The sequence below is a fragment of the Phalacrocorax aristotelis genome, chromosome 1 (assembly GCF_949628215.1).
Source record: "Phalacrocorax aristotelis chromosome 1, bGulAri2.1, whole genome shotgun sequence".
In the NCBI taxonomy this organism is placed as follows: domain Eukaryota; kingdom Metazoa; phylum Chordata; class Aves; order Suliformes; family Phalacrocoracidae; genus Phalacrocorax; species Phalacrocorax aristotelis.
In genome coordinates, this window is record NC_134276.1 from 181,156,135 (window position 1) to 181,387,400 (window position 231,266).

Sequence of the window (231,266 nt, forward strand, 5' to 3'; positions counted from 1 at the left end):
CATCAGTCTCATTTTTCTGATGCATTCTGACATCTTCTTGCGTCTGTGCCATACCTGTGCATGATCCTGACTGCTCTCCCTCCTTCCACAACATGCAGAGCTCAGCTACAATGTTAATGTAATAAGACGACCATCGTTAGCACAATTTATCTATTCCTATTTATTATGGAAAAAGTCTGATAGCTAAACATAGCTCAAAAGTTTGAAGGACAACTTTTTTGCCAATACAGAGGACTGTAAATACATGAACAAAGAACAGGATAGAATATGTGATCACAAAACTTAATTCTAAAAAAGTTTATTGCTCTTGCTTGAGTTTCTAGGTGACCAGCGGCTTGAAGAGTACATGTTGTAACATTTAGAAAACACACACTGGGGATGGAGAAGGTTTTTCATTTTTTTGTTCTGTCTGTTAAAATTATACTGTGGTTTCTGAATTATAAATCAAGGACTGGAGCTGGAGCTGTATTAGCTGTACTACACAACCTCCCTTCTGCACATAAATTCCCTTTAATCCATTTGTACCCTATGGTGGAGTTAATACGTCCACCTCTGTATTCTCCAGTCAGTAAACACAGAACAGGTGAAATCAGGAGGAAATTTAAATGAGATCAAAAGATATGTTCAAAAGAAGGGCTTAAGCCATCTGGAATCCCTCAGAGCTGCCAGTCACATGAACGAGACCCGCTGGCACCCTAAGCGCAATTTCTTGTTTCCATTTCTTTTGGAGCTGGAGGAGATTCAGATGAACACGGGGCTAACAGCTGGCACTTTCTTTGTGAGGATGCTCATTGTTCAGAGAGGTGAGTCCAGGCACAGATTTCAAGGATGCCCAGATTCAGATCCTGAATGTTGCTGCTTTTGTTTAGGGAGCTCTTCAACACAAAAGAAGTAGTGGATTACTCCCTGGTTTTCCATTGTACTTAATACACTTTGACTTGTCCTACATCTTTCTTTAACTGAAGCAGAACAAATCTAGGAAGGCCACAGGAAAATTTGTTTGGTTTTTTGTTTGGAAAGTCTCTTTATTTAAAAGAAGCAAAACAAACAAAGTAAGTCCCAAGCCTTTGATTTCAGAGAAACTGGTCTGGCTACATGGTAAGTAAAGAAACTGTGGACTGCCCTGCTATGATTGCAATAATGTGTGCAATTCCATGACAGAATGAACAGGATTAGAAATCTAAAGTAAACAAATAGGCATCTTTAGTCCTAAAGTCAAAACTGCAATTACAGGAAGCCACGTACTTCAAACAAACATCCAACATTTACATATTGGGAAGGAACACTGTGCTCCTCTCCTCTCTCCCCAGGCTTTCAAAACTGGGTTGGCAAAGGGATACTTAATGCTACATATTTAACAAATTAAAAAACGGCTTAGCTCTGTCCTTTAGGTGAACTGAGTATCTCAAACTTTGTCCCAAATGCTGCATTTGGAAAGATGGACTCCTGGGAAACAGGGACACTTCATTACAGAAGCTACTGGGAATGTATTCCATGGGGATGTTTTCTGGGGGGAAGGAGCGGGACAGTTTGTAGAAGCCTTGGCTAGAAGGAGAGTTGGCTGTTCCTAATGGACTACCAGAGGATGGCAAGGGGATTTTCAAGCGTGTTTGTCTTCTTATCTGGCTGCTGAGACACCCCAGTTCTAAGATAGATCTTCATAGGCACTTCTATGTTGAATTTCAACTGTATCTGAATGGGCCTGCATTTGCCCTAAAATTTACACCTCTTTTATGCTGCCTGGAAGTGAGACACACCCCCTCCACGTGCATCTCTTAAACATAACCCAAGCTGGTATATCCTTAGGCTATGGCCTGGAGAGGCATAGCCGGGTCTGTATCTGTTCAGCCAGTGCCTACAAGACCTACCACAGTGCCTGGTGGTGGTGGTATGTGGCTAACGCTGAATCCAACATTGTGCTCCAAAAAGCAACACAGAGGCATCATGATGGTGTGGGCATGCAGAACAGGGTCTGGAAATACAGGCCTCCAGCCTGCGCCTGAGGAGCGTGTAGATATAGTCTTTAGTCTGTATTTATTTTGGCCTCAGTATATAAAGGCTGATATTTGCATGGGAAATTAGAAAATATTTCATTATAACTGTGTCTCTGAAGTAGAGACCACATTTAGGAAGAGCTCATAAAGCAAAGCAAAGTAAAAAAACTCTTTCATGTCTCCAGGAGAGACTTAAGTACAAACATTTCTATCATAACTGAAGCCCACAATAACCTGTGTGTGCTGAGCAGTGTTTCATAGTCTAGGAAGCGATAGTTTCAGTCTTAGAAACTCAGGAAGACTGTACCAACCACACACATTCCTAGAAAACAGATACCTTCCTCTTCAGAATGCATGTTATAAATCCAGATAGACTTTTACTAGAATACACAAACATAGCCTTCAGCAGCAGACTGAATTTAAAAAAACCCTTGCTGCTTTAAAATGCCTCCTATTCTGCATGACTCTTTTGGTTTTAAATAGAAAAGCTATATGCACTGGTGGCATTCAGCTGGCAGTTCAGAAATTGTCTTGCTGGAAACAAAGAACTTGCTAGAAAAGCAAGTCCTTCAGCAAGTTCTTTAGTTCCCACTACTAAAAACATGGGTATCTACAAGTAATTTTAAAAAGAATGGACTACATCCTCTGATGTTCTATAAAAGATAAAATAGTAAAAATCTGAGTTAAAGGGGGAATAAACAATATTTGGGTTAGTAAACAAGGAGCCTGTGAAGCAGTGGAGCACTTGCAGCAGGAGCAATCAGCTACAGCTGGGTGGAAACTCTAACAGGTAAAATGCATTTGAGCAAGGCCAAGGCCAGATGCTGTGGGTGGAACCCAAACACTGGCATCAGATCGTGCATCAATTCTTCAATGCTCTCTTGCTCATTCACACATAAGTCCTTTCTTTTCTGGGCCTTTAATATTTTTAAAAATATTTTTAACTTCAGTGTTTAATGTTAAGAAGGTTACACATTTTTTGTCCTCTACTTTTTGCTATGAGTGGAGGAGGTCCATTGATTGCAGCTCAGGTTTCACTGCCACATGAGAGACTTGCCCTTCCTCCAGTCTGAGGTGTGCAGGAAGGGAACAAGAGAAAGAGGTCAGGGAAGTAGAGAAGATACAAGCCTGAGAAGCACTAGGTAGTCTTAAGATCCCACCTGAGTAAAAGGTGCTCTTAGGGTCTTTAGGGGGCATGGACTCTATGGAAAACACCCTACACAAAAGCCAGAAGAGTGGGATGCCAGCTCAAGGGAGACAGGAGGTTATTTTGTGATTGTTTGGACACTGACACCTTGGACAGGGCAGGTTTTACCTTGAATGTGCAAATAATCCCCACACTTTTCTGAAGTGGCTATATAGAAAGCTTGGGTTTTGAAAACCCAAAAGAGAAAATTAACTCAGACACTCTGCCAAAGATCACTTAGACTGGCTTTCCCCACCCTATGGGCCCACAGCCAAACAGCTGAGTGTTTCAGAAAAAGAAGCAGCTCTTCCCTGTTTTTTCCCCACTCTTCTGCTGTCCCCAAGCAGGTGCTGCACTTCCCAGTTCTCACTAGGTTTGGTGCTTGTTGCACTGACCTGTGATCTTAGTTAACTTACTAACGCAGCTGAAACCCAGTGTGTTTGCTGGGTTAATGAGTTGTTGCAATTCCCAGATGTGTCTGTCTGATTCCAGTGTGTTTGTGTTAAAGGGGGTAAACAGGCAGACAAGAAAAGAATGAGACAGACTCACAGAATCACAGAAGGTCTGAGGTTGGAAGGGACCTCTGGCGGTCATCTGGTCCAGCCTCCCTGCTCAAGCAGGGCCACCTACAGCTGGTTGTCCAGGACCATGTCCAAATGGCTTCGGCTTGTCTCTAAGGATGGAGACTCCACAACTTCTCTATACAACCTGTGCCAGTGGTTGGTTACCCTTGCAGTAAAATCGTGTTTCCTGATGTTCAGATAGAGACTTCTGTGGTTTAGCTTGTGCCTATTACCACTTGTCCTGTCATTGGGCAACACTGAAAAGAGCCTAGCTCTGTCCAATACGCACCCTCCCTTCAAGTATTTATATACATTGCTGTGATCCCCCATGAGCCTTCTCTTCTCCAGGCTAATGTGTTGGGTTGACCCCAGCCAGCAGCCAAGCAGCCACTTGCTTACTCCTCTCTCCCAAGGGATGGGGGGAAAATAGAAGAAAGACAAGAAATCTTGTGGATCAAGGTAAAGAGTTTAATAAGTGAAGCACAAGCTGCTCACCCAAGCAAAGCAAAATAAGGACTTACTCATTACATCCTGTCAGCCTCCTCCTAGTAAGCAGGGCCTCAGCGTGCATGATGGTTACTTGGGAAGACAAACACCATAACCATGAATGTCCCTGCTTCCTCCTCCTTTCCCTGACCTCTTATTGCTGAGCACGACATCGTATGGTAGGGAATATCCATGTGGCCAGTTTGGGGATTTGGGGACAGTCCCTGCTGTCCTGTCCCAACTGTGTCCCAGTGTTTTGTGCACCCCCAGCCTACTGGCTCTGGGGACAGAGTGGGAAAAAAAAGAAAGCCTTGACACTGTGCAAGCACTGCTCAGCAGTAGCCAAAACACTGCTGTGTTGCCAACACTGATTTAGTCACAATTCCAAAACACAGCACCATACAGGCTGCTGTGAAGAAAATTAACTTAATCCCAGCCAGACCCAGTACGGCTAAACAGTCTCAGCTCTCTCAACCTTTCCTCATAGAAGAGATGTTCCAAATACTTCATGCCCCTTCCCTGGACTCTCTTCAGCAGGTCCGTGTCTCTCCTGCACTGGGGAGCCCAGGACTGGACCCAGCACGCCAGGTGTGTCTCACCAGGGCTGAGCAGAGGGGAAGGATCACCTCCCTGGACCTGCTGGCAACGCTCTGCCTGATGCAGCCCAGGAGGCTGTTGGTCGTCTTTGCCACAAGGGCACATTGCTGGTTCACGGTCAATTTGGTGCCCACCAGGACCATCAGCTCCTTCTTTGCAAAGCTGCTTTCCAGCTGGTCAGCCCCCAGCATAAACCAGTGCCTGGGGTCTGTGAAACAGCTACCCAAAGTGGCCTAACAAGAGACATGGTACTGCAGTTATTTCTCTAGTGGGAGTGGGAGGGCTCATAATTTTCAAACAGAAGAAGAAACAACAACTGTCCCAGATACCTTGCTGGATACTTGCTGCATAGGAGGAGATGGATGGTGACTGTGTGTAAACCTGGAAACTTATTCACAGTTTCTGTTAAGGATGTAGAGAGCAGAAACTACAGTGCCTTACTTAGTTAGTTAGACTTACTTACTTAGTTAGACACTGTATCCACAGAGGATTCAGTCTACCAGAAGCAATAACGTTCTCTCTCTTTCAATAACTTCAGAGGATTTCTACCAGTTGGAGATTCTGAAAGTCAACCTCTCCGTGTCTAGCACATTTTGCTTTGTACAAGCTAATCCAGACACCTACAAAAGTATATCAGGCTTTGCTGGCTATTGAAAAATTTCATGTCTGATTTTCATGAGGTGTGGATGGTTACAAAATGTTTTATATTGTGGCTAATTGATACTATGTCCATGGCAAAAGAATTCAAGTTTTGGTGAGGCCAGAAGTTTAAATGATGATTGACTCCTACAGGACCTATCTGCAATACTCAGGAAGGGGAAAAGTAAGGGTTTCAGGGATCTCATGCTGCAAATATGAGGTTTTCCTTCATTTCTGAGAATCATCTGAGCTCAAGTATTATATCCAACATGGGAAGGATTTATATTTAGCCCTCCTGTTGACACAGAGGCCATTCACGGAAGTAGGAGGTAGTGGTAGTTTAGGAGCCAGTGATCATGATTTCATTACCTTTGTTCTGTGTAAAAAGAACAGCGTCCAAGCCAGTAAACTATATACATCCTTGGGGCTTGAAAGGGGCCAAGTTTCAACCAAGCTGAAAACAATTGACTGAAGTCAGTTGGGAGATGACTCTAAAAAGAAAAATGTTAATTAGGAGATATTTAAGAATATTTCACTACATGCTAAGAAAGCCACAATACCACAACTGGGAAAGAAGCCTGTGCTGGTTACAAAATAATCTGACTTAGAAAAAGAACAAAATAAGCTTAAATTATTTTTTTGAAGAAGAAATGAATGAAAGGATGAATTGATAACAATGAATACAGATTAGAAACTATGAACTGTAAAAAGCTAATACGAGAAACAAAGACACACAGGTAGAATTTTATGGCTGGTGTGTCTAAGAACAAAAAAAGGTCTTTCCTTAATAGACTAAAACAGAGAAGAAGCCTAACCATGGTGCTGGTTTATTACTGAAGAGAAGTAGTGGCATTGCTGCTGTAAAGGACAGTGATTTATTGTGTATTTGGGACGAGACCATGAGGAAAGCAACTGTTTCCCAACTCCTTCACAAACGCATTTGATCTTGAAGACTTAAATCCTACCATATCTAGACTTTAATCCTCTCATATCTTTTCCTGTCTCTGTTTTCCCTTTCTACACTTAACCAGTCATGCTCAGTTCTTTCCCACTTTCTACCTCAGTCTCATGTCTTTTGAAAGAAAGCTAAGCCCTCAGCAAGTGTCTGCTGACACCATTTCTTGTCCACCTTCAAGTGATGCCAGGAGAGCCACTAGAGCTCCCCAGACCCATTTGTTCTTTCCCTGTCCACGTGGGATATATATCCCCCTTTGGAGAAGGTACTGTAATTAATGCTGATCCACACAGGCTAGCAGGAAACAGATCCTGCTGCAATTTTTTAGGCCTCAAAGCTGCAAGGCCACTATATTGCTTTATATTACTAATGACTGGTTAAGATGTCACATCAGTGCCAAGAGAACATGGCAGTGCATAAGTGAATTAGAAATTGGATAAATTAGATATAGACAAAGGTGGAAGGACCATTCTCAAATGACTCTCCAGGACTGCAAGGTCCTGTACTCAACTCTACTCTAGTTAACATTTTTTCAGCAATGACTAAAAGAAAGAAAACCAGAGACGGAGAGTCTCAGGAGCCACACAGACACCAAGAGGCATTATCTGAGTCCCACAGGCGGTAGCTATATCTTATCTCCTCTGCCAGTCAGTGTTGTGGGTCCTGTTCCTTCCCACAAAATCCTGTAGGAATCTGAGTTTCCAAATCTCCTAAACCCTGAGTTCCTCCTTTATGTGGCACAGGACAATTCACAGGGCAGATGAGGGCAAAAAAGCCTGTTTGGCTGCTGGGACAGGACCTCCCCAGGACACATCTACAGGGCTGGACCTCACACAGAGCCCAGCCGCAGGGCTTCTCATGCTCCCTTGGCAGAGAGCACAGGTTTGAACCCAGTTTCTTGCACCTTATAATATTGCACCCTTCAGCTGGGGCACAGGCTGCTCTGAAGTGGGTTTGTCTTAGCCTCTCCTGTTGAAACAGGATCTATTTGGTTAAATTGATTACGTATTTGTTTGGACAGGAGTAAAAGTATGGAGATTCAGAGATGAGCTGTGAGAATAACTAAAGGCTATCTGTGAGAATAACTAAAGGCAGATTAAGGCAGGGAAAGCTGAAGCTGTATGTACATACCTACATAGGTACATCTGCTATTGGAAGGTGTTTCTCCTCTGAGATGATGTTAAGAATTTCCATTGAAATAAACTCAGAAAATAAGGCCCACCATCCTGTTAGCATGACTGCTAACAGAGATTGTCCATCCCTGGAAATCAAGCTTTGCAGAAGAACAGGGCTGGCTGGATTTCCCCCCGTGGTCTGCTGTAGTTCAAAGGGAGAAGCCTTATGACTCTGTTAGACAGGGAATCAGACAAGATTATCAGTGGTCTATTCTAGTCTTATCACATATAGTGGAGGATAATGAACAATTCACCTAGTGTTACTTCTCACTGAAGTAATCCCCCCACATTTGTTTTTCAATTTTATAGATTTGCAGGCTCCTACATAGTTTACATACGCTACATAGTTACATACGCTCAGAAATATTCCCAGCTATTCTTAGCATCCCTTCTCTTCTCTCTCTGGCTTCCCCACTTGCTCTTCCAAGGGAAATGTCCTTCATCCTTTTTTCTTTTTTTTTTTTTAAAATCTTTGAGATTCAGAAAGAGCAGATAAAAGGAAAAATATCCTTGAGTTTGGACTAAACCAACTAGAAAACTGAACAGAGCTTTGCCATGAGCATTGAACAATTTAAATAGATGACCTAGCTGGAGGTTCAGGGTGCCAAGAAAGGTAAATAACATGGCTTCCCGTCTCATTTCTGTTCTCTAAATTGGATTTGTAAATCACCAAATTATAAAGAAAACATTTCTGAAATTTTGGAGGGAAGAAGGAAAGGAGAACTATCAAGACAAGCTAATTATTTACACTTTCACAACAGCAAAGGGGTTCAAAGCAGTTAACCTGGATTAAAACCAAAAAAGAGTCATTGTTTTAAACTCACAAAACTACTGCCCACAGAAATGACCCAAATCAGCCACGCTATGAACAGAATGGCAAAATCTCAGAGAATGGTAAGCACCATCCCAGAAATACATGGACCATATAAACTCTGCTGACACGTAGCAGGGACGCAGTAAAAACCTTTCTTTGAAAAGGGTGGGGGAGAAAGATTTTTAATGGCATCCTACAGCTGGTACATTTACACCCATTGTTTGCTGCATCTGAAGAATGAAAAATTGGCTTTTTTTTAACACCTTATAGCTGGAGTGTAACAGAAGTCAGTCAATAAACCGCATGACTAAGCCTGACTTCTCCCTTTTCAGTTACAGATGGACTTAGTAATGTGGAAACGTCATGACTACCTAACAGCCACAATGCTCTTTAACATTTAACAAGGAGTAATGAATACTTCATTTATGCTATTGGTATCATTTCCATAGTCTCAAGGACATTGAAAGCATGAAGCAAAATTCTCTTATTAATTTCTTGTGATGATCCCTACTCAAGAACTCTCCTTTTCTACTGTGCCTGAAACTCCCCTTGAAATCAGCAGGGAACATCTGCCTCATTAGAGACATAGTCAAAATCTCAAGCCCAAATCTGTGCCCTCTGGTAGATAATTCACCAGAGACAAGTTTGCCCTTAAGACCTCAAATATCCCAGTCTTCCTATGACTACAACAGTTTATGACAAGTAAGTATCTTCATTTGTTCTGGTGAAGAACTTCCAACTGAATTTTAAAGAAAAAGTGGAAACGTTGCAAAAAAAGCAATACGGGGATGAGAAACTGTCTAACCCGACGGAAATGAGTTAAAGCTAGAAAAGAAATAAACCTGAAACATTCAATTTTTAGAAAATTGCACACATTGTACATGTCAAAGGGCAGGGATTAGAACAATAGATTTGTGCTGAGACACGGTCAGGAGAAGGTTATTCACATAAGATACAGAACCATCCAGATACTGTGAAATGGCAGAAGATAGTAACTAACATGCCAGAAGCATGACTGAACGCAGAACTCTCAGACATAGGACACATCTTACCATAAACTAAATTATGTGTTTTTCAAAAGTAAATAAACATATATAAAATTGATAGTTCCAGCTTTAGAACCCGAGCAACAAAATGTATAATTAATCAGACACTGGAAGGAACAAAATCCCACAGTTATTACAAAATTGTACAAGTCTCTAAAAGACAGTGCCACTTATGAATACTAGAGGTTACCAGCTTGTACCCAAGAGGAATCTTTTTTGTTTTGAATTGGTTGTTTTTGAAGAAAACAAACAATTTTTATGGCTGTATGTAAGCCTGGGGATGACGGTGGCTGGGTTCATCTTCTTGTCGGCTTTGGCTTACTGTGCCGTACTAAGCAAGTCAATTAAGTTCACTATGCATGTGTCTCTCAAATGATAAAACATCAGTAACTTCCAGCTGTGCAACCTTCTGACTGTGCTGCAAATTCTTTGGTTGTCATTTCCTATCAACATCAGGCTTGCTATAATGAAATGCCAGTTTTGTTGATCCTTCTTGATGCCATAGCATACTACAGCTAGAGAAATAACAGTAAGTATAGCAATCATGGTATACAGAGATCTACACAGTCTCCAGCTGGGCAAATTCATTCCTTAACAAAACAAACAAAAACATGACTGTTTATTATTATTTTTTTTAATCTTTAGAGTAGCTGAGGTAATACCAATAACCATGAGTAACCCACTCAGTGAGGACCGCTGGTGATTAAAAAGACCCTGAAACAACCTTTCTAGCAGATAACCCTCCAGGAATATCTGTCTCTACAAGAAGCATGGACTAAAATACAACAGCCCATAAAACATTGTGGTAAAAACTAGTCACAGCAGCTGGTTAATGACTGACTAAGTAATAGTGTTAACAGGGTGAGTGGCCTTCCTCCATCTGCCAGGAGCTATTTCCTTCACTGTTTTTATCCTATCTATTGTTCTGTTATACACTCATTATGCAACATTTAATTAGGTATTTAACTATAGATTTCTACCTACAGCTACCATTAATGATAGTGCCAAGGAACGACCCAAGGTGTTGGAGGAGCTGAGATGGTGATGGAAGAGAAGAGCTAGAAACGGAGAACTGGGAGAAAAGCTCATGGGTAGAAAACATGAAAGCGTTCCAGAGAAAGTGGAGTTTGCTGCAAACGCAGTGGACACCTTTAGGGGTTCAACCAAGAATGAGAGCTCCACCCCTGCCAGGAGGCAACAGGAGAAGCAGGAAAAGAAAGGAGTGGAAAATAGCTAATATTTTAATGATTCAGGGTCAAAGGGAAGAGATTTAAGGATACAATATAATTTCATTAGAACAGCCAGCCCTACTGGGTTAACCCAGGGTTTCCCCAGGCCCAGACTATGACACTGGCCAGAGATACCAAGGGAAGAGTTTAAGAACAGGGTAAAGACAGTGATATTTTCCTGGTGTATTCTCCTACTGACCAGCATCCCTGGAGACAAAGGTGATGTCTTCCAGCTAAGTTAGCTAGAGAAAGTGAGCCTACCTACAGCCTCTGCTGTAGAGATTTAAATATCATTGTGCTCCTAGAAAAAAAAAAACAACTTTCAAAAGATACCTGTTTTGTAAGGGATAGAAACATTAAGTTTTCATCTGAATCTGGGATTTTGAATCAAATGTGCATGACAGGAATTACAATGAAAATCAAAGAACAACACACACACCCCCCAAAGAAAAAAGGATTTGCTCAGGAAGTCTGACTTAACCTTGGGAGAAGCCATTTGCTATTGCTGTGCTTGGAGGTTAAGACCGGCTTGAAAATTTTGGAAAGGAAACTAGACACTGCTGCAGTGCACTGAACCAGCAAGCCACAGATTCATAGACACACACAGAGGCAAAATAAAACTTTAAAAAATGCAAGGATTAGTTTGCAAGGAAAAGGGACAGATTGCACAGAGTAAGGGAATAAATGTGCCCCTAAGCAATACCCAGCCTTTGGCTATTGCTATTTTTTCCAAGAAACGAAATCAGTTTTCATATATACATATACCTAAAAGTGCAAAATTATTCTCTGCACATTGCATTATCTGTAGAGATGGTTCAGAAGACAATTGCTTCCAGTAACTAGGCAGTGCGCTAGAATATCAGCGAGGCCCAATCTGGGGGAAAATGACAGTTTATCCTTAGAAGCAGGGCCCAGGAGGAGGGCTGTCATTCACCCCGTGCCCCTTGTCACCACAAAGTGCCTCAGTTACTGTTGGGGATGGACAAGAAATCCCATGAACTCAGCAGTAGGGCAGCTACTCTCTGGATCTGCATGTCCAAGGGAGTCTGGAGGAAGGTCAAGCCTCTCTTATGACTGAGGTAAGGATCTAGATATCCACAGAAGGGAGGAGTAAACAAGCAAGGGTATTTGAAAGATGAAGTGAAGTAAGCCCAGTCTTCTTCAACAGAGAAAACCTGCAGGGGTGCTCAAATCTATCGACAGGCCAAGTGTGAACACCTATCAGTTAGGTACATCATACAGAGTGGAACGCGCCTTTGTATCTAATCCAAGCAGTAATCAGACATGCATGGTTTTCTCTTACTTTTCCTCCATCTGTGCTGTTTGTATTTGGTACTTCTGTTTCTTATTCTCCACTTCCCTTAACCTGGCTGGTGCCAGTGTGACTTTGGAATATGGTAAACACCAAGACTACTCCACCTACAGACATAGGTGTGGTGAGGCAATTCTACAGCGCTCAGCACAACCACTTAATTTTTACAGAACCATATAGGAAACAAAACGCTCCTCCACTTCTCCACGTGAACAGTTGTGCCTTAGTAACTCCGAGGGAGAGAGCGGGACAGGTGTCTTTTGGGGACAAATATTATAGAGGTAAGCATCCTGGGAAAGTGATAGCAAAGAGAGGACCTGAATTCAGAAGGTGCTATGAGAACATGCAACACTAAAATTCAGTAGGAAATTTTCCGAATAGAACAGTAGTTTCCCGCCCTTGTAATTGGATCAAATTTCTTTAAAGCTGATCTCCAAAGGATGCTCCTTGAGCTTACAAGCCTGTTGCACCTGTCTACCCAGCGTGGCTCCCATGTGCAGCAGCAACATGTGAACGATGCAGAACACATCAGGAACTGCTTTCCTGACCACCAAGAAAAATCAGCTGCTAAATCCGCTGCTCTGTATCAGTTTCCTCACTGTATGAAACATGAGCCCCTTTGATGTAAAGTTAAGGGAGCCTTTAGCATCTTAGAAGATTAATCTAACAGAAAATATATGAATATTATGCTCATTTGTTAGTGTGTAGATCCTTCTCTCCTGAGAGATGTAGATATCATTCCTGATAAAAGAGTCAAGTGCAAATCCTACACTGATAAGAAATGTTCTTGACGTTTTGTCCTACAGTCTTTCTGCTCATAGTTTTGGCACAGTTTTATGTGAACATCAGAAAGCATAACATCTTTCTAGGAAATAGGACAGCATCTATAAATCCCTCAGAAAACCCCTCCACTTTTAGTCCTGTGTGACCAAGTCACTGGAGCTACAGAGTAGAAGTTACTTAGAGAAAATCCAAGAACTTTCAAACTTATGTGAACTAGTGCTCCGAAAGAGAAGAGTGGAAAGGAGAGCTGTGCTGGTTTCTCTTCCAGCCATGGCTTGACACCGGAAGAGATATGTGATGCAATGCAAAGGCTTTTTTGGAGGCAGCTCAAAGCAGCATAAGATAAGCCTTGCTGCTCACTGTGTGATCTGCCAGCTTTTCTTGGACCACAGGGTGGAACAGATCTAGCTCTTTACAGAGGCTCCTTACAGTTCATTTCCCAGAACATATTATCTGAAACAAGTGGGGATCTAAGTCTGCTTTGTGGAGTAGGTCTCATCATTTGTTGTTTTGGGGTGCTCAGGAGCAAGGTACCCATTCTAGAGAGGGGGGAGAGAGAGAAGCTTTGCAGAGGTTCCAAGCCTCCATGCAGCAGGGAGCTACCACTGCCCTGACAATGGTCACGGGGCATATTTGTCCTCAAGCATCTCCAGATACACGTCCCTGTCAAACAACTCCAAGCAAAAAAAGGAAGACACGTTTAGGTAACAAAGATGGTTTAGCCATCTCTGAGACGAGGTGCCTGACAGGGTTCAAAAAGCAAGAAAACAGAGGAATGTGTGGAAGAAAACTGAAAAATTTTGGTTTATTTTTTTCTACTGTTCTTCAGATTTATTCTTTCCTTTTCATTTCTTCTACTGCCATGTTGCAGGACACCTCCTCCCTGGCATAATCTTTCCTTACCTCCCCTACTCGAATTCCAGCCATGCCTTGCAATGGCCTTTCTCCTCTCCTGTCCCGGGGGTGTTCCTGGCAGCTTGTTAATTAAGTAGAATCCCTGTGCTGATACATTTCCTGTTGGTGCCATTGTGAAATACTGAATAACGTCAAAAACTTCCACTAAACTGAGCAAATAGTTTAATCCAAGTCAGAAAGCTTTCTCTTGAATCCAAGACGCCTGTGAGCAAGAAAAAACAGAATGGGGAGATTGTTTTCTGCTTAAGTCACAGCAAAAAGTTGATTGACTTACAGTGTGTTGCAGAAAGGAAGGGTAAAATTTAATGTAAAATGAGAGCTTATATACCTATTCTTCCTCAAACTAAAAGCCACTCCATACCTTAAGGGCTTCTCTGCCCCTTAACGACTTCCTTATTTACTTAATCTGTGTATTGTAGTCTCACCAGTCACATCTTATATTGCACATCTCTGAGCACCCTAATTTGGGAGATCAGTTCAATTCCGTCTTTGTAAGAAACAACAACAAACACCAGAGAAGCAGAGTATTTTCTAAGAAGGACCAAAATCTGCCTTAGGTTTCAGATTAATCTGAATAGCTATTCTGTGGGCAACTCAAGTTTTTATTGCGCTGAGCCCTCAGGCCCCAGCAGTTAGCAAAACTCAGGAGGCCGCCTGTTCTGTGGGTAACCTAGTGCTCAGATGAACCTGCTGTTTACATAAAGGCAGTCATATATTGTGTGCCAAATGGAGGGAAGGACAAACGCCTCCTCCCTTCTCTAACAGTCAAGTTGGGGGAGCAAAAATACCTCACGCTCCTCCCAAAAGTAAAATGCCAGAGGACTGGGACATTCCAAGTCAATTGAGGGGTTTTTTTAATGATACAGGCCATATGATATGCATTAGGTCACATAATGTAAACATTGTAAAAATAGAAGCTCAAAATCACAATGTTTCATTAAAAATGTGAGTGTGAGGTATTGTCAACACTGCTAGATTTTTTTCTTTTGCTTCATTTTATTTTCACTAAATCTAGCAAAGTCCACCAAGAATGTTTCAACCCCCTTCCTTGCAAAATATTAGTCCACTTTTCCTGTCAGCTCTATGCTCCACTCTTTGGGACCAAATCAGCCTCGTTTCATTCAGTGCTTTACTTTTATACACGAGTAAACTGTTAGTGATTAATGTACCAGTAGGCGGTGCTCAAAATCATTCTGCCAGCTTCCCACTTTTTCTACAAGTATTAGAGCGCTGTGCAGCCCTACAGAAACCTTCCCCTGTGTAGTTCTTCAGCTTTCCTACACAGAGCTCTGTGACTGCCAGATAAAGGGATTTTGCTCATCAGCTTGGTTACGTTTTTTCATTTAGCTCTCAACAGCAGCAAATGATAGTCCAAATTCTGCTAAACTTTCTGCTTTTTAGCTCTCTGGTCACAGACTAAAACCCAATGTGGTAAATCAGGGTGGCACAATGGCAGCTGCCACTGGGGCTGGATGCCAGTTTTGGGACACCCCCTCCCCACAGGCTATGTTATTGATGGTGGCAGTTCCTGGCTGGCTGGCTGCCGATGGGATGCTCCTTCCCCACAAATCCTCTTCCTTTCCCTGTTGTCCTGCTCAGCCTCCCACAGCCACTGCTGTGCTGTCTAGGTCACGGGTCTAAGCCACTACAGGATGTTATGAGGATAAAGCCAAGGAGGCAGAATTCCTGTACTTCAGCCTTAAAATCATACTCTTGTGAGAACATACAGAAAATGCAGGGAAAGGCGACGCTTGGCTGCTAGGGCAGTGTTCCTAGCCTCATGAGCAGTTCCCCTTCTCCTCCAAAGAAAACAGCCACAGCGTAGATGGAGGCATCCCACAGAGCAGTTGTCATAGCTGAAGAGCTGGGCTGAACCCACAGATCAAGCTGGAAACACGGCTTGATTTAGAGGTACACTATGCCCAAGGAAGGTGGGCAAGGGGCACCTTGCTCTCACGTCTCAGCTGCCTTCAATAGGCCCAAGAATCTTTCAAACACTAAGGGAAGGAGGAATCCATCCTTCCTCAGCTGAGACCACCATCTGAAGGCAGCTAAGGCCCTAAGATGACATCTTCTTCTCATCCCGAGGTGGCCTTAACTTGAAACAAGAGCCTGTGGTACAAGCAAACTAAAAATCTGCATCACGGCAACATTGCATATGATTTCAAAAGCCAAAAGAGGGCCTGGCAATACACCCCAGACAACATACTCATATTGCAACACTTATTCTGAGAGTAATAACTTCAGGATTAGAGCATCCATCTCTGCATGGGAGTAGTGAGCAAAACAACATGAAGAATACATTTAATCTGTAACGATCTGCATATGTGAATGGCAGAGCTTGAAAATCATGTGGGCACATGTTCTGCCTGACAGAAAAGCAAGCAGGACTTACTCTCTCTTCTGTGATCCTGGATGGAGTTTAAAAGCTGGTGAATAATCAAGATGCAACTTAGAAGTCCCATTTCCAATTAGTCAGTCCATTGTGCGAGAAAATGAGAAGATAAAAGAAGGAATTCCTTTTTATTTCTACACATATGTGATGGCTCTTTTCATCATCATCAAAGTACCTTCATCAAAGCTTTCCATATTCTTCAACAGCACCTCTGAGCAGAACACACCTTCGAAATAAAAATAACTGTATTTCGCTCACTCACTATTGACGTAGTCAGTTTTGACTGCAGCAAAGTCCCAGCGTCTCCATCTTCCCTGAGCAGCAGTGAAATAGTAGCAGTGAAATACGCTGACAGTGAGCGATTTTAACCTGCAACTCGTCCTGCAGCAGTGTTAGCTGTGTAGTAATTCCCTCATATTACTTGTATTTTACTGAAGTGATTCCAGCAAGTGCCAAAATGTAGTCTCAGATATGGACTTTACCTGTTTTCTAAGAAAGGAAGGCAGAGCACAGGTTTCTGTACAGCAAGAGAAGAGAAAAGCCATGCCCACCCCGAGCCTCCCCAGGCTGGAGCCTTGCTCCCACCTTGCTTTAAGCTTCTGCATTTTCTGGCTCATCATACTCTAAGAAAAGGTGCCTTCATGAGGCAGGTTATTTATTTGCTGCTGTGAATTTGAATAACGACTAGTCTCTTTATTTTGAAGGACAGCACCATTTGTTCATGTCAAAATGCTAAGAAATCACACATGGAACCTCTAAAAGCATCCAGATTCAAAAGAGAGATAATAACTTTGGGAGAACTTTTTCCCTTCTCATGTCCAAATTTTTGGCAAAAACCTTCTTGAACCTAAGAAAGCTAGAAACACAGTGTTCCCCTTTCAGTTTTGTAAAGAAAACTGAGGAAGAGTTTTGGGGTTTTTTGGGGGTATAGCCTGATATTAGCAGCTAAGCCTCCAAAAAAGAAAAAAAAAAGACTAAAGAAATCCACCTCTGACTCAATATCTAACTGGGAGAGCTTGTAACACAGGAGGAAGACCAAAAAAAAATTTGATGAGGACAGAGTAGACATGAAGAAAACCAGGAAAGTGGTGCCTGGTTCATAACAGGAACGTAGGTGTCAAAAATGGCTTTGTTCATCACCAGATGGTGCACACAGGTCCCTGCAGTGTAGTGGAACAGAGATAAATCATTCCACAATTTTCCCTGGAAGCCTGGACACACATCACAGATCTTGTGCAAGAGTAAGGAGAAATAAATATGAAACGGAAAGCTGGATAAATGAAACATCACATCCAGGCCAGGTACCACTGTGCAGCTTTTTTACCACCTCTAGAAAATGCTCTTGTTCTATTTGGGGATGAAAGAAGGAGGGAAAAAGGCAGGCAGGAAGGGAGACAAGATGAGGCAGGCAGGCAAGAAGGAAGGAAGGAAAGATGGAAGGAAGGAAAGATGGAAGGAAGGAAAGAAGGAATAGAAAATTTTCAGTTTGCCAGCTTTAACAGTGGTGGCACCAAACTGTTTGCCATGGAGGCAATGTGGGAAGGCATAAGTCAAACCCAGAACCTTTCTGACTCCTTTACCTGGAGTCCAACAACAGCTTATGGAAGCACGAGTCAGTATTAACACCAGTGACACTGCATGATAACCTGCTAGTAGGTGAGCACGGTAAAAATATATCACCTGTCCATACAAACTGTGGAGCTACAGCTTCATTATGGTAAGGAAGTTTCCTGTTCACTTTTCTCCTGTATTGAATTCAGCAAATACCAACCTTGCATGTGTTTGTAGTGCTCTGGTCCTTCTAACATATCATCAAGGGCTGAACAGGGCTCCAGAGACCAGATACCATCACCTTTTCTGCAGGCTGCTGCTTCAGGTGTCTTCACACTTCATACACTGAGAGAGGAATGGTTAGAGCAAGTTATCATTCAAATATTATTATTCAAATAGCAGTCAACGCTCACCATACAGATTGGTAATACCTGTAAGGTAACAAATATAACAGCTAAATGCCAGATGCTCTGTGTGTCCTTGAAAGAAAAAGGTATACTGACATCTGTATGTTCAAAATACAGATTAGAAAAAAAATAATCTCTTCTTGTACTCCCTCTCTTATCTATCCATGCTATCCTTCCCAAGTGCCATCTCGGAGTCAGTACCCACTTCAGCTTAAAGTACAGTTGGTCTTCCCCATAGCCAAAGGTGCCCACGTCTCATTTCTGTACTCACCAGCAAATAGAAACGGAGAAGAAAGCTGGGAATGACACAGGAGATTTATTATCGGTTATCCTTAATATAGATTGTATATTTAAATTATGTCACTGGTATCTTTCAATCCTTTTTCATTAATCTAAAGAAAAGTGCCCCAGGTTGAGATTATTCCCTGCACAGGGCTCCATCCTCTTTTTACATAATTATGCATAATGTAAAATCTAACCACATTTGGGTGCTAGGGTCTAGGTCTCCCTCATCCATATGAGTGGCCAGATCTCTGAGACAGAGTTTTTCCACTCTTCATGATTTGCAGCCTTTCCAGTAGATGCACGGATGCACCTATAGCTATTTTTTTAAACAAGACATTTTTACAAGACTTTAGAAAAGGTCAATGCCTTCCTCCCCTTTCACCCTCATGAATCCACAGCCCACTGGATGAAACTGTCCATCGTGTGTAGGCAGCACAGAACCATGTCCCTGTGTTCTGGAACTTGAGTTTGCCTCTGCAGTGTCACCACCTCAACAGGTGGCACAGAGAATGCCCCTACGTATGCGGTACTCAACAGTGAAGACAGTTGTTCTGTTCTCCTGAACAGTTGTTCAGGAAGGGAACTGTTGGTTGGGACTGTTCGGGCTTAAGGACCCTGGTCATCGACATCACTGGCCGTAAAAGGAAAAGACAAATTCTGAGGATAAAAGTAATGCCTTTCTTTGAAGTATATCTTGAAATAGAAATTAAAAGCGACTAAATGCTGAATTTCCCCAGATATTGTTGGACTAATCACATTTGGTCAGAGCTAGAAATGACCACACTCTCTTTAGGCATGGCTTGGTTTAATGACCAAAACCAGTCCATTTCTGGCTCTGCCCAGGCACATCAAGATATGTCCTGTGCTGAAATTCATTATTGAATGGCAAGCTCTAGCTGTGCCAGCCAAATCTCAGAGTTAGTCAGAGTCATTTTTTCAGTTTGGTTTGACTATGTTTTTGCTCGCATGTGGATTAGCCAAGGGATGCAGAGGTGACCTAAGCAAAGGCAGCGCTCTATGTGCTCTGTGAGTGCTGAAGCCAACCAGGGAAATTTTACAGAGCACCAAGGGCCTCTGCTGCTGTGCAGTAGCTGAGCAAGGGTTGTGTTTCTTTTTAAGCATCTTAATAACATCTTGGTCCTGTTTTAAGAGCCTGAGTCCTTAAATGGATCTAAGGTGTTTGTTTTTCAAGTGACGTGCATTGAACAGGTGCTTTTTTCCTGGCAGTAAAGCAGCTAGTGCACATTCAGTCAGGCTGTGTCAAGTCTGTGTGTGAGTCTGGTCACAAAGATTTGCAGAGCATGCTCCTGAAAAATTGAACTGTAAATCCAAGGCTCATCTCATGCAGCTAGGATGCTGGCAATGGCTGTGTCTGGGGCAGACGTGGACCTGAGAAGTCAGTACTGATTGCTGAGGACAGGCAGATGGACTGCAAATTCCAGCTCTCGGTGGAGGAAACTCCAGAAGCTTGAAACACTCATGGGTTCAATAGTAAGGTCCACAGGGCAGGCCAGCGAGCTGGCAAGTACCTGAGATGAGGTACTCATTAGTTTAGCTATGTTTTGTGTTTACAGAAGTTTGACAGAAAGATTTTTTTTTCTTTCAGCCTCCAGCATGGAACAGCTCAGCTCCAGTATTTGGGAGAGAAATATCTCAGCTGATTCATGACCAGCAGCATCTTCTTGTCATTGCTGACCCACTCTTAAGACAAACCAAGTCTCTACAAGGCACCCAGTGAAACTAGCAAGCTTCCTTCACATGCCTGCCACCTGAACAGTGTTTGCCAGCTCATCCTCCAGAGAAAATTTATTATACCACTAACTAAGAAAGAGCCTCTAAACTCTCAAGAGTGTTTCAGTGTACTGCTATGGGCACTGTTTCCAACGATACACTGTTAGGCTCTCTCCATACTTTGGGATCACTGCTTAAGGTTAGCAAGCTTATTAAGAGGAGTCAAACAGAGCAGAGAGGCTGCAATGTGAAAATCAAGGGTGAGTGGCCTGGAAACTGCTCCACATCTGATCGAAAATGAAAGAAAAATTGGAAACACTAAGCTACACCTGTGTATCCTTTCACATGAACCACAGCATGGCTGTGTTTGCATGGAGCACCAGTGGCATCTAGTGACCGCTCCTAGATCACCACAAATTGATACGAACACAGAAAGGCATGGTGCGGGCTGAGGCCAGGGGATGCGTCACTGACCTGCTGGTGGTATTGGCTGCAAAACTGGTCTAACCTCTAGTAGTTAGCAATATTGCATCTTCGTGGTCAGATATTTTGGCACTTTCACAGAAGATGCTCTCATATCTTGCAGACTGCAACAGTGACATCCCCCACCAACCCTCTCCTCTGTCCGTCACACCGGCCTGGAGGTTCAGCAGCGGTGTGTGACAGCTTGCTTCTCACATGATGGCAGAAGAAGCATCTCTTTGGCATGAGTGGAACAAACACTTTCCAGTCTGGATGGAAACCGGTGACTCAGCGCTGGCTAGTGGGGACAGAGAACGTGTCAGGCAACACCAAGTCATCTGTCCCTCTGCCAAGTGGACAACAGCCCTTCTGTTCCCTCTGAAGAAAGGCCTCTTCCCCAAGAGTGCTAGAGGCCAGGCAGTGAGTGGTATTTTTCCAGCTGGGGGATAAGTTTACTAGTGCAGGGGAAACAGTGTAAAAAAATTATCATATACAGTAATCTGGAGTTCAGAAGGGCATGATGTCTAATGCAAGTGACTGGTAGTGTGAGAAGGGGCAGAAGACAATCAGGTTTACAGCTGTATTTTGGTGCAGATAAAACAGAGCAATAGACCTACATTTATTTAAAAAAATATAGAAAGAAAACTGGTTTTGTGAAAAGCCGTAATTAGAAAAGTATGGAAAGCTGCAATTGTAAGTCCCAGTTGTGAAAAAATTTTAAGTTTTCTGACACCACTTTTGGTGCCTGGAACTACAAGTTCACACCTCGCAAGGCTTCGCTCACTCTCCTCTCCCTGAGCATAAGTGACTGATGCAGGCGAGCTATTCAAAGTTCTAACATTGGACTCCTATACCTATGCTGGACAGTTGCTAGAGACCTTACCCACTTTGCCTAAGAATAAACTTGCTTTCTTCTTGCTGGCCAAACCCCTTCCATCCACAGGTGGCCTTCTGGTATACCTGCACCGACTGGCTCCTGCCCTGGACTCAGGGGCCAGTGTTTGTACCTGTGTGTCATTTGGAGAAGCCACTGGAGCCATTAGGAAGGGAGAGCAAGGTACGTGCACGCATGCAGCAGAGGAGCTATTATGGGCAGTGAGCAGAGGAGCAGAGCAACACCATTGGGTGTGTGCGAAAAGGGCTGAAAAACCAGTTTGGGAACTACTGCCTGTGTGTCCTCCATCACCGCATGGGCTGTGTGAAGTGCTGGTCCCGGGTTTTCAGCCATGTCTGACTTTCTGAGGGTCTGTGAGACTTTCCAGCCTGCTCCCACCACCTGCCCCTTCAGAGGATGCCTCACACCAGTCCTGTAGCATCTCCCAAAGCAAGGGGAGGCTGGTCAGCCTGGAGGGGAGGAACCTCCATGCGCTCGAAGTGCAAGCGGAGCCTGCAGAGGCAAACTGGCACACAGCAGGAATCACAGCGACAGTTACTGTTTCAGGCTCATATTTTCTGGTGTTTGTTATTCTTTTCATTCCTGCCTATGTCTCGCTTATTATTCTTTTCATGTGGAGGAGGAAACTTTGCTACTGAACTACTGTTTGTGGTCCCCACTGTACATGCAGCTGCCTAGATTAGGATGCCGCTGGTTTGCTGTGGATGAGCTGCTGGCCTGGCCAGCCACTTCACCTCTGTGTGATGTGCATAACCCAGACAAAATTGGATGACTGCCCTAAGGGAAGGCTGTCTCTGGAATCACCGTGTTCCTACAAGACTCCTTTCTGAGGTGTTTCCAACCATTAGTGGTCAGAGAAAAGATGCTGGGCTAAGCTGGCCAGCATGGCTATCCTTATCTCCCTGAAAGCTGTTATCAAACACGCAGATAATGAACACAAACAAGGGTTGGGAGTTCACAAAGAAAAAGAACAAGCCAAACGCGCATAGCAACGGTTGCAAAAATTATTGAGTGCTGCAATGCAGAAAGCACCTGTCTCTCCTGCTCCAGTATTCAAAAAAAATGAGGGACTGCTCAAAAAATTTCCTGGCATCACCAGTATAAAATATTAGAAAACCAACAAGTGATAATGAAAAATTGTACACACCCTTGAGAGAAGGAAAGAGCGTACAAGGTATCACGTAGCAGTCCCTTCTACCAGACCGGCAGGGTGACTGCTGACAAACCAGACGTGGAGGATTACATCCCAAGTGCTAATGTGAGTTGAGCAGTGCATAAATCCACCAGACCCCCTGCAAACTGGTGCAAGCCGTGCTCTGAGCACGCACAGGTCTGCAAAGCATTGCAGAGCTGCAGATAGCATGGCAAGCTTCACCCAGCGTTGCACGGCCACATCCATCCAGCGATGGCCTGGCACACCTGTCAGTTAGCAACACTTACTAGCCTGGTTTTGGGGCAGTGTCATTATAGCTACACCCTCCCTGCAGAGCTGGCTCAGGGCACAGGCCACGAGAAGTCTGGTGTGCCAGCAATGACAGAACATGTTTTACACTGGCTGGGATTCGAGCGTTTGCTCCCTTTGACAACTCACTGTGCGAACCGAGCTGCAGTGAACCGCATCGGAGGGCTCTCTGCTGGCGTCTCCCTCCTGCCCGGGCAGGCTGGGAGCAAGCACTGGGGCTACCAAGCAGGTGGACAACAACGACACGTGATGTGGCTCCTCACTGGCATCAGTCAAGTCCATGAACACTTTTGAATGCATGAAGGAGGGGCAGGGAGTGGTATGCCATGGATCTGATCCTTTGATTTGTTGTTTATAAACAAACGACCTAAAAAGACACATAGGCACCAAGGAGTTTGCTTTCCCTCAAAACTTTTTGCACCTTGCCTGGATGGGTTGCTCCTTCCCTCCTCCCAACATCTCCACCCAATGCATCGCCTCCCATGCCACCACTATGCCTGCCCGCTTATTTGTGGTAAGCCAGTGTGGTTTGATATGGTTTTATCAGAAAAAGACTTTGGAAACATTTGTGGTTCTTTTTAAACCTGCGGTGAGCCAGTAAGTGCTGTATGCTTCTTGTAGGATGAAGCGCAGCTGAAATGGCATCCTGCAGGCTGGGGGAGGCTGGGCCTGAGCATCAGGTAGCCTGACATGGTCTTACACCGCAAAACACTTCTGTGTCCTAAATCATGTTAAATACCTCATGACAAAGATAGCTTGTGCAAGCCCTGAAGGGTCTCCGGGCTCTCCAGTGAGGAAGGATGTGCAGAAGATATCGTTCACACCTGCACTTCCCTGCAGTGCGCTGGATCCACCCTTCCCACCCATGACCCTCCCAGAGGTGTACACCCTTGCAAGAATGCCGTCACCAATGCAGAGGTGTCCAAACACAGCAGTTTCTGGCTGCTTGAGAAACCAGTCACCCGACCAGTCCCTGCTGGCTGATGACATACAGGCTGAATGTGCTCGTCTGGGATGACTGCGTGTCTCAAATCACCATGGGGCTCCACGACAACCCCTTGCCTTGAACGAATCTTCTGCCAACAAAAAGGAAGTAGAACTGGAGCAAGCAAAGGATTGACAAGGACAGGGATCCATTCGGATGAATTTTTGCCTCTTCATGCTTCAGTGGAGCTGGTGTCAGATGATGCCGTTGGCTCCCTGCCACTCGGCCAGGTGTGACTGCTGCCTGTGGACAGGCACCGGGTAACTCATCGCAAGAAGGTCAAGGAAAAACACGGAACGGTGAAATCACCCACCTTATTTCTATATGAACAATTTCATGTTGTTTATCCCTGCAGCAAACATCACCAAACTAATGCACTGAGTTGCCATGGTTCCTTTGCCTCAATCCTAACGGTCCAAGTAGACCCTCAGAGCACGCCCGTTGATTATTGATTAGGTCTGATACACTAGAATTACTATTCTATTGGAATTTCTTTCTTCCAACCAACATCCCTGCAATGATTGCTAATTTTCCATTGCTTAATCACACCTTAACACACTGAAAATTCATTCATGTACTTGCAACATTTCATCAGGTTTTGCAGAATGACAGTCCTTTTATTTTTACTGGTTCAGTATACAGCTGCATGATACACCGAAGCTAAGAAAAACTGGGGCAAATGATTCACAGTAAAATTTTGAGAAGTCCATTTCTTCTAAATCAAGGCAGAAACAATTCTCGTACAGTCCATGATCAGCAACTAAATTCTACATTACTTTAAATTTACTTAGCGCTATAAATAATCATTAGTGACAATACTACTATGATCTGAAAATAAGGCAGGGGCAAGATCTGAACTACATGTGTTTTATATTTATAGTGTTCATACTTGTATATTATTTTATATGCATACACTTGTATAAAACAACAACAAAATAAAACTGTCCCCACAACAATAAACAGGGTATATTGTACAGCTTATAAATCATGGTATAGAGTAAAACTGGTATCACATCCTATCAGTTATGGGATACATTAATAAATAGACAATGATATATTTATTCACAAATTTAACAAAGAATTTTAAAGAAGGAGGAAAGGTATTACATACAGTGATTCATCATTAGTGCTTTTACTCCGGTTTAAAGTAATTGCACTTTCACGTCATGGGAAAGGTGGAAGCAATAAGGTAATGGAGCACAGTCGATACGTACAATTCACAGCAGAGCTGTAACATTTTTATGAGCAACCTGTAATTTTTAGAGTGCCTAACTGTGCATCCCTGAAGTTGAGTTGTTCACATTTAGTTTCTCTGCTTGCCTATTTAGTGTATAGAGAAAAAAAAGTACTTGTCTTATGGTATTCACCAGCTTTGCTTTTTGATTTTGAAGTAAATACTCAAGCTTATCGCTTTGCCATTGCTCTTTCCCACCAAATGAGAACCAAGCCCTGGAAGCCCACAGCAGTCCCATGGGCCCACCCCACGTACATAGTGGCTGATGAGTTGGCTTTTAACGATAAGTGGCACCCTAGGTATCTAATCACTCTACTTCTAGTATTTAAAACCCTAAACTACTTTGGAAGATTCATATATTTTACCTACTGCTAAACTAGAAAATATAATTTAATTACAAGCCTGTAATCTAGATTACAGTCAAGATGTACCGTAATACTCATACAGCTACACATACAGTTGTACCTAATTTTGCAGTGCTGCAACTCTCCAGCAGTAGCTAACAGAAAAGTACGTATGTACACATGCAACACAAAAGGAGCAAACCAGAGCTGTGGATGGACTTAGGTCTGCTATTCTCATGCATTATATTTATATTAAAAATTATTTTTACATTACATTTGTATTAAAACCAGTATCAGCAGAGGACTGCTGTGGGAAGAGAACCACAAAATGCTTCTCAAGAACGTCTGAAGCCAGGTGGGCGGGTAGATTAGTGGGAATGTTGAACACAAAGTGATACTTTCGAGTGCTAGGGCTGCTTGTGCTTCTGTTAGTCATGGCTCCTCCAGCTACCCATGATGATGAGGTCTAACAGAGAAGCTGCATAAGAGTCATAAAAACTGTTATACCTGCCTGCTGCACCAGACAATTTGTCCTTCGAGCTTTGAAAGAGACAGGGGGCAGCCATGGGGACTGACGGGTTGAAGGCAGCCAGTGATTTTATGCCTGAGTTAAATTTAAAGAAACGGTATGCCTCACACTGCAAATCAATGTTTAGTTTACCACAGAACCATCAGAATCGTCAATAGGGTGCCAGAGTCCATCTTCACTAATCTATCCCATAACAACACGGGAGCACAATTTTCAAAGACACATATTTATACTTCTGGTAACCACTTTTGTCCCCATTACCTACCTAAAGATTAGAAACGCTCTGGGACACACATACACACACACATTTAAAAAAAGCATACAAATTTTTTGTTGCTGTCAGAAATACGAAGTGCCGGTAGTACATCATCGTTTCCTGGTCCCACTGTTGCCACTGGCAGACTTACTGAAACTTCTGCTCATTTGTGGGAAGTGTACAGTCGGGGTTCTTTCCGTGGGGCCATACAGCCCCAAATTCCTGGCTGTAGCTGACTTTCGAAGAGGCTTGACACTGGGAAAAGGATTGAAGACTTGCGGCTTTGAGTTCCCAGGCTGGGGAGATTTAGCCAGGTTTCCATTGTCGCTGGATGAACTGGAGGACTCTGATAAACGTGGCTGCCCGCACTGATGGGATGTTGATTCAGCATCGGTTTTGTTATCTGTGGTGAGCTCCAATGCTTCCAGTTTTAGCTGAACCACTGACATGTTTGTACTACTGTCTGTAGAGACTGGCTCAGACGACTGCTGGTCAGCTTTTCGAGCAGTCCTGTCATCCAAACCGCCACCTCTTCCTTCTCCAAAGTCAGAATGTTTGGAAGTCTCCTCCTTTGCACCAGGACTATTTGTTTTACTGCTCTCGCTCTGCTCATCTATTAGTCCTATGGTATCCCCATAGCCCAGCTGGCCTTTGGCCCTAGCAATATTCTTTCGATGGACGCGTATGTGAGTGCGCCACGGAGAGTTCAGTTTTGTTTTAAGATCATCTTGGGGAATGGGAGACATCTTCCCGGTAGCATGACTCGGGATGTGAATAACAGCATTTTTGAGAGACCTGTTACTCAATTTCATCTTCTTTCCTAAAAGGAGGTGGTTTATCACTGGGGAATGGTTTACCTGAGAAGGGAGGAGGCTGGTAACTGGCCCTTTGTCTGAAAGAAAGTGTTTAAAAGAAACACAGTATTGTTAAAGAGCAAATTAATGTTCTAAGGATCCACCACCAAATCTGATGCCTTTTTTGAGGTATAGCAAAGGTTTGTAGGACTGACTGCTATTAAACAAAAAAACCAAATACACCCACCACCAAAAAAATCCCAACACTGAATTTATCTTATATCTTGGAGTCAAACAAAAAGCTGTACCATCTATAATAAAGATTTCCTGTCCTCCCTCCCTGCTTCTTACCTATGGGTAAGTCCTGAGCTAAGAATACCATGAAAATAAATCATAACAAAAAATGCTTCTCGATTTTTGGAATTGTACTGTAACTGACAGTTTAACATTAATATTGGCTTCTGATCTTTACCCTCTTCTTCATTTCTCTTCCAACTGTGAGAGGCAATTCAGTCGCTGTATGAGGTCAGTCACACAAGCCTCATGGAAAGGAGAATGAGCCAATGTGTTTTTAATGGATAAATCACACCAACTCTTTTCTATTAGGTCCTTTTATTAAACCAGACTAGTAGACCCAGAATTAGGTAATCAGACGACAGTTTGATTAAACCAGAAACCCAGCCCTGCATCATGATTAGTAAGATTAGAAAGGTTTGTGTTTGGGGGCAATCCTTGGGAATCAACATCTTACTGTTTGCACTGTTTCTGCTCGCTACAGCCTTTGTTCAAAGCAAATACTTTGCCAATATTTTTAAAAATCATTTCCTTATAAATTAGGTTAATGAACAATTGCAGCTGTACGCATTCAAATGCTCCTACTAGGACAAGTTCAGGCAATCTAGAAGAAGAATAAAAGTTGTTCAGAGACCCATCTGCATGGCTCAATGCTGACTTTGAAAGATGAAATCTAAGTGGGAAGGAACAAGCCGGTTGGGCTGTGTTGTGTTCAGCTTGCACACCCACTAAACCCTTCAGCCGCGCTGTTCACACTAACCCCTGCTTTGCTGAGTTTGCAGAAATAGACACCAAAACACTGATCGCTAAATAATGACCTGATGTCCTGCTCAATCCTCACAGCAGTATCATTATGGCTAGGTAAACTGTCTGCCATAATGGAACATCTGAGCTAGTTCTTCAGCTGTGTAATTTGCCATGCCCGGATGAACTCAGAGGACTTCGGATAATACGGACCAGCTAGGAATCTGCCTGCCACTTGGTCTGAAGTGTACTCATCTCCTCATTTCACTTTTCCAGTGCATCAGCATGTCAACTCCAAGAATGCCAAAAGATTGAAAGTTTTTAATCAGAGAGATCAACACAATGCACCCAGATAGAAAAGACACCTTTAAATACCATTGTTCAGCTGGTCCCTGGGACCTAAAAAAATCCCAGGGTCATCATCTTCAGATCCTGACAAAAGAAGAAGAAACATCACCTTCTCATTTACAATCCATCTCTGTGTGTTACATATTTCATCAGTCCCTCTTGTCTATTTGGTTAAATGTAAAAGAATGTTTTTTGACTTGTCTCCTATGACAAACTTAACTTGTAATAAATCACTGAATTAAGCACGTTTTGATACTTTACCTGCTCTGATATACACATGGTGAACCTGCTGTTGCTGCTTCTTCTTTATCCTGGAATATTGCTTTTTGAGTGCGTTAATATCAGTAGTCATGCGTTCCATCATCATGCTGTTAAAAGCAGCATGATACTCGCTTCGGCAAGAGTCTATTGCTCCTGGACTTAATTCTGCAATGTTACTGGAACCCAGACTTTGCTCTTCATTCTGATCTGCACAGAGCGGGAATAAAGTGGAGATGAGGACTAAGTTGACATACTCAAGAGTTCCACAGATTATCTACAAGGGAAGTCAATGTCTCATTCCTATCATCTTATTAAACTGTAATGTATTACAATTTTTTTTTTAATTAAAAGACATCTTTAATGAAGCTGCACTATTTATAATAAGTACTGCACTTCTAGACGTGCTGCTTAAGAATAGCAATGTTTTGAGGAGAGTTTAAAGAGTACAAAAGTCAGTTAACATGGCAATGCAAAGCTATAAGCAGAGTTCTTATCCAAAAGTAGAATCACAGAATCATTAATGTGGGAAAAGACCTCTAGGATCATCAAGTCCAACCACCAAGCCAACACTACCATGTCTCCTAAACTATGCCCTGAAGTGCCACGTCTACACTTCTTTTAAATACCTCCAGGGACGGTGACTCCACCACCTCTCTGGGCAGCCTGTTTCAATGCCTGACCACTTGTTCAGTGGAAATTTTTCCTAATATCCAATCTAAACCTCCCCTTATGCAGCCTGAAGCTGTTTCCTCTTGTTCTATCGCTAGCAATTTGGGAGAAGAGACCAACACCCACCTTGCTACAACCTCATTTCAGGTAGTTGCAGAAAGCGATAAGGTCTCCCCTCAGCCTCCTCTTCTCTAGACTAAACAACCCCAGCTCCCTCAGCTGCTCCTCATCAGACTTGCTCTCCAGACCCTTCACCAGCTTCGTTGCCCTTCTCTGGACATGCTCCAGCACCTCGATGTCCTTCTTGTACTGAGGGGCTCAAAACTCAACACAGTATTCAAGGTGCGGCCTCACCAGTGCCGAGTACAGGGGCACGATCACTTCCCTGCTGGCCACACTATTCCTGATACAAGCCAGGATGCTGTTGGCCTTCTTGGCCTGGGCACACTGCTGGCTCATGCTTAGCCAGCTGTCAACCAGCATCCCCAGGTCCTTCTCTGCCAGGCAGCTCTCCAGCCACTCCTCCCCAAGCCTGTAGCGTTGCATGGGGTTGTTGTGACTGAAGTGCAGGACCCGGCACCTGGCCTTGCACATCAAACTATCACTAAAGTAATTCAGAAACTGATCATCAAAGACACTCAGCTGGTCAGAGAGGAGGCTAACAATGCAAGTTATAAAATACACTACAGTCAAGCAGGCATAAGATTAAACAACTGACCTAGTAATTACCAGCAAGAAGCATCAAGAAACAGTTATAGCACCACAGGGAGAAAGCTGCTAGTAGCAACAAAAGGGGTAGGCGCAGAGCAGCTGAGAATCAGGCAACTTTAGAGTGTCTCTGACCAACAGCTGCAGAGCAACAGCAGCAATGCAATTTATTTTCACAGCTGTTTCTGCACCACCAAACTGGCACTCCAGGGTCAAGGGGATAATTCTTTTTCAAGCGATGTTTGTTTGTCTTTGGCTTAGTTTGCACCAGCAGTTTGATGTTCTGACTAAGTGCTAGCTTGAAGCAGCAGGTAGAGACTTACAGTCCCTCAGGAAGAGAAAAACAAAACACCACAGCAATCAAGAGGAAAATTGCAGCTTATAGGTCTCAGCAAAACCAAGCCACAAGAACGATTATGCATAATCAGATAACAGCTACTGCTGCATGAGTCTGGGTTTTCTTGGAGGGGAAGGTAGAGGGGGTGGGTTGGGGATAAATAACTACAGCCTCTTCCAGGATATCACAAAATGACTGCTGATCCAGTACCATTTTGTAAAGGTTGCTGCAAGGTAACAAATTATCTGCTTTTCTTGCATGGATCAGAATTTTGTTCTGCTTGTAGAGCTTGCACAGGTGAACATGAAATTCTGTCAGGAAATTTTATTTCAACGTAGGGGGATTTGAAAAATAGTGGCATTTTGTCAGAACACCCTAAATCATACACAATTTTATAAAAACGTGAATATACCCAAAACATACAACAGTCTGAACGTTTGGCCAAAAGGGCGGTGAAATGACCCGCAGAATTCACTCGCTGCTGACAGCTTCCAATATTAGCCATGCATATGCTAATAAAGGTCAAGATTAGTTATTACATGTACACTCTTCAGACAATGCCAATTACCTAACAGCTGCCTTGGAAACAAGCATGGATTTAGGGTGGACTTTTTTCCTCACGTGTCTTTTTTTGTGGGTGGGCAATACTATGGTGTTGGATTTTTTTAAACCATTACTGTAGTCAAATCCTTAACCCACACTGTCATTTACTGCATCCATACAGCCTTCAAACTTGACTTTGAAGACATCTTCATGGATCACAGAGCAAGTCATCTGGTACCTGCTGTAATCTCTACATGAATATAAAAAACAATTTTCATAGCAGCTTTCACAGAGGAAGCTACAGACGATTTCTACAAGGTCGTGCACATTTAATTACATTTTCCAAAATGAACAAAAGCACTTTTACCTTTCATCTGCTTTTGGTATTTTTGGAGCTCTGGTGCCAAAAATCCACTTAACGGTCCAAGACAGCCAATTGCATTGGCAATTGAGTCTTCGTCATCTAGGTCATTCTCCTCATCACTGTCTCTGGTTCTGCCTAGCTTTCTGTCAAATCAGAACGTAAGAGAAATAAGAAAGAGACATTCTTAAATATGATCATTACCCAACATCTTTTGCTTCTTTAGGAGCGTACAGAGAGGATGCTACCTGCCTTTTCATTATCTGTGTAGGGTAAACAATAACTCTATATGCCATGAGCAGTGCATTTCAAACTTACCCCGAGAGTGAAGTTGATTTTACTGCTGCAGGGAAAGGAGTAATGTTGTATGTGTATTTCTCCCTTAATTCCGCCAGCTGTGGGAAGGGAAACTGAGCCATGGTATAAACAGTCTAGGGGAAAAAAAAATTGCAGCTTTTAAAATTGTCACTTTAACTAACAGCTCCACAAAAGATTTCTCTGTGAACAGACTTTCACGGTCTTGTTGGATTAAAGGCTGCACATTCTCATGTGCTGTAAGAAAACGGAAATGGTCTAGTTTTATGATTCAGTCAGTATTTCCTGTAAGAAAAATAAAGACTGACTCACTAGAAAAATACATGGTTCAGAGGGAAAAAAAAAAATATAACAGACAACACAAGATGTAAGGTTCTTTTCAACTCCTGTACTTATTCAATAATGATTGTCAATCCTCTCCTTGCCAGCACACTGGAAGTCTTCCTCCTCCAATTATGATTTCACTTACATGAATGCATCATTGATGTTTTCAGGATCTTCCAGAAGACCTACGTTTCTGCTCAAGTATTCAATGAGGTATTGACAGTAGCATAGATAGGAATGAGTAGATGCTCACTTGATGTGGACTGTTAACAGATCCAGTACTTCACCTGAGCAGCCTCAAGAGCTGTGTGAAGGAAATCACTTCAGTACAAAAATTATGGCCAAAGAGGAAGGACCCAACATTATCCAACTAACATTTCTCCTCTCAGTTTCTGGTTTTGATTGTTGTTTTGTGGTTGGGGTTTTTTCTGGGGTGGTGGTTGTATTTTTTAAAATAGTCGTTCTATGGTGAACAAAGAAACCTCTCTGCAACTCTCTGAACTCAATATGTAGTCCCTAGGACTTAAAACAAGGCCATAAAAAACTCCAATACATTTTATTTGCTTCAATACTCAGAGTTAAATAGTTGCAAATGCATTTGCTTTCAGCATTATTTTTGCTTTAAGTCATTTTTTTAATGACAGAACATGTGTCACCAGCCAACCTGTCAGAAAGACACATCATATTCATTGCAACATCACTGCTGATTTGTTCCTACCTACTTTAGTTGCCTTCCCCCCCCCGCTTTTGTACACTTACAAGTATTCAGGACTTCCAAATAACTGACACACAATTCATTGGGAGTCTCCATGTCAGAAGTAAAATGCAAAAAACAGTCGAAATATAATTTCTCACAGTTTCTCTGAAAAATCACAACTTTTCCCCATCTTGAGTATTAAATGTCTTGTGAAAGACAGTAACATAAAAATTTCTCATTAGCTATGACAGAAAATATTCAAATATATTTTTTTTCCTGTGCTATTAAGTCAGTGACATTTTCATCTGAAGGCAAAATGGCCTCAATTAAGATGAAAGGAAATTTTGAACAATTTCTACATAATCCATTCTTGAACCATGCCTTGTCTGTGCTAAATATGCTAAGGAAAATTGCAAACATTAATTCAGTAATAGACCCGTCAGACTTTCCCAACAGAAAAAACCCCCATGTTTCACCAACAGCAATGATGTAAGCAGTGAGGAGCAGGAAGGACACTCCTGGCTGGATCAGGCACAGGGCAATCGTGCAGCTCAGCGGGTTTCTGTGTGAAAATGCTTTTATGGTTCAAGCCACGCACAGTCTCTAAAGCAAGGAGAATGCCTACAAAAACCCAGAGCATGAACTGAAGGCTTTGCCACTCCATGAAACTACAATGTTACCGTGAAAGACAAATATTCCCTAGGGCCTGGACAGCAATATCCCGGCAGTCTACCAGACAAAGGAATTTTATGATCTGGAGAAAGACCCACCTCCGGCCCAACATGTCTGCCTGTTTGTTTGATCTCCACCACACTTTCTTGTTTTTTTTCCCCCATATGTCTCAACTCTCTCCGTTCGCAGAGAAGGAGGTGTGTCTGGAATTTATTTCTACTCTGTGTCAACAGCCTTTTCAGGTAACTTGTTCCATATGCTAGTCGCCCTTTAAGTGAAACTGTCGACTCAGAGTCCTCCATTTACTCCTTGCACCTACTGTTTTAGATTATACTTTTAGCTTTTACCTGCCTCCAATCTGTGTCTCTTCCAGATCCTGTGCAATTTCTTCCATTTAGCATACATGTTTTAAACTTAATTACTTGTTATCAGATTATAACTGGAGGCCTCGCTTGCCATCTGGCTAAGAGATCCACAAACAAATTTTATGCTGATGCAAGTTCCACTGGAAATTCGAAAAATATTGTCAATCAACACCTGTGATATCCTCACAGCAATGCTTCAGAGTCAAAGCATCCTGTTCCTAATTTGTACACAGCCTTGGATGCCATTTTGTTAATTCTGGTGCAACTGTGCCAGAGGGAAAAGCCTACACATACGAAGCATGATGCAGCCAAACTTATCTTATTTATAGCCATAAGGGACAGATTCCGGGAACAAGAAAAAAAAGACAAGGAAAAACCCTATCTTCTCACCTTAAATAATTGCATTTATCAATCCTTTGCCTTCCCCTAAAAATGCAAAGCCATCTACACCCTCAGCAGAATACCGTACAAAAGGTTTTAGACTGTGGCTTCCAAAAAAGGGTAAGCAGCTTTGCCTTTGCAGACAGCTCACGCACACTTATCTCAAGAGCCACCCCACACTGGTTTAAGGTTCCTCTCTCTTTTCACTTTCACTAAGAAAACAAAACAAAAAGCAAAACTAAAAACAAACCCAAAAGAAAACAGACAGTGCTACTCCAGTAGAAAGTTAATAGTGAATACCATCAAATCAGGGTAGCTCTCTATAGGAGATCATCCAAAATGCTAGGGTACTACAGTGGGATTAATCCCTGTTCCCCTCTGCCACAGCAAACACAGAGGGATGCCTCTCCTTTTCCTGCTTGCTTCTTATGTCCTCTACCCTGAAATGCTTCTAGGCATACAAACTGAATTAGTATAACTGCTTATAAAAATGGTTGCTTTCTGAGAAGACGTGAAAGCGTGTAGCTGGGGTTCTTTAGTCTGAAGAAGAGAAGGCTGAGGGCAGACCGTATCACTCTCTGCAACTACCTGAAAGGGGGTCGTAGTGAGGTGGGTGTTGGTCTCTTCTCCCAAGTTACTAGTGATAGAACTTCAAGCTATAGATAGATAGAACTTCAAGAAACAGATTCAAGCTGCATCAAGGGAGGTTTAGATTGGATATTAGGAAAATTTTCTTCACTGAACAAGTAGTCAGGCATTGGAATAGGCTGCACAGAGAGGTGATGGAGTCACCATCCCTATGGGCATTCAAAAAAACATGTAGATATGGCACTTCGGGACACAGTTTAGGAGGCATGGTGGTGTTGGGTTGATGGTTGGACTTGATCCTAGAGGTCTTTTCCCACATTAATGATTCTGTATCTGCAGACACCAGATGTACAGCCTTCTGTCTCCATGTTAGAAACAAAGTTTATTAATAGGCCAATAAAATGACATTACTGAATACTGTATTTGTTTAACTTCTAGCCCTGAATACATACCTGGTCTAGCATCTGATGTGTACAGCAGTTACCCTGTATTCACCTGAATTGTTCAATGTGAAAAAGGAGGAAGCTGTAGGCTTGCTTGCTCCTCCAATCCCTCCATCCTCTCCTCAGCACAACACTGTAAGAACTCTTGCCATATAAAGGCCAAATCTGCAGAAGCTTTAAGCCCTTAATCCTACGTATATGTACTGTCTCCATGGGAGGGAGGAAGGTAGGCATTTTGAATTATAAACTTGCACCAACTATACGTTCTGGTGGACAGAATGAGGACAAGAGTCCTCTGACCTACTTTGGACATCTGCTTGCCAACACTTACCCCTGAAGCCCTACCTCCCTCCTCCTCCAATTCCCAAAGGAAACAGACCTTTTAGAACACGATTTGTTTTCTAGTGGTGAAGTGCCTGTTACTCTTCACTGGCTTAAGTGAGCCTGGACAGGTAGTTCAGGTGCAAATGTGTCATGCAAGTCTAAAGAAAAGTTAGACAAGCCTAAAGAAAAGTGAGATTATTGCCACCAGCAACCTTTACAGAAATGTGTAGGGGAGGCAAGGCAGGATATTAATCCTTTCCCACAGTAGGATATAATCCTTGAGCCACCTTGTAAAAAGTATTAGATGTAAATTCACCATTCTGATTGTGATTAGGGAAAAAAAGAAGGAATAAAAGGAACTTTATGAAAACAAAGCAGCCTCAACATTCATCTCTGACTCCTCTGAAAAAGCCTAAAGCAATTTAAGAAACAGTCTTCAAGCAGCCTGGATCCTGTCATTGACCCAGTGGTTCATGTTTCTTTATTTTCTTTGCCAACACAGAGAGAATTGTTCAAATGCAGCAGCCAGGCACATGGTGGCATTCATATCCTGTAATGGTAAACACCTGTAGTGCCTAATTCTCTCCACTCTGAGCGAACACCTCAGATGGAGACAGCTACGCTGCTGGTGCCTGCCTTTGACTTGAAGAATGCTATCTAAACTATGGAGTGGTTTCTTCATCTGAGATGACACACATAGAACAGACACACTGCTTCTCTATGCAGAAAACTTAAACCTGCCACATTCCCCATTGTCAATGGCAATGCTATCCTACCTTAACACTGTCAGGGTCACAAAATACACATGTACACTATGAATACACATATGCTTTGCACCAAGTGCTTATTTTTGTGCTAAAGCACAAAGAGACTGCTAGTTTAGTATACTTGTTATTGTAACAGTTAAAAATCCAAAAAGATACTTCCATCCCTCCAACCAGTAAGTTACCTATGCCTTATCTTCTATTACACACAATGGCAAAGAAGGAAATCCACACTGAGTCACTAAAGCCCAATTCAGCTTTCCCAGTACTATTTGTTGTCACAGGTGCCATATCTTAATTTTGTACTGCACTTGAGACCAGGAACTGAAACATAATGAATATGAGAAGGCGTCAGCTTGGGCCACTCTCCCTCATGCATCCTCAATATCTGAATGGCCTTGTGAGAAACTTGAACACATATTTAAAAAGCACATGAGCACTGCTGACCCACTGCATTTCCATTTTTGAAGCAAAACAAAGCCACAGTGCTCACCCCTCTCATCCCTAGAGCTCCCTCATTAAACAAAATATCAATAACAAAAGCCAAAAATCTGAAAGTGACCCTTTATTTCAGAGCAGTATGTCACCTGACAATGGAAGTGTGTATTCCCAGACAGGTGATAAGTTTTTCTTCCAGTAATGGGTAACAGAAGTCACCTGTTAACTACTGTAATAAACTCATCCAAGTTCATACACTGACTGACTTTATTTTCCTTCCTCTAAGTCAGGTAAAAAATGTCAGATTAATTATGTGCTCTGTATTTGCTATTTGCACCCGTTTAATCACCATATCCTAACTCATCAAAAGCAAAGTTCCGGAACTGTAGCACGAAGTCTTTATAAAACATATAAGTAGACAACACCTCAAGGATATCAGAAAAAACAGCTGAAGCGCAAATCAATACAATCACAACAACTAAAGGCCCTTTCCTTTTCCAGAACAATGCGCATCTTTGTTCTTATATGTATGTATACATACAGATGTATACTTTAAGAATTCAGGGACTGCAATTATCTACAAATGTCTTTGTTTATAGTTCACTGACAAGTGTTCATGGCTTTTTTTTTTTAATCATGAAAGATATTTTCGTTCCCTTCTCGTTTCATAAACTCTTGTCTCCCACAGTGTCTGCAGAATGAAAAGGACACAATGTAATAAATAACTGGCTAAAGTATAAAACACCCTAAAAATGATGACTACTAAAAGGTTCTACATCTTACTTGCATAAATCCGACTGGATGTCGTATCACAAAACACAACCAATTTTTATCAAATGAAGCCTAGTGGTTCTCTATACTTAACGTATAAGATAAGATTTTAGCTTTAACTGCAAGTCATCTGTTTGTTTCATTGACATGCTAGCTCAGCTCAGTTACCTTATTAAGCTTTTACTCTCAGTTTAGGTTTCTACAGAATCTGAACAAAAATGTGATTTGTTAGAAATCAGCACCTAAAGAACACACAGAAAACACAAACAATAATTATGTCACAATTACTCACCTGCATGAGTTCATTGCTGTCAATCAGACTGTCTTCCAGCATCTCCTGGGTCAGCTTGCCCATGGTACTGTAAAACTCATCTGCAGTTTCACAACACTCTATTTGCCTACATCAAAATACGTTGTTTTTTTATTTTACTTTTACATATGATTACACACCTCCAAACCAAAACTGAAATTTCCCTCATCATAAAACACGCGCTTCCATTAGTCACCTTAATTAAGTTAATTGCAATAATCCTCCCTATGCTTCCAAGTAATAAAATTGTGCACATCACATTGGAAATACTGGTGCAGTAAAACGATGTACTGAGCACAGCTCACTGTCCTGACTGCTCATGATAAAGGATTCATGCATGTCCGGACAGGTTACTCCCTCTGCCTCTTTCACTTCTACATCATCAGAATCAATAACTCCTGCCTCCTACTAGCACACGGGAGCTCTCCCATCAGCTCAGAAAGGGAGAATAAAGATTCCTGACTGCCTCATCACCCTTTCTTCACTGTGCAATAAACGGCTGAATTCACTGGTTGAAATATCTTTTTGTCAGACAGGAACATATTCACTGGCCAGAAAACATTCTGGTGGAGTAAATTAAGTATAGGTGTATTTATATATGTCATTGTATTCAAAAAAGCTGAGTTCACATAATTCAGAATGAAGGAAAATTCACTCATATCCTGCATACTTGTGACAGTTCTAAATTAGAGATGCAGACCTTTTTTTGTTTGTTGTTTGGGTTTTTTGTTGTTGTTGGGTTTTGGGTGGGCGGTCTTTTTTGGGGGTGGTGGTGGTGGTGTTTTTTTCCCCACGCTTTCTTTAGATTTCTGAAAACACAGATTGATTGGCCCACAGGGTGTCAGCTAGAGGAAGATAAACACAAGTAATATGCTTTTGTGAGTTGCTGTTCTACATACATTAGGGTCAGCTGCTAAACATCCTCTCCCATCAAGTGGAAAATTTGTTTTACTTCTACCCCAGACAAATGCATTGCTGGCTACATATTGTAGCCTCCCCTGTAAAATACAGCTGCTGGAATGATCAAAAAAGTACATGGCTTTTTTTCTTAAGGATTAGAAGAGGAAGCTTCCGTTGATCTTCAGTGTCTACCAAGAACCACCATTGAACTGTGAAACCCCTACTGAAATATTCATCATTCTTTTAGCTAAACTGTGTTAAGTAGTAAAAAAAGAGTGTAGAAACAGTGGGTATGTAGCCAATTATCACAAACTTACTTCTTACTTTCCCTGCTATCAGTCTCTCACGACCTCCACATACTGCTTTCTCTACTGCACCTATTTTTAACCTCCCCATTCCTGCAGTCTCCCTCAAAACAGAAGTATGATTGAACTGCCCACATTTTAGGAAAAGCACTTCTCACACCATTTTCATGCATAGAAAGATAGTCTTGAGAAGTATGAAGACCGTAAGACTATAATCACTGTTTCAGGTCCCAGTTCTTTAAATCCCTCCATTCTATTTCTAGCGAAGAGGAACAAAATCACAATCTTTGCTGGGAAAAGACATAGTGCCTGATCTTTTACTTCCTCATCTCATTTGATATCATTAATGACAAGCTTACTGAATTTCAATTCTTGTTCAGTTTTAGTGACTCATTGTCTTCTGGATCTCTAGTTATCACATCAGTGTCCCTTTCTGTCAATTGCCCCAAATCTGCCAGACTTTCTCCCATTCCCCACAAACAATAGTTGCAAGCTGTGCAGTGTGATCAGCTTACCATTTTGGACATATTCTTAGAGATTTCTTCATTCTGTTCATTCTATTTTTTTATAAAACACATTTCATTTTTGCCTTAAGTTTTACAGTAAAACTTTCCAAGCAGTGACTTTCTTTTTTATCATGTTATGAGTTGGAACATTTTTAATTACAGCTATTAAGTGCACAGAGACCCACTGCAACAGGACCTTTTATCCAAAGGTATGGTACAAAGCAATAAAGCGCAATGGGACCACATATAGCTTAATCCTAATATAAATGATTCATGGAAGCTTCATTCATGAACTGAACAAATAAAGCTCTTAGCAAATTATTATTCTAATTTTTATTCTTCAGATTAAAAATTAAATATACTAAACAGTCTCTTACAATGCTATTGGCCTGCAGTGCTAATTTTTTCAGAAAGAAAAAAAGAAATTAAAACTTTCAAGGACAGAGCTGAACATAAATCCCAGTGATTGAGTTTCAGGCAAAAAAAGGAAGGTGAGTGTTGATAGGCAGCACAAGAAAAATTTGATGCAGCTGCTGACGCCAGCTGAACTAACATCTGCTGGACCTGTCAGAGCTCACACCTCCCACTGAAGTCAGTGAGAAAACTCATTTCTCCAGGAGCACTGTACTCTCTTTGGAATGCAAATATTTGCTGTGACAACAGAGGAGTTTAGAACTAACCACCTCTTGCGTTTTGTCCTATGTGTTGAGTTTCCAAGGCCATAAAGGACTATATAGAAGCTTGGCTAGAATGTACTTAAAAGCAGAGAAATCCAGGAAAATTTGTTTGCAGGCCTTAAAAGAAGAAAAATGTGTAACACTAAATCATTCTCTTAGTAACACCGAACTCTTTTCTTGGGTATAGCCAATGGGCTCAAATCCTTAAGTCTGCTCAAGTGAAAATAAGGGAGTTAACATCCCCAGCTTCAGGTACCTAACTAAATTAGCTAGTCAAGTCTCTCTGTATGTCTTTCCACAGAGTATTTACCAGCTCCCTCAGAGGTCTATGTTCTAGAAAGTCCAACCAACCTTTTAACACAGCATGAAGACATTATACACTGATAAGGCAAACAACTGGAGACATTTCCTGCAGCAAGGGTCAATTAATCATCATGCCCATTCTGACACGATGTCAGAAGCACATGTTTTTGGGGAAGCCATAGAGGCAATTTGTGCAGCTTTTTCAAAGCAGAATCATTCTCCTGAAAGATTGCATCTTGTTTAGAACTGAGAACACGCTCTTCAGAACAACATACGTTACACATATTGCTTATACTGAAAAGAAGAATCAGATAAAAATGACCACTTACTCTCCTAACTTTGCCCAGATAGCCAAAGCTACTCTCAGTATAATTTCAGAGCCTTCAAAGAATACTGAATCCCAGATCTTCAGAACTGTATGATTAGGCAGGCAAGTGGCAAAGAGGGTCAGAAACCACTGCATTGTGAAGACATTTGTAAGTGGGGGTTCGTAGCCTCCTGGAAAAAAAAAAATTCTTAAAGTCATTGTAATTTACTCTTATTTTACAGGGAGTATAAACCGCATATTGAAATCCACCAGACACTCTAGTACCTCTGTGATTGCTCAAAACTTGCTTAGCCTGCAGCTGTCCAAAGATAAGCTGAGAAAGAGAGTGATGGCAAAATGCCATACCTAGTCACCTTTCATTCTGCTGCACTGCAAAAAGCTCTAAGCAGCAGCATTGGTTTTGGACTGCAAACCTTGGAAAACACCCCCACAAACTTTTTTCTTATATCTGAAAGATTGTATTTCCCTCCCCAGAGCTATATGAGCTAAAAGCTTTTATTAAAAAACCAAACCAAAACAAAAACACTACCAAAAACACAAAACCCAAACCCATACCAAAAAAACCCCAAACCACTGCATTTCTTCAGAAACGAATAGAATAAGAGGTCTTTATCTACATGAAGGTGAGAGTGACTGTCTCTGTAAAGCCTTATCTATTGTTTTTATCTCCTGATGCACTGCCAGCTTAGCATAAGCAACTGTAACACACTCCTCCAGTTTTCCTTTTGGCTTCTTAAGTTTCCAGCAAGATTTAGTATCTCAGCCTGAAACTCTGAAGTTTTACTTTCTTGTTATGCTCAGAGAACACTTTGTGCATCCTAGTATAAACTGATGCACTGAAGATCATGACCATGGAGGCTGCTGCCTGCGAAACACTTTCAAACAAGAAATACTTCCTTGATACCTTTTCTTTGTTTTTATACAATTTGGGGACAGTCACAGTTTATCTACGTGCAACATGGCAGATCTTTTGTAAGATGGAACTCAGGGTGCATTTAGCTTCCAGACTGGAAAAAACCCCAACCAACCAACAACAAAAACCCCACCCTCCCCAAAACACTCCCAAATAAAAGAGCCGTATCTTGTATTGAGGGGGAAAAAAAAAGTCTGGAGGCAATGCTATACCAGGAAAGAAAAAAAACAAACCACAGTGCAAAGCCAGTTTTCAGGTAGCAACCCAAGAAGTACTTCTGAGTTTTGCACTGGTGTATTGCTAAACATCCAGGTGAAGAAATACTAACCAGCCACCACTGGCTCTCACGTAACTCTTCCCAGAACAGCTATGTAAGGTAGCAACTACAAGGAGCAATAGCAGGACGGGTATCTTGTGCTAAAATAGGAAACAACCTTTTCAAGATAGCCATTGCATTAAGCTGTGAGTTACAGTGTTGTCACTCCACGCATTTTATATCCTTGTCAACACAATTCTGTTTGCAGTTAGTGGTGGGACCAAATTATTTCCCCTTTGCTTTTTTCTGAGAGCGCCACCTATGTTAAAGCTATCAATAATGGAAACGACCATCTTTCATCTTAACAATTTAAAATATATATTCTAAGCAATAAACTCATGTAAACATTTAAAAGATTGTATTTTTAGACCAGTGCTCAGATGAAACAATAGCAAAAAGGAATTTAATATCATTTTCCATTGAACCTACCTCCACTCTCTCTGTTAGCAGCTCTTTGCAGGGTGTCTAAGTGCTGGGACAGTTCAGGAAGCTTCATTCGTAAAAGATCTCGGAAAACAGCCATATCGACAGAGAGAGCGCGGAGATTATTGACAAAATAACTATCAGGAAGCACCTTATCAATTAGGTAAATCATGATCTGTGGGGAAAATGAAACGTAAACACATAGGACTTATGGAGGCAGTTATTTTGTAGGAATAACAGAAAAAAAGGTATAGAATGGCTTGGAGCTAGTGGCAACACATGCCTCTGGTTTTCTCCCCATATAAATGGGGATACACTACCATTTTAAGCATCCACATGTACTCTAGGTATCCACAAGCAATCAAGGTGCAAAGGCCTCTTGACACTGTCCAAAATTTATGAACCATTAATGACTGAAATCAATGTCACAGTAAGCTATGCCCAAATTGGAAGCATTACTCAAACCAAAGGCAACTTTCAGCACTTCTGATGCTGTATGTGTTTATGAGATTCTCCACGCTGTTGGAAAGTTCCACTGTCCCTTCTCTGGTTGTTAAGTGCCACGACTAGAAGACTGATCTTCCAAATCCTCTTTCTTCCCTCCTCCAAAATGCAAGATACTGTTCTTGAAAAACATTCTCCACACGTTTTACTGTGATGTGTTACCATGTGCTGCACTTCATCTTGTCACTTTAAAAGGTGCTAAATTAAGCAGAATGAGACATTTTAAACAGACATCTGTTCCAAGTGAGATAGCCCAACTACATGGGTGGTAATGTACTAACTGGATACTGTCAAAGTTTTGAGAATGAACAAACGTAACAAAGAAATATGCAGAAGTTGATGTATATCATCAGACCAATAGAAAATGCTGACCCTCACCTCAGGATCTTTTACAATCTCTATGGCCACTGTACAAACCATATCCAGAGAGCCTGCATGCGGTCATCCTGTCTGCTTCAAATCTCCATTACTACTTTGTTAAAATTTCAAACAAGCATCCTTATAATCTGTTTTATTCAGCCCCTTGTGCTTGGGAGGAGCAAGGCACCTTCCTACACAGGACACAACCCTCCTTCCAGTCCATCTCTCTTCCTAAGATGACTGGAAAAATAGCTTTGTGGACACTGGACTTCCAAGAGCGCCACCTTACATAATCTTAGTGCTTCCTTTTCTCTCCCAATTGCTTGGTCACCGCATACTACCACTTGCGCTTGCAAGATTTTGGTGTTGGGGGGGGGGGGGGGCGGGGGGCGCCAATAAGTCTTCTGTTCCATATTTTAAAGCATGTAGATCAGGAGTTGATACCGGCAAATCAGTAGCTTTTACATGTTTTAATAGTTTTTTTGTTTTATTTTGTTAAGCCTTAAGGATTGAAAAGAATAGGTGATCAAAACATGGCATGCAAGGAAGCTGGAGTCTTCTTTTGCCAGATACTTTCCCTAGTCTTTGCTGAATATTGGGACACCTCATTGTCTTTTAAAAACATGCTTTATTTTGTTTGGAAATATTTCAACCAATGGACGAATAATTTAAGATAACGACATTAACTCACAACTATGCTATCTGTGTTTTCATTAATTTCTTATGACATAAGCCATAAATCCCTACCTTAAAGAAACCATTTTGTAAGGGCTATTGCTCCCTTCCCACTGTGTGGTGGGAGCAAGAAAACAAAGAAATCTCAGATATGTGACAGCACGGGAAAGAACAGAAATCTTTTTCCAACACTGAAGTCCATTCTATTTCACTGGCATGTGAATTGTTTTGAGAATGCTTTTTTGAAAAAGCAGCTTCACACATTTACCAGTTTGCAACAGATACTTTCTTCATGACATTTCTTTTTATTATTTGACTTTGTAATATTTTCCCCACAATAATGTGCACGAAAAAACAGTTTTTATGTTTCAGTATCTGAGACTTTTATGCATACTTCGATAGCTTCCATACATGCAAGATGTTATTCTATTGCTTACCATAACTTCAGTATGCTAATCTGGAGGTGTCTTAAGGTATTTAACTTGAGCATGCTTACCCTAATTAGTGAAAACTCAAGCATCCCTGGCTGGGCATTCACTGAAGCTACCATGTTGGGCCCTGCACTGTTAAAGCCCCATCATGTCTGGAGTACCAGCTGTTTCCCAGCCTCTGGGAGACACTTCCCAGACACAGAGCTTTTGTTTATAACATCCTTCCCAGAAATGGGACCTGACTGGTGAGCCCTGAGAATCCCCTTGCTCCCTTAACTCCTAGGCTCTGCAATAATATCCACACAGTTTCCCCATAGCTCCAATCTTGGGGGCAACTTTACAGGCAACAACAGCCTCTGCAGCTGTTCTGAAGTCACTCATCACTTGCTTTAGGCAGCACAGTGGCTACAACAACAAAACAGCTACATGCTAACTCCCAATTCCCATTTTTCCCCCTGCCTGTTCCCTTTTTTTCTCCCCTTTCCCTTTTCCCTCTCTCTTCTGGGAATGTTCCAACCCTGCAAACTTGATGCACTAAGCCTGAAGAAGAAATGACTGTATTTCCCATTCTTATTTTCGCCAGGTGAGGCCCATTTTGGTGCTATGGTCCTTCAGTGCTTTACCTCCCCAGGGCAGTCTGGCACCATTTCATTGCCTCCTTAGCACAAGGAGCCCGACACCACTCACAGTAAAAGACAATCCAGATCTGGGGTTATGGAATGAGATATTCTAAAGTCAGTAGCAGTGTTCCCATTTATTTTTATTATGGCCAAGCCCTCATTTGTTTCTGCTTGAAAAAAACTTTAGCAGTGATAACATCCAAGCTGTTCATTTTAGTTCAGACAGGATAACAAACAATCTGCAGATATCAACTGGTTAACTCCTTTGAGTACTGCTCTTTTAGGCTGTCTAGAATAAACCAGTACGTGAATTTTGTAAAGTTCACTAACTAAAGCCATCTTCAACACTGAAAAAAAAAAAATTTTACTCACTTTCAGGGCATCTCCTTCATTGCCCTCCATTACTTCTAGAATAAGTGCAGCTAGTATGTTAAATCCTTGACAATAGCCAACAGATTTATTCCACCTGGCATAAGCCAGCAAAACGCGTTTTAGTACCACTCGATCTTGCTCTGCCTCCTGGCCACAGTAAGAACTGCAACCAGTTCGGTGAAGGTCCTTTAAAGAAAAAGAGGAAAAGAAAAAAGACAAGAACAGACAGAAAAGACACTCATCTTCCTTGCCCCAGTACCTACTACCAAAGCTGATGACAACGTTTCTTTTTTTAATCTGTAAATCTTTAGCTTACTGTAAAGAAATAGGTTCAGCAAGCTCTTAAGTAAACAAGTTACCTAGAAGATGTTCATATGAAGTTGCCACAGAATATATTAACAAATATGTAGGTTGCAAAGAGGCAAGACATTAACAGCTGCTTAACTGAACAAAAAAGAGAGACTGTTTTTACTGAACAATAAAAGAATTATTACACCACTAAGTTTTCAAAACATAAAAACCTAGAAACAGTGCCATTGAGATTTAAGCGATTTATAAGTGAAAGGCAAAACATGTAATACAAAGTTTAATATTTCATAAGTAATAACTTATTTTGTAAGTAATATCTATAAGCTTCATAAGTAATATCTATAACCAAGTACAGATGACAACTGTAATAATCAGGGATACAAAGTATTTTGCTCTGTGTACTCTAATTAAGGTGACCATAGAACACAATCTCTCCTAAATAGAAAAATACCGCCTAAATAGGCAAACAGACTAATATTTAAATCACCACAGCAATACTAATCCATTAAGCTCTTCTCTAAAACTGCCCACTGCTTTAAATAGTAAACATTAATTAGCTGAGAAACAAAGATGTTTCACTCCTGTAAAATAACTGAAAAATGTTCAATTTCTATAAAACATACTTTTTAATCCCAGCAAACATTTGTGTCTATTTATAGAAGAGGGAAAAATCCTACTTATATTCCTTTGTCTCCATTAAACTCCAGTATTTCTTTTAAAATAAAGAAGTAGAAATCGAAAAAAAATTTTAAGAAAATCAGTAATAACATTTTTTCCCAGCTAACACTAACAAACCAGTGCAAAAGGAGGACAAAAGAAGCCAAAGAAATAATTCTGGTGAGCCAAAGGGCTTAAGATGTAAATTTTGCCAAAGCAGCTGCAGAGAACAAAATAAATCCAAATTCCATTTATTTAAAAAAAAAAATTCAACTTTTCATTACAAAATTAAAATAACAAATTAGCTGGCTACCTTTACTATCTGGATGCCCATAGAGTCATCATCAGGATTACTTCTTTCATTGAACGTGAAACGCATGGTTTTATCCCAGTCAATGGCTATACTGTGTAAGTACTGATCAGCTAAGGTCAGCCAAACCTAGAAATACACAGAACAAGTCAACAAAATTAATTATTTCGCAGATAAAATATGAGCAGTTTTGATATATACCATTAGATGAACCTCACCAGCTTCACCCATATATGATCTGCTGTTAGATGTAAAATATGCGGAAGAGGACTATATCTAAAACGATTTTTGCACAATTAAAGTAATACCTTGCTCCCTAAAACAGACAGGAAGGAAACAGCATTAAGCATCCAGATCTGTGAACTGCTTCCAAAGATGCAAGTCCATTGTCAGAAATTGAATCCACAGAGGCCTTCCAAGATGCAAGCACGCCCTCCTGCAAGGACCCTCGTCAGTTCAGCCCTTCTAACCTCATAACCAGCAAGGAATTTTATTAAAAGGTAACACTGCTGCAGGCTTTCCTCAAACTCAACCATGGGTCGACCTCCTGGAAACCCCACAAAAGAAATCGAGCAGTGCTTCTCTTTACCAGAGGTCTCTTCTGATCAACTCCGCAGAAGAAATAATGTCTAGTATTAACAATTTAGGATTGATCTGAAAGTATCACCTGGATCAGAGTAACTTAGTCTTACAAGAGGGCTTTCTGAACTATTGGTGCTAAAGGGTGTTCATAAACCAAACATTTTTACTATTTTTAAAGCCTAATAATTACTAGAACAGATTTATGCACATGTATCTCAGACAAAGCCTCACCTTTATTAAACATTTGAAAAGTTTCTGAACCATGAAAGACACATGACAGATCATACAATGACAACAAGTAACAGTAAAGGAATTCTTTCTCTTCAGGAAACTGGAAGAAATCATGAAAGCAAATTGGTCGAGTTTTATATCAGCCATTAACTCACTCAAGTGAGAAAAGCAATTCAGACACTTCCCACAGATTTAAACACTTAGATAGCTGCATGATGAAGGAATTTATAGACAGCTCCCAGAATCTCATGTTTTCTGCATTTAAATGTCCCTTCCCACACTTTTGCAAAGCCACCCATGTGAAAGAACACCACTGTTCTGCGTCCCAGCAGCCTTTGGCACTGCTGACATCCTACTGATGTTGTTTGACTGGATTCTTTATCTCTGCCAGCCCCGGAAAACAAATGTCACATGCCACAGCAATAATGCAGATGTCACCCTGCTCCTTCTGCAGCCAGCAAGGAAAGCTATCAACATGCTGTCAACACAAAATACCTCCTTTATTTCAGTATCTATCTCAAAATCATTTGGAAACTAGGGAATGGCAGTGAAAAGACCACATCCCTTTTCTTAACTCTACTTCTTTGGTTAGCATCATGTGGTCATATGTGAGCAAACACAGAGAGCTGGGCAGCATGAGACAGAAAAGAAATAGATCTGAATTGAATGATGCGGCAGGGCATACATACCCTCAGCAAGTCTGCTGATGACACAAAGCTGGGAGGAGTGGCTGACAAGCCCAAGGGCACCTTGGCAAGCTGGAGAAATGGGCTGACAACAACCTCATGAAGTTCAACAAGGAGAAGCACAAAGCCCTGCACCTGGGGAGGAACAACCCCACGCACTAGTATATGCTGGGGGCTGACCAGCTGGAAAGCAGCTTTGCAAAGAAGGAGCTGATGGTCCTGGTGGGCACCAAGCTGACCACGAGGCAGCAATGTGCCCTTGTGGCAAAGACGACCAACAGCCTCCTGGGATACATCAGACAGAGAGTTGCCAGCAGGTCCAGGGAGGTGATCCTTCCCCTCTGCTCAGCCCTAGTGAGACACACCTGGCGTGCTGGGTCCAGTCCTGGGCTCCCCAGTGCAGGAGACACATGGACATACTGGAGCAGCTCCAGCAAAGAGCCACCAAGATGATTATGGACTTGGGACACCTGACACACAGAGGGTAAGAGAGCTGGGGCTGTTCAGCCTGGAGAAGAGAAGGCTCAGGGGGGATCTTACCAACTTATATAAATACCTGAAGGGAAAGTACAAAGAGGATGGAGCCAGGCTCTTCTCAATGGTGCCCAGTGACAGGACCAGAGACAATGGGCACAAATCAAAACAGAGGAGGTTCCATCCAAACATCAAGAAACACTTTTTTACTGTAAGGGTGACAGAGCACTGGCACAGATGGCACAGAGAGGTTTTGCAGTCTCCTTCCTTCCATTGAGATATTAAAAAGCTATCTGGATGCAGTCCTGTGCACCCACTCAAGCAGGGGAGTTGGACCAGATGACCTCCAGAGGTCTCTTCCAACCTCAATCCTTTTGTGATTCTGTGACCTTTGCCACTCATGTACCACAGAAAAGCATCTGAGAGACTAAGAACATTTCAGGAAAGAAAAAAGGCTATTAAATGAATATAATAATTCACTGGAATTGTAGATTAAAATCAAAATCATGGTGGTGTGAGGAAAACAATACCACTGTAAGTCTTACATCTCCTTTCCCTCTGATTTGTGAAGAGGAACAGTTCGGTTTGGCAAGATAGCAAAGAGAAAACAGGAAACGAAAAGTAGTCTGATGCATCGGAAATATATGGAACGACATATATTTTTAAAGCTTTATAAAATACTTTCTTAATTAAAATTCCATTTTAAAAGCTGAGATTGTATGACTCAGTTTTATAGAAAAGATGAGTTGACGTGCCTTTTTTTAGGCTAGGGAACTTCAAAAGTTGTTGAAGAAAGCAGTAAAGTAAGTTTAGCAAAATCCCACTGGACCCTTTCCTACAACACTAACTCAGTGCAATTTGCCATTAATGGTGCACTCTACCATTCTACATCACTCCTGACTCCGAACTTCCCTAATTTAAGCAATCTGCCTTTCCCTCACCAAATGTTTCTGTAAGTATTCTTGTCAGCACTAGCATCTATCAACTTCACCTTCCTAAGTATGACAGCCTACACTGGAGATTTGCTCTCCTTTCAGCTGATCTTCAGCTGCGGGGGCAGCTTCACCAATGCAATTCCTGGAGACTGATGGAACGAAGCAATAACATGTGCACCAGAATAAGTTACCTAAGCCTCAAGCAGAAAGAGCCCGACTATTGAAAACACCATCTTTACTTGCCTCCTCAGCCTCTCCAGCTGCCCTGTGAGGTTATCACTGAGGAATGTAAACTTAATACAACTTAAACTTAAAACTTCCAAATATTTGTTAAAAATCAGTGATAACATTGACATCACTCAACTCCTGAGAAACCCACAGGCAATATGTCCCACAAAGCGTACAGGTCTACCTACCTTTCTCCGCCATTCTTTCGGTATGCCTGTTGGCAATCTGGCCACTGCCTTGAGTGCATCATGCCACTAAAAGCAAAAGCATCCAAAAATGTACAAAATCCACCATTAGTTTGATGTAACAGTATAGCAACATTTACAACATTGCAGACATGCACATTCATTTGATTTTACTGCACACATTTCAGAGTTCAACTGCTTAATCCTCTCACAGGGAAAATACAGATTAATTACCTAATCAGATAACAGAAATATAATATTCTAGGACACAGAGACTTATGAGAGATCTGAGTAAACAATTAAAGCCTTTTGCATTTTCCAAATACTAATGGGACAGCTCCTGATGCAATTGCAAATTATATGTTGACATTATGATGACAGACGCACTTTTGAACTAGGGCAAGTACCTTGATTGAAGAGAACCCAGTCCTTCATAAACTCAAGAGAAAAATTAATTGAATTACCTGCTGAAAACCATTTTGACCTAAAGATGGTTCAAGAGTGAATTTCAATTTCGTATCAACCCCTAGAAGCAAAAAGGAAAAAAAAAAGGTCATGGCCACTATTTTCATTTAGCTCAGAAGGGAACACGCCCACAATTCAAGTAAGAACACAAGATTTTAGCTACATGTTTCAACTACATTTCAACCTGTTTCTGTGAATTCTTGTCTTCACAGTGGATTCAAGGAACACGTTAAGAAGTACACGAACAAAATGTTTTAAAAGGCAGTAATACCTTCTTTACCCCAATAATGTATTACAGCATAACTCACTTCACTAAAAGTCATGTCTTTCACTATTCTACAAAACCATATTTCTACACTGCAAACTATCACATGCATCCACAGAAAAAAACAGAGAGAGACAAAGAGTTTCTTTCCATTTATTTCAACTTCTTGACACTAAATCAATCAAAACTAATTTCTAAGTTTGGGGTGCTAAAATTATTTCATTGCTCAGAATATCCATTTTTTATAATTCCTCAGAACAAAGCACATTTGGTCAGCATTCTGAGTTAAGTTTAGATTTTATTTTGGCCATCTGAGCAAATTATTTTAATTTGTTATAAAGCATGCCTGCTAACAGTCTGTAAAATGCAATATTACATAAAATACTAGGGTCTCACGTTTGGCCTAGCCTGGATCCTGATTGCAGCACTGGAGTTTGCCATAACAGGAAGAACAGTAACACTTTTATTTGCTTTATGTCCCACATTTTGCATGTACAATTCTTTGGTCCTTCAAATGCCGCTGTCCGGAGCTCAGGTGCTGAACACGCCTCCCCTCGCTTCCCCTCCCCTCCCTCAAGTCTTCCAGCATAAAGAGTAAAGCGTTTCTTTATTTTTCCTCCACCATTTAATACGATGTGTTGCTCCATATTTAAAATTATGCATTTTAATATATATTTAATCATCATATTTATTTTAAGAAGGAAAAAAACACCAACAGATTTTAATCCTGCAAGATTGTAAGTATATAAAACCCGTGCTAATCAACTCTCCAGTAATACTCAGTGCTTTGGAAGACTAAGCCTGCGAGTCTGACAGAAACCCATACTGTAGTGGCATTTGCTAGTTATGGAATGTAAAATGCCTTTCAGCATTTGCATACTGAAGAGGTGATAAGTAATTTTAAAACCTCACTGCTTGATAAACACATGTTTAAAGACAAAACCTTCCCCTTCAAGGTTTTTTTTTTTTTCCTTTGGCAGGGGAGAGGGATTAGAAAGAAAGAAAATTCACACAAAAAAACCCCAGCATTGTTTAGAATTTTAGCATTTTAGAATTGCATCACTGAAATGTGGGGATTGGTGCTTTTATTTCCCTGCTTCGGATTTAAAAGACATGCTTGGCAGATCTAGAAAAATAAAAGCTTTAAACTCTAATAGAAATATCTTGAAAAACATTAAAGGATTAACAGTTATTCCTGGAAGTAACTGTTTATTAGTATTCTTCCCCATAACTCCATGGCACTCAGCAGGGACTCCTAATAGATAAATCTTTTCATAATAATTCAAAGCAATGTAACAATGCCAGTAACTGACTGAGATGAAATCGTATCACGTTTGCTATAAATGCAAAAAGTGAGTCTCATTCCCAAGCAATCTAGTGGTAAGTGCTGGAAAACCCTAATACATACAAAAAGATATCATGACCAAGAACTCCTTTTGTTAAGGTAATAGATGTTGACATGTTATCTAACACTGCCTTGTGGCAAAGAAGCAATAGCCTTCCAAAATAATCATGTATTAATTTCCAACTCAGCAGCTAAATATTAAATCACATCACAATTTTGTAAGACTTAGATCCCAGTAACAACTTCACTCTTTGTCTTTTAAATTTCATAAGAAAGATGCAAGCAGAGACAGACAAATCTGCAAAAGATCAGGCACAATAAGATATAACCTCAGAACAAGGTAAAACGTATCTGTCATTTACATGAATATCAAGACCATGGAGCTCACATAGCTGTCTTGATTAAATGAGACTGAAATAAGACCCTTCAATCTCCATCTACAAAAGTTTATTAAATCACGGCAGACAATTAAGACAGGTGTGAAAATTACTAGAAATGAGGATTACATCGTGTGGTAACACCAGACTACATGGCACACCCTCTTCAGTATGGTGAGGAACCTCTCAGTCAGGCCATGCCCTGTAACCTCTAGAAGAAGCCACGGAATCTGCATCCCCTTATTTGTTCCCAGTTAGAAATGGTCCCAAAAACAAATTATGTGATGGTTTTGTAACAGTGGAGGGGAAGAGCCATTGGGAGTGAGCCACAGACCATACAGGAATGGTTCCTCATTCCTATCTATTTTAAAGAATTTACCTTTCCCAAGGGAAAAAAAATTACAACCTTGTTCAATAAAAATATAGCAATTAAGCAAGGGAAAAAAAGAAGCTGCAACATGAGCAGTACGGACAGAGCAAGGAAGGTTATACCCACCAAGGAACTTCCCGGGGCACCTGCAGGAAGGCAACCAGCAAGCTAGGAGCAGCACCCCATTGCCTGTTACTTATTTCTGGCACAAGAACCATCTTGCTACGTGCAGTTTCTACACTCTTCACTGAACTAATCTTTGGACTTTAGAGCTTCAAGGGAATTAATGCCTATCCCCATTCCAACCTCTCTTGGTTTCCCAAACCCTCCTCCATTGTTCCCCTTTTCCTAATAAATACCACTTTTTTAACTTTTTTTCGTTTTCACTCAGTCCTGCCATTTTCATCCTGACCCCTTTTGCTTATATTACCACCAGCCTTTCCCCAGGGCCTCCTTCCACATACCATCTTTTCTCCCTTATACTTCCATTGTCTGCTACACCTTACCAGCAACTCCCTTTAATTCCGCATTCAGTTGTTGTCTCCCGACAAACTAACTTAGATTCCCTGATACCTTCTTCCCCACCTCAGTACCCCACACCTATCCAACCCTACCACACACCTTCTGCACCCATTTTCACTGGATTTTCCCCTTTTTGCTACTCCTCCATCTCTGGGTCACGTAGTACCTCTCGGTTACATAAACACAGAAAAGACCCCTTGGGGCCTTATGGGAACTTTTCTTCCCAGCTCCTCTGCATGGACAGCCTGGCAGAAATGCACCATACACACAGCAATAGTTCCGGCTCTCGGGGACTGTAAGCGCTGTCAGTACAACTCAGCCCTTTTTCATCAAGCCAGCCAGGCTATAGTGTCACTTGACATATTAAGTATCACCTCCAGTTCATACACTTTCAACTGATGCTTCATACCTTAAAAATACGTTAACTCATGTAAGCAGGAATGTGTTGGGAACACATATGAATTATCAGCTCCACAAATACAAGCACACGCAACAGTACATATGTTTGGCACCAGTCAAATTTCTGAAGGGTAGGAGAATGCCAAAATAAGGCCTGCTCAATGCTCTTGCAATGAGGTCACCAGAAACCACTGCAGAAAAGCTATTTCAAAAAGAAAAGGAGAAAAAAAAAAAAAAAGACAAAAACCCACAAACCGTAGTCCTGTTAGCTTTTCCACATAAAATACACGACAACTCCTGACAACAAAAAGGCTGTAAGAGGGAAGAATATACCCCTAGGATTCCCAAACCAAAGCAGTCTTCTACTGCATGACCAAAATGTAGCACAGGACCATGTAAGGAGCCACAAGAGGGGAGAAAAATGTTGTGGTCAGCCAAGTACCTGTGTGAACAAATCAAATCCCCACTCCTCAGCAGCATTAAACAAAAGGACAGGACCAATTCTGGGAATTTTTCAGAAATACTAAACCAGAAAAAGCACAGGAAGATGATCTTTTCTGATGCATGTACATGAGCCATGGCTTGAAACTTAAAAAGCACATCACTCTAAATTCTTGGCTGTACTTAAAAGCAGCTGTTGAAACCTCTCCCATGGAAAACCACTAAATATTTTACCAAAAACAAATGAGGAAAAAAAGGCCTAAAGCAGCTTCATGTGCAGTGGGAGTCCAAACTTGGGGAAAAAAACCAGCAACATAAACTACCACCTTATTGTCGCTTGTGGTTTCAGGAAGATTCTTAGCCTTGCCCTCTCATTTATCTCTAAATATAGGGTTTCATTTGCAAAATGAGAAATAAAAGTAACATTCCGAGTAGCTCTACATGAAATCACTTTTGTCGGGAGCCAGAGCTCACTGGGATGTATCAAAGCACATCTAAAATCTGCTGTCTACAGAACCTTTAATACAAACAGACAGCTGATACCGACACCAAGAAAATCTGAAAGAAACTTTATTCAGCTTATTTTTCAAGGGCTTACTAGGTGCCCTGTCTCCATCACTCTATGAAAGCCTACATCATGAATGACGCTACTGTATTTATTTACATATGAACAACATGGGAACCCCAACTGGTGGCATCTCCCAGCTTTAAGACTATGGCATTCATGGTTACACCTCCAACTGTCTCCCCTGGTCTTTGTGGGAGCGTAAGTAAAAGAATGTCATTATCCAGATAACATCATTACCTTGGATATTAGAAGACTACTGTAGGAGCAGGGGTCTGTGAGAATTACGAATCAGGAAATCTCCTTGATAACAGCAACCCCATAAACCTATACCAGAATATATCTGAGACCTTATTAATAATAGCATCCAAAACCTATCTCAAACACAGAAGCAGTCTGCATTGTGTGCTTGATGCACACATGCTAGCACAATGGGAAATGGAATCTTATGTATTCCTATGCACCGCTGTGTGTTTCAGTAGACCTCAGGCTTGCATATTTCATAAACGCCCAGGATTAGGCAACAGATCAACAACATTTTAGCTACAAGTGACAGCTCTAACACTGTAAATTGAATTTAAGTTTCCAATATTTAATTTTTTAAAAAATCCAAAATTTTTATGACAGGCAACTAGAATCTAGCACTCATGATGACCCATCAGTGTTGCTGAGAGCCTGCTTCCCTGGAGCGAGCACCCGTTGTTGGCTGACCACCTGCTCCTTAAAAGACTTCGGTACTGAAGCAGGATCTAGGAAAAAACAGCCGCAGAGCCGACGCCTTCCCCCTTCGGAAAGGCAGGGCTGCGAATTTAGACAACACCCTACCGCAGACAAAGGCTGGGCGGGAGGAGGGGGCTCCGGCAAGCCAAGAGCGAGCAGGTTTAGCGGGAACGGGCTGGGCTAGGCGAGGCTGTGGGGAGGCGGCCGGGCCCCGGCCGGCTGCCGGGGGGGGGGGAGAGGGACGGGGCAGGAGGCACCGGGCACGGCCACACGGCACAGAAGCGCTGCGAGGCGGCGGCGGCAGGCGAGAGGAGCGGGGAGACAAGCCGGGACCCGCCAGGCAGGGACGACAGGAGCCCCCCCGGAGGAAAGGGGCAGCGCGCTGCCTCCCCACCAGGCCTGGCTCCCCCGCGGAGCTGCCTCTGCCCACTCCCCGGCCCGGGGTGACCTCGCCGGCCCTGCTCCCCGCCGCCCCAGCCCGACCAGGACCGCCGCCGCCGCCCCGGCCGCCCCGCTCCGCACACCCCCACCCGCACCGCGCCTCAGGCCGCGGCGCCTCACGCAGCCCGGGCCCCACCGAGGCTGCCCGCGCCGTAGCCCACAAGGCGCGGCCATTTGCCTCGGGCCGCGACCGCCCGCCGCTGCCACCGGGGCGCAGCCCCCCGCGTCCCTCCTCCCGCCTACCCGCGGCCCTCATGGCCCTCCGGCCGCGTCCTCCTAGCCGAGCGGCTCCGGCCGCTCCCCCGCCCCGCTCCCCGCTAAGCCGCTTACGGGGCTGCAGCCGCCGCCCGGGGGGGGAGCGGGTTACCTGGCTCCAAGGTGCAGAGCAGGCGTGGCGCCGTCCGGGAGATGCAGCTGCGCTTCTTGAGGACGTTGCTGAGGATGGTGCCCACGCCGCCGCCGCCGCCGCCACCCCCCGAGCTCTGCCGCTTCAGGCATCGCCCCCCGCGTCTGAGCGAGCTCGTCAGTCTGTCCTGCCGCATGGCAGCCCCGGCCCGCCGCCCCGCCGGGGCCTCGCTGCCAGCCGTAGCCGAAGGGTGGCCCTCAGGGCGGCGGGGCGGGGGGCATGGCCGGGCCGGGCGGGTTGGGGGCCCCGGCTCTCCTCCCGGCGAGCGGGGATCTGCAGTGCAGAGACGGCAAAGGCGAAGTGCGGGAGAGAAGAGGGAGGACAAGGAGAGGAGAAAGGGAGGAAAAAAAAAAAAGGAGAGGAGAGGGAGAAAAAAAAAAAAAAAAGAGGAGTTGCTCCCGCCCACAACCCTAGCATCACTGCCTGACTAAACCAGCAGCCTCTCCTCCTCCAGCACCGCCCGGGATGCAGCAGGCGAAGGGGAGCAGCAGCAGCAGCTCCGGTTGGCCATCAAGGGAGCGCAGGCGGCCGCGGTGGGGCCCGGCGGTGGCGGGGGGCTGCCGGCCACCTGCACGCGGGTCGCCCAGCACGTGCCATGCTGACACCTCTCGCTTGACGCCTTTTAATGGGTGCAATACTGAAGTTTCTGCCGAGAATGAAGTGAGCTAAACATCCAGCAAAGAGACTTCTCACGTGGGATTCTGGCCTACAGCTGGACGTGGGTAAATAGTCCTGCTGCCCCTGTCAAAAAGCTGTCCTGGGAAGCAGTCCCGCAAGTACCACCAGACCATGGAGCAAGGGGAGAGCAATGGATGTAACAGCATCCCAATGCTGCGGTGGGCTGGGGTCAGGGCCTGCGGCCAGGGCTGCTCAGGGACGGCCCCAGCAGCAGCAAGAGCAAGCGGGCTGCAGAGTTTCTGTTTTTCCAGCACAGAGACTTCAAACATACTCAACTAAAATAACAGCCTTTTCTATGAATCTAAATTGCAACTGCACTTACCACTAATGACGTGCCATGCACTAAATAGTTAAAAGAAGCTATTCAACAGCATTTTATTAGATGCATTTTCCAGTGCCATTTGACCTAACAGCATCTTAAAAGGGTTTGATAGAGAATTTCAGACTAGTGGTTTGACTGACAAGAAGGAAAAGTATTTGAAATAATGATAGCTTTTACGATCTAAGCCACTCAGCATTTCTTTGGAAGGAGAGCAGATTTATCACACCACATTAGTCAGGCTCACAGACCAAGCTACCAGAAGCCTGAGTCTACCTGCCAACATCCGTAGCTTTGAAACAGTAATTTTCTCCTTCATTAAAAAGATGTTTTTCTCAGCCACATTACAGAGAGGAGAAAACTGGCAACAGATAAGGAGCGAAGCCAATTATATAAAAGATACACAATATAAAACACAGAAGCAAGCCTTTTAAGATCAGTTACAGCTATCTTTAGAATTTACTGTGAAGTTTTCAAAGAAGCATGATTTTGATCATGCCTCTTTAAATATCTGGTTTGGTTTTGGAGAAAAGTCACTACATTTCAGCTGCTAGCTTGCATTCTGAATAGATAATTAAGTCTGTGTGTCGGTGGTTCTTTTTTTAACAAAGGTGACACTTCTCTGCTGATGTAGATGATGAAAATCACTTTATTTCAGTGCCAGCTGGAGATGATGATTTAGTGGTTAAAGCATCAAATTCAAAATGAATTAATCTCCCTAGATGTACAGATTGTACCAATGGGACTGTAACAGAAACATTTAAATACAGAAATAACCATGTAATCTTTCTAATATTATTTTCCTTTTCCTTGAGAGCCATGTGCAAATAGCACCACATTGTTCTTGGATCATTTCAAGACTGGCTAACCCAACACCACGTGCCGTTGCCCGAAGTCTCAGGAGCCATAGCCGAAGTTTCAGGAACCACTCATTATCCATACAGTGAAAATCAGTCATCCCACGAAACTGAAGATAACCTTACATTACCTTCGATTTTTAAACAATTACAAATGAGTTCTAAAAAACAACAAAAAAAGACATCAGTATTTAACTGATGAGGATAACCAGCTCTCCAAGTGAGAATTCCGTGTCCTCATTTACTGCTGTTTCTCCTACTTGTCACCTTGTCACTTTATAAGAGAACTGGGAGCAATAAGGACAATCATTCTGTTACTTGGGACATGGCCACTTCTAAGGACCAGCATACCATTAAGGAGCTTTCCCCAAATCCTGGCCAATTAATGCAACATTACTCTTAAAAAAAGGCAAAAAATGAACTTCAGGAGACAAAATGAAGAAGCCGAGCCATACAAATGGGTTCGATGACTCACTGGATCGTTAGCACAAATGGATTTTTTGAGACACAAATAAGCCTCCCATTAAGCACACATATACATATCTTAAGGGCAAAGGCCTAGCTTCTAGAGAAGTAGATGGCATTGGGTGTTAATCACTGATCAGGCAAAGCCTCTAATTTGTCTGTGGCAAGACATGTTCTGGACTCTCTGGACTTGCAGACATCTAAGCATGACACTGCATGTCAGCAGCTTGTATAAATTTCCCATATTCACCACTGTTAGCTCTAAGTAGTCTTCAATGACAGGGACATTTCAGACAAATCACCATAGTTCCAAGTTGGTGAAAACACAAAAAATTTTAACTCAAAGTGTCACCAGCCATCATCAATCTAGTTTGATCACCAGTGAAGAGAGGTCTGGCCATGTCCATAAGTCCGTGCCTGCGATTTCTGACAAGACAGAGGATGCTCAGAAAGGATTTGGGGAGGAGGGGAATCAAAGTATTTTGGCTAGCCCAGATATTTCTGCTCCAGATATTTTGTAATAATCAGCCTGAGACTTTGTTTTTCCCACCTGTAGTTCATTTACTCTCCCCCACAACAGAGTTACTTTCTGAAAAACCCTACCAGCCTCATTTGGTATTTCTCTACACTCACCACCACCTGCTAACCATGCCTTTTTAAGTCCAGAGCATACTTCATAAGAAATTCTAGTTCACACGTGTAACTTGCTCAGTTGTTACAATCTGCCTTATGGTGATCGGTCCTATGATCACTGCCAGGTTTTGACATAGGAAAACAAACTCCATTTACCTTAAACCTCCCCGTTCATCAGCCCGATTCTCTTCTGTCTGCACTGGGACAATGAGGTAAAAGACAGGCAACCAGAAAGGGAGAATGAGCATAAGCAGATGGAGCAGCAACAGGAACAGCAGCACAAACTGGGCCACAGACTGATCTCGCTTTTAAAGAAAAGGACACATTTGTTTGCATGGAGCTTTAACTACCCAATCCCAGGATTACTGGAAGGCACAGTTCACTGGTTCGCTTCTGAGGTGTGCAAAAACCACTGAATGTAGTCAAAAGACTAAAAATGTCAGGACATCTTCAGCTGGGTCACTGTACTTCATGAACTCCATGTCCTCCCCTTTATTTCACAGAAAAGTATGTGGACCTCCTGTCATTCTGATTTGCATGACAACATCCCAGTGAAACGGTGAAAGTTGTGGGAGAAAGCTTGTTTGTAAAGCTTCTGGACACTTGTGTTGGCAAAAATACTTAAAGCAACACATACCCGTGAAAAAATATCTTGCAATAAATATTTTGTATGATAATACTGTAATATGTTTCATCCCAAAGCATTTTAGAAATTTCATTTAGGCAACATCACTACACCAGCTGCTGATATAGCAAATGTCATAAAGAAATATATATCAGTAGGATGAGGGGGGAAAAAATGTATTGCAACCACAAGGCAAAAACTATTCCATTGACCACATCATAGTGCCATTGTCTGCTGAACCCCAGAGTTCCGTATACTACCTTTAAGACCCCACAAAATGTAACCAGAAAACGTAAACCCATTACCACTTGGCTTCAAATACTTTACAGCAGTTAGTAAATCAAGAGATTTTAAATTTGTACCAACACATATTCTGATGCGCACTCTAGTTCCTCATGAGCTTCAAAAAGAGAAAAGATCTCACTTTTAAAACTGTAGTGTATAAGAGAAAAATATATGGAATGAAACATGTCCACTTTGGAAGGAAAAGATAAGGCAGTTTGAGATTCTCCCAGAGAGAAAAACTATTTTAAATACATTTAGCCCATTAAAGCATCTTCACCACTGGAGCACAAAATTCCTGTCCTACCCAGTTCTATGTGTGTTCTATTATTAAAAACCTCACTGCCAAAAACAGCCCCACTTCCTTCTGCTTGATCCTAAAAGCCTGAAAACAAACATGACCCACCTGGAGTTTCACGCTCCTCCAACGCACAAGATGGAGCCACCTCTGACAGCTTGAAAAGAGGCCTCTGGCTTGTTGGGTCCTTGACACTGAAGGGGCACAGGTGCTACAGGGGTGCTGCAGTGCGTGACTTCGAACATGAAAGCTTGCAAGGTGGCACAGCCCAGCACTCCTCCCACCTCAGCCTACAAGTAGAGCATCCCAGCCAGCGTTGCCAGTACTGCTCTGCAGGCTCTGTTACTGACTCGCTACCTCAGACACTGCAGGTGAGCTCTGATCTACCAGCCAGCTGTAACTACTGTGTGGACCACCAAGCACAGAGCCTGTAGCACTGTTTCACGTATCCACAGTTGCATGAGCACATGACGAGTCTATGGGTAAGAGTGGACAGACCTTTGTTATACCGAAGTAAAAAACATGATTTTGGACTAACAGATTCAGTTCTGCCACCAAGCTTGCCTCTGCTCTCAAGCAAGTAGTCCAGGGTTGTCTTTACTGGAAAAGGGATGGTTCCCGAACCAATACAAAAATGAAGTTTTGCTACTGTATTTGTGCGTAGATGAAGTTCATTTTACACACTTCCAACAAGCAGGGCTCAGGAAAATGGTGCAGTATGTTGACACACCAGCAAGTCTCATCAACACAGCATGAATATTTAAAACTTGCATTACATTAGTCATCATTTGTATCACTTTGCACGTAAATGTCACAAAACAGGTCAGGACCTCACTGCGTCCTATATTAGCTATGACAGACAAAAAGAGCAGAGCCAATCCTTGCCTACGAAGGTATTCACTGCAAATTTAAACTATACAATGGACAGGAAATAACATCTATGATTTTCAGAAACAGAGAGCCAAGATTTAAATGATTATTCTCAGGAAGCATGCAGCAGAGCTGGGAAACTAATCCAAACAAGCTCACTTCTAGTCCAATGTTTCCTCCTCCTTTAGACTTCAGACACATAGCCTTCTTTCTTATTTCCCCCTTTAAAAAATGACACCACAGTAAGTACTCTGTAACAGAAACTTCTCTTGAAGGATGCCCTAAAACAGCCCACTTGTTCTTGGAGGGTTTAAGACAGACAGAGGATCTGGGGATTTCTCTTACGAGAGAGTGCTCTCTGGCCATGGGGCTTTGTTTATAGTTAAGATGTCTGAAAGAGAATATTGCCTGCACATTGTTTAGCCATATCTATTGAGGACTGATCTAGATAACATCATTAAAATAGCACTGCTTGGTGTAGTGTGTAGACTAGTTTCCTGTTGAAAGATACAAGACTAACTCCTGTAAGAAGCTCACAACTGTATATACACTACATGATCCTTCAGCTTATCACAATCACAAGGGTTCATCTAGGAGAGAACTTCAGACTCAAGATTCTTCATTATGATCTTTAGGGTTTTCTTTTTTTTGTCATTCTCCCCCTTCTCTCCCATACACACTATCCACTCCTGCCTTCTGTACTTCACACGTGCATACACTAGGACAGGACTGATGAGAAAAGAGAAGGTCTTTTCAGTAGAGCCAGGTCTCCTTGACCTCAACGTCACTTTCCCACAAACGTGTTGTAATTTACCTTTTGGGAGTGATGGACAGATAACCTAGTAAATGTATTTGCAAGTTGAATAATATTCATAATCGTATTGCATCTTGAAATTTTTGGCAGATACTATACATTGAGAAGTATGCCAAACTTTTCCAGCATCAATGAAAACACTTGATATATCATACATCTGTAATGAAGGCATCTGTAAATCAGTTGTGAAAGCAGATTCTAGCAGTTTACAGCACAATGGGGTGGAGCTGTGATAACCAGTTTCCCATCTGGGGAGGCACCACATTGGTAGGGAGTGAATCAGCACAGGTGAGGCTGACTGCAGTCCCTCAATTCTTAGGTTGTTCTCAGAGCAGCACAAGATGTTTATGCAATCAGATCGTGTAGGTAAGAATATGAAAGCCCTCAAAAGCACCACAGGTTGCTAAAACAGAAGTACGGACATGCCTGTAACCCCCTTGAACCTGCCTATGACCTCTCTCCATTTGTACATACCTATTTCCATGAGTGAGGGAGGTGCAGAAAGACTTGACATCCGTAGAGTACCAAGGCTAAGGTTGGCAACAGCAGAAGTGCATACACCTGTCTCCCAGAACTATGCTCAATCCAGAAAGGCATGAAGCCCCTATTCTCCTGACTTCTTTAGGAAACCACTCAGCAGTAAGCTACAAGCTTTTCTTAAACCTGTCTCTACAACAGAAACACACTGAAAGCTAGGAATATGTTAATATTCAAACGCTTTTCATCATAAATTATTAACTCTCCTATGTCACCAACTCTCACCATTGTACCATTAAAAAGCAGCATTTGGAGTTCCTAGGTCAAACTGGTTTTGAGGATAGAAGAATTAAATTTGCTGATAATTCAGCAACCCTGAGCACACAAGTGACAGTAACCAGTGCCAACAGGCTGGGTACAAAGGGTGGCCTATTTCACTCCAGGCTCATCACTGGAAAATGACTGTTCCCAGAGCTTAACAGGAAAGAATTTAAAGAATTCCTGAAAAGTAGAAACCTACTTATGGTTTTTTAAACATCATGCACCACAGATCAGAGGCACTGCAAATATTTCAGAAGAAAAAAAATCTATGCTGACATTACAAAATAGATGCGATGTGGAAACTTTTATCTTAACATAGGGTTCAATGGCTGCAGTGAAAGGACAAGGCAGAGATTTAACTCTGAACTATCCATGTGGGAAACAAAAAGGGACTTAAATAGAATATTTCTTGATCACATGACAGAAGTCAGTCAGTTCCCCTTATTATGCCAGTAACAGAGGACAAAAAACTTGCACAACTGAGTACCCTTCATATTCTGTTAAAGCTATTTGTATTCACTGCAGTGCCCATAAATCTAATTCTGGGCTGCAGCATTATTGCAGTAGGTATTGTACAAGCATAGCAAAAAAACAGACTTCCTGCTTTAGAAGAAAGAAATATGAGAGAAGAAGACACATTGGCATACGAAGGAGCACAGGGAGACAGTGAGGTTATATTGGAAAGCTTGGCGGACAGTAGTCATACATAAGGGCTGGTATTGTGTTTCTGTGGCTTCATGGCAAAGATGAGTACCAAGGGACACACATGAAGGCATAAGGTCAATAAGAGGGCTGACGGATTAGGTTTTAATCATCAGCTCAAGTGCAACATGGCTAAACATCCACAAGGAAACACCAACATGGGGGGAAATTGAGAAGGTGCTTGTTTTAAAATAAGTGTGGGATGGAGGCAGGAGGCATGAGCTAACCTTGAATACTGACTAAGAAATGGCAAGGATGTGACAACAGAGAAGAGTAGATTGTGAAGAGCTTTGGATATTAAAGCAATGAAAGCAAGACATTGACTAGATCTACAGTGACCATAAGGGAAACACAGGCACCTACCACTCATGTGAGCACCCATGTACAAACACTAAAATGTAGGTGTGCTAATCACAAGCTGAAGTCCACCGCTACATTTAATTTTTTGTACATATATGTATGTTGTCTTCTGAAAGGACAAAAGTACACACAGCAAAAAAAGAGTTTGCAGAAGCTTTCTATGTCCCAAATGCTTCCAACAAGCTCTTAATCACAGAAAAATGAGAGATAAGTAAGTCGATGGATCTTCTCATGCTGTGAAATTGGGGGTAGGGTGTGGAATTCAACAACAGCATCCAGGTTTATTATGTTTATTCTAATATGGTTCAACTGTATAAATAAACTCTAAAGTTATAATTGCCATTTGAGGACCACAGTGATCTGCGTTGTCCTGATAAAGAAAATAAAATAAAAATTTATTTTACTTATCGCCTTCATGTGCCAACTCTAATGGTAAAGCAGGTCATATACAGTTACATTAAGCCAATAGTTGCACCTCATGAGCAAGGTAAAAGGACCACTGAGGTAACAATATATTTTAACTGCTGTAGTAACAAGTAGCAAAAAGTCTAGAGTTAACAACTGGAATAAAAGTCATAGCAATGCTTACATGCTTGATAAAATATATAGAGAGAACCTTTTAAATTAAATAGTAATGAAGTGAGGTCTCAGAAGGCAAATGCCTTTTTGTGTCAGAGAAATTAACTGTCTCTACTGAAGCATAGAATTAAAAATATTATTTTGGTAAGGAACATATTAAGAAGAAAAATTGTTGAAGATGCCTACATAAAAATATTGCTGAAAAGCATGATCATAATAATAAAGAAATGTTCCCTAACCTTGCTAAACAATATGAAGTAAATGCATATCTTGGCCACTATTCACACCCCAGAATCCCACTTAAATGCTACACGGTCATTTTAAAAAACAAATCACCAAGTCAGCAAAAAACCTAATGCAATATATGTTAAAAAAAAAACAACCTGACAGGTATGATTTGTAGGCATGCTTAAGATAATATTTGCAGAAGAATGGAGGTCATAGCGGATTGCAGGCTCCCAGCACTAAGACTGAGCTGCTCTTCCTTTATTAGAATCTGATTATTTCCTTAGCATCTAGCATAGAAATTGAATTTTACAGCGTGGATCGCCAACTTCATTGGTCTGAGCTGCTGTTTCAGAAACAGCAAGATTTTAATCCTCCCCAACATAACTAACAAAGGAAAAACCACCCTATGTCCCCAAGACAAGATTTATCCACAGACAGAACGCTTTCAAAGATCCTAGACTAAAAAGTAATTGCCAAAGTTAAAAAAATTCTAACTGCAAAACGCCTATGCTTTGGGCCATGAACCGCTATGGGAATGCGACCATGTTTATACATCGAAGTTTTTAATATATTGTTTGGTACTTTAGTGCAGTAATGCTAAGGACATCCATCACAGACCAGGCTCAGGCTGCGCAAGGCTTTCATTAGACAGGTAGCAAAGAGCCATGTTGTTCTGTCACTGCCCAAGGATAGGAGAGTCCTGCTTCCAGCACGGACCTTCCCTCTTCCCGTACACATGGCCTCTGTGGACAGAGCTCAGGAACGGAAACAAAACCTTTTCTGGGGTTGGGAAAGAGAATAGCGTTCACTCCAAGAGAACCTAATATAAGCCCCATAAAGCTCTTGGAATCACAAATCTTGATCAGTCAATACAGAAGTCCTCCACCACCACTCAAGTTCTTTGATCACATATATATTGGTTCCCAACTGCAGATGCCACTAGTTCTGTAAAGTTCTGTAAACTTTCCCATGAAGTTTTGTGTGTACGTGAACCTACTGCAACTCCAAGTCATCCAGATCACAATTCCCTTCATCTCCCATGTGGGCCATAGCTTCACAGAGCACATTCTGCAAGTGTTGGAAAAGGAAGCAGCTAACAAAGCAAACGGACCTTGAACTACCACCTCCCCTTCCTGAAAAGTGCGCACGTTAGTCATCTAAGCAAGTCTGACACAGTTTTTTCACTGAAGTTCGTGAGTAAGGTGGAGAAAATAGTTATCAGTCACGACAATGTTACTATTCTAAGCTTTTTTAGTCAACAGTTAAATGACAAAATTTCAGTTCATAACCCACTCTCCCAGGACAAGTTTATTGAACTGAATGTGTTTAGGATTAATCAAAGGCTCATTTAGTACTGAAGCCTTGAAATTGATTTTGAACATGTTCAGCACCACACAAGCATGAGTTTTGGCAACAGCACAGCTCTGTTTATTACTACTGCACAGCTTGAGACAACTCACTTCACTCCTCTGAACATGTGCTGCTTCTACCAGCCCTCAAGTGGTCTTGTCTCATTAAAAGTTTGTTTTTCAGAAAGCCTTGTACCACGTGTTTGTCCAGTGACCAACTCATTAGGTTCCTGATTTCACTGGGCCTCTCTAGGCATTGCTATAGATGTTAGTAATATTTAATTCCTCAAATCTGTATTCTTTTTAAAAAGAGATCAGCTATGTACATTGACTACTTCACCATTCTGACCTCCTTTAAGTCTCAGTGGATAATTATTTTTCATTCAGGATCTAAGGCCCCACAGCTACTGCTGGCCACGACCACTGAATGAGATAAGAAATTAGGAGTAACACACGGAGAGAAAAAAAAAAAAACCAAACCCCCATATTAAACTGTTAGCTATCAGTGATGCCTAATCCAACCCAAGAACCAAAAACTGTCCATGCTCTGTATTTTGGCCATATGTATTGTATGGATGGCAGACAAAATATATTGATCAACACCAGGCTGCTGTGATTTTAGGGAGGTAACTATAGTTATAGGGAACTAAATTTAGAAGCTGTTTCACTGCTGGCAAAACATATCAAGAGGTTTCCAATTTTTACTAAGAAAGAGATATAAATGATAGGTTTGTGTCACTTTCTAAAAAGAAAATGTTCTAGTAAGATGATGTAACGTGGAGATGGAATATGGACTTGACTTCCTTGGCAAGTTTCAAGGGTATGTGAGGAGCACTCACTTACTGCTGACCAAGTCAAATTCAAGTTATGAACAGCTTCAAGGAGAAAGCATTTTAAAATCTGAAGTTCTTGTTTAACTTTTCCTCTGGAGCTGCTCCAGCATAGAATTATAAGCAGGACTATTGATCCAAACAGACTAAGTTCACAGTTCACTTTTCTAGCACCTTGTTTTTAAATGTCAAGCTTATCTCACAAAGCTGCAGAAACATAGCTGCTAGCACTGCCTGATGCTCCATAAATCAGTCTATTTCTAGCACTAATTATCCCAAGAAGCTGTTATCTTCCATTTGATCTTCAGTATCAAGAAAGTATTTTCTTCAAAGGCTAACTTAACCGAAGAGTGTTCAGTGGGTGCCATATTTGGAGATAAAATGCATCTGTGTTACTTAAAGGCCACGTACCCTATTGGGCATTTTCAGTGAAGCCCCATTAACTCTCCTACAAGTTCACAGTGCTGTAAAAAAAGAAAAAAAGGAAAAAAAAACCCACCACAGTTACTTGTACTGAAGTGTAATCCCCAGAACAATAAAAGAGGAGGTAGCACTAAGCTAGACAAGTGTGAAAGGCTATGCATACAACCTAGTTACAAAACTTTCTCAGGCTGTTTCCACATCCAAAAGCTTGTCAGAGAAAGATCGAAGATTGCAATGACATGGTATTATAGTTATGCAGCTCACACAGCCACCCCTGCTGTGACCTGAAATGCACAAATAAACCCTTACGTCTTGATTGTCCAACATTTGCCATAGATGCCGTGGCTTGTCACTACCTGCAGGAATCAGAGCAGGATCTGCAATCGATTCAGAAGTGTCTAAAAGGATTTGTGAAATACAAATACACTCATGGGCGCTCCTCGCACATCACTCCTTCACCTGTGGACTTTGGCAGCACCGGCTATACAGCCAGCTTCCTCGCAAATTCCCACTTAACACAATGGGTTTCTAGGTTATAGCCTGGACACTGACAATGCCTTGCAGCAGAGCACATGACTACTTTTCCACACAGACCTGCAGGCTGAGCCCTTTGCTCTGCTGGGCCATGCACCCCACACCTCCCTTCCTGATCAACACTCAACCTGTCCCAGGCAGAAGCACTGGGCTGGAGCAGGATGAGCTTAGTTTCACACTCTTCCTGAACCTATGCAGAAATCAGCACCTTGCCTCGTTTAACCACAATAATCCCAGGTTGACTAAATAAAAATCTCACTTTCCTGGTTTTTCAGAGAATAACATGTTAGACTAATCAAACTTTACTGCTCAACAGGTATCCATCTGAATCACTGCAAAGAAGCAGAGGGAACAGTGGTGTCTGACAGTTATTTCTGATGTCATGACTGACTGACAGGGATTGTAGATGGAGAACAGGCTGTTCTGACTGCTGTTGCCAGCAGCAAACAGCAGCGTCCTTCCTTTAGGTGCCTGCATGCCTCCTCAGTTCGAGCTCATCAAATCCCACCTTCCAAAGTTACTGCAGTACTAGGGAAATAAGGTTATCACTGGTTTGAGAACCACTTTGCTCAGGAAAATTAGTAGGTAAGTAGTACTTGATAAGTAATCCAAAAAAACCACACACAGTAATCTATCACATTAATCCCTATTTCTCATACTTGGGAAGTATTTTATGTAACAAGTACTATCCAATACATCAACTTTTCATGGCACAGCTGTTGGGAAAAGTGCAATTCGGTGCACTCAAAACTGTACATACATCACAAAACTAATCCTGCAAGGTCAGCTACTACTTTGCAACAGCAACAGGATCACAGTTACATGGAAGAATACGGAAAAGGCGGCAACAGTCAACCTCCAAGTTGTATGCATACCCAAAATAAACGTAATCTCAGGTATAGGACTAACTCATCCTTTTCACTGTTGTCACAGCTGCTAGCACATTGACAATATTTATAACACCCTATACCAAATGTTGCAGGACAAGAATTTGGTAGCAATTCTGCAATCTCTACATTCATATACTGAACAACCTGCATTTTTTGTTGCAAACTGGGCCTAGAATCAGCAGGCAGATTATCACTTACAAAAGGATCTACTGAATTTACTGTTCAAATCCATGATAAGCAATGAAGTATTTATTCTGCAAGAGTAGTTTTTTATGTTGTAACCACATTCAGCTGTTACTATCCCACTGAACTTCTATGTAACACAAAAAAATATTGCACGACTATGGGGGGTGGGGACAAGTAAACTAGTTATAGTTAGATAATCAGTGGCTGATGCTCTGGCCACCTCAGATGGCCATTACAGGGTGCCCCTTTCACCTCAGCAGCAGCAATCAGCTACAGAACATGCCTACATGACATACATTAGAAAGGTCAGTTTAGCCCCACTTCGCCCTCACCCCAGATGTCTGCCATTTTCCATGACAAGCAATCAAAGCGGGGAGGGAAGGAAGGATGTAAGGGCTCTGAATTTTGCAGGGCCCACAGTTTATAGAAGTTGGACACCACAGCTAGTTGACCAGGGTCTCCCAGGTCTCACTACACTCCTTTGGGTGAAGGCCTGGTATCTCCCAAATGGTAAGTTGCTGCACTTGGCAGTCACCTGCCTGGCACAACATGCCATCAATCAGCTGATCCACAGCTCTTTCATGATGCGTGAGGCACATTTGGGGCTCAACAGGCAGAAGGCAACAGGCCTTCTCCCACCTGGCTCTGAACCCCTGGCATCTCCCTTTCCCTGGAAGATCCCACCCCTCCAGAGACAGCAGCTCACTGAACTGGGAAATGAGCAACAGCGGTGTGCCAGGAGGTAGTACCTCCCTCAAGGAGGTAATCATCATCTGGTCAGCAGGCTTCACGCTGTCCCCAGGAACTTACCAGCAGCAGTGATACCAACTCTGAATGCAGCCAATCTCCAAAAGTAGCAGTGGGAAAATATCTAAAAGAAAAACGTGGCAGTTGGGTACATTCTTATACCACCTGCTGATACTGAGCACTGCCCAGTCTCGCTTGAAACTCTTAAGTACCTAGATCCTGACCAGGCTTGTAACAAAAGCAATCGTACCTCTGGATCCTGCCACTAGTCAAAGCAGCCACCGCGACAGTTTGCTTAGCTAAATCCTGACGAATGTAGCTGAAGGAGTCCATGATAAAAGCCATTTTTGAGAACTGTGCAAGTCTTAGCCAATGATCAGCATGAGATGGCGTTTGTTCAGATGGGGCAGGGAGGTATCTTCAATGAAGGTAAGACATTTCAGTGGTGAGAGTTAGGGACAAAGAAGCACAGTATGAAGTACATGACATGAAAAAGTAAGGATTCATATATCCCTAAGGAAGCAGAAGGAAAACATACGGTTCAGGAATGTACGCCGGCTCCTCAGCTCCCTAAACCAGTCTGGCAATCCCAGCATTGAGCAGCCAGGGAGTGAGCTGCAGAGATGGCTGCATGTTCCCAGGAAGATCTCCAGTAACAAAATTAGCTGGAACCACTTTAATGGAAAGGTCTGTCATAAAATACCAGCTTGTGGAGAGCAAAGCCCTTCACAGCAGAATGGTATCTTTGATGAAAGCATATTTCCAAATGCTAAAAAGCACAATTTAAAAACTGTAAACAAACCTAAACTCTTTTTAGTATTAAACATTCTAACATCTCTCTTGAAAATGGCTCATTACATAACAGGAAATGAAAAAGGGTGAGGTATCAAAATCTGAACAAAACATTTTAGTTCAAAATGTAAGCTTTCAGAATTTTGCTTCATAAGCAATTGACTTTTGTGAGTGGGTGTTTATTTCATGCTGGAACAAGATATTTTTGTTGCTGTATTCTTAAAGCAGAATTTCCCTCAAAGTGAGGATTCCACGTTCTGTACTGCTCTAAGCTCTAGTTCTTGCTATCTTTTGAATTTGATATTCTGCAATGGCACAGACCACAAGAGAATATCAGTAAAAGAAGATGGCAGTCAGCTGAAGTATTTTTAATAAGCCAGCCAAGGTCTTCTATAGACTCACACACCAGCCAGCTTTCTGGGGCTAGCACAGATCATCCTGAAGAGCTGGCTGGAGACAATGAAGTGGGGTGGTCCCTCCTGTAGGGCTTTCCAATGTTACTTCTCATCAAGTGATGAAAGATGTCAAAATTCCTTACCTACAAGATCCATACTCGGTGTGCACATCCCATCAGCAGCACAACTACACTTTAAGCCTAGGAACTTACTTGGTAGCTCTCTAGAACAACATCCCATGAGGGGCAATGGACCAGCACAGTGCTGTACCAGAATTTTACTGACTTGCCGATCTGTTAGACCACTTCCTCTCACACTGCTTCCCTGAGTCTCAGCATCCTGGCTGCACCACTCAAAGACCAGTTCCAATATAATATTCTCATCAAAAGAAAGCACCCATGGAACTCACTACCTGACAACACCCCAGGATTATTCAGATAGTGATTAGCTGTCAGCCTTTAACAAAGAGGTGACACTTTTCATGTGGGTCACTTCCAAAGCTGTGTAAAATACTATGACAGCAAACTCCAAGGCATTTAAAAACAAGAATCATTGCCCTTGCAAAGCTTCACCATCTTGATCAGTGTTCCACACTGCTGGTATTATGCCTGATAACAGTCGCTTTTCTTTCTCCTAAACTCACTAAGAAATATCCAGAATACACAAACTAATTTACATTAGCAAGTGCTAAACATGCATGACACACACCTACTCATTGAAACATTTCTCCATGACTTGGCACACAGCAATGAATGATGCTGTTTACAGTCCTTCTCCTCCAAACATAGTGTTAAAAGCAATTAGTCCTTCTCAGCTCATGGTCCCAGTGCAATGGAATAAGCTTTCAGATTTCCCAGAATCTTGGCTGGCTGAAGCAAAATGAAATATGATCAAACAGCATTTAATTTTGTATTCACCGCTATAGGTGGCTCTTTCAAAGAGTTCTCCAGTAATCTTTTTAAGCATCACACAATTTATTAATAATGCTGGATAACAACAAACAAGTCAGTTAAGAATACACTTACATCTAGAGTCATTTTTCCCACTGAACCAAGCTCTGGCATCCCTAAATACAGTTCTCTCCTTTCCTAACGTCCCATTACTTCACTCCTTACAAACCAGCACATGACATAAAACAAATTATAAAATCCTTGCTAACCAATCCTCAGCCCACCTCCACATCTTGAGTCATAAGTAACAGAGGAAGCCTTCACTCTATGCAGCATAACTAACAGTTTGATGAAAATAGCAATAATTAAAAATCAATAGCAATATTGTATTTATTTACACATGTATTACTACAAGTTGCGCAGGAGTGTCAATCTGCTTGAGGGTAGGAAGGCTCTGCAGAGAGATCTGGACAGGCTGAAAAAAATGGGCCAAGGTCAGTTGTACAAGGTTTAACAAGGCCAAGTGCCCAGTCCTGCACTTTGGCCACAACCACCCCATGCAACACTATCGGCTTGGGGAAGAGTGGCTGGAGAGCTGCCTGGCAGAGAAGGATCTGGGGGTGCTGGTTGACAGCTGGCTGAGCATGAGCCAGCAGACTGCCCAGGTGGCCAAGAAGGCCAACAGCATCTGGGCTTGTATCAGCAATAGTGTGGCCAGCAGGAGCAGGGAAGTGATTGTGCCCCTGTACCCGGCCCTGGTGAGGCCGCACATTGAATACTGGTTTGGGTTTTGAGCCCCTCAGAAGGACATTGAGGTGCTGGAGCGTGTCCAAAGAAGGTCAACAAAGCTGGTGAAGGGTCTGGAGAACAAGTCTTATGAGGAGCAGCTGAGGGAACTGGAGAAAAGGAGGCTGAGGGGAGACCTTATCACTCTCTACAGTTACCTCAAAGGGGGTTGTAGTGAGGTGGATGTTGGTCTCTTCTCCCAAGTAATAAGCAACAGAACAAGAGGAAACTGCTTCAAGCTGCATCAGGGGAGGTTTAGATTGGATATTAGGAAAAATTTCTTCACTGAACAAGTGGTCAGGCATTGGAACAGCTTGCCCAGAGAGGTGGTGGAGTCACCATCCCTGGAGGTATTTCAAAGACGTGTAGACATGGCACTTCAGGGCATGGTTTAGGAGGCATGGTGGTGTTGGGTTGATGGTTGGACTTGACGATCCTAGAGGTCTTTCCAACATTAATGATTCTATGATTCTAAAGAAAATTGAGCCTACCTTTGGCAACAGTTTAAACAAACTTATGATGACTATCCCATTTTCAAGCTCATTATCCTGTTTCCTCCATTTCCCCACCAAAAGGCTTCAAAGGACAAAAGATCAGGTAGAAGTAAATTAAGAACAATTGCTTAGGAAAAACAAGAAGTAGCCACAAGTGACGTTTCTTAGTTATGCATTTCAAAAAGCCACAGCATCAATTTAAAGGATCAAATTCATTAGCACCCACAAAGAGTAGAGACTAGTAATGTAACCAAGCACACAAATACAGATAACAGGAAAGCTACTGAACTGAAACATGCAGCCAATTGAGTCATTTGGGGATGACTCACATGAAATCAGATTCCATAAGAAGTAAACCTCCTATTTTCACGTCAAAGGAGGAATGCACTTTTGATAGATCAATTAAATAGTTACTGCTATAAAAAGTTACTGAAGCAGATTCATCTGGCTTCAAACATCAGAGCTACTGAGTTAAACTTAAAATGTATTACCCAAACACCCTGAAAAATGAGACATGGTTTTCTAAATGAATGACCTGTTTCACATCCACTTGGAAATCTACATTAGGGTTGGAGATGAACGCAGCAAGTGTATGACAGTCTCTCTTTTAATTGCAAATACAACACTGGAAATTGCACAGACATCAATATTTTAATTTTTAATATAAAACATCCTCCTCTTTAACATATATTTCAGATATTAAAGTGAGGAACATGAAAAGCAAGTACAAGCTTAAAACTTGGCCCCTAATTTGTAACAGTGGAGATTTGGGTGGGGCAGGAGGCTGTAGAGCAAAATTGCCACAGTAGCAGCATTCGCTGAGCAACTCAATTCTTCATAGAGAAATAAAAAAATTAAACCAGAGCAATTGAGGTGTTCCAGGTTAAAGCGTATTTATACAACTGCAAAAGTACATCAAACTACTGGGATGCGAGTGGAAAAAGACAGATAAGCCACATGCTTAATTTGACCTGCATGAATTATTCCACATGTATACAAGTGTTTGCCCAATGTTGTGAGACATCTGATCCAGAGTGACAATCAAATCGGTATTAGCTGTGTTAGCAGTACACAGCATATTGTATTAAAGCTGTTCTTACACCTTTAATCAAAGTTTCATCCTATGAACTAAAATTTGTGAATGTCTGCCTTGGCTTTACAATAAATGTTGAGGGAAGAGGAGGGATGGAGAAGACAGGTGCGCAGGTATGTGCAGGAAAAAGACAATGAAGAACATATGAAAGAGACCAAGGAACAATGCGAGGAAAACTAAAAGATGGAGAGCAGTCTGACTGAGAGCCAGTGGTAGACACTGCAGGGCAGACAAAACATAGGAAGGGGAAAAATGGAACAGGGCTGAAAAGTCTGATATTTAAAGACTGGGATCAAGTGAGAAAAGCTAATAAAGAGTTAGGAAGGGGGGGGGGGAAGTGGAAGATGGGACAGGACACACAGATGCAGCAGGACTGGAGGGAAGGAATGAGGAAAGAGGAAGCAGAGGTTTAGTCTAGATGCATGAGTACTTTTGCCTACGTAAGTTGCACTTATCCAGAGACACCTGATGATGGTGATCTTGCCCAGTTCTCTCCTACCCAACTCATAAAACGACATCATCAAGCAGGGCTTTCCCAGTTTCCTCTGGGTGAGTTCCATACCCTGTGAGGAGAGTTGATGCTACACAGTAACGCGTTCTCAGAAGCTGAGGAGACTTCATAGCCCAGTCTTCTACCAGGAAACTCTGTCCATCCCCTGGGAACACACATGGTACCTCTCTGTGCCCAGATCATGCCAGTTTGTGTTGAGTGCATCCTAACTGGATAGAAAGCCAAAGAGATCACAAGTATTGCTAATAAGTCTATACATAAACTTCTGAATTTCTGTAGGTAGATTCCAAAGCATTCAGCTCAGTCAGGAGCTTCTGATTAACCTCCACAGCCATGTAGGAATAAATGATCCCAGTTATAATTAAGAAGCCACTTGTCACCATTTTTCAACTGCTTCACACAGGGAACCTAATACTTCCTTTGTGAACAACATTTGTTTGACAGCCTGTATCTGACTTTAAATCTTTTAATCCAATTACTACCTGACCACATTTGTAAAGCGCTTCCCTTCACGTTTAAGGAAAGGATATGAAAGCCACCAACCTGTGAAAAATCAGATATACTCTACCTCTGCACAAAATAAAATATTCTGTCTCCCTCTACTGGCTCTGCATTAAATCAAACCAGGAAGAGAAAAACTAGAAAGCTAATGTTTATTGTCATCCTAGAGAATTCTATATAGGAGTCAGTGCTGAAATAGCAGAATACTTATCTTTAATCTTAGTTTCTAAACAAGTATTACAACAGAGAATACTAAGGCCTTTCTGAACACAGCATGAGACTCATTTAAAGTCATTATAGGTACATAGCACCATAGCTACACAGCAGCAAATTAACAATCTTTGTGATATTTTCTACTTAAATTATTTCTATTAAAAATACAAGACAATATTAATGAACTTTCTCTTAATATAGCTTCATCTTATTTTATATTGAATCAAATTTAAGCTTGCTTCCAGCCAGACTGTTACAACTGAGCTGCATGATTTTACTTATAAATAATTTATAGATAATACATATTTTTAAAAAAAATTAAAATGCAAGCAATCAAAATTTCTGATTCAAGGAACTTCTTGTTTGCAATTTGATCAGGCAAAATATATTTAGTAATATAAGGAAGCTGTCACTATATAAAATACAGACAGAGAGAAAAGAATGAGATGTCTTGCATATTATTTAGATAAGAGCTGCAAAACCTTGATTTATTTTTTTCCTGAATTCTGCTTTTCTCAAATGATATAATTAAGCGCATAAACCACTCTGCTTTCTAAGGTGGATCTGAAATAGTTCACAATGCTACAGAACACACTTATAATCTTGTTGCTCCAAATAAGTTAAAATCACAAGAGTAAGAGAAATGTGTGCCTAGAAGCCGTGTTTGCTATCAGGCCATCACTGTGATGTCTCTCTTACTGTTTTTCTTCATTGGAGTATTGTATTTAAATTTAGCTAAAAAAGCGTTACTAAAATGAAACTGGCCAGTCATATAGCTTAAAGTACAGCGCAGTGTACTGCTTTTAGCATGTATCCGACAGAACAATTTATCCTCTCTCAGCAGAGCCGTAGCCATTCATGCTTCTGACAAAAACCCATTTCACTCTGCAGTGAATTTTGTTTTCTATGGTAATACCTATTTGTATGCAAAACATGCACCACCTACCAGGGATAAGGGTCAACAGCATAATGAAAAACACGGTAAGTTACAAAGTCGTCCCTGGCATCTGTTTGTTCCTCCACATTTACTCTATCCATTCAGCATTTCAAATGCTGCAGGTGCTGTGCTGGGTATTGAAGCACAAGGAAGCCAGACACGAGCTTCCAAAGCTGCCAGAGGGCCCTGCCTCTTCTGTGCGCTGCGCAGAGACCAAGAACCAGCGAAGGTCAAAAACTGATCCATACACAGCTCTCTGTGTGGTCTGCAAAACTTGCAGATGCTGAACACACACAGTTTTAAGCATACAGTTTTTTAAACAGTGCCTGGTTTAGTCTGCTTCGACAGAGGAAAACATGATAGACGCTTCATCAGAAAATAAGGGATCAATTAATCAGCCCTGTAATTTCCTAACTGCAGTTACCACTAGGGGTGAATTTGTCAGACAGTATGCAAAAAGGGTCTGACAAAGCCAGAATTATCCATCAAGACAGAATTTCCATCTTTTCCTGAAACAGTTGTTTGCAATTGGTCTGTAAAGATGGCTTAAAGGTAGCATTCAAACATCGGAATGTGAACTTAACGTTAATTTGAAACTAGAGTTCTGCCTCTACATAGAGATTTCATTATATATGGGGGGAAAAAACTACCAGTGTGACAATAGTATAAACATACCATGAAACACTATACAGATCAGTTGAAGAATCACTTATATTTTGAAATATTAGAATGATAACACAAATCCAAGAAATCCAAGAAATTTGCCACTAAAAAAACCCCCCATACTTTAAAAGGAAAATATTTTAACAACTTCTCCATACTTACTTGATAAAGATTTTAGTACTACAGGGTATCATAATATTAATGCTGTACCTGAAAGCACATTATAAAGCTTTATGGCACATAACATTATATTGCAAGTACATACTGTCATCAGAAAAACCTGGGACAACAAAAACTTCTACAAATTAATAATAATGTTTTGAATATTTGAAAATGAGAGGGTAGTCTACAGAAAACCTAGTTTCCAAGGGCTTTAATAAGCAGGAAATCTCTCTTACATTTTGGGGTGGAGGGGAAGGTATGCATTTGTTAATGTTCCACCACATTAACTCTTCATTTTTTAAAGTTAAAAGAGGAGAAAATAGATCTTTCCACTGTTAGCATACTAGTTTTGCCGAGACTTTAGGACTTAACTACACACTTAGCAGCTCACTTCTCAAGCCACTCTAAGCAATCACCGTCTCCTGTGCATCTACCACTTCGACCACCCTCTGCAGAAACTGGAAACGGAAAAAAAGAATTACCTTACTGGATCAGCTCTCTGATTTGACTCGTTATATCAAATACAGGGGTTCCTACTACTACTAGACAGGAAATAGTACAAAGGTTGGAGGGAAGAAGACCAGTTCTGCCTGCCTTTGGACAGCTGTTGATCAAACATTGCCTCAAAGGCACAATTACCCGGAAATTTAAAGTTGTACAACCTACAGCAAAAGCTTATTCCTGCATCCTCTGTACAGTGCTAGCACAGTTATATTGAGCAATAAAAACATAGTCTCAATATATTCCAAAGGAACTGAAGTTATCGGAAGTCATTCAACAAATCCCAGTGGCTTTGCATTACATCTTAATGCGAGAAATAACTAAGTTGTAGGTGCCCCAGAACACATATATCTGGATTTTCAGAGATGTAAGCTGAAAAGTAGTGCTAGGTAAACATGCTATATTAATAATAAAAATATCCTACTTCAAGACATGTAATATACAAACCCACACATAGTCTTCAAAAACTTGCATGCACATGCATGGATATTAGCCAATAAACTGCATTACTTTGAAAATTCAGCTACCTCAGTGGTTACTAGCGCATTTTAAACATAATGCCCCATTAATTTAAGTGCAAAGTGGTACCTGAAATTTGTAAAAACACATTCATATTTAGGATTAAATCTTGTATCCTTTTCAGACAACAGGTTTTTACCTAACAAATTAGCCTGGGATGCTCACACCTTCAGAATTTGTAGTCAAATCCTCTAAATACTTAAACATGCAAAATTCAAGTAGTCTCATTTAAAAGGAGACTACAGTATATGCTTAAGTGTTAACAGCACCAAGGACTCAATTATCAAGCTTGTGTTGAAAAAGAGTAGGTGGGAAGAAGAAATATGCCTACGCAGCGCATGACAGCCAAGAAGTTTCATGCTAGGTTTAAGTAAAACAAAGGAACACTTTTAGGCGCTTAAAAACTTAAGTTTCACAGTAATAGACAAACCCTTAACTGAACTACATGAGCACATGCCACTACAGTAAGATTCTTTCAATAAAATTTTCACATGCACCTCAAAGCTCCTACAGGCATTTTTGTGAAAAGACCATGCTTTTTTTACTGTACCTGAACATTTCTGTACCTGTCACGCTGCATGTTAATGAAAAAATAAGACAGGGAACGTTAGGTTATTTTCACACGTCCTTTCTAAAGACATAATTTCTCTTTATTTTTACATACGACATCACATGCAGTTTCACTTTAGCAGAACTAACAAAAGCACTTCAGCCTGTCTTTAGATGACAACTTTGCCAAGTCAAATAAAAAGGTTTCACTGTGCTGGAAGAAAAGGCTAAACAATTAAAGACCAACACTTCTCCTCTTCCCCATGCATTCCCTCTGAAATCCCCAAAGTGGGGAAGTGGGTTTGTTTTGACTTATACTCCTCGTCTTAAATCAACTTGATAGAAAGGAGTTACACACTACTAACAATACTCTGGGAAGACAATTGCATATGCTGTCTGTAGTTTCCAGCGACAAAAATTTCCACTTCCAGCATCTCCCATATAAAAGCACACAGTTAAATACAGCATGCATGCTAAAAAATTCAACTCGGGCTTTTTGTGAAATAAAGCTGAAAAAGCCTGGCAGACCACGTGCGGTAAGGGTGCCGTACCAATGCACAGAGCTGAGGCTACGGCAGCATGCCTGGTCGAGCTAGCTGGGCTTTGCTGGTTCCCAGATGCCACTGACATCACTGGAAGTCAGTCATATCTAAGGAATAGCATAGCCTGGACTCCCGAGTTTAAATCAAATGCAAGGGCTTAACTGAAATACTGCACACATTAATGAAATAAACTACTTACACTAGTACGCATGTACAAGTACTTACGTCGTTTCTGGGAAACCGCTTGTAAACAAGCTGTGACAATATCGCAGTTCTTCTGGACTTCATGTACAAGCCTGTCTTTCTGCTTCAGAAGACGAAGCAACTTTGCTGATTGAACAGAAATTCTGTAATTCAGTTCTCGTTTTATAGTTGTTAATTCATTGACATCTGCCGATAAGCAGAGAAAATAATTTCAGTCCAGGTCAAAACAATCCTAAACAGCTTACTGTACTTGACATGCAGAGTGATTTGCCCCACGGACATTTACATACACATTTCTATAAATTACAAGTTCTATTGACTGGGACAACTATCAATTATAAACATTTTTGGGATCTAAGCCAGAGCCTTTAATTTTCTTTTACACCAAAGTACTTCAACTTGCTGCCCAGTGTATGAATCCTAATAATTATACTAAATAATTATAATAAATAATATATGGTAGCATATATATATATTTATTATAGACAATAATTATAAATTGGAAACATTGTGAAAGATGGAGCCAGAATATGCCTATAGTATTGCAACCAGGAGGTATTTTTTAAATAAAGTACCTTCCAGAAGCTGCTTGTAGAAGATATGCATGGGGAATAAAAGCAAACAATAACAGGCAAAGGAAAATGTTCAGGAAGCTGCCTTTGAAGCTACAAATGCAGCCACAGGATGAGCTCTAAGTGGGAAACTCTTTCCACTGACATGCAAACACAGTGGCTTCAGTCATGGCCTCAACTATTTCCACTGGTCAGTCACAGCGCCACCAGATCCCCTTAGCTCACCAAAACATCTCAGCTTACGTCTAACATTCCTGTTGTCCTTTATGTGGTGAGCTTCAGGTCCAGGAGAAAAGAGGGTTGTTGGGCACATACCTTAAGTCCATTAAATTGGTTTTTGAGTCCTCTGCTCTGTTCTCAGAGGCCCACCCCACCAGTGAAAGCTTGGGCCTTGCCTATTAGGCACTGACCTCTTCAGCTCTTCCCTGTAATAGCCTGGTACAACTTGCCACCCCCATCTAAACAGCCTTCTGTTCCCTGCGGCTAAATTTTCAAATCCTATCACTTTCAATCCAACTGCACGTCCCTGATGCTGGAAGAAAAATCAATCCAAAAAATCCATACTTTAGTAACCTGATCCAATGAGAAAAGTATTTATGCATCCAGGAAAAGCTACTATTAGTGGGATGGCAAACAGCTCAGCTCGTACAGCAAAACTTTTTCAATAATTGTGGAGATCTTAAAGACAAGGACAAATTAGGCTGAAACGACAATCAATCATGGGATAGTAAAGAGCAACGAAAAACTGTGAGGGCAGGGAGCCACTGGTAAAACAGTCCTGTATTTTGTAGTTTCTACCCTGTTTCAGCACCTGCTGCTCAGTTGGCACTCCCAACACTGGTACCAGGCAAGGTGATTTAAAACCACATCTGTGGATTCTGAGAACAAAAAAAATAAGCTGTATTCCTACTGACTTATACAGTCACCACAGAAGTCATGAGCTGAATTTTATTCTTCCCCACTCATGCCAGTTAGCTGTCCCAGTAAGAACAATTAAATCTGCAGCAAAATTAATGAGTTTAAATTCTACAAAATATATTCCCAAACAAGCAGATTTCCTGCTGAGTCCCAGGTTGCCACAGGACACCCAGAACAACTTGAGCTGCATCCTGTAACATCAGATGGCGTATCACCTCATTTAGAAGCCAGACACAGAAGCAGAAAGCTGTTTGCACAGGTCTGAAAAACAGGCACATTTATTTACCTCGTGCTTTTTAACCTTGTTGAAACCAAGGATAAGATTTAAGATCAGGAGACAAGAGACCTTTGAACAGCCCTCCTCATCCGGTCAACCTGGAGTTGCAAGTCTCATTCTTTCACGAACGTGCAGTGTCACAGCTACTTAGCTTTCATAAGAATTCTTTGATAGTTTCATTTAGATTTTGGTTAGTGGACCATTGCATTTGCATTTTTTTATTACACCTTTTTTTTTCCCTGGAAGACATGCTTACCTGTAAATAAGCTTTACAATTGTCAGGTTTAGTTTAAGTTCACTATAACTAAAAGGAGCTGAAAAAACCCAACTACCTCTTATGACACAGTGTATGTAGCATCTCTTCTAGCTTAAGAAAAAAGGGACCTAGCTTAAAAATAAAAAAAGAAAGAAACCAATCATTGATTCATTACTGTAAAGGAAAAAAAGCACTGAGCTTATGGAAGCACAAAAGCTCATGCAATCTGTCACAGAAACCCTAGTAGCAGGTGACCCCATTTTTGCTCCCACTACACCTAAAACAAAAGAGGGACGGAGCAGCAGAGAAGGCCTCGGTCTGAAGGAGGTATCAGCTAACCCTGCACGGGAACCTTCTGGGAGAGACTGCCATGCATAAAGGCTGCCAGAACAAATGAAGAGAGATACATACATATATATAGGCGTGTGTGTAGGCAAGAAGCAGGAGAGAGAGGACTGTCACTTTTAAGCAGGGCTCCCTTGCAGGCGAGGCGAGAGGCGCAGCTCCCAGGGTAGGGCAGGGTCAGGCCATACCTTTCAGCCGCAGGTACCTGACCTGGCTCGGCCGCCGCTGCTGCTGCAGCTCCCGCAGGACGCGGGCGTGGGCGCTGCCCGAAGGGGCGGCCGCCTCCGCGGCGCTGTAGAGCTCGGTAAGCAGCCCGCTCACCAACGACGAGGTGCGGCTGCACCGGCCGCTGCGGGGACCCTCTTCCTCGTCCTCCTCTTCTTCCTCAGCCAGGCTGTCAGCGCTGCTACCCGCCCTACCGCCTGAGCCGGCCTCCCGCACCTCCATCTTGCGGTGCCGCTGCCGGCAGCGCCGGGTTCCGGTCCCGGCCCGTTCCACAACGACAGGCGGGAGGGGGGTGTTGGCGGGAGAGCCCAGCCCGGCGGGACGCTCCCCCGCAGGCAGGAGTGCCACGCCCGCCTCGACTCCCTCCCCACGCACCGCGCGGCGTGGTAGAGGCCGGCGGCGGGCGGGGACGTTGCACCTGCGGAGGGGCGGGGGGGGCCCGGTGCGGCCTTCCCCCCCCCCACGGCGGGAACCTCTGGGGCCGGCTCCGAGGCTGCGGCAAGGGTCACCCTCGTCCCGCTGTCCGTCCCGCTCCCTGGCTCCGGGTCAGCCCCGAGCGGCTGTGTGGGTCTCTCCCCCCAGAGGGAGGCCGAGGGGAGGGCGTGAGGAAGCGTAGGGCAGAACTTTGTGTAAGCGCGAGGCCGTAACGGTGCTGCCGTGAGTCACCGTAAAGCAACGTATAGAGCAGAGCGAACGACCGGGTCTATGCGGCCACCCGGGGTTTAGCTGGCGGAGCCATGCCGCTGCCACACCGGGCGGTGCCCGGAGCCCGTGCGCCGAACGAGGCCGCCGTTGCTGCCGCCTCCCCCGGCAGGCCTTAATGAATCATAGGCTCTTACAGCTGGAAGAGGCCTCTAAGGCGCAGTATTTCACAACTAACGAGAGCCCCGTGCGTTCTCGGCTGCCGGCGGTGCCCGCGGCGGCACCGTAGCGCCGGGAAGGAGGGCGGCGGGGTCGAGACCCCGCCCCGCCCCGCCTGAGGGACCGCCCCCTGCTCCCGCCCCCATGGCAACGGCCTCTCTGGGGGCGCGGCCTCGCCGGAGGGGGCGGGGCCTCTCCCGGCCACCGGGGCCGCCGGGGCCACGTGACGACGACGCTCCCCGCCCCCCCCCTCCCCCCCCGCCGCTCTGCCGGGTCATATGCCGGGGGCGGGGCAGGCCCGCGCGCTGCTCCTCGGGGCTCCGCTGGTGGCCGCGTCGGGTCTTCTCGCGTCGCGGAGCGACACCGGCTCTCTCTGTCCCTCCGTCCGTCTGTCTGTCTTTCTGCCCGTCCCCACTGCCGCGCCATGTCCCCCGCCGCCGCCGTGGCTCGGGTGCTGGTGCTGGCCGCCCTGCTGGTGCTGAGCCCGGCGGGGGCAGCCCGGCAGTCGCGGAGGCCCAACGTGGTGCTCATCCTCACCGACGACCAGGACGTCTGTCTGGGCGGCATGGTAACGCCGCGGCTCCCCGGCCGCCGCCCCGCCGGCCGCCGGGAGGGGAGCGGGAGGCGCGGGGTTGTGCGTGGGGGCCCGTGAGAGGCCTCGCCCTTCCCGAGGGGCTGGCCACCCGCCCCGCCGCCTTGGCCCGGCGGTGGGCTGGGGGCCGCCGGGGGAGGCGGGACGGGCCCGGCGTGGGGTGAGGGTCGCTTCGGCCGCTGAGGAGGCCTCTGGTGACAGGCGGCGCTGGCGGCGCCCGGGCCGCGGCCGCCGGCAGCCTCTCTCCGCGGCCTCAGGAGAGATGTGCCCCGGAGGGCCGTGGTGCCCCGGGGGGCCCGAGGTGCCCCGAGGTGACTGAAGGGAGCGCCCCGGTGGGTTCCCTTCCTTGGGAAGGCAGCGAGGCTCCAGCCCGGGCTCCGCAAGCCCCTGCAAGTGCCCCGTACTGACCTGCGTGGGCTGACTTGCGTGACTGCTGCGGCCACGGGAGGCCCTCGTGAAAAGTTGGCCCCCCGGGCTATGCCCAGAAGCAGTGGGACAGCTGCCTCAGCTCCGCTCCTTCATCTAGCGCCCTTACGGGTTGGGCTGACTTTGGTTTGGTACCTCTCTTTCAGACACCCCTAAAGAAGACTAATGCCCTCATTGCGCAGATGGGAATAACCTTCCTAAATGCAGTGAGTGTTTGCATTAACTCTTTGAACTTCGTAGGTACACATGTTTGCGTAGTTTGTGTCTTAAGAGATTTAAAATCTCAAAACCGCTAATAGTTTTATGAACACCTGTACATATGTGTGTGGTTCTGTTTTTTTTTTTTAAATCAATCCCTAACTACTTTTAGGCCACAAAATTAATATAGCTCCAGGTCATGTTCATAATCTGAGAGGGAAAGTTTCACTTCCTAAAAGTGATTGTGCTAATTTCTTTAAGCCGATAGAGTAAAACTGAGTAATCTGAATATTTTTGTTACAATTTGAGAAGCATCAGAAGAAGCTCCTTAAAACTTTCAGCATCACGCATGCTGAAAACCCGCTTTGCTCTCTCTATATTCTAATATATTGCCAGGGCTAAAAAAATTGAGTGAGTCAACTGGCAAACAGTATTTTAACGGGCACTTGCTGCTGTGTAAAATGTAAAAGCTACATCTAATCTGTAATGGGGGAGGGTGGGGTTAAAGGGCATATTAGGCAGAAACAAAACCAGCTTCGTGTGCAGCTTTCCACTCTTGAAAATACTTGGGATGTAATCCTTTGTGTCAGAAAAGGAACACGCTTTAATGTTGGTCAAGTTAATAATCGACCTATTAGCTGATATTTCAAAGCTATAAATTATGAGGAAAAGTTGTTTTATGATCTCAATCTTGTATCTCTTCATCCTGTCTTTCCAGTACGTTCCCAGTGCGCTTTGCTGTCCCAGCCGAGCTAGCATTTTAACAGGAAAATATCCACATAATCATCATGTTGTCAATAACACTCTGGAAGGAAACTGTAGCAGCAAGTTATGGCAGAAGATTCAAGAACCATACACCTTCCCAGCACTGCTCAAATCTATGTGTGGTTATCAAACGTTCTTTGCTGGAAAGTATTTGAATGAGGTATTTTGTGCTTCCTTTTTTTTTTTTTCATGGTGACACGGTTCATTTGCATCCGTCCACCTTTCTGAAACATTCAGTGATTTTTATATTTGTAGCTGATGGTGGGTCCCCAAAATGTTTTAAATGGCATTACTTGAATGGCTCTCTTTGCTGAGGTGGGATAAATACGATGCAAAGTTCAAATCTGTAACTTGATTAAAATCAGGTCCTGCAAGTGCCTAAATATTTTTAAAAATTAATTTTGAAAGGATGATGGGATCCAAAGGCTTTTTTAGTACATTCAGATGTGTTAATTTTTAGAGATGATGATGGGGGAAATGGATAGGTGATTGACATGTGGTATTGAAGAACACCATCAAACCAGTGCCAGACCAGGCATGATGTTGAATAACGTTAAAGAAGAAAAATCAGTTTGTCTTGATGTTCCTGACTGATATATCCCCTTGAATCAGAGGACTGTTTTCTTTTTAGCAGCTAATATGGTGTTTTAAGTAGTAAGTGTCCACTCAGGCAAATTCGTTGGGAGAACAGGTATTATCAGAGCTCTTTACAGAGGTTACCAAATCTCTGTATTATTGAATCACTTGTATGTGTGTGCTTTTGGGTTTTTTTCCTTGTTTTTAACTAAGCTGTGGTTTGTCATAGTTCATGGCAAGCTGTAAAACTCGGCACCGAAAGCTCTGAGATCAGGTGTTCCTCTTGTGTGGTGGAATGGCATTTGGAGCTTGATGAGTTAGAGGCTCTTCGCAGCATTATTTTCCTTGCATCTCTTAATGGAAAATTTTGGTGATATAATAGCATAATGGAACACGAGTTTTCATAGCCAGGCACAAATTTGTTCCCGCTGATGTTACCAAGGCAGCTAGGGGAAGGGAAACTTCCTCTGGCTTGGCTCTGAGCATCCCTTGACTCAGCACAGGCTCCTGCAGTTAGGCGAGCCGTGTAGATGGGAGAGAGCAGCCCTGAGAAAACCTGTTGTGTTGCTCTGAGGCACCCTCTGTTTTGAGTCTGGCACTGATGCAGCAGCTGCTTTCCCTTTTTTGCTGGCTTGAAGGCTAGTTGTTGTAGATTGTTTGGCACTGAGGTGACAATAGGCTTAAGCATTGCTTAAAGCTCGCACCCCCTTTTGGGGCAGGATGATGGGAGCTGTTGGTCTATATGACATTTTCTTTAGCATCTTGTGAGCTGTTGTCACAAAAGCCATGCACTCATGGCATGTGTGTTTTGATCACCCCTCATTACCTGATGATGTGCTGTATGTTCTCCAGGGTGTCTGCATATTGTCATGTGCAGAGTAGAACGGGGAATAAAATCTGAATTTTATTTGTGAATGACAAGCTTTCAGTTACTGTCTTTCTAGTGATTTAACCCTGGTTTCTTTAACAGGCTATACACGTGGTTTTATATGCATATATATATTTGGGTTTTTCCATTCTGAAATCAAATTTGGCTTAATGTAGTTTCTGATTAGTGTTGAATAAAGCACACGAATATGAAACATAATTTCTAGCTTTTGTTCATCATAATTGAAACTGAGTCATGGTCTGTCTTTTTTCAGTACGGAGCAGAGGATGCAGGGGGAGTAGGTCATGTCCCCCCTGGATGGAGTTTCTGGTATGCTTTGGTATGTGACTGTTCTTTTTTTGAAAATACTTAATTTTGGTTGCTTTGTAATCCCACTCGTGTTCTAACTTTGCCGGTCATGAAAGAGCAGACTAAGAGCATTTAACAGCTTAATGCAAACTTGCTTTCCTTTTTTCTTCTGTTGCATCCTTGGCTTTCACAAAGGCTACTCTGACTAAGGTGCCTGGGGAAAAACCTCGATTTGTAAAGCCGAGGCAACGTGAAATAGAACTAAAATAAGTGGAGACCAGTTCTGAGAATTCTCATGGTGTCCTTGTGACAAAAGCTTATAACCTATTTGTCAAATGCTTGTTGGCAGCTCATTTCTGTTATTTCACAGAATCAATGTTCGTGTTACTTTGCATAAATATGCACTTGACTTTTCTCTTTCACAGGAGAAAAATTCAAAGTACTACAACTATACTCTATCAGTAAACGGCAAAGCACGAAGGCATGGTGAGAACTACAGCGTAGATTATCTGACAGATGTACTGGTAAGAACTTTTGCAACACCCGTGTTACAGAAGCTGCTTGTGACCAGATCATGCTGGGGGCTTGGGGAAGGGCGGGGATGATAATTTGTTAGGCTGCATTAGTTCATAAATACATGATTGTGCTGTCGTGATGGTGGGTGGGCGTTATTCAGCAGAGCAAGATTCTGGGTATATTTAGAAACGGCAGTTTGTGTGTACAAGCTGTGGAGAAGGAACGGATTCCAACTGCCCATTTGCTAACCCGTAGCCTCGCTGAGAGGTTAATACTGACCGCTATGGTGCGCGAGGAACATGATGCACGTAGGCAGTGTCTTAAATCACTTCAGAGAAGGATGCGCTTCATTACAATACACAAATTCTGTAACAGATTAACTGAGCCAAGGTTTCATTGGGAAGTTAAGCCTGTAACTTAAGCCTGTAACTTTAAGCCATGTTAAGCATAACTTTACACCATGTTTTATTAGATGCTATGATGTGTTAGTATCTTGTAATCTCTAATTATTAGTCAAACCGATAACTTGGAAATATCAAAGGCTAATTGATCCTTCACAGTGTGTGAGGGCAATGTGTGGACTATGCCAAAATGCATAGCTGACTAGGGGAGTCTTTAGTCTTGTAGCCTCTTTGTCCTCTTAAGGTAGAGGGAAGTAACAAAGATATCAAAAACTTAAAAGAAAGTTGGAAGAGTTACTTTAGCTCTCTTGAGGCCATGTTTAGCAAGTAGTATTAGCCTGGGGAGGGGAGGGAGGTGTTCCCCCCAGCTGCTAAGCTGGAGTCTTAATGTGACATGCTCTTGTGGCGAATGAGTTGGTAGTGCTGAGAGCTCATGTGTAGCACTCCAGAAAATTCTTCTCTGAGAAGTCCCCTCATGCAATGGATTTGCAGTCTTCCACTGAGACCCTAATGAGTTTCATTCCAGTGGGTTCTTGAACATAGACAGCTGCTTCCTAGGAACAGAACTGATTGATGTTTCTTAGGGTACTGAACAGCTGTCTGATTAAATTTAGATTTACAGTCTAAAGCTAGATTGGAATTGATAAGCCAGAAGTGAGACTATCTTATTACTGTCATTGTGCTGGTCTTTTTTGATCCTTCAGCAGCTTGCAAGCATTTTGACCAACAGGTCATTGCTGTATAAACCTCTTACTTGTGGTGTGTTACTTATCGATACAGCAGTGTATTATGATTTTCAGTGTGTTGCATTCTACCTTCTGCCTGTAGTTGCCAAGTACATATTCAGCCTTTCAGAGCTAGTGTTTGAGTTTAGTTCACTCGATGGGCAGTGAACATCTGTGTATTAAGTCTGGTATCAAGAATCTGAACACCTGGATCTGTCTCCTGCAGTCCTGACATGTTGCAGTTTAAGCTCCTAACAAAATCTAAGCTGACTACTTCTGAGTTTACCTACATCATACTGGTTTTTGAACCAGGTTTTTGAACTTCACACAACTCTCATACTCCCTTAATTCTGTTGTCATACAACTGAAGTCTAGTCCCACTTGCTTAGATGTAGAAGTTAGGAGGAAGGAACAGGAGGGAATTCCTAGTGTATTGTTTCTTCTAGAGAAAGAAAAGGATATCCAAAATGGGATGTACTAATCAGGAAAGGAAAATGTTGCAAGGTTTGAATAGTGAAGAACTCATCTGCAAGTAATACCTTTGAAGCTTTAATTTCGAAGGCTGACCAAGGGAAGGCCAAAATGGAACTCATAATCTTTTCTAACTTGCTACTTGGAATTGTGTATAGGCTTAAATGAAAAAGTGCAGTGAAGAGGTGTGAGTGAGTAGAATTCGGCACTCTCCCTCACTAGAGCTTCTGGCTTCACCAGCAGAAATGTGACACCCCTTAGAAACTAGGAGCTTGCTACAGAATGAGCATATGCTATAAACGGTAGGCCTGAAAAACTTTCAGAACTATTGCTACTTCTGAAGACGACTGAAACTGCTAAACTGGGGTCTGTCAGGCAGGAGATGGCACCTGAGAGCCTCAGAAAGACTCAAGGCTGTGCTAAAGAAAGCTCCAATTTTATTTGATGAAAGCAGAGTTTAGGTGGATTTTGTTGATACTTGGAATAAGCACAAACTTTTGAGCTTTCCAGGCCTAGATAACTCAAAGAGCTGAGGTAGAAAGCTGTTCAGAGATGTGGGACAAATGATTTGTTTGACATGAACACTTGGGATTTTTTTATCACAAGCTGTTGTTCTGGGCACTTGTAGATGAGCAAGCAATAAGTTTCTGAAATAGTTTAAATGTTCCCAGTACTTCCAAGTTATGACTGTCTAGTTTGGATTTTTCAAATGCTTTCTGTTTCCCTTTGGAGGTATGACTTTTCTTCTCCAACAAAACTGTTCACAGGCCAACATGTCATTGGACTTCTTGGAGTATAAATCTAATTTCGAACCTTTCTTTATGATGATCTCAACCCCAGCACCGCACTCTCCTTGGACAGCTGCTCCACAGTATTCAAAGAGCTTTCAGAATGTCAGTGCACCAAGAAACAGCAATTTTAATATTCATGGAAAGGTAAGCTGACTAGCAAGAATCTGTGTAGGTTTTTCTACTAGTTTGTGAGAGAAGTAGGCAATGACCCTGACTTGCATGTTAAGTTTAAACAGTGAGAAGAACAGGCTAATACCATGACATGGTTGTTTAGTTACGTTAATCAGCCTTTCAGGATAAGATATTTTTATTTTGACTTTGAGATACTTGCATACGAATATCTTGTAAATAAAGATGTGTAGTGGCACCAATGATAAGGCAGTACAATGGAATTATGATTGATAAATGGAAGACAGTTAATTCCATGTCTGATTTCCAAACAGTTCTGAAGCTGTTAAAATGTTCTTTCATTGCTCTCAGTATGTTCGGGGGAACACATAGGTAATGTGCTACACAAAGGCTCAGGTGAAGAATGACGAGAGCCCTGTCGTCTTTGGCACATCTGCCTATGTGGGTGGGTGGCCTGTTACCTGAGCTTGTGGCAAAGCTGCCCCTAGCTGACGCGTGTATCAGGCTAACCAGAGGACTTCGTGAAATCGTGAACCGCGGGGCTCAGGGTCATCAAGGACTTTGAGAACTTGCCTTTCATTTGTTGAAATAACCTGTGACCAGAATTGCTGAGCCTAACATTACAAACTCACAGACATCCTCATGGCAGGGCAGTACCTTCCACTGCTGGTAAACTTGGCCAAATATGGCCTAGCTCAGACTAATCCGCTGCTACTTACTCTGCCAAGAACTGAAAGTCACAAACAGTTAATCTGGCAAGATATTTAACTTACAGAGGTTTTGTTGTTTTGTTTCAATTAGTTTAAAATACAGAACTCACTACCGTTCAGTGTTCAACGGATTCACTTTAAGATTTTCTCCTAATCTTAAGAGATACCATTGCCTAAGTGCCTATCTGGAGCCCAGTGATACGTCTTCTAAGGTCGCTGTGACTCTTGTAGTACAGGGTGAAACTTGTTTTTTAGCTGAGGATTGTAGCTTGCAAAATGACCATGTGCTTATCAGCATGATGTAAAAACATGAACAAAAGGGGAGAAAAGGGCTGCAAGCAGTAACAAGTACTTTAGCCTGACCTGTTAAGTTTTGAATGAAGGAGCGGCAGAGTCAGACTTTTTTTTTTCCCCCCTCCATAAAAGGATTCCTAACTTTGTCTTAGACTCCATTGCTGTAATAACTGAATGTTGTTAAAACAGCTAGCCAGAAATAACTTGACCAGCAAAGTTAGCAGCTAGCTGAAAAATACAGTGTGGGAGTTCCCTTACGTGGAGCAAAAGCTTGGCATATGTCTATAATACAAAACAAAATAACAGACTTGCTTGATGTGTGGTAGTCAATATCTGTGGGTACAGCAGTTTTACTAGGTTTCACAACAGGAACAGCCTAGCATTACCCTTCTTCCTAGACACAAAGTAGCTACGAACATTACCAGTGTGTGTTTCTCTAAGTGGCAGTGTTGTTGGTGTTGAAGCTTCTTTGAGCTTCACAGTTTTCTAGGGCAAGCGCAATTCCTGCAATAGCAATAATCGTGTACGTAGGCTCAGACCCTCAAGTCATTGGTGTTGTAATGCTTGCTAGACAGTCTTGCATTGTGCAGTCTTCATTCCTAAATTAATGTTGCCTAGCTTCCTCATACAGCATGTGGGGAAGGGCTACTGAAAGGAGCCATCTAGGAAGAATCTCTGCATGGAAAACAGGACTTAAGTTGTTGTCAAACTCTGGCCAGTGATGTGCACTTTAATTTCTGATTAGGGTCTTCAGCTGTGAACTGTATCAAGTGATAGGTAGCTGTCTGGTATCCCAAGCAGGACTACTGATAGCCTAGGTGAGTGGTTTGTCTAAGCCATCCTGAGAGAGGAGCTGATTAAGACACGTGTTGGGTATTCCTCTTGCGTGCAGTGTTTTTCCTGCCAAATTGGAGCATGGCTGTGTTCAGGTTCTGCTGGTGAGATACGGTACGCTGTCTCAAGGTCTCCTAAACTTTCTTTGAGAATGGGACATAGGGTCGCAACGGGATTGCTGGGCAGCTTTGTGCGATGGGGGCTGATGGGGAAGCAGATTTGAGGGCTTTGAGTCAGTGTGAGGTTTACTGAAATCTACAAAAATGTTTAGGTGCTGTGTGAAACTCCTGAAACTTTAGAGAAATGTAGGTAGAACAAAATACTCCAGAGAAGAGGAAGATTTTACTTCAGTAGGTGACTTACCTGCATGAGTTACCCAGCATGGTTGTGCCTTATGGAGGGCCTCTCCTCAGCCCATGTCCTGTGAAAGGTGGCTGGTGCACAGGTGACACTGCCAGCTCCTTCATTCTTTGAAGAACTTCTGCTGAGCTGGGGATGGGGTTTGTGATGTCTTGCATTATCTTTTCCTCTCTTAACTAGCACATAAGTCCTAGATGTTTGTTCTTGATTATGGTGTGAGTTTTCTTGCGGAGATAGACTAGTGACTCTCCAGAGAATTGTTTTACAACTGCCATAAAAGAGAAATCTGAATACAACTGAATTACAATAAACTGGACATGATATTAAGTCTCCATGCCAAAATCTTCCCTTCAGTCTACAAGAGCAGAAAACAAGAACTGAATAATCGCAGGAGATGTGAGTCACTTCATTGTGAGTCTCTTAAGCCTCGGCCTGTGCAGAGTCATTCACTTGTGACAGGAGGGAAACTGCTTAAACAAGGGGTTTTGTGGGGAGGAGTGACCAACTAAACACAGGCTCAAGCTCAGGGTGGTGAGAGGGTCATCTCTGACCTACTAAATGAAAAACGTGAAGCTGCATTGATGTGACTTTCTCCTTTATTCTGCTCCCCACTACCACTAACCTTCAGGCTGTTCACAGCAGACCTCCCCATGTATTGGTACAACAGCTGACCCAGTTCAAACTGTTGCTTCAGGATGTGGGAGTATCACTTTTTGCATGAGTTAGATTGTCTCTGTTACACTGGGGGGATTGGTGAGGGGAGAAAGGGAGGGGCTGTTTCCGAGAGCTGGGGATGTGGCTAGAAGAATCATTAATGCTTCAGCAAAAGAAATGCTCTTGTTCTGGGGTCAGAAAATCCAGATAAAATGGTAATGTTCCTGCTACTCTCAGTAGTTGCCAGCCCTGAGGTCACAGGCTTCCAAGAATCTGATAGTGGCACTACATATTTTTGTCCTCACCTGTCTATAGGTGGTCCTAATTGCTTTTGAGGCAGGAGCTTCTCCCCACCTCTCTACCTATGTTAGGATGCTTGCAAATCTTAGTCCCGCAAGAACCTCACTTTGACAACCAAGTCCAATCTTACAACGCTGCTCAGTCCTCCAGATTTTTTTTCCATCAGATCTGTCTCAGGCTATCAGGCTTTTATCTCTGGGAGTGCCTGCCCTAGCTCCTTTCACAAATTTCTTCCCTGCACTGCTTTGAAAAGATCCACTGCTATTTTCTTCACACCAAGGGCTGAGCATAATGGAGCCATAATATATTCTACGCTTGCAACTTAGATTTCACATGAACCAAGAGGGAAAACTGCAGCCAGGTCAGTTTGGTAGCATCACCTGGCTATTTCACAGGAATCATGTGGATGTTTTATGCTAAACAATGTTTATGTTGTAATTGGTCTAAGAAAGGTATAAAAGCTGGTACTTCTCTCCTACACTAATCTTTCTGGCTTCTTTCTTTAGAACAAGCACTGGTTAATTCGACAGGCAAAGACTCCAATGACTAACTCTTCAATACAGTTTCTTGACGATGCTTACAGAAAGCGGTAAGAATTTTTTTGTTGCTTAAGATTTCTGCTCCAAATTTTTCTTGGTGTGTTTTTTTTAAATGTGGGGTTTTCTTTTAAAAAAGGGTTGAATAAGTCTGACAATAGATGTCAAATTTACCTGTAATAGTTCTCTTGGTTTGTAATTGGTTGTATTTATTTGTAATTTTGTTCGTAATAGATTTTTGGTTTGCTTTTTGCAAAGAAACTTGTCATTGACTTCAGAAGTATTTTGCTCCCAAACGCTGCCATCATTTATCATAAAAAAGACCAGTCATGCTTGGTGTCTCTACTGCTTCTCTTTCAGTGCATGTCAGGTTTTCATAAAAAATGCCCATACCTTTTACTTCCCTTGAATTCCAGATTCGTACATGATGAACATCAAATGTGATTGATTTATGTGCCAACTCGTCTGATTTATTTACCTCAGCTCTGTCTGTGGTCTTTTATGTGTCTGGCCAAGGCAGGCGCTTGATTCCCAAAAGGGGATGTGGGCAGTAACATGGAGAACCATCTTGTTCCCTCTCCTTAATAGAAAGGAAAGGTATTTGATTACACTGTAAGTGTCTGTTCTTTACAAGCTCTGAAACAAACATTAGCTTAGCTTTAAGTGTTAAACTCCATTTTGAGCAATTACTAGGCATTCGCTTGTCACTTTGGAGATGGAAACCCATGGGGTTTTTTCAGTCTCTTGCTTTATAACACATGAAGGTAAAATTCTGCAACAAAATCTTAAATTAAGCCTGGAGATAACAGGTTTCTAGATTTGAATAACTCTAGTTAATTCAGCATAATACTAGCCTGTGAAGGCTTGTTATTGACTTACCAGAAGCAGTCACTTGTCCCAGTGGCAGACCCCATGACAAAGGAAAGAACAATTTGGAGCTGTTCAAGGCTTTTGACACAACGGAATAACAGACCCTGATATTGCATGAGTAATACAAAATAGCTGATGTAGTTTTCAAGCAAAAAGGGTCCCATATAGATAATAAAATTCAGGGCAGTCTTGGATTTCAATATTAAAAACTAGATATAAAGAACTAGTAACAAGTGACCTTGCAAGAGATAACTCTGGCCCTTTGCTGCTGTGTTGCTTCAAAGTTGGTCTTGACTGTCTCCTGATAAGAAGCAATCGGCATTTTGACGTCTTTTCTCAGACACCACAGAATCAAATCAACAAGAACTGAAGACAAACAGTCTATTTCTATCTTAAATTGCAGCCTTGAATAGTACAGTGTAGTTATCTATGAAGTTTGTTTTCAGAATTTGCAAGAAAAATAGTCTACTTACTGTGCATACACTGACTTGAAGCAAAATACTAATGCCCCACTGGCAGTCAGAATTATTCTGAATTTTTCACACTCTAATATGAATTACTTTGTTTCTGTGTAGGTGGCAGACTCTGCTGTCAGTAGACGACCTGATAGAGAAACTAGTGAAGAAACTGGAATTGAATGGAGAATTAGACAACACGTACATCTTTTACACATCAGACAATGGCTTCCACACTGGTAAAATTTTCACTGCTCGCTGAGCATTTGTAGGAGATCCAGGAATCACGTAGCACTTCACCCCCATGACCACCCCAGAAAATGGGAACAGCAGCTGTGGAATACTGTAGACATGAGAAGTACTGCCTTGAGTTGCAAAACAATCTGGAGTTGCAGTGTTGGGTGTTTGGGGATTTTATTGTTTGGTTGCAGTTTTTAGGGTTAATCTCTAATGCTGTACCCTGGTGTACATAAAATTGGGACAGGAATGGAGGAAGGGCCTCTGTCTTCTGTAGGAAGAGTTGCCATGAAAGAGTTAACGGGTAAAAATCTGTCAAAGACCTGTCTGTATCATGTTGTACAACTAAAAATGCAGTATCTAAGCTGTTAAACTTTGCAAGTTATAGATTATAGTTTGAAGTTGTCTGTTCCTATTCTCCACTTTGGCAATGTGGTGCAGGTTAAGATCCTCTTCTGACTTCTTCAGAAATTGGTTACTGGAAATTAGGTAACACAAGACTCTTAAAACATAAACAAAGAAGCCATTTAACTTTTTCCATTTTCTATTTTATAGGCCAGTTTTCTTTGCCAATAGACAAACGGCAGCTGTACGAGTTTGATATCAAAGTTCCATTGTTAGTTCGAGGACCAGGGATAAAACCAAATCAGACAAACAAGGTAAGAAAAGTGAAATCAGAGTACGGATTTACTTCTAATATTGTTGCAGTCATCAACTTCAGGTAATAATGAATCCTCCTGCATATATATGTAACAATGAAATGAAAAGTATGGTGTGGTAGTAAGTGCAAAGACCTCGTTCTAAAAAGCTGTGTGCTCTTGTTTGAATCGGGAAATTTAAGTAATTATAGGCTACAGAAATAAACAAGGTGTGGGGCTCACTTCCCAAAGGCCATGCCATTGCTTGTGAATGTTACAGGGTCCATTAGCCTACTAAGATGAAATTAAGTAGCGTTCAGGTGTACCTAAAATTACAAGTACTTAAGATACAGAAGTCTCATGACATCTGTTAGGTTCTGGTCTTCTGAAGTAAGTTTTCCTCACCCTGCAGATGCTTGTTGCAAATATTGATTTGGGTCCCACTATTCTGGATATCGCGGGGTATGACTTGAATAAGACCCAGATGGATGGAATGTCACTATTGCCGCTGTTGGTAAGTAGACGGGCAGGGAGAGTAACCAGTAATTCTTGCAGGGGTTATTCTCAAAGTGAATGCTACTTCCTTTGGTAGACTAGGTTGACTCATAACCCAGATTCTTCCCTTGATGGTGTTTTCACACAGGATGTTCATAGCTTAGTGAAAAAAGTAGGCATGCTGTTTAAATGCAGGTGTATTTTGACAAGCCCTACAACTTTGAGGTCATTTTGTAATAGACAGTTGTGTCATCCTGTGGCTAATCTTGCCATTTGTAGTGATTCCTTTTTTGAAGGCTGTATGTTGTTTCCACCTTGCATCTTCCCTCCCGTTTTCCTTAGGATTTCTCAGCACAGACATAGCAGAAAAGCAGACTGCTCTTGCTTAAATCTTTGGTTTGCCTCAATTTTCAGTAGAACTAGTGTTTCCCCCTGAACTCTGGAAAAATGCATGTGGTTTTATGAAGTAAGCCTGACCTTTCCAATAAGTGAGCAGAAACCTATTTAAATAAAGCTGCTTGCAGTTGATCCTTTTAGTTTTAATTAAATTTAGTCTATAAATTGAAGGCAGCTTACTTGGAAACATAGGAGATCATCCCGATTTAAAACAGTGCTTTGCTTTTAAAACCTTGTATCCAAACCGTAAGCTGTTCTTTAGACAGAAGCAGGTAAAAGGCATCTAGTTTAAACTCTGATGGAATCAAAACTGTGAAACTCATTGTTTTGCTGTACATGCTTGTGATGGTGCTGTATATTAACATTAAACTTCCCTCTCCCTCTGTCTTTTAAAACGTAGCTACAAATAGAGCAGCTTAAAACTTAGTTGCTTCTTAAAGCTGTTTATCTTTTCTTAGGCTAAGAGTATCTTTTTCCATCTGTTGCAGTAGTCTGATAGGAAACCGAAAAGAAACAGCCTTGTTAAAGGGTTCTTGTCTGTTACATAGCAGTATCTGGCCCTGTGGCACCTGTTTTGTCTTACTGCATGATTCTTTATAAAGTCAAGATAGTACTTTAGTACACCTTCTTGTGAGGGTTTTGTACTTTTTGGGTTGGATCCTTGTCTTGCAGCTGCACAAGACATTCTAACCTAAAGCTGAATATTATTTTAAGGCTGACTCAAACTAGGGACTGTGACTCAAAGTGCCTGGTAAGCAGTGTTAGTCTTACACCAGGCATGGGGAATTTCTTCTGTTTCACAGTGTGGTGTATGCTGAGTCATGTTAACTTCTCGTCCTAGAGAGGAGACAAAAATGTGACGTGGAGATCAGACTTCTTGGTGGAGTACCAAGGAGAAGGATACAACGGCAGTGATCCCACCTGTCCTGGCCTAGGACCTGGTGTCACAGTAAGCAGGACAAGATTTGTTAATGTTAGAAAATAACTGCTGAATTAAACCCATTTGCTGTGTAGACTAACCTGGTTCTATGAGTAAGCTCATAGCGTCTTGGTAAGTAGGAGCTAGTTCTGTAGGTCCTGCGTGGCATTTGAGAATCGGAAGGAGACATCCAGCCATGCAGAACTGACGTGCCCGTATGACTGTACAGACCACAGGCACCCTTTCAGTGGGAATCTGTAGGGCCTCGGGCTTGGAGAAATAGGTAGGAAGGTGTCGGCAATGTGGGTAGCAGTGATATCATGTTCTTTCTAAACTTCCAGTGACCTCACCACACAATTCTTATATGTAACTATTACCTAAATCACGAGCCACTGTGTGAATCAAAGATGGTTTACTTTAAGTAAAGCACCCCATCGGTGTTATCTTTACTAGTGTGTGTTGTGCTGTTCTCTTCAATGTACTTTAGCTTCCCAGACAAAATGTGCTGGATCATGGTGAGTTCATTAACACCACTCTCAAATTTAGAATAGCTGAGTTTTTGCTTAAAGTCCCCAGTGGAGACTTGCATATGTTAGACAAAGACCGTGGTGTTCATCAGTTAACGGCACTAGGCTTGAGCTGGTACAGACTAGGAGAAGGATTGCTAGTTCATTTTTTTTCCTGCTCTGAGGTTTTTGCTCACTGCTTGCTTCCCAGCACTGCTTCCCAGACTGCGTCTGTGAAGATTCCTATAACAACACGTACGCTTGCGTGAGGACGCTGTCAACCTCCTGGGATCTGCAGTACTGCGAGTTTGATGACCGGGAGGTAAGTGTCTGTCTGAGTGGCAGTTGTTAACTGTTTACAACTGTGCTACCTACTATCTGTGCTCTTATCTGCTCTCAAGGTTTCCATAAAGTACTCTGAAAAGCAGGCTAGCATTGCTTGCAGGATAAACAGCGAAGTATTTATCTGCTGGTGAAAATGTTTGACCAGAACTCTGCTGGGGTTCTGGGAAAACAAAAAAGGGGGGGTGGGGGTGGGAGGGGAGTGAGGAAGGGACAGTAGCCTAAACTATGATTGTTGCCTCCTGGTATCACCCAACAGCCTTGTGAGGAGCCGTGCTGGGGCTGAGTTCAGTTCTCTGTCCTACCCTAATTGCAGGAGCAGAGTGTCTTCTGGACAACAAATATTTTCTGTTACACTGTACCTCTGCTGTTCTGACATTCAGCTGCAACTCCCTTCCTTGGGAAGAATTAAAATCCCAGGCTGGTCATTTCTCTTCTACTGCTTGCAAACTTGCAAAACAAGTACTTAAGTTACAGCTGTGAGAAAGGTCTCTAACCTTATAGCAGGGTGGTTGGGTATAAGGGATGTAATGTCCCTGCTTCAGAAACTGTTCAGATCTCACTAGTGGAGCACCCTCTGTATGCACAGAACTTGGTGTGTTACAGGGCTGATCTTTGCTTGTGCCCATCTGCACGCAGTTGCTCCAGAGAGTATTTGGGCATGAGGCAACCAGGTCACAAACCTAAAAAACTGCTTTGTCAGCAGGTGTGCAATAAATGGATAAACAGCAGGCATCCCCAGTTATTGTGCCATCACACAAAACATTTTCTGGTAGTCTACAATGAACAACTTAAACCAAGTTAAATCCCACAAAGCAGTTTTTTGCAGTAAGATAGCAAGGAAGACTGTACAGGAGGCCAAGATGCTGATGAGAAGGCCCTGCCCTTCATTTTTCCCCTTTCTGACAATGTCTGATGAAGTGAAATGAATGTTGCGGCTTTTTTCATAGAAGTAAACTCCAAAATTGATCTGACAATATACCTCCTGTCACTTTTTTTTTTTTTTTTCCCAGTAGGAAAGTATGGCTGTGGCATTTCTGGGTCACTCAGCTTACCTGGCTTAGCTAAATTAAGACTAACAGTATTGGGGAAGATGCAGCAATGTGGCTTTTCAGACCTTGCAGTGAACCTTACAAGCAAGCTTGCAACCAGAGTCTGTCCAGATGCATCTTTATCGAAGTTAGACACAACCCAGCCAGTTTTAATCAACATTGTCTACAGTCATGCCTCAGACTCTTATCTAGCACAGACAAAAATCTCAGCCGAGTTCTTGAGGTGACTAGTGTTTGTCCCACAGAAAGGTTTAGAGATACAATGTACCAAAAAACAAATCTGCCCTAAAATCCTCCAGACAAACCTTCTCAAAGCACACAAAAAAAACTTCTCAAAGCGAGCACACACACAAAAAAGCTGTCTTGGCTTATAACATACTCGTGTTTGGCACATTTTGTACATGTAGTCTAGACACATGTCTGAGTTTGAGCACTGGATGGGCACTGACGAGCATATAGCGGTGCTATGGTGGTCATGAAATAGTGTATTTTGAGGTCCGTTAATGAAGACAGCCAGCTTAGCCATGGCCTCTTGCTGTGGTCTTACAGTTTTTAGGTGGATTCTGTTTATGTGTTAGAAAAACCCCCGCAGCGTAGCAGATGGGCACTTTAGGTGGAAGTGAAAACTTTTCCAGTAATACTGTGCTGTCACTAAACTTTAGCTTTACCTACACACCATCCTGTCTTTGACCCCTTAGCCACGTGGCTAAATATGGCTTATGTGTGGGGATGCTGCAGCATAGCTGAAAAGAACATTTGAGACCTTATGCAGTCTTAGTGTTCTTCCCAAATAATATGATTAAATGTTAAATCGCATTTAGGACTTACTACAGTGCAGGAACTTTCTTCTACAGGTGTTTGTGGAAGTGTATAACTTGACTGCTGATCCACACCAGATCACTAACATTGCTAAAACAATTGATCAAGAAATTCTAGAAAAGATGAACTACCGATTAATGATGCTGCAGTCCTGTTCTGGAGCAACTTGCCGTACACCAGGTGTCTTTGATCCTGGGTAAGCACTGGTTCAATTAATTATTATAATACTTTTAAATATAACTATATTTTTTTAATTAAGCTCTTTGTAGAGAGGATTTATGGTGGAATATAAGATTACTGACATTCATACTGTTGTTTAATAGGGGTGCTTTCTTGATGCTTTCTATTTTTTTTATGTTTAATCTCTATTTTAATTTAACCTACCAAATATAACTTGATGGTACTAATACTACTACTTTAATCTTGTCAGCCATTGTTGACTTAGAAAAGCTGAAGCTTACAGCTGTGCTGAGTAGTCAGAGAGAAGTGACTTCAGGTTTGCCTGCAAACAAGGAAAAGCTCTGCAGGCTTCTGTAGGCAGAAATTTCCCAAATACTTGCTGTGATTGTTCCTGGAGATGCTGTTAGCAAAGAACATTTCCTGCAGGACCTAAGCTGTATGTGTTAGTCAGCTGTTCTAAGTAAATAGCACTTCTAACCTCAAAATTCAGTCAGTAATCATTTGGACTGAAGCTTTTTTTAAGTGCTATTTAAAATATCCTTACGGTTGTGCTACGTAAGTTTGTAACTTGAGGCAGCAAAGCTTTCTATTAGAATGCATCTCCTGAATGCTTAACATTATACACGCCGATATACTGTTGGTGTGTTGTAGCTAGTATTTATTTCTCCGGAGTGGAGACTATCAACTCTTTCGTTGTGCGTCACTGTAGTTCATCTGTTGTCATATGTAGAGAGATTGTCCCTGCTGCATGCTGTTAAGAAAGTAACATGTAGCCTGGTATCACAGCTACTCTAGAAACAAGCTATTTTTAGAAGCATTGGTCACTGTGGGCTAACCGTAGCTCACACAGACTCTTCCTTTCTTATAGGTACAGGTTTGACCCACGGCTCATGTTCGGCAATCACGGTGTTCGGGCTCGGAGGTTTTCTGGACAGTCCTTATAAGGCATTTAAGAGCCTCTTGCAATCAGCTCCTGCTGACCGGTTTCTCCAGTGACTGCAGCAGGTCTGTCTCTGTAACTCTCCTTGATCACAGCTGGAAGACTATTAATGGGCTATTCAAACCCTGTGTGGAAGAAAAACCCTTGTCTTTAGCTGGTTGCCTTGTGCAATATGTATATTTTACAGCTGAACTGTAACTCCAAATTGTTAGACACAGCTAATCTGTCTTGCTCAGAGAGTTGATTACCATCTTTGTCTTTCAAGTACCTTTTCATATCACGGGCACAGAGGTGAACCTATGCCTATGAATCTGAATGGTTTATTTTGTTCTAAAAATCAATAACTGCATATTTGAGTCAGGTCAGATAGGCAGGTGCTATTGCACAGTAATGCTCACCCATATTCAGTGTCATAGACCTTCTAAAAAGCTATGTTTAATTATAGGTTTCCTCTACGGAGCTCAAAGCTGTTAATGACAATAGCAAACTAGCCCAAAATAGTGTAGGAAGGCATTAGTCAAAACTGTAGTATCTGACTAGCAAGTGTCTTGTGCGGAATTAAAATCCGTATGCTAAGTATTTTCTTTCAAGGAGACCACTTCAAATGAGACCAATGAATTTTGTCAGACAGCTTTGGTAGCTTGCAAACAAGAATGTAATTTCAACCTCCTTCTAGTTTGAAATGCTGGAATGGGTTACTATGTACTACTGAAAAAAACTCTTAGGGTTTAATATAGGCTTCCTAGTGAGTTAGAGTGTTGAGACTAACAGGTATTCAAATAAGTGTGCCTGTGTTTAGAGCTAACTCTTAAGTCTGTTTTAATGCATGAACAGAAGTAATACGAAAAAAATTCCACCAAAAAAAAAAACCCTAGGGCACCACAGTATAGTTGATCTGTCTTTAACCTCCAAATGTCTTGAACTGTCTAGCATCGTATGTTGATTAGATTCTTGAGGGTAAATTATTTTGAGAGCAAACTAGCCAAAAATAAATAAATCGTTGCTCACTAGAAGTTAGGCTAAGAGGGCTATTTTAGGCAGTTTAAGTGCTTCTTAGAGTGTTGCTTTTTGGTTGAGACATAACTACTCAGAACCTGCAGTAAGTGGCCTTCACACCAAAGGACTGACGTCAGCTGTCTGACTGCAGTACCTTATCGCTTGGCTTCCCTTTGGAGGGGTGAGGTTGTCTTTTCAGCCTTCTGATCAGACTTATCTGAAATGCAGCCATCACTTGCACACAAACTTGAGTATCTTTCTAAATCATGAAAAACACCCAAACTTATGTTAGCGTGTAACTTCTGTATAGATTCATTGGCAAAAAGCCCCCTAGAAACACTGACTTGTGTACCTTTTGTAAGACAAGTTCGTGTTGCTTGTGGGCAAATCGACTGTGTTATCAGGCAAGATAATCTTTCCCTTGTCAAACAAACTGTGGCACAACTGTTTAGTTGTTAGTTCTCACAGACCTTTTACCCAAACAGAGAGCGTGGTAATTTCAAGTCCTGTCACACAAAACCTTCTACTAAGTAATCATTACGTAGGCAAAGTATGACTCTTTCAAAACTGTGAAGGTGCATACCTGGGTGCACAGATCTACAAACTGGATACAAGCAGTGCTACAGTAGAAGTTGAACTTCCTTTGCTTTTAATTCTGAAGCACAGTAGTTGTCCTTCATGGAGCTTAGAGTTACAAACTTCTGTGATGGTCTACAGGTTGGATTTTACAGAGATTTTGTCTCAAATCGAGCTCATTGTTTCAAATCTCTAGTGTGACCAAATATTTGGAGACAAAGTCACTCAAAAGGTGACTTTTCAGCTGGGGCATCTGTATAAAAGCAGAGGGTTTTAGATATTCAAACTACTTACACGCTTTCAAATCCTCAGGACTTGTTTTTCCTCCACTACAACTGTAGCTTTATCCTGTTCTTTGTTTCTCAAGCCTTAGTATTGCCCATCAATACCCTTCAGGCTCTGTTTTGTCTTGAAAAACAAAACCAAAGTTGTTTTTGTGCTCTCAAGCATTTTCTTGCACACTGAGCTAAACCTGAAGTTCATTTATGGGGTGTTTTGCTCAGGTAGTTGTAGCAACTTAGACTTGTTCTTTGTTTAAACTTTTTTTGGTAGCTGTGTGGAGGCTAGAGTGAAATACATTGATTGCTGGACATTGAACCCTCAACAGTTCTATCAAACCTAGGTCATAGGTCAAGTTTCTACTTGACTTAGGTTTCAGGGCAGGTCATGTGTGTTACGATGCTTCTTAATAGAAAAAAAACCTGTTATGAGTACAGATGTGTAACTTTAACACTATCATTTTTTAAAGTGATCTTAAGCCATAACAAGGAAATTTTCTCTTCAATTAATTACCTTTTTCCCCCTAATAGCTAACATGAAAATTGACAGAACTGATACAGATTATTCAGTATGTGTGACCAGGTGTTTCACCCAAATTAACACTCTTGCTATCTGCACACACCTGTAAAGTGTTCTCTCTGTATCTAGGCTCAATAACTTAACCCACTCTGTCAGAGAACCACACTGTACCTGAAATCTGTGATAGGTAGCAAATGAATTAAACTGAAATTCAGAATTAAATCAGTCGGTCCTTACTTAACCAAAAAGAGAACAGCAGTTCAGGAAAATAACTGCTTCACTGCCATCTTTTGATAAAGATTTAACTGTTCCACAAAAGCACATGGTTATCGGAAGAACAGGAACCAACAGCTGCCTGCCTTCTGCTGCTTTTAGAGGAGTTTGTCACTTGTCTGGTGTCTGTTTCAGCTAATTCTGAGTCTTTTTACAGCCTTGAATGAACAGTGTTAATTCTTATCCTTGCTGATTAGAAAAATACTATGAAGGAACTTTGACACTTACCCAGATCTGATTCCCAGCTGAATGGTTTTTAGAACTAAGTGGTCTTCCTAGATATTCCATTTCATATGCTATTTGACCACAGCTGTACCTGCACCCTATTACTAAAGGCTAAATGAAAGGGCCTTACTGCTACAGAGTTGGGTTTAGGTAAAATGTGATTTTTTTATATATATATTTTTTTAAAACCATCATCAAAAGCAGAGCTGTGAATTTTAGTGATCTGATCTGGTAAAGTAGGTACTATAGAGGGAGAAATACAGTTAATGACTTTATTTACATTATCCTAAACCAAACACCATGCAGTATCATCACTTCCAGCAAAAGTGAATACAGTTAGTATGTGCTTACCCAGCATAGGCCCAGTAAATTGGGCTGCTTCATTTCAAGGAATAAAGCTGTCACAGGGACACATAAATGCAAACACACACCCGAAGCCAGTATTAGCACCTTTTCAATCAAGTTAAGTTTAAGACTGATTCTACAAGCTAAATACAATATTTCATCCTAATGAAACAGCTGTCATTTGTTGTGATTTAATTAAAATGGATTTTATTTGTATTATACTCTCTCTGTACGTGAGCATACTTTGCTGTAGCATGTTGTGAGCATACTTAACTTCTGCTGTTTGGAACGTTTGTTTAGAAAGTGCCCTTCCAGAGGACCCTGTTCACTGCTGCACTTTTGGGAAATTAAAAATAAACTGCCTATCAAACTTCCCAACTTTGTTACTGAACTTCAGTTACATCTTCCTAAAGGATCAAGCTGTGTCACATTTCTGAAGACTGAATTCCTAATTTATTAGTGTGTTCTCTGCTTACTGCCCTGCTGCCTCACAAAGGCCTCTAGTGACCTTTCCTGTGGTCACAGGGAACCTTATATACAGCACCTAGCAAGGCAACATGCGACTACTTTGCACCAGGGAGAAGCACTGAGGTGAGAGAACACATGTAAATGCAACTGGTACTTGCTCCTAGTTCCTTGGAAACTGATGTCACTGAATAGATAGAAAACTTTTTTAAAAAGAGACAATGGAAAAACTGCTCCCCAAACTAAAAGCAGTATGTTCTGCCTCTGGGAAAGAAGAAGAATAAAATCCTATGTAAGGCTTTTTCCAAAATGGGAACTGTGAGCAACAGTGAGATACGTGCTGCTCGCTCACCTCAGTCCCCATGGCAGAGCTGAATTCCTTGGATGATTCTGTGCAACTGCTTAAAAATTATATACATAGCTATTTTCTGCACTGTAGAGCAAAGTGATTTGGTACCTTTAACCTGTCTAAATCAGGCTTTCACAAGCTTCTAAAACAAGTATTTCTGCATTGTGTTTTTATTTCTGCTTAACCACATGGTACAAGTTTAATTTCTCCTTCAGTGGTGTAGCAGCCCTCTGTTAAGTAGAGAAAAGTTGTTAACAGCTGCTTGAAACAGGGCTGCTATTTTTCTTTTGATGCTCCAGCCTATGGAAACTCTAAAGTTTACTGCAGCACCACAAGAAAAGGCAACTCTGTATTACCTAGATACACCTTCCCATTGTGCTCAAAGACATCACTGACAGCCCAGGTGACGCTACCATCAGGGTCATGGAAGCTTGCCACAATGTCTCCTTTGTTGTTAATTTCTAAGAACAAGCCATGTTTTTGAAGAAAAATGCTGTAGAATGATAAAGGAGTCACCTGTTTTAGAAAAAGAAATACAGTGTTAACACTTCATTCAAGGGATGGGGGGAGGGGGTGGAACCTCTATGACTATAATCAAAAGACTAGAAGAAAATGGCAATGCTAATATATTGTTTTCCAGATTATGTTCTAGTTGGATTCAGCTGTCACTTCATCTTTTGATAATATCCACTGGACTGTGTCCAGTCATCGCTCACTAATCTTAACGTACAGTCAGTTCCTGCTTGCTCAAGAAGGTGTGGATGTTGTTTGAACTTACTGCAGCTGCCAAAAGCCACCCAGCTTCTAAAAACAGGAATGAGAGGGACAGGATAGAACAGAACTGAATCACCCGCTTCAGTGTTTAACCGTGCTGCCTTTTCCCTAGACCTTGCATAGGAAAATCAAAACCAGCTCCATGACTCTTGCTTGGCAAGAATAAGTTTGCAGAATTGGATTCTTGTAGCAAAATCCAGCTAAAATGAAGGGTTTTTCACCTGCCATGACAATATCGCATTGCTGTGAACAGCAGGCTGAGGGCTTGTGACTATGGACTACTTTTGTCAATACTGATATTTTGACTTTATGAATGAGTTCTTGGTGCTACTGCAACAGTAAAACTGCTGTGTTTTAGTATGTAAAAAAGAAACAAGTTCTCAAATGTTTCAGAAAAATCAAAATTTAGTATGTGTTGGGATGCTGGATGGTAAAGATGAAGCAGTTGTCTCTTTCATTTCCTAATGAAGAATAAGTTCTTTCATACTTAAAGAGTTAACATAGAAATGACATATATAGTTAATACTACACAGTGTCAAAGTTACCTTTGCAATAAATCTCTTCAGGAATGGATAGGGTCCTAAAGCATCCAGAAAAGGAGAAAAGAAACTAGGAAAGCGAGTAGTAGATATTCCAACTCTGTATAAGCCTGTGCTTGATAATCTGATGTTGTCTGGATACCCAGGCAGGTTGTCCACAAAAACTTCTTTTTTCCCTGCATTAGCTCCACTCACCCAATAGCTGCAAAAAGGGTATTTTGTTATAGTGGCTGCTGCAAAATATAGCAAACTTAACAGCATAGATGATCCATCCTTTTGATTTGCACAAGGAATTTTTCAAATTAGCAAAAAGAACTCTGCAGGAAGTATAAATGCAAAGAGGGACTAAACTTGAGCTTTTTGACCAACCATTATTATTCATTTTTCTCATGGAGCATAAACAGTACGCCCCCCCCATTCTATTAAAAAAAAAAACTATTAATACAAAATATGATCCTGTTAAGTGAAAATTAATATTAAATTTGGCTTTAGAACTTCCACAAAATAAAACCACTTAAAACACTGACTGCCTTTAAAATGGGAAAAATGGGGTCTTATGCTAATCATTGTAATCAGGTAGCAACACTTGTCTTCTGAGGTGTGTTGTAACCATAATAATACAGTCATCAGGATAATTGTAATTGAGTCTGAGGGAATTAGGGCCCAATATATCAGTAAATAGGTATAAAAATGTTTGGCAGTGGAAAGAGCAACTGTTAGAATTAACTAAAACCTGTGACTCTTGCAATAGACTTAAGTTTCCAACAGCAACCCTGTCAACTGCACATCTACATTTTTAAAAGAAAACCAGAAAAATAAGAACATGAAAATCATGTCTACAAATTGATTAAAAACACATAATATAAACCAACATGTAATATTTTATATTTAGGAGGAGAATGATGTTTCACATACCGTATGATTCTGCATATGCTGGTTTCTGCTATTAATATGTAATCTTCAAAGGGAGACAGCGCAATCCCGTTTGCCATGTACAAGCCACTGAGCACTGTTCTTCCTGTTCTTGTCACGGGGTCATAGGCCAAGAGGCGACCAAGATGGTTTGTTTCGATTACCTTAATCAATATATCTAATGAAAAACTAGACTATCAAAATACCTGGTTTCAGTTAGACTGGAAAATATTCAGAAGTTGTATTAGCATGAATTAGATAAAAGCAGACTTTACAGAATGGCAGGTGGCATCTTCATAAAAACAGAAAGCTCACAGCACTAAAGGAGCAAAGGATTCTGTTCATGTCATTTCCCAGGCCAAGTGCAGCATTCTTGCAAAAACAGAGCAATGCTGAGGTTCTAAAGCCCAGAGTTCAAAATATGTTATTCTGCAGTTCCTGCTTTAGCAAAACAAGAGGCCTGTCAGGCTTCTGTGAACAATTACAACTTCAAATCAAACCGGAAAGCATCCACAGTGTTTTGCTAAAGCAAGTAAACAGCTGATATTTTACTTCTGATACGAAATAATGAAATAATTTGGAAGTTTCTTCTGGACAAAATCTGCAGGGCAGCTTTGAATTGTGTAAACGTAAGCCCTGTGGAGAGGAAACTGCCTTTATGTTTGTCATTAGTACTGGCAAACCCTCATCAAGCCTGAAATACTAAATGGCAAAGATGATGTACTACCAAACAATAATTCTGATAGCTTTGAAAAGAGCAAATGACACATAAGAGATTTCAACTATTCTTTTTTTTTCCCCCTTTAATAACTTGGATCTCAATTACCACCCCTTAAATTAAATATATTTCCTTTCATGTGCTTTTTCGCCTTGCTTAATTTTATCCACAATTCTGTTAGTAAATACCAGGTTCAATGTAAACTTTATGTCTGTGACCTCACTGAATTTCAGCTTTATGAACAGTTTGTTCTAGATGAAGTTTTACTTAGAGGCTCTGACTACAAGGAAAAGATGCCTTCAAGTACACCAGCAATTTGCCACCTTTCATTTACTGCAGCATAAGAGCATGCTTGTAGGCAGGTACCAGAGAGAAACTAATGCTACAGTCTGGATTTTTACAGCATGGATCACAGGACAATTTCTTTGGGTAGTCATACCAGAAGGTTTGTTTTTTATTTCCCCAGAAGAGCAGCTACAGAATAGCACTGCCCGTCCTCTGCCTCAGGGCTTGAACACACTGCATTCATAGCATGCTTGGCTAAAACACACAAGCACAAGCGAAAAAGCTTGTCTCTTCTGCAGTCTGGTACACAGTGCTGCCAGCACAAAAGTTAACAGTGAAGCTGCCTGAACAAATGGCCACAAATTACCTCATCTCACCTCATATTTGTGATGTCGTCTTTCCCATTTGCTACTGGAATCCGTAAAATAAATCAAAGTTTTCTTTGATATTTCTAATCCATTTAGAAATTTGAAAGGAAGCCCATCCACACCTAGTTAATAAAAATTACTACTCATTAAAATAAGTACAGAACCACCGATGGTTCAAAATTTTTCAGATCCACACAAACTTAAAATTTCAGACGCTTCAATTCCAAATCTCATAGTTAATCCTATCCTTAAGTTGTCCCAAGCTAAAGTCCAACCCCAAGTTACTTGCATTTGCAGGGAAATGCGTTCGTTGCAGCCCAGTGTTAACACACACCAAACCAAAAGCCTCTGGCAAACATTGTTGCTTTTGTTTTCTTCTTTTTTTTCTGACAAATCTTAAAGATATAAAGCTGATGGCCATTCAGTCAGTCCCAGCCCCCATGCTCACTAGTACTGGTCTCAGCTGATTTAAGTTCCTTGATCTTCCAATTTATGTATAAGCATGAGGACCAAACCCAAGCTCAATCTACTTCCCCACTAACTGTAGTATCACCTTTTTCACTCGATAGCAGGAGGGTTTTCTCTCCTGTCCTTGGATTGACTTTGTACAGGCCTAAGTAAGAATCCACCACAATTAAGTTACCATCCTGATCCATTCGGACTCCATGGGGCCGGCCGCATACTGGTTCGTAGTCTGGAGTTCCTGAGATATGAATCGGAAGAAGTATAAGACCAGGGAGCTGACAAAACAAAAATCCCAAAATGCAAAGGCTGAAAAGCACTAAACTATCATCCTTGAATAAAACAGATCCTTAAAAGCTTCCTTAAACTGCCTCTAAAAGTAACTTGCAATGGAAGTGAGGGTATAATGTCAGCCTCTGTTGATTCTGATTTCTGTTCCTTATTACTTATGAAAAAAATTGCTCCCAATCTTCAGAGAAATTCAGCTCTACTCTATTTTCACAGACAACTTTAAAGATGACTGAAGAACTGGTAGGACTACTGAATCAGTAAAACAAAATGGGTTATCCACTGTTTAATTTTTAACCCCCAAATAAAAGATGGGAGGAAAAAACACTTTTAGGGAAGATTTAACTAACTTCTCTTCAGCTGAGGGGCCCAAGTTCCCCAGGTCACATGAGAATCGTGTAAGTAATCAGGTAAAACTACAAAAACCAGACCTACCACATTTAGTATCTATATATAATTAATAGTTTTCTTGAGAGCACCAAAATTAATAAAGCTGGGCACCCTACAGTTTTGTGACCTAATGCCCTCAACTCCAAATACTTATTTTCCCCAGTACTCCAGTAAGAAGGGGACAATGTACATTACAGCTCACTAGAGCTGTAACACGTCAGTAACACAAGCTGACCGACTGACAGCTGCCAAAAAGTTAACAGCTGAGTTCTGGTCTCACTCTGAATCGAACGATCATATTGGTCTCATTTTTGGTTTCTTAACTTCCACATAGTTACTTATTTGCATAAGAGTCAAAAAAGTTCAGTCATCTTTAAGAATTCTTTTCAAATTCAGTTGAGACTAGCCTACAGCACAGGGACTTTGGGGGCAGGGAAAGCACCTGCATAACTGTCGCATTTTTAGGAAACCAGGCTAAAGCCAATCAGATATTTTAATGGCCTTTCAGGCCTGCTTGATTGGTCAAAAAGCAACACAATAAACATGTAAACATTTCAGTGTTTGTCTTCCTCGTTTACAAGGAAGGAAAGAAAATGCAACCTTGCAGTCCAGTTACTGGTCACGGTGCCAGGACACGCTATTCTGAGTCTCTGGTTCCTTTGCAAGGTTTGAAATGTTTCTAAAATATATTTTGACCTTGAGGCTGGAAAACAATTGGATGAATCGTGTCTTTAGACCACCCTCAAAAAGCTTTATATAGAAGGACTTACATAAAATGTTGTTCTTTATTTAAATGGCAATCCATGACAAGTCTATGCAAGTCAGTCTCAAGGGCTAGAGGAATGTGCCGTTATGCCTTAATCCCGCCTACATTAGGAAAAATTACATGATAGCTGTAGGCTTCTCTTACAAATTCACATAAAAAAATCAGAAAACTTTAACAGTAGCTAAAACAGCACTTCCGTTTCTCAGTGACATTTATATGAACAAGTTTGTTGTCATTTCCACATCAAAATGGTCGCTCACCACATTCGGGCATATCCTGCCCCATCCGAGTAATGAAATGCAGCTGGTCACCACTGATCATCCACAGTTTCCCATCCACAGTACCAGTGTAGATATTACCTTAAATAAGGATATTAGAAAACTCTTTTAAAAGGGACCAATGTGAAAATTAGTGAAAGCATTAGCAGAGCTCACACTCTCCGTCTTTTTGCCCTTAGGGTTCTGCTGGGTTACCAGCTAGATAAAACGTTCAGTAGGCAAAAGGACAACGTTGCAATGACTGATCCAAACCAAGAAAGTAACCCTTCTCCTAGGACATGAAAATACTAAGCAAAAAAACAAGTGTGCGTTTTGTCTTTCTTTTTAATATGTGATGTTTTGCTTTGGTTTTGAACCACCAGCATAACACCAAAAATGTGTAAGTTTGCATCAAAGGACTAAGCACGTTTTTAATTGGGTACCTGCTTAGCAGTTGCTTTCTCCTCTGCTTTTAAAATGTTTAAATTAACAAGGCAAAAACTTCACAGGAAGTCTTCAAATCTTTTGACGTTGTGTTGTAACTCCAAAAACTTCTGTGTAGAGTATCAAAGGAAAAACACTAGCAAGTGATTAAGCCCCACCTTTGAAAAATAGCATCCTCCTACCTTTGGACTAGTCGAGGCTCTGAAATAGTACAATGCATGTGACCAGTCCTTGACTTGCTGTTCGGCAGAGTACACTTTCAGTGTAAAGTCTGTTAACTGGAAACATTCCTCTGATTTGTCTTTTATTTACATAGATTGAACTAAAGTGGACATTATTTTCTTTAGATCTGACCTGCATTTTCACCCTAGCCTTGTTTACATTTAAAAACGTGCGCTGTCACTTGGCGACAGGTGTTAAAAGATATTTCATTAAAGTTATGCTACCTTTCTGTGCCAACATTACTAAAGAATACAGATTCTGACTCTGTCTAATGAGCACTTACACCAGAGCAGATAAACAAAAATGTCTAGCATCTGCTCACTCACATTTATGGAAAAATATTATGAGCAAATAGGACACGTTCCTAAAGTATCAGCTATCAGATCTAGATTAAAAGAATTGTCTGGGATTACTGGCATACGCGAAGCACCTGTTTATCTGAAGGGAGAACTTCAGAGCCACTCTTCAATACAACAGCTTTGCCTGGGAAAAACAGAGGCTGAACTTCACTGTCATAAAATATACTGGCATCCTAATGACTCCTGAGGCATGTTGGAAACAGCTGAAATTTCTGATCCCACACCACGTTCTGTATTTAAAGAGAGAAATCTTAGACTTGTAATGCTATTTTCTGTCATGCTGTGCTATGATGCTATATTTAGATTTATATAGCTAGCGCAAGTGGGTTTTGCACTAGACTTCTCCCATGGGGATTTGTAGTAAAGCGAAGGCAAACCAGAACTGCTCTAGTTACCTGTAATATCCTGTCTTATTCATATGGGAAACAGCATTTAACCTAAATCAGGCAACACCACCACAGCACTTACCACAACCTTGGTCATATTACGATTTCAACCGACTGAATCCAGTCTCCTAAAACATCCTTAAATTCAGGGAACATCCATGGTAGAATTAGCACACACAAGAAAAATAGGACCAAAACAGTATTTGATACAGCATCATGAAAGAGGTTAGTCTGGCAACACAGAGCATTTTCAGGATTAGTCCTCGTATTTAAAATATACTCTGCAAAACTCCAGTTGCGAACACTGCCCTTTCTGAAAGTTGTAGAGGAAGAGGTGGAGAACAAAAAGTGTGATAAAAAGGCTATTTAAAATAGCACCTTTGATGAAAACAGGAAGGAATCAGCTTTAAGAAGATATTTGCTAGGAATGGGGCCCTCAGTGCAAGGTGTTGAGCTAGGTCCCTTCCAGGCCTACACCGCTATGACTGAAAATGTTTCTAATTTCAGCTTGTGCAATGGCAAACAAGATTACCTCTCACCTCTGTAACATACAACACAAGACAGTATCTTTCAGACAAACATGTCCTGGGTTATTCAATAGTTCCTTGAAAAATACCATAAAACTATCGCCAGCAGTAAGGGAGGGTGTCCGAACTGCCTGGCTTAAAATGCTTTGAGAAGGGAGTTGCCTGCTTCTCTGTACTGGGTACTGCAGGAATCTCTTTTATCCACTTACACATCATGAGGAAAGTAATTCCTCCAAAACAGGTAAGTCCCAAGTCCACAGCACTAAACCTCTGTCCTAACCAGGAGATCACAGTGTCTCTCCTCTATTTGGCGTGAACTTTCATCACAGTCCCTACTTTGTTCACACACTGGGTAAGAGAGTGATTAGAAAGACATGAAATGTGCTGCTTGTTACCACTTCAGCTCTCTGCCTCCCGCTATCTGTAAGGTTCCTGCACCTACCATTTTGCCACCTCACGGACAACCAAGATGAATTACGTGGATAGGTGAGAGGAGGTTTCATATTACAGCGAAAATTTCTTTTCTATTCCAAGCTGCTCAAAAAATATGTTTTTGATAACTATGCAAATTTTAAAATAAATTCATTTGCCTCCCTCTTTGGCTCTGTGTTCAATAACAGCTTTCAAAATGAGTGTCTGTTGAGCTCAATAACCAAGCTTGAGCAGCAAATTAACACTGCTTTTGGAGACCTGAAATGGAAAAAAAATACAAGGCAAACTTATCACTAGTCCTATGACAAAAGCCCAAGTTCAGACTCACATTTGGAAGAATTCCCTCAAAAATATTTAGCTGTTTTTGCATGCTACTTTAAAGAATATGCCATTTTACACCTTTTTAAATTATATTTTAATACAACTTCTATATATTGCCAGTTTGTGGTTCTATTTTTGGTTGTTTGGTTTTTTTTTTAAATAGCAGTAGGACATTTGCTATGTCCTTAGAAGCAGCAGACAACAAAATGTTCTGCAATATTTCCAGTGAAATGTTTATAAATGTGAAGACATGGAAGAACATACAATTACCTTAATATTTTTTGAGCAACCATTTAGCAAACATTCCTATTTTTCTTTTTTGGATCTAAAGGTCTTAAGTCTCCTCTTTCAATAACTTGGCCATGTATCAGATGTATAACTTTACCCATTTTGAAATTATCTACTTGCCTTTATCATCAACAGTAAAAGACTCGGGACCTTTCAGTTGTCCTGTGAAGATTCTTTGTCCACTCTGAAGCTTTTTATTTACTTGCAATGATCCAACTAAGGCAGGCGGTGGCTTTTCAAAACTGCACCAAATGAATTATAAGATGTAAGAAACAAGACAACATTAGACTATGAAATTATTTGAAGGGAAAGTAATAGGACTTTATTCCAGAGACACTAGTTAACAAGGTATTGCCTTTTTTAAAATAATTTTTAAATACTATTACTTTAAACTAAATTAACAATTCTGTGAAGCTTGCAGGCCCAGGCTAAAAAGAATACAGACTTCTTAGGCGATTTTTTTTTTCCTGAAATCAATACAAATTATTGCCATCGTCCTAGAGAGTTTTAGTGTGTATCACTAGTCTGAGATCTGCTAACAATCTCTCTAAACGTATGTACAAATACTGCACTGGTCAGCATCATTTTGCTTGAAATTCACTTGTTTAAACAAGTGTTTCTGTTTTCCAGTTTTATATGAGAAACAGAGTTTCTCCTGTATATGAACTTTAGTAGCATGCTTTACATGCTCCTGCAAGATGAAAAGTATAGAAGTTTTGAAAGCACAAGTACTTCCCAACAAATGCAAGTATGCTACTGAACTTTAAAATTAAGCAGGGGGACATACGTGAATGGTTCTGGATCAATGGGAGATGGTAAAAAGTAAATGCTAGCAAAAGTCACAAGGACCGCTGCTGGAAACCCCCATGCTGGGAACCTGGGAGAAAAAGAAAACAATTGTATATTCATGCGCATATAGGAAGAGGGCAGGAAGGGAGTAAGAAGAGCCAATTTTTTTTGAAAGTTAAAAAATTTCAGTTAAAAAATTAAGACTGAAGGCAGACAAAGCAGACTGCAACAACCTGGCAACCCCTGCCATGGAGAGGAGTGGCCCGGCTGCTCCACAGGCAGTACGGCCATCCTGCTCTGTCCCTACACTGGAGCTCCTCCAGTCTCTGGAGGGGCAAACCAGCCCCTGAACTAGCTGAAAACCACAAGGTTTCTTTTGCTGAGTTGTATTTCTAGCAGTATATAACTGCTGTAGGCAGAGACACAAAGCCAGGTACTCACGTGGCAAGCAACTTGGCTGACTCAAGTACCTTTAAGGCCTTTTACCAATCTTATCCCAGCTGCCTATTGGAGCATTTGCTATTAATGGGTTTTACCAAGTGCTTACACAGTCATAACATGGTTGTTGCACATATGAAGCTATGGGGATCTCACATGCATCAGCCTTCAAGGAACTGGTTGATCCATTATCATCTCCTCTGCTGCAAGGCTGTAATGCCCACGGAAGAGCAACAGAGAGACCAGAGAGAACAAAGTAGCTCTATTCTACCAAGTCAATTAGGGAGGATTAAACCATTTTTTAAAAATGCGAAATCAGTAACCAAAAAAAAAAGTCAAACATACATATTTTCATAGAAAACCGCTAGAAAACCTTTAAAGGATGGATATGAGATAAAAAGGGGCGAAAGGTGTTTCCTGAGGGAGGAGAACCTGGGTATCTCCTCCAGCCCAGGACTCTTTGTTGCTGTATTCGCCTCGTGTTTCTGCAAGAGTTTTTTTTATAGGAAGAAACCACTCACCCGTGGGCTTTCCCACCTAACCAAGGCAGGACAGCACCCACTGTGAGCCCGCGGCCCCGCTCCCTCCACGGAGGAGGCGGCTGTCTGGCAGAGGAAAGCCCCCCTCCGGCCCTGCCCACCGTCTTCGTGAGGTAAAACACAGCAGGCCGGCAGCCCTCGGCTCTCCCCGCTTCCCCCGCCCGGGGCAGCCCTCTCCTCACGCACCGCCGCCGGCCCTCACGGGGGCGGAAGGACGCCACCGCCCTCTTCCCTCCCACGGAGCCCAGCGCTTACATGGCGTCGCGGCAGGCGGCCCCCTCCTCGGAGGGCACGGGAGGCATTCGCCCGCCCAGCACCGAGCCGTCCGCCGAGGCGGAGACCGCCCGCCCTCATCAGGGAAGAGGCAGCGCCGGCAGTGGGAATCGCTCGCCTCAGCACCGCCCGGGCGGGAAACGTGAGGCGGGAGCGGCTCCTCCTCCGCCGCTCCGGTGTGGCCGAGTGCGAGGTAAATAGGGGATTAAAAAAAAAAAAACCACACAGGTGAATTTCACTGTATGTGTGTAAATTTCAAAGTATTTGGGTTTGGGGTTTTTTGTTTGTTTTTCTTGTAGTATTTGAGAAAAATCGGTTGGGTTAGTTTTTCTGTATTATTCTTTACCAAAAATCAAGAGGCAAAAAGTTAAAATATATGTACAAGTATGACTGAGACACAGACACATACACTGAAATGTATCTGTTGTTCCAGGAAAAACATGTGTGTTAACGCCTGCTTGCGGCAAGCTGCATCTCCCCACACAATTCAGTGCTATGAGGAAGTCTCATTCAGTACTGATGTGATTACAACACAAGCTTCAGGTAACAGAAAAAATAAACACGCATCACATAAGTATTGCCAACTTCAACTTTAATAATGGAACCATCTTTCTTTTTTTTTTGCCATTTCAGTAATAACTTTAAGGGGAATAAAAACTTCCCTACAAAAATAAAACTAAGCTTGTCAAAATTATAAATAGTTTAAATGTTTGCTTTTAAAGACATACATTTTCATGTTTCCCTGCATTCCCCCTCCCTCCCTGCCCACATCATTTAATCATTCTTGTACCATCATATAATGAAATGAAAAGTTTTGCAACAAAAGTTTTGACAGTTCAATTGGATACTAAAATTAAAAAGTGAGAAACTGACTAGGCATGACCATTTCTTTTAAATTAAAGCTGTTGTAATTGCCAGTGTGTTAAAAATAAAGAAAATTAACCCCACACATAACATCTTAATATACTTAACTGTGGACTAAGACAAAATTAGAATATAAGTTTATTTTGGTCCCCCACCCCCAACCCCCTTCACCCCAAATCAAGACTCATAGTGCATACAACACTGACTGAGGTTTTTGGCTAACCTAAATGCAGATGCACCTACCTAAAAGACTGCTAGTTTAGTTCAAGTAAAAACAAAAATTCACATATTTTTATATGCCACTTTTAGACTCAAACAGTGTTTAAATCCGAGCAACAAATGGTTCAATATTGACAGCAATTATGTCATGGTTACAGAGTTACGGGCAGATACATAAATTAAGTAGATGTTAACAGAATACCTACCAACATGCTCATAGAAAAACAAATTGTAACAAAACATAAAAGCATTCCCTGAACCATTATAAAGTGTCTCACTTGAGGATAATGTTACTAACACACATGCACTACAATGTTACATGTGAAATTAAAAAAAAAAAATCACAAACAAGGTATGCCTTATAGATACTTTATAGTTAGTCCTACTCTTAATTCTCTTAACACTTTAAAACAGTATGATTGTCTCATTAAGTTTGCAAATTCTTTTTACCAAAAAAACCTGTGAAGAGTTTTTATTTTTAAAAAGTCTTACTAAGGAAAGGAAACAAAGGCACAATTACATCAGATTAAGGGGAAGAACAGAAGCATCTTGGAGTTTCACGTGGTATCCATTAGATGTCACCAAAGTTTTAACAATTCCTTGGGAATTTAAAACGAAGGCCCTAAGAGTGGAGGGGAAAAAAACCCACCAACCGCTGCTGCTCTTATGTCATTAGCACTCCTCCACCCACCCCTGCCCCCCCACCCCCAATATATAACTCATTTCCTCTCTGGCATGATAATGGCTAAAGTATCACTTACTCAAATCTGCCTCATGCTTCTATTGCACACCCACTTCTTTGGTTTCTTTTGAACATGCTTTTTTAGATAAATAACTCTGAAAGAACAAGTATATTTACAGTAAAGTAAAAAGTTTTCTTGCTACATTTTCCCTACTTTTAAATCAAGTAAATCAGCAGTCTGCAGAGTTTGGTAATCAGTTTTTCAATTAAGAACTTAAAAACCATAAGGAAAAAAACCTTCTGAATTACTAAAAGCAGGAGTTACTAAACTCAGTCACCAACACAGCCAATGAATGTTCATTTTCTGCTAAGCTGGAAACATGAATAAGAAATTCTACTTTCTTTGCCTGACTGAGCCTTTAACAAAGAAGCAGAGGAAGCTATTTTTGTCTTTCAGATATGATAATTCAAAATTGTCCAGCCTAAAAGTGGATTGCTGAGCCAGAGGAAAGATCTGACTTAAAGACCAAATGCATCTGTAGTTACAGCTTATGTCTAAACGCTCGCTAGATGGGCATTTCTCAGAGTTATCCGAGACATCGTCCGCTTTTCAGAATTCAAGTAAGCAGCCACCTTTTAGCTTTGCCGCACTTCTCAACCCTCCATTACACATTTACGGAACCAGCTTCTCCAATGACAACTTGTATGTGCAGCTCCGTTTCCATTCTTATTTAGCTTTTGCCTCACATTCCTTCCCGCTATTTCTATTATCTTTATTTCTTTTCCAGTGTGGATTTATGCAGTTAAAAAACCATAAAACTTATTCACAATATTACAACATCCTAAAACTTTAATCTTGTAAAATTAGTATTAACTTTCCTCTGTATAAATACTATTTCCATTTAAAACCAGTCCTCCTCAGTCAGCTGTTCAGAGTTCTCCTCCCTCAACTCCTACCTTCTTTTCAACTTTCTCTTTACCTTCTCCAGAAAGACCACTTTAAAGCCTTCCACAAATTTCACAGAACAAACCACAAGATCTCATACGCCTTCCATCTATAACAGTTCTCTCACAAATTATACAGTAACTATTTGAAAACAGAAAGGTAGTGCAAATCAATTTCATCTTAAAGATAGTGCTCCAACTAATTCTTGTCCAGATGGTTTTCTTTTTTTTAACCCATCAATTTGCACATCCTTACTTGTAAAGCTACCATTAAAGCAAAAAAAAAAAAGAAAAATATAAAATCTTATTTCATAGCATCCTAGAAATTGATTACAGTTTCACAGCTTGCACCAAGATAACTCGGAAAACTCTCTAGGCACACAGAGGGTTGCAAACTGATGTACAAACATGCAGAATCCCTTACTTGTGGGTGCAAGATGCTAAGTGACCTGGCTTATCGAACTAAGTCTATAGCAAAATTCAGGTACCCTGGCATCACAAAACAGTCTTCCGAATAAAGAAAACTACTCTCTGCTGCTCTTTGTACGTTGGGTTTGGCATGCTATACAGACATTTGGTAGCGTGCATTCTTCCTGAGTGTCCTTTGGCCCCCTTTTAACCAGGTTTCCACACCCCACCAAGGGCTTCTTCAAGTTTGTCTCTGTAAGCTGCATAACGCTTCTTTAGGATTTGCAGTTGCTCATTTTCCTCTTTGTCCAGTATACGCAAGAAGTTTTGAAGTTCAGGAATACTAAAAGCTTCCCACTGAAAAGAGGAAAAGAAAAAAGGGTGGATGACATCAACAGAAAATATACCATTTATATATACACAGTATTTTTAAACAAAACCTCAGACACTCAAAACAACCTCAGACTGAAACAGTTTGAAATGTTACATATAATGGACCAGGCATCCTCCCTGCAAATCTTAGAGATCTGAAAACATTTTGCTCTTTTAAACCGTTTTTTGTTCTGCAAGTAACAATGGGGCAGTCTAACCATAAACAAAATGTTTATAAAAGGCACAAAGTAAATATAACAAGAAAAAAGAAATCTGCTTCCAAAAAATGGATCATCTTGTCAGCACAGATCAAACAGGACCCCACTCATCCATGAAGTTAAACACACACACACAGAAACAGCACGAGTGTAACATACCATAACTTCTCCAGTTTCATGCTCACGTAGAACAAAACTGAGCATTTCTGTTCTGGGGCCTGCCACCAAACGCAGGTAGAGGGGATGTTCTCGGTCTGACAGCTTGCATGTATAAACTGCAAAAAGAATCATCACAGTAATCATCACCTTTACTAATGATGTAAACATTAAATATTTAATTTACATTTAAAATAAACTCCTGAAACTACTCTCAATGTCCATGGAAGAAGGCTGATTCTAAATGCAAGAAGAGAGTTTTGGCAAAACGCGCTTTTTGCTAAAAATACCTTCTGCCCCTTCTGGTACGTCCAAACACCACAAACTTCTAACAGCAGCCAGCGCGCTCGGAGAGCCACATGCACTAACACACATCAACACAGCACATGTGCCAGTGATGCTCGTCACCTCAACAGCTCTCTGCCAGCACAGGGACTTCAGGCAAAGACACCACGGTTTCTCTTTCTAACAATCTTATTTAATCTCACAGATCTGTGGTATATTGGGCCACCTGAAATTTAGAGCCTGATGAGGGGGAGCATCTTAAATAACATATAATGGACCACAAGGCACAGGAGATCTGTGTATATGGTTCAGTGGGTTCTCATCTTGTATGAATTATCCTGAAATATCCCCAAATCATTTACTCTTACAGACGTTACTTTTCACAAAGAAAAAAAACAACCACAAGAGAGCAAGATCGTCACCTCCATTTATCCGAGTTCTTCCACCTGCATATTTCAAGTACTCCTACAGCATAACTCCCTCCCCAAACCCCTTCACTACCAAAATGCCACAAGCCTAACTTATACCTTGGTCTTCCTTGTGACAGCGTTTATAAAGTGCAAACTTCGCAGGGTTGTCAGCCACGAAAAACTTTTTGAGCAAGGCCTCAATAACTTCACGAACAGTATTGGTGCTGCTGATGTGAAGGGTATTCACGCAGCCGTCCGGCAAGTAAAAAGCAGTTTCGTTATTGCTGTGAGCACACCTCCCCTGGCTCTGGGAAGACTGCACAGTGATTGGTCTGCATAGTTCCATCTGAACTTTGATGAAGCCAGTGTAAATCCCATTAGCATTCTGTATCAGGAGGAAAATATCAAACTGTTAAAATCAGTAATGTCCAGTCATGACATTTTAGTGGATTGGGCAGATTAACACGGTCATAGTGAACACAACTTAAATGCCACTGTAATATCTGGTGCCTCGTAGGAAAGATATTGGTTCAATAATTCAGACATTTATTCTTTCTGGTACTTCTGCTGAATATTAATCTTTTCTTAATTATAACTACTGAATTCTGAGAGTATTAGGATCTCATCAAGCATGAAGTACTACAAACTAGTTCTTCCCTAATGTGAAAACTTATGACTATGAAGTGAAATAGACCACTAACACGCATCTTTAACAACAGATTTTATGCACAAATACAGAAATTTATCTCCCACATTAGCTGTGCTTATCAAATTAGACTAAGGCATTCGGCTGGTCAAATCCTGTTGCAATTCAAAAAGAACCAGAATAAATGCCAATCTAATCAACATTTCAAATTGTTTATCCAAGTTGCTTCTGCAAGCCAAAATAATAGAATCAGACCTTGTCGAGCTAGAAAACTTTGGGCGATCTGGGTTTAGGCATAGAAAGTCCTGACCCACATGCAAACAAAATCCTTTTTAGTACATAGTCATACTTGTATGGTTTAGGATATAATGGAATTTCAAGATTTCCATATATATACACCTAGAGGAATACTTAATGTATCAGAAAAATGTGGACAACGCAACAACTGAATAACAGCTTGCTAGGCAGATAGATGTGAATTTTATTCGTATGGTCTGCAGTAGGCTGGGCTGAGTCTTAGATCTAGTCCCCAGTCCTTGGAAATGAAAAAAAAAAAATCTACATGCATTCCGTTGTCTGTATTGTCTGTGTTATGGGGTTGGAGGGAAGAAAGTCTCATGCTGACAGCCTGTATGACTACAGATTAAGTCTCTCATCATAAACATTGCATGTTTTAACTTTTCTCATTGGTTGAGCATCTTTATCAGAGAAATATCTGACAAAAAATTATCTACACAAACAGGATAAATATATCTTCATGTTTACCATCTGATGGTTTTCATCTGACAAATTTACATCTTCGTGTCAACTGATAGTTTATCTTAAACACATTTCAAACGACATTTTTTTCTACTAGTTTGTTTCAATCCATATAGAGATATTTCAGATGTGAGATTTAACTTCCAGATCTAAGAAAGAGGCTTTTACAAAGTCAATGAAACAGAGATAGTTTCATATGTAAGATGCTGAGACTAAAATGATTCACAATGCACTGCAAAGTCACAGTTCAATTGCTCCTGTTAAAAATTACAGGAAATCCTACGCAAAACTTACCAAGGTCATCTTTAATTTATCAGTGACAGATGAATTATAGCTTTGTATCTTCTCTTTAACTTCTTCTTTACTGAGATAAACATGAGGTTCTCTCTCCTTCTGAACATCCTTCAACAACAGAGACAGCAGTTTTAGAAAATAAGACAATTCTTTTATTACTTTGGCATGGGTGTTCCTAGTCCAAATCTAATTATTGCACAGAGGCTCAACATACAGTCATTGCTATACAGCTAATAGGAAGGATTAACAAGTTAGGAAAATCAAACAGAACACTCAGACCAAATAGAGACAGTTAAACCAACACACCCAAAGATACTTGTGTCCTTTTTTTGCCAACTGTTTTCATTCAAATATTTATCAGCAGTATGTAAAACAGCTCAGCTCTTCTTATGGCTTCATTTGCTCATGTCAATGCTATGCAATATTGTTAAGAACACAGTTGCAATTTTCATGAAATATTACTTAGGGCACAAATGAATATTTCTAAACAAGTGGAGAACACATATGAAAATAGCAGCACCTACTAACAAGTAACGCCAGCAATCTCCACATGTGCCAACAGCGTGAGAGCATCCCTGCATTCCAGTGCGACAGACAGCATGTTACCCACAGGGTCACTGACTTACTACGTGAACCATCACAAGTAACTCTCCAGCTATATAAAGTTACACCAAATTCATGTTTTTTCCATGGGGAAGGCCCTATTAGATTTTTTTCAACTGCTGCTTTTACAGGCTTGCTACGGATTTTACGTACAGCAATAAAACCAGTCCCTGGAGTTGGATTTTATCCAAACAAACATTTGTTCCCAATCCGTATTCCTGCAGCAAACTAGCGTTATAAATACACTCCGTCTTCCACCACTGCACAAATGCCATATATAGTATGAAAGAGTTTCAGCTCTCAGCTGTAACAATTTAAGACTTCACTTAGAAAAGGAGAAGCTTTGAAGAAGCTTGCAGCTTTCGGGGTACATCTGAACACAGGAATACATATTCACTGTATGGACAAACCATCAAGTCAGTGTTCCAATCTGTCATCACAAGCACATCTCAGCGGAGCTTATCCTAGGAAAGGATTTCCCCAACTTCAGTGGCCAGTCCTGTATCACAGTTTTTTGGACACCGCTCAGCATGCACCTTTGCAGGCACTTCGGTTTGCTCGCCACAACCCCAAGGATGAGCACACCTGGTGTGGACCTGTAAGTTTTCATTTACCATAAAGAATCTGCAGCATTTTTTCTGTCTCCTAATTTTAAACCAGCTAGTTTTAGCTCTTTGGGGCTTAGTTTTGCTTTTCCTATATGGTATTTTACTAAATGACATGCTGGAGTGGACTTTTTATAGCTATGGGTAAAAAGAAAGGTGTGGTCCAAATGGAGAACTGGAAGCCAGAAGCCTTAAATTCTGATCTGGGCTCAGGTAGTGATTTCCTACATAACACAGAAAAACTTACCTTTATTTCACAGATCAGGAAACTGAGGCAAAAAGGAACACCAGCCAAATACAGCTCTCCTACTAGCTCCCTAAGCACAACTCTAAGACTGTGTAGCATCTTGTGCAGTTGCCAGACCCCACCTAGTCTATTACAAAATACCAAATTACTAAATGCTTTCAGAATCCAAGTCTCCGTTCTCACTAGAGAAATTAAGCTTTCTTGCCCTTCTATTTTTCAACTTCCCCCTCTCCCAAACTGCCATAATATTGACAGATACAGCTTCATCTAAACTTCTCACTTTATCTCCCCAGAGGCCCTTGAAGCTTTGTAGTGTTCTGTTCAGGGGTAAACAGTTTATAAAACAAAGCAAGCACAGGGAAAAAACCCCTAAGTATAACTTTTTCTCTGAAATCGAAGTAAGTGTTACTTCTATTTTCATGCTTGAAGTATCAAAAGCAATGACCCATAGAGTCTGGAAATACAGGCACTCTAAATGTTGACTTCAAATAATGTAGGAGAGGGACGAACCAACCTCAGCAGTGGATACTGACAGGACAGGGAACAGTCTGCAGTCCTCTGGCCATAAGGGTCTGACAGAGCATTTGCCATCTGTATGACTGATTTCAAGAACCTAAGCTTTAACTTGGAACATATAGCTGCAGACAGGCCCCTTCATACCAGTATCAGCCAAGACTCATCTCAGAGACGAGCATGTTGTGGAGTTCACACCTCCCCAGTCTGCTAACACTACCGATACTGGACTTCTAATAAAGGACACCCGTTTCAATATTTATCACTATTCTATTGCTGATGGTTCAAGCAGGTACCTCTTATCTACCCTGTTGGAGCTGGTTAGCATCACGATTACTGAAGTCATACACAACATCCACTAACCAGAAAAGAGGAAAACATGCACCACCTTTCCTATGTTCAACCCTCAACTTTTAATTAAAAAAAAAACACACCAACAAAAAACCCCACAAACAAAACCCCCAAAATGTGAAGTTCTGTTGGGGGTTAACTCCTCTGCACCTCAAGAGATTTAATTTCACAAAAATTACTTTTAATAACAGACAAAGAGAACCTATTGCCTTTAATTGCATAGGGTAAGTTCACAAGGCTGACAGCTAGAAGACAACCCATCTACCTTATATTAAAGAAAGAGAGAGGAAACAGTAAAGAAATCAGTAAGTACAAACAGACAGCAAGAAGTAACTTTCTCCTATTTTCATACAGGAGAGTTTTCACATACATTTCTGTTCTCTGAAGAAGTCACATTTTTCTAGCAAAGTGATAGAAATCTGCTTAGGTTAGGAAAGACACAACCCCATGATGTCACTCTAGACCTGTGGACTGCCATGGAACCAGGCACAATGAGTGAAACCCAAGCATAGCACCTAAGCAAGCTAATTTCTGCTGGACTTGATCTGTTGATGCCTTGGAGTCAGGTCCACAGTCTGTATTGGAGACAACAGCGCCGAACGCTAAATAGGCTCTTATTGAGCCAAGCGCATTTGCAAGAGTGGGTCTAAGGGCACTGGAACTGATGGGAACAATGGGAAAGAAAGGGGCAGCTGCATGTGTTAGTGACAAGCGAGAGGTAGCAGCTCTATCAGGCTGGTGGTGAGGGGGACAGGCAATCAGCTGATGTTCAGAGAAATGCCAGACTTCTCAGGTAAGGCTCTGCTATGGAGCTGCAGATTACCAGGTATCACCAGGGGAGTCATCGCTCCCTCACGGAGTTAGACATGATTCCCTGCTTGAACATACCACTGAAATTTCCGCCTTATTACATCAGCACTTGAGGCCAGGCAATTTTGGCAAATTCAAATCAGCACACAGAAAACGTAGAGCCCTGCTTATGCCAAAACTGAGATAACCCCCTTCTGTGGCATACCGCCAACAAATGTAGCTGTAACTCATTTTCTAAACAACCAAAGCTTATGACTCAATTAATTTTAATAGCATATAGATTATGCAACACTATGAACTGAATACAGAATAGGATTAAAACATTAAATAGATCCAAATCTGTTCAAGAAAAATACTATACACCATGTTTATTTCAATCATCATTTTCACTCCAGCCCACCATCCTTGATCAAGACCACAAGACAGTGAACAGCAGAAATTATCAGTCACAAGGAAGGAAATATGACTGAAGGAATCCTAAGCCCAAGATCTTCGTGAATGAATCTGGAGATACTCTCCCACGCCCAAACTACTCCAACAGCACACACATCAGGGCGCATTACTTCAACCAAGCAAACAAACACTCCTCACTAGCTAGGCACCAGTGCCTCCAGAAAGTCATACTGCTGTCACACAGACTGCAGACAATCAATCCCACATGAATGCTGTCCGGAGAAAGCCAACAAAGGAATACCTCAATAAGTGTATTATGAACAAGAAAGCCTCAGCCCACTATGATTCACTGGGTCAGCTGCCCTCAGTGAGTATCATTAAGTAGCATACACAGATTTGAGGCACCTGTGTATTTTAGTTTTCCTAATTATACTTAACCAACATGCAAAGAGAAGCTGACAAGATGGTATATGGTTTTTCTCCTCAATTTTCCTGGAGCTGAATTGCTCTCAGTATACAGTGGTACTTATCTTTTGCCATACAGCTTTGTCTAGCCATGCTTTAAGTTAAAATAAGTCCATCATCTTTGAACAGCATACTGAGATGGGTGGAAGAAGACTTGGCAAACTCATTTCCCACAATTATCTTATCCTCTTCTATATTTGTCACCTCCCAACAGAGCCCACCAAAGGAAAAGTCCTCTGCTAACCCTGCTTAGGCCCAGCAGATCAAACTCTACTTTGTTATCTCAGCAGCTAAATTTATTACCTGTAGAAGACTTTGAATCATCCAATACAACAGCAGAGTAACAGCAGTAATTAGCTCGTCTATACCATGCTTTACAATATATGCTTGTATCACCTTGCTCTGATAAGGCCACCAAGATGTTGAGGCCACACCTGCTCAGGGTGGGAATACTGGAAAGCCATTACTCCAGCCTCAGGTGTTTTAAACAAAGGAAAAATGGCATTTTAGAGGTGAGGTTTAGATGTTACAGCCAAGTATGTCTATCATCAGTTCTTGTGATAGTTCTGCCTGGTCTGGTGAGAGAAGCCACCAGTCTGTGTCACCTGGTGGCTCACCCAGCCCAGAACAAAAGCTGCTTGTTCCAAGGTGGCCCTCCTGTGCCCCCCAAGCATGCTCTGCAACCCCTGGCACAGCTCCTCAGGGCCAGCACACTGCTGAGGCTTGAGGGGCAGCATGCTCCAGCCAGCCAGATTCACCCCTTGGCCGATTCAGACACAGCTGATTCATCTCCAGCTGCATACCAAACACCCAGTGTGCACACCTCAAAATTTGTATGCTGGGAATTGTGAAACTGCTTTTCTTCAAAAGTTAGGCCTGGTGATGAGTTTCCCAACCACAAATCCTTGTGTGTGTCACAGCAGCAGAATTAAGTAAAGGCGCAGTCAGCAGAGCAGTTCATGCTGTCTTCTTCCATCAGCCAGGACCTAGATGGTGCTGGGCTGAAAAATGGCACTTCTGGGTGCTACTGCTCAAAAAAAGGATTTTTCTCTAAGACAACGCACAAACATTTCCATGTTATTTTCATTTAAGAAAACCCACAACACCCCAACCTTGAGTTAGCTGTGACTCCTCTGTCACTTAGCCAAATGATATGCTCAAGTAATAGCTACCATGTCATCACCCCCCTTCCTCCTCCCAGCCCAATTAAGTGTGTTTTCCTCATCAGAGCTCCTGGTCTCCTTCCATTCCTTGCTTATCAGGTTATCTGCTACTTCCTCAGCCTTGCACAGATGTGAAAGATAAAAACTAATCTCAAGGAGACCACTGAATACATCAGCATCCATACAGATGATATACCTGGCTCCAATACACTATTTCTAGTCCGAGCTATTAACTTCCTTGAAAATCATGCTGTCCTTCCCAACACTTACAGCGTACACCATCGGTGGCCATATGTATTAAAGCCATTCCTAGGTCAACCAAAGCAGCATTTCATTCTCAAATTCCTAAGCAACAGCTGCCAGTGAGAGGGAAGTGAGGCAAGTGCTTTCATTTCCCCAAGGGCAATAGCTAGTCTTTCGTTAGAGCTCATGATGCAATGCCTCTTCACAGTTGAGCTTCCTCTCAACAGCAACAACAAAAAAAAAAAAGACAGAAAATTATTTTTTCCTTTTTCACCTCCACCCCCCATGCATATCTCATTTATTGTATTGCAGATGTTCAGAGAAGCAGCACTCTCTAACATTTACGCACAGTGCAAAGCCCCCCTGAGACTAGTTCAGCATGAATCCTCAAGGAACACAAAACTGCACGGATTACAATTAAAGTGAACTGCAAATCACGCTGTAGTCCCCAAAAAGAATCACATCACATCTGGGACTTCCATAAAGACCAGGTCCCACGGTTACTGCCAAACCCTAGTCCTGCATGCCGTAAGAAAGTGCTAAGCTCAACAGTTAGTGAGCTGCTATGGGATGAGGCTGAGAAAAAGTTCCACAAAGAAAACCCCAAAACCCTGAAGCTCATTTCCTCAGGATCCTTGCCTTGAGACAGAGGCGTGGCTTCCCCAGACTGCTCCTATAGGCTTTTATTTACGGAAGAATAAGAGAAAGTCTCTCTCTTCTGTCTAATCTCCTATTTTCACAAAACTTCTAGAAATTCACATCTGAGGAATGGGGAACCAACTCCTCTTAATATTTCCGCTTGACAGACAAAAGGAAAATAAAATGGACAAAAGGTTAACCTCCCCCAGGAACACATTAAAATATTTTCGTAAGAAATCTAAACCACCAAAGACCTGTGGGAGGTCAAGCCAACTTTTAAGCCATGTAAGTTCCTATCCCCTGCCTTCACACTTCATATTAATCCCACACCTGTAGTGACCCTTGATTCATTCAGATGAATGAAGATGCCCTGATCTTGCTGTAAGTTATGGCCAGGAATCATTTTTGAAATAAAGCACTGAGGCTTTGACAAATCAGAAAAGCAGCCTAATCTACATTAAGAAAAACAAACAAAAAAATCTAAGTCTCGTTTAAGTCATAAAAATTGCAGCTAATGCATCCTATTTACATCATGTTTGCATTAAAGAAAGGATTTAACTAACAGTGCTATTGCACTACAAAAAAGCCTAGTAGAGAATAGAAGAAAGAACACAGAAAAAGGGCCTTCTGATCTCAGTTGCTGCTACTTCTACAAGCAAGAATGCTCTTTCCTACAGCTTGCCAGCATCCCCACAGGAAAAGAAATTGAAGCCTTACAATTAAATTATTTTGAAACAAACATCTTGCTTCTTCCTCATCCTAACTCTCCTGAAAGCAGAGCAGCTTTGCCAGCAACAGCAATTCCTCCTTCCATCCCGGTGCCCGCACTCAGAATATGTGCTCTTCTTTTATTTGAAAGCCTGAGGATCACCAGGGCGAGCTACTGGTCACGCCCATCCTCAAATGGTCAGACACACCAGTAGCCAGAAAGGATAGAAAGACCAAATGGGGGCAAGGAGGCGTATTAGCATCCAAGCAGCTCCAAGAATTGTACCTTCTCATGTAGCTGCACCTTGAAATGTTTGCGTCCTCCTGAATGGGGTGAGTCTGCTCTCTGGGTCAGGGAAAGGGGAATTTTCTGACAGGATGGATGAGGGCAGAATAATCTCTGTATCCTCTTTAGTACCTTTTGCTTCCTGCACTCCACATGAGCCAGTTCCCACCCCGTCAGTGGCACACAGGGCAAGAAAGCAGCCTCTTTTAAAAAAAAAAAAAAACAACAAAAACAAACCAAAAAAACCACTTTGTTTCTCTAAGCAGGTTTGGCTGACCTGAGCCTTTAACAATCATCCTGACAGTCAGGGCAAGTTCAAGAACAGCCTGCACCGTGCCCTCCCGAGGTAGCAAGAGAAGTGGTGCCCTCCCAGGCCAGGTGTATGGTGCATCCAGCCTGGTGTGCCACCTCCAACAGCAGCAGAAATAAAGGCTATTTTGAGCGAGCACGTGAGCCTTTTCTGCAGCCTCTCTGCTGGCATCCATGAGTGTGGTAGCAGGAATTTAGAGGGCACCTCCCTCCCAAGTCTGTTTTGTGTCCATTTATGGACCTGGTGATCATGCATGCACATAAACCCTTTCTGAACCTGCCGATATAGCCCATCTCCACACCTCCTGTGGCAGCAAGTTCCAGAAATTCATGACTGCAGTGTGAAAAAGTACTGCCATCTGCTTTAAGCTGATCTTCTATTAACGCAGAAGATAATGTATTTAATGGAAGTTAAGTGCCCCTTAATCATAACATGGCCAGACCTGAGCTTCATAGTTCAGCTTATCCGTCACCTTTGATTTTGTAAAGGAGGATCATGGGCCTCCTTTTTCCTTCTCCAAAATGAGGAGAGCCCATGCCTCCTTAGTCTTTCTTAAGGTAGCTGCTCCATCCTCTCAATCATTTTAGAGAAGGGCAACTAACTACAGTGTGCCCTTCCTGAGACATGATGACCAGAGCTGCAGGCAGGACTCACGACATAGGTACACCGAAGCATAGGTGCTCTTTGCTTATTCATTTGTACACTACAGGTCTGTGAAAAATCTTTACCTAAGATACTAGTGATGCAATGCGGTCCCTCTTCCAGGGCACTCCCACAGTGGCTGAAGAAATCCCCATGCAACTATCACAGCTTATAATTTTAGCATAACTTTAAAAGGTATGGGTAACTCCAGTTTGTAAGTAAATACCTGTTCCTTTCAGCCTATTTGCAGTTTTTCCCCAAACACCATCACACTGTGTGGCTTGGCATGAAAGCACTGAATGACACAGGGCACAGCAAAGCATCACGGCTCTTGTCTGACCTCACTAATGTAAAAGCTCATGTGTTTATATGGTGAATATTTTTAAGTAGTAGAGAAACAAACTGAGAACTCTAGCTTCCCTTTATTCCTTTTAACAAATTATATTGCCTCTGTTTGAAATAAAACAAAAACAGTTAATGTTCAGGCATTGTGAAAGGAAGGCTAGAAAAAGAAATCTAGTTGCTGGTGACATTAACATTGCTGCTTAAGTTTCATTTAAGTTTATCATGACCTCACCTCTGAAAACCCCTAGTTACAGACCCTGTCATACCCTATATGGCTGTACTTCAACTACTGGCATGCAACCCAGTTTTAAAAAGCCAGTCGTCTGTTTAAAGTGAAAACCAACTGTATGAAGAATAGTATCTGAGGCTTGGCATTAGATTCTGTCCCCAAAGACACAGGTTTTATGCAGATTAGTACTTCCCCTCCCCCCCCCCCCCATTACGACACATTTCTAAAGCAATACATTAAATAATTTAAGAAAAATTTCACAGTTGTTTCAGTGTTGCATATTTCAGTAAAACTAAATGTAAAAAAAATATCAAAAGCAGTAAATAACCTCCTTCAGGTCTCCTCTACAGAAAATGTGCGAGTTTTGACTGCTGGCTATTTAAGCAGATAAACAGTTTAATGAAGCAAAATGGATTACCAGCCTCTGTGACCTGTAAAACAAAGTTTAGGTTTAAGCAGACAGTTCGGAAACAAGTTTATACAAGATATCATATAGAAAACTAATTAGCATATCTTGAAAATAAGGTTAAGTATGGTCTGGAACCTGAGCTATTGACACAGTTAGCAATCAGACAATTAAGTAATACTAGGACCCTGGGTCATTACACCACAGTATTTGCATGTGACCCTGCAGTGCAATAATCCAACACGCTCCATCTAACAGAAGGCAGGAGGAGGTTGCTTGCTACGACAGCTCCCCAGGTCTTCAAATGCAGCTATTTACGTTTTACATTAAAATTGGTATTGGAAACCAACCAGCCATTCCTGGGGAAGCATGGTGCAGGATGAGCAAGCCCCATGCCAGGCTAAGGTGTGCAGTCTTCTCCCTGTGCTACTGCCAGCACTTCTCAAGTCTGAGGCCAACTCAGTCATGGGCCTTGTCTCAGCAGAAGCTGGGTGATGTGCTGGCTTTCGCCACGTGTGTCAAACACCATTTTATCTTTACAGAAACATTGCCTTCCCAGGTTTGGCTGGAGCGTTCAAAGATTGTGTCAAATTATTTTTTAAGCCTTCTGACAAAACCGGCCTGTAACGAGACAATGCAATAACTTCCTAACAAGGCCCAGCTTCAGGGCCGGGGTTAGACAGAAATGGTAAGCCAGCACATAGTCATGGTCCCACCAACCAAGTAATTTTTTTTCAGATTTATTCTACTTGACAGCAAAAGAAAAAACCCAAACCTCTTAGAAGTTGCACAGTAACAATTCCCATCTAGGAAACACCATGTAACATACATTGGCTCTTCAGATACAGCACAACCCTGACAGCTTTTCCCTTACCATGGACACTACACTGACAATGTTGTTAAAAAGATGCACGGTCTTCTCAAGCAAATACTCACGGTGGGGGAAGTTCCTTGTTTGAGGAACATACAGTTCCCTAAAAAATTCAAGAAGTTAGTGTTACTGTCTCTCTCGGTCAACCTGGTGCTGACCTCATATTTGAAACTCTTCTGAAGAGAAAAGCCCTCCTCTTCCACACACGCATCTCAAAACCCCACAAAGTTTAGGAAGTACAACTATTTGTTTTGCAAATAAAATCTGCATTTTAAATGCCTCAAAAGGCCATAACAATACCTTGGGGGAGGGAGAGGGGATGGGGGGACATTAAATGTTGTAAGCAATCACTGGTGACTTTAGTACAGTACACATCCTGTGAGCCAAAGTATGATCCTAGTATGTTGAATACAATCATAAAACCACCACATGCATTTACAGTCAGCTGACATAACTGCTGCTTTATATACATGCACATCAAATGGAAAGAGCTAAAAACCAACTCCAGCTAAAACCTAGTGAAGTTTCTAGTGACTGCAGTTCTGCTTCAACAAGGCAAGTTGGGTTTTCATGAAACAAGCCCATAGGAAATATTTTTAAACCAACACTACCTCTCTCACTGCACTTTGTGTAATTAAACACTCTACACAGTTTCCACAGAAATATTAAAAAAAGGAACCAGCCTCCTCAAAGAGGCATCCAAATTCGGTATTTCACATAGTGCAGACAAAAGGAGGCACCCTTGCAGTCCAGCCTGCGTGAAAGTTCTCTTTTATGCTCCAGAAAATTTGTATCACCTGGCTCATTAACAGCTAATACTGTAACACATTACTGCACCCTCCTTTACAGCCTTTGTATTACCATGTTTTATTAAAAATAAGGTAGTATCCAAAAGATATTTCTGAAGCAGCATGCTACCGTCATTGGCTTTACCTACTACTGCAAGATCTGATCTGTGAAAAAAGTTCAGCTCAGTATTTCGGGAAAGAAAAAAGGAGAGAGGGCAAACTAGGTGACCACCTCAGCACGTAAGTTTACATCGACCTTAATGACAGGGTTTTGCCTCTCTTTTATAACCCCAGCCTTAAGAGGTCAAGTGCTGAAAAACAAATACCTGAACCCTTTAGTCAATTATCTACCTTCAAGGCTGCAGCAAACGGGAATTTTTTTGGTTCTTTCCCCCCCCTTCATTCATTTTTACCAGAGTTCTAGTTTGAACTTACTAAAGCTTCAGAGCTCAGATTTGACTACTGTTCTAGTTAGAAGGAATATAGAGGGGAAAAAAATGCTTGAACCAGTCTTGGATCCAGCTGTGCTGCAACTCCTTTAAGTTATTCTCCTCATCTTGCAGATGGTGAATGCAGTTGAGGGGCTTAGATGAGGAGAATCTGGCAAAGGCTGCTGGACAGTAGCCATCCCACCCCATGCCACCACCCACAGAAGTTCATGTCCCAGGCAACCTGAAGCTCATGCTGGTAAGGTAGGTACTTGACCCTCGGATCTCTGCATAGCAAGGAAACCAACCACTTGGTTCAGCCTTGAATAAACTCATCAGCATGGGAATGATAACCTGCTTCGTGAGGAGTTGTAATCCATTGTTTTTCTACACCCTGTTTTTATTACTCACACATACATGGAAACAGGCTACCAAGCACTTCAGCTGTGAGCAGAGTGGGACTGACACCGGGACAAGTTTCTTCAAAACCCATATGTTTTCTAAAACGACAGACAGCACACACTACTACCATTACGAAAATGGAAAACTGCCACCAACTTACTTGACTCAACCCTTTTAAAAAAAAAAAAAACCCAAACAAAAAAATCCCTCACTTCCTGGCTAGTTTCAGTATGAATTTGTTTTCCGGATTGTACACACACATATTTATCTCTCACAAATGAAACCAGATGCCTCAAGCTGTAGACACCCATGCTGGGACAATTTAAAAGATTACTCCTCTGCTAAATGCTACTGCTGCCTCAGAAATCAGTGTCAGCTGTCACAGTCTTCACCCCATAACAGACCCACTACCAGGCTGCAGATGACTTCCCAAATCCAGGAGGCTCCCTTGTTATTTAGGATGAACATGGTATTTTTTTTTCTTTTTACAGGTGAAAAAGAACAGAATAAACAAGTTAAAACAAAAAGCCCACTTCCCTTTGCTAGTTCGTTTTCATTTTTGTACAGGTTTAAGAGAGGCCACAGATTATATAAACAACCATTAAACAAATCTGCAGCATAAGAGAACTACAGTGCAGTAAATACTTTGCCGCACAGGTCCCAACTTACCCAAACACTGTGCTAGCCTGGTGCCAGGTATCAGCAGCCAGTTTGCACCACTGACACCTCCAGTGGTGACATGGGCGTGTTGCTCCTTCCCGATCAACATACGCTTTCTGTCTCAGGGCAGACAATTCAGTAATAGTGAGTCACTCCAGAATTATAGGGCAATTGTTACAACCAGACATTATATTTTTTTATTACATCAGTAGAAGAGTGGGGTGATACCAGCACTACTAAGATCAACTGGTATATTGCTCTAGTAATCTAATACTAGGTACCAGTGCTACTTGGATCAGCTGGTAGGACACAGTGGAGAGAGAACAGAGTAGGAGGTCACGAGTAGACTTTCAAGGGAGGTGTGAACAGAAGACTTTAGACCATGGTTAATGAATATCCCACTGGAAAAGCTGGATAAACTTTTCTTCTGAGGAAAGGTCAGGGGAACAGCAATTAGGCTGCACTGGAGAACACAGCTTGCTTGCTTACAACCGGATGCTATGGCCCGACTCCAAACACAAGTTATTTTGCCATGCTGGAGAGTGGCCACCAGGAAACCAGAGAAGGGGGGAAAAAAGATTACATGCTTTGTTCTTAAGCAGCGAACAGGAGAATGTGTTGATTTTATAACAAAAAGTTCAAAAGTTGTCTTTTTTTTTTTTCCAAACAGCTATTTCCCTGCTTTTATGGGCAGGATGTTACGGGCACAAGGAAACACTGCTGCTACTCCACCTTTCCTTACACCCAACTTCTGCTTCAGGAAATATAATTACGAAGCTCATGAAGGCATGAGATCTGTTAGAGCTGATATGCAGCTCAGGTGGAAGGAGGCGGCCTACTAGAATTTTCCATTAAAAACCCACCCTTGTTTAATATTAAGGAGATTAGGGAGAGTTGGTACCCACTGCACCCTCTGAAAAAAACAGGATACATGAAAAAGGACACCTTATGGACAAGCATGGAATAAGCTGAAAAACAGAATCAACGCTTCCTCAGATAAAAAACAAATTATGCAAAGCAAAACCACTAATTAATTGGCTGTTAATAGAAGTCCCTGAAATATTTCTGTTAATGTTTCCTGTACTTTAGCAGAGAATACCAAGAATCTTAATGTGTAATTCACATTTTAGGGGGCAAAATAAAGGCAGCAACCTGATACCAACTCCATTTTGACAGAGGATCAAGAGTAAAGTTTAAAAGAAACAAAAATATACCAGGCACAAACCATCACCCAACAGGAAACAGTGTTTACCTATGCCTGCAAACTTAAAGTTATTAAGTTACTAAATTATACCACTAACTTGTCTTAGAAGTTTCAGTCTCAGGAGTCATTCTTCACATATAAAATACAAACGTGCACACATAAAACAACAGAGTCAAGAGGAATCTCTTCAAGAGCTGGAAGAAATAAGAACCCGTCTGGAATTTCTGACCAACACAAAAGCATTGGTCCTGTAAACAGACCAGTGGGTTCACAACCACTTGTCCACTGAGCACATATGACACAGGTCCATTAACAAGACTTCTCTAACTGCAGACTTGTCACATGCAACGGACCTCAGCTTTACATACCTCAGCCAAACCTGTAACAAATTAAAAAGCTGCTTCTTCTGTTCCAAACCTGTGCAGGCAATGGAGCCAGAACACTGAAATTCAAACCAAATTTCTATCAGTAGCTCCTTTGTGTAACCTGATTACAAAAACTCTGCAAATCAACAAATATCATAGGTTTGTGTAAAAAACTTTTCTGTAATACCTGGTTGCACGGGGTAGGGCGGGGGAGAGGAACACACTGTTGTTTCCTACTCAGTGTGCTGGCCAGGCAATACCGCATTATAATGCAAGACACAAAGAGCAGACCTGCAAACTGCAGACAAGAGAACAGTGCAGAGAAGATATTCAGTTTTCTATTTTTTCAAAGCATTCATTTAGTATCCAAACAATTTCTGTCTCACAAACTTGTATTATGAATGCCGAAAATCACAGTAACAGTGAAAAGTGTCACCTTTACACATAAACTACAAGGCATCCCTGAGCCTAAGGGAGTTCTCTCAAGATGGTAGAGCCTGGCCCTTGATTCTTAGGGCCATTCATTAGTAAGTCCTAATGAAATCAGTAGAGCTATTCATGCAGTCATTTATTAAAGAAATTAGTTAGCACATATTAATGAAAATCAGTGTATTTACTTACGCAGGCTCTATAAGCTGCCACGGTGACACACCTGATGCCCATATGTGCACACACAGAGGAAAGATACGTTTTTAGGAAAAATAACATGGAAACATCAAAGTGTGGAAACACAGGGACTTAAAGGGAGCTTACTATGTGCTTTTAATCAAATGGGTTTTATGATGCAAAGTGGGAAGAAGCCAGCCGCACTGGCTGTAGTATTATAAAATCAGCATTTCAGAAAGAGAGCAGAGGCAATCTAAACGAGGAAACTACAAAGGATGCAACTGATCCTAAGAAAAGATAATGCTGCAGGGTGTACAACTTGAGATGCCACCACACCTCCCAGTTTTGCTTCAGTAAGCTGTATTTTGTTTGTAATTTCTCCATCTAGTATTCTTACTGATTTACATTACTGGAAAATTAACAAGAGCTCCAAACATCTTACAAGCTTAACCAGACTAGGGAATACCACACTTCTAGTAAGCCATAAGAAGCTTAGTCCTATCCTAAGGAAAGACACTGATCAAAACCAACAACATCTTGATGTTACTGGTCACATAAGGAGAGCACGCTCTCCCCTCTTTGTACTCCTAAGCAGTTTTACACAGCCACATTATTATACTAGAAATGAAGCATACCTGCTTCCTCCCACATGGACACATGGCATTTCAGGTCCTACAGCCCATACGTAGGACAGCCAAGGTGCCTGCTCTGGGACGTGTGTTCCCACAACACCCTCTGCGCCCGATGGAGGGACAGGCACTGTGCAGACCCTGCACTGCGGTCCCCTCCTACCACTGGCATCCCAGCTCCGTGCCCCAAGCCACAAAGGATGAAGCTGGGCAAGAAATATTACCATTTTCCAACAGAATTAACCCTACTGAGTGCCAGTTACAGAGCTGCACTCCTTTCCTGCTCAGCACATCTCAGGGCTTCACTTACCACTGCTATTTGTTTTTCCCACCCACGCAGGACACCTGCACTAAACCTGATTTCATAACACTTTGAAGGCAATTCATGTGCGTGTAAACAGGCAGGCTTAATGTCATCAAGGAGTCATGCTCTTGTTTTAGTTAGTTCAGATGTTGCCAATAAAATGGGTAACAATTTTCACCACATAAGTAGATTGTTATATAAATATATAGCTAATACACAATAGGTAGATGACCAACTGACTGCTATAACTAGTGATATGCTTGATCTGGTGGGTGGAGGGAGGTTCCCTGCCAGCAGGCACTGGAGTAGCAGCCCTTTGCAGTGTCTTGCCCGCAAACTGGGGGCATCAAACACGCTCCTGTGCATTAGGACCGCTAATAACCTGCACTCCCACCCCCTCCCAAATCTCTTTGCAAACTACTACTGGTTAAGAGACTAATTTGCCAGCACAACTGGAGATTCCTGGGAATATTTTGCGAATCAGCTGTAAACAGGAGGTTTAGCAAACCCTTTCTACATTACACATAACAAGGAAACATTATTTCTGCACCCATAACCTCAGCATTCTTGCATTTCAGTTTACAGTAAGTCCCATATATCTGTTTAACAGGACACTTTGAAATAGCAAGTTATCACGAATACTGGCAATAGGATACTAGATTTTCACGTTAACTTTTCTAACATTACAAGATCTTCCAGATCTGACTGCTTCAGTTCAGAAAGGTTGCTCCCACTGAAAGGGCTACTGCCGCCTTCCACTGACAGCTGTGTGCAAAATGTGACCTCTGCCTGCATCCAAAACCCCACCAATATTTGCTGCCTTGATCCAAGCTGTTTAAATGACTGTGTGCTGCTGGTAGCTCTGGAGTAGAGAAAGCACTGAACAAACCTGATATAGTAAGACTAAAAACTAAGAAGTAGCGTAAGAAAGAGAAGCCAAAAGAGCACAGCAATCCTCATTTAGATTTATAAATAGCAGAACACAACTCTCCCCATACCCAGACTTCGAAACTCCCAACATCCAGCTTGCTTATTAGAAACAAGAGCCATCAAAACGCTGCCAAGGGACACCTGGCCCCATAAGAGGCCTCTCATTTACTGTCTCTGCAGCTGGATAATGGGGAAAGTCAGTATTTTTCACTCCTGCACTCAAACCAGGAATGAAGAGCCAGTTCAGATTTTTGCCATGAATACACATGTAGTTTTAAGGTGATGTGGTTTAATCTAAGAGTCTTTAATTGTGTGCCTTGGAAGTGAAGTGCTGAGCAAGCGTAGGTTATAAGCCTTACTATGAACTTAAACCTGTTACTTAGTGGTTGTGTTCAAGTACATTTCATTGGAAATAAGCTATAAAAAGGTATTAAAAATGTTTTCAGGAGCCAAATACAGCATGCAACCAAGTGCCAAATTTGCAACAATAATTTGCAAACAGATGAAAGAACACAGACCATTACTTCTATGGCACACAAGTGGGTATTGACTGGAATGAGGGCAGACAGCAACAGCCATTCTTCAGTTGATCACAACTTTGACAAATGTTATAAAGCCTGAGCCAAGGTTCACAATATTGAGATGACATTTTTCCCCTCTCAAAACTTCAGCCAAAACTGCTCCGTTGCAGCAGAGGGAGAAGCTGCAGGGAAATGGATGAATTTCTATCATGGACAAACCCACTGAGTGTCTCTGGAGCAGCTGCAACTACAAAGGGAGAGCTGTGGAGTCCAGGAGGACGACAGGGAAGCTATGGGGAAAGGTAGCACAGGCCCAGCAGGGCAGGACAATGTGCTGAGAGGTGTTTAGCTGTGTTTCAGAATTATTGCTCAATTCAAGGGCCATCTACTGCTTAAATAAATGCATCCATCTTTTTGAGCAGCATCATTATACTTGTTCTTATCAATAACCAAATAAAGCCTCAGAACAAACTAATTCATTGATGGTTTATCATCAGTATATTTTTCTCCACACTCACACAGCACTATTTGCCTCACACGCTTGCGATCACAAGCAGTTTTATGTGTTCTGTGGCAATATTTTCATCAAGCAACTGTAACTGTGAGGGTGGGTTTGTAATATTCCTTGCTGCAGAAACTGGAAGGAACCCGGTGAAAGGGGCAGGAACAGCAGGAGGAACCTCTCAAGTGAACTTGGCTTGGCAGGAATGGGTTCCACCCCTGCCCTGGAAAGGAGTTTTAAGTACAAAAATATCCACAGATGATCACTAATGGCGGTTTCTCTCCTTTTAGGGGAGCTGACTTGAGACCTGATAGTAATTAGGATTTGCTGGGTCATGAACATTCACATCTGCAATCAAAGCAAACACATGCAGGATCTGTGTGTTCTCTGCGATGTGAGGTGAATACAGAAGTCTGTCACAGCTGTAGATCTAACCAGATCAGAAGTAGAAGACATTTCTTACTACACAGAGGAGGGAGCAAAGAAGGGCAAAGGATGGGACATGAGACGCTGATCTGGATAAAAACACCTGAACAGTTTCATTCCCATGCCCGGCAATACAGCAAGACAGGAGGAGCCAATTCCACCAGATACACCCAAGTGCCATATTTGAGAAATCCAAGATGCCTGCACAGGGCTGGCAGATGTATCAGAGGGTTAGCAGGATGCCAGCAACCCATCAAGTGGCAACAGGAGACCGGACAGGATACACATCCCACAGTACCCAAAATGACATCAGATACCTCTGGTTTAAGCACCCAAGTCCCAACCCATACGTTGAGTTGGTGGTGAGCTGGATTGCTCTCAGCTCTGCTGCCAGCACTGCCAGTAAGACCCTTGCATTCACACACCTGCATGTAGGCATTTTAGTGCAGAGCTGAGTCCTACCCCAATAAAACAGGCAAGAAGCAGAGTCAAAAAAACCACAGAGAGGTGGGGTAGTTTTTGCAAGGAACAGTCTGTGGAATTCCATGGCACAGGACAGTGGGGATGCTACAAGTTTACATGGGTGCAAAAGTAACTAGATGACTCACAGAAGAAAACCTAGATTGCAAATCACAAAAGACTAGAAAAAATGTGCTGGTAAAACACCACTGTGTATGTGTCTTGTTTCTCTATTCTTCCCCTTGCACCTACCATTAGCAACTGCAAGACGGGATACTGGTCTAGCCAGATCTTGCTTTTGACTTCATATGGGTATTCACACATTCCTAATGCTTCAGCATCCACCATGGAATGGAAATACCACCGCTGCACAAGAGAGAAGCAAATAGCGGGTCCCAAACTAAGGCCCAGCTAACCAAAGCAATTGCTAGACGAGACCCGCACAGAGCCTGAGGTGAACAGCTAGAGATCACCCAACCCTAATAGGCTTCTTAAAGCCAGAAACATGAGTAGTGGTGCACTTGCAGATGGGAAGAAGCTGTTGTTAATGTGTTATTATTGGAAGGCACGTTCACAAACATTTGTGAAATATCATTGGGGGGGTTAAAAAAAAAATCCATGCTGAAATGATTAATTTTTCTTTTAAAGCAAGCTTTGAGTACCATGCAGGAAATTTTGGCATAAGGCCACATATTCCACAATAAGGAGAAGAGAAAAGACTCATCAAGGTTAGCACCGTATACTCCATGTGCTGGATGAAGCAAAAAGCCTGTGGGAGGGACGCTGGCAAGCAATAATGTAATTAAAAATTGTAACCTAGCCCAGAGAGACAAGGAAGATAAATAACACTGGCTTTTCCAAATTAGAGACAGTTTGTCTCAGTTATCCAATGTTTTAAAAATAACCAAACGCATACTTCAATGTGGTCATTTATAAAAATTATTTTATTACCTAGAAAGCACAATCCAGAATTAGAGTACCATTGAGCTAGGACTAAAAAAAAAAAAAAATTCTGAGGACTATGATAAGACTTTACACTTAAGGGCAGTGAGATGTTTTCAGATGAGAACAGTTACACTTAACTTTACATGACTACGCCCTGGCATATGTGTGTGTGTGCATCTATCTACATCTCTCTCATACCTCAACAAAGAATCTGCTAAACAACTATTTTATAAATAGAAAAGAGTTATGATAAACTAAAAGTTGTAGGAGTTGGGCTTGAATGAAAAAAGAACAGATGGAACACTACAAAAAGTGATGACGTTTTCTCACTTCCCTCCTTATTAAAATAGACTGCAGCATATGTAACTTTTAAACAGACTATTTTCAAGAGCTCCTCTCTTGGGGGAAGTTTATTTCGCTTTTTGCATGAATTATCTTTTAAAGATTTTCTTGTTTTACTGTAAATGTTTTATTTAGTTATTACATTGTTGCTTCCAATGAAACTCTGTTATAGTAATTGCTTTATTCTCATTACTAATGCTCTCTCCCTCTGTTCCTTCTCAGCATATTAGTGCGTTGTCCAGCCACCACAGATGGGAGCTACCTCAAGCTTAGCAAGACTATAACTTTCTTCCCTCTTCTGTTGGAGTTACATGAACAATTTTCAGGCTCAAGTCTTGAATCTTAAGTCAGTGTTTTGCTTTTAAAAAGACCGTCAGCTTATTTCAGAGCTCTATGTGACACCCACAGAGAAAGCAGTAGTACAAGTATTGTGTTGCCCTGTCTGGAGAAAGTGTGGTCAACCCACCACACATACAGAAGACATTTTAGAGAGTAGCTGTTCAGAGGTCTCCGTTGACAAAAAAGAAAAGAAAAAAAAATCTGCCAAAGAGACCTCCGCTCTCCCAAAGAAAGCCTGGCACTCCAAATAACAGGACAAGCTCCAGAGAAGCCAGCTCTCGTTTCAACCCAAGAGGCAGATATGATATTGTTACAGCTGGCTTTCATTTTGACAGGTCAAGAGAGACCTGCAAATCCTACACACTTATAGCACATGAGGATTAATCTATCCAGCCAAAGCAAAGTGAAAAGCAAGAATTACCCTCTCTGTTTACAACTGTCAAGGAGGACAGAGGCTCATGTTTTTTAAGATATGCCTTTCAATTGCAGCAAGCATTAACAGCCTTCTATAATGGACAAAAAAAAAAAGGGGGGGGTGGGGAGAACAGGACACAACACACCATTTCTGCCTGAATACAGGTCAAGAAAAAAACCAAGAAGAATGTGGGAAGTTAAGCTCATAACATACATGGCCTTACCTAAGTAGGGATATCAAATAGAGTGACCTAAAAGAAAAATGGGTTGAACCATCATCCATCTTGCTGCAAAGGATATGAAAAAAAAAAACCTACATCACACTTAAAAGGATAATAAAGAAAAGTATGAGCAGATAGGGTATCCAGTCAAGAGTTCAAGACTGCATTCAAGTTTCATGGGGTAATTAGATACTGTGTGGAAGCCAACGTAACAGGATGCCCTTCCTGAGCAAACAAAAAATTATCAGCTGGAAACTAACAGGACAGCTTCTGTGTTCCTGGGTATTGGGAGGACCAAAACGTGGTTTGCAAGGTAATCCTCAGCCAATTCCTCAAACACAGCCTGTGGATAATCAGCAGAGTTAATCTCCTTCTTGCAAGGCTTTTCCTAACTGAAAAGAATGCTAATGAGAAGTGAATGCAGACCCTACAACATATATTGCACGTGAAAAATACATAGAGACCCTGTAAAAATCCCATTTGCTCACTAGTTTACATTTCCCTAACCTGAGTGATACAGCAGAGTGGCATGGGTAGAGGCAAAGAGCTATGTCTAATGGAAACTGAAGGTCCTATGGCCTTTCCCTTGAAGCTGCAAAAGAAAACCAAAAACCACCAGGTCAACCTTCCTTTGTTCATTTTCACACTTTTTCCAGAAACTTGCATTGATAAGGAAGCTGGGGGTGGAGGGTGAAAGTTATTTGAAAGCACTATTTGAATTAAAAAAAAAAAACAAACACACCCCCCTCTCAATCCCACCACCATCTGTTGCAATTTATAGCAGACGTATTTTAAACCATACAATCCTGCGGCATGCTGCCTCTCTCGCTGGCCCCTCTGGTGCAATTCAGAGAATTCTGCCCTGAGTAGCAGGAACACATAGCTACATCCACAGGAATTAGATAAAATGGAAGATACGCGTCTTCCTGTATCTCCTAAAGTCAGTGAGTGTGTCTCAGCATTATGCAAGTTCTGCTACTGCTCCAATTTTGACATTTTCCCACAGAAATCCCTAGGGCTGAGGCATGTGTGGGGAGATGATGGAATATTAACTTTTCCTGAACTCAAGTAAGAAAGAGGCTGTGTATCAGGATAGCACTTCCCTGACCTGATGGCAGCTGCTTGGAAGGGCTATGTATGCCACCTGGAGACAGAGTATACTGAAAAACCACGCCAGTGATGGCAGCTTGAGATAGACATGGACGGGAAATGCCTACACCTCTCCTCTCCCACAGCAGGAAGGGGAGGGGAAGTCTCTTTGGCAGCTTCCCTGCAGGAGAGGCTTCTCCTGCTGCATCTTGTTTTTACCAGCAAAGCTCTGAAAGACATCTGATAGCCACCTGCAGAGCATTCGGCTCTGCACCCACCTCCTCAGAGGAGAGCTGGGGAAGCCAGGAAGCTTATGTGCAGGTAGCTCAATGTATGATGGGGCTGCATTGACACAGTAAGGGAGCCAAGGCTCCTGAAAATTATTCTGGCTGAAAACACAGTGGCCTCCTATGCAGACGATCTGAAAGACACAGACTCCACGAATGTAAGTTAGCTGGATGTCCCAAAAGAGGGTGGGTTAGAAAGAAAGCACAGATTATCATCTGACCTATCCCACAGGGATGAAGACAGAAACATTGGCATTTTGGGGAAGGAAGCAGCTACACAGAGTAAATACTCAGGGCAGCAAGTAACCTGCACGGAGAGCAGGTAAGTAGCTGTTATCTGACAAGGGAAAGGAGTGGCTATAGGAGGTACCAGAGATCAAAGATTCAGCAAGTAGAGCAGGTAGGAGATTAAAGGGCTGTGCTGCAAGACACCCACCCAGCCCAGGCTGAGTCAGTACAACAGCATGGAAAAGACATGGGGGAGCTCAAGCCCTGGTGGAAAAGGGAGTCCTGCTGTACCCAGGAGATGTGCAAGCAGAAGTCATCACAGGGAGAAAAAAAAAAAAAATCAGCCAAGGTAGGGCTAGGGAAGAGGAATCAAGAGAAGATACAAGGCAAAGCAAACACAGTCACTGTTCCTACATCACAAGCACTTCCCAGCACCCCAAGTGTCTCAGCATCAGGGTGCCCTTCAGACATGCCATGTTAAACAAAACTCTTCTAGCAAAGTCATACCACCACAGCCTCCATGCCCGGAGGAGGAATCACTTTAAAGAATCAGTCAAGAAGCCATTTATATTGTATCCCAGTATAAATGCCATGTGGTCCAGGACATACGGATACTTCTCCTCGACTCAGGTTAAGGATTTGCTATAGAAGGCCAGAAAATGGAGAATTACACTTCTGACTTCCAGCTCTCCAGAATCTAACCTCATCCCAGGGAAGAGACTGCCTTGGCTTGCAGCTTACCCTGCTGTCTACTTTAGTGTAGCAAATGTGCTTTGATCTCCCTGCAGCAGCTGCCCTCTTCCTGCCCTTCCTGGGCCACTCTCAGAGGGCACAGAAGGTGGTACGCTTTAGCAGCCTAGCCTGCAAAAACATCACTTCAATCCTCCTGTCTTTAAATATACTATTCACACTGCATAACAAGCAGAAAGGAAATGGAAATAAAGAAGAGCTGACTGCAACTAGTCAACAGACTGGTAAGTCAAGCAGTGTGGTTTGCTCAGTGATACAATAGACAAAGTAAAAAAAGAAAAACCACAAAACTGGAGGCAAGTATAGCTTGGTGACCTAGGGGTACCAGAAAGAACAGCAGAATTGGTTGCCACCAACTAATAAAGAGGGAAGTGAGTCTGTCTCTCCTCACTGTGAAAGCCAAGGAAAAAAAGTAGCACTTTTCAACAGTTAAAAAGCTAAAGGGATTTAAAGTACATGTTTAAAGGAATGGAAAGCAGATTCTTTTCACACAGAGGTGCACTTCAATTCACCCAACATCCTCAAATACCTGGAGGCAGCCATCACTTCTAGCACACATATACTGCGCCTACTAAGAATCTCAAGGGGAAGTTGCTGGGTGTCACTGACTAACTTCAAATTAAAGCATGACAAGTCAAAAGCAAGTTGTTCCTATTCCTACACATGAAACAAGCTAGTAAGAAAGCATAGCCGCCAAGTCCATTTTGTTTAAAAGTACCTGTCACAACAGCTAAACCATTTTAGGAAGTGTTTAAAAAGAATAAGCTAAACGTAGTGTGAAATTTGAGGCTTACAGAACTCAAGTGCTTTTCCCAAACTACCTTTCATGTCAATATCACATTCAACAGGTCAGAATACGGAAAGGCTTTTCTGAACTTCAAGAGTTAGAAGCCTGATTTTCACAGGTGTCAAGTGGCTTGGAGTTGTCATCAACAACTTCTGAAGGCGTAAAACAGAGCTGCCAGTTACATTAAGAAAAAAATCCTTTAATCTTTTCCATAGAAGACAAACCGGTAACAACAGAACTTATTTGCACAGTAAAGTCCAAAAGGACTATGCATTTTGAAATTAATCCTTAGTCTTGTCTTTACATTTAATATCATGGCACACCTGCAATAACACTGAAAACAAAACATCTCTCATCACTTGCTGGAAGCTTGGTATCAGTGCATATTTCATATTTCTCAAAGCATATTTAAACTAGCTTTGGCAGACAGACTCAGTATGTTTACAAATTACTTCTGCATAGCATAGATTACCCCCGACAGGTATTTTCGAAGTACTGAGCAATGAATTGTTAGATTTCAACAATGAAATAAGGTTTCTGATTTGCTGCCATTTGCAGTGGCAAAAGTGAAATATGAATATATGGAAAAAGACTACATGGTGATTTTGCCTTGATTTTTTGTGCTTTTGAAACAAAAAAGCGCCAGATTTCCTGACATTTTCAGCATGTTATCTATTGCCAGTTTAGTTTTACTAGAAGATTCCTCTTCTGTCTGTCACTTTGACTAGCCAAGAGGGAAGACTGAGAGCCCTTACAAGAGCTGTTTATGAGATGACAAGTGCTTTGAAGGACCAATTAGATATGTATTAGAATATCAATTCAGACTAGCAGTGGAAGTTACTTCCGGAAAAGAGACGCTCTCCATTAGATCTCTCCAGAAGATAGGTAACGCCTTCAGACTTGAAGCTGTTCATCCAGTTTAAAACTTCCCAACAGCAATTAAAAATTGAAGCTACCATTTATTTTCTTAATGCTCAAGTCTTACAAGCAGTAGGTAGCACTACGTGGTGTAGTGCACCACCACTTCAAAGCACCATTAAGAAAGAAATGCAATAAATATTTTTTTCCTATAAAAAACCCATTGTAGAGCCAATCCTCTTCTGTGAGAGGCTGGGAGGAGAATATGGGTAGAGGCAAAGCACAAGCAGTGAAGAGATGATGCAAAAAATCACCTACACAAGTTGTCTCCATGTTCTGACACAGCTGGTATGGAGCAACTGTCAGCAAGCTCTGCTGAGCTTAAGTCAGCTACTCCAGAGACACCAAGACATCCCTGCAACACACGTCACTGCAGAGCTACAGCGCAGGATTTAGTCCACGCATTGCAAAACTCTCCACACCCCAGCCGGCCCTCTCACATCCCAGGCATCTTGACTGGCAAGGTTAAAGCTCCAGATGAAGATACGCTCTCTTCTGCTGGCAGGCGTACTCAAGCAGCCCCACTCCCTCTTTTTCCCTAGATGAGTCATCTTTACTGAAGTTCCCTGATCTTACATACTAAATGGCATCAAGGCAATTACAACTCGCTGGTTATCAAATCAGGCTTTGTTTTCTTCTGTAGACATTGTACACATGTTTACTAGCAAAGTAAGAACTGTTATAATGTTTGATTGCAAACGTATTATTTGACAATTCGTAAATTTATGTATCCCTTCTTTCTTTCTATCCAGCGACCCTGCTCCCCGCAGAATCACCGACAGACAAAAGCTTGTATCATGGAGGATGAGAGTAAGTAGGGACCAAAGTGGACTTATAATCATGATGCGTCATCTTTTTTTCCAAATTTGACAATTACTACTGGATTTTTCCAGGGTGGATGGGCCGCCTATAGTTAACATGTAAAGGGAACATGTATATAATTATATATGCACGATAAATAGCCCCACCAAAAGGTGTACTGGCAAAAGTGAGGGATAGAAGGAACCAGAGTTACACTAGACAACACAGTCACCAATTCATATCACACGATACTCTCAATAGCTTTTATTTGCTCTAAGGAGCAAATACTAAAGCATTATCACCCAGACTTGGTCAAACACGAGTGTTTTCCTAGGTGGCGTGACACAGCCCAACAACTTGCTGCTCTCAAGGACAAATGGGGCATTTCACTCCCCCATAGCTATGAGGTCTCACCTCCTCTCTGGCTTTCAGCATTTATTCAATCCCTTGGTGAGAGAAACTCAGCTCACTAACCTGCCAAGAAATTAACGCTGGAAGAAAAGCTAAGCTAGCAAAACAGGGTACAAGCAGTACAAGAGGCAGTGCATGGACAAAGCATGTGAGATTTTCTCCAGCAACTTTAAGCTGCTCTACCCAGTCAACTACTTCCTGGCCTGCTCACACAGTGCGAGCCAAATGTCCTATACAAAGTTTCTGGGGTGGTTGCTTCCTAAAAAGCAAGGAATTAAAGGACTTCCATGCAAAACTGGAGATAACGCACCCTAGTTTTTGCTGGAATCCTTTACATTACCCTTTGAAGAGTCTGTTCCCCCCAGAGAAGAGTTTGAAATGCTATCTGAGCAAGTAAGGCAAAACTCAGTATGCAGACATCTAAATCTAAGGATCTGGACCCATCAGATCCAGAAAGGAATTCAGACTTCAGGAGTACTAAATGTGGGTTTTGAAAGAGGATTTGTTCACTACAAGAGAAGTCATTTGAGAAAGTGCATCATATTGACTACAGATGCAGATTTTTTTCCCTTCCAGGTTTTATTTTGCTCTTCTCAACTTCAGAGAGATTGATGGCCTCAAAGAGCAGATCTAGTAGGAAAGTACAACAGACACCAGGACTGGAGCTGCTTGTCTCATCAACAGGACCAGCCCAAGAGCCCAAATAATAAAGGAGGATGGCATCAACTGCAACAGCCCCTGTGCATGGACAATCCTCATCCAGACTTGCAAGCCCAGAACGGCAGGAGAACTTGTAACGACTGAGGCCAGAGCTATCAGGCATGCCTAAGCAGACAAATGACAGCCTTAGAGATTCAACATGCACCTTCAAACTTGGCAACCCTCTACTCCCCCAACTGATTTTTCCACCAGAAGCTATTGGACAACCTCACAGGTTACCTCTGCATCAGAGCAAAGTCAAGCCTGTGTGGTTTTGCCCACTCTAGTCTGTAATATTTCTGCAGCCACACGATACATATCCTCTGCAACCAGAATGATCTGTCAGCTCTCCACCAAGGGACAGCTGTGGTATCTATTAGATAAGCACCATTCAAATTTTGACTTGGGGCCTGCAGTGAAGAAAATTAGTATGGGAAAACTCTACTTGAAATTATGCAAATAATGACATGCCCTTTGTAATATTACAGGGTCACTGAGATAAGTTTCATGCATTCCAAAACTTTCACACGCTCACTTCGAAAGGTACACGCTTAATGAATTTAAATGCTGTCTTGCATGTCCAGTAGTTGACTATCAATATTAAAAGCAAATGCTACTGGAAACAAATAATGGGAAATGCTTTTCCCAAAAATATTTTAAAATTATAGAACTGCAAATATCATACTTTCCTTTTGCATTCAGAAGAATTATTTCCTTTATTAATCTTTCTAATCAGATTTTGTTTTGAAAGTTTCGTATTGTGCTTCATGATTTGCCTGTAAATCATTCGTTTATAACCCACCCTGCAGGATTAACCATCTTTCTTTAAAGCAAAGTCATCTTATGCAGTCAATCAGATGTGACAATGAAGCAATACATCCTCAAAGGGAAAGGAAGCATGGCTATAAAAGGCAGGCACGCAGAAGGTACTGAAATTTAGCCAGATGTCAAACTTAAATATTCTGTTATTTTACTCAGAACTACTTTCTTGCTTTAAGGTATTTTTACTGAAACTCCATCTTTCCTCAACTGCCTCTCAGTTTACTGATACCCCAGCGTACAATTAAAAATAAGGTAAGTATTTAACATACTTCTTATCAACTTGCTGCTGAGGACATAGTCATTTGCATGATCCAGCTAAGACATGTAATCAGTCACTTACAATAACAAAGAACTCAGAAGGAATCCTGTTTTCCAAAGATGGAAGTGGTAGAAGCAGTAAAGAAGAAAAAAAAAATAGCATCCTTTGCTCTGACATGTAGTGTCTATCACATATGACTAAACCCTGGGTCATACATAAACTTTGAAATTAAAACTTTCCCCCCCTTTGATATACAAAAGATTGCTTCAAATGGAAGGACATTTTGTATATTTGATTGTAACCATGAAGTTCTCAATCTTGTCCCCCTTACATCACTTGCTGTGTTAAAAAAAGAGAAGGATAAAGTTTATTCAAGTTAGATAATTGCAAAGATCAAGACATGCCATTTCTTTTGCTTTATTCTAGGAAAGACTAATGTGATTAATATGAAGACAGATTTGATCTGTTCTTTTAAGAAAGAATTTTCCAAGGTTTGCTTCATCTGGAGGTAACCAGTCTGGTAAAGAGCCCTTCGGTCTCTGCCATACGCTGCAAAATGGACCTACACGCAGATTTTTCACAAGAGGTATCGTGGGTTTTGTGGTTGGTTTGGTTTGTGTTTTTTTTTTTAAAGTACTGGTGACTTACAGATTAAGCTGTTCCAGAAAATTAGTTCTGCAGAAACAAGCTACCTTGCTTGTACAAATCATTCCTCAATCCCACTCCTTGCTGGAAATCATCCCCAATACAATACAAAAGGATTGTGCGGTGAGAGTCAGGGGAAGGAGCATGCAGTGATTCTGGAGTAACCAAGGGAAGCCAAAGCACAGGACAGGAAGCCAAATACCCGCTTTAAAAGAAAACCAAATCCTTTGCGGTTTATAAATTCATTAAAGAATTATCTGTCCATTTTATCTGTGTCTTGTGATAGGAATGGCTAGTGGAAAGCAGGCATTCATAATCCTGCCAGAATCCATAAGGGGCATGCTGCTGAGGACAGCTACCCCAGGAGCTTCTTAGCCAAAAAAGCACTTTGAAGGAAGTCCTGCAGCACTTCATCCCAGAAGGGCAAGTGCTGAGAGGCACAACTGGGAGATGTGGAGGAAGCTCAAGTATCTGTCACTCCAGAGGGAAAGGGGTAACCTCTTTACTGCAATAAATACACAAGAGTCCAGGGAAAAGGTAACATGCCAAGTCTCCTTCACCAGGATCATTCACAACTCTCCGCTGTTTTGAGTTAAAAGCAAATTGTCTTCTCTATCTAAGCAGCCTCTGGCCTGTCTAGGGCAAGAACTGAACTATGTCAAACAACTGTGTAAGAGAGTAAACACACATAGGATGCTTCCTCTTCTCTAGATAAACACACAGAACTGACAACAGCACAGCCTCAGTCAGCAGCAAAGCTGACAACCCGTTTCCCTTCCCTACTCTCGGCACACTAACAGGGCACTGCCAGCACCAGAGGTAGAGCAGAGGAAGGGGGTCTGGAGGTACAAGCCAGAAGAGAAATATGAAACAATGCTTCTGCTATAGTCCCTGCCATAAAGAGTCCAAGCTGCTGCAGGCCATACAAACATGGTCTTACTTACTCAACTTCTCAAAACCATCAGGTCCTCCTTTGTTCTAAAAAAGCAAGGCTGTTCTAAAAACATTTTCTGACTCAAATGACCCAAGGTCAGGCTCCATTTAATACTGGAAATTCTTCCAGTAGCCTTTAAAAGGGCAACAAACAAACAAAAAAAAACCAACAAAAAAAAACTCCCACTGAATGGTTTGCATGCAAAGGAACTAATTAAGCCTAGTTTGTTAGGGTCTTGCATATGATCTACTTGTAAACTAAACTGCACAAGACTTCCACTTGGATGGCTACAAAGGGGCAAGTTGTGATTGAATTTCTTTTCCCTGTATGGGTTATAATGCTTCTGTCTTGAGTGGATGCCCCGATGCGTCAAATTGCAACTGCTCCCACTGCTGCCTTTCTCGTGGTCGAGGCACCAGCAGGGTGTCTCTGCAAAGCCTGCTTACGGCTTAACTGTTCAGCCCCCCAAACCTTTGTGAGATCTGGTCCACGTGTTATCTAAGCATAGGAGAGGGAAGGGAAAAAGTCTCACTTCTGCAGGAAACATGGGCAGCCAGGATAGTTTTGAAATCCTACTACCAGCAGCAAGTCAGGATAGGTTTTGTGTTAAGTTGTACTTCTGCCAGAACAAGGACTGATTTTGAAACAGCCACACACTACACTGAGAAACAGCACAAACCCACTCGTATTTCTGCCACCCATGCTTCTATTGTTCCGCGCACAAACAGCTTTCAGCCTCCAAAGGCACCAGCTGAGAGCTCTGCGCAAATGCTATGGTTCTGTTATGCCACACGACTTTCTTATAGCAATGAAAAGGAGTTTAAGAGGTTCAAAAACACCACTTCTTGTAGCAGCTTCTTGTAAAAGGCTACTTTTCCGTCAGGAATGTGGATACAAAAGCACAAAGCAAAATTCCCCATGCACTTCTGTAAATTGTGCAAGTATTCAAATAAAAACAGAAAACAATTCATTTTGCTCAGTGAATTAATTTTTTCTCCAGAGATGAATGTTAGATGACAGGTCACCTTGAAAACAAGCCATATCATTAACACAGGAAATTTTCAAATTAAAACGAGAGACACCACCAAGGTTAAAGGAAGACGAACAGTCTGGAACTGAAGAACAAGACCTCCTTGCAAGGAGAGCTTTAATTGCATATCATTTGCAATGATATTGGAGGGGGAGGGCAGGGAAAGAGAAAGAGAATTTGAAGTGGGACACAGAGCTATAACTGCATGGGCATTTGCTAACTAGGTCTGCATTTATTAAGTAGGTCTGTTGTGCAGAATAACAAAAAAACCTCAAGAGATAAGCACTTCAGCTTGCATAGGGCTTGGATACCTTCCCAGAATTCAGGTCATAAGCAAAGACTCTCATAAGCAATGGAGGGTGCCAGAGCAAACACTTCATGCAAACTGGTCTGCGTTTGCCTGTCTAGCCAAAAATTAAATGATGCACTTTTACTTTTTGTTGGCACACACAAAATACTGAAGTACAGCAGCCTTACAAATTTCATTTTCTAACCCACTTTCACACAATATCACTGTATGTCAACACCCAAGTTTTAAATACTGTTGGACTTAGTATATACTTGATCTACGCTGGTGTGTTAACTCAAACAAAAAAAATCCTGCTTTCTACACTTACTTTCAAACAGGTTCTCTAGAGAACAGCCAAAGCATCCTGAAACCTCCTGGAAAAAGTCAGCTGGATTTCCAGCACAGTCACACTCTGATAAAAGAAGCTTCAAATTCAGTCTGAAACTACATTGAAACTTTAAAGTATACACCCTTCACCCTGCAAAGAAATTCAAGGGACTAGCATTGGGCTGTGGTTGCTGGACTTCAGCTTGGACAAACATTTTAACCACCTGTCAATTATCAGTAACCATCTGCAAATCTTCAAGAGAACAGCAGCCAAAAAGGAGGCATTTACAGTTAATAATTGCCCAACATACCGGTGTTTACAAATAGGTTTGCTTAACATATGTCTGGTAAGTGGTAATGATAAACATAATCTGAAAAGCACTTGTATGCAGCCAGGTACTGTTCTGTGACCTCTTCAGGCATCACAGCCATGAAGGAAGTAGTTTAAAAGAACACACAAAACACTGAAGGTTGAATTGATGGTATCAGCTCAAAGCCAGTCCAGCTAGCCCTGACAAAGAAAACAAAACAGACTGTTGAGAAAAAGATGACAAAAAAAAAGAAACCCTGCACACCTTTTCCCATGCATAAGATGCTCACATAAGCATCACTGTCTGTATAGCGCAAGCTCACAGTTCCTTCCAGATCAGGTCACTGCTCATCTTCAGAGCTCCCACCAACCTGCCACCTGCACGACTGCAACATACACCATCGCCCAGCCACCAGCCCTGTTGAGGTTAACTACCCACAGCACCCAGTTTCCATGCAAACCTCCGCTCCAGTTCCCCAAGCCATCCTTCTCCTTGCCGTTCAGCTCTCTGGACTCCTCTCACCCAGGAGATGGGACCCAGCACGCTGCCTGCCCAGCTCCCCGCACTGCTAACCGGAGCGCACCAAACACGCGAACTACAGGGCTCACAACCTCCTCCCAGCCCCAGCATCTCTCACCCACACAGAAGACAACCCAGGGCTTGTCCCTTCTTTCCAGGTGGCTTGGTCACACAGATGCCTTGTCCCCCACCCAGCTCATGACAGAGCTCTCTAGAGAACAGGGAGAGTGGCCTTTTCCCCAAGGCTGTGGCAGCACCCCCTGTCCCAGCCTCTCCCCCTGTTGATGCTGGCATGCTGCACGGGCATGGGGGAAGAGCCTGTCAGGAGCGGAGGCTCAGCCGGGCAGCCACAGCCACACAGGTGGGCTGGAGCACACGCCAGGCTCTTACCTCTGCTCACATCATCCCTTTTACTCAGGGTAGACGTTTTAGTGCTTCATGTAAGCACTGCATGGAGAGAAGCTTTGAGCCAGGGAAGAAGGAAGAAAGAGGCCAAGCAATTTCCCCGGCCTCCTCACCCCAACCAGGGCATGCCAAGTGTCCCCGGAGGGCCAGACACACACATGCTCTTCCAGTCCGATGGCTGCTGATGGTCATTGCTCCCGTTTCCAGCTCTCAATAAAACAAGGGACTTTGCAATTAATTCCTAAGGGATATTACCAACTGGCAGAACCAAAATTAATTTTATTTAAATCTAAATATTTATACTCATTTCCTCAGTGTCCCACTGCATTGCATTTTTCTAAGGGCTGAGTTCAGAGACTTATTACAAAGAGACTGCCTTCAAACTGCCAAATGCTTTCTGCCTTGGCAATGTCAGTCAGGCTTTGGTCCTTCAGCTCCTGCTGGTGTTACCCAGCTGGCTGGTAACCGTCCATACTTGCTCGTTTGTTTTAATAAAGTACCTGAAGCACATTCACACATTTCTAATAGAAAGATCTGAGAGAACAAGGAAGGGAGGGAACGTCTTGTGTCTCATTCAATAAAAACAACCAAGGCAAAAAAACTAGATCTAATCTGCCAAGTAATGGGGTATCATTTTATGTGGGTTGTTTTTTTTTTTTTTTTTAACTTGGTACTTCTCTTACATTAATAGCGTACACAGCCCTGCTATTTACTATGATCCTGAGTATACTAGTGCCTTACTCATCTGAGTCCCATCCTATTTTTTATCATTGATCTTGCAGTACAGAAAGAAGAAAAGAGAAGAGAGAAGAGAGAGATGATGTTGACTTCTAGTTTGTCTGGAAGCTTATCAGGCGATGCTCTCCCTCTCTGAAATGAGCAAATTATTAAACAGCCAGGAGTCAAGACACTCAAATGTTCCCATTTCATGACTAGTGAAAGGCTGGAGGCATGCACAGCCAGCCTTCCCTCCTTCCAGTGGTCCAATGGCAGAGCAAGAGCTACTGCCAAGAGGAGCCGCCTCTTCTCTTGCTGTAGCTTCTTTTTCACCTTAAGTCTTCCACCCACTAAAAGACACTTTCTTCCCCTCAAGCAGTGGTGGTGTCCAAACAGCTGCCCATATTTACACTTCTGAAAACAATGGTAACTGTCATGCCATAACCAATAAAGCCCATCATAAATAATATGTGTAATAATTATACTATATCTATAATGTATATATTATAATAAATAAAATCATGGCACAAAGTTGATTACTGCAATAATTCTCACAGGCAGATAGTTTCGGCTGTGAAACTTTATGAAGTGGCATGAAAATGGATACTGATGATACATTTGTCAAGCAGAGTAACAAACCCCTTCCAACCTTCTCCCAAAACTGGCAAGCTACCTGCCATTTTAAAAAGCAAGCAAAGGACTAAAACTCTATTTCCTTTAACAGGCTCACACTTGCAGTGGGAAATTTTTATAACTGCTTGAGACTGTAGTCAAGGCACAGAAAAGAGCACAGTTACCTTTTGGTGTGGCATAACATTTAAAATACATTTCAGTATTTTTAAAATAGTGCCCTCAACTTTGTTCTCCAAATGGCTAAACTGACCTGTAAAACCTGTACAGGGAACAACTAAGGGAGGATTTTAAAGCCACAGAAAATATGAACAGCTAGAAATACACAAATGCATGTATTGTTAAAATCAGGAACCTGCAAGTAAATTCATGGCTTACATTGCTACCCTATTAGCTGCACTACTTTCTGTCAGACACTAAAGCACAAACTTTTTTCCATTCAGCAAGTTCTACTGCTTTTTCCTCGATTATCTCCTTTCAGAAGCATTATTCATTAGAGAAGCGAAAGAAAAAAACCAGACAAACCAAAACCACACAAAACCAAAAACCCCAGACTTTTCCAGCTTCTCCTTACCTGTAGCATCTCTATCCAGTTAAGAAATCTGTCCAAACACTCTAAGGCATCTCTTCACTGCACCATCTGCTGAGGTTCTTCCTCAGCACAGCACCACAAGGTAAGCCAAGCCCAGATGGAGCTTCTTGAGGTCCCACCCTCCCTGTCAGCCTCCCCACCTGCACATTCCTCCATCTGCTCCAGCACCAGAACTGCTCCTCTTGCAACCACAGAGATCTGGTTCAAGGAAGGCATCTGGCAAAAAACTTAATTAGGTTAAACTGAAGCTGCAGTAGAACCACACCCTCTGCTCAAGCAATGGCAGCCACACTTTACAACAGCCTTAGACCCACAGCATCCATCTTGTAGGTGTGTGACTGAGATGTTACAGGGCACGACCAACAGAGGTAGGATGAACTGCTCCATGATGTGTTCTACCTTGCAAAACATCGCCTGTTCTTCTTGGTTCATAGGATAAATCTAGGAGACTGGAAACCTGGCTGTGCTCAGCACCCTCTACAAAACGCCCAAACAAAGAGAGTACTGCAAGTTGCATCAGGCTTGTCTTTTGACATAACTAACATCCTGTGAACCAGCGTGTTTAGTTTACAATGTTTTCACTAAGATGTTCCGTATACTTATGCTTTGACTTAAGTGGAGCGTGTAGAAGTTATGCACCTGAAAGAAAACACTACGTACCTATTTACAGATAACCTGTGCATATCAGCAGTCCAATAACTAACGTGGGTAACAACTTACAACAGAGTTAGAAGAGTTCTTTGTGAGCATGCGGTCATGAAACCGCACAGAGACTGAGAGAAGAAGAAACAGGGAATAGAGCAAGCACTGCCCTGGGATGTCCTGGTACACATCTAAAAGCAAATGGGATCCAGTTCCAGTTCACAGTTTCAGTACAGCATCCCCACCATGTTTCAAACTTTTTCGCTTGCCTTTGCTGCAAACAGGTCAAATTTTGGATTTCTCTGGGATGGCAGTATTAAGGTTCATTTGGCAGCATATACTGAGGTGACAGGGAAGAATGAGAAAGGGTCTCTGGAAGTCCCTAAGAAAGCAGTTCCTTCCCACCTCCAGGGAATGGCAGGACATTTCTAATGATTGCACTTAGCACACTGTAATGCTTCATATCTACAAGATAATGAAATGCCAATGCTGTACTAACAATGCTGCTTCTATAATCCTTATAATAAATACTCCTCTGCTGCCTTTTGTTTCTGTCACAGTCCCTACCAAATGTGAAATGCCTTCCAAAAGATGTGGGTTTTTTTCCCCCCTGTATCTTCCAGCTCTATCTCTGAAGATAAAAACATACAGGTTATTACTTGTCTAAGAGGTTAAATCCAGAGACAGAGCATGGAGCTCCTATCTTGAATTCTCCACATTATGTTTTCACAGCTATGTAGTACAGTAAAAGCTGTATTACATATGACAATATTTTCCCAGTGTTGGCCACAAAGGGCTAGCTAAAACCAGCCACATTTTAATACAAGACCCTTGATTTGAATTCAGGGGGAGGAAGAAGGAAAAAAGGAAAAAAAGAAAGCAAGGGTGGCATATTAGCATCCATACTATGTGCTTCACCAAGCTGCTTCAGGAGCTGTTTTGAGCTATAAATCACTAAAGAAATCTGGCATCAACTTTGCCTGTTACAGGAAAAGTCACTAAGTTTGATTTTTTTTTTTTTTTGCAAATACCAGGTTATTATCACAAAACATGTCATTTTATTGTCTTATGAGGTGAACACCTACTTCACAATGGTCTATTATCGTCACAACTCAAAGCTACATCTTCATATTCCAGTGGTAACTTCAAAAACACCTCAGGGAGGAAATTGGCAAATTTTTAATATCAAATATGCTTTGAAGAATATTTGGGGTCTGTATTTAGGGGTGGGGAAAGATTTGCCTTTTAATTATTTTTTTAATTAAATCAGCTGTGATTTTTAAAGTTCAGAGCATTAGAAACTGCTTTGATGTTTCACTTCACATATACTTTTAGCACAGTATAAACAATCCTGTCCCCCATCTTGAGATAAGCTTCACATCATGTGAACATGTAACTGAATCAAAAGCAGCTGTCAACTTAGACAAACCCATCAACTCTATCCATAAAACAAAACCACCTGTGACAACTTTAATAATTTTTGCCCATGAGTGAGCAAATGCATGCTGTAAGCAGAAGACATTTAGAAAGATACTAAAAGTGTTTTGTAACTTCTATTCTGTTGGAATAATCTGCCACTTATTTAAATCCTTTAACATTCATACTAAGGCACAACATACCACCTCCCAGTCATAGCAGAAGCAATGAACAACAGTTTGGATATCTGAAATGCCACAAGTCTTCCTACGATCATCATGGCAAAGGTCTTCCTGAGAAGAGCCCCGGAAACCCCTGCAAGTGGGACGACCCCTTCCAGGGCAGCACATTAAGAGAAGAAAATTAATTCTTTCCTAGTAATAGCAACTGGAGAACCAAGGACACCCAACAGGAGTGAGCCAAAACAAGAGGGTACTGCCAATAACTTCACTGACTACAAACACACTTCACACATTCATCTCAGGCACAGGTGAGCACAAGGTCTTTTTTTTGGTGACAAAAATGCAGGATTAACCTCCCAGGAACTTCACTGTGATCTGTTGATCAAAGAAGTCAAACCAATTTGCATTACACCACCTGCCATATTTCAAGCCAACTTACTTGATTTTCTGACAGCTGGGCACTTCTGTAGTGTCACTGTTTTACAGACAGAGTTCCATTCTTATTCAGAACGAGAAAGGCGTATACCAGGAATTATTTCCCCTGTATTCTATAACAAACCTGCTATCATGACATCAAGGCAACCACAAACACCCTATGGTTTAATAAACCAAAGAGGAAATTCTGATAGAACACGCCCCACTGGCAACAGAGCCAGTTTGTATTTGACATCTATTGACTTAAGCATCATCACTGGTTCTCCTCCTTGCCTAAATACTTGACATTTATTTGCGATAATGTTATGTATGCTGTGATCATGTCCAAGATGTAGGAACTGTCTACACTGGGTGCTGGCTAATTGGCACCCAGCCTAATCCAGAATACAAAAATCTCACTGTACTAAGCACATGAGTGTCTGCTTCATTTTACAGAAGATCAATAATTCAGACCAGGCTGACAAAAGCCGGAAATCCCACAGCCAACTCCATCTCATGAAATCCCCTTGCACACAGGCTTGAGCTAGCAATAAGGGCATTCTCCCAATTCTTCTACTCTTCGATAACACAGTGTGAGTATTTTTTCAAGAAGAGTTGCAACTTACAGCACAGAATTTAAAATCTTGAATAAAATATTTTCTTTAGTATACTTCAATTAAAAAGTGGTGGGTTTAGGTAAGTTGCATTTCATTTTGCCAACATTAGACTTTTTAAAAAGCAGTAAAAATACATCCTATGCAAGCAAGGGACCAAAAGTTTAGAGAAGTGGATCACATGGTCAGCTGAACACTAATACCGTTCTTCAAATTCTATGAAAACAAACTTGTTCCCCTGAAGGCCAAATCAGAACCCAAAGCAATGCTTTGCAGCTGATGCAGAGAATGTTGACAGAAGGTATTTAGATTTGTCAGCAGTTATGTTATGAACTACAGCAGTCAGTGCAAGCCAGTCTCTAGAAGGAGAAGGGAAAAATAATTTGTACCTGAAGAATAAGACAGGTTCTCACTTGGCCAGGACCTTGAAGAAGAAGGGGGGGGTGGGGAGGGAATCATTCTATACAGGAATAATTCCCTACATCCCGTGTGTCATGGAGCCCAAAGAAACAAACTTGTAAAAGTCCACTCTTTACATAAATTAATTCAGCTTTAGATACAATGAGAATAGGAAAATGCAGTTGAAAATAATGCATTGATCCATTTCAGAGGTTTATCTGACTGATGTCCAGAAGCACTGGATGTCTCCTCAGACAGCCATAGGTACATGTACTAGTCTCTTAGCACTACAAAGAATTAAAAGTTAACTCAAGCAATTCAATGATATTTTAATAGTCACTTCCCCAGGGAAATAACTAAATGATATTAGCAAATAGAGTTCAAAGACTGGACCATCTTTTTCTACAATGGTCCCACTCCATGAGAATAGCTTATCTAGCTACCGTGATCCATCCACTTAGATTCTAAGATCCACTTACTGGGCTCTCTAAGAGCAGCTAAATGGTTTTCATTACAGGAGGAGTTGATTAAGACTCCTTTCATTAGTCATCAGTCCACCTTGTATATTCTTTGAAAGGGAAAAAGCTGTTCCCTTAATTCAACAACTGAAGGGCCCCTGAATATCAAGTTAAATACTCCCAGGATTTGGTTTATTTTAACTTGACAAGCTAACTCATGAAAAACTGCAAATTCCCCTTTAAATTTTACATCAAAATTAGCTCACAGATTTATAAACACTTCTAAAAACAGAAAACAAGATTTTAGTGTTACAAGACTACAGTTTATGTAGAGACTGCACAAGAGAAGTCATGCTGTGCTAAGTTAGGCTCCATGAAAACTGGGAATATCGTGACCAGAGGAAGATTTCTTTAATGAAAGATCAAGTTCCCCTTCATAAAGTGGACTTCTCTTGTGCAGATTACATGGGAGTCTGGTTACTGCTTGCATCAGGTTGTCTGCACAAGTGGTGTTCCCCAACTCCGTGTCCGGTATTCTTCCAGTGCCAGCATTTGTATACGAGCACCCGATGTAGCAACTGATCCAAGTACAAACTTTTGATTAAACCATCCATTTTTGTATAGGACACAAGATATTGCTCCCTGGTGCAGAAATAGGAACAAGCCATTCTTCAGCCTAGGCTTACAGCAGGACAGATAGAATACTTTTTCTTCCTTCTTTCAGTCAGAGCTCCTGAAAGACAACCAAGTCACAAATCAATTCCCCATCTCAAATGAGACCTTTACCATGCCTCATACGCAGCCAGGATAATTTGATCCAATTTGCTCAGCAGCAGGGAAGTGTCCTATTTAACATCCTGAAACAGACGGACCAAGTCTCCTGTGCAAAGATTCCTTCCTTCTCCTCCTCCTCCATTCCTTACCTATCAAATATGAAAGCAACACCTACTTCAAACCTTCAGCTGCCAGGTCCACACCTCATGGAGAATTAAGGATTTCAGCAGTTTTTTCAGGGGCACCACCCATTGAGCCATTTACCCCTGTACTGTATCGTCAAACAAGAGCCATCACGTCAGTCTATTTTTTGGATCACAGATAGTTCTGCTGCTGGAAATGGGGATCCTGCATATTTAACAGGATTAAAATGAACTTTTCTCCTGCTCATATTTCTGTTCCTCAGCCTTCAACGCTTAGGTTAAACAGTCTAGCCTAACAGATCCAGAAATGCTTCTGCAGAAACCCTCTCTCCCCACCACTTTCCAAAGTTACACACACATGCACAGTAACACAAAAAATAAAGAGGGGCTGACCAGTCTAAGTCACCAGTCTGGACAGTAGGGGGATCAGCTCCTGCAGCGGGCTACAGCACCTACCTGCTGTGCACTTTAGGCACAGCCTACGTCACTTGCCACATGTCAGCTTTTCCAATACTAGTAAGCTAACCAGAGCTGCAAATATATTTTTTTTTTACCTTTCATGTCGTAAAGGGTAACACAAGATGCCTGTCTATGCCTACACTACATAACCTTTGCACACATCGATAACAGGATAACAACAAATTATATTAGTTCCAATTATATCTATTGTGAAAAGATTGCACTGACTCTTATGCTGATCTCACCACAGCATTGAACCTTGAACTTACTCATTTCAGACATTAGGACAAACAACGCAGGTCAATTCTCCCATTATGCAACACTGTATTTTTAATCCTTTAAGCAGTGCCAAGGAATATGCCAGTTTCTGTACACATAAGCACTACAGGTCATGCTGAAATTCCTAGTGCAGTTGCTAGGGTTTATACAGCTTTACCAGATGCTTTCAGATGGACCATGAAGATATTTTGCAATGAAATTAGTAGCTCTGAACAAAAAGACTTCCATAATCTTAGCTTATGTATCTATAAGTGAACACACTCAATCAAGCCACTGGTGGACTGAACAGCAAGATGAGCAAGTTTTGCTCCTGAGGAGCAGAATTATTCAGAAGAGAGCAACCCAGTAAAAGAAAAGTAATGCTCTAAAAAGATCACCTGCACTAAAGTCTTCCAAGTTTACAGGCTAGCTAGATCCTAGGCACAACTATGCAGAAGAAGTGACTGAGACTTAAGTCCTCCACAGCAGAGGTTATTAGCCATCAATAAATGCGTTAAGCTACTTTTGCAGTATTAACAAATATGATCTACCCCAAACTTTTCTTCAGGAGGGACAAGCCAAATCATGGGATGCTCTGCTTCAATGGAAATAAGATTAAAGCACTTAATTTAGCAAACTATCCTCTTCAGTCAGAGCAGAACTTGTTCTTCTATTTTTATTACTGATCAGGCTTCAGAGATACCATATTGACTGGGTACTGCAAACACAAGCTACGAGGACTGTGCACGATGAGGAAGAGTACAGCATTGTTAGACTGCACCTCCATGCTCCTGATCACACCTCGGATCAATTAGAAGACAGAGCACAAGACAAGCGGTCCTAATTACGGATAACTACAAAAGATTACAGACAACTGCCTTTGTAATTTACCCCTACCGTATTATTGTATATAACTTCTAAAAGAAACACACTTGCAAACAGCATTTTCCACAATTACTTAGTGGGTAAAGAGCGAGACTGAGAAGCTGACAGCTAGCACACCAAGAACTCCTACATACCCAACACTAACGCCTGATGCTTCCTGTGAGGCAGATGAGCCACCGCTGCTTTTACTATTATTTTCAGTACAGCGTAGATTCCTGTGTATACGGGAACACGAATTCTTCTCCAGCACACACACAGTTGAGTAACTACAAAACGATCTTAATTGCTACATAAATCACATGTGGCTACTTAGCATAGCCAAATACATGTCTGCATAGGAAGCACTCTCCTCAAAACCATCTGCAGTATTTCATCGACCTCGCAAAAGAGCAAGTACGCCAAAAAGCTGAAATGAAGGCAGCAATTACTCAGCCGAATTCAATTCATACCTGTCTACAAAAACGTGTGGGCTTCGTTACAGGCGTCTCAACTCATACCAAAGCCTGACAATACCATAGTCAGGTAGGCACTGCACTGAAACTGGAGGGGATGACAGCACCCTGTGCTAGCTTCAGTCTCACCGGGGCACGCCCTGAAGTCTGTGGGACTTCAGGTTTACTACCTTTCCTGGACGTTGGTGTCAAAAGGTACAAATCTTTCTCTGTGTATATACAAAAACATTTTTAAAAAATTATGCATATAAATACATAAGCAAACCCCCTATTATTTCTACCCAGGAGGAAAGTGCTGTATATATTGAACAGCCCAGCCCGGTGTTCAGCCTCCAGAAGTCCCCGGGGCCTTTGCAGCCTGTCCATGAGGAGAGTCGAACGACAGACTTGTCACTCTCACTTCTCTCTTCCTGACGCTTACGTTGCTTGGCTTGGCTCACAAGTGTACTGTCACAGGCAAATGCTGCATTACAGATCTAATACATCTAAAATCCTCTCTTAATCAGTTTATTTGCAACTCGTAATCCAGCACCGGTGCCGCTGGCTTTTTACACAAGGGACAATCTGCAGTTATCTGTTTTTACTTCAGTTTTTCTTTGTATTTTTGCTCTCGCAGTGGCTTAATATTACCCAGCAAGAACCTCTTCCAAAATAGTTACTCTGATATTGTTCTTACACACAGGTCTACAGCTGAAACACGAAATCAAGAAAACAGGGTACCAAATTCTCTCCTTCCTTAAATAGCTGTTGTTGGGGTTTTTTTTTTTTTTGGTTTAAATTTTTTTTAATCTCCTTCCTGTACTCAGATGATCCTGAGGTCAGTTGCTCTGCAGAGCATTTTCTTGAGTTCAGAGTCCTCAGTTTAAACAAAATTCTTTGTGTCTGCACATCTATTCATGAGTCTGAAGACACCCAAGTCTAGAAGTCTAAACATTTTGGACCAAAAGGCTATAGATGCCCAGTACTTTCAACTTCAATGCAAGTCCAAAGTTCCAGCAGTTCTGTCCTTTTGCCTTTGCACTTAGATAAAGCCACAGGATTATCCCAACTCAATTACATTATTACTTAAGATTGCAAAACATCCATACATACTAGGTACACCTGATGTTGCCTAGCTACTGTACTCCAAAACACAGACAGGTGAATCAAAGTATTAAAAAAAAAGAAAAAATAAAATCCAGTGTTTATCTGGTGACATTCAAACAAATATCAATAACAACGGCAGTAACACATTGTTAGCATAAACTTTTGGAGCACCAGCAGAGGAGCAACTGCCTGAGATGCACCTAATATAGTATTAATACAGTAGACTAAAGAAGAAAGTGGAAAGATAAGAGTTAGTCACCTAATCTCAATACTACCTGCCACTGTTACTGCACTTATGACACTTAAATTGCTGAACCTGATAGCACTCATTAGATGTTTTAGTGACTTGAACTCTTCTTGGGACAGTACATTAATCCAACTCTCCTAAATTAGTTTAATTTTCTGTGTGTTAGTAGTTACCATTTCCTATATTTAAGTATCCAAAATTTAAATGTATGATTCTAAGAACCAACTGCAATGATAAACTAGTGTAGAACAATCAGTATCCTCTGCACAGAGCGTAAGTCACATCTCACCTCCAGAGACTGTCAGACACCAGAAGGAAACTCTGAGTTCACCCCAAAATGGCCACCACACTCTTGCAAGCTACTGACGCACACACGCCACATCAAGCACTCCAAGAGAAGAGCAAGACAGAAACACAAAATAAGGACCACTAGTTTCCTCTGACAGTGACGTGGGCTTAAAATAGACACAATCTCTACCCCACTCATTCCTTCAGCTCTTAACTTTCAAGTATTTTAGCTGTGACAATATTTATGCCATAATATTTACTGACTGCCAAATGGATTAAACAAAAAAAAAAAGAGAAGAATGAAACACTACTGGATATTTTTAGTTTTGGTGGGGTTTATTTAAACTAAGTTTCATGACTACACGTCAAACAAACCTAAACTTTTTGGCTCCAAAGCAAGCCTATAATTAGAAACCTCATTTGTTCTGGTAGCCAGGAGAGCCATTTTCCCTGGGGAATGTTACTGAAAGGAAACCCAGGAAGAGTTGTAACGGCCAAACAACGTGAAACTCATTAATAACAGACACTGGTAACACAAAGCCAACCTAGCTAGACTCGAGCAGTTACAAATTGCATTTCACCCCTAGAAACAATTTTGTTCCCAAATAAGACACCTTTTTTGTCTCTCTTCCTCTCAATGAAATGCCTCAAGGCTCTGCAAATTCACATGGAACAGACCTAAAAAAGGGCTTCTGCACCCAGAAGTTTGTCTACTTTTTCACACTTGTACCAGCTCACCCATTAAAAAAGAAATTGCTACACCTTTCCCTGCAAACCTCCTCTTCTGACAGTGGAATGAGAGATGTCTGGTTACCCTGTCAGGACTAGTTTTAGGGACTTTCACCCTTTGACTTTTGCCTCTCCCCTTCATATATCCGCTGCTCTTTTATATCCCCTTTCAATTTCCAGCTTTTTTTAATGAATTTCCTCTCCCACCCCCATTACCACACCTGCAAATTCCACTGACGTACAGAAAAGACAGCCACAAAAACAACATCATGGCAGGGGGCACCGGGTGCGGGGGAAGGAACTAAGACAGCGGGTCTGGAAGCCGTAAAGACTGAGACCAGCAAGGGGGAAGAGAGAGGGAGAGCTCAGACTTGGGATGGGGAAGGACTGGTGTTGAGAGCAAGTCAAGGAGCACGTTCTCAGGTGTGGAACAGCATGCATTTCTGGAAACTGCCAACAGAAGCAGTTGCATTTTTCTTGCAGGCACCTTTACAGACCTATATGAAACAGTGAAAAACAGGATAAACACACAGTTGCTTTTTCCTTTAAAGAGAGGAGCAGCATCCAAGTGCCAACCTTCTTATCTCCAAGCTATTTTACACTAGGCTTGAAGCAGAGCTCTCACATCTTGTGTGCAAACTATTCACAATCAGATGCTGAATACAAGCTGCAGGATTTGCCCTCTTGTAACAGCTGGGATCCATGATCTTCACAGCACTGCCAGCTTCTGAAGCACTGTTTCCCAAAGCACAGCAGTGGCCTCTCTCACAGACCCCTCATGTGTAAGGACAGTTACAGAAACATGAGGTACTCCTCTCTAACCATTACAGGGACAGGGGATACTGAAATGCAGAGCAGGCAAAACCAATCACTGGGATGTCCCCAGGTGTTTGCAGAGATCCTCACGGAAGGCAGGAGCTTAGCAAGGCTGGGAACTAACCCATGCACCAACCACAGCACCTGGAAAGCTGCCATCCATCAAGCCACCTGAGAAAGGAGAAGTATTGCGAGGATTTACATCAACACCATTTGAAGTCGGAGAATGCAGGGGACTGGCACAGGGAAGGGATGTGTAGAAAACATATGCAGGAAGATGCGCATCCCTCCAACATATGGTAGGGCTTGCAGGAGCAGGCATGACTGTTTTCACTTTTCCTGAAAGGATGGGGATGGGCGGGAGGAAAGAGGGAGACAGAGGGGTCAGCTTTCAAAAGTTTGCAAAACATCTTCTTCTGGCATTTTCTCTAGGGGGAATGGACAATTTCCAAAGGCTTGATCATACAGAAGCACGGGTCTGATCTTGCAAAAGCAAGGATAACTTTACCTCACATGAGTAGTCACACTGGCAGGACAAAAATATTTACAGTTCCTCCTTTCTCATTTACTGAATCATTGCAAACATGAAACAAGGCCACACTGAGCTTAATCTAGCCTCTGACAGTTGAATTGTGCAACAGCCACAGAAGATGAAAAACCTTAAATAAAGCTGAACCTTCATAAGCAGCAACACAGCATAAAGCAACCTCCATTTTATGCACATTGCCCTCAGTTTAAATTATTTCTTGCTTAAGAAATCACTCTGGGGCCACTGCTTGGCCTCAAAACACCACACTGCCTGTCATACGCTGTAATGGGTTTTATGCTTCAATTTTTTAGAAGTGTGTGCTGGTTTTGACTGGGATAGAGTTAATTTTCTTCATAGTAGCTAGTATGGGGCTACATTTTGGATGCGTGCTGAAAACAGAGTTGATAACACAGAGGTGTTTTAGTTACTGCTGAGCAGTGCTTACACAGAGTCAAGGCCTTTTCTGCCTCTCACACTACCCCACCAGCGAGTGGGCTGGGGGTGCACAAGAAGCCGGGAGGGGACACAGCTGGGACAGCTGACCCCAACTGATCAAAGGGATATTCCACACCATTGTTTGTCCTTCCAAGTAACCATCACGCGTGATGGAGCCCAGCTTTCCTGGAGATAGCTGAACACCTGCCAGCCGATGAGAAGTGGTGAATTGATTCTTTGTTTTGCTTTGCTTGTGTGCACGGCCTTCGCTTTACCTATTAACCTGTCTTTATCTCAAGCCACAAGTTTTCTCACTTTTACTCTTCTGATTCTCTCCCCCATCCCACCAGGGGGGAGTGGACGAGCTGCTGGGTAGGGCTTACTTGCCAGCTGGGGTTAAACCACAACAAAGTGGTAGACAGAGAGGAACAGACAAATCTTGAACCAATCAACAGAATATTAAGCATCTTAGGCAAGGCCCAAAGGTACTATCACAACACTTTTACACCAGAATTGGTATCAATCCATTAATCATGTCTTAGCTGCAAGAACTGAGGTACATAAGTAAGCCAATCCCTGCCCCATTAAATGGAAGATAAAAATTTGCCCACCTACTTAATTTTCTTTTTTCTTTTTTTTTTTCGAAATCCATACCTAACAAGTCCAAATACTACTACTACTACTGAGTTTTTCTGCAGGCACAACTGCGAGCCAAAATCTCTAACCAATTTCTTCCCTGTGAGAAAGGGGGCAGAAGGAGCCAAGACAGAGGGATAGAAGTAATTGCTAGCACTTAAAAGCCTTCTAAAAGAAAGAAAAGAGAACCCACACTGCAAAACTTAATATCTGGACAGTTGAGAAAGACACAGAAACAATAACTAACAGCTCCCCTCTTCTCTCTTCGCTCAAGGGGACATAGTATGCATTTTTTGACTAAACCTCAAACACAAACCAAAAGTAACATCCTCATCCGTACAAAGAGGCTTATTATGATTGTTATTGCTGGAAGGGAAAACTCACTCTTACTGGCCACATGACTGTCGAAATCTACATTCAGCATTGTTTGGGGATTCTTTTTTTCTTTATAACTCAGCAGCTCAGAGCAACTGGTAATAACTTCATGACTAGAAACATTTAGCTGAGCGTTTCTAACACTGCAGAGTCAGCAATACAGATGAATTTGTTCCAGGCTACTCAATACTTAAGCACATACCCTGCAGCACCTCACTGCACTATTCTTTTGGGAAACATTACTAGAGCACAACATCAAATCTTAGGGTTTTTTTTGCCATCCCCCCTTACTTGGAAACGTCAACCTCACACACAGCTATTTACGTGTTTGCACAATTTACTACTTATACAACTAGTATTTAGTAAGACAACTCCTGCAACACCATTATAAAGACACACACATGTTTTTAGGATCTGAATCAAGACCTGGGCCTTCTGACCTCTCATGACACAGCAGCTACACACAGCCTGACCGCAGCTAGGTGGTATCTGTTAACACAGTACTGTCGTGCCATGGTCATCATCCTCCTCGTCCTCTGTAACGGCCAGGTGGCAGCCACCACCGGCCAAATAGGTTAGCAGATGAAATTCAAGGACACTCAGCACGACTTGCCAACTCCCACAGTCTGTCTCAAGTTAGTGGGAGGCTGAAACTCAAGATGGATGAGAAAAAGACAACCCATGAGGACGGGTGCAGTGAGAAGCACCCTGGGGAAGCAGCCACGACCTGATAAAAAGCTGGTCCCAGCCTATTTGCACAAGATGCCCGAGCTCAGGTGCAGGGAGAGGGTGCGCCCAGGCTCCCTGCCAAACCTTGCAAAGGAAGCTAAAGCTCGAGAAAGCTCTGTGCACTTCCTCGAACGGGAGCAGGAGTTTCCTGAGGGGCAGTTAGAGGGCTTAAGTTTTAAGCAAATCACAAACAGGGCACAACAGATGGAGAACCTCGGAGAGACAGAAACAAGGGTTGGCTTTCTGCACCAAAACATCGCCTAGAGAACAGCTGTGGGCAACGAACGGTGGGTCTTGACAAGCCCCCTGGGTGGACCAGAAGGCACCTGAGGTCTCCAGGCTTTGACAAGCAAGTTTATAACTAGGTCTCCGTAGCAGCAGCAATATCGAAACCAAAGCGCAGTGGGGAAAAACCACCAAGAGTTTGTACAAAGAAACAGAGAGAAGTCGCAGCCAATGGTGGGAGCAGGGGAAGAAGAGCTAGCATAAACAGAACAGGCTCGCTAGTTTATAGTTTCCAAAGATACAAACCACCTCTAGAAAGAAATCCTGCACTTTGGGAAGAGAAAAATGAGAGGGGGCTGGACTGCTTAGCTAAAGAAACGTGGCATTTACCCTATATGGCTTAACGACTGCTCTGGATCGGACAGGGACTGTTCCATTTTGTATCCCTGACGGGAGTTTTGCTCCTAGGAGAGAGGGGCTGGTTTTGTTATGGCAAGGCTTCCTCAACACACCAACGCTTCTCGCTCTCCCTGCAGCCCCCGAGGTCCTCCACTGAAGTTTCAACGCTAACCACAAAAGGGGTTGGTTTGGGGTTTTTGCTTTGGTTCTAATCAGTTCTTCACTTCAAAGCCCACTTGCAGTTGATTTCCTAAGCTTGAATGCTTAAACCAAGACACTTAAAAACTTCTAAGGGCCTTCCTCTGCCAACAAAACAGCTGAAGAGGCTGTCATTCACCTCGAAACGAGCTCGGAGAGGAGCGGAGCGGCAGACCCTGGCGTGCCCCAGCCGAGCGCCGCCAGCAGGGCTGACAGCACAGTTACTCACCGCAGAAACATGTGATTTCTGCCATCACATCCCCAGCCCGCCGGGCTCCGCCGGGTCACACTTGCAGCCCGGCTCCCTCGGGCCGCCTTCCGAGCGGGGCAGCCCGGCGGGCTCCGGGAGCCGGCACCGCTCTCCTCGCACCGACCCTCGGCCCGAGCAGGGCTCGGAGCCCCGGGGTGAGCGAAGCCCTTCCCCGCCGCCGCCGCCTCCCCCCCGCTCCGTCCCGGGCGGCTCCTTTCCCCGTGGGGGAGGGAGCGGCGGACACGTGGAGGCCAAGGACGGAGGGATGGAGGGAGGGAGGGAGGGAAGGAGGCGGCCCGGCCCGGCAGCCCCTCAGCCCGGCGAGCGGCACTTACTTGCGGGGCGGTGCGGGTCTTGCCCGGCGGCCTCCTGAAGAAGGAGGTGCGGGCGGTGAAGAAGAACTCCTCGGACTCTTCCTCCTCCAGGCTGCTGTACCCGCTGCTCATGCTGCTGGTCCAGGTCATCGGCGGCGGCTGGTGGTGGTGGTGCTGGGGCCGGGCGGCGGAGAGCGCCGTCCCGGCCGCCGCATGGGGCCCCGCCGCTGCCGCTCCTCTCCCAGCGCCGCCGGGCCCGGGGCGCAGGAGGAGGAGGAGCCGCTGCTCTGCCGGCTCCGCTCCCTTCCTGCCGCCCAAGTTTCCGCGGGCAGCGCCGCTCGGAGCCCCGCCCGCCCCCCGCCTCCCGCCCCCCCCCCGGGAGGCCCGCCCCGGGCGGCAGGTGAAGGGCGGGGGGCTGCTTCTCACCCCCTGGCCCCGAAACCCCGGCCCGGTATGAGGTGGGGGGGGTCCCGCCGGCACGGTGAGCTCAGCAGGCGGGTGCCGGGGCCCGACGGCCGCGAGCGGGGGGTGGGAGATCAAAGCAGGGGCGTGGGCTGGGGTTCCTGACCCCCCTCCTGCCCTCTGTGCTGGCACCTCAGCACCCCCCTCCTGAATTACAAGCAGCGAGGGAGTTGGAAGTTTTAAGATTTTAAGTTGGGCCTTGCTAAAGAAAGAGGTTCCCAAACTTTTCCCTGATAATTACCTGATTTGACTCTCCTATGTGCCTGTAAGAACAAAGTTATTAAAGAATAACCAATAGCAAAATAATTGCAAGCCTCTCCTGCTTCACTCTTCCACTAATCTTTGAATTTAAGCTTTGCAACTGGTAGCAGACCCAATCCCACTGAGCAATAACAACCCTGAATTCCCGCAGCTGCTGTGGGTGGCTGGCCCCGGCCTCTCGTCATCAACCCGGCAGACTATTAAGTCAATGGAATTCATGGCCCCAGGATGTAAGGAGGAGCAAAGTGAGGCTTGTGAAGACTCAGCAGAGATTAGATATGTGTATAGATAGCAAGAACATCCAGGGCTGCAACTAAGAAACATATTTAAAAGCACAAAAGTTCTGATAAGATGCAGGGCGTACATCAAACTTGTCATTAATGGAGGAAATGACAGACAATGCCTGAAGGCCAAGTTACTCCGTAATTACCTGCTTCATAGTTTCTCATGTCTTCTCTTAATTTATTTAGGGCTGGTCACTGTCATGGGCAGGATACTGGGTTTAAGGTATGGCTTCCTAAAGCTACGCAGCTGCCCAAAAAAGCAGACTTGCCTTTCCTGCACAGTCTCAGCCCAGTGTTCCTGCTGTCCCCCCCACCCCCTGTACCATGGCAGAGGGAAGTGAGTCACATCAGCTGCTTGCTGCTGGCGCAAACCGCGGGAGACGAGGCTGTGGGGATCAGGAAGGAGGGCAGGCGACACCTTTCAGCAACAGCACAGCCTTGGACTGAACAGATTTGAGGCTGCCTGTTTACCAAGCCATGGTCTAAGCCAATACACCAGTTCCTGTGGTCTCAGTACTTGGCCACAGATGTACCTGGGATGCCATCAGCTGACGTCTCCTTTCCCTCTTCCCCATCCCCACCTTGCTGTCCCTTCACAAACTCCTCATCTGCTATGTGTGGCTGTTCCTACCCCCCCACCCAAGTGGGGACTGGGTCTGTTTCTGCGGGTTAGGTGCTCTTCCCACACCCCAGTATGTCATACATATTGATAAAGTCACCTCAACACCTGCAAAACAACTCACACTGAGAACTAAACCCTATTAATCAGTTTGGAAGGTGTTAAATCCTTACTTTCCCATCAACTCTGATTCTCCCAGATTTTTGTATGAAAGTTCTGGCATCTAGCAGATTAGAAGGTTGCATAGCTTTTAAAAGCAAATAATTGAGTAGATGCGAATGTGTCGAGCCTACTTGTTGGCACTGTGAAGCCCCATGGTATTCAAGGTAGCTTTAGGTTGAATGCCAAGTTACTTGAATGGGACTAAAACGTATTAAAATGCTTGCTTTAGACAAATGAGCTTCATGTTACCTGGCTTGCCAAGACCAGTCCCATGTCAAAAGGAAGCCCCACCAGCAATCTGCTGGGCTTGCCTCTGAACCTGCCCAAGACCCAGCAACCTCAGTTTACAAAGCTTTTGGCTATAACGCCCCTGATGACGATCATGACTAAGATGAAGGTTTTTAAACAACTCGGGTGTGCTACAAAAAGGGATTTGCATTTTCAAACTACAAAGGTGTTTTTAAATATATCCCCCTGGCACACTTGATGGACACCCCAGCAGCAAAAAGCACTGTGTACATAGCTTGTTTGCTTGGCTGCAGCCTCAAACGTGATAGTGCCTGGGTGGACTATGGAGCTGGCAAAGAGGATCATTTAGGTAATAAACTGCTGCAAATGAGCTTGAATCCATCTGTCCAAGATCAGTTACAAGTCCTGGGCTCGAGTCTGTATCTTCTCTGGCAGCAAGGCATGGCGTTCACCTTGTCTGTCAAGCATGATTTATATTGATAACACCAAAAGATTTACAGTATCATTCCTCCTGCTTCAACAAAGAATGATGGAGAAAATACGTCTAAGTTGTCTGTGATATATCTTCCAATATGAGTTCACTCCTCAATGACAGCTGTGTTTAAGCCTACTGATTTTGGCAGAGATTTTTTTCTTTGATTTTTAATTTTTAATTTGACAGTTATTTTTTACTTTAATTTTTTTCAGACATGACACTGAATCAAACAATTCACCTGAAAGTACAAACAGATGTGATGTCTTTCAATTTTGATTTGCTTGGTGCTTGCAATTAACTTATCCAAATCCTATCAAGTATTTTGCAAGGCTGATACTTAAAGATTAATTGGTACCCCTGTGGATTTCACTGTTACCAGGCTACACTCCATTTAGATTTCTAACATCTCTGTCCCCAGACAACTACTATTCTACCTTCTCAAATTGACTTCTTGATCTTACCTAGCTAAGATTCATCCAAGGTTCTTTGTTAGGTGCTGCATTGAAACCTCTACAGTACCAGCCTTGCCTTATTTTTTGTTCACTCTGACAGGCCTCTTAAATAGTCAACAACAAAAAAATAACACTGCATAATGAAAACAAAGACAGCCATGTCTCAAGATAAAGTTAGTCATAAGCTTTCTGAAAGCATACTTGTTCTTAAGTAGAATTATTGAAGCATTAGGTTAAAATGATGAAGTTAAAAGCCAGGGAATGTGGCATAGGAGAGACTTAAAACATCAACAAGCACTGTGAGGCTCTCAGTCAGTCCTTCCAAGAAATAATTCAACCCAGTGAGAAATAAAGCTGGCAATCAGCGCTCATGGGATCACACAGGCAACCAGCACGAAGGAGGAGATGCTTTCTTCTTAAATGAACAAAGTTCAAGTAGCAAGTAGTGCTATAAATGCACCCGTGAAGAAAAGGAGAAGAAACTTTTTTGGTTTTTTATTAAAGCTTGCTGACACAGGTAGAATTTCAGAATATTTTTAAACTATAGCCCATTCAAGCCAGTTAAAAGTGGTGATTCAAGTAACACAACCAAAAATAGTAATGGGCACTCTGTGTTCCAAAGCGAGAGGCTCATGAATAAAATATTAATAAAGAGCAATCACAGGCAAAGATAACCTGTGTCATATATAGCTTTTTGTTGTGTAGGGGGAAAAACAATATTTAAAATCACTGTTACGTTCAAGGATAAAATTCAGCTTTAAATCACTTTGTGGTTTTGGAGAGTCAGTTCAGAGAAATGAAACATCAGGCATAGCTTCTAGAAAAGTGGAAGTTAAAGCTGAACTTCCTGAACAGCAAAACAAGTGCAAATAATTTTATGAACCTGGCAAGGAGTAGGACTTTCAACTACCATAACTGAAATACCCCTTAGAAACAGACATTGAATTTCATATAGGCGGACGGTTTCACAAGGCCCTGCAGCTTCATTTGTTTATTTGTATTAAAATGTTGCTTTACTGAAGTCATCAGAATACCACAGGGAAGTGTGGTTGAGCAGAATTACAAGGGGTAGTTCAGTAATTTGCTCTGAAGAAGAACCAAGGACTTCACACCACCCCTTAACAGACCTTTGGCTAACCCATTCTTGAAACACAGTAACATCTCCCCCATAGGTCATCCCTGCCAGTGTTTAAGCTATTTATTGAGTTAGAAAGCTTTTTTTAACATCCCATTTAAAATCTTTGTTTTGTCCTTTGCTTCTTAGCAAAAGAAAGAGAGGGAGAAAAGTCCTTCTTTATAGCAACCTTTTGGGTACTTGAGGACTCTTTTTGTTCCCCCCATTATTCTTCTTCCCAGACTAAACAAAGGGACAACCGATAAAACATCCTATAGAGTTTATGTTAACTCCATCAGCAACTGCATGATGTTTACATGTTTCTAAAACATGTCCTCAGCCCTCTGACATAGAACCTGGGAGGACTCATTAAAACACGAAAGCTGTTAAACATTCGCTTGGCCAGCAATGTGGCTTTGAGCCCCAGGACCAAGATGCTCAGATCTACACTGAATCTTAGACCTTTTATCCAGATTTTTGCCAGACTACATCAAAAGGCACTGGTTCAAAGGAGCAGGAAAGCTAAAAGACAGGGCATGGACTTGGAGAGTCCTGCAGCATTTAAGACTACGTTTCTATTAAAATAAAAAGAGTAATGGGGAGATCTCAAGAGAACAGTCCATAGATTTTTGCCTTTTCTACCTCCCCAGACTTCGGTCCCCCCCTGAGAGAAACCCTGCAAGGGTGCTTATATGCCCTGGCAGGCAGGACCTCCGGTGGCCCCGCAGCTGTGGGCAGCAGCCGCTAGCAGGGTGGAAGCAGTGGGACATAGGATGTGAGAGGGAAAGGGTCGGCACGGGGCATAAACTTCCTTACCTCCCTCTAAACCTGCCTTAATAACCCCTGATGTGCCCAGTGTTTTGCAGGAAGAGTTTCATTAACGACCCTAGCAGTATTTATAATTGCTATGAATTTGCAAGATTGCAGCCCCTGTCTGCTTCAGGAACCTTTTTGGTCACTTCTGGAGTCCTGTGGTTCACTCTCTCCCCTTATTTTCCACCCCCACATGTCTTTGCAAGTGCCAGCCCTGATCCTGTAAAGGCTTGACCATGGACACAGCTTTAACCATGATTAGTCCCTAAGGGACATACTAAACCTTAGGATATGCTTAGGACTGAAATCTGAAAGGGTTCATTGGATATAGCTTACTTGTAACATATTTACAAGGAAATATAATTATTCCATGATGTTCATTATGCACATTATGGTTGCATAGCAAAGACTACCCAAAAACAAGTTGCGGAGGAAGACAGTTTGCAACAGACTGTCCCTTTAAAATTGGAAAAAATAATTCAGAAATCCGGTGGCTTTAGTTTTTTCTACATGCTAGCTGAAAACAGTGGTAATTTCAAATGATCAAAGCAAAGCAATAAAGCTGAAATACAACCAACACAGAACATCCAGCCAGGCCTGTAGTTTCCTTGCACTAGTAAACTTTCTGTTTACTCATTTCTCCCATTTGTCTTGAATTAATAGCTCAGGTCTGTTTAGTACCACTGGCAGCAATGACAATTACCCTTTGATTCATACTCAGTGACTTGTTAATTCAAACAAGGTCATTCCAGCCACACAGGCACATGAGTGCAGACTGAAAACAAACAGGAGCCAGCTAAACAGCCTCACTCTATCTCCTGGTGAAGAAATGCCATGGGGACATGAACTTGCTATGGCAGATACAAGCTTAGACGGCATTGTCAGGAACCCTTTTCCAGCTCCTAAAATTCTTAATTCTGCCCAACCCTTGGTGCAACTCATTCATCTGAAATCCTCAAAATGAAAGGGATACCTGGAAACTAAAAATAACTCACGTAATTGCTTTCTTACTCACATGTTCACTCACTTGCAGTCACGCACCAAATCCATGGTCTTCCTCTACCGTACTTGGACTAGTCAGAAGATAACAGAACCCAGAGCAAGTTTGCCTCCCCCATTCCATCTGGGGGTTGTGGTCGGAGCAATCAGACCTATGTTATTTTGAAGGGGGATAGAAAGGGGACAGAATGAGGAGATTGTGCTTGTCTCCTCTTTTACTAAGCTGGAAACACGTGGCCACCTACGCACGTGCAGAGTCTTCCTGAAATCAATAAAGCTACTAATTTTTTTAAACATGCACATTGTTTGGAGGATTGGGGACTTTATCTTTGTTCCTACCTAAAACTGTAGAGATAAAACTGTACCCTTCCTGACAGTTTGGTATTGCCATCACCCTTGGGCTAGAGCTTGACAGTTTCCCGGAATATTCAAGCAATACCCCTTTTTATCTCAGAAAGATGTGAGTGTTGTTGATACAGACTAGCAAGATGAGCCACGCTTGGCCACTGTAAGACCACGAGTACAGTCTTCACCAAGGGAGTATTTCTGCAGTTTGAAGACATTGCCATGGAGCCTGGCCTCATCCTGCAGTGCAAGTGCCAAACTCCCTACATCCTGCACCAACTGAGAGACTCCCATTGCCTTTGAAATGATTTTGATAAAGCTCATAAAGCAATCCTCCGCTCTGCTGTATGCATTTTTCTTCCAGGTTATTTGCATCCCAATTAGGCAGCAGTGCTCTCCAAAACAGAGACATTTGCTAGTAGTTGCCACATTATGAAGCAGGTACTTTCTTGTTGCAGATATGAAAAGGTAGATTTTACAGCACAAATGATCAACAAATATTTTGTATGTCTGTCATACATTTAATCAGAGAGCTTCAAAGAGCTGTGCAAATGTACTGAACTGAGTTTCACCCTGCCCCTCACTCTCGTTTCAAAGGCTGGATTTCCGTGGCACAGAGAGACCAGTGGATGTTCCAGCAGCAGTAAGAGTTCAGAGCTGAGAGCCACGTTACATCTGGCAATCTGTCCCCTGCAGCAATGGCCTTTTTAGCTTATGCTGTAGCCAGCCCCAACAACGTCAGATCACAAGCCTGTCAGCACCCAGATGTAGCCCCAAAGCCCTGACTCAACAGACAGGTGAAGAATTAATCCTTACTCGCGCAGTCCCATTGATGTGAGTGGTCAGACGTAAGTATAAGCTAAGGTTGGCATAGGGGAAGCTCGTCCGCCTGGGAGCTCTGTCATCTAATTCTCTGTAAGCGCCCTTGCCTTGCCAGGGTAAGCAGTAGAGCTACTATATGAGAAAATATAATCTTAAGGAAATATTCTATAATAAAGTGTACAGAAAACAGACATTCTCCTACTTTTAATTCTCTTCCTAATTGCTAACAGTATGTAAAAATACTTGGGGCAGTAAAATTAACTGGGACCTTCTGTTTTAAGTATAGAAACCACAACTGTGGAAGCTCAGCGTGCTTGTGGATACCACGAAAATGTGAGCCCTAATGCGCTGTAGCTGCAATCTGATTCCCAGCATCTGTCCTCAACCTAGTGAACTGGTGGGGGAAGGGGCCTTCTGCTCAGGGAATCACATCCACATTGTCATTTCCTAGACAAAGAAGAAGAAATTGTCCTGTCATACTGCGTAGGAGATGACATTTTGCTCTGCTTAGTAAGTCTGATTGTGATAGATAGTAGAAACCCCCTAGAAATTGTCCCTGCTAGTTTAGGACTTTCTAGTAAATCATCTTGACAACAGCCCATGAAGACAAGCATCCCAGAAAGACAGCGCTATTTGACAGGACAACAGATCTGACAACTTGTTGCTGAAATGCTTGTCTAATCCATCCAGTCCACCCCTTAGCTGGAAAAATCTGAAAAAATTAGCCTTGAAGTGCAATGCCCTAGGCCTGCTGAGCCAGCTCTGCCAGCCAAAATACGGGGGGTTGCAGCAGAGCAGCCCCGCTTGCATGCCTGTGCTGGCCCGCTTGCTCCCAAGCTTGCGAGCCCAGCAGGCAACGGAGGAGCTGCCAGCTGCTGATGCAAGGTAATTAATTTCTTTTTCACCCTGTACTTACGCAGTGCTGTGCAAGATTAACATTTTTCACATTTTCACTAGGATGTGACCACCTCTGAAAATTTTGCCCTGAATCAGCCTTTCTTTTAGCTAACTTTCACTAACTCCTTTCACATTTGGTCCCTGTCCCGTTCACCGGCCTAAGGCTTCCCCAGTCCCAGCTTTGCTGTCATGCTCTTCCTCTCCCACTGCGAGAGCACTGACGCAAGGGTAAAAAAAAAGGACAGTTTAAAAAAGAGACAGGAGTGCAGGGACTGGGAAAAAAAAAAAACAAACAGTAGTGAGAAATAGGCAAACTGACCAAAGTAAAAACCAAACAAAAAAAAAGTAATATTTAAAAATAAGAATCAGATTTCCTGATTCATATCCAGAATTCCTGAAAATCCCGGAACAAATGACCAGAGAGATTTCTGGGTGGAAAAACAACACATGCCTAGGAAAGCTGAGATGTATGTTTCTAATTCTGAAGGAAGAGAAAAAATATACCGAGAAATTAAAAAAGATAATTATGGGAAAAGTACACTACATTAAAAGGCAGCTAAAGAAAGCGTTTGTGTTAGGGCTGAGAAGATACTGGAGAAGTAGAAAAGAGAAAAGGAAAAAAGAATATATGGTTCTTTTTTTTCTTTCAAAACTGTGGAATGATGTGCACAGCATCTTGAATCCTCAGTTTAGCAGATTTAAAGTCAGGCTCCTGGCTTCGCTATACGGAGGGAAAAGGAAGGCAGATGAGAAGTCCAGCAGAGCTGCAGACTGCACCGGGCCGTAGCTGTGTGACAGGTTTCCTGCTCCTGTGTGGCTCTTGCTCTCCTCTGCCTACATTTTATCACTCAGATGTAACAACAGCACTTTGGGGGAAAAAACAGAGATGACCAGAGGGAAAATAAGCAACATTTGCACTTAGATGCAGCAGGAGAACCATCCCACCCTGAGGGAAAGAAGCTATTTATGCCTCCGTCTGCTGCCACCTCTGGCCCTGCCATGGGTGAAGAGGTCGGAGCCTGAGCTCTGGGCTGATGCAGGGCAAGCTTACATGACTTATTCTTATCTGCTTCATTAACAAAAAACCACCGATGTTATAAAAAATAAAACACAAACAGGATATATTTGGGTCTCAAAGACCAGTACTTGTAAGCTGGGAAATGCCTCCTTAATGACTGACTACCCTGAGCTTAACACATTCCCCCCAACCCTGCAATGCAGGGCAGGACCAAGACCCTCCATAATTCTCTAGCCTCCAGCACAGGTCAGACACAGGCCAGCATTCGGGTCACAAAGGAAACTGTAAATCTGGCATTTGATATACTTTTGCCTATTTGTTAGAGATAGCCTTTTATACATCACATGCATAATATGACCTACAATTTATGGGATTTGGACCTACACTGCCAAATAATTCAGCTTTCCAACTCAGTGCCAGGGTCTGGTGCTGTGATAGTCGTATTTTACATGTTACTGTGGGCCCTCTTTTACAGCAAATCAGTGCATTTCCTTCAAAACAAACCCCACAGGTGCTTCCAGGGGTAGTCAACACCAGAAATCAGGCCATCTCAGCAGCATGGACCCCTCAGCCTTCCTCTTGCTCTTCACCATCCTCTTATGCTATCCCAGCCAGCGTCGCCCCCTCAGCCTCCCCTCACATTTTCCAGGTAGTATGAACCAATAAAACATGCACACCATATCTTGAGTCCACGGCTATGGGGGTGTAGGGCGCAGCCTGCTCTGGGAGGGGGCAGCTCTGAGACACGGAGACCTGAGCCACTCTGCCTGAGGCCAGGGGTCACTCCCCGGGATGGAGGCCTTTGGCTGCAGGGAAAAATACTCATGTTCACTCAGAAGCTGTGCTGCATCTACTTGTTATTTTTCGCCCTTAACTTGAAAAACAAAATATTGAATTAATCTAATTCTACAGTCACTGCTTTTGTTTACATTTTTTATAATCTTAAGCTTGTTTTCTAAAATCAGAAAAAAAATTGCTATTCTCAGAAAATAAAATTCTTTTCTTATTTTACTAAGCTTAGGTGATTACTCTTCACTGTGGTTTCAGAAGGGATGATCCAAAATTTTTAATGCTGTTATCATCTGGATGGCGAGAAATGGTGGAAGAACATGTAAAAACAGGTTTTACACTGCAGAGCTTTTAATATGAAATTTTGCCAATCGTGGGACATAGCAAATTGTACAGAGATGCTACAGAAGCAACGTCTCTGGTATTTTCCCACCGCAGCAATGTCCAAACTCCAACGTCATGGCTGTAGATTGATTTTTTAAGGCTTTAAGGAGGTGTAAACTCTGAGCTTCTGGAAACCAAACTAGTTGTAAAGTAAGCAAGATTTTTATAAAATCGCTTGTAATTGTTATCCAACCCTTTTTCTTCAGACGTGGCCACAGACTCACTGCACAGAAGCACTATTTACATACCACTGTGTGAGAAGGCAGGCGGGTTTAAGTTAGACACACGCACAGGGGCGTTACACAAGAGCGATCCCGATTTCGGCACTGCCTCTCCAGCATGATCTGTGTTTTGTGGAAACTTGGTTAAAAATCACAGAAAATGGTACATCCAAAGAAGGAGCTGGGGGGAAGGGAAGCAGAGGACGCGAAGCACATGTGTCTAACTCAAGCTGTTTTGTGAGTTATAACTCCAGCATTCGGTACCAAGCATATGCTATATTTTCTACTTGAAAGCTGACTACCACTTCAAATGAAAATGGTTTTGTATGTGCTGCACCATAAAATTACACAGACACAGAGGTCCACGCTAACTAGCTGTTTACCTCTATGTTCTACCACAGCACATAAGTTATAATTGGAGGAAGGAAACTGCTAGGAGATCCAAAGGCTTTAATTGTTTCAGCATGCAGATGGTTTGCATTACAGCAAATCGACACAGCTCAAGGTCAATCCCTAGTTCAGCAATAGCTGCTTCGGCAAGTGAATTTAGTTTGTTTACGCCTCTTTTGGGAAGGTTTAACGGTTTTGTTACTTATTTTATAGATATTTCTAGGCTTAAAAAATACCGCAACAGGTGAAACTGGAGGAGCGTAGGTTGCCACAGCTATTTCCTTCGTGTCTAGTACTAAGCAATTTTTAGAGCAGCTAAATATAGGTGTTTTCCTACACCATTTGAACACTTTGTTTCAACATGTTCTCTTTTCTGTCACTGACATAAAAACACTCCATCAGACTCATGGAGACATCTGATTTTCCACGCAACCACATTTGCCATGCCACTGCCGCTGCACCTAGAGACTGAGGTCTGAAACAAGTAGTTACTTTTGCCCTTAGCCATCAGTCTGAGCTGCCCCTCTCCCAGAGGTTCCCCGTCCCTCTGCACAGGCAGCTCAGCTGTTCATGAAGCAGCTGCTGAACTGCCTCAGTTTAGGGCTTAGATGGTTAGGATAAACTGGAACCAATTTTGACTTCTTTTTTTTTCTTTTTTTAATAGCACCAGGCTGAAATCTGCCACGGTGCAGCAGCTGCTTCGTCAGCTGAGCCATCCCTCCGGGCAAAATGGAGCTCCCCAAGAGGAAAACAGACTGGGCACCAGGGCAGGGGGGGCTACAGTAGCGATACCAAGGTAAGATGTCACTAGTCAGAGGTTGGAAAGCTCCATGTAGCAGAGGAACACAAAACACTCTGGGGCACAAAGCACCAGCCTGCATGAGCCACAAGCACTTTCTTTTGTGCCATATACCAATTGGATCCCAGATCTGTCCGGGTAGCTGCCATTACAAAGGCAATTCCACCAACACCAACTTAAAAGTTAAAAAACTGCATCTGGCAAAACCAGTGCATTACTTCTGTTTTAAAAGGGATGGTCTTTGTTCCTCACAACTTGTCTGCAAGTTCGCCTGGTCAGTGCTTATTCCCATCAGTTGTATGCTGCCTCCATCGTTTACCCTCTACCTCTTGTCCCACAGGGACAGTGACAGACCCTCACATAATCGTGGGGCAGCACCATGTCTTCCCACCCGCACTCGGTGTCTGGAGTGCCAGACCTGAAGAGAAACCACAGCAATGCATTGCCAAAGAGGGGTTATGTTCGTGTGACTCAACAGATGTACAGATGTGTCTGTATGTCCATATGTCCAGGTAATTTAACACTGCGGGTGCTCCTCCCCTCCCCTGACATGCAACCACATTAGCAGGGTCACAGAATAATTGAGAGATAGGTTGTACTTCAAGGTCAGAAAGTAATCAGTGAACTTGCAGTCCACTTGCAGATCTCCAAATATGTCAGAAATGTCACTGAATGTAACACCACAGCAGAACAATGCTAAAAAGCTCATGCTCTGTCTTGTATGCGTTAGGGTATCTACCTTCATTTCATCTGGATCTGAAAGTCTTTTTAAAAATTATCTGTTTCAAAGACCTGTTTTTAAATTTACTTAGAAAAAACTGCAAAACTTTTAAAAAGAGGCTTGTAGCAAGGCTCTGAGGATTTGAAACAGACAGGCACACCAATGCTGTGAGCCATACCTAAGAATTTCACATCCACATCCTGGAAGCAATCTCCTGCCACAACCCCCCCACGCAGCACTCAGCGGTCCTCAATGTAGCCTTAACATCTGCTTTGGTATCTGCTTTCGGGAGGATCTGCCTCTGTGTGCTTTGCTGCTTTCAAAGGCCTGCCTGCTTTGCTCAGGCCGGCTGGCAGTGTTCACCACCGCTCTGCGGTCAGGCAGATACCCTTACAAGGAAACACAATGATTCACCCCCCTTGGTGGGAGTCCGGCAGGCACATCCACCACTGTAAATCCATTATCCAGATTTACTGAGTCCATTTAAAATAACTTCGGGACGCAAAAGGCAGCCTGAGCTTTAGGTCTAGTTCTTCACATAGATAATAAGCTGAGGTGCATTTACAGGACAGCGTGTGAAGTTTGTCTAGATCCTAACTTGGACACGAGGCTGCAGGCATCTGGGCCAGAAGGCATGTGGCTGCCAAAATGCTTCCAGCAGGCAGCTGGAAGCAGAGCAAACTGCCTCCAGCAGCTCTGCCAACACATTCTGCAGGTCAGCTATTGAAATGATTTGCACATCAGCATATTTCAAATTTCAAATGCAGCCTTTTCCAAAAGACCACAGCAAGAGCATTTGTAAAGAAAGGGCTGTTCTCCAGGGAAAGCAAGTTCCTAAAGAATCCATTTCCTTACTCAAACACCAGAAAGGTGGAAGGTTTTCCTAAAACTGGCACTGAGGGCATATCTGTGACATGAAGATAATTACTGGAAGTAACCGGTGAAACTGCCAAATCTGACTACAGCAGAACTGCCAGAAATTTTTTCCTTCTTAATTGCAGCCAAAAACCACAGGTGACTTAAAAGAAATGAAAGTGTGGGGAAGAGAGTGAAATGACCAGGAAAGACTGCTCTTACGCACAGTGCTTTAGCACAGTCTAGAGGACTTGTCTAGGAAATGCTGCCAACTGTTGGACCATGGCCAACACATCTTAAAATTCTGGTAGCCTGGGGTGGGTGGGATGGAGGCACACACACTTCCTTCGCATCAGAGGCTCGTGTCCGCTAACCTCTCTTTCTGGCTTGGGATGCGGGGCAGTTCCTGTCCCCAGCTCTGGGACATGCTGCGCTGGCTCCCCAGCAGGCAATCTCGGTCTGAAGAAGACTCAAAACTGCAAGTTGAGGACACTTCAATGAAAAAAAAGAAGATGGTTAATAGATGTTTACAAACTGTTAGTGAAACTGGATCTGTTGTGGCAAAACTCTGCTCTCACCAAATCCGTTCGACCCTACATCCCCTTTTTCAATGTCTAACCTAATGCAGTGATTCTCAAACCCAAAAGTGGGGCTACCCTGGGAGGTCAGGATGCTGTGATGGGAGGCAGAGGCAAGACAAGAATAAGAAATCCAGATGGCTCATGTCAGCCCCTCTTGTCCCTTTTCTGTTTCTCTCTTCCTCTTTCTTTACCGGTGAAGGTCTCTCCTCTCTCCAGCCCCACCATGGGGGATGTGCACATGGGACAAGCTACTCCTGCATAGGATGGAAGAACCTGGCAGCAAGGGGGTGAAACCCAGCAGCTTGGGGCGGTGCGGGTTGATGTGGGGGAAGCTGTGGGAGCTGTGCAGCCCGGCACAACTTGGGAGGTTCCTGCTGGGAGATGGAGTGCAGGATCTCAGAAAGATGATTCAGCTGAAGGAGAGGACCCCTGACCTACCCCCAAAGACTAACATTAAGGACAATTCTCAGACAGACAGCAGCTGCCTAATTGCAACTGGAAATATGGATCCTAGGTATTTCCAAAACACTTATGCCTTGTATTCATTCACTCCAATAAATCGTTCCTGTCTCTAGCCGTATCTGTTAATTGTGGGGAAAAGAATATAAAGAACTCAGTAAAATCATAGTTCACTAATGCAGCTGTCAGAGATTTTATCCCTTCCACTGTCTCATACTGAGTTACCTCTGAATTTACCCTATCCATAATCCTCAATTTTAAGAATTCACCCTTGCTTTCCTTCCCCAGATTACAGATTATTTAACAAATTCAGGAATATTCATAGAATTTATGGGTAAAGCATAAAGAAGAAACAATCAAGCTCTCAGAATGTACCTCTGTGCCACACAGTGCATTTATTCACCCATAATACTTCGCAAGAAAGAGCTGATACTCAATGTGACTGCGAGCAGCAGCTAGGCAATGAACATTATTCACAATGTCACCCTTTCCAAAAACAGCTTCTACTTCTGACTCCCCAGACTGAGACGTATTTGAGGTAAAATGAAATAGCAGGTTTGCATGCTGTGGGCACCTCCCTCACCCTAGAAGAAGGAAGAAAAGAAAGCTGGAGGCGAAAGACTAAAAATTAAATCAGCACATCTGAAAACCAAGGCCAAATTGACTTGCTGAAGGCCATATCTAATCAGTCATTAGTAGAGCAAGGACTGTAAATCTGGCCTTCTCAGTCCCAGTTTCATGCTCTAATTCCTACCTCCAACAAATTGCTTTATAATAATCATAAGACCTTACTGATTAGTCATATACGCAGATAAGGAAATCTCTCTCCAAGGTTACTGTAAAGGAGAATATTAGTCAGGATGGCAAAAGGAAGGTCGAGGGCAGAGGACAGTGCAAATGGAAGGCTCAGAGTGGAGTGTGGACTGAGCAGTGTTCCTCTAAACACAAATTTAGCAGTACTGGGAAATGTAAAAGTAGTGTTCAGCCTTGCTATACATTGGTCTTCCTTCCCCAGAGAATAATGTTGCAGAATTGTCTGATAAGGTTGTTGTGATAGAAAAGCCCAGTGAAATCAAGACAACATAGTTTTATCCTGAGGTCAGCTAGGTGAGGTCAGCCCCAGGCAGGATGCACGGTGCTGACCTCATCCTGCTGCCCCATGGTAACTATCACCACTGCTTTGTTCTCACTTAGTATTGTAAAGCAAAATAATCAATGATGGTATTTATCTTGCTGTAAATAAACGCTCTGTTAGAGAAGACTAAGACTTAAAATGGGATTGACCATGGCTAAATACACACTTGCAAGCACCGGCAGAGAAAGAGCTGGAGAAGCATAGGATATGATTTAGGCAAAGCAAACAATTGTACCCAGTTATCCAGCTGACTGCAGCACATCAGTAAGCAAAACACTTGAAATGGGCATATGTAGTGGTCCATCGGTTCACAAAACTAGTTGTAATGTATGTGTTTGAAGATCTCTTGAGGTCCCATGATGGAAGGTTTTTCTCAAGCATAAAGGGGAGATGATTTTTTCCATTTTTCTCTAGGGGTTATCCACACAGGGCAGGCATGCAGAGACCAGCTGGATTAATCTTCTTGGGGCACTGCCCAGTGTCCAAGCAGCATGGCTCCAGGATCGCCTGGGACAGGAGCTGATCCAAAACCTATCCTTAGGAGAGGCCTCTTGATTAAGAAGCAGGTCATAAGAAATCATGAAACAAGTCATAAGAAATCTAAAGGTCACAGGTGAAAGGTGATCAAGATGCAAAACTACCTCTGGATCAAAAATTTCATCTGGACTATCACAACCATAATGTAAGGTGATTATCTTGAATGAAGCAATGAAAGGATTTTCTCTCATTTTCGAAAGGGTTGTTACATCGTTTGTGAAATAAACATTCACAGGAATTAAAAAAAAAAGAACGCACAACTGATTGCCAACATATTCTCTGTAGAACAAACCATATCTAAAAAGCTTTTAGGAGTCTACATTTTGAAGCCTTGTCTCTGCCTTCAGAAGAAGCAACACAACAGCCTTTAGTATCTGGGCAGCTTCTTTTGCCTGGCAGTAAAGGATCAGAGGCCACAGGAACCAGAAGTGCAGGATCCCATTGGGACCTCTGCTGCAGGAACAGAGGCTTACAGTAGCTTAAGTAAAAAGGGAGAAGGAAACACAGTAAAGTAACTATTGCTCGAGATCTCCCACAAGTGGCACGAGAACCCAGTATGTTTTGATCTTGGGAAAACCAGCTACTTCTCTATGCTTTGGGTAGGAATAAGAGGACTACTCCCCAGAAGTTTAACTAGTATGTCTTTGTTGCCATTGCTTTTAAATGACATATAACTGGTGACAGTTTACTCCTTCCCAGTAAATATACTGAAGCATTAGCACTTAATGCATTGCTGAATATTTACTTGCTTATACACACTATATGCAGAGTAAATGGGGAACATGTAAGTCCTCATCCACACCTCCTATGGAGCAGACTGACATGAGACAACGCATGCAAGAATGGAGCTTCACTGTAGAACGAGATGCCTGGGAGAAGGGGAACCACCATGCAGCACACACGTGGCGCTGGGGAGGAACTGAGCTCATGCAAACGGGTGGGCTCCTCTGCACCGAGTCTGCAAGAGTCTGGAGGGCAGCATTTAGGCAGCATCCCCAGTTAGAGGAAGCCATGAATCAGTAAGGAAAAATGCTACCTCCTGTCGTTTGATTCTTACTCTCTGGGAAGCAAGGCGTTACATTCCTGTAAGATAAACAGGACTGCATCAGAACAACATAGGGCTCTGTTCTCTACCTGTTTTCCTAACAGCTGTCTGTGGGGCTGCTGGTTGGCAAGCTGCTTGGATCAAAAACTGGGAACACATATTTTCCTATCTTCACCCAGCAATGTTATCATTAAAAATAATCAAAAGCCACTCCCCACCTTCCTTCCCCACCAGGGAAGGTTTTGCATCATACCCTTCCTGCACTGAGTCAAAAGGCAGCAGAGATCTCTGTACATTTCCAACAGCTACTAATGCCATAAGTCAACAAAACAAGCTTGATACTGTAAAACAAAACAAAAAAAAAAAGGAAAAGAGAGAGTGTGAAGCTCCAAGAATATTTTAGGCAATCTGGATGAGAAAATGGGATGCGAGTTTCACAACAGTTCTGACTTTCTCTTCTAATCAGCTCTTGCTGCCACCTTGTTATTTGCTTAGGGTAGGTCTACATGGGGTGAATTAAGTAGTCCACAGTCATGTCACCAGCCCAGCTACCTTCCGGAACATTCAAATGCAAAATAAAATCAGCCTCGTGAATGAGCGCACTAGAAGGTGTGTGATATTAAATACTTCTTTGGGCCGTTGTCCTGCTTGGAAACGAGTCACCTCTGTGGTTTAATAGATGAGGACAGACCTGGCGCGGCTGCTGGCAATTCCATTTTCACTGAGGCTTTTTATGGATATAAAGTAAATAATAAGGCAGCCTGTGAAGGGGGGCATGAAAACCACTGTCACCCTGTTTACCAGCCTATCTCTAACAGAAAGGTGGATTTCAGTTGTCCATCTGTCATCTACAGCACATGGACTTTTGAGAAAAGTCGGTGTTAGGATTGCACCAGGACAGACTTGCAGGGGCCACCGCTCAGCCCCCACTTACCAGTTTCCCAGCCAGTGCTCATTTTCTTTGCACGTTTTGAGGGTTGAGTAAGGCACTCAAGACACTGTTGTAGTTAGTGATTTATCACCCAATAACCGTGCAACTTCCATGTACAATCATAATCTACAACGTATAGCAGCAAAATACCCCTCTTCAAGCATGCACGTTTTGATGAAGGCAGCCAACATTTTCATTCCATTTGCCTACACATGCCCCATCAAAACCAATCGTCCTAGCGATTCTTGTCCTGATCTGCATGTTGAAAATCTACCCCAAAGATAAGAAAGAAATCGTGCTCATCTCTTCACTGCAAACTATCACAAGTCCAACCCTCAGGATGCTGGCTTGTTGCCAGCCCCCCCCTGCACTTGCTCAGGCAGAGCCTGGCCACCCCTCACATCGGTGTGCAGCTATATCATACTGTATAACATACACAATACACAGAACTTAGCGATTTAGGGGACTGGTTCTCCTTGAACATTTTCTTCGACAAGATTAGGCAATGCCATTTGAGTATCGTAGAGCCACCTGGAATGCATGGTACGTGCAAGCCTGTATTACTTGTATTAAATTTGTACTGTGATCATCTGTGCTCTGCTGAGCTGGCTGAGATACTGGGAAGATATTAATAACTTTGAATTAGGAAGAAAACTGCCACAATAAAAAAATGCAGTTGGTATTTTACATCCTACACCTGGCACAACACTGACAGGAGAAACTGGAAAGGATTGTGAAAATATGTGTGTGGCAAGAATAGTCTGTATTAGAAATAAATGGTGGAATAAGAATATTGATCTTATAATGACAGCTGACAAAACAGCAGGTCGAAGCTGGCCACATTACTAGGGAAACACATTGTTTTCTAGGGAGACTATACAAATGTCTTGAATATGAAAACACATAACCATGCAAAAATCAAAAGTGCATTTTAAAAGTTCCCCTCATCTAAAAGCAGTATTTTCCTGTAATTTGAAGCCTTGTCTGTTTCTTCTACGTAACTAGAAAATCAGAGCCGTTTGACTGGAGTTGATCTGGTTGCTAAACAACCTATAATTGATCTCTGGGTTTCAGCCATATGCTCTTTAAGCAGTGAGCTTGCTACCTTCCTCTTTGAAAGGTCAAGCCGCTATAGTACCCAAGTACCTTAAAAAAAGGACCCAAGAGTTTAAAGATATATTTACTGATGAAAATGTGTGATTTTTAAATAATGTTTTAAAACCATAGTGGTGTAACAATATGACTCTGCTTCTGCAGGCTGAAAATTCCCTTCAGGTGCCAACAAGCTGAAGTCCACTCTGTTAAAAATATCAAGTCCAGTATTATGTTATTTGGTGGTATGATGATACAGGTCCACTCAATATGTGCCTCCTCATCCAGTCTTTACTGATTGGGCTTTAAGATCCACTTGTCTTTTTAAGAAGCCCTCCTTCTTTAAATGCATCTTTTGGACCTGTCCTACTTGCATTATTCAACTACTGCCTTATTCACCATTGGCCCAAGAGTTTATTCGGACTGCTCTAGCAAACCTGACAGACTATTTCATGATGCCTACTCCACAGAATACTAAAGAAGTCCAAATATCTGATACAGTAAATTGGACTTCTTAAAAATGTTGCAATGACTTATAATTTAAAGATCTCATGTCAGTACTGTGCAAGGCCTGTATTAGTAATACTCCCGTGAAGGAAGGCTGCAGACGGTAGTGGCAGAACTTTTGTGGATACTCTCAAATTATTTTTTGAAAGCTTGGGACTAATTTCTAGTCTATATAACCTAGCAAGGCTTTTATTTATGCCAAATGGATTTCCCTAAAAGCAGCCTGAGCAATATACGCAATTAGAACTGAAATCAGCTCCAGGTTTAGTTTAAAATTTTTCCCAGTCACTGGCAAAAATGAAACTACACTCCGCCTGCCAAAACAAACATCATTCAGTTTTCCTCTTTTCCTTTCAACTACTACCAAGCATAATCAGGTTTAGCAGAGATCTGAATTACACAGGCCATAAAAACCCAAGTCCCTGTACAGAGTACACACCACTACCAAGAGTTAGTATGGGAGAGCAGTCAACAGCTCAACAGTAGCTTTCATTATTAATCAAGAGCTGTACACATCTCCACTGCGATATTTTTCTCTGTATTATCCATTTTTCCCAAAGGCGATATTTTTGAAAAGAGATGTCCAACTACTTCACTTCTGAGTAGGAAGAACTGAAGCTACTTTCAATTCCAGTTACATTCAGATGGTAATGTCAGTGCCCATCCAGGTCCAGAAGTTTCTATATTTGCGCCATGACATCCTCTCAGTCTTCTCCAAAACAGTTCATGCATTTGGAAGCAACCTGGGGGGTGTATTATCCAAGCCACTTGGGACAGCCTATATCCCTTTCTATACTTTACCAAGTGCCTCAGGTCTTGTACAAACCTCATCTCTGACCACACTCTGTCTTTGGGAAAATTTGAGTGCAGTGAGACCTCTTTGGAAGGCATGCCACCTTGAAGGAGAAAAGAAATAGTATCTGTGGATCATACATAAGAAATTCCAACATTTTGATCTACCTGGGGTGGAGAAAAAAAACAGGAAAAAATGAAAGTCCACATAATGGCTTTGATACGTCTTAGACTTTGAGAAGCCCTTGGCAGTGTCAGTCAGAACGTGTTGCTCCTGTAATGGGCAACGTGGTAGCACAGGAGAGGATGGCTGGAAAGGGGCTCTATTCATCCCGCTCTGCTCATTCCTGGAGGAAACTGGCAGCTCTTTCCACAGCTTTTTGTGAGTGCTCTGCTGCAAGATTACAGAGAACCTATATCCGTCATTTCCTCTTTAATCTTTATAGGAAGCCTTTTCAGGAGGGAAACATTTAAGGCCACACAATTAGCAAAACACCATCCCCTTTTCACCCTTTTCACCTGAGCCATATATTTCTGCCATCAAGTACTTGAAGTATGTTTGAAATGGTGAGTTTCATTTACAAATATTTAACCCTGCAGCCTTTGTGATCTCTCAAAATAGCCACATAATGGAATTTCCTAGACCTTTTTCTAACTAAATATACGTGCGTGTGTATATATAGAGAGAGGGAGTTCAGGCCACTTAAGCTCCAATGAAGTGTTAACAAAGTCAAGCAGCACGTCCATATTCCAGATTCTGAGACTATCCGACCACTCATGGATGCACCAAAGGGGTCCAGTCACTGGTGGAATTGCACAGGATGGAAATCCCTTGGAAATCTGTTGACTGCATTTGCAAACTGAGCAGTTAAGAGTCTGTAAGAAATTCTTCTTCCCCATAAAGGAAATCCTAAACCCAGATTCTCAACTGTGGTTCAACAAGATGTTTGTTTGGGGTTATTTGGAGTTCAAGGTGTTCCAACCACACCATGATACCCAGCCCCTTGTGCTGACAGCACTGTTCACAAGCTGTGTTGCAAAGAAAAGAGCTGACTGGGCTTTGCAAGAGCAACCTTTGGGGGCCACACCACTTCCCTGACCCATATTAAAACACATTGTCCAAAAGCAGCAGTACTGGCACCACTGGGAGTGCAAGGGCAGGGGGGAACATGCAAGTGTACAGGCATGAACGAGCATCCAGGACTGGGAACTACAGCTGAGCTGCAAGCTCTGCTGCAGTCAGGGCGCCACAAGGTCTCTGCAGCAGGACAAAGTGCAGTTTACATGACCCAGATCAAGTAGGAGATAACTCACTTTGCCCAATGGGTCTAAAATGGTCTTAGTCCTTACAGAGTTAGGTCTCAAATAATTTGCCTACCATCATACTCAGAGCAATCATCTACCTGTGTGGAAAAAGTTATGCAAGTATAAAGGTGCCATGTCACTTTACGAGAAGAGATCTAAGCTGTACCAGCATCAGAATGCAAAAATAACAACTTCAAACTAGTGCTTTGCCCACATAAAATTATTTTAACAAAAAAAAATTACACTTCAAAACAAAATGGTTATCCCAGAAGGAAGAAAATGCACAAAGCCCAGGACTAAGGCTTGTTAGCGAGGCATTCCTCTCCATATATACTATAAATTTCCAGCAGTTCTCCTAAATTCCCCTCACATTTTCAGTCAACGCTCACTGTATGGCTGGGATATCCTCAAAATATATGCACGATCTTTGCAACTATGCACTTTACTAGCATAGCTCATGCAAAATTAACTGGTTTTGCATACCATGTGATGTGCAAAAGCAGGCATCACTGGGACACTTATCAGTTTGCTTCTCACTGAAGACTATTCCGTGCCAAGTATCTGATGCCTACACAGCAAATACTGCGTGGTGCAACTCGAGCAGCTCTGTAAAGTAAAGCAAGTGGTGCTGAGAACCCCAAATCCTCAATATAAACACTTCACAGGTTCTACTTAAGACTATGTCTGTCTTGATCCTGCGGACTGAATGCCCATTAGTGGTCTAAGCATGTTAGGTAGGCCCCTGGAGTGCCTCTTAGAGGTTTCAGGAAGCAGCTTAATTTTCATGTGAAAGGGAATTAAGTTTTTGTGGTCTAAGACTGCTCGTTGATATCAACCAAAGCAAGGGAAGTGAGGTCAACTGGACAATTTGTTTCATAGCACACTCCTGCATCTAACTAACACCCTGAGACTAGACACCATTCACAGAATAAGAATGCAAGAATAATTTTGTAAAGGAAATAGATTCAGCATTTTACCCATCCTCTACTCCTGCGTTATCTTATACTAAACACCTACTCAGTTGTATATGTGAGACAGAGGTTCAAACTTTAAACAGAAAGGAAAAATCACCTTAAGGCTGAGACTAAGTCCAGAAAATTTTAGCATGGAAGGCAAAAGTAATTTTGAAAAGGCCGCTGAGCTGGGAGTTGTATTTCACTAAACAGTAACCTGTAAACACGAGCTCTTGTAAAAATGTTTCCATACACAGATCTTAAAATGATTTTTAAAAATTCTAGCTCTTTTTTACCTACAAGAAGTCTAGAAAGACAAAGTGGTATAGGCAGGTAGGTTGCAGAGCTGGGGGTGAATGCAAACCTTGCAGTCTCCATCGGTGGCTGTGTCAGCACTGTGCAAGTGGGACAGCCATGCCACGAGGAAAATCACTTCACCCAGTAGGAAACTCTCCAGGTTTTGTGCACAGAAATGATTGCTGTTCCAAAATCAATGGATGATGAATGCTGAAAATAGCGTTTGAATCCTTACTTACTTGTATCAGTTGTCAGACACACACTGACCCAGACAGCTAGTGAGGAAAATGAAGATATGCACACAACTGCCATCCACAGCAACCAGCCAAGTTGTGACTTCTTCCAAGAGGAAGGAATCAGCAGGAAAAAAACAGTACTACTTTGATCCAATCTTGTTGCACACAAACAAACACACACCTTCCCTGAGTACTGTAAGGCTCGCACAGCAAGAAAGTTTCCTTGCTCAGTATTTATAGCCACTTTACCCAAAACAGCACTAGTTCATTCTTAGATCTCTCATAGCCACGCTGTACGTGCCTTTTTGAGTATATACAGCTTTTATTGGCCTTCTCTTTCTGCTCTTGTGGTATTTTCTTGCTGATAGTCACCCACACCTGTGTTGCCATGTCCTTCCTCCTCCTCACCCCTGCTACTCCTCCTTGCAGCATCTGAGTTACTCCCCTTCGCTCTTCCCAACAGCAAGACACGAGGAGCTCACAAGACAGTGTGTCCTCAGTCGCAGTTTGGGAGGCTGGAGCAAGCATCTCCCCTACCAAATAAACGTTGCACTTGCAGAGAAAATTCAGTGCTGAGCTGGAGCAAGCGCAGCAAGGGCACTGAGAAATTTTGGTGCCCTCTCAGAAGTTTCTACTGGTTAGGTGAAAATGTTTAAGCGCTTAACATCTGATTAAGTCTGGGTGGACTTTCGTGGAATACAAAAGTTAAATGCATTTGAAAATGCAGAGAGGCACGATTTAACTAGCACAATCCAACATTTATCACAGCACTAAAGGTCTACAAGGGCTCATTATCACTGTATGAACCTCCTCCTCAGGGGACCCCCACCTCCGTCTGCAGAAACGTATTGCTTTGATGTGTTCCCTGAACAAAGAGAAAGGTCCTGATGCCGAGGGTGAAACGCAAGCAGTGATGCTCTGTGGTGGTTTAAGGAAGGAAATGAGGAGGCACACTGTGACCCATTGAAGCTGCTGGGGAATCCAGGCAAGGAAATTTGAAGTTACCTTTAGAGGGATTTAATAAGAACTGGGGGATTAACACCAAGCCCAGACAAAACCAGTAGGATGTTTAATGGTCACAAATAGCCAAGCTCTCAGTTTTATTTGCCTCTCTTTGGCACTACACCCAGCAGCACAGGGCACCTGGGTCATCAAGCTCACTTTGTGAGCTGCTGCACGGTATGGCTAAGTCTTTCTGAAAAGGAGCTCTGTCCTTATGTTCTCATCCCCTGCCGTACGTGCCTGCTCTGACCCCACAGTGACCCAAACCAAGGAAAAAATACCTTTTTTGTGGGACGACTATTCAGCCAGTTTTGCTGAAAACTAATTGGAGCAGGAGTGACCCAGCTGGCAGCAGGCAGTTGCAGCTCGACCCAGCTGTACTGTAAAATCACAGCACTGGGTGGGAAATTTATCTTTGCTGGCCATGCCTAAGTGAGACATTCTTCCCAAGCAGCTGGGTGAGGCAGGCAGACCACACTTCGTTACAGAGCTGACAAGAGAAAGAAGTAATTACATGAACATGAGATCTATTACCTGACTGTTGTAAGATGGATCTAAGGTGTCATGTGGAGCGAGGCAGTCCATTAATTTTCCATTCTGCCGGCAGCCCAGGTGCACCAGATCTCGGCAGTGAGCATGGCAGGTGTATCTGCAATCTGAAACACGCACACAGACACAGGGGAAAAAAAAAAAGTGTTTAGAAATGTATTTGCTGCAGGCAGAACCTACGAGCAAGGCACATCCTCATTTGCCACGTGACCTCACAGGAACTACCACCTCTTGGCTGAATCTCCCTGTCTGAACGTAGAGATAATAATAGTTACATATTACTGGAGATGTGAATTCACTGGAGCGAAGGTGACAGTGCAGCACACCTCAGTGTCACACTGACACGGCTGCAGTGATGCAGTCCGCTAGTTAGACCGGGGCTGCCTTGGTGAGATGGTTTTTTGCAAAAAATCTGTGCCAGACACTAGGTATTAGCTGCTGTAATGTAAGCAAGGGGCCATTCTCAGAAAAGACACAACATTTATGATTTTTGGACAAAAACCTCTACGCAAGTACAGTCAATATTACGTGGTTTTACATGTTTTAAGCATAGGTTCTCTTAAGAATATGCACATGAATATTGAAAATGGAATGAGGAGCTTATCTGAACTTGCTAAATCACAAAGTCGCCTTCAGGAACAATTCAGAAATTTCACTTGCTGGCTAACAAAATCGACTAAGATGGCTATTAGAAACATAAATTCATGATAACTGAGGCAGGTGGCTGCCTCTCTAGTAAGAAATCAGATGATTCATATGGCCTCTAATCTCAGGCAGAGAATCACTTTAACAGTATTTGCAAAAACAACCTGTATTTGCCCTGAAGCCTTGTTGTGTTTGCTGTTTCTCTGTGTAAGTTGGGCAGAGTTCACGATACCACCTTTGTCTAGTGCTGAATGAAACTTTCTATTTTTAGGTTTTAAATTGTTTATGATTTTGCCAAAGAGCAACCACTTGTACTTCAAGTTTCCTTGCTGGGGAACATCATGCTGTTTGTCTTAGAACATTTCGGCTAAAACAATTCAGCCATTTCCAAGAATGACTTTTGGAGGAAATGCTTTCATTTTCCCTAACCAAACTACTCTTTAAAATACTTTTTGCTTTACACTTCCCTGGTTTATAGCAAAAGCTGAATTCTGGATGGGCTTTTTTCTGTTCCCTTACCAGCCTCTCAAAAATCTCAGTTTCCCTTATGTTTGATTAGATTCTTATTATCGTTCCTGAAGGATAAATTCTTCAAGGTTCCCATTTCCAATCAATACTTGCACTAAGGCAAGATTAAATGTATTTTATTTGGCATGAAGTCTACCAATACAAAATCAACCTGTCAAAGCTTTTCCAACACCAGTGACCCAGCAGTGTGAGTCCACCCTGAATCAGCACTCTGGATCAGATAACTAGGATGCTTCTGATTTTAAACTAGACTGAGTATATCACAATAATATATCTCAAGTCACACTTCTCTTGGGATATTAGCAAATAGCCTCAGCTAATTATGGGGCAAGAATAAATGCAGTATAAATCAAGACACTGAATAAAGACTCTAACTCTCTAAAACCATCTTGTATTTAATGCAGAATTTGGAAAACATAAAGCAAAATAGGCAGAAGACTGCAGAGGGAAAAATGGATAGTTAAGGAAGCTGTGTGGTGCCCAGGAGAAATGATAGCTGTCTCTGCACCCTTGTGTGATGCTGGCAAGCTGTGCAAGACTTCCTGCAGTTGCTGCTCAGTTTCTTCTGGGTTCCACATTTGAGCTACATCATCTGATTTGCAGGAAACATGGAGCAACCAAAGTCCAGGAGAACGGTGCATTTAATCCAAACAAGGTTTTTCTAGGGCTCTGTTTTATGCTTATGCAGCTGGGATTATTTTTCAGATGACTCATGTACCTCACAGTGGACTTCTGGAAGCAAAAGGACACTCGCGTTTGTGGAGCCCTTGAGAGAAGAGAATAATTTTGTATTTGGGAAGGTACCCCATAAGGTGTAGATGAAAAGCCTCACCCATACCCAACAGGATTAAGTAAAATTCAGAGCTGTGTTCATCACGTGAGGGAGCGGGGCATCTCCATGGGAAAACAGGGGGGGCAACGCTTAATTAAAGATGACATCATAATGCACACACAAAAGAAGGTCAAATGAAAGTAATACTTGAATTTCTAATTCTTCTTCATTCCTGAGTTCTTCACTCTGCAAATTATCATCTTCTTAAGAAAAAATACTTAGGAGATTGCACTGTTTGTCTACCTTTCTATCCTTCCCCTGTAATTCCGAGAGAGCTGACCAATTTCAACGACATACGGTCTAAAAGCTAATTAAGTTCATACAACTTCTATGAAAATTATCTCCTGGGTAAAGGAGGGACACCCAAACTAATACCACACTCTGGGCAAGGCAGGCAAAACTCGGCCGTTATGCCTTTGGCAATGTCTGGATAACCAGTTACTAAAGACATGACCTCAGTGGTGAGGAGGTTATGGGGAATGGGGCACAAGTCTGTAGGAAACCAGGCTTCACTAATTCCCCAACTTTCTATGACTACACAAACATATATACTGAGCATGCACCAATTCTAAAGACGCCTTTTTACAAATAATATTAGGAAAAAATCTGTTAGCTAAACAGTGTTCTGAAACAGGATTACTAATCAAGTTAGGAAACATTATCTCTCGACGCTATTTTGTTTGTCATTTATATTCATTTTAATTTGTGAGTCCATAATGTCATTTGTAAGACAAGCCATAATTTCTGCCTGCCTATTATAGGCATAATTACAAAAAATGTAAAAGCTTCGTCTCTGAAACTCTTTCAAACATAAACTAGATTTTAACATACTGCTTATAAGTTTAATGAGCAAGACAAGAAAAAAGGATTATTTTTTTCTAGAACAGTAATACTTAAACCTTTTTTCCTATATGTTTTAGCTTTAAACACATTATTTTATTCCATTCATGGCACACAATGTTTCACAAAGGTCCAGGTAGCATCAGATTTAAAAGAATATCTTTTTCTGATAATCTTTTACTGGACCACTCCCAAAATTGCCATGAGTTCAAAAAGTAGCTGTTATTCTGGAAAGACTCTTTGGTCATCAGATTGTGGATTGCCATATCATATCTGCTCGGAAAGCAATCAGAACCAGGTGTTCTTTCCTGATGTGGTCTGAAATGAATGCTGTCTTTGAATTCAAAGACCTGGGGGCTTTAACTGGGCACAGTTGATGAAGGCATTCACTGACATTTAGAAAAGCTAACAGGTTTATTTTACTAATGTTCAGACTGTCCTGTACACTGAAGTTATTTACAAAAGTGGTGCGTCAATGCACATCGAATATGCATAATTGTCCTGTATCGTTAGGAAATGTGGGGTAAGCGTGTCTTTATTAAATGTACAAATATTATACTTTGCAAGTTTCATTGTCAGCTACTGAGACATAACATAACACCTTATTATCTATTATTCTATTGCAACAATGGCTTGACTGGAGTCATAGAAAAAAACAACTCAGCAAATTTTACAATTACATGAAATCAAGACTATTGCTATCCTGCCGTCACAAGGGTGAACTCTAAGGCTTTAACACACTTGTTTTACGTGAATAGTCCCTACCTGATGTTTAGGTTTTCTTCACCCAAAACTTGATTTTGCCTGATATCTTGTAAATAGCTGTTCCCATAACTGATTTGCTGCAGGGCAGCGCAGCAGAAAGCAAGCAAGTGAGCCAGCAGGCAACCCAACAGATGCTCCAACATCAGACCGTAGTAATTGAGCATTACTGAACCAGGCAGAGGCAGACAGAGGCTCAGCAGCAAAGTCCCTCTATCCTGCTGTGGTCTTCCCTGCCTAGGAAATGTATGTGTTAATTTCTGTGATGGCCCAGACAGGTTTAACTTCCAAATAGATATTCAGAATGGACGTTGTGCCTGAACAACTGTAACACAAGGAAGGTTCAAAGCCAAATTTGTATTACGCTTGCATTATTTATCAACTGCAGTATGATTGAAGAAGTCTTTATTGGAAAGTGTGAGGAGGGTATACAGCTCGGTCCTGCTACTGTGTGTATTAGGAAGTTAGCAAGTAAAATCATCTTTACTTGAGAGCTTGTGGCTTGGTTCCCAGCAATCAGAAGAGAGATTACTGCTGTGCCCACTTCACAGGAAGTATGCTTGTAAAGCTTCTTGGAAAAATATTCAAACTACGTAAGGTGCTTAATGCTTTAATCATTAATCTATTTTCAGACAGCAGGTCGGAAAAGGAAGGAGAGTGAAGTTCAGCAATATTCCTCCTGCAAGGCAGAATTGTATCATATTTCTACAATACGTTGATATAAACATCTCAAATTCCATTTGCACTAAATAGATGTTGTGCTGTTCTCCTTTTTGCTGATGCTCAGATGTCCACATTCTAGTTTGATGTTAAAGTTGCTACCAAGATCTTTTTTTTGCAGTTTCACTAGAAGCTGTAATGGAACGAGAAACCTATTTGGATAAACAGCCTTCAAGAAAGTGTTAAGTGTAGCTGCTAGTGGATGGAGATCTCCTATAACATTGGTTTTAGCTCTACACAATTCCCTTTATTTCTGATTATTTCTTTATTTATTAGTCTCACTTAACATCGGTCTGAGATTAAAATAGAGTTCATTGTAACCATATTTCCCAATTAGTGAGTCATGGGTGACTTTTAAGGGATCACAGCCATTACAGACGAGAGACTTTCCGAGCTCCTTATGGCCATCCTTTTCCCCTGAGGGATCTCTGTGCACATTTTGTGCTCTTTCCCCATTGTGGACCTAGGCAAGGCTTAGATCAGACTGTGGTCCAGCAAAGCCCACCTCTTCCAAACCCCCATAAGGTTGTATCTGTCCACAGGTACCATTTTGCTGCTTAAGGTCTTCTAATCACCTGTTTCTCTGTAGGCTCTGTTTTCAGCAGGTATGCCGCCATGGCCACATCCACTGGCCATGAAGCCCTATATGGGATACACGCTTCCCACGGAGAGGATCCTCTACCATTTTCCCAGGCACAGAAAGACCATATAACTTCCTAGGAAAATGCTCCAAGAAGCCTGCTATGAGATTCTCTAAAAAGACAGTGAAACCCTCTTGTTACTGGAATGGCACTGTGGGGGGTGGGGGGCTGAATTAGACCAGCAGATGTAACCAGATATGCCTTTTCCTTCAAGTGAGTACTGCCTGCTGGAAAGCAAGTGATCTCTCTCATTCAATTCCTGCCTTCTACAGCTGCCACAATCCACTTGAAAATATCACCAGGCAAGCATGGATAGAAAAAGCAAAGGATGAAGAGTTCTGAAATGCTGGTGCTAAAACTAGGTTTCAAGATTTATAATTTAAACACTGACAGTGAATTGGAGCCATCATCAGAGGCAGTGACACTCACTGACTACAGAGCACTCAAAAAATATTTTGGGTGCTGAATATCTTGCAAAAATGAAGCCATCATTATGCAAGTGCCACGGTTGGAAAGTTGCAGCGTTGTGTCAAATTTTCCATCGCCTGTTTCCCTCCAGCACTGCAGAGCATGGGAAGCTGCAAAATCAACCTCAGTCTCCTTTGTGCAGATACATGAACTGCCCTGGATAAGCCACAATAGGTGAAGTATCCCTATTCATTATTATTGTGCACCTCCTTGCACAATAATAACAATGAACAGAACGTCTGATATATTGCTTTTCAGAAATGTAAGTGATGTTCACTCTCAGAGAAGTACTACACCAAACTAAATAAATAATTAACATTAAGATTATTAACATTCAAATCATCTTAGTATCTAGACTTGTAAAGTAGAAGAAAGAGCACAGAATCCATGAAGCTTTGAACAGGAATGCAAAAGAAGCAAATAAAAGTGGATGAAGGCCAGCTCATAAAATAGCATTCATTGTATAAATGCATTTTTTCCTTCAGGTTTGCTAAAATCCTTATCTTTTGCTGTCACACAGCTGGGAAATATAATTTGAATTACTATCCTCCATTAGTGAAAAACAAACAAAAGACTCTCCAATGCTCATCTATCACTACATCTAATATATTCACACATTTTACTAGTTAATAAATAGTCTAAAAACATTATTGGTGATAAAACCCTAAAATTGAAGTTAAAACTCAAAGGAGTATAATCACAGATAGGTGGTTTATCAACAAGAGTTAAACTATGACCTATCTGTAACTTTAAAGAACTGCAGCTTTGTTAATACTAGTCCACGAAAAGTCATCATGAGATACACTACTCTTTATGTTGAATACTGATTTAGTGAATGGAATCATTCCGAACGGATAAAGTCATACAAAAAATCTGACTGCACCAATATTGTCCTTGATGAAAGAGGATGTACTGGGTACAGGAGCAAGTTTTATATTACAATATAAATCAAATGCAGACTCGGCACTTTAAAACGTGCTCAGTTTAATTGGTTTCTATGAGGACAAAAAAAAATCACATGTTGACATATGACACAGAAGTTACTTCTAGTGTTTTAATGACTGTTTGGAAATAATGATATTCCTGCAAATGCATATCTGAGACTGTTATTTGACTTCTATCTTTCTTACTTCTGATCAACAGAAATAAGAAACATTACTCTGGATCTTGACTAGACAATCAGAATTTCAAGGCTCCTCCTCAGGAGAGCAGGAAATTTTTAAGAAGACAATTTGTCTCCACCCCTGCACTCTCACCAAGCCAAAAAGGGCACCTCTGGAAGCTTTTGTGCTTTTGAATCACAACAAATAATTGATATACTTTTACACTAATTTTGCAAAGATCTCTGTACTAGCAGTTGCCATTTCTTTCTCGCTGCTAATTTTTTCAATCCCACATACTAGCATTGTGCAACCCCAAACATTTACATACACACCAGATGACACCGCATCTCTGCCAGGCCTGCAACCCAGTCTGTAACTACCACAGCCTCACTCAGGGTCAGGAACCCTGGCCTAGGAACAGGATAAACTCCTGTAAGAGGCTCTATTGGGAGCTCATCATGGTGACTGAGATAAAATTAACCAGAGTACCTACAGCAAAGATCTGCAAAATCATGTATTGTCATATATTTGGACCTCAGCAGAAAAGGTGCTTTTATTCTAATAGAATAGTCCAGAATCCAACTCAAAATCTCACCAGGTTTTTGTCTGCAATCATCTTACCAAACCAGAGTTTGGCTACTGCACAAAAAAAATTTGCTATATTACCAGAGATAATAAGATATTAGGATAGTAAGATTCAGAGTTGTTAGACAACTATTTATCATCTAGGCAGGCAATAACCTGCCCTTGCCACATTCAGAGGATGTTACATTTGCAAAGCAGAAGGGAATGATTGGCTTTTTGGTGAGAAGATGAGAAAACTCTTTTCTGAGTGAATCACTGACTGAGAACTCCAGGGAGGCCCCAAGTAGGTATAAAAATCAGCAACCTCCATGAGCATGGACTGTCTAACATACCTGCTGCCTAGGAACACATGGACCTTGTCTGTTTTCACATGTGTCGTGTAACAAATAATTGGGTAATAAATAAATTTAGCTTCCCAACTCCAAAACAGGATGGAAGGACAGGTGTTTTAGTTTAAACAGCCTAAACAAGATTTTTTTTCAGTTTCTGCTGCTGGTACCTTTATAAACCTCTACAACCTTGTAGTCTATTTTGGAGCTTTTAAATATTTTTTATGATCTTATCTTAACCTGGTTTGTGCCAGAGGGTTTGCTAGGTAACTGGTAAACACCAAGATACATGATTTTTATGGACATGGTCATCCTTAGCAGGGGGTTAGTGAGACAGGCTCACCAGGACTGACACACCAGGGCAGCTCACCAGCCTGCCCGAAGAGTGGAAGGAGATATTGCCACCTAGCTGCACGCTGAAGAACTGGGGTGTAGGAGTTTGCATGGACAAAGCATCTTTGAGTGGCCACTGTTAGCCAGGTAAGGTTGCTGGCAGCCAACACAGAGAAGGTCCCTGACCGCTGCAGGAGGATTGTCCACTTGTCCACTCTTCATGCCAGCGACTGTAAAAAACATGCCTGAGGAAGGAAAAATTCCTGTCTTGAGCTACTAAAATCCACCCTGATTCTCAGATGCTTAAATGTCTCTGAGCACCTGGCCCAAAGTGACATAGGTACGTAAATCCCATTGATTTATTCTGGAGCAATTAAAGAATTAAAGTAAATTTAATCTGTTTGTAAAGCCTGTTTGTGTTGTTATCAATGTGACAAGCTCTGCCTTAGGTCCTCTCTCTCCTTCCAGCACTTGCCAACAGGCTCCAGCTAAGACTTGCCACAGAGGACTCTTGCACAGACCTGGGATCTGATACAACCAGGCTCGATGATACAAACAGGTCGATGCTCCTGAACACTCCTACACCTCTTTTGAGCAGATAACACTCTGCATGCAGTCCTATTTACAGTCACCACTCCTGCAGAAATGGAACACCCAGTGTTTTTTTCAGACCACCCTGAAATAATCACAAAACCTATTTGCAAACAAGGCTGAAAATGTTTGCTCCATTTAATCAAGGTAAGGGTTAAAACATAAATTTGCAATAGTGGAAACACTTTAAAAAGCAAAGCACGAGACAAGAAAACACAAGTTTAGATTATATTTACTACTCACAATCTCCCCTATCTGTTTCTGCATCACAGCTAGATGGAGAGCTGGGCCACATCCCCTCCTGAGACTTCCCCAGGGCTATCGTGCTTAGATCTAGCTGTTTCTGGGAGGGAGGTTTAGAAGCGCAGGGCTGAGCTCTCCTTCCCCACCCTGAAATTCCTCCTCCTTGTATGGGCTCCCCTGAAGTTAACTGGGCATGGGATCTCCACACGGTAATGCCTCTGTGTGAAGGAGAGAAGATGCCTCATTTCTCCTTCCTCCTTAGGTCCTCTTGATATACAAGTCTCCATGGCATTCTTCAGTTAGTTTAACTTCCAGGCTTTAAGCTGACTCTGCTTGTTACGATCTTCTGAAAAAATGGTCTAAATTGCAATGCACACCTTGGGAAACAAGCTCCTCAGACTGATAACATTCCTTCTGCCCTGAGCCCTGAGACCAAACATGAAGTGATGAAACCAGGAATGGGAGCTTTCAAGCACGCTAGATTCTCCTCCCCATGTACCTGGCTAGATTTCTGAAGCCCCCTTCTAGGGACACCATCACATTCTGCCAAAAACCTTAAGATAACCTTAAGATTTAGTAGATCTTTTAAACACCTTGTAGCACTGCAATTCCTACTGTCTTCCAAAGCTCCACCACATGAAAATAGCAACCTTTTAATAAGTGCAAAGACTTGTAAATCATACCCACACTTCATAGCAAAAACAAAGGGAATGAATAAGCACTCGGCTCCCACTAGCACCTTTCCAGATGAGAGGTAACTGCTTGTCCCAGCCGGCAGACAGAGCCTACAGCTCTCATTTCTCCACACCAGGGATGGGGAGGCCGAATTCCTCTGTGCAGTAACTTCAAACAAGGGATTAAGAGACAAAACTTAGTGGATATCTTGAGTCTATCCTTTCATAACAGACTTCAGAGAGTCCTTTTGTAGTGCTGGCAGAGCAGACCACGCACTCATCACATCCAGACTCACAGGAGAAAATGACAGTGAAAATCTGGTAGACCAGGAGAGTGACAGGCGTTACTGACCACGTGTGGCAGTGACAAAAGCAAAGTACCACAAAGCAGCTACATTTCTTCTTCAGTTCAAGAGGAAAAGGACTATATTTCTGAAACAGAAAACATTAACCTTATGCTCTGTTTCTTATGTTAATAAACTGTGGCAAAGATATGCTACAAGAAAAAAAGTACCCTGTAGATAAAATCCAAGATTCACCTGCCCTGGAAAGCAATTTAAAATAATATGTTTACATTTGATTTCCCATGGAACTAGTAATTCTTCCTTTCATGCTTATTTTTGTAAGACTGCAGTAGTCATCAGGTATCTCCACAAGTCATTGAGTGGCACAGGGGAAGAGCAAGGGGCTGAGCCACCAGCCGGCAACTGGCTTGCAGCCCTGTTGTGTGCCACACATGGTCCCTGGAGCCAGGCTCGAAGCAGGCAGAAGGATGGACACCAGCGGCTGCCCAGAAAGTGCTGGCTGCTTTTCTCCATCTATTCCCACCTCCTCTGTGATGCCAAGCAGCCAGAGAGGAGCTGTGGTGCTGCACTGAGCTACGCCTGCAGCAGCCATGTGGCAGCAGAGTGGCTATGACAGTAAAATAGGCTCTACTGCCCTTTTCCTCTGACAAATCTGCCCATTGGCATTTGGACTCTAACCATCAACCTAATCCACTTGACTCAGTACATTTTACAAATTGCTTAAAAACAGCCCAGGATGTCTTTAAATTCATGGAATCATAGAATGATAAAATCATTTAGGTTGGAAAAGACCTTTAAGATCATTGAGTCCTACTGTTAACCTAACACTGCCAAATCCACCACTAAACCATGTTCCTAAGCACCACATCTACATGTCTTTTAAATACCTCCAAAATGGTGACCTCACCACTTCCCTGGGCAGATTGTTCCAATACTTGACAACCCTTTTAGTGAAGAAATTTTTCCTAATATCCAAGCTAAACCTCCCCTGGTGCAACTTGAGGATGTTTCCTCCTGTCTGATTGCTTGTTACTTGGGAGAAGAGACCAACATCCACCTCGCTACATCCTCCTTTCAGGTAGCTGTAGAGAGTGATAAGGTCTCCCCTCAGGCTTCTCTTCTCCAGGCAAAACAACCCCAATTCCCTCAACCTCCCCTCACAGGACTTGCTCTCCAGACCCTCCACCAGCTTTGTTGCCCGTCTTTGGACACACTCCAGCAACTCAATGTCCCTCTTGCACTGAGTGGCCCAAAACTGAACACACTATTTTGAGGTGCGGCCTCACCATTGCCAAGTACAGAGGCACAATCACTTCCCTGCTCCTGCTGGCCACGCTATTCCTGATACAAGCCCAGATGCTGTTGGCCTTCTTGACCACCTGAGCACACTGCTGGCTCATGTTCAGCTGGCTGTCAACCACCACCCCCAGGTCCTTCTCCACCGGGCAGCTCTCCCGCCACTCCTCCCCAAGCCTTTTGCGTTGCATGGGGTTGTTGTGACCAAAGTGCAGGACCCGGCACTTGGCCTTGTTAAACCTCGTACAACTGGCCTCGTCCCAATGATCCAGCCTGTCCAGGTCCCTCTGCAGAGCCTTCCTACCCTCAAGCAGATCAACACTCCCACCCAACTTGGTGTCATCTGCAAACTTACTGAGGGTGCACTTGATCCTCTTGTCCAGATCACTGATAAGGACATTAAACAGAACTGGCCCCAGCACTGAGCCCTGGGGAACACTGCTTGTGACCGGCCACCAACTGCATTTACCTCCATTCCCCACAACTTTCTGGGCTTGGCTGTCCAGCCAGTTTTTTACCCAGCAAAGAGTACACGCATCCAGGCCACGAGCAGCCAGTCTCTCCAGGAGAATGCTGTGGGAAACAGTGTCAAAGGCTTTATTAAAGTCTAGGTAGACAACACCCACAGCCTTTCCCTCATCCAATAAGCAGGTCATCTTGTCATAGAAGGAGATTAAATTAAATTTTTGTAAGGAACTCAGAAAAAGCAGCAGTCCAGAACTCAGAGTAGCAAAATCCCATCCTTCGAGGGAACAGAGCTTGAATGAGGACAGGGTGCACCAGCCCCCTATGCCTCTTTTTACCTTTGTGGCTGCTTCAGAAAATATATTTAAAATCCACCTTTCACAGAATTAAAGTCATCAGATTTTACATTCAGTGAATGCCTGGCCTGGGAACACTTGGCTGCATACAATTCTGAACTGTAAATGTGATGGAAAGTAATGGAAGAATTTAAGTTTAAAAAGACAAATATTAGTCTATGTATCACACTGGTATTTGGGGTGTTACACTTGCTCTAGCTTTTAGCCTCTTTCCAACATTAAAAACCTAAGCAAATGGGGATAAAAACCTGTCCAGAGAAAAAAAAAAGAGCTTTCTGTCCTGTATGCGAAACCAATAAAAACAGTGCTTTTTGAAAGCATTTACTCGAGTGCCCTCTATTGCTGAACCCCCAAAACAGCCAGCACAAAGTTAACTCACAAATTAGCTTTTTTGTTTGGTGTTTCTTTAGAAAAAAACTGACCAAAAAGAAAGAACTAAAAAGAAAAGTATGGCTTAGGTAGAGCTGCCTGCAGTGCTGAGGAGCTGTGAGTTCATGACCAGACCTGAGTTAATACAGAACCTCTTCTTGCTGGAGTTAACAGCAGACAAAACGTACCACTTTCAGTTCCTAGAAAGGATGGATTATAGAAAAGTGGTCCCGAGAGCTCAGAAGAGACCTGATTTACCTGATTTACCTGGCCACAACGTTGGGAGTTCATTCTGAATCACTGTTGAAAGATCAATGAGCGCTCTATTAGGAGAGATACAAATAGCAATTATATCCTAGCAGGACAAAAGCCAGGCCTTTAACTGATAGATGACGTGCAATTTCAATACTTGAACTTTCTGCTAAACAAAACCTGTAGTCTGTTGTGTTTAAATGTGAGAAGGGAAAAAAGGTTGACTCAAACCCATCAAATTAAATGAAGGTTAATACAAAAATACCTATGCTTGCTAGGAAAAACAGCAGAGTATTCTGCATTGATCATCTCTAACGCTGAGTACAGGTCAGTTCTGAAGATGCTTTTGCATGCTGCATCCAAGCTCAGTCTGTGTTTACATAGCAGGCTATAATGTTACATTATCTCTTTAAAACAGGTAATTCCACACTACTAATTTATTAATGTTCCTCTTCATAAAAGACCAATCAACAGCTTTTATTTCAGATGTTATAGGTCACCATTCCCACCCTGATAGTAGACCTTGAAACAGATATAGCAGGGAGGTGCTTAGTTTAATGTACACAGTTGGTCACCCTCTTTTCTTCCTCTTGTCTTCCTGCGAGCTCCCAGGGCAGCAAAGAGCTGCAGCGGGGAGAAACAGCATCACCCAGCAGCTATTGCTTGACATTGGCAAAGGAAAGAAAAATATGTGAGAGCAGAAAAACAGAAAGTAAAATTAAATCTTCCAAACTGCTTCAGAAGAACAATACCACAATAGGCATAGCGTGCTAGCAAACTAGCAATTCCTGGTGATACTGACATCTCTCACGTATTATGGACATTCACTTCAGTAATCCTGATCCAAGCAGCGATTGGGCCCATGAGATGAGGTTTGGTCTCTGAACAGATGTTTTTTTCTTACATTTATCACAGGCTTATGAAAATCTTAGTAACTCTCAGGGTGAAAATCAGGATTTTTCTTTGGAAAGGAAGCAGAGCAAGCAAAGTGATTTGTCTCATTTAAAACTGGTAGAGCCACAGAAAAAAGAATTTAGTGGGATGCTGCATTCGTCTCATCCAATTATCTGAGAAATGGAATGAAACAACACATGACGCAATTTGCAAATGCCACGTGACTGGTAAGAAAGAGCTGTGAATGATAACCACTATAGAGAAAAACATATAATGGATTATCTGGCCAATAACAGAATGCATCTCCCTTGGAAAAATACAAACTCACAGATAAACAATTATTTAATGGGTGGAGAATTACACAGAAATCAACAATAGTGAAAGAGGTTTTCATATTTCCTAGCCTTACCAGTATTGCACTTGAAAAACACAAGACTATATGGACTGGGTTAGAGCAAAGATCTGTCTAGGCCAGTAGCCTGTCTTGGGAAGATCCTGCCAGCAGATGCTTAGGGAACATGTGTGACAAAAAAGTGAATTTTGAGCGATATTTCCCCCTTATGCCCTTCTACTCTCTGTCAATCTGCTACTTAAAACAAATGACCCAGGGGCTGTATCTGCATCTTTTATATTTAATACCTCTTGGTGTATCTTTCCTCCATGAATTTATCTAATCCCTTCTCAAATACATTTATGTTCCTAGTCTCCTAAACATCCTGTGTCAGTCAGTTCCACAAATGAATTACGTGCATGCATATGCATGTGAAAGAGTAGTTTGTTTTAAGCCTCTTGTTTGCCCATTTCATGGCATCACCCTGACTTTTACACTATGAGAAATGGTAAATAACTATGCTGTCTTCAATTCTCCACACTCTGCTTTTATTAGTACAGAAGCATATTCTCTTGCAGCTGCCTCTTACCAAGTGGAAAAGCCCTGGTCTGTAGGAGTTTACTATTCTTTTTGATAATCCAAAGTCCTCTCTTGTATCTTCAAATACTACTATACCTTTTTTTAAGACGAAGGGAGAGCAGTGGATGTTGTTTAACTCGACTTCAGTAAGGCACTTGACACTGTCTCCCATAGCATCCTCATAGGCAACCTAAGGAAGCGTGGGTTGGACGAGTGGACAGTGAGGTGGATTGGTAACTGGCTCAACAACAGAACTCAGAGAGTCGTGATCAATGGGGCAGAGTCTGGATGGAGGCCTGTCACTAGTGGTGTTCCCCAGGGGTCTGTGCTGAGTCCAGTCCTGTTCAACATACTCATCAATGACCTGGATGATGGGATAGAGTGTAACCTCAGCAAGTTGGCTGATGATACCAAGCTGGGAGGAGTGGCTGATACACCAGAAGGCTGTGCTGCCATCCAGCAAGACCTGGACAGGCTGGAGAGCTGGGCCCAGGGGAACCTGATGAAATTCAACACGAGCAAGTGCAAGGTCCTGTACCTGGGGAGGAACAACCCCATGCACCAGTACAGGCTGGGCGCTGAACTACTGGAAAGTGGCTCTGTTGAGAAGGACCTGGGAGCGCTGGTGGACAGCGAGGTGACCATGAGCCAGCAATGTGCCCTTGTGGCCAAGAAGGCCAACGGTATCCTGGGGTGCATTAAAAGGAGTGTGGCCAGCAGATCAAGAGAGGTTATGCTCCCCCTCTGCTCTGCCCTAGTGAGACCACATTTGGAGTACTGTGTCCAGTTTTGGGCCTCCCAGTTTAAGAAGGACATGGAACTGCTTCAGCAAGTCCAGGGGAGAGCTACCAAGATGATCAGGGGACTGGAGCATCTCCCATATGAGGAAAGGCTGAGAGACTTGGGCTTGTTTAGCCTGGAGAAGAGAAGACTGAGGGGGGATTTCATCAATACCTATAAATATCAAAAGGGTAGGTGTCAGGATGATGGGACTAGCCTCTTTTCAATAGTGCCCAGTGACAGGACAAGGGGCAATGGGCACAAGTTGAAACACAGGAAGTTCTACCTCAATGTGAGAAAAAACATCTTTCCTGTGAGGGTGCCAGAGCAGTGGCACAGGCTGCCCAGGGAGGTTGTGGAGTCTCCTTCCCTGGAGACATTCAAAACCCTCCTAGATGCAGTCCTGTGCCCCCTGCTCCGGGTGTGCCTGCTCGAGCAGGGGTGTTGGACAAGATGATCTCCAGAGGTCCCTTCCAACCCCTACCATTCTGTGATTCTGTAAGAGGGCAGAATGACCAAACTGCTGCATATGATGTGTAGGCACAGCACGGTTTTCTGGGTTCTCACTTCATTTCTTTCCTAATGCTTCCATATATTCAGTTCCTTTTGCCTTGAACATTCAGAATAGTCTCTTCAGAGAACCGTCCACATGATTAATTCTGTTTTCTCAATGATAAAAGCTAATTTAGAAGCCACTGCTCTATATATGCTGTCAACACTCTCCACATATGGTTTAGTTCATATTTATCAACACTGAATTATGTTTTACTGCCCAGTCACTCAGTATGATGTCTTTCTTCTACAGCTTTCTACAATTAGCTACTATACCCTGATGACCTGTTAACATTGACTTTCTGTACCCATCTTTTTCATTTTGTTAATAAATGCTGTATTATTACAGATGCTGGCACAGCTTCCTCTAGAACTAGGTAAGTGCACTTTTAAGCAAATCATAGAAGAAAACATTAAATATATATATCTCCTTAAAATGAAAAGAGACAGAAAAAGCACATATAGAGATGTTTTTGAAAAGACAACTAGAAACTAAAATCTTGCTTTCACAACACAAAGGATCTTTAAATGGCACACTTCCATTAATAATCTATGTATTCTTAAATGAACATTGGACACAGGCTATTAAATGATGATTAAGAACATTCAAATCAAATGGGCTGAAATGTCCAAAGTAGATGAACAGATATGAACTGAAAGGACTGCACGCACTCCTAATGCAGGCAGAAGACCTGTATGTATGATCTGATGGTAAAATGCAATCATCTCCTACCTGCTTCCAGTCTGCTGCAGTACCCTACCCATCTCCAGCACTATATCAATCATAGCCATGAACTAGATGTTCAGTAAATAAACAGATACAGCAGTCTGAAAAAGTTGGATCAGAAGTCTTGGTTACCCATCCCAGCAGGTCCTGACGAGACGCAATCTTGGGTTGCTGGATCCACACTCCAGAACAGCCACCTGCAGCCATAAGATCACCTTGTCTGCTACCATGTTAGGTTTGAATATGATTTACATCCAAGCAGGCTTCCACTCAGACAATGTCCTTCCACTCCCTCTCCCAAACAGCTAGTTAATCCTTCAAATGATATTCCCTTGGAAGCAACTGTCTTCACCCATGTAAGCTTTAATGCTCCAGAGCCACAGTTCCCAAATGTCCCTATGCTCCATTTATCACCTATGTTGGGCTAAACTCTCCCCATCATTCCCAGAGATGGATGCTCTTCTTCTGAGTGGCCATCTGCAAGCTCTGCAAGCCCTAGCTTGGCCTGATGTACCCGTCACCACAGAGCATAGCACCTACGTACAGCGCAGCTGATCCGCAGAAGAGAACTGGGCCCTCACTGAACTGTGGGGACAGCCAGGTGAACTTTTTTACTGAAAACACAGGAGGCTGATAGGTGCTCACTGGACAGTTGCAGGTATCTGTGCAGGAGACACAGACCTGATTATAGGGACTGCAGAGGTGTGACGCGCCACCGGGCTGAGGGAGCGGGGGAGGCGGTGGCTTTCACCAACTGGGTTTTGACAAGAACACAGAAATACAGTGACATTATCTGTTCATTAATTTCCCAGCTATGTAGCCTCACAAATGCTAGGTATGCTACCTCTACATGCCCAAACTACTCCCAGAATAACCCACTTAAAGAAGTCACGTTAAGGACACAGGCGCTTAGAGCATAGGCCATCATATGTTAGCTGGCCAAATATGAAAATAAGAAATTATTTCACAAATATTTTGAAGTAAGCCATTCTAAATCGACATATCCTACTAAAATTATGTTCTCCTTTTCCATATGTGTTATGGATTTGTTTTGTCAGCTGGATAGATTTTGGAGAGTTCAATTTTGGACTTTTGTCTTTGTCTGTTCAGTTAAACCTTTATAAGTGAATTCTTTTAGGAGGCAGCAAGTTTAAGGGACATCACTATACCTCTGTACAGGTTTCCATTTAGTTTTCATAACACACGTTTGTACATAAACATGATTTTATAGTGGATGCTTGACCATTCTGACCAAAAATCCTTCAAAATCAATAAAAATACTAACTTTAACGTTAGAGAAGGACTAAAGGGGTAACACACTAGAGCAGCAAAGCTGAAAAAAACCCCAACCAACAGCAAATAGTAAAAATCAACTTCAGGCTGTGTGACATACAGTTACTTTCAGATTTTGTCAATAAATTCTCACTTTCTGCCCTCTGAAAGAGCTTCCAATGTGCCTAGCAGGAGAGTAGCTCAAATTGATGGCAACCCTCCCCAGGTGAGAGCTGAGAACAAAGCCCTTCATAAGCTGGTAGGATTTGGCAAGAAACATGGCAACACAAAATCATCCACCTCAGACTGTACTTATTTACTTCTTTATTTATTATAATGGCTTCAAAGCAAGCAGGGTTTGCCACTGGGGCAGCTTTGTCAAAGTTAAAAAAAAAAAAAAAAAGAAAGAAAGAAAGAAAAAAAGAGAGAAGCATTCTGCTTTTCATGTTTTCCACAGGATATTATGGGATGCTTTCCTGAACAGGTCTAAAATCTGTGTTTGTCCTGTATCAGCCTGAAAAAAGTCATAACAGTTTAAATCAATGCAGATCATAAGGTCATCTTGGCCAGGGGTGAGCATTAGTTGCTTCAGAAGAAACTGCAACAATAACAGTTGTGGGATCTGAGCTACAAAAGTATCTCAAACTAATCCTTAACTGTTAAAAATTAGCTTAAACCCTGATGCAAGAAGATTTATGTCTCTTTCAAAGCTTTTCTTGTAGCTTCAATTGTCAGGTTGAATATTCTTATTCTTCCAGACCCTCTTTAAACCTTGTTATGTTCCTGACCTCAGCAGCATCCTCTGGTAATGAGTTCCACAACTTAATTATATGCTGAATTAAAAAAAAAAAAAAAAAGAAGGAAGAAAAAAATCCTTTTCTCTGCCTTACATTCGTCACCCCTCACCTTATTCCTCTGCTGTAAGACATAGAAAGTAGGAGCTACTTGTCTATTTTGGTTTTTTTGATCATTGCTTTCTATAGTGTTATCATAACCCTGTATAATAATTTCTTCTAAATCCTTTGTGTTTCAGTATCCCTCCCTGACTTTTGCTATATATTTTATCATAACAAACCTTCTAGTCACATGATGTGTCAACACAAATTCTGTGAAGATGTAGGAAAAATCCAAACACATTTCAAAGAAATAAAGGCTACAAAACCCTAAATACTGTATCCCTCAGTTTAAGCCTCTTATAAAATGTTACATACCCGTGATTAAGCTAAAGACACTTAAAACATTATCAGCTACATTTAGGATATTCAGAACCACATCTAAGACATTATTTTAGTCCTTCAGTAATATCATCAAAGCCAGTTACTAAAGAGCACTCTTGAATTTTCTTCCTTCTTTTAGAGCTTAGAAAGGAGCATGTTAGCTGTAAGTGATAGTCTGTGGCCAGCAATCCCAAAGTATCCATCCAAGGACAGGCTGAAAAACTAAGGATTTTTAGGAACAGCAACCTAATTGTGCTCTGATAAGTCTTTCTAAAATTGCATCAAATACAACTTTCTGAACACAGTGACCTACAACAGTATCAAATTCATTGTCATACTGATTTTGTGCTTTGGCAGATTTTGTTTCTGCGTCAGGCAGAGAGGACAAGGCATCCTGAGACACGGAGTGACAGAAGCAGAATGAAAGCAACAAGTCTGAGGGTACTGTGCAGAGGCACAGTGCCCCTCTCTTGGCTCAAATGACGTATGATATAATAAAATCTACAACAAACCATATTAGAGAATGTAATCTCTACTCTTCCACATCACGAAAGTTTCATCTTTGTTGTTGTTAAAACGTTAACTTATTTGAAACAGCATAAGTCATTAAAAACTATCAGTAAGTATTATTGAAAGCTTTAATTATCAGCTGGGTTATTCATCTGTCTAACAAGCCCAGTAATGCAGAATCGTTCTGCTGGCTCATCGTGGCTGACCCAAGCAGAAAATTGTGTTAGTGCCAACACAGGAGCAAAAACTGGCAGAAAGACAGAGGCAGAGATAAATAAGTTGAAAACTGTAGTATGCTGGAGGTGAGGGTAAATCTCTTTGTGTACCAAGGTAACTAGACAGTCAGTGCTGCTCAGACTAGGTTTATGTGTTGCAGAACTCTCTCAGAAGGACAGAAAAGCACCTTGGTTAAAAGTTACAAAAATGTGGTGTTTCAGGGTTAAGGGAGCATGTGAGTAATCTGGTAATTTCTCAAGAACCCAAGGAAAATTCTGGCCAGTCAAGAAAGAGGCAGAGATGTTCATGGACTTCAGTGCCACTAAGGTTTCACACCACTTGCTGTCTTTGTAAAGACTGAACAGGAATTGTGCAAACAGGAGCTGTATCGCCTCCCCTGTGAGAGGAGTACCAGGGCTTCAGCTTCCAGTTTGTTACAGACGTACTCGATGAGATTGGCTTCCGTAAAGTTATGAGACGTTTGAGTTGCATTTTCACACTGAGCTTTTTTTCTGCTTGGATGTAACCTTGTGCTGAAACGTCACATTTCCACCAAAACCACAATTTTGTGATAATCATCTCATTGCACAGGTAGAAAAAGACACGCAGGGCACTTCTGAAACTCTTTACAAATTCAGTTCAAAAAGATGCTAATACATACATTAAAATGAGGGTAGAAAGGCAAGTCTTATTCAAACCACTAGACGTAGAGGGAGATGGGAGATAAACCACAAAAAGTATTACTTCTAAAGCACTCAAAGTTCACATTGTTTGTCATTACAAGTCATGGATGTAATGATTCTTTTGTGGCACTGAGGGAAAAGATAACTGGCAATTCACATGTGTGCAACTCAGCTAGCAATTAAAGTTGTCAATAACATTTATCGATACTTTTTAGCCGCTTATGGTTTTACAGTAACAAAAGAGATGTAGGAATGTTCTGATGTTATGAGGACTCAAGATGATCTGATATATTAGGAGGTCTTGAGATTACCAATGTTCAGAGGTTAATTAAAGCTCTGGTTTTAGTCACGGGAAGTTTTGCCACAGACTTCGGTGAGCTGGGATTTCCCTCTGGATGTTTGAAATTTGTGGACGCCTTCACATGAGAAGGAGCCGCATCTGATTTAGACGTGGCCCAACAATGTTTCTGTGACAGATCTCAGATGGCCCAACTTGGCCTTCCCCTCTCAGAGTCAAAAATCTGTCATTTGAAGTACCACACTAAATTGCCCAGCTCCAGAACTGACCCAAATCCCCTCCCATACAAATGGAAATTTTATATTAATGTTGTAATACTTGCAGAATTGACAAGTTTACCACTTCAGACAAAACAGACCTCGTCAAAAGAAAACCAGCGTTGTATAATTAGTCCTTTAAGAAGAACAGAATTCATTTGGCTTCCTAAGCTATCACAGTGCATGTGCCTCCATCCCCTCCCTAAGAATATACCCCAGCCTCAGCTTTAACAGACTACTCTAGAGCCTTTGGACTTTCACAGTGTTCATGAGAATGTCCATCTGAGAGATGTAAATGCTTCTCCACCAGGACTGGGCAAGGATCAAAGCACTGAGTTTTCATTAGGAGCAATGCCTTTTACTAACCCGTGAGCCAAGCAGTACTGCATTTCAGCTGATAAAATGGAAATGAAGAGCAGTGCATCACTGCTGAACACAAGCCCTCCCTAAGCTCATTGCTTTGTGTGAACACTGGCACAATGAGTTAAGGTCTTCAGTTAATTCTGTCTTCACAAAGCCTTCTAGATCAATTAACAGATTAAGGCAGTTCCAAATAATTTTGTGTCAGGTATCTGAGCCATGTTAGAGCTCCTGTATACATACCCAAGGGAGAAACAAGGTCTACAAAAACAAGATGTCAAATATCACTGACAAGAATATTAACAGAAATAGATTATACAGCTGCAAGAGAATTTTTCATCTGAGCAAGCGTAACAAACCTTCTATTGCAGTTCCAAAATATTTTTACAGTTTTGCCTCATGAGCCTCAGAGGATGGAAATTCAAACAACGTTGGCCTGGAAGATCAGCTGAACAGAAATAAATTCTTTTTCTCTTTGAATTGCTTTTTAGCAGAAAAAAATATCTTAAGAAACATAGCGGCAGACTTACCAGAAGACTTCCAGAGAAGTTTTACTGTTCTCCTCCTGGAACTGCTCAATGATTTAGGGAACCAGTAAAAAAACCGTGCTATCCTCCTGATGGTTTTCCTCAAGTCATTTCTTATTGCCATAGCTGAAAGGGCTCCACAGCTACACCAGGAACAACAGGCACATGTATCCAGACGGCGAGAGGAAAGCCCATGAATACCCACACAGAGTGCGCTCGCTCTGAGCTCAGCGTCAGCCAGCACGTCTCAGGACCACCTGTTAGTCTTAAATCCCCTCCCTCTCCGTCCCTCCGCTCCGAGCCCTCCAGACCTCCCTCTTTATTACAAGAAGCAGCTATATTAATAGATGCTTCAGCTAAAGAAAGACCAATGCTTCAGAGTCTTAACCTGGTACTGGGTTTCCAGTGATGTTAAAACAAGATATGTTTTCCACAGAAAGGTTTTGAAGGACCCATTTGTTCATCTCTAGTTACCTTCTCTAGGCTGTAAACAAATAAAACCCATAGGGACAAGTCCCCTTTCAAAAGCCCTTGATTTAAATCAACAGGATTTTCTCTAGAGTGTTCCTCAAAGACCTTCTTATGAAGGTTCTTAGCAGTAAATTTAACAGATTTCTATAGATACACAGGGTGTTAAAAATGCTACTATATTCTTAACAGATTTTAAGGCTAACAGAAGAGTCAAATCATTCACTCCCACAGTTTCCTTAACAATCAAGCGTCTATCAACATATTGCTATCCAAAGAAATTAACAGCATCTCAGTATTAGACTACACATGCTTTAAGCATGATACATATTAAATTGTAAATCCAGAGATGCTATAAACTAATATACGCCCCCCAACATTTCTAATGAATTCTAGCATACACTTTTTAATAGCAAGACTATTTAACCATTTTCCAAGCTTAGAATTATTTCCCTATGTCACAAGTTTCTCTTCAGCTTCTCACATTTTTTTTGATTTTTTTTTCTTCTGCTAAATCTGAATGGTAGAAAACACTGAAAATCAAGACTAATGTCATTACAAAACAAAGGTCCTTTTATATCAACATTTAAACTACAGAAAGTAAGGGCTTTGTTACACCAGCCATGTTCACAGCACGCAGTTAATAACTCTTCTAGGATTCACAATGTATTTTTCTATGCTAAAATATGTGAAGCATTTAACCCCATTTTATACACCCGACATTTTTAACATACTGCTGCTTCTCAGGACCAAGCTACATAGATTGCATTTCCTCTGGTCAATATGTCCCTCAAAACAAATAAACATTTCCATTTATATTGTATCTGCTACAATTCTTCAGCCAGTGTCAATGAAAGAGCAGAAGGCAGGACTCAGGCTGCCAGACTTGTCTCTTGTGCGAGCTCCACCCCATCATAACAGCAGGAATTTAGTAGCAAAGTGACGGTTTTAGCACAAGTAGGAGGTCTGCCACCCGATTCAGCACATGCAAGGAACAGAGTTAAAGGCCTGACAGCTAACTTGCTTCTTTCAGGAAATAGCATGGGCTTGAATGTTTAAGAGCATCTGTTAAATACCGAGTCAAACAATGACTTTTTTTTTTCCTGAAATTTATACATACAAAAACGTAATGAAAATTGAAATGGCATTAAACCCCCCCATATTATTTCAGACCGTAAGTTAATATACGTTAAAGATGAATAATTTTATAATTTGATAAAGAATCCGTATAGATATGTATGAAAGATCACACAGGATATGAAGGGCACAGGAGCATTTTTTTTCACTTAACAGAAAATGCTGACAGAGTACTTTTGTTATACTGGTATTTTATGAGGCTTTAAAAAATACTCAGTAAACCACATCAGAATATACCAATATAAAGGGGTAAACTGACTTTTGCTGATGAGAATAACAAACATGTGAAGGTTTACACCTTACAGGGTTTAATGCCTTATTGGAATAAAAAATAGGCAAGAGCATAAAATGTTGCATATTACTTTAAGGCAAACAGAACTCATTCTATACTAAAAAAGTAAATTGGATGAATCTGACAACTGTGCTATGCAACTAAACAGCTAATACAGATGAGAACATGGACCTGAATTCAAGCTGAACTGAACAGCAGTGGTAGTTAGCTTTGCAGTGATTTCATGACACCTCCATCACTTGCTATTTCTAGGCCTTAGTCAGGCTGAGGGCTGACAGCCTGTCCCCCCCCAACTCATGGATGAGGGGTCTGTGATGGTGATGGGGGTTCCTCTCAACCTCAGCTCTTCGCTTTATTCTATGAGCCACTGTGCTGTGCCCAGCAATGAACCACTGTCAGCCTGCATCAGCTGCATCAGCTGGGCTAGGGAGAGTTTGCATAGCCCATCCTAAGGCAACTCTGATTGCTTGCATTAGACTGAAGCATTACTGAAGTTAAGAATTCACTCTATTAAAGAGGTACTACACAGGGCTACATGTGTACCTTTCAATCTACCCTGATGAAGAGACAGCACACAGAGATGCTTTCCAAGGAGGACGGAAGGACCTGAAATGTGAGCAGAGTCACACTCTTGATCCCTGCCTCCCTTTAAGGAAAAAAGCCATGTAAGGCTTTTTCGTGCAGCAGATTTCAACCCCCAGGTCATACTCTGCTCATCTAAGCAGTGTGCTGGAGGAGGGGGGGGAATGATTGCTGCCCATGCTGCTGTCCCACCTGCCTGGGAAGGGAGGTGAGCAGCTGTCCCCTCTGCTATGCGGGCAGCCTCTGACCTCCCACCTCCCCGCAATGGTGCAAAGGTCAGATCGCAGCAGGCCTTGGCGACGCGCAGACCCCACGGGTGTGCTGCCCATCCCACGTGCTCTCCAGCCGTGGGCCGGGATGTGTGGCAAGTCACCACCTTGGTAGGACAGCCAGGCACACCACACGACTCCCAGCACCTGCCCACAGCCCACTTTGCACATGGAAACCTTTGCACACCGGCTGGAAAGCAAAGGGGTGTTTGTGGAACACCCAGTTGTTTAGACACGTCCCTGCCTACCCCAGCCTACGGAGCCAGGCAGACCAGCTCTAAACAGGGCTATGCAACAACCCAGTGGCTGCCTTACCCGAGCCATCCCATGCCCACTGCTGGAGGTAAGAAAACTAAAAAAACCCAAACAAACCCTCGCTTTTACATAAAATACTCTCAAATGTTGAACTGTAAACAGCCAGCAGTGTCTGATTGGGAATATTCTCTTGGAGTTTGGTGAGTTTATATCGGTTTAAAGCAAATTCTTTGCTGACAAGCATTTGTTAGAGCTATGTAGCAGTGCTGAGATACCATAAAAATGAAGTCTAACAATGAGGAGGAGCACAGGCAGTGGTACCAGATGGGGGGCAGATGCAGAATTTTCTCTGCTGTGGAGCAGAAGAGTATTTTTCCTTGGTGAAAAGTTACTGCCATTTCCACTCCTCCCAGCTCTTAGGTAGCAAATGGCTGGGACGAGCAAAGGATTTCATTTGCTTTGACTTAACTGGAATGCCTCCATTTAGTCTGGTTTCAGGAACAAAGACCTCCACACACCTATTCACAGTGGGAACTGCGCGTAGGAAAAGCTGAACATATTAAGGAATATCTGCTTGCCTGCATTAGCAAATGTTCCTATTAGCTGTGCTCAGAATGAGTTTTTGCTTTCTTTGCAGGGACAATGATGTACTTGGAAATTGAGGTGGTGTCTTTTCAACCTGTCACAGCGTGGGTATGTGACACCACGCTATATGCCACACCGACAGGCAGAGCTCAGTGTGGAGAGGTGCTCACAAGTCAGTCTTCACAAGGATACTTTCCATATCAATGGAGCTTGAACTTCCAGAGAAGAAGAGACTTCCAGACCTCCACGGACTGTTTCCCTTCACTGACAGAGATCTGAAATGGACTAAAAGATTGTAGCAATCCAGAACTGGGTTATGCAGAGAAACACTGTATCTATGCACTGGACAGAACTGAGTGTGTGAAATATATTTATCTAGAAATTATAAACAAAAGTTGTGACCTTCCTTAATCCCTGTTCAGCTGTGTGTCAGAGTAAACTTTATCCAAGCAGCAAGAGAGGGGTCCAGCCTAACTAGTCCCTGGGCTTCGGCACTACTGCATTTGCGTGACACTGTCAAGACACAGTATCACAGATTTCATACTAAAACATAATTTATAGCATTATCATGTGTGACAAAGCTATGCAGTTGCTAGGAAGCTTATAAAGAACATGATACAACTACTACAAGTAAAGAAACATAAAACTGCTGCATTTGAGCTTCGTTCAGCAAAACTAGCACAATACTTCTGATTTCCAGCTCAGCTGTTCATCCCTCCCTAATCCAAATAAGCAGCTATATTTGTGAGCTTTCTAAAAAAACTTTTGATTCTCAGCAGCTGCACGTACACAAAAAGAAGGGATTAAAAATCAACCAGTGATTGGCAATCTGCAACTTCCAAAACCTTGTCTCCATTTAAAAGATGCAAATTGAAGAATTGTGGTACTCAAACTGATGTAAAATGCATTTGTTATCAGGTTTAATGATCTACTGCTTTGCAGATAAATAAATAAGGTTAAAATAGAATTGTACAGGCACCTTTTTAGCTGTGACATCAAAAGTATTTCACATGGTCAATCCTCTGTTATCAAGACTCCCAATAATTTGTAAACCGACAGGTTATAAATGTGTTATGAAAGTAAAGAAAACTGACAAAAGAGAAGGAGGAAAATGTTGAAAACCTTACACAATGCACTATGGATGACAGTTATGCTAAAGACAAAAAAAAACATAAAAAGATCATGCAACCCAAACCTTGCCACACATCAAACTGAACCACTACCAGATCTTTATCACTAGAAATTCCCATCCAACGTTTTTTTCTGGGGGGGGAAAAAAAAAAAATGCTTCTAGTCCAGGCACATTCCTACGATTAGAATGACTTTTTAAGTAAAACAGCATGAAATTTGAATGAAACTCATCCAAAATGGAGCAGAAGCAAATGAGCATTAAATGAGCACGAGTGGTTTCAACCCTTTTTCATGGGCCTATGGAAGTCTCTCTGTATGAGCAGGTAGTTGGGTTTCATCTAATTGAATACAGATGTCTGCAGCTGAGCTGGTTGTCATGGCTGCCTTTACAGTCAGCAGAGAAAGGCCAGTGCCTCTTGGGCATATTTATTCCCATCTTGCAGTAAAGCTGTAAAATCCATGAGATGAACTGTGCCCTGCACAGTTTCTGGAGAAGCCAGGATGCCACCATGGAAAGCAGATCGGAGGCGGGGAGGGTATTAGTCCTGGCTCTAAGCAGCAGCAGGGACACGGAGCGGTGTCCTGACTCTTCTACGGCACACCGAGCACATCTTAAATGGAAATCCCTGAGGTTTTTCAGGTATACCATCTCTGTCAGTGATGGAGGGTGGAACCCAGAATGACTGAACCCAGAGCAGACAACCACCACCTGCAGGTCTTGTTTCAGAGCTCTGACATAAACACACAGAAGCGCTCTCCAAACACAGTGGGATTTTCTTCAGGCCTTAAGTGCTGCTGATTCAAAACAAAATACGTAACACAAATTCAGCCTACCAATCACATCTCAAGGTCCTCTGAGATTAATTGCTTACTTCTACAGGCTATCTATTGGGGAATAACTGGATTTGTCCCCTTAAGAAATACAGAGTAGGAAAGTTTTCTTCTGAGCAATAGCTCCAATGAAGCACATCCTGGATTTTGAGGAAGAAAATCATGGTGCCAAAGCACATTTGTTCACATCTGGTTAGTTCTTATTTCACTCTACAATATATTACGCTATCACTAAATATCCTGAGACATTGTTACATGAAAAATAATATATGTTCGCATATTTCAGCAATATTCCTGCTTGATTCTTTTCAGTATCATCCACCGTACTGTGCAGTTGTTCCCTGTTTCCTTTTGAATACTTCAACCTATAAAATTTGTTGCATTTTGCTTTATGTTCCTTTCTGGATGCTGGAAATGTGCAGAGGAAGACAGGACCAGCACAGTACTGTGACAGAAGTGAGTGTGTGAGAGAGGGCTTTGCTGTGCTCGTTCAGCTGAGCATCGGGAAGATAACGCACTACTTCCCAGAGACTGTTGCCAGTACAATGGGATGCACGTTGTCATTTTTAACATCATTCAGTTACAGGATTACTGTGTATATGTATGTTGGTTTGTGCATCAAAAATAAAGTTGAATTCAAGTATAAAAAGCTAAATGCTGAGAACAGTAGTGCAATGTGAAAATAACAGATTAGTGTTAATTTTAGCTGCGTAGTAGATATTATACTACTAGCAGTAAACTCGGGAAAATGATTGAACAGCCTTTAGGAAAAGCCCTTTTGTACACTCACAGCTACGCTTTAGAGTACACGGTAAATAAAACTCAAGGCTAAAACTGGAGAGAAGATAATGAGTTGCCTTGTAACACAGTTTGACACATAGGATTTGACTCAGTGGATGACAGACCAACTTGCCTGTGGGCTTCGGGTGACTGTGCCAAAATTAGTAGACTTCTCAGTGAGAACTTGCATGGAACTATCACTAAGGGAAATCAGAATAGGGAAGAAGAACAAAAATATGTGTTAAACGTTGCTAAAGCAATAAGTTTTTTCATCCTAAACTGATCTGCTTAAGACAAAAGTAACCTGATTATTTTTTAGGGTACAAGACAGCTACAAGCATCCTTCTTTAGATCTCTGCATGGTGCATGAGTGATTACATGCTCCTTGCACTTGAAGATTAACAAGGGTGCACCTTGTACATTTATTCTTTCTCAGACGAGCAGGATGTTTCTTATTTTAGCCATGGCAGCTATTAGATAATAGAGTGATATTTCAACCTGGAGTATAAGAGAAAAATACATAAAAGAGAGATTGCCGAGCTTAACTTTCATTGTAGCCCTTCATACTTTCTTCCAGGCTCCTACACTCACTGGCAGGCTATTGTACCTAAGCTGCTATACATGACACGCTCTTCGTTTACCAAGCAAAATCAGAAAGGCATTCTTCAGTGCTCAGCATGGTGTGGAGAAAACAGACATGTCTGGCAGCTCATAAAGCCACCCGGCCAAAACCAGCATCGTTGTTCTTTTTCTGTTGTGCACACTGCTGACCTGCATTTATCTCTCTGGATAAAGAGATCCGTCCAATCGCGCTGGAGGTTTCTGGCCAACGCTACTTAGCAACAGAAGGAAGAGATGACTACGGTCCCTGGACAAGAGCTGAGCTCTTACACTGGCTTAGCCAGTCACCTCCTGGGTAACCTTGAAAAAGTCACTTCACCACTCAGTGCTGTCATCTGTGGCTGTTTTGCTCATAGCACTTCAGACCAGTGGCTGCTTCTTCCTGTGCAAGCATACTATTAAGGACTTAGTGTGGCCAGCAGCTCCTATTGCTAACAGCAAATGCAAAAAAAACCCCAAAAACCCAGACACAAAAACCCCTTAGCAATGAACTGTGTTATCGGTTTATCAAAAAAATACATTACACAGTAAAGATGACAGTTTTCTCTTTTTCCCCTATGTATTAAAAGCACAGACATTAGCAATACGTAAATAGTATGCAAGCAATGTAACACAATGCAATTTAAAAGGCAGCTGTATTGTTACTTCCCGCAATGCCCCGAACTCCTGGCCAAGCAGTGCTAACCACCCGTTGAGCCTTGAGCATGGTAGGACTGTACAAAATGAGCATCAAGACACAGCAAGCTCTCCAAAGCTTTCACGTGACAAGGTCAAGTTTCTCCTTGGTTCCCCAAGGCTTTCTCAGTAAGCAGACCGTCAGGAGGTATCATGCTGGTGAGTGATGGCAACAGTTTTATTATTAAGAACTTCTTTGCCTTTGTAAACAGATCATTGCTTTGATGCTTTATTACACATCTTGAATGTATCCTAGGTTATGAACACTGCCTGCAGAAACACCTATTTTATCACTTTTTCATTAGAAGACTCCTTTCTACTCCCGAATCTTCTCTCAAATAGTGGTTTGTTTGAAACGAAGCCTTATGGCACCTGGTCTCCTTGCGCCCTGTGTGTGAAATGAAACACAGGGCACCTCCACGTCAAGATGCCCTGGGCAGGGTGAGGCTCCTGCCCACTCACAACAGCTTCTGCAGGAGCTCCGGACGGAGCAGCTCCAAAGCGCATGAGGAAGACAAGTGGGAAAACCACACAGCATTTTCAGAGGCTTTCAGTGCTGACATCTGAATGTAATGGGGTGGTTTTTAAAATTTTTCTGTTCATTGCTATGCAACCCGAATAACAATTGCTTGTATTCTCCGTAGTCTCTTAGGGTTGTATCTGAGACACACAGACTCTGAAGGACACCATAATTAATTAACCATTCATGTGATGGAGAAAATGAGAACAAAGAAAGAGATGCTCAGAGAACGGGTGAAAGCCTCTACGTATGACAGTGTACGGCTTAAGGGTGGAAGATAGCCTCACACAGGAAGAGAAATGTCAGCAGCTGAGAAAACAGGACCCACAATAACCGAGGAACTTGGTGAGGAGTTACTGTTCTCTGCAAACAGGGCAGGGAAAGGGCTCAGCTTTGCAGCAGTGGGAGCCTTGCTGCGGCTGGGGAGACCACAGAAATGCTCAGAAGGCAGAGAGGAACTGAGGAAGACAGCAAGCATTACTCTTGCAGAGCAAGATCTGTCAAAGCTGTTTCTTGCTCTCCATTTCCACACCTCTTCTTTCCTCCCTGCACTGGGCACAGCAGCCTCCAGCTCGACCAGCCCTGCGAGTTCCAGCAATCGGCTTTCTCTGAGCTGAGCTCCACCAGCACAACCCAAACTCTGTCCCCTCCTGTGGCTCCAGCGCCTATGGATTCTGAGAAAATTTGGTAATCTTGGATTTACAAGGAAATAAAGAAAATTTTGGGAACTGAGCATCATTAAACAGCTCCCTGCAGAAAGAATGGGAAAGGGAAGCAGGCTCCCACCACTGCTATTTCTAATCTTCCCCCCAGTTCTCACTCTTATATAAAACTTTCAGAGGCTCCTTCAAACTTGAACAGTTTTGGTAATTCAAGTTGTAACTCTAGAAGTAGTTTTAGCAACTTAATCCCCTCATTACATGTGATTAAATATGAACGTGCTCCTACTGCAGAGATAGCAGACAATGTCTGTCCTCTTCTTTAAAAACATGAGAGAGTATGTTACACAAATTTGATGGTCAAAAAAAATGCTCTTCTGAAGGGAAAAAAAAAATCAGTAATCCCTGTGTTTGCTCCTTCCCTCTACATTTTCTGCTCATTTCTGTAAGGGGGAATCTATTTCTTTACCATTCCTAACAGTTAGGAAGCATTTAGATAATATAGCTTAATTTGTTCTAAGGGAATAAGGGCTTGGGTTTTTCTTTTGGGTTTTGTTTGTTTTTACAGATACTTAAAAAGCTCTGTAGTAGGAGACCTATACCACATATTAAAACATATCGCCTCTGTCCTTTAACTGCAGTAAAGCAGGAGTCAGCCACTGAATATTCAGAGCCAATATAAAAAAGATGTTAGAAATTGAACAAGGCCTTCACCAAAATACTCAGCAGAGAAAAAAACAAGAAAGGCCTAATGGGTCCTGAAACTGTGCTGTACGCTTCACAAGGGAAGGTCGCTTACAAAACAAAGTCTGAAAAACGGGTAAAAAACATGTAGAGAAGATTCAGTGAACCAAACTGAAATGACTGCCTGGGTAGATTTGAGAGGAAGAAGGCTCTTGCAGTCTTATCTGCTCCCATGGCCTTCTGCATCTCTGCAGAGCACCTTGCAACTGGAGAGGCTTCTGTGTCGGGACAGGGGTGCCTGCCTGTGCACAGATCACACTGCACCCAGAAACATTAGAGGCGTAGTGCCGCAGCTACAGAAAGTAACACTACAGGCAAGGAGGAAACAGGCTGAGGGACATCACTTCCAACTAGTATTTAAAGGATACCCACTGACCCGGTGCTCATTGACAGTACCTTTATAAAGTCCTCCAACCACCAGAAATCTCACAGAGAAATTCTAATTTTTCCTTTAGCAGGCAACGTTTTACAGGCAACTTAACAAACACTTTCAAGCCTGTGTTTGCTTCCCAAGGTCCTTACAGCAGTACAGTACAGCTCTCCTCACCCCTGCAACCCCACCAGCCTTGCCACATAAACCAAACGCACACACCAATACGCATGCTGTTGCATGGCCAACGTGCAGTTGGTAACAGCAATAAATATCAGTTCATCAAGGTCATGCTTTTAATAAAAGCATCTGTGAATTCCCAGTCGTGTCCCATCACTTAATACTGGAAAGGAACAACCTGTTTTTCATGGTCCCTCTAAGTACCATCTGCTTAAATATCTTGAGAAAGCTTGAACCGAGAGTCATGGAGGACCTACAATTTCTCTATACGGTTCAATGAAAAAGTGCATCTGAAATGAAAGTGTCAAAATGCAAGGTAAAAGAAAAGTTACAGAAATGAACTAGGAAGTCCAGAGCAAGTAGTTCACACAATAACTCCTTTCATGCTTCTGCCACCTATGTACACCCAGTCCGTTGACCAGGCTATGGGGAAACTGAAACTCTTCAGACACCATATTGCAAAGGCTGGCCATTTAGACTTTCATCTAAAACCATGAGAAATGCCTCATTTTTCAAGTGCCAAATGATACAGCGAAACAAAGCAACAACTCCAGGGCTGCTACAGTACATAATGCTACACACCATGAAGCCATCCGTATGATACAAGAAATTGACAATTATCACTCCGGAGCACGCTCAGATTGAAAGAAAAATTGAACACCAGAAAATAAAAACCACTCTTTACTGTCCATCATTTCATTGGTATAAACGGGAATAATCCCGACTACTTCTGTTTCAAATGACTGTGCGGAGAAATCAGGCAAGGCAATGGCATTCTGCATCTGCACAGCATCACCAGGTTTTTACCCCAAAATAATAGACGTGAAAAGGTGAATAGCAGAGCCAGCCTGGACTGCTAAAACAATTAAGTCTCTCTTGAAAAGGAATCCAAACAACAGCGAGAGCTCAAGATACTACAAAGCATCCTTTTCAGAGGGATTTCATTACACTTGGCTTTCTTCCTGGGCTGAGGTCCAGAAATATCTGCATTGCCTTATTTTTTTCCAAGAGATAAGTTGCTTGAATAACGTGTACCTTGTGCACTGCACTGAAACAGATGATCACTCGTCTCCTCAAATTCGTTTTTTCCATTCTGATCTTTCCCCCACAAGTTATGTCTAAGTATTTTTTAGCAGAAGCCTGAAAACAAACTTGTGAATTACAATCAAAAACCTCACAAAAGGCAGAAATACCTTTTCTTCGTAGTTCTTTATTCACTCCAATGCTCCCACCTCACTTCATGATGTGTGCCAAGGAGTGTACAAAAACCCAAAGACGACGACAGCCCCACTGCGAAATGGTGAAAGAAAAGCCTATCCTGTACTGAAGCTCAGCTCAGGTGTCTTCCCTGTCCCTGTGGGGAAGGCAGGACAGACACCCCCAAAGAAAACCCCCCGCTCCCACAAAGACATCACAGATCCTTTCTCTTAGAAAAAAAGACTGCATTTTAAGGTATTTTATACCTTAAAATTACTCCCTTGATGTGCCCTTTGACTACTCCCCTGTCCCAGAGGGAATTCCTCGTGCCTTTTAATTCTTATCATCAAATTCAGCATCTCTGACTCTGATATTGTTTGAGCACAACAATCTAGTGAGAACTGACTTCGGCCAACACTCAGGCAGGGTAATTTAAACAAATATAGTATCTATGTCTTTGTGACTCAGAATCATCACGACAATTTAGTACGTAGCTCCCTCTTTATCGGCAGTGGACCACCTGGAAGGTGCTGTTGCATCTTGCTTTTTAGGTGGCATAAACTCTAAGTCCCTGCCACTTGTGGCCTCTGGAAAACAGTTATTTGGGAAACTTTCAGCACTGCCACAGACTGCCAGGCAGCTTAACGTCTTTGAAAGGTACTTGCAATTGTAATTTTAGTTGTAACTTCTGCATCACGTGTGGATACCCAAAGGGGACTGTGGTGTTTCCAGCGGAGGCTACCACTGCAGCCACAAACCCTGCTGTAGCCGTCGATGTATCTGCTGCAGTTTTCAAGGCTGGTTCAGACACACTTTAGAGGCTGAGCACAGCGGCGTCTGCTGGCTTTCCGAAGCCAGGGACATCTTCTCCTGTATTCACTTAGTCACGGAATAGCCCGTGACAAAGGGTGCAGGCTGACGTCTGGCCGCAGAGCGGACTTAGCAGCTCTGAGCTGTGAGGGCAGCCGGCCACACGTTCCCTCACGCCGCTGAGCTGTCCTGACGCAGCCACCGCTTTTGCTGCCCTCAGCCAATTTTTCAGCCAGATCCGTTAATCAGTCTGTATTGCTGGTGTGCCTGCAAACTGGGGAAGAGCAGAGGGTCTTGCAGCAATCCTTGTGCGCTTTAGCTATTATTTCCTTTCATCTCCATACCACTTTGCAGCTTTTAAATATTATACTCATGCTAGGTCATAAATGTTGAATGCTTTCTCTGCTACTTAAACAGCAATTTGAGAGCAGTTTGAGGTACCATGCCTCATAAAAATGGAGCTTTTCATGGAGAAGAAGGAAAAACATTGTAAGCTGTAATCGTTCTGAGAAAACGTAGCTGGAAGATATATAATCCAACGTGACACTTGAAGTTCTTGCCATGGAGCATTTGATCATAAAAGAAAAAATAAGATTTTTAGGGTCTATTTTCACATCAGTGCACTATACATCCTGTCAGAACGAAGAGTGCGCTAAACTAAATGCTAAATAGAAAATATTCTCTTTTCACAGTCAAAGTATTTCTATTCCAACTAGTAAATGTAAAAATAGAGCTACTGTAAGTGAGGGTAACAGTGAGAACCTTATATCGTAACAGACATTTTATATCTTGGCAGAGGACAGTATGAGGTTATTACATCTCCTTAAGCCAGAGCAAAACAATATGAACAGACAGACCTTTCTGCCCCACCTTGGGTTTCAAATATAATCTGTTAAACAAAGGCTCAGTGATGTAAATCAAAAGCAAACCACACACCTTAACATGTCATGCCACTAGGGATAGCACTAGAGTCTCCTAAAAAGTGCAGCAGCACGGCAGCCGTGGGCGAGGAACGGCCAGAGAAGCGAGCGCGCCCGTGGGGTTCCACGCTGAAACCACTCTCGGGGTCACCACGAAAACCAACAGTGTTGGCCAAATGCTTTTCAAACCAAGGAATGGCAAAAGAGGACTTTTCACCAGCACTAGATGATGTATGCTCTCCTACCTTAAAGAACAGGAGCTAGCAGGTGAATGAAATCACTGTATTTTAGAGTATAGCAGCAGTAATGAAAGGGATGAAAGGCAGAAAAGTTGTTTTCTACACAGGGAAAGGAAAATGCATCATTGCCTACTTTGAATCAGAGCCCAGGTTGCGAAAGGATGTGTACGTGGTGTGTACACGGGGCGTGCGATGCTCCAGGACACAGCCTCCTCCTCCCACCTGAATGCGCAGGGAGAAGACCACTTGTTTTTTTGCCAGGGCTGGGAGCCCACGAGAACCCTTCGGAGCAGCACTACCTGTAACGTGTATTACCTTCCCGTTGGGCGGAGGTGGAGAGCTTTTACCTGGATCACACTGCACCCACACTCTGCCCTCACCCCATGCCATGCCATTGCCCCACGCTATGCTGTCACCCCATGCTCCGCCATTGCCCCACGCTCTGACTTGGCCCCATGCTCCGCTGTCACTCCACACTGTGCTGCCGCCCCACGCTCCGCCATCACCCCAAACGATGCTGTCACCCCATGTTCCACCATCGCCCCATGCTATGCCATCACCCCATGCCATGCTGTCACCCCACGTTCCGCCATCGCCCCATGCCATGCTGTTACCCCGCGCTCCGCCGCGACCCCAGCCGTGCAGCACGAAGGGCACAGCTCACAGCACCCGCGGGCCGCCCTCACACCCCAGCGCTCCACGTTGGGGAGCCCAGGCTCCGGCTCGGGCCGGGAGAGGAACGCGCTTCCAGCGCCGACCGGGAGCCGCCCGACCGAGCCCCCCCGGGCCGCGGGACCCACACTGCTGCGAAACGCGGGCTCTGCCCGCGCCCCCGCCCCGCGCCCGTCCCCGCAGCGGCCGCGGCGGACCCGCCGGGGCGCTCACCCGCGCAGCGCAGGCCCTGCGACAGGACGAAGCGGCAGCAGAGGTCGCACCACGTTCCCGCCGCCGCCGGCCCGAAGCGGTGCGGCGGCGCCGGCGCCTCGAAGATGGTGCGGACGTGGCGGGGCCGCGGCGGCGCCGGGCGGCGGCGGCGGCGGCGGCCGCCGTACGCGGGGTCCGGGGCGCCGGCGGGCGCCTCCGGCTGCGGGAGCACGGGCCGCGCCGGCCGGCCCCGCGGCGGCCTCCCCCGCCGGTCGCCCGGGGCCGCCGCCATGCGGAGCGGGGTGCGGGGCCGCTGCCGGCCTCTCCCCGCCGGGCGGCGGCGGTCGGCGCCGCACGCACAGACACCCGCGGGCGAGGGGAGCGGGGAGGCGGCGGCGGCGCGGGGTGGGGGCGCCGCACCGCGCCCGGGCCCGGGCCGCCTCAGCCCCGCGCCGCCGCCGCTCGTTCCCTTCCCGAGTCCTCTCTGCACGGAGCGGCTCGGCGAGGCACAGCCGCAGCCGGGGGCTCCGGAGCGCGGCCGGTCTGGCAGCCCCTTCCCCTCGCCCGCCGGTGCCGTCCGGGCGTCGCTAAAGAAGTGTACCGCAAACAGGTGTGAGGGGGTTCCCGGGAGATACTTTTTACTACCGCAGATAAAGCAACTAA

General features: G+C 42.4%; 4 protein-coding genes across 17 annotated transcripts; 1 reads left to right on the forward strand and 3 right to left on the reverse strand.

Annotated features, from left to right (window-relative positions):
- Positions 1-24,458: 24,458 nt before the first annotated feature.
- On the reverse strand, positions 24,459-82,708 carry TBC1D30 (TBC1 domain family member 30). 7 transcript variants are annotated; one of them, XM_075080893.1, is made up of 15 exons: positions 82,003-82,689; positions 79,468-79,632; positions 56,189-56,500; positions 50,376-50,437; positions 49,915-49,980; positions 46,594-46,719; positions 45,315-45,500; positions 42,359-42,527; positions 40,702-40,870; positions 37,664-37,769; positions 31,608-31,720; positions 31,296-31,435; positions 28,672-28,878; positions 28,438-28,494; positions 24,459-27,122 (listed from the first exon to the last, which is right to left on the reverse strand). In XM_075080893.1, the coding sequence occupies exons 1-15, from the start codon at positions 82,259-82,261 to the stop codon at positions 26,341-26,343; spliced, it is 2,919 nt and encodes a 972-aa protein (XP_074936994.1). In that variant the 5' UTR covers positions 82,262-82,689; the 3' UTR covers positions 24,459-26,340. The 7 variants fall into 7 exon arrangements, with proteins under 7 accessions (XP_074936994.1, XP_074936997.1, XP_074936995.1 ...); XM_075080896.1 differs by lacking the exon at positions 56,189-56,500 and having other exon boundaries at positions 82,003-82,698; XM_075080894.1 differs by lacking the exon at positions 28,438-28,494 and having other exon boundaries at positions 82,003-82,697.
- Positions 82,709-83,184: 476 nt separating this feature from the next.
- On the forward strand, positions 83,185-104,791 carry GNS (glucosamine (N-acetyl)-6-sulfatase). Its single transcript, XM_075080900.1, has 14 exons — positions 83,185-83,468; positions 84,065-84,124; positions 84,835-85,041; positions 86,600-86,665; positions 87,060-87,158; positions 89,515-89,682; positions 93,326-93,408; positions 94,801-94,919; positions 95,473-95,576; positions 95,968-96,069; positions 97,288-97,395; positions 98,083-98,193; positions 100,120-100,280; positions 101,133-104,791. Exons 1-14 carry the CDS (start codon positions 83,325-83,327, stop codon positions 101,206-101,208), a joined length of 1,608 nt encoding a protein of 535 aa, XP_074937001.1. The 5' UTR covers positions 83,185-83,324; the 3' UTR covers positions 101,209-104,791.
- Positions 104,331-116,147, reverse strand: LOC142051627 (adipocyte plasma membrane-associated protein-like). 7 transcript variants are annotated; one of them, XM_075080902.1, is made up of 9 exons: positions 115,991-116,147; positions 114,757-114,846; positions 114,090-114,211; positions 110,994-111,092; positions 109,381-109,530; positions 108,837-108,949; positions 107,460-107,620; positions 106,551-106,746; positions 104,331-105,747 (listed from the first exon to the last, which is right to left on the reverse strand). In XM_075080902.1, exons 1-9 carry the CDS (start codon positions 116,035-116,037, stop codon positions 105,550-105,552), a joined length of 1,176 nt encoding a protein of 391 aa, XP_074937003.1. In that variant the 5' UTR covers positions 116,038-116,147; the 3' UTR covers positions 104,331-105,549. The 7 variants fall into 7 exon arrangements, with proteins under 7 accessions (XP_074937003.1, XP_074937002.1, XP_074937008.1 ...); XM_075080901.1 differs by having other exon boundaries at positions 107,460-107,650; XM_075080907.1 differs by having other exon boundaries at positions 109,471-109,530; positions 115,991-116,126.
- Positions 116,148-117,199: 1,052 nt separating this feature from the next.
- Positions 117,200-195,066, reverse strand: RASSF3 (Ras association domain family member 3). 2 transcript variants are annotated; one of them, XM_075080910.1, is made up of 5 exons: positions 194,920-195,066; positions 122,267-122,374; positions 120,685-120,952; positions 119,876-119,991; positions 117,200-119,483 (listed from the first exon to the last, which is right to left on the reverse strand). In XM_075080910.1, the coding sequence occupies exons 1-5, from the start codon at positions 194,968-194,970 to the stop codon at positions 119,334-119,336; spliced, it is 693 nt and encodes a 230-aa protein (XP_074937011.1). In that variant the 5' UTR covers positions 194,971-195,066; the 3' UTR covers positions 117,200-119,333. The 2 variants fall into 2 exon arrangements, with proteins under 2 accessions (XP_074937011.1, XP_074937010.1); XM_075080909.1 differs by lacking the exon at positions 194,920-195,066 and adding an exon at positions 170,404-170,711.
- Positions 195,067-231,266: the final 36,200 nt, after the last annotated feature.

Excerpts from the sequence above, each read along its gene's own strand:
- LOC142051627 (XM_075080901.1), bottom strand. The coding sequence starts at position 116,037 with ATGCCTCCCGTGCCCTCCGAGGAGGGGGCCGCCTGCCGCGACGCCAT. Across the intron at positions 108,950-109,380 it reads CCTGCTATCGAGTGAAAAAG|GTGTGGATGGGCTTCCTTTC; the intron begins GTGATACTACAG and ends TTTATTAACTAG. Across the intron at positions 105,748-106,550 it reads TGAAGAGATTTATTGCAAAG|GTGACTCCTTTATCATTCTA; the intron begins GTAACTTTGACA and ends TTTCTAAAACAG.
- GNS (XM_075080900.1), top strand. The coding sequence starts at position 83,325 with ATGTCCCCCGCCGCCGCCGTGGCTCGGGTGCTGGTGCTGGCCGCCCTG. Across the intron at positions 86,666-87,059 it reads GGAGTTTCTGGTATGCTTTG|GAGAAAAATTCAAAGTACTA; the intron begins GTATGTGACTGT and ends TCTCTTTCACAG. Across the intron at positions 94,920-95,472 it reads AGACAATGGCTTCCACACTG|GCCAGTTTTCTTTGCCAATA; the intron begins GTAAAATTTTCA and ends TCTATTTTATAG.
- RASSF3 (XM_075080909.1), bottom strand. The coding sequence starts at position 170,532 with ATGACCTGGACCAGCAGCATGAGCAGCGGGTACAGCAGCCTGGAGGAG. Across the intron at positions 119,992-120,684 it reads CTGTCACAAGGAAGACCAAG|TTTATACATGCAAGCTGTCA; the intron begins GTATAAGTTAGG and ends TTCTTTTTGCAG. Across the intron at positions 119,484-119,875 it reads ATGAAACTGGAGAAGTTATG|TGGGAAGCTTTTAGTATTCC; the intron begins GTATGTTACACT and ends TCCTCTTTTCAG.
- TBC1D30 (XM_075080893.1), bottom strand. The coding sequence starts at position 82,261 with ATGGAGGTGCGGGAGGCCGGCTCAGGCGGTAGGGCGGGTAGCAGCGCT. Across the intron at positions 46,720-49,914 it reads CGAAAGAATGGCGGAGAAAG|GTTTGGCTGACCTTAGCTGA; the intron begins GTAGGTAGACCT and ends GTGTATTTCTAG. Across the intron at positions 45,501-46,593 it reads TGGGCATCCAGATAGTAAAG|GACCTTCACCGAACTGGTTG; the intron begins GTAGCCAGCTAA and ends TTTTCTTTAAAG.